Below are 245,632 nucleotides of genomic sequence, written 5' to 3'. Positions count from 1 at the left end.
TGGTGTTTTTTCTCACCTGAATGATCTGAATCTAGGGTTACAGGGACTCTCCGTAACTATAGTCAATGTGCGGGACAAAATTGAGGCTATGATTAAGACACTGATGCCCTTTGCAACCACGATTCTCGGCCCTCCCTAGCATGAAAACTAAATACAGGCACAGACTGAGACTCTCTCCAATACAACCCAACATTGCAGAGTTATGTGCATCCTTTCAAGCACACCCTTCTCATTAACCTGTGGTGAGTTATTCACAATTTTTGATGAACAAATAAGGTTTTATACGTAAGAAGACTAAACAAAGACAAAATGATTGATTATTATTATAATATTATTTGTGCCCTGGTCCTATAAAGTTCTTTGTCACTTCCCACGAGCTGGGTTGTGACAAAAACTCACACTCATTCTTATGTTTAATAAATGTATCGTATAGTGTGTGTGTGTGTGGCAGGCTTACGATGATGGCAAAAAACAACATTTGAGAGTGGTGCTGCTAGAGTGGTTCACTCATGCTGACCCTGGTGCTAGAGGGGTTACGCAGCTGGATGTTGAATGTTTGAAGGGGTACGGGACTATAAAAAGTCCTGGGAAATGTGAAGGGAAATGGTACATTTGCATAATACTTGTCAATCATAATGAAAGGTGCACTCCATGAATCGAACCACAAGGGAGCCACTCTTGAAGGCTACAGGGCAAAGGGCTATTTATGTTAATGTTACTTCAAACACTGCAATCCATTTCCCAATACGTTAAATATGTCAAAAACATGACCACTTTTACCACAAAGTAATGTGTAATTCAAGTGACCCAAACTAAATTTTATTGCTTGGGCAGTTAAGGAAACACAATACAAAATGCAAACCCTGTAGTCCTCAGAGAGAAAACACACAAGTCTTGGAGAGTTTGGGTGGTGTTTAGTCTCAGGGAGGACAGGCCTAATTACAACGTAGTGAATCTCTCAAAATAACTACACCAGAGGACCACAACAACCCCAGTGCTCCTCTCTCTGGAGTGCCTAACAAGTAGCACACATCTGGAAACAGTTAGCTTCCCATCACATGACAGGTATAGGCCTAAAGATAGATTTATAGTTCGCAGACATATGTACATTTGTCCATCCAATGACTGGTTGAATACTGCAGGCCTGTAGAGAGATTCATAGCTTGCAGATCAAATCAAACTTTATTTGCCACATGTGCTGAATACAACAAGTGTAGACTTTACCGTGACATGCTTACTTACAAGCCCTTAACCAACAGTGCAGTTCAAGAAGAAGAAAATATTTACCAGGTAGGCTAAAATAAAAAGTAATTATAAAAATTAATACAATAAGAATAACAATAACGAGGCTATATACAGGGGGCACCGGTGCCGAGTCAGTGTGCAGGGGTACCAGCTGGTTGAGGTAATCTGTACATATAGGTGAGTGCGAATTGACTATGCATAAGTAACAAACAAACAGCAAGTAGCAGCAGTGTACAAGAGGGGGGGTCAATGTTAATTGTCCGGTGGTGATTTTTATGAATTGTTCAACCATCTAATGGCTTGGGGGTAGAAGCTGTTGAGGAGCCTTTTGGTCCGAGACTTGGCGCTCCGGTACAAGTTGCCGTACGGTAGCAGAGAAAACAGTCTATAACTTGGGTGACTGGAGTCTCTGACAATGTTATGGACTTTCCTCTGACAACGGCTATTGTATAGGCCCTGGATGGCAGGGCCTGTGGAAGGCCTCCCAGGTGGTGCAGTGGTCTAGGGCATTGCATTGCAGTGCTAGCTGTGCCACCAGAGACTCTGGGTTCGCGCCCAGGCTCTGTCGCAGCCGGCTCCGACAGGGAGGTCTGTGGGGCGACACACAATTGGCCTAGCGTCGTTTGGCCGGTAGGGATATATAGCCTTGGTTTCTCAAATGATTGCCACGCCTGGTTCACCAACTACGTCTCTGATAGAGTTCAGTGTGTCAAATCAGAGGGCGTGTTGTCCGGACCTCTGGCAGTCACTATGGGGGTGCCACAGGGTTCAATTCTTGGACCGACTCTCTTCTCTGTATACATCAATGATGTCGCTCTTGCTGCTGGTGAGTCTCTGATCCACATTTACGCAGACGACATCATTCTGTATACTTCTCACCCTTCTTTGGACACTGTGTTAACAACCTCCAGATGAGCTTCAATGCCATACAACTCTCCTTCCGTGGCCTCCAATTGTTCTTAAATACAAGTAAAACTAAATGCATGCTCTTCAAACGATCGCTGCCTGCACCTGCCTGCCCGTCCAACATCACTACTCTGGACAGTTCTGACTTAGAATATGTGGACAACTACAAATACCTAGGTGTCTGGTTAGACTGTAAACTCTCCTTCCAGACTCACATCAAACATCTCCAATCCAAAGTTAAATCTAGAATTGGCTTCCTATTTCGCAACAAAGCATCCTTCACTCATGCTGCCAAACATACCCTTGTAAAATTGACTTTGGCGTTGTCATTCACAAAATAGCCTCCAATACCCTACTCAATCAATTGGATGCAGTCTATCACAGTGCCCTCCGTTTTGTCACCAAAGCCCCATATACTACCCACCACTGCGACCTGTACACTCTCGTTGGCTGGCCCTCGCTTCATACTCCAAACCCACTGGCTCCAGGTCATCTACAAGACCCTGCTAGGTAAAGTCCCCCCTTATCTCAGCTCGCTGGTCACCATAGCAGCACCCACCTGTAGCACATGCTCCAGCAGGTATATCTCTCTGGTCACCCCCAAAACCAATTCTTCCTTTGGCCGCCTCTCCAAAAATCTCTGAAACTGGAAACACTTATCTCCCTCACTAGCTTTAAGCACCAGCTGTCAGAGCAGCTCACAGATTACTGCACCTGTACATAGCCCATCTATAATTTAGCCCAAACAACTACCTCTCCCCCTACTGTATTTATTTATTTATTTGCTCCTTTGCACCCCATTATTTCTATCTCTACTTTGCACATTTTTCCACTGCAAATCTACCATTCCAGTGTTTTACTTGCTATATTGTATTTACTTCGCCACCATGGCCTTTTTTGCCTTTACCTCCCTTATCTCACCTCATTTGCTCACATTGTATATAGACTTATTTTTCTACTGTATTATTGCCTGTGTTTGTTTTACTCCATGTGTAACTCTGTGTCGTTGTATGTGTCGAACTGCTTTGCTTTATCTTGGCCAGGTCGCAATTGTAAATGAGAACTTGTTCTCAACTTGCCTACCTGGTTAAATAAAGGTGAAATAAAAAATAAATAAAAAATTCTCACTGGCACCAAAAGTTTAAAAAAGTGTTGATAGGGAACAGATGGTTGGACCATCAAATAATTGGCATAAACATTACTCTTACAGAATTTCCACATGGGCGAGGATATTGGAAATGTAATCAAAGCCTACTGGATGACAATTTGTTTTTAACCAGGACAGAATAATTTATGTGATTTTGTTATACTCTAGGTACAGCAGATCCCCTTATTTTATGGAATAGCAACTAATCTTTAAAACAATAGCAGTTTAGGTCAAAATAATTACCGTTAACAAAGGAAATAGAGGGACTAACAGTACAGATATATAGCAATACTGCATCGCAGTGCTTGAGGCATCACTACAGACCCAGGTTCGATCCCAGGCTGTGTTAAAACCAGCCATGACCGGGAGTCCCATAGGGCGGCACACAATTGGCCCAGGTTAGAAAAGGGTTTGGCCGCAGGAGCTTTACTTGGCTCATCGCACTCTAGCGACTCCTTGTGGTGGGCCAGGTGCCTGCAGGCTGACCTAGTCGTCAGTTGAACGGTGTTTCGACACATTGGTATGGCTGGCTTCCAGGTTAAAGCATTAGACCTCTCACTAAAGGCTTCAATCATACAAAAGTTATACTTAAATCCAAACTGGTTCTCTAGCAGATTAGTAGGAATGACTCACCCCATGTTCAATAATAGCCTTTTCCCCCCTTTATTCAAATATAGCTATTTTAAAAACAAGTCATAGAAAGTTTGTTGCAATTTCAGTTTTATCCCCCAGAAAAGACACAACAAATATTACAACAAATGTTAGCGTAAATATACTAATTAATTAAAATAAATCTATATCTTTGGAAAAAATGTTTTAAAAAATGATATAATCTTTGTCAATGATATCATAACTAGAACTGGTAGAGTCACACATGCATCTAACAAAAATTATATGGAAGTGGAAATGCTCTACTCAAAATTACAACCAGCTATTTGCAACATTACCGCGAAAATGGAAGAGGCAAGTGGAAGGAGTAAGGAACTTGTCTGTCTGCCCTGCATTAAAGACCAAAATAGGTTAATGAAAATTGTGATAAATACAAAAATATACCAGTTTCATTTAAGGACCAAACAATTGACCATATAGATTGCAAAATAGTTGGGAAGAGATTTTCAATTTACCGATTCCATGACACATGGTTTATGAACTGATACACAAAACAATGCTGGATTTAAATTATTATACAAAATATTATTGCAACCAACAGAATGTTATATACAGTACCAGTCAAAAGTTTGGACACACCTACTCATTCAAGGGTTTTTCTTTATTTTTAGTATTTTCTACATTGTAGAATAATAGTGAAGACGTCAACACTAGGAAATAACACATATGGAATCATGTAGTAACCAAAAAAAGTGTTAAAGAAATCAAAATATATTTTATATCAGATATTCTTCAAAGTATCCACCTTTTGCCTTGATAACAGCATTGCACACTCTTGGCATTCTCTCAACCATCTTCACCTGGAATGCTTTTCCAACAGTTTTAAAGGAGTTCCCACATATGCTGAGCACTTGTTGGCTGCTTTTTCTTCACTCTGCAGTCCAACTCATCCCAAACCATCTATTGGGTTGAGGTCAGGTGATTGTGGATGCCAGGTCAATTGATGCAGCACTCCATCACTCTCCTTGGTCAAATAGCCCTTACACAGCTTGAAGGTGTGAAAAACAAATGATAGTCCCACTAAGCGCAAACCAGATAGGATGGCGCCTTGAATTAAGTGTCCCTTAAATTCTAAATTAATCACTGACAGTGTCACCAGCAAAACACTCGCCCACCATCATACCTCCTCTTCCATGTTTCATGGTGGGAACCACACACGCGGAGATCATCCATTCACCTATTCACCTAAAAGTCTCAAATTTGGACTCAATAGACAAAAGGACAGATTTCCTCCGGTCTAATGACCATTGTTCATGTTTCTCGGCCCAAGCAAGTCTCTTCTTATTATTAGTGTCCTTTAGTTGCGGTTTCTTTGCAGCAAATTCGACCATGAAGGCCTAATTCATGCAGTCTCCTCTGAACAGCTGATGTTGAGATGTGTATGCTATTTGAACTCTGAAGCATTTATTTCTGAGGCTGGTAACTCTAATGAACTTATTCTCTGCCACAGAGGTAACTCTGGGTCTTTCTTTCCTGTGAAAGTCCTCATGAGAGCCAGTTTCATCACAGCGCTTGATAGTTTTTGCGACTGCACTTGAAGAAACGTTAAAAGTTCTTGACATTTTCCGTATTGACTGACCTTCATGTCTTAAAGTAATGATGGACTGTCGTTTTTCTTTGCTTATTTGAGCTGTTCTTGCCTTTTAATGGACTTATAATGGTATTTACCAAATAGGGCTATCTTCTGTATACCCCCCACTACCTTGTCACAACTCAGCTGATTGGCGGAAAGAAATTCCACAAATTAATATTTAATAAAGCACATCTTTTAATTGAAATGCATTCTAGGTGACAACCTCAAGAAGCTGGTTGAGAGTATGCAAAGACTGTGAACGCTGTCATCGAGGCAAAGGGTGGCTACTTTGAAGAATCTCAGATATAAAATATATTTAGATTTATTTAACACTTTTTTTGGTTAGTACATGATTCAATATGTGTTATTTCATAGTTTTGATGTCTTCACTATTATTTTACAATGCAAAACAATTGTACAAAAAAAGAAAAACTCTTGAATGAGTAGGCATGTCCAAACATTTGAATGGTACTGTATATGGGGTATAAACCATCCCAGTGATCTGAAAAGTCATAGTCAATCTATCTATAATATAATAATGCTCTTAGCCAAAGTGTTCAGTTGGTACCGCAATCGAACCAACTGGGTTGTGGGTTTGATTCCCATGGGAGACCAGTATGAAGAAATTATTCAAATGTATGCCCTCGTTACTTACTGTAAGTCGCTCTGGGTAATAGCGACTTCCAAATGACTTAAATGTAGGAGAGTTAACATGTTAACTCAGCAAAAAAAGAAACGTCCTCTTACTGTCAATTGCGTTTATTTTCAGAAAATTTCACGTGTAAATATATGTATGAACATAACAAGATTCAACAACTGAGACATAAACTGAACAAGTTCCACAGACATGTGACTAACAGAAATGTATATATGTGTCCCTGAACGAAGGGGGTGTCAAAAGTAACAGTCAGTATCTGGTGTGGCCACTGGCTTCATTAAGTACTGCAGTGCATCTCCTCCTCATGGACTGCACCAGATTTGCCAGTTCTTGCTGTGAAATGTTACCCCACTCTTCCACCAAGGCACCTGCAAGTTCCCGGACATTTCTGAGAAGAATGGCCCTAGCCCTCACCCTTCGATCCAACAGGTCTCAGACATGCTCAATGGGATTGAGATCCGGGCTTGTTGCTGGCCATGGCAGAACACTGACATTCCTGTCTTGCAGGAAATCACTCACAGAACGAGCAGTATGGCTGGTGGCATTGTCATGCTGGAGAGTCATGTCAGGATGAGCCTGCAGGAAGGGTACCACATGATGGAGGAGGATGTCTTCCCTATAACGCACAGCGTTGAGCTTGACTGCAATGACAACAAACTCAGTCCGATGATGCTGTGACACACAGTATCCCGCTCCAGAGTACAGGCCTCGGTGTAAAGCTCATTCCTTTGACGATAAACGCGAATCCGACCATCACCCCTGGTGAGACAAAACCGCGACTCGTCAGTGAAGAGCACTTTTTGCCAGTCCTGTCTGGTCCAGCGACGGTGGGTTTTTGCCCATAGGCAATATTGATGCCGGTGATGTCTGGTGAGGACCTGCCATACAACAGGCCTACAAGCCCTCAGTCCAGCCTCTCTTAGCCTGTTGCAGACAGTCTGAGCACTGATGGAGGGATTGTGCGTTCCTGGTGTAACTCGGGCAGTTGTTGTTGCCATCCTGTACCTGTCCCACAGGTGTGATGTTCGGATGTACCGATCCTGTGCAGGTGTTGTTACACGTGGTCTGCCACTGTGAGGATGGTCAGCTGTCCGTCTCCCTGTAGCGCTGTCTTAGGTGTCTCACAGTATGGACATTGCAATTTATTGGACTGGCCACATCTGCAGTCCTCATGCCTCCCTGCAGCATGCCTAAGGCACGTTCAAGCAGAGGAGCAGGGATCCTGGGCATCTTTCTTTTGGTGTTTTTCAGAGTCTGTTGAAAGGCCTCCTTAGTGTTCATAACTGTGAGTTTTCCTAACTGTGACCTTAATTGCCAACCTGTTAAGCTGTTAGTGTCTTAACGACCGTTCCACAGGTGCATGTTCATTATTTGTTTATGGTTCATTAAACAAGCATGGAAAACAGTGTTTAAACCCTTTACAATGAAGATCTGTGAAGTTATTTGGATTTTTACATATTAACTTTGAAAGACGGGGTCCTGGAAAAGGGACGTTTCTTTTTTTTTCTGAGTTTACATGGTTCATTATTGGTTTTCAATGTCCGTCAGAAAAGTTGCAAAGGCTATCCATCAGCCAATTACAAACGTTAAATAGGGTTTAACCCCACCAAACAGCTGCATTGGACATGCATTCCATGCATTTTGGTTTGAAAGTAGCCTTACTCAGTCAGTGGTTCAAGTTGTATCTTTCTGTCGGTAACTTTGCTCTCAGTCCCTCTGACCCCATAAGCCCCTCATCCCTGATTTCCCATTGGCCCAGGGTCTCAAAACCCTCTAATCAGTCTCTCTGACAGGGAGTTACTTCAGGAATAGACAGGTGTATGGTGCATAGGCCTTCTCCACTCTCCATATGAATGGAGTATTAGCTATATATATATATTTTATATTTATGTATTTATTTATATATATTTTATATATTGTATATTTATATATATATGTATATATATTTATATATATATTATATATATTAAACAAAAAATATCCATGACTTACTGACATGGATTACTTCATGTTCCTGCTGGTAGCAGGCCTCAACCTGGATGCAGGGAAATGTCCTGCCTTGGAGTAGGGTTGCATCCATCTCCAACAGGCCCTTAGAAATCATATGACAAACCTGTATAGATTAACAAAATAAATTGTTAACTGTATTTAGTCAATTGAAGTCATGACAGCCATAGGTTATTTATACAGGAGTGTAAAGGTTTTTGTTCCAGCACTTCACTAACACCTCATTCAACTAATTGTGGTCTCAACTGAACAAAAACGTTCACACAGTTCAGTCCCCTGGGACAGAAATCACCCACGTCTGTATTATTGAATGAGCTTCCCACGTTACAAGCTAAGCTACAATTCTGCATGATAGGTTCCCAAGTTTTGTCGATCTGTCTGGGTGTTAAGGATGTGCTTCAACCTGAGAAAAAAGAGCAGAGGGGAAAGAAATTAACTTCACTGCTCAAATTTCAGTGCAGGTTCAAGTTGCTAAGAACCACAACTACCTTTAATGTGCCATCATTTTGTAAACAGTTTTACATATTCATAAGCTTGATCAAGTTTACTTTTTGCTAGCTAATCTATTTCCAGTGAAATTGAGTGGCATTTTTATTGCTAACTTTTTCAGTCACCAATTTATCAACAAACAGGCAGTGAAATGAAGTAGTTTGACAAGTGTTCAAAAGTCCGTAAGAGGTCTTCAACATATACAGTAGCTAGAAAATGTATGTTTTAATTTCTAGAAACCTGGATAACATTCGCTATACTGCAGTGATGATGGTGGGACTCTTGAGTTAGCTAGCTAGCTTTCCCCCAGTAGTTTCATTTTAGCTAGCTATCTAGCATTTCCCAGGCAGTATCGATTCTGTGTTTCATGTCAAGATGCTACTCCTATGTTGTATCATTCCATGTTCTGTGTTGTATTAAACTTACTACCTGCACTTGCTTCTCGACTCCCAGCATCTACGTTACAGAATACTGCCTCTACCAATGGAAGGAAATCAGAACATCTCCCAGACGGTCGACGAACAGGGATACCTACTTCGTCAACAGCACGACCAGCTGGCGCAACTGGGGACGGCTATGGAAGAGGTCTTCGCAGTGTTCAACGTGTCAAACATACCCAAGAGGCGTTGCCTTCAACTAGCCGAGGATACTCTACCACCAGTTGAACCAGTGAGCATGCACACCAGCACACCAGCCCATTCAGCAACCCGCCCAGGTCTATGCGTCCTTCTACAGTGCTCCCTCTAACTTGGCGCAGGATGTTATTCAATACGTCAACTCCTGTTCCATATGTGCACAAACTAAATCCCCCCGGCAGGCTCCAGCAGGGAAACTCCTTCCCCTGCCTCAGCGTCCCTGGTCTCATCTATCCATTGACTTTCTCACTGATCTCCCCTCCTCTGACGGTTTCACCACGATTTTGATTCTCCAAATCCTGTCATTTCATCCCTATATCTGGTCTTCCTGCTGTTCTCCCAGTCACTGAGGCACTGTTTCAGCAGGTCTTCTGGCATTATGGCCTTCCGGAGGACATAATCTCAGACCGTGCCCCCAATTCATGTCACGGGTATGGAGAGCCTTTATGGAGAAGCTCGGGGTCACTGTCAGCCTCACTTCCAGGTATAGGCCTCAGTCAAACGGGCAGGTGGAGAGGATGAACCAGAAGCTGGGGAGGTTCCTGAGGAGTCACTGCCAGGACCGGGAGTGGGCCCAATCCTGGCTGGTGGTTCCTGGTACCCTGGCTGATGTGTCCCCCACGACACCCCTCCGTCCCCCCTGGATGTCGAGGGAGGTCCCTGAAAATACATTGTACTTGCAAATCTTATTGAATATATTCAAATGTCAAGCTTGTGAAAGTAAATGACACATTAGTGAATAGTACTTGCAACCACGAATCTCAATGTGCAACCACAAAATTCAAAATACGAACTCACGTAGTTCTGTCATTAACATCACATAGATATCCCTCTGGTTGTCTGACAAGCATTGCTAACACTGTGGGATATACAGATGTGGGATCTTAATTTGATCACCCTATTGCAGAAGAACTGTACTGCAATGCATGAAACGTAAAACTTGTAGTGTGTTGGAGGTTTTAAAAAGACTTCTGAAGTTTGTAATTTCCACTTTGAAATTTCTGACTTGATTTTCCCTTATGAAGAATGTATCAACTGCTACAAAAATGTCCAATAATTATAATCCACATTTCCTGTTGCTCCAGGATTATCTTCCTGCTTTAGCAAACAGGCTCAAAAGATCCTACATTTTTAGGGAATACCATTCAGAACAATGCTGACATGCCAGTACACAATGTGAAGCTGACATTCAAGGCAAACATGACCGTTTCCACACATGCTGTCAAACCATACTTTGCATCATAGCACAGTCAAAATCATATTTTTCATAAAATGTTATATTTCAATGAAACCACATCAAAGTATGATGACCAAACTATGAAAGATTACTGTTGCTTCTACAGTTGAAGTCGGACATTTACATACATCTTAGCCAAATACATTTAAACTCAGTTTTTCACAATTCATGACACTTAATCCTAGTAAAAAATCCCTGTTTTAGGTCAGTTAGGATCACCACTTTATTTTAAGAATGTGAAATGTCAGAATAATAGTAGAGAGAAGGATTTATTTCAGCTTTTATTTCTCTCATCACATTCCCAGTGGGCCAGAAGTTTACATACACTCAATTAGTATTTGGTAGCATTGCCTTTAAATTGTTTAACTTGGGTCAAATGTTTTGGGTAGCCTTGCAAAAGCTTCCCACAATAATTTGGGTGAATTTTGGCCCATTCCTCCTGACAGAACTGAGTCAGGTTTGTAGGCCTCCTTGCTCGCACACGCTTTATTAGTTCTGCCCACAAATGTTCTATCGGATTGAGGTCAAGACTCCAATACCTTGACTTTGTTGTCCTTAAGCCATTTTGCCACAACTTTGGAAGTATGCTTGGGGTCATTGTCTACTTGAAAGAACCATTTGCGACCGAACTTCCTGACTGATGTCTTGAGATGTTGCTTCAATATATCCACATAATTTTCCATCTTCATGATGCCATCTATTTTGTGACGTACACCAGTCCCTCCTGCAGCAAAGCACCCCCACAATATGATGCTGCCACCCCTGTGCTTCACGGTTGGGATGGTGTTCTTCGGCTTGCAAGCCTCCCCCTTTTCCCTCCAAACATAATGATGGTCATTATGGTCAAACGGTGTTACTTTTGTTTCATCAGACTAGAGGGCATTTCTCCAAAAAGTACGATCTTTGTCCCCATGTGCAGTTGCAAACCGTAGTCTGGCTTTTTTATTGCGGTTTGGAGCAGTGGCTTCTTCCTTACTGAGCAGCCTTTCAGGTTATATCGATTATAGAACTAGTTTTACTGTGTATATAGATACTTTGGTACCTGTTTCCTCCAGCATCTTCACACGGTCCTTTGCTGTTCTGGAATTGATTTGCACTTTTCGCACCAAAGGACATTAATCTCTAGGAGACAGAACGCGTCTCCTTCCTGAGTGGTATGACGGCAAGGTCCCATCGTGTTTATACTTGTGTACTATTGTTTATACAGATGAACGTGGTACCTTCAGGCATTTTGGAAATTGCTCCCAAGAATGAACCAGACTTGTGGCGGTCTACAATTTGTTTTCTGAGGTCTTGGCTGATTTCTTTTGATTTTCCCATGATGTTAAGCAAAGAGGCACTGACTTTGAAGGTAGGCCTTGAAATACATCCACAGATACACCTCCAATTGACTCAAATTATGTCAATTAGCCTATCAGAAGCTTCTAAAGCCATGACATAATTTTCTGGATTTTTCCAAGCTGTTTAAAGGCACAGTCAACTTAGTGTCTGTAAACTTCTGACCCACTGGAATTGTGATACAGTGAAATAATCTGTCTGTAAACAGATGTTGGAAAAATTACTTGTGTCATGCACAAAGTAGATGTCCTCAAAACTATAGTTTGTTAACAAGAAATTTGTGGAGTGGTTGAAAAATGAGTTTTAATGACTCCAACTGTCACGTTCTGACCTTTATGTTCTTTTGTTATGTCTTTGTTTTAGTATGGTCAGGGCGTGAGTTGGGTGGGTTGTCTATGTTCCTTTTTCTATGTGGTGTTTTTGTGTTTGGCCTGGTATGGTTCTCAATCAGAGGCAGGTGTCGTTCGTTGTCTCTGATTGAGAATCATACTTAGGTAGCCTTTTCCCACCTGTGTGGTGTGGGTGATTGTTTTCTGTCTTTGTGTATGTCCCCAGACAGGACTGTTTTGTTTCGTGTCATTCTCTTTGTTATATTTGTTTTAGTGTTCTGTGTTTAATAAATTCATCATGAACACGTACCACGCCGCGCATTGGTCCTCCGTTCCTTGACGAGCGTTACAGAATCACCCACCAACCAAGGACCAAGCAGCGTGGTAACGGGCAGTGACAGAAATCTCAAGACTCCTGGACATGGGAGGAGATTTTGAACTGAGAAGGACCCTGGGCACAGGCTGGGGAATATCGCCGCCCCAAGGCAGAGCTGGAGGCAGCGAAAGCTGAGCGGCGGTGGTATGAGGAGGCAGCATGGCAGCGCGGCTGGGACGAGAGGCAGCCCCAAAAATGTATTGGGGGGAGGCACACGGGGAGTGTGGCGAAGTCAGGTAGAAGACCTGCGCCAACTCCCCGTGCTTACTGTGGAGAGAGGTGGACCGGGCAGGCACCGTGTTATGCCGTGAGGCGCACGGTGTCCCCAGTGCGCAGGCATAGCCCGGTACGTTACATCGCAGCGCCTCGTATCGGCCGGGCTAGAGTGGGCATCAAGCCAGGTGCCATGAAGCCGGCTTAGCGCATCTGGTCTCCAGTGCGTCTCCTCGGGGCGGGGTACATGGCACCAGCCCTACACATGGTGTCCCCGGTTCGCCAGCACAGCCCAGTGCGGTCTATTCCACCTTGCACTGGCCTGGCTACGGGGAGTATCCAGCCAGGTAGGGTTGTGCAGGCTCGGTGCTTGAGACCTCCAGTGCGCCTCCACGGTCCGGGCTATCCGGTGCCTCCTCCATGCACCAGGCCTCGGGTGGCAGCTCCCTGCACCAGGCTGTCTCTCTGTCTCCTTCCTCCAGGTGCTCCCGCCTGTCCAGTGCTGCCAGAGTCTCCCTCCTGTCCAGCATTGCCAGAGTCTCCCTCCTGTCCAGTGCTGCCAGAGTCTCCGTCTGTCCTGAGCTGCCAGAGTCTCCCTTCTGTCCTGAGCTGCCAGAGTCTCCCGTCTGTCCTGAGCTGCCAGAGTCTCCTGTCTGTCCTGAGCTGCCAGAGTCTCCCGTCTGTCCTAAGCTGCCAGAGTCTCCCGTCTGTCCTGAGCTGCCAGAGTCTCCCGTCTGACCTGAGCTGCCAGAGTCTCCCGTCTGTCCTGAGCTGCCAGAGTCTCTCGTCTGTCCTGAGCTGCCAGAGTCTCCCGTCTGTCCTGAGCTGCCAGAGTCTCCCGTCTGTCCTGAGCTGCCAGAGTCGCCCGTCTGTCCTGAGCTGCCAGAGTCGCCCGTCTGTCTTGAGCTGCCAGAGTCGCCCGTCTGTCAGGAGCTGTCAGAGTCGCCCGCCAGTCAGGAGCTGCCAGAGCCGCCCGCCAGTCAGGAGGAGGAAGACGAGCGTTACACCAACCTAAAGTATATGTACACTTCTGACTTCAACTGTATATTAATCCAGTTTGATCATAAAGTTACTGGTAAACTCCCCCGTGGCAAACAAAATATAAATGCAACATGCAACAATTTTAAAGATTTGACTTGTTCATATAAGGAAATCAGTCAATTGAAGTAAATAAATTAGGCCCTAATCTATGGATTTCACATGACTGGGCAGGGGTTCAGCCATGGGGTGGGCCTGGGAGAGCATACCCACTGGAGAGCCAGGCTCAGTCAATCAGAATTAGTTTTTCCCCACAAAAGGGCTACTAGAGACAAATACTCCCCCCCTTTTATTGTCTCCAGCTCAAGGTGCACCTGCTTCTTGATATGCCACACCTGTCAAGTAGATGGATTATCTTGGCAAAGGAGGAATGCTCAACAACAGGGATGTAAAAAAAAATGTGTTCACAAAATGTTAGAGAAATATAATACTTTTGTGCGTGTGGAAAATGTCAGGGACTTTTTTTTTTTTACAGCTCATGAAACATGGGCCAAAAAATATAATTAAACGTTTACCCTATCCATCTATGGCAAAGATACTTATATGTTTGCCCTCTCATCTGTGTCTGGTGTTAGCTAGTTACTGGCTAGCTAGGTCTTCATCTGTGTCTGGTGTTAGCTAGTTACTGGCTAGCTAGGTCTTCATCTGTGTCTGGTGTTAGCTAGTTACTGGCTAGCTAGGTCTTCATCTGTGTCTGGTGTTAGCTAGTTACTGGCTATCTAGGTCGTCATCTGTGTCTGGTGTAAGCTAGTTACTGGCTAGCTAGGTCTTCATCTGTGTCTGGTGTTAGCTAGTTACTGGCTAGCTAGGTCATCATCTGTGTCTGGTGTTAGCTAGTTACTGGCTAGCTAGGTCCTCAGTCACTACAGATGTAACAGTATAGACTTTACGTCCGTCCCCTCGCCCCGACCTGGGCACAAACCAGGGACGCTCTGCACACGTCAACAGTCACCCTCGAAGCATCGTTACCCATCGCTCCACAAAAGCCGTTGGTCAATTTCTTCAACAGATGATCAGGTCTATATAATTACCAAACATATATTAGTAATGGAAAGGAAACACAGACTCTTTGTTTAAGTTTTTAAATGATCCTTTAGTAATACAATGGCAGACAGAAGTTGGTTCAGAGTACAGTACATGATAGCTCTCCCCAGGTTCTGCAAAGTGTCTAAGACATCCTGTAACTTATATAGCCTCCCCAGTTTCCCTTGCGTGACTTTCCCTGGCAACAACATTTTAATAAATCTAACCTCCCCGTGACAGCAGCAACCATCTTGTCAGAAATTAAAAGCTCAGAAGTGGGTTTGACCGAAACTTGACCTTTCATCACAAGTATAGGGTCATAACAAGGTGAACGAGTCTAAGCATCTTCTGACAGGTGGCTGTTTTCATCAGGCCTGCGGCAGCCTTGTGTTCTCAGAAAACCAGTCGTATTCTCAGAACCTCAGATAGCCACGGTGGGGCCCAGACAGAAGGAGTATGAGCATAGGTGGTTTTTGCCTTCTGATAATGTCTGAAGGGCAAAACACTCAAAACAGGTTTTAACACACACACACAGAGGTCTCCTGAGAGGAGAACTTACGGTTTATCATAATACAATTTATTAACCCTTTAAAAGGTATGAGGCCTTGGTTTAACCCCTTCCCTGTAAACTGCATTATAAGAGACATGCCAAACGGGGGTTGTATATTTTTGACAGCATTGGTGCAATTTCAATGTTATTTTGAGTTCCTTTGTGTATCACCAAATTAGCTTGAGATGTTTTTACTGCAACACTGCATCCACATTGTTTGACATAGGCATTTCAAAGAGCTGTCAGTCAAGGCGAGCTCATGAATATAAGCTCCCCGCCCACTCAGCGTCTTTTCAAACTTCCTGGTAGTTAGCCATGAGAAGAAAAACAAATGCTGAAATGTTTAGCATTTTTATCCAAAACAAATCTTATGGGTGATATTTTAATAACGCAAAATACTGTTTTACATGGGAATCAGAATGACTGTTAGGGTCCTTTAAATCATAACTAGCGTGCTTATAGAACATGGGATCTAACGTTGGATCTATCTAGTGATCGAGTGGAAAGTAAATCTGTGACTAGTTGATCCCGTGGGCTGCAGACATCTCATCTATATGTATGGCCTAGTTATGAAGATTCTCAGGGCTCTGGGGGTAAGCCCACCTGCTGTCATTCAGCACAACACACTCCAGTGGCAACACTTCCTGCTAATACAGTAGCACCCTGCTGTGTTTGCCTTGGGTCCATTTTACCATATTTATCTCTGCAGGCAGATAACACTATTTTAGAATCCCAGCGGACTCTAACAGCTACAGGAGGCTTGGGGGTGTGTGTGTGTGCGTCTCCCTTTTCGCCCTCATGGTATCTTTGGCATAAAATGTATGTCAACAGCGCAGATACAACAGTGCCACATCAAAGTGCAGTTTTGTTTCATGTTGCTGCCATCTGGCCTTGAACTCAAACTGACAATTTTGTTGCTTCATTTGTATCACAAATAATGTTCCATGTTTCAATCACAGTTATTATAACCCTGCCATCCATACCTGCCATCCATAACCCTGCCATCCATAACAATTGCATGTCTATGACTTAGTTCAAGTACTACTGTACATATTGTCCTGGGTTCTGCCCAGTGACCTATTGTGAAAAGGACTTGGCTAAATCTGTCTACTTTTATTACTCTAGGCCAGTCAGAATCCCCATGCTGGACATCCTGTTTAACTAGGGAAAATTGCAAACATTTGCAGAACCACAACAATACGTTTGCAATCAAATGTAGGAAATTGAGTATGAACATGAATGCATGCACGCACACAAGCAGCACACACATATGCATGCATGTATGCTCAACACACACACACAAAAATATATTTCATGCTCTCATACAATTTCCACAGTCTCCAGACCATTATGATGAAAAACGTTCTATTATGAAAGTGTGTGTGTGTGTGTGTGTGGGGAGGGGGGGGTAAAAAAAACCCAGAAAGGATAACAGAAGAGATACACAGTCAGGAGAGGAAATGAAATCACTATGGTTAGGGTATAATGTTCCGTCAATAACAGACAGACTATGTGAATTGATATAGGCCACATCGAATAACAGCTACTGCAGCTCTTCCTGCCCCCTTTCATGGAAAATGATGGTTTTCCTCTGAGTGCTGCAGACAAAATACACAGGAAGTTATCTTGAATTTACTTCAACGACAGACTGTTCTGTTCTGACATCTTGATGAATACCTAACGGGGATGAGAATTCATGTCATCTTTGACAAGTTAGTCATATAATACTACAGGTTATTCTCACAGAGGGACCACACTGGCATTTAGTAGCGTGCTGTTCAACAGGAACGATTCACCAATGTAATGCTTAATGACTGTCATATTATAACTTCATACTGTGTCAGAACAGCCCTGATATATCGTAATATATAAGCGTAACACATTTGATAAATCCCATTGCACAATATCCATTCCCTAGGCTTTTATACAGTCATGTTATAATGACCGGCTATTATCATGTCATCTTAGGTATAGATGGCAGGAAGCACTGAAGGACGGTGGCTTAGACAAGCGCGTGTAGGGAGGCTACGGACAACAGGCAGAGGAGAAAATATTTCCATCTCATAAATGCAGGCACATAGAGAGAACCACAACAATTGGTTAGAGGATAATTGGAATCTTGGTGGCCTTCCCTTTAAAACTCTTAAACATTCTCTCTCTCTCTCTCTCTCTCTCTCTCTCTCTCTCTCTCTCTCATTGCAGTTACCATGACAACCAAGGCCTTCCCTTGATTCTAACCTAAGGAGATTCTCCCCCCCCCTTTCTCTCTATGGTGACCGACACAATATGCAGATCTGGGAGATAGCGTAGGTACACACACGCACACACACATGCCCAAGAGTGGGATGATCTTATCATATGAAAAGATCTCTGTGACGCATGTTCAGACCTTGAGGGGCAAGTTGGGGACTAGGATGAGAGGGACAAAAAGACTGGCATTTCTACATCGTTCACAGGTGGGTTCACTAAAATACCTTCCTTTGGAATGTTACAGTTTTGTTCTCCTACTCTCACTGTGTCTACTATATACTGTCATTGAGCAGATTCTGAATGAACAATCAGCATTTGTAGCATTAAGTGGGAATTTTGGATAACTGCACATAGGTGTGGATCATTTCCAAATATCAATGTATTCAGATGTGATACATGAATCAATATTAATTTCACTGAGACCTGAAAAATAACAATCGTGAACAGCTGCCGTGCAATCCATGATCAGGAAAACCTAGAGACCAGAAGTGGTGTTTAGTTGAATACTGACAATAGAGAAACATAGTCGATTACAAAAAAAGACCTAGTCCTTGTAATTTAAGTTGACAGCATGCTGGAAGTACTCTGGTTGAGCAAGCAGAGAAGCCTGTTGGAAATGTAGGTTTGGATTGGTTTGTTTGGGAGCAGTGCCTTCTACTGACAGACTAAAATCACTGCAAGCACACACTTTTTTCCCCTGTAGATTTTAGATAGATAGTAGACACTCTGTTCTGTTTTCTGGTGGTTTCCAGATACAATTATCATATTAGTTGCCACTAAAGCAACTATAATCTATTTATACTTAAAATATGTTTATTATTTTTATGGAAAAGTCAACCAGTCCAAGTGTGTCTATCTGAGGGCCATGGGGGCCAGAGGCAGTGCTCAGTGGCAGATGGGTGACTAGATAGACTCCCTGAAGAATGCAAGTGCAAGACCACGCTGGCCCAGCACAGTGATAATCATCACAGATCTAGAGGGATGGAATGTAATTATAGGTGGGAGGAGCTATAAGAGGACAGTCTCATTGTAATGGCTGGAATGGAATGAATGTAATGGTATCAAACACATCAAGCATATGGAAACCACATACTGTATTTAACTCTGTTACATTAATTCCATTCCACCCATTATAATGAGCCTGTCCTCCTATAGCTCCTCCCACCAGCCTCCTCTGAATGCAATACACATATTTGTTTATGGCTGAGTCTCAATCTACTCATTGGGCTCTTAAATCATGCCCCCCTGGTCAGTTCCTGGTCAGACCTGGTCAGTTCCTCCTGGTCTGTAGGGAAGGAAAGGAGACAAGGAAATGAATCTACCTCAGGTCCCTCAGCTTGACAGAATAGGCTGGGTGGATATAGGCCTACGGTGGATCACGAGTTCAGAAAGTCTAGGTGGGTTCTACTCCACTTATTCTGTGGTCCCAAAAAGAGACGGAGGGTTTCGACTGATTCTGGACCTCCACAACCTCAATGGGTACTTAAAGGTACTGAGGTTCCACATACTGTCCCCAGCCCGCGTGTTGCAGGCCGTGTACAGGGACCAGTGGTTTGTGACGCTGGACCTGAGGGATGTGTATTTCCATGTTCCTGTTCACCCAGTTCATTGGCAGTACTTCTGATTTGCTTTTTGCCAAGCGTCATGTCTGGAGGAAACCTGGCACCATCCTTACAGTGAAGCATGGTGATGGCAGCATCATGCTGTGGGAATGTTTTTCAACGACAGGGACTGAGAGACCAGTCAGGATCGAGGGAAAGATTAATGGAAATAAGTACAGAGAGATCCCTGATGAAAACCTGCTTCAGAGCGCTCAGGACCTCAGACTGGGGTGAAGGCTCACCTTCCAACAGGACAACAACCCTAAGCACCCAGTCAAGACAATGCTGGAGTGGCTTCGGGACAAGTCTCTGAATGTCCTTGAGTTGCCCAGCCAGAGCCCGGAACCCAGTCGAACATACAGTATCTGGAGACCTGAAAATAGCTGTGCAGTAACACTCCCCATCCAACCTGACAGCGCTTGAGAGGATCTGCAGAGAAGAATGGGAGAAGCTCCCCAAATAGAGGTGTGCCAGGCTTGTAGCGTCATACCCAACAAGACTCGAGGCTTACTTATGTAAATGTGATTTTTTAGTTCTCTATTTTTAATAAATTTGCAAAAATGTATAACCTGTTGTTGCTTTGTTATTATGGGGTATTGTGTGTAGATTGAGGAGGGGGAAACAATTAAATCACTTTTAGAATAAGGCTGTAACGTAACAAAATGTGGCAAAAGTCAAGGGGTCTGAATACTTCCCGAATGCACTGTATACTGAACAAAAATGTAAACGCAACATGCAACAATTTCAAAGATTTTACAGTTCATAGAAGGAAATTAGTCAACTGAAATACATTGATTAGGCCCTAATCTATGAATTTCACATGACTGGGAATACAGATAATGTATATGTTGGTCACAGACACTGTACCTTAAAAAAAGGTAGGGGCGTGGATCAGAACCAGTCAGTATCTGGTGCGACCACCATTTGCCTCATGCAGCGCGACACATCTCCTTTGCATATATTTGATCAGGCTGTTGATTGTGGCCTGTGGAATGTTGTCCCACACCTCTTCAATGGTTGTGTGAAGTTGCTGGATATTGGCTGGAACTGGAACACGCTGTTGTACAAGCCGATCCAGAGCATCCCAAACATGCCTGGTGAGTATCCAGGCCATGGAAGAACTGGGACATTTTCAGCTTCCAGGAATTGTGTATGACATGAGGCCTTGCATTATCATGTTGAAACATAAGGTGATGGAGGAGGATGAATGGCACGACCTCAGGATCCTGGGCCTCAGGATCTCATCATGGTATCTCTGTGCATTCAAATTTTTGAGTGCAAAAGGCTGAAAAATCTGTCTCCCTGCTTTCTTTTTGTTGTTGCTGTGGTACAGTTGAAGTCGGAAGTTTTCATACACATTAACCAAATACATTTAAACTCAGTTTTTCACAATTCCTGACATTTAATCCTAGTAAAATTTCCCTGTCTTAGGTCAGTTAGGATCACCCCTTTATTTTAAGAATGTGAAATTTCAGAATAATAGAATGATTTATTTCAGTTTTATTTATTTCATTACATTCTCAGTGGGTCAGATGTTTACATACCCTCAATTAGTATTTGGTAGCATTGCCTTTAAATTGTTTAACTTAGGTCAAATGTTCTGGGTAGGCTTCCACAAGCTTCCCACAATAAGTTGGGTGAATTTTGGTCAATTCCTCATGACAGAGCTGGTGTAACTGAGTCAGGTTTGTAGGCCTCCTTGCTTGCACACGCTTTTTTAGTTCTGCCCACAAATTATCTATAGGATTGAGATCAGAGCTTTGTGATGGCCAATCAAATACCTTGACTTTGTTGTCCTTAAGCCATTTTGCCACAACTTTGGAAGTATGCTTGGGGTCATAGTCCATTTGGAAGACCCATTTGCGACCAAGCTTTAACTTCCTTAATGATGAGTACGATCTTTGTCCCCATGTGCAGTTGGAAACCGTAGTCTGTTTTTTTTATGGCAGTTTTGGAGCAGTGGCTTCTTCCTTGCTGAGCGGCCTTTCAGGTTATGTCGATATAGGACTTGTTTTACTTTGGATATAGATACTTTTGTACCTGTTTCCTCCAGCATCTTCACAAGGTCATTTGCTGTTGTTCTGGGATTGATTGTAACTTTTTGCACCAAAGTACATTTATCTCTAGGAGACAGAACGCGTCTCAGACTTGCCAAAACTATAGTTTGTTAACAAGAAATGTGTGGAGTGGTTGAAAAACTAGTTTTAATGACTCCAACCTAAGTGTATGTAAACTTCCGACTTCAACTTTATCATTTTGCTATCAAGTATTGTTTTTTCAAATTCTGCCCTCAAGGGTTTTCACAAAATAAAACACATGGCACTTTGCACTTTATTTTAAGACTCTCTTCGTTGCTGTTACATTAAATGTATACAAATCAATGTAAGAACACAAGGGCATGCTAATTTAAAAGATGTCTAGTTAGTTTAATAATAATATGCCTCAATGTTGGAGTTTGCCCCTGGCTGTCCGTAAGTTAAAAAAAACAAGAAAATTGTGCGTCTGCTTTGGTTAATATAAGGAATTTTATATACAGCATTTGCTTTTACTCAGGTATGAGGGTTGAGTGCTTTTTCAACCACTGTACTTATTAAGTACATTTAAAACCAGATACTTGTAGACTTCTACTCAAGTAGTGTTTTTTTTCTTCAAGAATACCATATACACCTTCAAATATCCCTTGCAGAGGCCAGTCAAATAACTCTGTGGCCTTACGTCATCACCTTTAATGATGATTTACTTATGAGTGACATGCACAGGCAGTCCCTTTGTCTCCACCCTGGCACTCTAAAACTCAGAATTGGACAGTGAGGATGCAGTTATAATTTCTACACATTCCACAACTATGAGGGTGAAACCATGGTATGGGTTCTTTCAGCACCTAATATTCATATATGCCACCTCACACTAGTCACCTGCAACCGAGGAGCTAGAGGTCATGTTCATTATATGGAGTGCACTAAAACGAGTGCTTTGACTAAAAAGGAATCTCCTTACAGAGACTGAGGCCAGTGTAATGTTACTCAGCTGATATGTACAGGTATGTTTTTAATCCTGTTTTTAATCCTCGTCTAAACTAAGCTGTGGATCAAGAGCTTTAGATCCGTCACAGAACACTCGCCTGAGGGACATTAACTTTATCACTCACTTACTCACCTCTGAACCATCCAGATCATAGGAAAGTAAGGAATCCAGAAAACGATTTGTTCTGGAATGGGCCCGGGCTGTTGCCACAAACCCCTACGCCAGGGATGCCGTACTACCTTTTTAAAATGTATTTAACCAACTTTGAAGACCAGGTGGGTTTTAATTTAGGCAAACCACTGAACTTGTTAGAACCATAGGATCCTATGGTTCTGAAATGAATATAGCCTCAAGATGCTTTTGTGAAACCGGGCCCTGATGAATTAAGTAGCTAAGTGTGGTGTAGTGCCGCAGGCACAACATTTTTTTATTTACTACATTTTTAAAAATGTATCCCGGAGTGCCGGAGGCCGGAGAGTTTCCTACCCCTGCCCTACTCCTAGACACAAACCTCACGCCAACTCAAGTAAACATCTAATCTGAGTCGAAGGAATTTTGGGATTATCAGTAAATCAGTTCTGTGCTTTTTAGGGAAGTCAGAGGACTCACAGTAACAGCCTTAAATGGAGAAGACTTGTCTGTGATCAGACACCCGCACTGAAATCTATGAAACTGCTTCAAATGGGACTTCAGTAACAGAAAGAGGGTTGGTGGTAGTTAATAAAGTTTTATGCTTTAAATAGAAAGTGACAGACAGTCAGAGACAACGGAAAGTGGCAATAATTCCAATGTTGTCATAAATTGGTTGGTGGGCACTCACCTTGTAAATCCTCTGTGTTCTATGAGTTTCACATCCTGAAGATCACGTGTCAGGGTATTTCTTATGACAAAGACAATAGGGACACGATGCTATGCATTCTACACTACCTGAGATGGAGAATGGGATATTACACGGTTGTATAACAGGGGTTTATAATCATCGCTACCCAGCACTCTACGCTGCTTTGTCAACACGAAAAATAAAAGACTTACCACCGTAAGTGTAATAAAATATGTCACTTTTAATAAAAGCTGAACAAATAAACAAAACAATGTTACAATGACTTGCATTAATAACACAAACACACATTATGCATCGCACACTTCATACATTATAAGCAGCCAGACAACAGCAATTATTTACATGACGCTGTTCCACCAGAGGCACACCGGGGGTCAGTTTTCATGCCACACTTATGTCAATAACACACAGGGAGGGGGCACACAATGCCTTCCAGCAGATGCTCACCATAAGAGGACATGTGACGGTAAGTTTTGTTGGATAGGAAATAAGAGAGGAGGACGGCTATTCAACGGTGGTGTCGATGACCTCTGAGCATCTGTTGAATGGCATTGGGCCCACTTTAATAAACACATGGCTATTGCCGTTCAATATAATGGCTATTGCCGTTCAATTCTTCATTGCAGTGACATGTAAATCGTGATATGAAAACCCATGTCATATTCATTTAGTTATTGACTGTAGATAGTAGACTCATCTATGGGTGTATATTGCCTTTTACGAACAGAGAATAACTACTTGAGAGACAGCACAGTACATCAACTTTACTGTATGAATGTTAGGATTCAAATTGTAGGATTACATGCAGACACACAGATTAGGTCAAATGAAAAGCCATTCCCTTTTTTTGTCTTAATTTCACCCACTCCAGAGTATTAGTGGTAACTACTAGTAGCATCACAGCTTGCTGGAATTGAGGTAGTTACTAGGTGACCTCATCACCACTCAATTCTGAATTTCTTCAGTAGTTAATTAACATTATTTGCTTACTGAAATGGTCAATTAACAAATGAGTAAATCAATCACAATGGATGTGTGGCACCCAAATATGGAGGTGTGGCATTCACAAGTTTACAGCATTATACCATGTACACTATAAGTCATCACTAGTAGAAGCAAAATGATTGAATTCTTAGAAGCATAACTAACACTCACAGTGATAACGAGTAAACATTTTGATTTATCAACATCAAGATTTTCAGTGAATCATAGTTTTGTTATGGCTTTTCATAGTATTCAGTACTTTGAATTGTAGAAGCATTTCACATTTAACAGAGACAAAATAATTCAAACACAGGTTTTAAAATACAAACACATAATTTGGTCCATTTTGATAATAATACCTTACTATGATTGGCATATATGTTCAGGACAATAAATACAGTTTGAAAGTGAAAAGACAATCTTAATAATTGTTAAATGTATTTAAATCAAGTTGGAGAGCAAGATTAATTTCACCCATATTGCTGATAGTGCGACTTGAAGTGCAATTACTAAAAATAAAGTATGGGGACAATATTCACTCCATGAAATAGAATTGTCATTTTTCATACCAGTCAAAAATTATACCTTAAACAGAAAATCAATTTGGGCGCAGAGACTTAAAATGTTTGCACTTAAAGTCAAAAGAATAAACTAGCCAGTCATGTGATTAGTCTGTCCTTCTCTATTATAATGTGATGGGGGGGGTGAATCAAATGCCCAAAATTTTAAAAATAGTTCATAGCGCTATTTACATTGGATAGTTCATAAAGCTTAGAACTTAGGGAAGAATTGTCTGTGATGGAAGACTTAAGATAATATTTCCGCCTCGTAAAATTGCAAATTGACAGGTACAGTATATAGCCTAAACTATTTTGACCTAATACAAGGAATTTTAATCAAAAATCACTTTGGTAATCAAATGCCAAAGCAAAATCACAAATAATTATATAGTAACTAAATCAGCCAATCAATATGGCAATAGTATTTCTGTGAAATGAGACTGGCAAGATGCTAAGCATTGCTGGTGAACCGAGCTCATACACTATTATGGGTCATTTCTAAATACTGCAATATATCCTTTATCTTCCAAAGTATATCAACATCCTTGAAGTTGATAAACACATTATGACCAAAACAAAAGAATGAATCAGATGAACATTTGATGAAATGACAAACAGAATGCAAACTGACATCTGAACTACACCAACCAAGCAGTACAAGATGAACTATAACCCAATTTAGTATTTTTGTTATTTGACGGATGATTCTGAGAGGTGGATGCTCTCTACCTGCCATTTATGGATAAGAACAGAAAGTAGGAAGTGGTGGACAGGAAGCTTCTGCTCTGTGGGTTGACTGAGCGCACTCTGTAACAGATTGGTAGCTTGGAGCTCTTCTGGAGGCCGATGGCTAATGGCTGATAGTAGGCGGATGGATATGAGGAGTCTGTTGAAGTTAGTCAGAGAAGAGGCTGGCGAAGGACTGGCGCAGGCTGCGGATGGTCTCTGCCTTGGCCTCGTCGTCCGTGGCGTTCCCTTTCAGGGTCTCAGTGAAGGTGTTGGTGAGCGACTGGGATTTGCTGCAAGGCGCGAAAGTGAGAATGAGGCTGAGGCTTGAGGGGCATGCAACATGGAGATGGTGGATGTATGTGCGTGTATGTTTGTGTGTGAAGAGGGGCGAGGGGGATCATATTCGGCCAACTTTGCTACTGCAGTTTGATCAACAGAGGCTGGCCAACAGCACACACAACAGGGAATAAACTAGTGCACTTTGCTCTCTAAGGCCAACTAGATTTGGACAAAGGAGCTTAATCTTAGAAGAGACGTGTTCATGTGTATTATAGCAAAGCCAACGACTTTCAGCTTGGACAGAAATACAGTCAAACTTTAGTTGTGTATCCGAGCCAGGAGGTAAACTGGGCAATGGTTGTGGAGAAATCTAGTTGTAAATTGCCCTACAGACAACCCCTTTGCCATGTACAGCCAATCCACGTTGAACTAGGGAGTTACGAGGGAATCAAAACTCACTTTTATCACATATTATCTGAAGGGGTGGCTGGAGCTGAGCATCCTGTAAATGGAGGCCGTTTATTAACAGCCGTTAAACAGGAACAAATGTGGGCATGTCAGAGACTATAATAGAGTATTTCTGTAAACAGGAAGTGTCGAGCTACAATCTCTATACAAAGTCTCCATCTAGCAGCCATTTGTGGCATCTGCACAGATCTGCTCCAAGTAGATATATTCCTAGTTTTACCCAGAAAGTAAATATTTTAATGAAAAGACGACAGTTTAAGGTTTTCACAGAACTTTTACTAGAGATCTTGTACTTAGCACAGTAGAGTTCTTTACTATTCTAATTAAGCAATAAGCCCCGAGGAGGTGTGGTATATGGCCAACATATGAAATTCTAAACTGGGTGGTTTGAGCCCTGGATGCTGATTGGCTGAAAGCCGTGGTACATGACATCGCATACCACGGGTATGACCAATTTTTTAAATTTTACTGTTCTAATTACGTTGGTAACCAGTTTATAAAAGCAATAAGGCACCTTGGGGATTTGTGGTATATGGCCAACATACCATGATGGCAAAGGGCTGTATCCAGGCACTCAGAGTTGAGTCGTGTTTAAGAATAGCCCGGAGCCGTGTTATATTGGCCATATACCACACACCCCATCGCATTGCTTAATTATATTCTTCTGTTAGGTTAATATTCGTATAACACACCCATGTTAACATCAGCTATGACCATGGAGATGAGATTTAAGGCATTTGATGCGTTGACTTACTTCAGTTGAGGAGGTTGTTTCTGGGAGCAGGGGCCGGTGGCAACGGGAGGTGGGATGGGTCCGGGCTGGAAGGCCTGGCTGGGAGAGGTGTTAGCTGAGCGGGCTCGCTGAGGAGAACCCTGGGCTGACTGGGAGGGAGAACTAGAGCCAGAGCGATGCCCACCTGCAGAGCAAACACGCACTCATGTTTCGTCTTAGAGACTCAAGGCACTACTATGTGTATTTCTCAACACTATCATAACGTTCATATTCACCACAACAACAATCAAATGTTGTAGCAATCAAACTGGTGATAAGATGTCGATGGAGGTCTCTTTACCTTGGGCCCTTCTTGGCTGGGTCGTCTGTGGCTGTGAAATGAAAAGCATTGAAAATGGACAGTAATAGTGCATGATGCATGGTTGGTTTGATATACTCTCTACACAAGGGCTTATTTGAAGCAATTCTTCATTACTTCTGAGATCAAATCTAGATGATAAATTCAAATGCAAATCCATAATAGTGTTACACTCTGGAGAGGAGATGAAAGAGATTCACCTTCACAGCGATGGGCTGTGGTGTGTTGATCCCGAGCAGCACGCTGCACATCTTATTGATCACTAGATCAGTGATCAGCTGCCTGTCCTCCTCCACGTGCTCACCAATCAGAGGCATGGAACTGTCCATCACCTAGATGACACAGGAGAGGTACACCAATCAGAGTGAAGAACAACTACACGGACAGTATTGGCAGGGATTCTCGACTGAGTCAATGCAAGTAAATGGGAAATTCACTGTAAATCCATTCAACGTGATTGACTTCATTCTTGCCACTAGAGAGCAGTATTGGAACATCTTATTTGAGCAGCTATGCCTGATGAAGATGATGGTGAGGGGGTGAAATTCACTGCAGTTTTGATGTTAGAGCACAGTGACTACTGATATGTGTATATGTGTATACTATAGTGTATACTACACTATACTAAACTATAGTACTATAGGCATAAACATGAGAGATGTGACTTATTGATGTGACATATTATTACATCAAATACGTCAAAATATTCAACATACTCAACATAAACTTTCCCCACCGTAGCATTTCAACTCACAACACATGTGCTTTGTTTGAAACCATCTCCGCAAAGCATGTGGCTCTCCACCAATCCACCAGCCATGCTTTCCTCTGCATGAGAGGGTCGTGCCAATGCCACGCCAAATGAGAACCAAAACAAACAGAGGAAAGCCTGTTTCACAGGCTGAGGGAGAAAACAGAGGGAACACTGCCAGCAGAATGCATGTGTCATGTCCCCAGAGTGGTATCAGGCCACTGCACGCATTGTGGCCAGAGCAAACTGTAAACAGACAGAACTCCTTTTATCCATGTGCCCCATGTACACAGTGTACACAGGCGAGTGTCTGTATGTGTGCGTGCGTGTGCGTGCGTGCGTGTGTGTGTGTGTGTGTGTGTGTGTGTGTGTGTGTGTGTGTGTGTGTGTGTGTGTGTGTGTGTGTGTGGGAGTGTGTGTGTAACTGGGAGAGCTGGGAGATGGGTAGAAGGAAGAGAACTGGGCAGGTGATATGCCTGGCAGTGTGGCCCCTTAGTCATAACTAGTGGTGTAAAGTACTTAAGTAAAAAATACTTGAAAGTACTACTTAAGTCGTTTTTTGGGGTATCTGTACTTTATAATTTTTTAAATTTGTACTTTTACTTCACTACATTCCTAAAGAAAATTATGTACATTTTACTCCACACATTTTCCCTGACACCCAAAAGCACTTATATCTAAGTGTTGGAGCGTACCCCTGGCTATCTGTAAACAAAAAAACAAGAAAATGATGAGGTATGGTTTGTTTAATATAAGGAATTTGAAATTATTTATACTTGTCCTTTTACTTTTGATACTTAAGTATATTTAGCAATAATATTTACTTTTGATAATTGAGTATATTTAAAACCAAATACTTCTGGACTTTTACTCAAGTAGTATTTCACTGGATGACTTTCCGTTTTACATGAGTCATTTTCGACTAAGGTATCTTTTACTTTTAATCAAGTATGACAATTGGGTACTTTTTCCACCACTGGCCATAACCATAAGGGGCTGGGACTGACTGAGCCCTGGAGGACTGGCAGCTGCAGCCGGGACCCACTGCAAGCCAGGAGCCACTTCAAACGTGGTGCAGTGGCAGCCAGAGTACCGGTTACACCCTGGTGATTTATTGGGATATAGACTCATCTAGCAGATGACAAGGCTGCAGTTAGTTGCCCTTTAGTATTAGAACATAGAGGAGAGGTGTTGTTTTCCCCCTCTTTCATTGGGCTGCACAGTGTTCTCTGCTGCTGGTCTGTACACTGTATTCTGGGATGGAAAGATTAAGGGTTGGAAATGGTGCAGTCTGTACTCGGGATGGGCAGTACAGAAACTCCAAAAGAGGCTACTGTTGTTTGTTTACTTTAGCTAAATGATTTCTATGATGGTGTGTAATGTTTGTTTTTTTATGTGGAATGGCAAGTGCCCAGTGCATGCCTAAGTATGTGTGCCAAAAATTCTCACACAGATGTTGTTGAACTATTCATGCAAACGATTTCAGTTAAATACAGCTTGATGATAATAATACATATATATACTTATATAGCGCTTTTTTCAAGGACCCAAAGTCGCTTTACAATCATAGAAATGGAAAAAGAAAAACAACAGGAGACAAATCAAAACATCAGACGAAACAAGACATGAATAAAGAGAGGGGTGGGCTCAAAGAAGGGAAAGAGTGTAATGAATCAGTGTATGGGATGGTTGGGATTTGGATATGAACCCAGTGTAGGGTAAGGGGTAGGGTTAGGTGCTGCTCAGTATGGTGACGAGAGGAGTGTCTTGGTAGTATATTTCGTTGCTTGTACGGGTGTGTGGAGGGGCAAGCCTTTAAGGGTAGGCCTTGTCAAAGAGGTGGGGCTTTAGGAGAGACTGAAAGATAGTAATGGACTCTGAGTCATGGATGGCTGGAGAGAGGGAGTTCCAGAGCCTAAGAGCAACCCTGGAGAAGGCCCTGTCACTGATGTGCTGCCAGGACTTGGTGTGGGTGAGGAGAGTTTTGAACCTTCTGGGGGGAGCTTGAGTTGATGCTGGAGGGTTGTGAGATGCAGTCGTCAAGACGGGAGGAGATGAATGCACGTATGAGAGTTTCAGCGGCAGGACGGGAGAAGGAAGATCTGACTTTGGCAATGTTGCGGAGGTGAAAGAATGATGTTTTGACAGTCTGTCTTATGTGGTGGTCAAATGAGAGGTTGGAGTCCAGGATGGCACCAAGGTTTTGTGCATGGAGGGAGGGAGAGACAGTGGTGTCGTCAATGGTGAGGGTGAGGTTGCCAACTTTGGTGAGGGTGGAGGAGGAGTTCTGTTTTATCACTGTTGAGCTTAAGGCAGTGTTATTGCAGAGAGACAGGATTCAATGTGGGTCAGAGGTGGTTTGAGGAGGGATTTGGTGCTGAGGTAGATCTGGGTGTCATCGGCATAGCAGTGGAAGTCAAGGTTGAAGTGACAGAGGATCTGACCAAGGGGGAGGATGTAGATGAGGAAGAGTAAGGGAGCCAGCACAGAGCCCTGGGGGACACCCTCTATAACTGCAGCTGAGTCTGAAGTGTGGCCATTGAGGGAGATGTAGTGGTTCCAGTTTGTGAGGTATGATTGTAGAGAGCAGAGCCCTCAACAAATAATAGCAACATCATATTTAGTGCTGTCAAATTTTAGTATAATGACGCCTGTTTCTTTGTGATTTTTTTCAATGAAAGCCTGCTTGCAGATGAAGAAAGAGGTCCCAATGAATTTCCCAAGAGATTAAGGTTATATCCTATATGCCGTGAGTTATATGTGTAGACCTACCTACAGTGCCTTAGGAAGTATTCAGACCCCTTGACTTTTTCCACATTTTGTTAAGTTACAGCCTTATTCTAAAATAGATTAAATACATTTTCCTCATAATCTACACACATTAACCAATAATGACTAAGTGAAAACAGGTTTTTAGATTTTTTTTGCAAATGTATTAAAAATAAAACACAGATACCTTATTTACATAAGTATTAAGACACTTTGCTATGAGACTTGCAATTAAGCTCAGGTGCATCCTGTTTCCATTGATCATCCTTGAGATTCTAGATTCTTGAGTTTCTACAACTTGATTGGAGTCACCCTGTGGTATGTTCAATTGATTGGATATGGTTTGGAAAGGCACACACCTGTCTATATAAGGTCCCACAGTTGACAGTGCATGTCAGAGCAAAAACCAAGCCATGAGGTCGAAGGAATTGTTCGTAGAGCCACGAGACAGGATTGTGTCGAGGCACAGATCTGGGGAAGGGTACCAAAACATTTCTGCAGCATTGAAGGTTCCCAAGAACACAGTGTCCTCCATCATTCTTAAATGGAAGAAGTTTGGAACCACCAAGACTCTTCCTAGAGCTGGCCACCCGGCCAAACTGAGCAATCGGGGGAGAAGGGCCTTGGTCAGGGAGGTGATGAAGAACCCAAACTGATGATCACTCTGGCAGAGTTCCAGAGTTCCTCTGTGGAGATGGGAGAACATTCCAGAAGGACAACCATCTTTGCAACACTCCACCAATCAGGCCTTTATGGTATAGTGGCCAGGCGGAGGCTTGGAGTTTGCCAAAAGGCACCTAAAGGACTTTCAGACCATGAGAAACAAGATTCTCTGGTCTGATGAAACCAAGATTGAACAAAGTACTGAGTATAGGGTCTGAATATTTATGTGATATTTCCATTTTTATTATTAATACAGTTGCAAAAAACAAACAATTTTGTATAATTTTTGCTTTGTCATTATGGGGTATTGTGTGTAGATTGATGAGGGAAAAAAACAATTTAATACATTTTAGAATAAGGCTGTAACAAAAAGGCACTGTATGTTAAAAAAAATGACACAAAAAATACAGTTAAATATAACACAGTGTATAAACCTGTTACAATCGGATCAGGCCAACCCTGCTCTAGTTCTACTGGGTGTTTCAGTCAAATAGTCTGGGTAGCCATTTGAATATGTGTTCGGGAGTCTTATGGCTTGGGGGTAGAAGCTGTTTAGAAGCCTCTTGGACCTAGACTTTGTGCCGCTTGCCGTGTGGTAGCAGAGAGAACAGTCTATGACTAGGGTGGCTGGAGTCTTTGACAATTTGTATGGCCTTCCTCTGACACTGCCTAGTATAGAGGTCCTGGATGGCAGGAAGCTTGGCCCCAGTGATGTACTAGGCCGTTTTCACTACCCTCTGTAGTGCCTTGCGGTCGGAGGCTGAGCAGTTGCCATACCAGGCAGTGATGCAGCCAGTCAGGGTGTTCTCGATGGTGCAGCTGTAGAACCTTTTGAGGATCTGAGGACCCATGCTAAATCTTTTCAGTCTTTTGGGGGGGAATAGGTTTTGTCGTTCTCTCTTCACGACTGTCTTGGTGTCCTTGGACCATGTTAGTTTGTTGGCGATGTGGACACCAAGGAACTTGAAGCTGTCAACCTGCTGCACTGCAGCCCCGCCGATGACAATGGGGGTGTGTTCAGCCATCTTTTTCCTGTAGTCCACAATCATCTTTGTCTTGATCACGTTGAGGGAGAGGTTGTTGTCCTGGCACCACACGGCCAGGTCACTGACCTCCTCCCTATAGGCTGTCTCATTGTTGTCGGTGATCAGGCCTACCACTGTTGTCATCAGCAAACATAATGATGGTTTTGGAGTCGTGCCTGGCCGTGCAGTCATGAGTGAACATGGAGTACAGGATGTGACTAAGCACGCACCCCTGAGGGGCCCCTGTGTTGAGGATCAGCGAGGCGGATGTGTTGTTACCTAACCTTACCACCTGGGGGTGGAAGTCCAGGACCTCCTAACCTTACCACCCGTCTGAAATTCCAGGATCCAGTTGCAGAGGGAGGTGTATAGTCCCAGTGTCCTTAGCTTAATGATGAGCTTTGAGGGCACTATGGTGTTGAACGCTGAGCTGTAGTCAATTAATAGCATTCTCACATAGGTGTTCCTTTTGTCCAGGTGGGAAAAGGGCAGTGTTGAGTGCAATAGAGATTACATCATCTGTGGATCTTTTGGAACGGTATGCATATTGGAGTGTGTCTAGGGTTTCTGGGATAATGGTGTTGATGTGAGCCATGACCAGCCTTTCAGAGCACTTCATGGCTACAGACGTGAGTGCTACGGGTCGGTAGTCATTTACAGTGCCTTGCGAAAGTATTTGGCCCCCTTGAACTTTGCGAACTTTTGCCACATTTCAGGCTTCAAACATAAAGATATAAAACTGTATTTTTTTTGTGAAGAATCAACAACAAGTGGGACACAATCATGAAGTGGAACGACATTTATTGGATATTTCAAACTTTTTTAACAAATCAAAAACTGAAAAATTGGGCGTGCAAAATTATTCAGCCCCTTTACTTTCAGTGCAGCAAACTCTCTCCAGAAGTTCAGTGAGGATCTCTGAATGATCCAATGTTGACCTAAATGACTAATGATGATAAATACAATCCACCTGTGTGTAATCAAGTCTCCGTATAAATGCACCTGCACTGTGATAGTCTCAGAGGTCCGTTAAAAGCGCAGAGAGCATCATGAAGAACAAGGAACACACCAGGCAGGTCCGAGATACTGTTGTGAAGAAGTTTAAAGCCGGATTTGGATACAAAAAGATTTCCCAAGCTTTAAACATCCCAAGGAGCACTGTGCAAGCGATAATATTGAAATGGAAGGAGTATCAGACCACTGCAAATCTACCAAGACCTGGCCGTCCCTCTAAACTTTCAGCTCATACAAGGAGAAGACTGATCAGAGATGCAGCCAAGAGGCCCATGATCACTCTGGATGAACAGCAGAGATCTACAGCTGAGGTGGGAGACTCTGTCCATAGGACAACAATCAGTCATATATTGCACAAATCTGGCCTTTATGGAAGAGTGGCAAGAAGAAAGCCATTTCTTAAAGATATCCATAAAAAGTGTCATTTAAAGTTTGCCACAAGCCACCTGGGAGACACACCAAACATGTGGAAGAAGGTGCTCTGGTCAGATGAAACCAAAATTGAACTTTTTGGCAACAATGCAAAACGTTATGTTTGGCGTAAAAGCAACACAGCGCATCACCCTGAACACACCATCCCCACTGTCAAACATGGTGGTGGCAGCATCATGGTTTGGGCCTGCTTTTCTTCAGCAGGGACAGGGAAGATGGTTAAAATTGATGGGAAGATGGATGGAGCCAAATACAGGACCATTCTGGAAGAACCTGATGGAGTCTGCAAAAGACCTGAGACTGGGACGGAGATTTGTCTTCCAACAAGACAATGATCCAAAACATAAAGCAAAATCTACAATGGAATGGTTCAAAAATAAACATATCCAGGTGTTAGAATGGCCAAGTCAAAGTCCAGACCTGAATCCAATCGAGAATCTGTGGAAAGAACTGAAAACTGCTGTTCACAAATGCTCTCCATCCAACCTCACTGAGCTCGAGCTGTTTTGCAAGGAGGAATGGGAAAAAATGTCAGTCTCTCGATGTGCAAAGCTGATAGAGACATACCCCAAGCGACTTACAGCTGTAATCGCAGCAAAAGGTGGCGCTACAAAGTATTAACTTAAGGGGGCTGAATAATTTTGCACGCCCAATTTTTCAGTTTTTGATTTGTTAAAAAAGTTTGAAATATCCAATAAATGTCGTTCCACTTCATGATTGTGTCCCACTTGTTGTTGATTCTTCACAAAAAAATACAGTTTTATATCTTTATGTTTGAAGCCTGAAATGTGGCAAAAGGTCGCAAAGTTCAAGGGGGCCGAATACTTTCACAAGGCACTGTAGGCAGGTTACCTTAGTATTCTTGGGCACAAGCAGTATGGTGGTCTGCTTAAAACATGTTGTTATTACAGACTCAGACAGGGAGAGGTTGAAAATGTCAGTGAAGACACTTGCCAGTTGGTCAGCGCATGCTCGCAGTGACACGTACTGGCAATCCGTCTGGCCCTGCGGCCTTGCGAATTTTGACCTATTTAAAGGTCTTACTCACATTGGCTTCGGAGAGTGTGATCACACAGTCTTCCAGAACAGCTGGTGCTCTCATGCATATTTCAATGTTATTTGTCTGGAAGTGAGTAGTTTAGCTCGTCCTGTAGGCTCGTGTCATTGGGCAGCTCTCGGCTGTGCTTCCCTTTGTAGTCTGTAATGGTGTGCAAGCCCTGCCACATCCGATGAGCGTCAGAGCCGGTGTAGTACGATTCGGTCTTGGTCTTGTATGGACGCTTTGCCTGTTTGATGGTTCGTCGGAGGACATTGCGGAATTTCTTATAAGCTTCCGGGTTAGAGTCCTGCTCCTTGAAAGCGGCAGCTCTAGCCTTTAGCTCAGTGCAGATGTTGCTTGTAATCCATGGCTTCTGGTTGGGGTATGTACATACGGTAACTGTGGGGACGACGTCATCGATGCACTTATTGATGAAGCCAGTGACTGATGTGGTGTCAATGCCATCGGAGGAATCCCGAGAACATATTCCAGTCTGTGCTAGAAAAACAGTTCTGTAGCTTAGCATCTGCTTCATCATAGTCACTGGTACTTCCTGCTTTCATTTTTGCTTGTAAGCAGGGATCAGGAGGATAGAATTATGGTCAGATTTGCCAAATGCAGGGCGAGCGAGAGCTTTGTACGCGTAAAGGTGGTGCAGAGTTTTTTTTTCCTCTGGTTGCACATTTAACATGCTGAAAGAAATTTGGTAAAACGGATTTAAATTTCCCTGCATTAAAGTCCCCGGTCACTAGGAGCTACGCCTCTGGGAGAGCGTTTCCTTGTTTTCTTATGGCGCAATACAACTCTTTCAATGCTGTCTTAGTGCCAGCCTCTGACTGTGGTGGTATGTTAACAGCTACAAAAAATACATATGAAAACTCACTAGGTAGATAGGGTGGTCAACAGCTTATCATGAGATACTCTACCTCATGCGAGCAATAGCTCAAGACTTACTTAGAAATCGTGCACCAGCTCTTTTTCACAAAAATACATAGTCCACCGTCCCTTGTCTAACCAGACCCCGCTGTTCTATCCTGCCGGTGCAGCGTATTACCAGCCAGCTTTATGTTGATAGTGTCGTCGTTCAGCAATGACTCCGTGGAGCATAAGATATTACAGTTTTGAATGTCTTGTTGGTAGTTTAATCTTCCACGTAGGTCATCTATTTTATTGTCCAAAGATTGCACGTTTGCTATCAGAATGGAAGGAAGTGGGGGTTTATTAGATCGCCTACGAATTCTTAGAAGGCAGCCCGCCCTCCGGACCCTTTTTCTCCACCTCCTCTTCATGCAAATCATTGGGATCTGGGTCTGTTCCCGAGAAAGCAGTATATCGTTTAGGTCGGCCTTGTCAGACTCGTTAATTCTGCCAGTCAGTGGTGAGTAATCGCAGTCCTGATGTCCAGAAGTTATTTTAGGTCACAAGAGACGGTAGCGGCAACATTATGTACAAAATAAGTAAAAAAGTAAGTTATAAACAACGCAAATAAAAAAACAAAAAACACAATCGGTTGGAGGGAAGTAAAACGCCTGCCTTCTTTTCCGGCGCCATCTTACTCTTTACATACAAGTTAGCTCATTTGTACATTTTGAATTGTGTTGATTCTTTACATTTTAGTCATTTAGCAGACGCTCTTATACAGAGTGAATTACAAGAGCAATTAGGGTTAAGTGCCTTGCTCAATTGCACCGACAGATTTTTTTACCTAGTTGGCTCAGGAATTCGAACAAGCAACCTTTTGGTTACTGCCACAACGATCTTAACCGCTAGCCTACCTGCCACGGTGTGGTATTTTAATTGTTTTAATTGTTCAAATATAATTTGAAATGAAGTTAATGTTGATTAATCACATATCCCAACGCGGCAATAAAGAGAGGAAGGAGTTCAGTCTCTAATGTATCTGTGTTTCTGTGTTGTGTTCTCAAATGAACATTTCCTTTGTGTCTAGTTGTAGGATCTGTTATATTTGAGTGTCACTCTCTCTCTCTCTCTCAGTATATCAGCCATGTGAATCCGTTTCGCAGCTTATCATATGTCATGCATCTCCAATGCAGCCATATGCCTACAGTCTGATGACATTACTGGCCTTATGGGCATCTGTCATTTGAAGCAGAGAATAGCTAAACTCACACATTGTTTACATGTTGAGATATGTTCTTAATTTAAAATGATACCAGTACATAATGTATATGTACCAGATGCCTTTTAAGTACTGACGTGTACAATTGTTAAGTGTAAATCCAACCCTTGTAATTTAGTAGGTGCAGTATGAAAATAAGAAGATGGCAATTAGGTTACAGGAGATGAGCATTACAGGTCCAATTTTATGAGGTTCATTTTATTTTATTCATTTTCGCAATGTTGCTTGCAAAATTATTGCAGTTGTTCCTATAGCTTTATTGACCCTGGATAAGCTAGCGACTGGGCCAACACTGCTAACCTTTTAGGTCAATAATATTCTGTTTTTAGTAACATTTTGTTGGCTTTATAATCGTGAGAGAAAGAGACCTAGCTAGTAGCTAGCGAGTTAGTTATACCTAGGAAGCTTACAAGGTTAGTTGACTTTTCTCAAAACAAACTGTCACGCCCTGATCTGTTTCACCTGTCCTTGTGCTTGTCTCCACCCCCCTCCACGTGTCACCCATCTTCCCCACTTATCCCCTGGGTATTTATACCTGTGTTTTCTGTCTGTCTGTGCCAGTTCGTCTTGTTTGTTCAAACCTACTAGCGTTTTGTGTCTCAGCTCCTGCCTTTTCCAGTTTCTCTTTTCTCGCCCTCCTGGTTTTGACTCCTGCCTGTCCTGACTCTGAGCCCGTCTGCCTGACCACTCTGCCTGCCCCTGACCACTCTGCCTGCCCCTGACCCTGTTCTGCCTGCCATCCTGTACCTTGGCCCCACTTCTCTGGATTATCGACTCCTGCCTGCCTTGACCTGTCGTTTGCCTTCCCCTGTTGTTACAATAAACATTGTTACTTCTACACAGTCTGCACTTGGGTCTTGAAACCTGATACAAACCTCATTGTGGCTAGCTACGTCTTGTCCCTCATGCTAGCCTTTACAGCCAAATAACACTTCAGAAAACACATCTAAATATTGATATGGCCAGCACTGTAGACCATTTCTCCCCCATTGCTGCAGCTTTAGCTCATATTAAAAGAACAGCGAAATGCTGTGAAAACCAGTGTGCCACAAACGTTCTAAAATGGTTTGTCACCAGTGCTTGTTTTGTTGATTTTTTTTGTCCTCATAACTGTTGCTCCAACGAAACTAATCTGGAGCTCCGCCCAAGCAAGGTATTTGATTGGTTTGATGTGTGGCGAGGCATCACTGATTGACACCGGGTTCCGACCCCTCTTTAGCTCTATTTCTGCCATGGAACTTCACCAGGCTTCCTGGAATACACATAGATACAGACTGGAAATGTTTTAACAATATACTTTTATTTGCGAAGCTTGCATTAAATGGCCACTCCCTGTTGCACACAACAAGCTTCCATTCACCCTGTCACAAGGGGATTTATGGCTGATTTAAGATGAAATCGTCAACCATGTGACTTTATTTGGCACTGAATAGGCACTTACTATATATAGTAATTTATGTATTTAACCTTGAGATCTGAAAACATGTTTTTAATGAAATTGTTCTTGCTCTGTGACAAAATGTAAAAAAAAAAAAATTACACTCAAAAGGCACCGAATTAGTGGAATGACCCACATGTTGAGATCGGTACCAGTGGATTCTATGTGAAGCGAATGTAAACACCCATTACTTTTCATTAATGGGAAGTGTCACCATTTTTAAAAATGTCACCTTTATTTAACCAGGTAGGCCAGTTGAGAACAAGTTCTCATTTACAACTGTGACCTGGCACCATGTGTAATGTCTGTCTGGAACACAAACAGGTTCCCACTGCCAGGAGCGTGCAATATTGCTATGTTACCATTCACACTAATTAAATGCCACCAAGTCGAGGGGTGTGTATAATTTGGTGGTTTCTTATAAAAACATGTGCTTTTTACATATCCCAACTCCCCCTGGGACACCCTCGGAGAGTGGGGTCACGGCCAAGGTCAGCCATTAACAACAGCAACCCTGGAGAAATGAAGGTTCAGTGCCTTGCTCAAGGGCACAGACAGATTTTTCACCTCGTCGCCTCTGGAATTCAAACTAATGATCTTTCCAGTTACTGGCAAAACGCTCTAACCGCTAGGTTACCTGCCGCCACAGTGTGTGTGTGTGTGTGTGTCTGTGTGTGTGTAGAACTCTCCTTGTCACAGAACATTGTTACGTGACTGTGTCACTGCTGCGATCACAGTCTGTCTCAGACCTCTAAGACCGGTGTGTCACACACACATTGGTTATAAGCCCCTTCCTACAATGGGAAGAGAGAAAGAGGATGACAGATGGGTAGGTGGGAGGCTGGCCTCCACCCTAGAGAGAAAGAGGATGACAGATGGGTAGGTGGGAGGCTGGCCTCCACCCTAGAAACATCAGGCTAAGAGAGAATGTTGACGCATGTTAAAGAGCAAGCTAAATATGGACATCTCAGAGCACCGGGCCGAGAGGTCATTTTACATCTAACTGCCCATGAGGGGACTGCACATAAACACACCACATTGGAGAGATGCGTGTGTGTGATCTGAGATGACGATGCAGATCGGAAATACCCTTCTTAAGCATTTTGAAAACTGTTTATGTGAATGAGTAAAAGCTCAAACATTTTGGGGTCTCATCAGTAATCTCTCAAGGTTAAAGGTCATTCAAAGCAAAACTGGTTTTGGTTCCTGTACGAGAACATTCCTGTTGTTTTACCGGTTTTAATATAAACCCATTACGAAGTGTTTATCTCATTTGAACTAACATTCATGAGTGTTCCTAACTTCCACTGCTGTACATGGACATGGTAATGTGTTTAGAGGAAAAGCACAGAGGAGTCCATTGTATGCTAGTTCATTTCCTCCTTTCAGTGGTACAGTGAGTTTAATGGCTTATATTTAATAAGGACCGTTGAAGAATGCCAGAAAATGTGTTTTGGACAAAGTTATACTGCGGTAGATACATAACACAATAGCCTATAGTACACCATATCACAGACAGGTTAGCACCGAAATGATGTCTAATCACCCTCTGCAACTGGAAAAGTCTAATGATTTATGGAATGCAACCAAGAAAAGTAGGTTAAATTGGCATAGTAAATCAATTCTGTTGTGTTTTCCATGAGATCAAAAGTATAGGTAACACCTGCTTTATGAAATAAATTAACACTGGGAACAGAACTATTCATCAAAAACAGTGGCTTACAAATGGGTTCCGCTCGGCCTGCTGCACCAGGGACAGTTACTCACAACAGCTGGCAGTCAGTTGCACTGTAAATCAACTGTGCAGGTGTGCAGCAAACACACACACACACACACAGGTGCAAGCTAGCACACATAAGCATGCATATGCACACACGCACACAGACACGTGCGCGCGAGCACACACACATGCGCAAGCACACACGCACCCCTCTGAATTGTCTCGATTGTCCAATCCACACACACTCTCACACAACCAGCTCTTTCCTCTTCCTCCTACCCCACCCCTTCTTCTTGCCACCGGTCGGTCCATAAACTGCCCTGTGAGAGGAGATAAACCAGGCTTGTCTGGAGGAAACGAGACGCTGGGCCGGTTGTGTGTGATTGAGCTACCTAAGCACTGAGACGGCTGCACTACGTCATGTTTTTACCAGTCCCAATACAGTACGTCAGGTCACGACCATGCACGTATCTCAGTCTGCCGAAGCTTCTTTTTACCCTGTGTGTATATGTGTGTGTGTGTGTGTGTGTGTGTGTGTGTGTGTGTGTGTGCATGCGTGCGTGCCTGCGTTTCTTCGCTTGTCCAATAACGTCAGGTTAGGGCAATGCAGTTATCTCTGTGTATTGTGCGTGGTTGTAGCTATAGGCCTTGTCTGCAGTCAATGTGAGCTAAGTGGAACAACAGGAAGTGCCTGGTCGGTGTAACGGTGTATCTGCTCCTTTTAAACAGATGTGTTCTACAGCAACAAGTGCTCACCATGCCGTGCTGCCCAGCAGCCCAAAGTAAACCCAGCCAGAGGTTGTTATGGTGTGTGATAATGTCTGTCATACAAAGGCACTTATTGTACCACTCTCATTGGGTGGTTCTCAAGAACTGAAAAAGTGTTGCTCTCCACTTTCTGGAGGACCGAGTTTTGAAATCAGTGGAATGCAAGGTGGAAGTAGTGTATGATAGCTAAGGCGATGGAGAAAATGATGGCGTTTGATTGCAAATATGCAGAGGGAGTCGAAAAGAGAACACCCAGAAGGATGTTGTATAGAATACCTGTCTCCGGATTACATCTTCAATCTAAGGGCAACCATGGCAGAGAGGGAGACATGTTCATCCATGTATACGGGTAAGAGAGTCTAGCTAGCTACATTTTCAGATATTACACATTTGTAATTTGTCAGAAAGTTGTTTTCATTGCAAGTTATAGCGTACTGTTAGCTAGCTAGCTAACGTTAGCTGGCTGGCTCACTAGCTAACACTACATGTATGATCTGTGCAGTAATATTATTAGTATCTCAGAGCCATTTGCATTACTAGTTATAGTTAGCTAACATTGAACTAGTTGGTTAGCTACCAGCAGATTCATGCTCGTTATTAACATTATGAGTTTGGATTATGGTTCATTGTTTAGCTAGATAGCAACATGTCTAAACAAAAAGACTCCACTATGCAACTTTGATTTTATTTGATATAGTGTGTGTTTACCAGAGACAGTGATGTGAAGAACAACATGACCTGCACCAAAGTCAATTTGGGATATAACGTTAGGGCAACGAGACAGTGTCCAAGTTAAAAAATTCTCTGGTAGAATGCCTTGCTTTTATTTTGTCACACTCACAACCGTAAGCTATTATCTGTAATTAGCTTGCCATTAACTTGTAAATAATGATCTTGTTGTGAGTTTATTTTCCTGTAATAATGAATACAAATGAGCTAAAGTTAAGACGTTGTCATCTATATGATATGGACATTATTTTAACAGGCTAGCCAGCTAACTTAACATTAGCTAGCTAACTAACAAGCTAGAAATGAACCAAAACATTATTTAGAAAGTTGCTTTTGGTTGCCTGGTTTACTAGATTGACATATACTAAATACATTTTTAAATGGATGAGTTTATTGGTGTTAAAATACACCAGTTATGCTATTTTGGACCACCAGGCTGCTGATGTCATGCAGCCTGTTATTTTTGTGTTTATACTTTTTCATAACGACCACGACAAGTTTGATGTCGGACGACAGTAGAATGTTCATGATGTCACTGCGACAACAGTCTACAAACATGTCGATAGACGTAGTAAAAACCAGCCTTTAGTCTTGACATCTTTGGTTGTTTAGTACACTACCGTGCTCACTCTGTTTAGCACATGACCTCACATGTGAATCCTTCAAAAGATGGGTGGGGCTAAGGCTTAAGATGGTGTGTAAGATGCTGAATGGCTGTAGACAAAGAAGAGGCCTCCAGTAGAAGTACCAAAACATTCAAGGGCTATTTTCTCAAAAGTGGGGTTTGCAAGTTTATCAACTTTCAAAGCAGAATTACTTTCCCACTGTTCCTCAACTGTAGTGTATGATAAACCTTTAAACTTTTTCACATTTTGTTGTGTTACAAAGTGGAATTGAAATAAATTTAAATGTAAATGTTGTAAAAAATTAAATAACTAAAATAGTAATTGCACAAGTATTCACCCCCTTTGTCTAGGCAAGCCTAAATTAGTGCAAAAGTTAAATTTGGCTTAACAAATCACATAGTAAGTTACATGGACTCAAACTGTGTGAAATATTTTTTAATGACTACCCCTTCCTCTGTCCTCCATACTGTACATACAACATCCGTAAGTTCCCTCAGTCAAGTATTGAATTTCAAGCACAGATTCAACTACAAAGACCAGGGAGCTTATTGGAAGCCTCATAATGAATGGCAGTGATTGGTAGATTGGTACCAATAACAAATAAGACATACACAGACATCATAGATGCAGTCCTCCTTCTGAACTGAGCTGCAGGAAGGAAACTGCTTAGGGATGTCACCATGAGGCCATTGACTGAGTATGGATCAACAACATTGTAATGACCCCACAATAAAGTGAAAAGAAAAATACAAATATACTGAATAAAAATGTTGGAAAAATATTCCAAAACATGCATATGTATAGGGGCGGCAGGTAGCTTAGTGGTTAGAGTGTCGGACTAGTAACCAAAAGGTTGCAAGATTGGATCCCTCGAGCTGACAAGGTAAAAATCTGTTGTTCTGCCCCTGAACGAGGCAGTTAACCCACTGTTCCTAGGCCGTCATTGAAAATAAGAATTTGTTCTTAACTGACTTGCCTAGTTAAATACAGGTTAAATAAAAGTATGCAACAAGGCACTAAAGTAATACTACAGAAAAATACGGTAAAGGAATGCACTTTTTGGCCTACAGGAAATGCAAAGCCTTATGTTTGAGGCAAATCCAACACAACACATCACTGGGTAACTGCCTCCTTATTTTCAAGCATGGTGGTTGCTGCATCATGATATGGGTGTACTTGACATCGGCAAAGACTGGGGAGTTTTTCAGGATGAAAAGAAACGGGATGGAGCTAAGCACAGGTATATTCCTAGAGGAAAACCTGCTTCAGTCTGCTTTACACCAGATACTGGGAAAGGAATTCACCTTTCAGCAGGACAATAACCTACAACACAAAGCCAAATCTACACGGGAGTTGCTTACCAAGAAGACAGTGAATGTTCCTGAGTGGTCAAGTTACAGTTTTGACTTCAATCTGCTTGAAAATCTATGGCAAGACTTGAAAATTGCTGAATAGCCATGACCCCAAAACACTTTGACAGAGCTTGAAGAATTTTGAAAAGAATGATGGGCAAAGATTGCACAATGCAGGTGTGCAAAGCTCTTAATAAAAGAAAATGTCTCAGGGGGTGAATACTTATCTAATCAAGGTATATTGGTGTTTTATTTTTAATTCATCTTTTTTTACCTTGACATAATATTTTGTGTAGATTGTTGACGAAAAATAACAATTAAATCCATTTTAATTGCAAATTGTAACACAAAATGTGAAGAAACCCAAGGGGGGTATACCACAACTGATTCCAATGATAAGATCTCTGTTTCTCAGTATGTCTGTATCTATCTGACCCTTGAGTTTCACAGGTTTGAATACACACGGTCCTCCCCACAGAACAAAACACTATTTTTGATCTCTATGGTCCTCCCTAAATCTTCTCCTCAGTTCTGCAATTTGAACCAACTGAGGAAAACAAAACGTTTCCTCAGGTATCTATGACTTCAGACAGACAGACAGACAGACAGACAGACAGACAGACAGACAGACAGACAGACAGACAGACAGACAGACAGACAGACAGTCGGCGAGCCGTGCCTTTGTATGAATTCCGACCGCCGTGTTTGGTCTAACGGCGTAATCATTCTTTCATTGCTCTGACTCGGACTAATCATGCCTGATCTATCCCGACTGCGCCCTCGTCCTCCACCATCGCCCGCCAAACTCTTGTCTGTCAATGCAATCTATTACTTCATGATGACTTTGAAAATGATATCGCCCACCAGAGAAATGTGATTTAATAAACATGTTTCTGGACTTGACATGATCTTTCATCACCATCCATTGTTACTCACGCCCTGTTTATTATGACTCATGCAATTCAAACGTGGTTAGCATACATGGTGAACACCACGTGTTGCCGGAACATTCTTCAGAATATTTGATAACTACAATTTACCTCGAGCTGTACGTAGTCTGGCAAATATTATATTAGGAACACATACAGTGATCATGATATGAGATATGTCTTGTTTTTTTTGTTTTTGTTTTTTTACCCTGAAAGAGAAGGCCTAGAGATACTGTGTCATTTTCTTATACAGAACTTGCTACGACATGCTAAGAATCAACTGACCTCGATAATGTAGTCGTTGCCATCTTTCCCGTGGACGGCTTTCACAGCACAGATGTCAAGGCCCCCGAACATCTCGGCACAGGAGTCCACCCACGCACGATATCTGGAACACAGTGACATCCACAACTGTCATTGTCAACTACAAAACAGACCTGGGCAGTGAAAAACAACTTTTGCTAACCTGAGGGGCTTGTATGACATATTTGAAACCCTCAGGTTTGTTCATTTTTACCACTCCTGCACATGCACTTTTCACTTGCCTTCTAAACTCCCATCACATTGTCTTGTAATTACTTGTGTGCACATTAATAAACACAGTAATACATCTTTAAGCTTTCAGAATTTCTCATAATAAGGCTTATCTGTTATGTCTAACAAAGTGTCTATAGGCCGACTTACCTGTCTGTCATAGCGATCTGTTCCAGCATGGCTGAGCCTGTGTTAGCCTTCCAGTTGCCTGAGATGGACGTCCTCCTAGAAAAGGTGAGATCAAATCAAAGAGAAAATCAAGGAAATGAATCAGGCATTCAGCTATTCTCTGGACCGGAAAGCAATGGTCAGCTAGCTTAGTCATTGTGTTTTTGTTTTTGTAGTTCAATGGAAGACCCTGGGGGGTGTTATCGTTGAATTCTACGCTGATGACGATTGCAATGTACGCCTATATTATGTTTGTGTAACGGTCGGTTGGAGACGTGCTTTCATGACTGGTGCCGAGGAAATAAGTGGAGATAAGGAGGTAAATTCCACTCGTTTTAGTCAGGCAATAATTGTTCGGATTGAGAAACATGAAAGTAGAAAGGGCGTAGATTCACACTTTCATTGTTACTGTGCATGGTGTTTTACATTTATTGCAAAGGTCTGTTGTATACAAGAGGGTGCTGTTGACCATTTGAAATTGAAGTGGCTGGCTACTCAGAGAAGATTATATTAGTTCAAACTGAGATTGAGACTATGAGGCTGAAGTTGCCCAGTGGTCACAGTCACGTCGGCTGATCCTGTCACTTCCCTCTGGGGAGACAGAATGGAATGCCAGTTCAGGGTGCAACCCTGGTCGTTGTCCCTGGGTAGAGAAGGTGCTGTTGTGTAGGTGAGCCCTGCATGGCTCCACTGACTGGGAAGGGCGTACCATGGGCCTATTCCCACGCTCATATTGGTATGCAGGATGGACTATTCTGGGCCTGTCTCTGTCTCTCTAGCCATCTCTCTATTTCTCTGTCTCTTTTTATGTTTCTCTTCATCCGTCTCTGTTTCCATGTCAACCCCCCCCCTCCTCTGGTAAAGTCATTCACATGCAAGCCATATAGTTTCCTTCTAGTCACATTCATTGCTGACATGTCCAAGTCACAGACAAAACCCAGTGTACACAGCATAGAGACTACATCATACTTACATGTAGGCCTTGTAGTTGTTGCCGATTTTCTGGATCCTGATGTCGTACTTGGACAGGATGTAGGGCTCAGAGGTGGCATAGGTTCTGGCCAGCGCCACCACACTGGTAATATCCTGGAAGTCAAGTTCGTTCTCCACTTTGATCTGAAACAGGAAGACACCACTAATTAGTTCATCGGCAGGAAGATATGCCTAATTGGTGCTTTGTGATGGTTAATTACCAAACATGCTGTAAAAGCAATGAGACAGGAGCTGAAGTAGACTGTTAGAATCCCACAGGAATGTAAATCCAACACAGACAGGACAATGAAAAGCTTCCTCTCTGGAAAATGTTAGGATTTTAGGAGCTGCATGTTTCTCACATCCATGAGAGTTCATCAGGTACACAATGACGTCATATACAGACAGTGCAGTAATAATTGATTGCATTTATATAGCGGGTTTCCACCTGTAGTAGGTGGTCAAAAGCCCTTTACATAGTAAGGGAGTAAACTCACCTCTTCCACCACTAATATGCTAGACAACATTTTGATGGAAATGACAAACAGTAGCTAAATTCAATCGACCCACAACTTATCCAAGGAGAACAAACATTCAAATTCTGTAGATTCCTTTTTTTCATACAGTACATGCTAATCTACAGTATCTTTTGTCTTTTTAAATGGAAACAGGTTGGATTAAATATATTAACTGACAGGCACACGATGCCTAAGAAATTCAAGTACCAACCAGATATGTCTGTATTGATAGCTACCAAAAGAGGGATTCCAACACTCCAGAAACTCCCTCAGACCACAGGAAAAGGGGCAGAGGAGTAGTAGACAGCCATAAATCAACAGCCTGTAATGTACAGCTGTCTGAATGTACATCATCCATATGATGTATGATGATAGCAGCCAGAGTCCTGGACATTCCCTTTATATTCCCTCCATTGACTCTCATTATCATCCCTCTGGCTGTTATCTTTGGTATTATGATTCATCCGTCATGCAGTGGGAGTCGGTGGCAACAGCGAGGCGCTGTCGTGGACAGGGACAGATTGGACTGATGCTCTCCCTTTCCCACCCACACTCCTCTCTCCTTGCAGCTCGTCTCTTCTTCTCTCCTGTGGCCTAATTGTCAAGTGAGATGAAGAGGTCTCCTATGGTAAAGATATAAGGGAGGGCGGGCTTGAGTTGGCCCACTTTGTGGATCAGGCATTTCATTCTCTGTTTTGTCATAACTACTTTTGAAGATTCTTACTTAGCGTCTTGAGTATGTTTGACATACATAGAGGTGGAGGTAGCTAGACAAGGGGGAAATGGTTTTCCTCTGTTCATATGAGGAAAGTATTTGTGCACTTGGCTACCCACTGTGGTTCCAAAGGTATAACCCAATACCTCTGGAGAGCCAGAGAAAAAGAAGCCAAACCATGGTGTAAAAGTAAACTATAATACTGGAAGCAGAAACCATAAGGTAATTTAGAGGGTATGTACTGGCAGTTGGATTAAGAGGTGGTTGAGGTGGAAAGCAACGTGATTCTGGACACTGCCCAGTTTCGATGGTTATGAAATATTCCCTAGTGTCTGTTAAGTCTGTCTACCCTTTAGTGAGCCATTCGAAACCCCCCAAACCAGGATTAACAACTCCATGCGATGGACAGGCTGTAAAGGTCTCTTTCTGAGATCTGATATCATTAAAAATGGATTGACGTTAGACTAGGATGGGAAGATAGAAGTAGCCAATCATGATCTTTTTTTTATCGGGTATTCACCTTGTCATCCTACAAGATATTGCCGTAACATTTGACTTAGGCTACGGATCATAAAGAACTGTTGAAGTGAAAACCCCCTGCAGTTTATTACATTAGGTTACGCAAACGTAGTGTTAAAAACAACTGAAAAAACAACTGAAAATCGTAACACTGGCCATAGTCCTAGTCCCAATTCCACAACTCCAGATACTTGAATTTTAACCAATGTCTTTTGTCAAGAGACTCTCAGCTCAACTTAAAAGCCATGTGAAGCACTTGAATGGCCTACATCCAGACCCTCTTCTCTCCCCCAGTTCTAAGTCCTCTGTGAGGTCAGAGGAGTTAAGTGAGCTCCTGGTCTACAATGGGCCTATGCTAAGTGAGCCAGAGGGCATGTGGGAACTCTATAGCACTCCAGGTTCCTGTAAAATAGGAAACCCCACCCAGCCCTTCAGATGGTAAGGGGTGATAACGTATAGGAAGTGCTTCCCCCTGTGTACTGTGTGAATGCACAGACTCGGCCCGGGAGGTTCTGTTTTATATGTGAGGAAGGTGGGCTCCATTTGGGGCTAGTAATCACTCACTTTGGTTGACTGTTCACTGAACTGCATGCTGTTGAAAGTGTGTGTGTGTGTGTGTGTGTGTGTGTGTGTGTGTGTGTGTGTGTGTGTGTGTGTGTGTGTGTGTGTGTGTGTGTGTGTGTGTGTGTGTGTGTGTATGTTGCTTGCTTCCCTGTGTGTTTGCGCGCACCCTGTGGTGGTGCCACTTGCTAATGACCCACTTAGCTGGGTTGTTATGCTGCCTGCCCGGTGCCTGGGTGCCCCGAGGCGAACAGTCACATGCTTGTTTTAATCCTTGTTGTTATTTACAATGGCCTAATGAGAAAAATAGTCTTGGGGTTACGAGACATGAGACGGCTTCTCTCCAGAGTTTAGAATGTTGTATTCAATGGAGGATGAAGTGTAGAACAACATGGGCTGTAGAACAAAATGGTGAAACAAAGAGGAGGAATAAGATATAAGGAGAAATTAGGATATGTCCATGTTCAAGCGTTGTCTATTTTTTGCACCGCTGCAGACTCACACTTGCAGTAGCATATCCAGGCCTTAATGAGTTAACTAGAAGAGGTCTTCAGATCCCGACACTGATCAGCATGCCGGTGCCCACGTCATGCCCATCGCTCCTCCCTAACTCCTTAATAACATGTAAAAAAAAAACTGAAAAAGCCCCCAAAGTCCCTTCCTATCAGACAGGCTGTGAGATCATGGGTTTCGACAAGGAACAGATCCAGCTCAGCTTCACACCCGTCTCCACCTCCTCTCTGAGACTGATAGTCTGCTTATGGAAGGGATGTCATGCCATCATCCCTTTGGCTCAGAGATACACAGAGAAGAGATAAAGAGGTCTGTTATGTACAGCTCAACTCCTTACTGCACAGTATGTAATAGGTTAGCATTACAAACACAAACAAATCAAGACTAGACATGTAATGGTGGGGTGGAGAGATGAGCGGCTAGGGAGTGCCCAGACCTTAGTGGTGGTGGTGTGTGTGTGATTGGGGGTTACCTTGCCAATGCCGGCGTGGGCATGGCCCATCTTGACCACCACGGGGAACGTTGGTGTCGTCACCTGGGAAAGAAGACAAAGTAGAACGTTACCACAGTCTGGAAAACCACTGGCAGAGGAGAGGACATGCAGTATGCATTAGTCCTACTACCAACTAAATGGATAGAAGATTTCTCTGAATAGCAACCTTGATATCGTAATGGTTAGCGTGACAGGGCTGTGGAGCAGGGAAAGCATTTTAGAGCTACACCGAGGTCCCTATAATGACAACCAGTGTCTATCTATACCTACTATGATTGACAAGGGCTCCACGACTACGAATTGGCTTTGATTGAACTGTAAGGTGCATGTGAGTGACTGACTACTAAAAGCAGAACACAAGTTCCTCCTTAAACGTAATTGCGAGGCATAGCTCAGATCTGGCGTATGGTATCGAATCAAAACCTAATTTAGAGAGAATGACTTCTCATAGACCATTATGGAACTACCACGTTGAACTTAAAGCCTCCCAATTTAGGGAAGCATGAGGTATTTTCTGAAGAATGTTGGTTTATTACAGAAAAGAGAAGTTCTGGGAAATGAGAAAGCGAGAGACCACAGCCACAGCTTCTTGGGATGGGTTTAGACAACCCAGCCCCACCGCAGGCGTCATGGGCTCTCTCATAGAGTGGCGTGCAATGTGAGAGGAGGAGGAAACGTCAACAGACAACTTCAAACGTCCTCTTTAAACACATTCTTGCCACTGATCGATCCCCTGACACCATTGTTAGATGGGAATGTCATCTAAAGAGAGGGCTTATCCAGTTTGAAACCACTTTCTAAATCTCTTATTTTCCCCCCACTTGTTTGAAATGGCACACAGAAATGAGATATAGACTCACGGGAGAGTTTGCGTCATCGTTCGCTATATAACAGACCCCTTTAGTTAGATTAGACAGTATCAAAGCCATCACATCAGTGACATGCATTCTGACAGAAATGTATATATTACACGAGAGAAACTTGGCCAGTTAGTGTTATGGTGGTGTAAATAATATAATATGTCAAGTCGTGATATGGCATGATAAAAACGGTTAATTTGTCGATAAAGTATTCTTCTGAGGAGCAAATTACCTGAACAACATGAATGGGGTGTGTCTGTAACATCACTTTACTGCACAAAACATCAGAGTTATAAGGTGGGCCTGGGTACAAAAACACAGACTCTTCCTGACACACACTGAGAGAAAACATTTAGATAAGCAGAGGAGAGATGTTCAGTCAGAGCAGAGGGCACACAGCCAGAGTACGCACACAGCCGTGAGCTCAGGCCTGACAGATCTGCTAGGGCAAAGGCAGCTGCTGCTATCGTTTTATCCACACTTCGTCTGGCTGTCAGTGGACAGGACTGAACAGAACAGAGAAGACCCCCGGTCTGGATGTTGCCTTGTTGGTGTTGATCATCACAGCGCTCTAATCTTCTTCGAAAGACGCGAGGATGCTAGGACACAAAATAATATCCCACAAACACAGGTGGGAAAAATGCTACCTAAATATGATCCCCAATTAGAGACAACGATTACCAGCTGCCTCTAATTGGGAACCATACAAATCACCAACATAAAAAAATTAACTAGAACACCACATAGAAATAATAAACTAGACATCAGTGCCAACTGTGTTGAGAGATCTTGAAACTACAGCCCCAAGCTGTACTGGCAAAAAAAAAAAAAATCTAACTTGCATCCATCATAGGCTGAAATCAACTTTATGTGTGTGAGTTGGAAGTGTAATTGTGAATTTCTAATCCACTTTCAAACTCTGTGAGTGATATAATCATGATTACACAATCCATTTACACTTGTGAGTCAACCACTTGAAATCCCTAAAAATAGTACAAAGTGCTTCAGAACCCAGGTAATAGGTATACAGTTGAAGTCGGAAGTTTACATACACCTTAGCCAAATACATTTAAACTCAGTTGTTCACAATTGCTGACATTTAATCCTAGTAAAATTCCCTGTCTTAGGTCAGTTAGGATCACCACTTTATTTTAAGAATGTGAAATGTCAAAATAATAGTAGAGAGATGTCATGTACGTGAGGAGAGACGGACCAAGGCGCAGCGGATGTTGAGTTCCACATATTTATTATAAAGTGAAACTTAGCAAGAACAAAACGATAAATCAATAAACTAACAATGAAATGTGACTACGTGGTGCACATTCACAAAACACAAAATAATAATAATAATAAAATAATAATCCCACAAAACACAGGTGGTAAAAATGCTCCCAAATATGATCCCCAATTAGAGACAACGATTACCAGCTGCCTCTAATTGGGAATCATACAAATCACCAACAAAGAAAAATAAACTCGAACACGCCCAGTCACACCCTAGGCTCTCTATGGTCAGGGCGTGACAAGCGAATTATTTATTTCAGTTTTTATTTCTTTCATTACATTCCCAGTGGGTCAGAAGTTTACATACACTCAATTAGTATTTGGTAGCATTGCCTTCAAATTGTTTAACTGGGTTTTGGGTAGACTTCCACAAGCTTCCCACAAAAAGTTGGGTGAATTTTGTCCCATTCCTCCTGACAGAGCTGGTGTAACTGAGTCAGGTTTGTAGGCCTCCTTGCTCGCACACGCTTTTTCAGTTCTGCCCACAAATTTTCTATAGGATTGAGGTCAGGGTTTTGTGATGGCCACTCCAATACCTTGACTTTGTTGTCCTTAAGCCATTTTGCCACAACTTTGGAAGTATGCTTGGGGTCATAGTCCATTTGGAAGACCCCATTTGCGAACAAGCTTTAACTTCCTGACTGATGTCTTGAGATTTTGCTTCAATATATCCACATAATTTTCCATTCTCATGATGCCATCTATTTTGTGAAGCACTTCCAGTCCCTCCTGCAGCAAATCACCCCCACAACATGATGCTGCCACCCCCATGCTTCATTGTTGGGATGGTGTTCTTCGGCTTGCAAGCCTCCCCCCTTTTCCTCCAAAGATAACAATCATTATGGCCAAACAGTTCTATTTTTGTTTCAACAGACCAGAGGACATTTCTCCAAAAAGTATGATCTTGGTCTCCATGCTCAGTTGCAAACCGTAGTCTGGCTTTTTACAGCGGTTTTGGAGCAGTGGCTTCTTCCTTGCTGAGCGGGCTTTCAGGTTATGTCGATATAGGACTTGTTTTACTGTGGATATAGATGATTTTGTACCTGTTTCCTCCAGCATCTTCACAAGGTCCTTTGCTGTTGTTCTGGGATTGATTTGCACTTTTCACACCAAAGTAGTTCATCTCTAGGAGACCGAACGCTAGAAGATTTTTTTTTCTGAGGACTTGGCTGATTTCGTTTGATTTTACCATGATGTCAGGCAAAGAGGCACTGAGTTTGAAGGTAGGGCTTGAAATACATCAACAAATACACCTCCAATTGACTCAAATTATGTAATTTTGCCTATCAGAAGCTTCTAAAGCCATGACATCATTTTCTGGAATTTTCCAAGCTGTTTAAAGTCAACTTAGTGTATGTAAACTTCTGACCCACTGGAATTGTGATACAGTGAATTATAAGTGAAATAATCTGTAACCAATTGTTGGAAAAATGGCTTGTGTCATGCACAAAGTAGATGTCCTAACGGACTTGCCATATAGTTTGTTACCAATAAATTTGGGGAGTGGTTTTAATGAGTTTTAATGACTCCAACCTAAGTGTATGTAAACTTCCGACTTCAACTGTACTCTGTTTCGGTGACACACATTGGTTCATAGAAAGATAAATGGACTAGGGTTGCAAAATTTGGGTAACTTTCCCAAAATTCCCTAGTTTTCCAGAAATCCTGGTTGGAAGGTTCCTGAAATCAGGAGGGAATAAGCAGGAAATCTGGAATTTTCCAACCCAAATTTATGGAAAACCAGGGAATTTTGGGAAGGTTACCGGAATTTTACAACCCTAAAATGGACTCCTCAATGTATCTCTCAATTCATAATTTATATTCTGAAGAATAAGCTACATACCGATCAACAGTCACTGACCAATTATGGTGGGTCTCTCCCTTTGTGGTAGGTAGTTCCATTTTTTAAATGGAAATCTCCATGTGCCAGAGAAAATAACATTCACTAAACCTCAGACACAAGCTGAGTCATTTTGTATTTAGTACATGTGAGCTATGCAGCAGGGAGACACCTGATATAACATGTGTATGAGAATGACGGAGGACAGTGGTTTCCCTGTGGGGGCCTGTCCTAAAATGACAGAGGAGGTTATGGGCGGGCAGATTTGTGGCCGCCAACTCTGTCTGGATGTATAATCTGCGCACCTCCCAGTCATTCCCATCAATGTGTCAATGACGGGAGACACTGTGTAGGGAAGAGACCACATCCTATCTCGTGAGGTTACACTGGCAGCACGGAACATCAGAAGGAGGAACAAATAAGTCAAGACACTAAACCTGGCATAACACCATCTCAGGTTGAGACATGAGCTCACTGTTTTGTATTGATTCACTGATAACTTATGTACACTGTCAACCGCTCTTCTTCAGTAGTTACGGTAATACGCGGGGGGGGGGGCATTTGTTTAAACTAGCCAGAAACAATTATTACAAATGATTATATTATTACAGACTGTATGTCACTGATATAAAATGGGGAGTTGTTTTTTCACACACTATGGAAACTATGTTATTATTCCAGACTGTATTGCAGTAGTGATTGGTATATCCTTTATAGGTTTTTCATCAAAACATCCACCCAGAGATTCCTATCCTTAAAATATCCTTGGTGGGCCTTTAGTACATTTTGATTTGTCTCAGCTTTTGTTTTCTCACAGCTGCATGAATTACTGTACTTGGCTTTCTTGTTCCCACCCGAAAACCGTTAACAATGTGTTCAGTATGGTAAAGTAATTGAGAAAACACACACACAAAAGCTAATTATATGGCCAGTGATTTCACCAGTCTAGGTTACTGTAAATGACGGCAACATGAGGTTGCCGTCATTTACAGTAACCCACCAGACGACCAGGTCTGGCACCTAATGGACATACTTCAGGGTAGCCCATCCTTCGGGCCAAAACACTCAGTCTATATATATTCTGCGTGTGAAAGTCAGACAAGTGGATCATTTAGGGCCGAAGGCTGTTGTGAATCACACTTCCCTAACCTCCAAACACCTCTGTGTCACATTCTTAAATCCCCCCCACTCCCCTCGCCTCACTCAATTATAAAGTTAAGTTCAGTTGAATGTTGGGTTGTTGGCATGCAGACAAATTAGGTAAAACATTGAAGAATTGTTTTTGAACCAGTCTATTGGACCCATGGAATTTTCCACAAACTAAAGGGCAGCACTTCGAACTGAGAGGGGACATGAGAGGGGACATGAGTCATCCAATGCAGGTGTCATCATGTTGGACCGAGGCTGGTTGTCACGTAACATCTGTGCTCAAATAGCCATCCTTAGTGAATCACCACAGTTATAATGGGAGGGACCTAAAAAGTTATTTGACCATTATAATTGCCAAAGGATCCTTGTGAAGTAGGGGGCGTGGCACTAATATAATGTACAATGTTACAGTGATACCTGTAAAACATTTATCGTAAAACTTCATATATTGGTTGGCAATTAATGAAACAATGAGCGGCTAGACAAAAAAGGCGATCTGAGAGTTGAGGGTGAAAGGTCAAACAAAAAACATTCCCCACGACATTAGCCAGGAGAGAGGCCAGACGGATAAGTACTTAGATGTACATTGTAAATATGTACTTATATCAAGCTCTGATATGAGTGGGTAGAGTCATTCTAAGGGGGCACATCAATTATCCAACGCAACACATGGTGCATCCATCCCTGCATATGTATGATCTCTTCATTTTTATGATGGCCGCTCAAAGCTGCCACATCAAGGAAGCGGACAGCAGCGGAAAGACTTACGCAGACGAGGAGAGGAGGAGAGCTGGGGGACCCTGACCCAGGCCGCCGTTCAAAAGGATCTCCTGGCATCGAAACCAAAGACAGCCTGTTCACATAAAACCCTGCTCAAAGATTCATTTGGCCTTGAGAGACAAACGAAGCACAGGCAAATTACTAACTGTAATCACACACCTGGCCTGAGTGGATTTGATATGCCTCTTTCAAATCAGCATTGCAGAACCTCAGAACTATTCCTGTACTATATATGTATGTGCTGTAGTAACTAGGAAGTGTTCTGTGGATCGATGAAGCCTTTACACAATCAAGATCAAACCTGAAAGTTGAGGATGAATATTTTACATTGACATTTTAAACAGGTGAGTGAATGGATAACTACAGTACATATACCAAACCAGACTCTCAGAACATCCTCTTGTTCATCAGGTTATTCAGTGGTTTCTCTGAGGTCTTTAAATTGTGCTGGTGTGGTAAGTGTACAAGTGTTTGGAGCTTGAAGAAAACACTTAACCTAGAGCCAACCATCTATCATCGCCATCTTCAAACCCACACTCAAATGTACACTAGATCCGAAGGATTTGTCATCTTCTTTGTAAGCAAACCACTGCACTTCGTCATAGCCGAGTCACTACACAAGATAAACGTGCCACGGCCTTTGTAGTTGTACAAATTGAATTAAGCCGTAGACATAACACACCTCTCCCAACATGACACCGGCATGACACACTGTTCCCAGAAGACAGAGAGACCAGACGACACACTGTTTAAGTTGTATTTACCGACCAGCCACCGCAAACTGTGCATCCGATGCTCAGTGTATCACATCGTAAGCAGTAACAGACTGCTAATGGGGCATGATAATTATGGTCATGGAATTCAGGGTCATCTGGCTTCCATTAGGATCCATCCTGATCCGAGTGTGTTTCCATGAGGGAAACATCTGTCTGGAAAACAGACAGGCAGCCTATTTTCAGGGATGGAAGTTTCCAGAGTGGAAGTTTCCTCAGAATACCGAACACCAGGTTTGTGATAGAGATGTATTGATGGTGAAGAGTCTGAACACTTTGGGCAAGGCACCTGCAAAAGGTTCATGGGTTTTTGAAGAGAGAGGCAAGGAAGATGTTAGAAGTAAGCAATGTCCGTGGCACTTCTAATTGAAGTAATGGCTGGCCATTCAGAAATATTTCAAATATTTCATCTTCGGAGATCTGCACAGTGTTCTGAGGAATACACTCTGACAAATGCTGAGAGAATACTGGGCATTTGGACACGATTCATGCTAAGTCTTACTGTATGACCACCTTTAGTTCTAACTGGTGCTCTAATCGAGGAATCAGAATGAATGAAAGGGAACTCTTCACGCTTCCTACTCCAGTTTCCCTTCAAGCCATGATCGAGCAGGTGTCAACCAATATGATTTAATAACAGAACATGGCCACTACTTCACTCAGGGTCATCTATTTTACGTAAACACAGATATGAGTGTAGGTTATGTCATACCCCCCCAATGCATAGCCTAAGTAGAATAGACACTACCACTACCAAAACAATTGCTACAGTATTTCAATACAACATCATGCAGCAGGGCTATTAGTGCTAATCAATTCACGAACCTAGCTACATTTCAGCTGGCGTCTACATTTGAAAAAAGTGAGAGCCAACATCAATGGGACAGACAGGGCCTTTGGCAGAGCCGGTCCTGCAGAAACGATTAGTGCAGCAGGGCATTCCTCTCCGTCTAAAAGGGAAAGAGATGTCACATTCCCATTTTCCAGGGTTAGGCTACAGTATACTGGGTCTTTGGAAAAACGACTGCGGAAGTAAGGAGGCAGTGTATGCAATTACACCCAGCAAAGTCACTTGATCCTGGGTTGGGGAAAGCTGTGAACCTCTGGTCATTGACCTCTTAGAGGAGGCATACATTGAGAAAAGATTGGTTGATCACAGAAAATTGCACTTTTATTGAGTTCTAGTTCAAAACATTATGTTTCTGACCCGCAAGGGCTTCAATGGATAGTCAGGAGGCATAAAACCAGTTTTGCCATCAGTTTCAGGATACATCCCATCAGTTTCATGTTCACAACATGATGCAACACGATGAAAGTTATTATGTAATTACTCATACCTCTTCTCATAATGCAGTTGCTGATTTCTCATGTCTTGATTTATGATGTTCAGAAATTGCAGTAAAAGTTTTTGGAAAGTCAAATGTTTTTTTTTTATGAACTTTGTCCAGAAGTTGAACAATTTGAACAACTTTCCCCAATTCGTACAAGCCCATATACACATTCCATGACAGATTGCTGGGCGTTTGTCTTTGCACAGCTCTGATGGGTTTTTTATTTTTTTTATTTTATGCTAATGAAGCAACGGACAAATAAAACATTCCAAAAGTCAATTTGGCATCAGGAGTTTGGAGCAGATGGTCGAGGTCCTGGTGTTGATAGAACAGACGACTGGCATCAGAAAACTTTGTTTACTCAATTTAAAGTGGGGTTCAACAGGCAATTTGCATTGAGAGAGGTAGGCTTTTAAACAGCTGGTAACAGTAAATTATCCAGTTTTGCAAGCAGGGTTAAGATGTGATAGGACAGCCAAAATGTAATACTCAAGTATCCCTCCTAAAACACTGATCAATGAGGGGACTCTACAGGCGTACAAAAACAAAACAATTTAGTTCTAGTGGCACGTGAGGGAACTGGGAAATGTTTCACAGTGAAGGCCTAAATGAGGAGCAAAGGAAAAGGAAATGGTTTTGAACCCCCCCCATATCCAGAGCCAAAGCCCTAAAGTGGCCCAATGGATTAACAAATAAGGAGAGAAGAAAGAAAGTGGGCTAAGCAAATAAAACAAGGCCGGGACATAGAACAGGTGCTAATACTGTAGAGTTCTATAGGCCTCTGGAAAGTGACGGTTTCCTTCTCTATTATCATCTGTCCGGATGAGAAAGTACAGGACCATAGAGTCAAGAATCTCCCAGAGTTGTTCTGACACGGCCAGGAGTCCCGGGACACACAGTGGCTGTAGTAAAGGGTGTTGGCCCGGGGGATTTATCGAACAGGAAGAGAAGGGCTGTTGGGAAATCCACCACTGAGTGGCCACTCGGACGTCGCAGTCCGACACTCAGAGTTAAATGGGAAAGCCGAGGGCTGAAGAAAGACAGTTTACAGGTTGGGACTCTGCCTGTAGGTCCTCCTTACTAGAATTCAAGACGGATTGTACTTGCGTGCATACAACTACAGTATAAATGGTGTTGAGCTGAATTAAATGAGTCTAGATCATGTAAGACTGAATCTAAAAATAAACATTGAACCAATCGGGTGATTCATGGCATCGATCAACTGCCATAGATTCACTGAGCTGAAAGTCGTACTGTACATGTGTTATTGACTATCACTTCATGTTTAACCTACATGACTGTGTGAAAAACATACACAGCATTATATAGCCTGATAACATGCAAGGCCCATTACAAGGTTATTAGCACCTCAGGTGGTGTGAGATAAGCCTAAGGGAAGGGTGAGAGCACTCTGTTTAATTGATGACGTTGTTGTTACCATTCGTGCTAATGCTCACTTTAGGACGCGTGGGGCAAGATGTAGAGCTTAAACAAGCGTGAAAATCTGATTGGACATACAGTGCATTTTGTTACATTACCGCCTTGTTCTAAAATGTATTAAATCGTGTTTCCCCCTGATCCATCAACACACAATACCCCATAATGACAAAGCAAAAACTTTTTATTTTTTTTTGTGATTTTTTTTAACAAAAAAATTAAAAATGTCATTTCCATATGTATTCAGACCCTTTACTCAGTACTTTGTTGAAGCACCTTTGGCAGCAATTACAGCATCGATTCTTCTTGGGAATGACACTAGAAGCTTGGCACACCTGTATTTGGGGAGTTTCTCCCATTCTTCTCTGCATCTTAAGCTCTTTCAGGTTGGATGGGGAGCGTTGCTGCACAGCTATTTTCAGGTCTCTCCAGAGATATTTGATTGGCTTCAAGTTCAGGTTCTGGCTGGGCCACTCAACAACATTCAGAGACTTGTCCTGAAGCTACTCCTGCGTTGTCTTGGCTGTGTGCTAAGGATCGTTGTCCTGTTGGAAGACAAACCTTCACCCTAGTCTGAGATCCTGAGCGCTCTGGAGCAGGGTTTCATCAAGGATCTCTCTGTACTTTTCTCCGTTCATCTTTGCCTCGATCCTGACTAGTCTCCCCGTCCCTGCCGCTGAAAAACATCCCACTGCATGAAGCTCCCACCACCATGCTTCACCATAGGGATGGAGTCAGGTTTCCTCCAGGAATTCAGGCCAAAGAGTTCAATCTTGGTTTCATCACACCAGAGAATCTTGTTTCTCATGGTCTGAGAGTCTTTAGGTGCATTTTGGCAAACACCAAGTGGGCTGTCATGTGCCTTTTATTGAGCAGTGGCTTCTGTCTGGCCACTCTACCATAAAGGCCTGATTGGAGGAGTGCTGCGGAGATGGTTGTCCTTCTGGACAATGTTCTTGGTCACCTCCCTGACCAAGGCCCTTCTCCTGACGATTGCTCAGTTTGGCCGGGCGGCCAGCTCTAGGAAGAATATTGGTGGTTCCAAACATCTAACATTTAAGAATGATGGAGGTCACTGTGTTCTTGGAGACCTTCAATGCTGAAGAACATTTTTGACATCCTTCCCCAGATCTGTGCCTCGACACAATCCTGTCCCAGAGCTCTACAGGCATTTCCTTGGTTTTTGCTCTGACTTGAACTGTCAACTGTGGGACCTTATATAGACAAGTGTGTTTCTTTCCAAATCATGTCTAATCAATTGAATTTACCAGATGTAGACTCCAATCAAGTTGTAGAAACATCTCAAGAATGATCAATTGAAACAGGATGCACCTGAGCTCAATTTCGAGTCTCATAACAAAGGGGCTGAATACTTATGGAAGGTATTTCTGTTTTTTTATTTCTAAAAACCTGTTTTCACTTTGTCATTATGGAGTAATGTGTGTCCATTTTAGAATAAGGCTGTAATGTAACAAAGTGGAAAAAGTCAAGGGGTCTGAATACTTTCCGAAGACATTGTACATCAGCCATCAAAGGTCATGGTCATTTCGTGCAATATTAGCTCTACTGACCTATACTGTATTTCACAAGATTTATTTCTAAGCACATGTGATCATACACATACACATGCATGTCGATGTTGGCTCTTACACTACCGCACACCTGAGGAAAACAATAGAAGGAACAGGCAGCTCCTTTTGGCAAAAGATGGAGGGGAACCTTCTGCAGACTATACAAAGCCAGAGCCCAAATGTCAGCACAGCCACTGCTTTCAATGAGGCCCCGGTACAGAGGAAGAGAGAGAGAGAGAGAGGGAAGGAAACATCAAGGGGGAAAATATTTTGGAACAGCTGGATGCGGCACACCCCGGCTCTATTTATACCGTCAGAAGGGAGCGAGAGAGCCAACCTCTGCCGTAGAACCAGTCCCGGGCAGCTGGCCGCCTCGCTTTTGATGTCTCACTCAGACCAAACCCTGGCAGGGAAGCTCCATCCTCATAGCCCGGGGCAGATCCACTTCCTCACCTGGAAAAGGTGCTCCGTTTAGCATGGTGAAGGAAATGGTTTGACTAGAGAACAACGTCGTAGTAGTATAGTGGTAGGGTCACCTGGCCTGACCTCTTTTTACCCAGGAAGAGCTGGATAGGGCATACTGTACAAGAAGGACTGACAGGGAGTCACTCTGGGAGCTACAAGAAATTGCAAGTGTGGTGTGAGGGTTTTGAGTGTGGTTTGAGTATATTGCTTCATGTCCAGTAAAGCAATAAATTGAGGGAGTCTTCCCAGTGTGGCTCTACGCCCTCTCTCTAAAGACAACATTAATCATTATTGGGTGACGCAAAGGCACTCTCAAGCTGCTTTCTCACAATCTGTACTTTGTATACTGTCCTTTATACACAACCAAGTCTAATATGTTGCTTTAAAACTGAATTTACAGCCACCAAGCCCCCCATTGTATACAACACTTACAGCCACTTTATGGGCAGTTGAAGGAATAAGACAAAAACACTGTTCCATTATAATGGTGAGACTAAACATTTATCGAAACTCTCTAAAGGACTATGACATCATAAATGCATTCTTCCTCTAAAAAGGCCTAGCCATCCTCAGTTGCCCAAACACCACTATCAATTTGAGGACAGTTAGAAACGTTATTGTGAAACAGCACAATGCTCCAATGATGCTGTGGATAAATGTTTGTGCAGGTTCTCCTGCGGTGCTGAGGGGAGATTCCAGGCATCAGTAAATCTGGACATGGGATGAGCTGCGGTACCTCACACAGCAGTTTGTCCGGTAACACCGCGGTCAACCACGGTCAATCGTGGTCCACCTAGTCCACACACCCCATGGGCCATGGTCTGGCCTGGTTCACCATTACCAGAGGGGGAGCAGAGGGCGAGCCAAGCACAATGACAGCATGCTGATGGATAAAGGACAATACTCCATAACTCACAGGCCACAGTAAGCCCCACACCCTCTTAGATCACCACTGACCATGGTTCAATCGCTACCACAAAAATGAAGTCCGTGTGTTAGGGTTGCTGCATGTAAGCCATGGGTCCTTATCAATGCAATACATAGAGCTACAATATCCACTATCTACGCAACATAATGTAGTGAACACATTCAGTGTAATTATAGTAGTGGGCAGATATTAATAGCATTAAGTCATATGATATCATAGTGACCACATCCTATGGTATGCGTTTAGGGAAAACAACAACAACTAATAGGGGTATTCCTGTGAAATCAGGTCTATATTTAAGTTCCCACAATTCCCTCAGAGACATATGATTGTCTCCACGCAGTGTGACGTCTACATCCGGTGAACCCACGGCCCTCCAACCTCCCTACCCATGAATCACTGGTCTGCAGTCCATCCATCATCCTTGACTCAATAGCTAAGCCCCCTCCTCCCACTCACCTTCCCTTCCTCAATTGTTTCTGTTTCTGGGAAGGGCTGCAAGAGGAAACACAGGCACTGGCCCATTTTAAACTGCCAGTGGAATCCTACTAGAACTAGATGCCAATGAATGCATAGGAGCACAGTGCAATAACACACTGGTTGAAGCTAGCAGGTAGCCTAGCGATTAAGAGCATTGATTAAGAGCATGGGGTTTGAATCCCCATGCCCGGCAAGGTGGAAAAATCTGCTGTTCTGCCCAGTTAACCCCCAACAACAACTAATCCCCTGGCGCCATCGGTTAAGCCAGTCCCCCGCACCTCTCTGTTTTAGAGGGGTTGGGTTAAATGCGGAAAGACACATTTCGGTTGAATGTACTCATTTGTACAACTAACTAGTGTCCCTGACATGTCGCAAGGATGAGAAGGCCACAATATAAAAACACCCGTTGACAGCGATTCCAGTTACCCATAAAACAGTGTACAATTACCGGGTTTATCTTCTAGTTTGACAGCACATAGATCATTGGAATGGCAAACCTAAATCATTTCGAACAGCCCTTTCAGTGGTCAGTCAATGAGACAGCCTTATATGACCAAAGTAAATAGGAAAGTCGTTTTCACTGTGCTCAGCATAGGACGGCCTGTTTCCGCGACGACCCTGCATTCCCTTAGCCTCCTGGAATTCTAAGGAGCTATTTCCATGCTGTCATGCTTCCTGCGTATCCCAACTGCTGTGCGGTGTCTCATTGTCTCATGGCATAATGCAACATAGTAATTTTGGGGGTTTCTCTGACTCTGACGGTTTGACAGTTCACCAAATATGTAGTGTACAGTATGCAAGGGAGGGAAGAGGGATTCTGGGCACAGAGCAGTGAAGCGGTGTGGTTGTTACTTGGCCCTAGCGTGTCGGAGGTCACTGACCGCTCATCATACTTTAACTACTGGGAGCGGGAGTCCCATTGTGAGTGAGATGGAGAGCACAGGTCAGGGTCTGGGACGTGTTTCCCTTTCCTAGTAGTCAAAGGTCTCCATTGAACATGAACTGATAAAGCCATAATCTCACCGTTAGTTAATGGGAACAGTGAACTGACGGTGGTTTCACCAGAGAGATAGAATGGGCATCACCATCAAAAGCTAAGGAGTTGTCCGTGACGTCTTGCTTTGAAAATGAAATGTTTTAAAATGCGGTGTAGATGAATGAGCTGCTGATAAATACGGAGATGAAAACATTTCAGGGTCACGATGATGCTTCCAGGTTTCCTAGTTGACCTCCTAGCGGATAGGAAGTAGATCCTAGAGTAGCTTCACAATCAACAATGGGCATCACACTGTGCTGACACATCAGAGATAGAATGATTTGACTTTATCGCACAAGAAGTGGCTTCCTTCCGATTAAAGATTGATGCCCAACACCTAATATCTTCACTCACAAATGAAGTCCGACACCAGTTGACTGAATGGGGGGTTTGTTTGACCTGCAGGACCAGACGTCCAGGAAGTTTCAATTAAATAATCTCTCACTTACCCTCTATTAGTCTCACAGGCCTGTTTGGCACGCAGGGATAATGTCTACCAATGCCTAAAGCCACTGTATGTGTGGGTGAGTTAGCCTAAGTGAATTCACTCAGGCCATTGTGTTTGGTTAGGGGGATGGAATGTAGTGTAAACTTGAGCCTCGTCAACCTTGATTGGTTTTACTACCATACACTATGTACATTGCCCATCTCATACACTGTAGTATTTCACATGTTTTCTTCAAAATAAACAGCAGTAAAGCAAAAAGGGGGCCATGTCCCACTTAAGCACTATGGCATGTAGGAGAGGGAGTAGCGTAGGAGAACCAACAGGCAGGAACCTCCGCCCCCCCACCCTCTTTCGGGCGCTGCTATCTTTTCAACTTTCGCCTCTTCCTGTGTCTATTTAACGGCTTGTCAGTCACATGAAAGGTATTTCCTCTGAGTCACCGCCTGGTCCCTTTTGTCATTACAGAACCACAGAGCCACACATACTGTAGAGCCTTCAAACATTTCTTAGCGCACAATGCCTTCCCAGGCTCCCCGAAGGCTGGCTGGGCAGCTCGCACAAAATAACGGGCATTTTATTCTACACATAGATTTTTTAGAGATGAGATTATGCGCCTGCATTTTGCTTACTTGTTGGCCTACTTAGGACAACAACATTTCCATAAGGTCCTATGACGTTTTTTTGTGTAAAGGACAGATGGGGGTCATATGGAAACGCCACGAGAGATATCACAAAGACATCACGCAAGGCTGCAACTCCCTCATCATGCCATTCTCTGAGTCACAATCTTTTTATATAAAGTGACTTCAGAAATGTTAGACACCAACTATAAAAAGTACACTGACCGAGGCTTAAACTGAGGCCATGGGGACATAAAGGAAGAAACAAAGATGTTATGTGGTTTATTGGAGTATTTGTTTGAAGAATCCTCAGGGACATTAGATGGAAATGGTGGACCCCCCCTGGACTTTAGCTGTGGTCATCTGATTCTATTCTGTTCCAAAGTTAGTCATACGTGGCTTGTTTATTTTTTGTCTAGAGGGAGGATTCCAAGGATTTCCAGGATATACGTACTGTACATGTACCCCTGAACAAATACCGGCTGATGATATAGGAAATAGTGCTCAGGAAACAACGGTATAATTCTGAAATAATAGATTAATAGAATATTTATTTGCAGTGTGCCCGTTATTGTACAGTCATAACATGATCTGTGTATGACAGACACCCTTTGCCAACAAATACGTGCTTCTCTGTTGTTAAATGAAATAGGCAGACAAAGGCCAATGTGACTTCAGAAATGCGATGCACTGCTGCACACACCACTTGTATGTCTTTATGGGCCATATAAGCTAAATGAAGGTGAAACTGCAAAAAAATAAATAATATTTGACCATTTCTGGGTTGTTAGCTGATTGTAATAACGTCATTTCCACCACACTTGCCTGCTGGGCCTGTTCCTATTGAGGTTAACAAAGAACATTCTAAAAGGTGTTGAGGGGCTATAGGGTCATAGTTCATTAGCCTGGGATTACTCTGGCTTTGTTAGATAATTCTCAACCCTAACCCCTAATGTGGCTCCACAGATCAGCCTTCACACACAGCGATATCTCCACTCAGGTTTCTGAACCCTTACATAAAAACACAAAGGGGAGGAAAAACAGATTAAACTTAATTTGTCTAATTCTAGAGATTGTAGCCAGCGTGAAGGATTGTACCATCGCTCACGCTGGGTCACATGAAAAACACAGATCTCTCTCTCTCTCAACTTCAGCATGAGAAGCTTTTGAAAATGAGACTGGTTGTGAGACTAATGCCAATACTCAGAGGTAATTTGGAATGTCTTTTCAAAGGTGTACAAGGGCTCTGTGGTTCTCACATTAGAGGTGAATTCATAAGCATACACTGTTTTATACAACAGGTGCAAAACGGTCTAGAGGCCATGTTGTTTTTGACTATATGAAAAGGTACGGTGTAAACAAATGGAGTTCATTACTGCCTGGAATTGAGCCTTGATCACTGACCAGAAAATGCTACAGAAGTTCACAGAACATAAATGGAAATTTAGTGGTGAGCCTGGAAAAACCACCAAACCATGTCTTTCTGATACACCCACGGAAACCTAATTTGTACATGTTGCTGTTTCACTGTTAAAATAAACAAAACATGGTAATAACAACATAAAAACAAATAAGTGCCAAGTTTCCCATTAATTACAACAAATAAATGCTCCTTGAATGTATGAAACATTACATCAGGCTCATGTGGTTTTCCATTCAATAAGCAATTTCCAGCGGTTTTTACTCAGACTGGAATGTTTTATGGCTGACAAAAGTGAAAGGGGGAAAAATAATATTTTTTATTTTTTTAAAAAAGAGACAAGCACTGTAAAGTCAATTCCAATATGTCATGCATCTGTTATTCTTGATGACATCATCGACGGCTCGAGTCGTGATTGGCTGTCGTGTCGCGAAATCTGGCGAGGTGGGTGGCGTTCCAGCGTCTCGCGCACTATATGTAATTTGTGACTCGGGCTCTGAGACTCAGTGACAGGCAGTACCCTGACCGGAGAGTAGAGTTGGACATACCCACTGAAGCAGACAACAGCTCAACGCGGGACAGACTTTGAATAACTACTCGGCGACATAACTTTTCTGTTTGTAAAGTAAACAGACAACAAGGGAGATTTTACGCACGAAAAATGCAGCCCCTCTGTCACCAACTGCTCAGCTTGCTGTTCGTTTTCAGCAGCCTTCAGATTCATCAACTCACAGAGGCTTGCTCGTGTGCTCTGTCTCACCCGCAAGATGCGTACTGCAACTCTGACATTGGTAAGTCGCATGGTTTGAGTCCACATAGACTATATGTTATGCCAACAAAAACATGTTCTCTATTTAAATACATTTTTTCAGTGGCTTTGTGATATTCTGCATACATGGAATATAATAGAATAATAAACTGTTGTTAGTATAAAGCGATGCAACTTTCAGTCTGGGACCTACAGTATGCGTAATTGGTAAATATATGCCAAACAAAGTTGTGCGTAAAATGTAACCATCACCTAAAAGCCCATTTAAAACAGACTGTCAGAATATACCAGTTTGCAAGTATCAGATGGCTCATAGGCTAACGGTTTCACTACAACAGCACGCTTTCTGATTAGTCTAAATAAATGCGTCATCTCTCAAATTAGTGAGTCAAAGAGAGAGGAAGCTTTACTTTATTTCCCCTTACTCTGATGAGAGGGAAGAGTTAACGGGAACGGTATCCATGGAAACAGGTCCCACTGATCATAATGTCTTTCAGAGCTAAATGACCACTTGCTGAGCAATAAACCAGAACAGAACAGGCAGACAGTAGCCAGCCAAGGGTTTTTACTGCTGACTGAATATTGCACCCATGTGTGGAGGTTACCAATGGCAGATTTGGAGTGGAGACTAGCTACTGTTCTTGGATCTTGGATGCTTTTCTGTTCTGTCTGGCTTCCCATAAGATGTAAGAACCAAGACTTGCCTAGGAATGTTAAGCAAGTGCTCTTGCAATCAATTTGTGAATTCTACAGTCCTAGTGGTATAGCATTTCCCTTCAAGTGTTTGTGCTCTTCTATGAAATCACATGTTTACTTTCCAATAGGGGCCTGATTCATTCCATTCACGCATTTGATATAGAGATATGGAGTCAGCATTGGTATAATGAAGCCTTGGTTATTGACTTAGATCCACTGTGTTGATTCCCGGGTGATATTTTATTTTGGGGCTGATCCTCGGACCCTCTTGTAGCTGAGATTTCCTTGGCCTCCTGTTCTGAGAAAGGTGGCTTTGTAAAGCTTGTTGTACCACAGGGTCATGCTCTCACAGGCTATGCCAGAATAACATGACCTCAGCTGTTCTTATCGAGGAATGCCTGTCCAACCTGAGCAGTGTTATTGGATAACACTTGTTAATAAGACCAGGTGGGTCCTGGCTCACCACTGTTGCTGCAGGAGACTCATTCCTAGTAAGGGATTATTTGATAAGCCTGAGCAATAATAAGTGTTGTGGGGGGTCTAAGCAGGAAGAAACAGGTTGAGTGAAAGAGAGAGGAGTCCACTGGGATATACAGTATTAGGAGAGCTGTGTGCAGCTCTTTTGTATTGTGGAACGGAACTGCTGAGTGTGTGTGTGTGTGTGTGTTTGACCAGTCACAGATAGCTTTGTCAGACACAGCCATCAAACGTCCATTAGGGTAGCATAGAGTGGTCCAATGCCCCGGAGCGGAGGAGAGGAGGAAAAGTGGACATCAGAGCTTTTTCCGGAGTCTTGCTGAGGACACAACTATGATGTCGTGTTTTTTTTCTGCAGTGATCCCTAGTCCAGCCAGTGAACTACGACTGAAGCCTGACGAGGTCAGAGGAGAGAAAGCTATGTTAACTTTTCAACCTATGGCAACTGTTTAAAAATAGCACCCTCTCACAAAAGTGGCAGGTTGAACATTCATGTCAAACATCAACGTATTTATGCAAACATTTCCTCAGCATTGATGAGCATTGCCTGTTATTTAATTGTAATTATTGGGGCTTATGCTAGTTGGTGACTTGGTTCCATTGTGTTGAAGATGTACAAATGTTACAAGCAGTCAGGTGGCACCTTGCCTTTCATGTCCCCTAAATTGGTCCCCTAAACCCCTAAGTGGTCCAGAATCTAGGGCTGGCTTTAACTGCTGCAAGTGAGCACTTGTGAGCTCCACAAAATTCAATTTCCAAGGTCTTGGCTCAGCCAGAAGTGCGCCACGAAAGCCTGTAGCGTGCACAGAACTAGGGATGCCTCTTTCCTCCCACTGCAACGGACAGTGTCGCAGTAGTCCCAATAAAACAGAACACTGTAAACATGCCATAATGCCAAAGCCAGGATCACATTTCATCATGTCGATGACTCAACTGTAGAGTTATTTTTCCCAGTGGAACAATTGGCCATGGAGAAAGCTTGAGAAAATTCTATGGGAGTAACATGCGCACAATAAATTTGACCATATATCCATCTTCTGCTCATTGAGCCATAACGAAGGCTATCGCTTTCGGTTAAGAGACAGTCGAGGAAGGTTGGACTTCTGTTAGGATATAGGGCTCTAGTGCAGTTATCGTGAACATGTAAGCTTATGATGACTATTGCATAATTATTATGCAACTGATGACATTTTTTGGGCAAGATTTCACGTCAAATTCCGATAGCTCTTGTGTTGTAAGCCAACTGTAAATGGGGTTTGGCATGAACATGATGTTTTTGGACTGTGAAGGGATAACAGTTATCTCCTGGCAACACCTAGAGTTATGATGGATATTCTGATTTGTGTCCCCGTGGGCATGTCCAAACAAACATGTGCTGCAGTCTTTTTCAAACAAGCGTAAGTCCATTTTCTGGGACGAAACGTAGTTCCAAAAGCTTTACATGGCCTTGAATTGCATCACGTCACTGGGGTTTGATGAATGTCACCTTTGATAAACCTTACAGTGTCAAAATATACCCCTAAAACATACTGTATACAGGTCTATACCTACAAAATATTCCCTATGAAAGATATGAGTTATAAAATGTGCCTTTATCCTCATCCCCCCCCCATTTCATTTGAACAGTTCTTTCAATGAAGGCTGTTTATTTCGTCAACGACCTATTTTTCCTGACTAAAACTATGACGATAATGGGACGAGATGACCTGGGGGGGGGATAAAAACAAGAACTATTACAAATTACTTTTCATTTTAGTTGACAAAAATATGATGAGACGAGAATTCCCCGTGAGACGAATGGACATTTCATTTGACATGAAGCAGATTTTAATCTGTTTTGTCCAATTCTTAGCATGCATGCAGAATATTTCATGCTATCCTCTCATCGGCAGAATTCACATCTTTCAGTTGTGCAGTCGGATTGAGCTCTCCCACACAGCTCCAGGCAATCACTTCAGTCACTCGCCAATCTTCTGAACTGACGCGAAGCCAGGACACTTGACTTGGAACCAACTTCAACTAGAAACACTGAGCACGGTTACATGCACACAATAATGTGATAATTGTGGATAGTCAGGTTAATATAATAGTTAGTTTAAAATGTTTACATGCTTGAAAGTCATTCAGGTGCCGTTTTTGGTGAACTCCAAGTGGGCTGTTGTGCCTATTCCTGAGGAGTGGCTTCTGTTTGGCCACTACCATAAAGGCCTGACTGGTGGAGTGCTGCAGAGATGGTTGTCCTTCTGGAAGGTTCTCCCATCTCCACAGAGGAACTCTGGAGCTCTGTCGGAGTGACCATCGGGTTCATGGTCACCTGCCTGACCAAGGCCCTTCTCCCCCAATTGCTCAGTTTGGAAGAGTCTTGGTGGTTCCAAACGTCTTCAATTGAAGAATGATGGAGGCCACAAATTGTTTGGGAACCTTCAATGCTGCAGAATTGTTTTGGTACCCTTCCCCAGATCTGTGCCTTGACACAATCCTGTCTCGGAGCTCTATGTACAATTCCTTCGACCTCATGGCTTGGTTTTTGCTCTGACATGCACTGTCAACTATGGGACCTTATATAGACAAGTGTGTGCCTTTCCAAATCATGTCCAATCAATAGAATTTACCACAGGGGGACTCCAATGAAGTTGTAGAAACATCTCAAGGATAATAAATGGAAACAGGATGCACCTGAGTCTCATAGCAAAGGGTCTTAATACTTATGGAAATAACGTATTTATAAAAAAACTGTTTTCACTTTGTCATTATGGGGTATTGTGTGTAGATTAATGAGGATTTGTATTTATTTAATACATTTTAGAATAAGGCTGTAACGTAACAAAATGTGGAAAAGGTCAAGGGGTCTGAATACTTTCCGAATACACTAAAGTTTGTATGTGAAAACTATTTATGAGATGCATACTTTCAGTTTTGCGAACTCACTTTACTCGCGCATAAGAGGGAAGCTTGCGTTACCTGGTGCTAGCACATGCTCAGATCAAATACACCACTGGAACGCCGATTAAGCTGTTTACATGTCCTAATCATTTGAAAGATTCCTTAGAAAACCAGGTGTTTTGATTGGTGTATGCCTACTTCGATTATGATCTTATTACGATAAGCAGAGTAAGGTGTTTACATGATTAATGCCATACTCAGCCTTCTGCTATAATCAGTTTAATATCACATGATTAGTGTGCACGTTAATGTACTCAATGTTTACTCTCACTCTCTCTCCCTTACTTTCGTGTAGGCTATTTTTGCTTTGATCACATCAGAAACTATATTTTCCCGCTGTTGTTCATTCATCTGTGTTGCCGCTCTCGCGCAGTGGTCTGCAAATGCGAGTTGCGGTTGCTTTTGTTGTAAGGGCAAAGACGAATGCTATTTGTTGAATATTAGAGAGTAATACTTCTGCCATTTTTCTCCTTATCAAGGAAACCACTGTTTTTTACCCCCTTGACAGTTGTGATTGGCTGAAAATCAGAGCTGTAAAATTGATTAACCTGTAGCCAAGGCTTTATAGCCTATATGGTTAATTATGTCTGGCATTGGATACAATCTGCCACAATATCAATGTTGCCATCTAAGGTAAACGAGGGGAAAGTAGGCTTAGTTGGACAAGGCTATCTGAATGTGCACATGATGGAAGTTAGAGGTAGCTTAAATATTCATTATTTAATAGAACAAAATGCAAAACAATGTGACAAAAGGCCTGTGACTAAAACTAGACAAAAAATGTCCTGGGTTTTAGTTGACTGATAATAACTAAAACTAACAAAGGATGAAATGACAAAAATGTGACTCAGACTAAAAGGTACTTTAAGCACTAAAACTAAATCTATAATTGCTGCCAAAAACCCTAGGGCTGACTATTTTGAGGACTATCGTCAAACGGCTATGGTTTGCACACAATGTGAATACCTATATGTGGATTAAAATGCAAATGGTGACCTTAGGTGTAACGCTGAGTGAGGAGAGAGGCTAATTTCCACTGTCAACTTCAAAGGCGACACGGTAGAACATGAATCATCGCAATTTAAGAGCCAGAGGCGAGTTCAAAGCCTGCTCCTGTTGTTTCATAGGCCCTGCTCCATAATCACCAGCAGCACCCGCTCTAATAGATGAATCAGACAGACTTTTTGAATTGAGGAAATGAGGGTACATATAAAAAAAAAGATACAACAAAGACAAAAACAACATGTTAAAGAACCAACTCCAAATAACCTGAGGGTAACTTCGCAATCAGCAAACAGTGCAGTGGCTGGCTGTGATATAGCATTCGGCTGGCAGCGTAAGGAGTTCAACTATGTCAGCTGATACATGTTCTCTCAATGAACCCTTCCTTGCATTTCTAGACAACAGTCGAATATCCATTTCCTGACCCCTTTTTCTTGCCGCATACGTAGGCTACTTGAGACAGAGAGACGGAGAGCTAGAGACAGAGAGGTTGCTTTTGGTGCACAGCAGACCTACTGGGATGTCATTTAATTGGTGACTGAAAAAGCCAATTCACATTGGAAGGCTGTTTTTCTAAAGCTTTTCATGCAGCAGATTAGCGTTTCGGTCGGCCCTAGCTACACTTTGGCCTTGGAGTTTAATATCCCTTCACGGCCAAGGTCCACGTTCCCAAGGAGCTGAGGTGTCAGGAGCAGACCTTTACATTCTCGTGTCATGCACCAATTCAGTATAGAAGATTACAGCTGTGGGTAAGTGTGGCTTGGCCTGAGATAAGAACCTTGGAGAAACATGTCGTTTAGACTGGTATAAGCTAGTTCTCAGAGTGGTGAGGGAGGAGGTCCTCAAGTTACCCTGTCCTTTCTCTTAGGAGGCCTGGAGAGGGAAGCAATGAGCTATTGCTAACTAAGTTACTATAGGTTGCAATAATGCAAAACCCAATCCTATTCTCTTCTGCTACCTAATCGTCTTCCCAACTGCCAGAGGGCATAGATGGTCCCATATTATGAGGAACATTATGTCATCTGGGATCAGCTCGGCGCATTCAAATCAGCTTTATTCCATAAGGCCAGCGTTCCTTCCTGTTAAAATAGGTCAAGAAGTCAAAAGGTGCAAGATTCCCTGCATGTTTGACAAGACACCCTGTGAGACAGGCATATCGAGTGTCTAAGCCAACTTCAATCACCAGTGTAATCCATGACTGCTTCTGAAACAGTAGTACCCTGTTCCCTATACAGTGAATTACATTTGATCAGACCTACACATCCCATGTTGGTTCAATTGCGTCTATCTCTTCGGTGAACTGGTGAGGACATTTCTTTTCTATTAAGTGTAATCCAACACCGGGTGTGGTCGGCTCTGACGCCTTGAAAAGAGGAAGAGTGCTTATAGAGAGTAGTTTACCCATTGAGTGTGTCATACTCAGTAGCATCGTTTTCCCCGTTCACTCACCTCAGATCATGTTCAGAATCAGTCTCAGCCACCAAACACACAGATCGTTTATAACGCTGGTTATACACCACCACATGACTTTTCCCTATTCTTCCCCTCTCCATATGACCGTCTATTTCAACCTTGTCATGGTGACTTTTCCCTCATCATGCAATCTGTTTGCTGCGGTCACAATTTAGCCTCTCACAAGATTCACAGGCAAAAATGTAAAGCAGGAGGAGGCTTAAACTGCTTGATTGAATTACATTCCCACTTGCGTTGCGATTAGCATTTGAATGCAGAGTTTAGCAATCCAATGCTTCGGGGAAGAGATACCGTGCTAAATTAATTCAATTACTTTCTCTGTCGTACCCCAGTTACTTCTCCTTATCAACAAAAAAATCCACCCACTTTCCACGGAGAATGTATGTCAAATCCACTGCAAAACATGAATATGCATGCGACAGAAACAGGAGAATAGCACTCGCCTGTAGTTGCTATTTGTGTGTTGCAGCACAGAGAGAGAGTGAGAGAGGGAGAGAGAGAGACAGAACAGGGGGCACTTACTCTATATAGGGCTGAAAGAGACTTCTAGCTGCAGTGCAGTTTACAGCTAAACTAACCGGTACCAGTCAGGTGGCAATCTTATGCAGTGCTTGGGCTTAGAATTGGGTCACATAAACACTCACAATTTGGTCATTTCTGACACTGGGGCCAGGACCTAGCCCGAAGAGGCATCTTGAAAGAGAACTCAGTGGTCAGGAGTAAATATAGCTAGCGTTCTGAGTTTGCCTCAGGCCCCTTCCCTTGGAGGTCAAAGGGTCGCTGTAGGGAATAACACAAATCCTCTGTCTCATCAGCAGCTGCGGCCTTTCACACATTTCGCCAGGCAATGACTTCGGCACCACCCAATTAGTGGCTGCCGGCCCAGTGGCGAGCGTGTCCCGCCTCAAAGAGCATTTGGTGTTACTGTTGGACTCTTGTTCAGCGATATGACCTATGACTCCTACGCCTAATAACATTTGAAGGCTCAACGCAATGCACTTTGGAATTGGAGTCTTGTCATTTTGGGTGGGGAAAGCTGTCTTTGCAATGGAGTTTAGGTTTTAAGGGGAAGGCATGTTTTGGGCTACTGGCTTCTGAAAATAGTTTGAGGGATCAGTGCATCATATCTGTGCATCATATCAGTGTATTACATTACATAAGGAGGGATCCGAGTAGCAAACGTTTCATATCTTCACATTCCACAGTAATAGTGCCTATGGTCCATACAATTATATCAGTGAAAGTAGCATTCATTTGACTCTGCATAGCAGAGACTGGTTAGGTAACAATGCTGTGAGGCTCATAATATGCGAGTTGGCTGATTAATAGAGCAGATGTCCTTGGGTACATTGGCTCAAAAAAGGTCACCAAGAACCTGAATAGGTTGAAAAGAATCTTTGCCTTATACATGGATGTGAGATTCTCTAACAGCTATCAATTGGATGGCATGGCTCTATTAGAGAGTCGTGTCTTTCTAAGCTAGCAGGTGAAAATGTGAGCATGTGAGCTCCATTGAAGGTGTTCATGTCACCTCACCGGAATCTTCTAGGAGACTTTTCTATTCATAAACCCTTTGCTGCCCATTTCTGTGTGTCCGGGACTTAAATACAGACTATGACGCTATAAGAGGAGATGTTACAGTACATCCCTTCACTCTATCTAGAGCAGTGAGACGCGCTTCCCCTTTTTCCCTCCCGGCTCGAGAATGTGAGCCTCAAAGGAATGTGGGAAGGAAATTCCGGAGAGGAAAGATAAACATCCCCATCGTTAGTTATGTCTCTGGCTGTCAGGCTGCGGGGAGCAGGTGAACTTGACTCGAGTCAACTGCGCCAGCATGTGGACTACCCCTCCACTACCCCTTCTCCCCTGGGGGGGCCTCAGAGCTCTGATACAAGTACTCTGGGGAGGACCCTATTCACCGGCCTAAATGAGGCTTCGTTCATAAGCCAATCCCCCACACAATGGACCCACTTACTTTAAAAGGAGTGAAAGCAAACAAGGTGATTCCACAGCCAAACTGTTTCACCTAGCCGCTGTTTACATGAGGGTGAGCAGCACTGATATGATCTTTCCCCACCCTGTGCTGAATGTAAAGAAAGGAGGTTGTTTGTGGAGACACATGGTTTTACGATACAGGGACGAGGCTGGAGGGAGGGAGTAATAAAGCCGTGGCCTCATTTTCACTGTCCTGAAGACGAACTGCTTTGGCCTCTGAGTCAAATTCAAATGCTTAGCCTCCTAGTCTTCCCTTGGACTTGTTTGGCAAGCAGAAGCAATCCATAAAAACAAATTAATATATTTTAAACTGAGCTAAACCATTACAAAATCTTCCCTGGGTCTCTCCTCTAGAGGCTGGGTTTTTAATGAGCTTTGGAAAAGCAATGAGCAGCACAATGCATTCTAGGGTCCTAATCGGGAGTTGATATCACCCTGCTTCTAGCTAAAGCATTTGTTAGGGTGATGTGTTGGGATGTTGAACCCATATTGGGCATACTACTTGGGCTTCTCTTGATGCTCACACAAGCACATCAGCCTGGCTCCAGACGTCAGGGACAAAGACGAGACTTGCTCTGATGTGACCTAAATTCAGAATCATCCAATATGCTGGATTTGGCAGCCAGGGGCTTTCCAATCGCCGCCCATTGCATAATCGACTAATTCTGTGCTTGTGTCTTCTGTCTACAGTGATCCGTGCCAAAGTGGTGGGCAAGAAGTTACTGAAGGACGGGCCTTTTGGCACCATGCGTTACACGGTCAAACAGATGAAGGTAAGCCGTCACCGCATCATTCAGCCCGAGTTTTACGCAATCTGGCCCATACCTTGAAGGGCATAACCGGACTCTGGGAAAACAGCACAAGGCCATAATCACTAACCAGCTCATAGGCTTTGAAACTGGAGACCAGTGTACCACTGTAGGCCTACTAAAATGATACGGTGTATGACTAGGCTACTGTAGCAGTATCACCTAAGTTAAAGGGCAATCCCTAATTCTTATAACCAAAACACGAGTTCACCGATGCCGTGAAATGGCCAAGCTTTTCCATTAAGTGCCACGAGAGTATGTTACAGAGGACTAGACGTTGTTTTCATCATTACATCTAACACTCGGCCCTGTGGCAAGAAGGTTTGGCTAATCCAATTTAAGTGTGTTTGAATATTTGTTTGGCCTATGGAATCCAATGTAGTCGTAATGGTCTAAAGACAATCGCCTCCCAGTAAATAAATCACGAAGAGTGGGGCTTTGTTGCCCCTAGAAACATTTTCCCAGAAATCCCCCAGTTTTAGGTCCCTACGGCTCGCCTCTTTCACGGTTTGTCCTGTTATTTCAAAGAATAGCTGCGTCTAAACAGGGATTTCCTGTTGTTCCCAGACAAATAAATCACGATGGACCAAACACAACAAATTCCAGGGCAAACATTTACTTTGTCTGGCAGCGTTTGTGTTCCGTGCACCTGAACTCAATGGGTGGACCCACGGTTCAACCCCTAAGTCACGTCTTCATTATGTCCTGTGATTATGTTCGTTTTCATGTGGTTAATGATAGCGTCAGTGGCCTCTTCCTCTACCAACCTGAATTCTTGGAAGCGATGTCATCTCATGATACTGTGTTTATTGTTGTGGATTCCTGACAACTTCGAGAACAACTCAATAATTCCAGTTGGGTCAGAAGCAAGAACAAGTGCCAGAGGTGTTTGATCTTCATTCCAGATTATATTAACACACTGTTTGTCGTGGTCTGTTTGGCAGATGTACAAAGGATTCAACAAAATGCAGCACGTTCAGCACATCTACACAGATGCCTCCGAGAGTTTGTGTGGAGTCAAGTTCGACATCAACAAGTACCAGTATCTGATCACAGGTGAGTCACTATTCAACCATACATTGCAACTGATCTGAAAAGCAGACATCTAATGTACAGTACTTGGCGGGCTGCATAGTTGTCACGGTGGTGCCAGAAACAATGTCTTTCCATTCAGAGCTAGTAATAAGCAATAGAAACTGCCTCAGGAGCTGCCTCAGAAGCACATGACCAAAAACAAATTAGCGAGGCAAGCAAGCACATCAAGTGGAGTTGACTCCAGCTTGTTCTCCCAGGACTGTTTCCCTAACTACCTCTCTGCAGCACAATGGCAGCGTTGCTAACGCCAGCCCCATTTATTTATTTTTTTTTTGGGGGGTTGTTAACTACAACTACCCCCCTTCCCTCCTCCCTGAAGACTTCTTGACTGATCTGTGACACAAACTTTCCCACTATTTATAACCTCCCGTCTGTGAGAGACGAGAGAGAGGCAGGGCGGCACTTCTTTTTTTGGAGCGTTTCCTTCTCCTTTAGGGCATAAACACCCTCCTTTTCTCTTATAATTAACAGTTCTAGCAAGACGTTCTGGCGTTTCCAGTGCGGGCAGGCATTTATCAAGTTCAAGTTTTATTTATTAGTCGTATGTACAGGATACAGATGGTATACACCATCCAACGAAATGCTTAGCTGCATGCTACACATACATACTTGTGATGTGTGTGTGTAGTATGAATGTATACGTGTGTGTGTGTGTGTGGATGAGTGTATGTCAGTGTGGGTGTGTGCGCAAGTGGTCAGTCCAATTCAAGTGTTCGGCAGTCTGATGGCTTGTAGATAGAAACGATATCTGAGCCTATGAGTTGCTATGGAGACTCGGAGAGCAGTTTAGTGAGACCTAGTGTGGCTGTCACACTGTTTTAGCTGTGTATTGTATGTTCCCATCACTACGTCCCAAACCTGTAAACATGCCCTATGAAGCCAATGAAACATAAGGAAGGAAATCACCCCTGGCAACACAAGTGTGTGTTTATTGTGGCTGGGTGATGATGACATCACAGTCATCCAGGCCAGGCAGCAGCTCTAGCTCTGGTTTGGGGAGTGAGTCTATAATTGGGTCTTGTGTCCCTGGGCCATACTGTATCAGGACTCAATTACAGGCATGTTAAATACGCCAAGGCCTGATAGATTAACTCCACGGGTTAGGCTTTGATCAACCCAGAGTGAGTGCACGGCCGCCTGATTAGCTGATTAGCCACTAGCCTGGTCCCAGATCTGCTTGTGCTGTCTTACCATCTACTATACCAACTACAATTTGGGAACAGGCTAATGCCCCTCTCTCACCATTGTCTAATAACTTTGCCAGAGACACCAATAATCCATATGGAAATCGGTCTAAGAGTTGTGTGTTTGCCAGCTTTCAGCTCAGTGTGTGATGACGACAGGACAGTGTAGCACTAGCAAGGGACACACTGTTACAAACAACCATGTTGTTTGAGTGCTAGCTGGCGGTCTACAGTGTAGGGTGAACCTGTTTTGCAGCAGAGGTTGTCATCCTGACATCGGTGGTAAGCTGTGAATGGTCTAACCTAAGAATAGAAGTTAGACAACCTTTTGGAAATTCTGAAATAGGGGTGTTGGTTTCATATGGGATTTACTGTACAAGATTGTCTTACCATAGTTAAAAAGCTTTGGACCGCTTGTATGACTGGTGTATTTATGCTGATCGAGGTATGGCAATTATACAATTAGCCAAAAATATACTATGGATGACATCTGACTCTTAGGACATCTGACACTTTCCCATGTCATTGGGAATATGACATGGAATTGGGAATATGACATGGAATTGGGAATATGACATGGCATTGTTTTTCAGTCTTCAGTTTTTGGGGGAAACAAACAAACCATTGTAATGAATGTTTTGTAAGTCATGAAATAATTCACCAATGACGCAATGCATAACAAAAGCTGATCTGTAACCAAACCTCTCTCTCCCCTCAGGCCGCGTGTTTGACGGCAAGGTCTACACCGGGCTGTGTAATTTCAACCAGCCATGGGAGCGCCTCTCGCTGGCCCAGAAGAAGGGCATCAACCACCGCTACCAGCTGGGCTGCAACTGCAGGGTGAGTGGCAACAACTGCGCTCTCGGGGAGAATATGGATGAAGTGGCTCCGGGGGAGAATATGGATAAAATGGCTATGGAGAAGGAAGCTAAAGCAACCCAACAGCAGCAGAGCCAAGATGGAGGAGTAGGAGCCAGAAAGAGGGGCAGGGGCCGGGGCAGAGGCAGAGGCCGGGGCAGAGGCAGGCAGAACCAGAACACCCTGCTTACTGCAAAGCATACCATCCTGCTCTGAGCAACTCTCTATCTAGAAGACTTCTTACCACAGTTGGGGTTGCCCCTCTTCAAAGACACAAGGCACTTCATAATCTCCATATGTTATTCGATATCGGATATTGGCTGTAGAATAGGAGGGGAAATAATGTGTTCATTTTATGATCATAATGACTTTAGTGGCCTTGCATATATTGGGTCAAATAGATTATGCTGATGAACTGCGACCAATTATGAAATCCTTGCCAAACCATTTAAAACATTTCCCTCTTCTTAAGTGTAGCACAATACAAGCATGACTATCAAAATATATACCAAATCATTTTGATTATGTAATTGTAACTTTTCTGATTGTAGGGACATACTAATTCCAGATAGTGGCTGAATGATATAATGTAAAGGTTTAAGCTGTCAGGAATATATAAGTGTCCCCTTTCCGTTTTGGCATCATAACGGATAATACACATCCATGAATGTAACTGAAGAGACAGATGGGAAGACGAGGAGAGAGAGAAAAGAGAGATTTATAATGATCTTTGGGAGTTATTAAATCATTTATCTACACTGGAATTACTTTCCCTGTTATTCCAAACCCTGAATTGAGCGCTCGGTCGGACCTCCTTTATGCGGGACCTGCTCCTGTGCAGCTCCAGTCCAGGCTCATAAATATCCTGCTGTACTGCATGGCTCCAGACACACCATCTGGTCTGCCCATCACTGCCCCATAAACAACAATAAGTGCATTGCCAGACAGGAGAATCTACGGAGTCCAAATGCTGTCCAACACCTTTCAAACTGCTCACACCCAAACTGCTTAAAGGGCTGTAATGTTAAGACACGTTAGGCGTACAGTGAGTCTTAGAGGCCAACATAGAACAATGGAGGTGAACGTATTCCTGTGACCAAACATGGCAAGTCAGCATCAGGAATGAAAAACAAACTTGGACAGAACTCGCCATGGTAGAAGCGTATTTTTTGTTTATTGTCCATTTCAGTTCAACTGTAATCTTTAATCTGAAGGGGGAAAAAAATCACACACAAATGTGTTCTAGCAATAGGCTGCTGCTACACAATACCTCATTGTGTGAACCCCTATGAAGCAGCATGTTAACTGTCTGAGAAGACAAGTCAACAGATAGACAGAGGCAGTGCAGACACAGCCCTCTCTGTGGTTTTTATATCAAGTGCAAGAACCTCCTAGAGATCCCTTAGAGTGCGAACGTCACACTTCACTGATGCTAAAACCACGGTTTGTCATCTTTTGCATTCTTCAACATTTGATGATTTACAGCTAAGGAATGCAGGAAGCATGTGAAAATAATCCACTGCAGTGTATTAAAAACCATTGGCCTCAGTAAATGATTAAAAAACTAACTGTCCATAACATAGCCCCATGAACACCAGAACTAGTTAAACTTCATTGAAAATGCTTGCACCATATGGACCATAACGAATGCGTTCAGCTTCACCCATATTGCTCAAGTTCTCTGCTGTCGATTCCTCTGGCTCTGTCATTACTGTACACACAGCTTTTACTGAAACACCTCTTTGGATTTCTCTAAAACTCACAGTGTATTTGTCAGTTAGTTTCTCAGTTTCTAATTTCTCACCTTTAAAGACATTTGGCAGGCTATACAGTGCATTCGGAAAGTATTCAGACACATTTTGTTACCTTAGAGGCTTATTCTAAAATGGATTACATTGTTTTCCCCCCCTCGTGACGCTACAAGTTTGGCACACCTGTATTTGGGGATTTTCTCCCATTCTTCTCTGCAGATCCTCTCAAGCTCTGTCAGGTTGGATGGGGAGCATTGGTGCACAGCTATTTTCAGGTATCCCCAGAGATATATGATCGGATTCAAGTCCGGGCTCTGGCTGGGGCACTCAAGGACATTAAGAAACGTGTCCCAAAGCTACTCCTGCGTTGTCTTGGCTGTGTGTTTAGGGTCGTTGTCCTGTTGGAAGGTGAACCTTCGCCCGAGTCTGTGGTCCTGAGCGCTCTGGAGCAGGTTTTCATCAAAGATCTCTCTGTACTTTTCTCCATTCATCTTTCCCTCAATCCTGACTATTCTCCCAGTCCCTGCCGCTGAAAAACATCCCCACAGCATGATGCTGGCACCACCATGCTTCACCGTAGAGATGAAAGTTCCAGGTTTCCTCCAGACGTGATGCTTGGTATTCAGGCAAGAGTTACATTTTGGTTTCATCACACCAGAGAATCTTGTTTATCATGGTGCCTTTTGGCAAACTCCAAGCGGGCTTTCATGTGCCTTTTACTGAAGAGTGGCTTCTGTCTGGCCACTCAACCATAAAGGCCTGATTGGTGGAGTGCTGCAGAGATGGTTGTCCTTCTGAAAGGTTCTCCCATCTCCACAGAAGAACTCTGGAGCTCTGTCAGTGACCATTGGGTTCTTGGTCACCTCCCTGACCAAAGCTCTTCTCTCCGATTGCTCAGTTTGGCTGGGCGGGCCAGCTCTAGGAAGAGTAGGTGGTTCCAAACTTCTTCCATTTAAGAATGATGGAGGCCACTGTGTTCTTGGGAACCTTCAATGCTGCAGAACATTTTTGGTACCCTTCCCCAGATCTGTGCCTTGACACAATCCTGTCTCGGAGCTCTACGGACAATTCCTTCGACATCATGGCTTGGTTTTTGCTCTGACATGCACTGTCAACTATGGGACCTTATATAGACAAGTGTGTGCCTTTCCAAATCATGTCCAATCAATAGAATTTACCACAGGTGGACTCCAATGAAGTTGTAGAAACATCTCAAGGATGATCAATGGAAACAGGATGCACCGGAGCTCAATTTCATGTCTCATAGCAAAGGGTCTGAATACTTGTAAATAAGGTTTTTCTGTATTGATTTTTGTAAACATTTGCAAATATTTCTACAAATCTGTTTTCGCATTGTCATTATGGATTATTGTGTGTACATTGGGGATTTTTTAAAATTTAATCAATTTCAGAGTAAGGCTGTAACTTAACAAAATGTAGAAAAGGTCAAGAGGTCTGAATACTTTCCGAAGGCACTGTATGTGAGAAGGAAATTAGAAATTTAAAGGATGTTGATGGAATTGCAGTTTGACTTTGGTTTTCTTCTCCATTCCCTAATGGAAAACTACAAACTAAGTAGTGGACTTTCATTTCAGGGGCTGGCAATTAGATTCATATTCAAACTCCACTGGCTTATCTACAGGAAACTACATTTGAATTGAAACCATCCATTCATTCATTCATCCTGTAGAGCAATGAGTATAAAATGCATTGATGAGTTTTTTAATTGTAATGTAATGAATTACATAAACTACAAAAAGATCTTGACTCACCTCACTCTTTGCTGATTCAACCCAATTATCTGGAGTGATTTAGACTTAAATCACTTCCTTTTTCTCCTATTCAAAATCGTATTCTCCACATATTAAGTCTTGTGTACAAGATGATGCGTTGCTTCAGCCTGTCCTGAAATGCTAATTCTGTCTTGGCCTTGTTCATTTACTGCTGGATGTAGACTCACTGTGCTTTGAATTGGTCAATATGTAACAGAAAATGAAATTCGTATATCTGTCACATATCCTAAATCAGAATTGTTGTCAATCAAAAATGATTCAATTGAACTTTATTCAAGTCAAACTGTAAACACACAGTGATTCTTCACCAGTATGCTGTGGCATTATTCCATTTTATTTTCCTGCTTTACGACTACATCTTTAGTTTCGCTTCTTCTCTCTGTAGATTAAGCCCTGCCACTACCTGCCCTGCTTTGTGACCTCAAAGAACGAGTGCCTGTGGACGGACATGCTGTCCCACTTCGGCTACCCCGGCTACCAGTCCCGGCACTACGCCTGTATCCAGCAGAAAGAGGGCTACTGCAGCTGGTACCGGGGGATGGCCGGCCGTGACAAAACCACCATCAACTCCACCGACCCCTGAGCGTAAACCACAACCAACCCCCAAAACCATCACAACTTTCTTGAGTTTCTTCTCCTCTTCCTCTCACTCTTCTACACCTTTCCCAAACTCCCCCACGGCCCTCGTCAACCACAGAGTATTACAGAACTCTTAAAACGTACAGTACTAGCCCCAAGTGACCACTCCTACGTCCTCTGATGAAATATACGAGACCTAAAATAATCAGTGCCTGGCTGTCTCATAGAAATAGCACTTCATGCTGTACATTTCAGTTTCTCCCACCTAACTTTTCCTACATTTTCCCTAGCTATCAATGAGCAGAAATTCGACCTGATCCCAGTCAACTTTTTTCAGACTGCAATAACAATGGCCCTCTAAAAAGCGAGACCTTTTTCAAACTATCGTAATGCTTATTATGGGATGGCATTTCAGAACGGCAGTTTCCAGCAATACATAATGGTGAAAATTATTTGAATATTAAGTGTGTGGTGCAGACCGTATCAACAAAGCTCCCGCAACATAAGGTTATCCTCAACACAGGTTATGCTCAGTAACCAGACACATTGTCACCAGTACGGGGGCAATGCCAATACGAGGTATGACCTCTGAAAAGCAATACCTCTTGCTCCAGTCACACAAAGGTATTTTATTGGTATTTAACAATGATTTTGAATCACATGAAATTGTATATGTATGTGTTGACAGTTTATACTGTCAACATGTCTATTTATATGAATGATGCAATCTTTGCCTCCCTGACTGCTTGCACTGTAAAGTTCATTCTAGGTTGTATTAAATTGCATTTACATTTGAGTAATTTAGCAGATCACACTATATGAATGCATTGCTAATATCGGACAAAGAATTGATTGAGTATAGCTATATTTTCTTCTCCGTAACCAGCACTAAGAATGAACCTTACAGCTCAAGCACAGGGAATTCTTAATCTTTCGCAGAGAAATGGATGCAAGTTATTTAATTTTTTTTGCTGTATATGATATAAGCTACAAAGCAATGAACAGTTGACTCGACTGAAACCTCTGTAGTAGATTTATTTATCCTTGTTTGTCGAATCAGACAATATCCATGCAAATACTACAAACAAAATCAACTATCCTACTAAAATAGCCAAATATATATATATATATATATATCTCTTTGTATCTGGCCAAAACTGTACCATCACTACCCTGTTTGGCTGTCATGAAGGACCAGAATCCCAAATTGTGTTTGTAAAGCATTGATTTAATGTTAGTTCTGTGTTAGATCCGCCTTCAGCAGATTTTGAATGATGGTACTTTTGCCCAATCACAGTTCCCCTTCTGGTTCTCATGAGGGAAGGAACATTTTAAAGCAGAGGTTTCAGACAAAACAAAGTGTTTTCATAAATGTATATTCCATTTGTGTAGGTATTTTAACTATTTCAGATGAAACTGATGAAAATAACACTATTGTCACTAAACTCTTCTACTTTTGTTGAGTTTTCCAGTTCAGTATCTTCAGTCCATTCCGTTAGAAACAGAGATGCCTCAGCAGGAGTTAGAAGTCTTTGCCCAGTCTCTCAGCTCTGCCCACTTTTCCATTATGTTCAGAAAAGGCCATGCCAAGTTGGTGTTGAACAGAATAGAGTACGGCCCTGACGTGACAGTTTTAGAAGGAAATCCACAAAAATATAGTTTAGTCAATTTATCATTCACGTAATCTATTATAACGTGAGGAACTCAAATTAAATCTAAATCTTGCCTCCTCCGGAAGGCACTTCTTAACATGAAACACAATTACTTCAGGCACCATATTTATAGGAAAAAAAATAAACATTATCTCATTCAACAATGTAGAACAGAAAATTGTAAAACAATGTAAAATTCGACATTTCCGACCATTACAAAAGGAGAGGAGGTAGAGGTGGTTCATCAGTCTCATCACGTTTCACCACTGCTGAGCTTCTGACACCTCCAGGCCTTGGCTGAGCTCCTCAGTAGTCTGAGAGGACTACTATGCCACAGAGATATCACTAAAGCCTGAACGTTCCACATCAGCAACACTGTTCTTGTTCTCCTCAGGCAGTTAGAAGTAGAGCTGGTTTAGCATTGAGAGAATAGTGGGCTCGGTGAGCGTAGCCCGATAGTTCCGGAAGCCAGATAGTATGTAGTCTTCATGTAGATCCATCCTTTAGTTAGAATACTGGGAAGGTTCCTCTGTATGTTTAGCCTTCATTGACACACTTCTCTGGTTGTCAGTCTTGAGTTGTTTCCATCTCCCTCACCTGGTTTTTGGAAGTTTCTCTCTCTTCGGCCTTGGCATCTCTGTACCTGTATTTTTTTTGTGGTTCATGTTTGTGTAAATTTACTGTCTGCTTAACACAGAAACACTTGGTCAAGTCGATCCAGACTGCATTTTAAAAGGAAGCTGGCAAAAGGTTGTGTACCGTGTGTGTATACACTGATTCCTAAAAAGGGGGAGGGCGAGCGACCGTTTCCTTGTAGGGGTTGCAGAAATGTTTGACTTAATTTCTGTGTTTTATATTTTTATAATAAAGATTTAATGAAAAAATGGACCATATGAGTTTGCATTGATTCTTGTGCTGTTGTTTTCTTGAAGTCAAAGTAGCACACCTGGTCATGATCCAAGCTCAGTATTTTATCACAGTCACAAGGCAAATTTGGATCTGACCTTTTATAGCAATATCTTTGTGATATCATAGAACAATCTGCAAAGTCAGGAGCTACATTACATAATGGAATTACACACAATTGTTCCAACTTGCACATTCAACTTTGCACCAGTTAGATTACACCAGTAAAAAGGTAAGCGCATTAAAAAATTGCTTTATAAATACCATAGAAATGGTTTATGAAATGGTAGCAAGCTCCAACCAGGCTGTCACTAAGAGGCTAATCAATCCCACCTGTTTGTCATTGGCCTAGAAAATATGTTCATAGAAACATGTCCAGCTGCTACACTTGATAGTTTGGAGCAACCTTAAACCTACTTACCTGGCACTGTCTCTTTAAGATCCATGGGCTTCAGTGTTGTGATGCCCATAGTGTTGCACTGAGACATAACAATTATTTTGTTATGACTAATTTGAGGACAACATTCTTCAAGTGGTCTGTGTTTTCGCTGCCTGAAGTACCATAAACTCAACTGATAGGGGATTGGAAACTACAACCAGAGAAAATGAAGTTGGGCAACAATAGGAGCTGCACTCTGGCCGAGACATTTTACTAATCAGCTTGAAGGTTTGCACATGACGCCACAGGAAATATTGTGACCCAACCCCTTACTTTCTCACTGTTTCCCGCTTTTGCCCTTGTGACACTTGTCTACCCCAAGTTAAGACAAAGTGTCACAAGGGCAAAAATCAAGATGATCTGAAAACATACAGAGTTCATTCATTCCGAGTGCTATGTCTATATGAAGATGATAACGCAGTAAAGCAGAACACGCATTATAAACAAACAGTGTCAGGAAGGCGCTCACCATCTGGGTGTGGTTGGGGTAGAAGGTCTGTTCGTTCAGTGGGAACTTCTCTGGGCCCAGGGAGTGGTAGAGCTCAATCATGTGGGAAAACTGCAAGCAGAAACAAAACACGAGACACCATTCTACCGTAGTTACTGTATATAGAAGGCGGGATAGAAAGTGTCTTATACTACATCTGTAGTTATCTGGAGACAAAAAACTGACACCTTGAAAGCTGAATGCAGCCCTATCCATTAAAAATGTTTTTAGTGAGAAACTTTGACCTTTAAAACAGGTAAGTTCCCGGAATGTTTTGTCTACTACCGCCAACATGTTTTGTCTGGGTTCTAAAGACTGTAGCCATGGTACAAATGTAACTTGGCCCGGCTCCAGCTCCAGCGCACCTTGCCTGGCCGCCTCTCTGCTGTTAAAACAGGGTGAATAATAACGGATCTTACTGGAGGCCCCTGGTCTGGCTATTTCAGAAACAGGTGTTATGGCTACTTTTAATAGCCCAAATAAATCAGTCTGAGGCGGCCGCTAAGGGCCTCTTTATATGGGGTAAGATGGGGGGTGGAAAGGCGGTGAGGAGGCAGGTTATGGATCACGCACCACCCAGGGTTTGCTGCAAAAGTTGTAGATGGAGAGCAGGGAGTTGATGCTGGCGACTCCCCCGTATTGAAGGCCAATCACCAGGCTCCTGAAGTCTTCGCCCGGAGTCATGCTGTAGGCATGCTGGCGAATCAGGACAAAGTCTGGCTTGAAGGATCTGGAGAAAGACAAAACAAAGTGGGACATGAGATAACGGAAACCAACAACATGCTGATGTCAAGGTAAAGTAAAAGTAAGGGCACATTCTACCACCCTGACTTTCACATGATCTGCTTCGCCAAAACATTGATACAAACGGGAAGAAAACATCTGTACCACTGGGCACACGCTTGTTGAATTAACGTCATTTCAATAAAAAAAACGTTGAACCTACGTGGAATAGATGTTAAATTGACGTCTGTGTCCAGTGGCGTGTGCCTCATGGACTGCTGATGACACTACACTACACTGTGAAGACAGACGAACTGTTGCCAGTAGGGCATTTTAGAGACCTGGATATTTGTTACAAATGTATCTTTAGCATATATATAAAATCACAAAGATTGGTGCATGCATACTGTATTTCATTACTGACTTTGTCACTCAAGTTCCAGACCTCAAGCAGTCGAACTGCAACGACAGTAGCCATCGTAGAGCCTTTCCAAAGTCCAACACAGCAGCTGTAACTGCTCAGAGCCCAGACCGATAGTATCTGTCACCGCATTAACACGTTAAGATTACAGGCAGCTCACTATTTACAAGGAGGAAAAAAGCTCCATTATTCAAAGGCCATAGGAGGAGGGCGAACAAAGGAACGCTGGTCAGAGTCAGAGAAGCTAATCTTTTTGGACCATCTATCCAATTAACGCAGCCTAATCCCTCTCATTACAAACTGTTCTGGGAACAGGGCCAAGTAACCCATCAGGAACCGGGAGGATTGTATCACATCTTGCTATGATTAAGATAAAGAGGGAGAAAATTCCACTCTTTAACTGAAGGCAGGTATGCAGGGATATGTCCCCCCCCCCAAAGATTAATTCAGCTTAGAATCAGGCAGGTTGGCTATCTTGGATGGATCTGTGCTGGCTGGGCTGGGGGATGTAAATTAAGTTCTCTTTCAAATGGCTGGTAACTGTTCTGAATGCTCTGATTGTAATTTACAGTTTGGCGAATGGTAACATTTTGATGCTTTCGTCTGAATTCATTGCTTCAGCCTGACAAGTCCATGAGCTGTTGAAAGTTATTTCCAATGGACTTTAGCTGTTCTCAATGAATCAACGTCTAGAAACCTCTGGCAAAGGTACTAGGTGTTGATTGAGTTGAGATTGGTATATTTACATTTTTGTCATTTATGAGTGAGTACATTTTTATACTTTTTCCCCATGGATATCAAACCCGCAACCCTGGCATTGCAAGCACCATGCTCTACCAACTGAGCCATACGCGCTGTAACCATATTGTCTCCAATACTATCATTCACCCTCTTTCACACGCACACACACGCGCACACACACACACACACACACCCCTGGGCTGGAGAGCAGCCATCTGGTGCAGCTTGTGGACTGAGACAGTAGCCAGACTCACACTCTCTCGCGCAAACACACACACACGCACGCGCACACACACACACACACACACACACACACACACTTGGAGCCATGGAAGTGTTGCATTATGTAAGACAGCCGACCTGAGGCACAACTCAGGACTCAGTGAGAGCTGTCGTGGTCACGGCGACACGAAGGCTACAGCTGCTCTCTTTAAAAGTGTTGTTGTGCTCACTGCTCAGCCAAGGTGGCACTGGACCAAGGGTTCACTGCATACTGCTCAGCCACAGTAGTGGCACTGGACCAAGGGCCGATCTATTTCTACATCGGTTTATTGAGGGACAGACTGACACAAACCTCGCTCATACCACGTCGAAGTGCCCACATCACATGCACTGGTACCTGACTCACCAGGTTTGTTGTTTTGGTATAACTTTACTTTGAAGGGCACAAGAGTGTACAAGAACTATAAAGCGTCAATAATGGCTTACGTGAGCAGCCACAGGCGTATGCTGCATGCACCTATCTGTACAACCTATTTACTGCTCATCATGAACATAGAAGTGCAAGTTGTGATGATGTGACTGTTTTTAGCCAGGCAACGGCTCATAGCAGCATTGCCCTATAGAGCTGCAGCATTAACACGCTTATTCCAGCCATTAACTTTGTTATCGGTTTCCCAAATCGGAGTCCTTCTGCCCGAGTAATGCTCCCTGTGGGTTGTGGATCACGCCAAAGCTGTGTATTAAATGTATTTTGTGCTTTACGATCCCAAATCGCTCAGGCCCAATGGTGATCGCTTCACTGCCAATATGCTAATGCACCCTTTAAATGGTTCATCAGTGTTGCAATAAAAAGGATGCTTAATGGGAACGGAGATGATGATGCCGAGATGTGAGGTAGGGATGTCCTGTATTTATGTGGAATTGAAGGTTCTGCTTTGTAATAGCCAAATGGAATTGGGTTCCTTAGGGAGAGAGGGTGAGCAGAGTGGGAGATATAAACACAACAGATAGCGCGCGCGCACACACACACACACACACACACACGTATTTATTAGGGATCCCCATTAGCACTCTTCCTGGGGTCCAAACATATTAAAGCACTTACATTACATATAAAGCTAAATATAAAACAGTATATCATTTAACATTATTACACCACTACTGTACATATCTACAATACAAAATGTTTAATACCAACAACAAAATCACAATGTATGCGTATGCATGTGTCTGTACCTTTGTGTGTGTCTCTTCACACATACCTTCCATAAGGTATATTTTTACCTGTTTTTTAAAATCTGATTCTACTGTTTTCATCAGTTATCTGATGTGGAATAGAATTCCATGTTGTCATGGCTCTACTGTATGTAGTACTGTGCACCTCCCATAGTCTGTTCTGGACTTGGGTACTGTGAAGAGACCTCTGGTAGCATGTCTTGTGGGGTATGCATGGGTGTCTGAGCTGTGTGCAAGTATTTTAAACAGACACCTCGGTACATTCAGCTTGTCAACACCTCATACAAAAACAAGTAGTGATGAAGTAAATCCACTTTGAGCCATGAGAGATTGACATGCATGTCATTAATGTTAGTTCTCCGTGTACTTTTAAGAGCCAGCCGTGATGCCCTGTTCTGAGCCAACTGCAAAGTCCCTCTTTGTTGCACCTGACCACACTACTGAACAGTAGTCTAGGGCCTGTAGGACTTGCCTTGTTGATAGTGTTGTTAAGAAGGCAGAGCAGCGCACACGAGTCCATGCCATAGTCACTACTACTGGGCGTCTTGCTGGTGTATGTTCAGAGTTTGTTAGAGTTCAGTTGGCTTTGATGGTAACCACGGCAACTGCCTTAAATTGCAGCAAACTGTGGGACAGGATTTATTGGAACGTTTGCATTAATGAACTTGGCTTTACCCCTTACTTCCGTAATTGGGTTTTCAGTGTAGATGCCGTTTCTGTGTTGGTGCTGTGTTGAATCATGGAGCAGATTTCCCCCATGTGTGAAGTCAGTACTACTGGGGCAGGGAGGTAGGATATTACCATCGTGATAAACATTCTCATTTGTGGCTATGGCTGTTTTCAGACCTTGAAGCATGTCAGGGGGGGGAGACAACCAGTCAAACACGACAATCGCCTGCCATTCTATTCTCTAAGTAAATTTATCTTCCACATCTTTGACCTTTTCATTGACTCCTCTGGGAGATCTGTTCTGAATTGCAATGCATGTACATTCATCCTTGTAATGCCCTCTTGCCAGCCTCAAAGGTCTGCTGGTAGAGTAATCTCCATCCAATCTGTCTGACTCAGGTTGATAAGGGTAATACGGTTCAAGCTCACAAAGTGTTCCACAAAGGTTACACGTGTTGACTGCAGCGCATTGCTCAGAACAAGAGGACATTGTGTCATTGTGCACCCGTTTGGTCTACAGAGAACGTGCCTAAGGGACAGCTATCACCAGACACCAAGCCCAGACCAGCATTGATGAATGATGGGAAAGGGAGAGTGAGTGAAAGAAAAACCAAGAGAGAGAGAGGGGGTATGAGAGAATGAGAGAGAGAGAGAGAGAGAGAGAGAAAGAGAGCGTACCTACAGAAAGTGAACACCCCAAGCCTAGCTTTGAAGAATGGATGGAGAATGATGGGAAAGGGAGAGTGGGGTGAAGTGAGAGAGAGTCTTGCAATTGCCTCCACAAAGTAAGACAGACATTCCTCATTATTCAAAGGAAAGTAAAACGTTCAGGTTTCAAACAATTATACTGCCTCAAACTCACATTGTAAAGTGGTTGGTGTTGCGCTCATAGCCTGCCTACCGTTGACTTTAGCCTATGCACTCGAATGGCGGATGGGAGTTGAGATTGAGAAATAAAAATAGCTGTTTTTAATCGTAGCCAATCAAAAAAACATGTTAACACGCGATTGCATTTAGAATTGTAATTTGTGGATGGACGGAGAAGGATGGGAAAGGGGAGAGAGAGAGCGAGAGAGAGAAGGAGTAATAAAAACAAAAGAAAAAACAGAGAGAGATGAATAAACATTTCATTATGTTCAAATTAAAGAGATGCTCCATTACTTTTGTATACTTTTTAGACAGTAGTTCTGATAGTAGCACTCACAAACCAAAAGTGGTACCCGAAAATGGTGTACTGTGTCACATACGTATTTACCGATACGTGCACCACATCATTTCTCTCTCTCTCTCTGCTGTGTCCACTGAGCCATTGCGCCCACCCTACAACTACATTGGATAACGCTGGGCAGGTCTCTTGCTAGCTGTCACTCAAATGTGAGGAGCTGAAGCTCATTGGCTAGAACTCGTGGGGGGAAAATGTAGAGAAAATAGTGCAGCACAGCTTCAAGAAAACAGTCGCTTTCAAACTTGGGATTTTGTGGCTAATTTAGGTAAGGCATTCATTCTGCTCATAGATTGCATGTATGAACTACACATTGACACATCCAAAGCAGGAGGTTTAAAAAAGACTTTCTTAGTCGCCAAAGTACCGGAGCACGTCTTTAATAACTACAAAGAAAAATAACGAAGTGAAAGAGAGAGAATGAGAAAGAGAGAGAATGAGTCCAGTAAAATATGCATTTGGGAGAGGAACATGTTATGGACCACTTGGACTATTCTGAGCAGCTAGGGGAGCAGTCTTACTGTGGCTAGCAGTCACAGTCACGATCCCAGACCCAGCGCCACCAGGCAGGCCTGGCTGCAGCTCAGGACCATGATGGGCGGTGGCGCAGTCATGCAGTCAAGCCTGCCAGTAAAGACCACTGCTCTGGCCACGGTCCAGCGAGGAATGCATGCAGAGCTCCTAAGGAGCACCAAGGGTCAGAGAAATGGTGAATACACCCCCTACCATGGCTAGACAACATAAGACATGCACTGAGTGTACGAAACATTAGAAACACCTGCTCTTTCAAATCAGTATACAGTCCATTCGGAGAGTATTCAGACCCCTTGACATTTAGTTAGGTTACAGACTTGTTCTAAAATGTATTTTTTCCCCCTCATCCTCATCATTCCTCATAATGTTTGATAATTTATAGAAAATACAAAACGGAAATATCACATTTACATAAGTATTCAGACCCTTTACTCAGTACATTGTTGAAGCACCTTTGACATCGAGTCTTCTTGGGTATGAAGCTACAAGCTTGGCACACCTGTATTTGGGGAGTTTCTCCCACCCTTCTCTGCAGACCCTCTCAAGCTCTGTCAGGTTGGATGGGGAGCGTTGCTGCACAGCTATTTTCTGGTTTCTCCAGAGATGTTCGATTGGGTTCAAGTCTGGGCTCTGGCTGGGCCACTCAATGACATTCAGAGACTTGTTCCGAAGGCACCCCTGCATTGTCTTGGCTGTGTGCTTAGGGTCGTTGTCCTGTTGGAAGGTGAACCTTTGCCCCAGTCTGTGGTCCTGAGCGCTCTGGAGCAGGTTCTCATCAAGGATCTCTGTACTTTGCTCCGTTCATCTTTGCCTTGATCCTGAATAGTCTCCCAGTCCCCGCTGCTGAAAAACATCCCCACAGCATGATGCTGCCACCACCATGATTCACCGTAGGGATAGTGGCAGGATTCCTCCAAACGTGACGCTTGGCATTCAAGCCAAAGTGTTCCATCTTTGTTTCATCAGAACAGAGAATTGCGTTTCTCATGGTCAGTGTCTTTAGGTGCCTTTTGGCAAACTCCAAGCGGGATGTAATGTGCCTTTTAGTGAGGAGTGGCTTCCGTCTGGCCACTCTACCATAAAAACCTGATTGGTGGAGTGACGCAGAGATGGTTGTCCTTCTGGAAAGTTCTCCCATCTCCACAGAGGAACTCTGGAGCTCTGTCAGAGTGACCATCGGGTTCTTGGTCACCTCCTTGTCCAAGGCCCTTTTCCACGATTGCTCAGTTTGTCCGGCCGGCCAGCTCTAGGAAGAGTCTTGGTGGTTCCAAACTTCTTCCATTTAAGAATGACGGAGACCACTGTGTTCTTGGGGACCTTCAATGCTGCAAAAATGTTTTGGTACCCTTCCCCAGATCTGTGCCTTGACCCAATCCTGTCTCGGAGCTCTACGGAATAATTCCTTCGACCTCATGGCTTGGTTTTTAGCTCTGACATGCACTGTCAACTGTGGGACCTTTATATAGACAGGTGTGTGCCTTTCCAAATCATGTCCAATCAATAGAATTTGCCACAGGTGGACTCCAGTCAAGTTGTAGAAATCACAAGGATGATCAATGGAAACAGGATGCACCTGAGCTCAATTTCGAGTCTCATAGCAAAGGGTCTGAATACGTTTTTTTCTCTATACAGTTGCAAAAAAATGTAAAAACCTGTTTTTGTTATTTTTCATTATGGGGTATTGTGTGCAGATTTATTCAATCCATTTCAGAATAAGGCTGCAATGTAACAAAATGTGGAAAAAGTCAAGGGGTCTGAATACTTTCTGAAGGCACCGTAGATGAAGGGGGGGTTAAACAAGGATTTGTAAGCCTTCAGACAAGTTAGACAGAGATGCTATGCACCATTCAGAAGGTGAATGGGAAAGACAAGATTTAAATGCCTTTGAACAGGGTATGCAAAGCAGGTGCCAGGTGCAACGGTTTGACCGTGCCAAGAACTCAAAGCTACTAGGTGTTCAACAACAGTTTCCCGTGTGACCAGGAATGGTCCACCACCTAAAAGACATCCAGCCAACTTGAAACAACTGTGGGAAGCATTGGAGTCAAAATGGGCCAGCATCCTTGTGGAACGCTTCCGACAACTTGTAGAGTCCATGCCCCAACGAATTGAGACTGTTCTGAGGGCAAAAGGGGGGTGCAACTCAATATTAGGAAAGTGTTCCTAATGTTTTGTTCACTCAAATGTAGTGAGTAAGATGCATAGTTAATTCAAGTGGAAAATGTGATATTCGATCTACATGACAGACGAATTACGATGTGTCTTGCAGCTAAATGGTGATTGCGCGGCGGTGGCGGATTCTGATACGAAGACGAGTCCCTCAAGTGCACTTACACTGTTAATATGAAAAGCATCAGATGTGAATTGCGGGCCAGGAGCGCGGCAGTAATATAAGCACTAGTAAATTACTTATGGCATAAATGGAAATTAGTGTTATGAGTTAGAGTGGTTTAGAGGGACCATTTGTATTCATGAAAACATTATAGAAATTGGCATCAGGCCTCATTCTGAGCTGTATAGTATTTGTATTAAAGCCTGGTGATGCTTTCGGGGGAAAACCGTCCTCAGGTTTGTTAAGCTCATGCCTGACTTCAGCGTATCTGTCTGTGAGACGGATTTATTTGCTCTGTTATAAGGTAAACCTGTCTGAGGTATTAGGTCTGATTGAAGTACAGTAGCAAGGGTCTTTAGCGGGAAAAAGGTGATTCAATTGTGTGTATGCGTGCGTGCGTGCGTGTGCATGACATGTCTGTGTCTCAATTCTGGGGGTCGATTTAGTGTAGATTTATGAGGGACACGCTCCTTTACATGTGTGTGAACCTGTGTGTGTACAGTGTGTATAGAGTGAGTGTGTTGTTAGGCCGACATGAAACCTCTGCGTGGTTGGGCTTAGTTCAGTAATCTCCACCTGATGTAGTTTAAGGAGAGACAGGCCTCGTCACACTACAGTATGTGTGCCTTCGGGACTCAGACGCACAACCCTGTCTGGCTGTGTAGGGCTGGTTATGGTCGCTTATGGGATAGATTATTAGAAAAGAATAACAGACAAGTATCTGCTAATGCAATCTCCCTGCGCCATCTGTGAGACTGGCTGCAGATCTGGGGGGGTGGGGACAGGGAGGAATGCAGAGGGAGGATGGGGCCCTGCAGTCAGCCACGACAGGGTTTAGGGACTCCCTTCCACTACCTGTCTACTACAAAATGGTATGGCTCTGGATAAGCAAGGTGCTTTGGTATGCAGTTCAGGTCTTTGGTCGTTACACCTACAATGCTTACCTGTTTTTACATTTGTATGTACACTTTGTAAATCAACACCAAATCTACAGAGACAATTTGTTCTGGTCTCTGGAAGTGTTCAAGGACAGTGAAATCAACATGTCTTCAGGTATGGAGGAACTTATCTGTACAATTGAAGAGATTCATTCCCGAAAACGCTATATATCCATTTTCAGAAATGTTGGTAAATTTGTTTTTATTGTTTATAGAGAATGGTGTGTTTTTCACTATCTAAAAAAGGCATAGGGTTGTTCAATGACAGACATGCATTTGTTTAAAATCACTTGATGGTTTCATTTCAGAGTTTTTTTGCAAAATGGAATCAATCCGCCTTACTCTCAGAAATAATAATAGTACTGCTAGGTTTTACACAGTCAAAGGTAACAAATAACAAAAAATAATAATAATGTACAAATGATACATTTATATATAATGATATTATAATTTAATACAGTAATATGAGATATGTATGTAAAACATTTACATTTGACATAATTAGTATGTATTAGTATAATTAGTACATAATAGTAATTTAGCAGATGCTCCAGTAAGTGCATTCATTGTGAGATAACAACATATCACAGTCAAATATACAGCATACAAGCATTTCATTAAAACTAAACAATGGATATATAGCGTTTTACAAAAAAATGTAATAAAATGTCAAATCAGACACATCTAAAATCAGTAATATTTTACACACACATGAAAAGTAAAAAACAAATGTGAAACACTTGTGGATATTGGAAATAGAAAAACATTCAGACCCGTTTTATGGGCATTACTTCTGTCTGAACAGGTAACAATTAATGTCCTACTACTTGTCATTGTTTCAAAATATGTAATTGATTATTATGATAGGTTATCTTTTAACATTAATGGGTATCAAGATAACTAAGGGTGAATGACCGATGCCACAACAGTCCACCTGATCTGGTCCCGTGGTAGCTCCCTAACAAAACCAGACTCTTATACACTAGTAATCACTTTGCAAAAACATGCCAAATTTTGTCCTTTGCATGCCTGAATAAAAACACTTTGCCCTCTAATCACAGTGGGGTACTTACGCAACCCTGAGGGACCCCAAGCCAGATAAGACAGGCATAGTGAGGTCTCTGGGAGCCGTCAAACAGTACGAGCTATCCTGCCCTCTATAACTGTCCTTTACTTGGCCTAATCCAGCACTTAGTGTGAGTGGGGGTGTTTTTCATTGTACGTTGTATGCACATAACAGGTAAACAAGTGGCCATATTGAATCGCCCAACCCAGTCCAGGCAGACAGGCAGTTACTTATTCACATCTCAGTATTGCTACTAGCATCACTGGCCAGGATGCTGTGTTTGCCATTACTGTAATCACCTCCCCGATTGGATTTCAGTTTATTCATCACAGGAGGAGCCGGACTGTGGAGAAGAAACCTTTGGCTGTGCTGATCTGAGTCTTTTTGCTGTGGCTAATCATGCTCCATTGCTATAATCGTGAAACACTTTGCCAGACCAGTGTTTCTGCTTTAAGTTAAGTTCAGCAGTTGGGCTGGAGGGGTTTGGCAGAAATAGCTAAATGAAACCAAAACGGGTGACGGCACATTTTGGATGCGACTCTTGCACGAACGAGAACGCGCCATATATGCTCAACAACCTGCCTGCCTCTACTCCAAGGCAGAAAATAACAAGGGCAGAACCACTTGAATTTTTTCTAATACCCAGTAACAGCAGGTCCTACTAACGTCATCATAGGAGGACCAAGTCATGTACAAAAGCTTGAATCTTCATGTTCTACATTGTTTTGTTGTCATTTGTGCTCCCATACAAGTGCATGTGCAGTCACGCAACGCAATTACATATGCATCGGCCGCATCAAAACCCACAGGGTAACAGTACACTTGTTACAGTTTAGTTGATATATGACAAACAAGTGAAACCGTGCACTTCTAAGAAGTTCCACTTGAATAAACAAGTCTGAAACCACAGAACTGTGAGAAAGTGTGCTGCCTTGATAGGCCAGTAGAGGGGAGGGGAAGTGGGGAAGTGTTTAGGGAGCGCACCCGCAGCCAGATGCCAAGGGTTCGAATGCTGAACGGAACATGGCCCTTATTTACGCAGCCCCGCACGGACGGAACAGCAGGAGCCCTATAAACTGACCAGGACACACACAAATACACACAGGCGCACACACAAATACACACACAGAGCAGTTTGAAGCTGTGAGAACCAACTACTTACATGTACAGTACACACTTTATGTACACACACACACACACACACACACACACACACAATTTATGTTATAAAACATAATGCCTTTAATCTGAGGTCCTCAGGAAACATGCTGTTTAGCCGATATGATTATCTTTAGGAATGTGTCTCAAAGCATATAGGATTTGTACGATTTGTTTTCATTTAGGCCAAGAATAAAATGTAACATTTTCCTAAGTAGTCATTATTAGCCTAGCTTAGGCACTAATACAGAATTGTTTATAGACTACAGTAAATCCTGAGTATCTTCTGAGTATAGGCAGTGATAGGCTATACTATTGTATGGCATAGGGGAATGTGTGTCAAGCAAAGAGGACAACAACATCCGTTTCTTAGAGAAGTTATCTACATTTTCCCACCATTGACTCACCACCCACATGAAAAAATACTATACTATCTTATAAATAATGAAGTATTCACTGTAGTGTTTTGCGGACTAAACTGTAGTCTTCGCTGTAGTATACTGGTGTATACTGTAGTATTTACAGTTAACTATAGTATACAGTGCATTTGGAAAGTATTCAGACCCCTTCTCTTGATCCACATTTTGTTACGTTACAGCTTTATTCTAAAATTGATTAAATTAGTTTGTTTTTCGTCATCAATCGACACACAATACCCCATAATGACAAAGCAGACAGGTTTTTAGAAATGTTTGCAAATGTATCAAAATGTACTCTTAAATTTTACATAAGTATTCAGACCCTTTATTCAGTACTTTGATGATGCACCTTTGGCAGCGATTACAGCCTCGAGTCTTCTTGGGTACAAGCTTGGCACTGCTGTATTTGGGGAGTTCCTCCCATTCTTCTCTGCAGACCCTCTCAAGCTCTGTCAGGTTGGATGGGGAGCGTCACAGCTATTTTCAGGTCTCTCCAGAGATGTTGGATCAGGTTCAAGTCCGAGTTCTGGCTCGGCCACTCAAGGACATTCAGAGACTTGTCCTGAAGCCACATCTGCTTTGTCTTGGCTGTGTGCTTAAGGTCGTTGTCCTGTTGGAAGGTGAACTTTTGCCCTGATGTCCTGAGCGCTCGGAGCAGGTTTTCATCAAGGATCTCTCTGTACTTTGCTCCATTCCTGTCCCTTGATCCTGACTAGTCTCCCAGTCCCTGCCGCTGAAAAACATCCCCACAGCATAATGGTGCCACCACCATGCTTCACTGTAGGGATAGTGCCAGGTTTCCTTCAGACGTGATGCTTGGCATTCAGGCCAAAGAGTTCAACCTTGGTTTCACCAGAACAGAGAATCTTGTTTCTCATGGTCTGAGAGTCCTTTAGGTGCCTTTTGGCAAACTCCAAGCAGGCTGTCTTGTGCCTTTTACTGAGTGGCTTCCGTCTGGGCTACCATAAATGTCTGATTGGTGGAGTGCTGCAGAGATGGTTGTCCTTCTGGAAGGTTCTCCCATCTCCACAGAGGAACTCTGGAGCTCTGTCAGAGTAACCATTGGGTTCTTGGTCACCTCCCTGACCAAGGCCCTTCTCCCCCTATTGCTCAGTTTGGCCAGGCGGCCAGCTCTAGGTAGAGTCTTGAAAGATGCCCAGGGTCCCTGCTCATCTGCGTGAACGTGCCTTAGGCATGCTGCAAGGAGGCATGAGGACTGCAGATGTGCACAGGGCAATAAATTGCCATGTCCGTACTGTGAAACGCCCAAGACAGCGCTATAGGAAGACAGGACGGACAGCTGATCGCCCTCATAGTGGCAGGCCACGTGCAACAACACCTGCACAGAGTCGGTACATCTGAACATCACACCTGCGGGACAGGTACAGGATGGAACCAACAACTGCCCAAGTTACACCAGGAACGCACAATCCCTCCATTAATGCTCAGGCTGTCCGCAATAGGCTGAGAGTGGCTGGACTGAGGGCTTGTAGGCCTGTTGTAAGGCAGGTCCTCACCAGACATCACCGGCAACAATGTCGCCTATGGGCACAAACCCACCATCGCTGGACCAGATAGGACTGGCAAAAAGTGCTCTTCACTGAAGAGTCGCGGTTTTGTCTCACCAGGGTTGATGGTCGGATTCACGTTTATCGTCAATGGAATGAGAGTTACACCGAGGCCTGTACTCTAGAGCAGGATCGATTTGGAGGGTCCGTCATGGTCTGGGGCGGTGTATCACAGCATCATTGGACTGAGCTTGTTGTCATTGCAGGCAGTCTTAACGCTGTGCTCCCTCACAATCCCTCATGTGGTACCCTTCCTGCAGGCTCATCCTGACATGACCCTCCAGCATGACAATGCCATCAGCCATACTGCTAGTTCTGTGCATGATTTCCTGCAAGACAGGAATATCAGTGTTCTGCCATGGCCAGCGAAGAGCCCAGATCTCAATCCCATTGAGCATGTCTGGGACCTGTTGGATCGGAGGGTGAGGACTAGGGCCATTCCTCCCAGAAATGTCCGGGAACTTGCAAGTCCCTTGGTGGAGTGACATCTCACAGCAAGATCTGGCAAATCTGGTGCTGTCCATGAGGAGGAGATGCTCTGCAGTACTTAATGCAGCTTGTGGCCACACCAGATACTGCCTGGTACTTTTGATTTTGACACCCCTTGATTCAGGGACACATTATTCCACTTCTGTTAGTCACATGTCTGTGGAACTTGTTTATGTCTCAGTTGTTGAATCTTGCTATGCTCATACAAATATTTACACATGTTAAGTTTGCTGAAAATAAACGCAGTTGACAGTGAGAGGACGTTTCTTTTTTTGCTGAGTTTATATGATCTATACTTGGCATGTAGGTTTCTCTCTTACGGGTGGCACAAATTGGGATGAGGGGGAAGGGGATGGGCAGGGTATATGCAAATTAAACACTGTAGTATTTACTATAGTTAAAACAAATGTAGTGTTTTTGCAGACATTACTGTAGTAATTACTTTAGTATTCTACGACATTAGATATAGTACTACACATGATTGAGGGATAGTACAGCGTGTAGTAGCGCTGTCCCCCGACAACAAAAATCTTTGTCGACCAAAAGTCATCTGTTCTTCGACCAATCGATTGGTAGTATTTCCAAACATCAAATATACACAGACATTCCCTATGAGTATATACATGTAGACATTCCCTATGAGTTTTTATAAAAACAACTATATGAATTGAGCTTGTCTGATGCTTTAAATCAAATCAAATAGTTTTTGTCATATGCACCAGGTGTAGACCATACAGTGAAATTCTTACTTACAAGCCCTTAACCAACAACAGAGTTTTAAGAAAATACCCCCCAAAAATGAAGAAATAAAAGTAACAAATAATTAAAGAGCAGCAGTAAAATAAACATTAGCGAGACTATATACATGGGGTACCATTACAGAGTCAATGTGTGGGGGCACCGGTTAGTCGATGGTTGGGGTGTGTACGTACTATTTAAGCTCACAGTTTGATGAAATAATCCCAGAGATCTAGATAACCCCCCCAAAAAAGAGCATCCTCCTCTCGCTCTTGCTGGCTTTCTCAGATTCTGCCATTCCTCTCTTGAAGGTGCCAGTAATAACTTTTCTCATGTGGAATGTCAATTTATCTTACCATTTCTACCGATCTGCGTGCCAGTTATGATTCTCATATGCACATTTTCGTGAAAGTTTCATTTAATTTATAATAACATAGCTCAAAATCATTGTCATGTGGTTAATCAAAATTCTATCCAAATCTAAATGAAAATGATACAAACCTAAAAAGTAACTTCTAATGCCATTGCCAACTATGTAAAAATAGCCTCTATAAAGCCAACAAATAAAACCATTGCAGCTTGCAGGTAGAAAATATCCTGATTAAAAACAAATATCCTATAAAATCACATTGGCTACACATGGCCTGTAAAAAAATATTCTGGGCCCTCAGAGTTTCCTGTGCCAGTGAGCTTGGGATAGACACAACTGTAGGCAATTTGCGCAAGGGACAAGAAGCAGTACTTGACTTGGCTACTGCACCTAAATAAACAGTACCAGTACGAAAAAAAAAGAGTAAACGAAACCTATTTCTGTCCAAGTCAAGCGCTGATAAGAAGTAAATCAGGCATTTTTTTTAATGATGTTTCCACTGGATCAGAGCATGACATTTGACCCTTTCACGAGTGGTTATCGAAAGGGACAGTGTTGGAAATATTATTCAAATCAATTAAAATACACACAGACTTTGTTTGCTTGCTGTTTGATGAGAAGTAAACATTACTTTGAGAAGCTCCACAGCTCATTAGTGGTGGTGCGTTAAGCCAATCAGAAATACTATCAGATCCTCAAATTGGCACATTTATATGCCTAAGTCTGAGCGCAGGCAAGGTAGCCTATAGGTCAACTTCATGCATGCGAGTCCTTACTCAATATTGACAGGAGCTCTCCAAACAAAATACAATGACTAAATTGACAAAAATCGTAAATGGAATGAAACAAACCAAAACTACAATGTAGAAAATACATGATTATGTATGTAGAGTAATAGCGAAGACATCAAAACCAGGAAATAACACCTAGGGAATCATGTAGTAACCAAAAAAAGATAACAGCCTTGCACACTCTTGGTAAACTCTCAACCAGCTTCATGAGGTAGTCACCTGTAATGCATTTCAATTAACAGGGGTGCCTTGTTCAAAGTGAATTTGTGGAATTTCTTTCCATCTTAATGCGTTTGAGCCCAATCAGTTGTATTGTGACAAGGTAGGGGGTATACAGAAGATAGCCTTATTTGGTAAAAGACCAAGTCCATATTATGGCAAGAACAGCTCAAATAAGCAAAGATAAACTACAATCCATCTTTACTTTAAGACATGAAGGTCTGTCAATACGGGAGATTTCAAGAACTTAGAAAGTTTAATCAAGTGCTGTTGCAAAAAACATCAGGCACTATGATAAAACTGGCTCTCATTAGGACCGCCACAGGAACAGAAGAGCCAGCGTTACCTCTGCTGCAGAGTTCTTTAGAGTTAAGTGCGCCTCAGATTGCCGCCCAAATAAATGCTTCACAAAGTTCAAGTAACAGACACATCTCAACATCAACTGTTCAGAGGAGACTGCGTGAATCAGGCCTTCATGGTCGATTTGCTGCAAAGAAACCACTACTAAAGGACACTAATAAGAAGAAGAGACTTGCTTGGGTCGAGAAACATGAGCAACGGACATTAGACCAGTGGAAATCTGTATTTTGGTATGATGAGTCCAAATTTGAGATTTTTGGTTCCAATCTCCGTGTCTTTGTGAGACAGAGTAGGTGAACGGATGATCTCTGCATGTGTAGTTCTCAACATAAAGCATAGAGCAGGAGGTGTGATGGTGTGGGGATGCTTTGCTGGTGACACTGTCAGTGATTTATTTACAATTCAAGGCACACTTAACCAGCATGGCCAACACAGAATTCTGCAGCGATACGCCATCCCATCTGGTTTGCGCATTTGTTTTTCAACAGGACAATGACTCAACACACCTCCAGGCTGTGTAAGGGCTATTTGACCAAGAAGGAAAGCCTCCACAATCACCCAACCTCAACACAATTGAGATAATTTGGGATGAGTTGGATCACAGAGTAAAGGAAACGCATCCAACAAATGCTCAGCATATGTGGGAACTCCTTCAAGACTGTTGGAAAACCATTCCAGGTGAAGCTGGTTGAGAGAATGCCAAGAGTGTGCGAAGCTGTCATCAAGGCAAAGGGTGGCTACTTTGAAGAATCTAAAACATATTTTGATTGGCTTAACACTTTTTTGGTTACTACATGATTCCATATGTGTCATTTCATAGTTTTGATATCTTCACTATTATTCTACAATGTAGAAAATAGTACAAATAAAGAAAAACCCTTGAATGGGCATGTGTTCAAAAACTTTTGACAGGTAGTGTGTATATACAGTTGAAGTCGGAAGTTTACATAGACTTAGGTTGGAGTCATTAAAACTCGTTTTTCAACCACTCCACACATTTCTTGTTAACAAACTATTGTTTGGCAAGTTAGTTAGGACATCTATTTTGTGCATGACACAAGTCATTTTTCCAACAACTGTTTACAGACAGATTATTTCACTGTATCACAATTCCAGTGGGTCAGAAGTTTACATACACTAAGTTGACTGTGCCTTTAAACAGCTTGGAAAATTCCAGAAAATGATGTCATGGCTTTAGAAGCTTCTGAAAGGCTAATTGACATCATTTGAGTCAATTGGAGGTGTACCTGTGGATGTCTTTCAAGGCCTACCTTCAAACTCAGTGCCTCTTTGCTTGACGTAAAACAATAAATAAAATAAAATAAAATTAAAATAAATCACCCAAGACCTCAGAAAAAAAATGTAGACCTACACAAGTCTGATTCATCCTTGGGAGCAATATCCAAACGCCTGAAGGTACCACGTTCATCTGTACAAAAAACAGTATGAAAGTATAAACACCATGGGACCACGCAGCCTTCATACCGTTCAGTAAGGAGAAGTGTTCTGTCTCCTAGAGATGAATGTACTTTGGTGCGAAATGTGCAAATCATTCCCAGAACAACAGCAAAGGACCTTGTGAAGATGCTGGAGGAAACAGGTACAAAAGTATCAATATCCACAGTAAAACGAGTCCTATATCGACTTAACCTGAAAGGCCGCTCAGCAAGGAAGAAGCCACTGCTCCAAAACTGCCATAAAAAAGCCAGACTACAGTTTGCAACTGCACATGGGGACAAAGATTGTACTTTTTGGAGAAATGTCCTCTGGTCTGATGAAACAAAAATAGAACTGTTTGGGCATAATGACGTTTGGTGGTAAAAGGGGGAGGCTTGCAAGCCGAAGAACAGCATCCCAACCGTGAAGCACTGCAGGAGGGACTGGTGCACTTCACAAAATAGATGGCATCATGAGAGAGGAAAATTATGTGGATATATTGAAGCAACATCTCAAGACATCAGTCAGGAAGTTAAAGCTTGGTCGCAAATGGGTCTTCCAAGTGGACAATGACCCCAAGCATACTTCCAAAGTTGTGGCAAAATGGCTTAAGGACAACAAAGTCAAGGTATTGGAGTGGCCATCACAAAACCCTGACCTCAATCCTATTGAAAATTTGTGGGCACAACTGAAAACGCATGTGCGAGCACAGAGGCCTACAAACCTGACTTAGTTACACCAGCTCTGTCAGGAGGAATGGGTCAAAATTCACCCAACTTATTGTGGGAAGCTTGTGGAAGGCTCCCCAAAACATTTGACCCAAGTTAAACAATTTAAAGGCAATACTACCAAATAATAATTGAGTGTATCTAAACTTCTGACCCACTGGGAATGCGGTGAAAGAAATAAAAGCTGACAGAAATAATTTTCTCTGCTATTATTCTGACATTTCACATTCTTAAAATAAAGTGGTGATCCTAACTGACCTAAGACAGGGGATTTTTACTAGGAATAAATGTCATGAATTGTGAAAAACTGAGTTTAAATGTATTTGGCTAAGGTGTATGTAAACTTCCGACTTTAACTGTATATATATTTGTTACTGCTCTACCAAAACAATCTCGGCCAACAGCCTAACGACAAAACAATCGACCAGTTGACTAATTGTGGTCAGCCCTAGTGTGTAGAATAGTATTCTACAGAATTCTATAGTAAGTACTGTAGTATTCTATAGTAGGCTGTAGTATTTTTCATGTGGGCATTGACTCTCTATTGCAGTCAAACCATGGGAATTGATTACATAATACAGGCAAGCAATACAATAACCTCAGTGATGGACAGCCAGGCAGGCATCCACCTCCCAGACAACAAGCTACAACAGAATGGCATGATACATAACACTACAATCTGTCTATTCTGTATCCCAGACTTAACTTCAAACTGTTTCAAACTACACACGGCCTCGTGTCCTGAACATTTCCTGTACGACTGCCAGATCCAACCCTGAAGGTTGTTTTTTCAGATTATGTGTATACAAAAAAAATACAATGTTCCTTACAGCGATAAACTATCGTTGCAATTGCCAGCATAGAGCTGAGTAGTACATTTATTAGCCTGGTCCCAGATCTGTTTGTTCCAACTCCTATGGTCATTGTTATGCTGATGGCAAGACAGCACAAACAGATCTGGGACCAGGCTAGTGCATTCCCCAGAAGGCTGTGAAACAAGCAGTGGTCTGACGCTCCACAGCAGCATGCACCTCATTAGCTAATCTAATGTGCAAATCAGGGCCTGAAACCCTGCTAAAGAAGAGAGAGGCAGGGGGTGACGTCAACTCCCAAACTACCAGAAAAACTGCTCTACTGCAGCCCACAGCGGAAGAAGTTGGTATGTAAAGAAGTTGTGTGAAGACGGTTCCATTTTGGAATCTTGCTGATGTATGGAACACAAAACAAAATTGAGGAGGGAATTCTGGAACTCTGAGAAGTAGTGTTTGGGCTGGGAGGAAGGATACAGAGGTAATAAGGTTGGGTGCTTTTGATGCTGTACTTCTTTTCAGAGGTATTCACAGAAATGTTTTGCGTGACAGTAATAGCCAGTCCTTTTCATATAATTTCCCACTGGCTCCATCGTCTTTTGTGATGTCCTTTTTTTGTGACTGAAAGCAAATGTATATATACACACACACACACATATTACTTGACTACAATGTAGCTGGTGGCTGTTGAAAGGGAATAACTGGAGCCATTGTCTGGACCCACTGAGGGAGACTGAAGATGCGTGGGCAAATGCGTCAGAGCAGAGCTACTGACGGACATACAGGGGCCGCTCTCTCTTTCTCCATCTCCTTCCATCGCTCTCTCTCTCTTTGTTACCTTACCTGACCACTTTGGTTCCTCCTCTTATGGCCTGCATATCAATCATACACCCAGTGTTCATGTACGAAGCCAGGTTGATCTCTGAGAACTCTGCCTGTGAAACAAGGAGAAAAACACCACGCTGATTATACACATTATTCACTGGGGGATAGAAGTAGCAAATTACTGTAAAACACCATTTCCATTTGGTGTATATAGGCCTGAATCAACAACATAAAACAGTCCTCTAAATTTTCAACACTAACATAAAAGCCACCTGTCCTTTCCAATGGCTTTCTGTAAAATAATTGAACTGTATGAGAGTAAAACATTCCACACGCACACACACACACACACACACACACTAATGTTGCCACACTTGGATGTGAGTGGGACACATCAACGTTCAAAATAGTTTGCAGCAGAAAACACCCATCACTCAGAATCTATGATGTCATGTGTAAGTGAATGGTGTGGAAGGCTCTACCACTTAAGCTCCAGTCACCCCTTCTCTTAGGGGCATGAGGGGCCATAGAAATAGTTACTATAACGAGAAACACCAAGTCAAGGAGGCCACAATGAGAGGTAATACTATTTCTATGTGAGGGGTGGGAGAGAGAGAGAGAGAGAGAGAGAGAGAGAGAGAGAGAGAGAGAGAGAGAGAGAGAGAGAGAGAGAGAGACAGAGACACAGAGACACAGAGATACAGAGATACAGAGAGATACAGAGCCAGAGAGGAGAGACAGATAGACTAATCAAGTTATCCAGAGTCTGTCTGTGGCCTCCCGGAGAGGACAGGACAGCAGAGGCCTTGTGACAGGGAGGGAGGCTTTAGCCCAGGCAGCTACTTAATGACTTGATCAAACTCCCAGGCAGAGCAGAGATCCTCTCTGGAGGGGAAGGGACACTGCAGCTTGGCCTGTCTGGGAGAGAGCTCTGGGAACAGAGGGACTACAATGGGGCATTAGGGGCCAAGTGCCTCCATTGTCTCTTATGTAATTACAAGTTAGAAAAAGATTTGCTCCAGAGATTTAACTCCCATGAATCTGTTTTTTTAGTCTCTCACTGGCTGACTGTGTTCTCAGGACAGTACCTTGCAAGGAGACACGTGCATATTGTGCCTAAATGTAATAAATTCATAACAGATTCCAAATCTACCTACATCTGCTTCAGCCCAGACACAGATCACATACATGATTAGCTATTAGTACATTTTGCTGCAAGGTAAATACTGTACAATCAGGCACTTGCACAATGGCTGTGGCCCAGTGGGGGAACTTGTTATTGAGACACACATCCTCTATGTATGGCATGCCTGCTAAAGTGTGGGCTGATAAAACACACCATATTTATGCTAGAGAACCACAGAGACAGACAGGCCAATGAATGATGCTGTCCTAAGCCAGGAATCAGGAAGGAATTAAACACTACATTTAAAATATATTTTACATATTTTTTCAAATCATAATAAAATAACAGAATCACTGCAGTCATTTCAGTTTGGGGTTTGATCATATGCTGGGTTCACATCGTTGTTTTTGGCCTTGATGACCTTGTTTGGGTGTTGGTACCCTAAAAGATTTAGCTTCACTGAGGGCCAAAAAGCTAATGAACCCTAAAGAAAATACAACATTCCTGCCTTACTTTACTATGAACATGCTTCCAACATGTTAGCTCTGTGGAGATGGGGAGGCCAGTCTACTCGGGATGGAAGGAGAGGTGAGGGTTAGGGGTCAAATGTCAAGAAGGATCCGTTTCAGTACGTATACTGCAGTGTGGGATGTTACAGAGTTAGAGTAGAGCTCGTCTCAGGCCCTCCAAGTCCTAGCTAGGTGCTCCCATTAGAGGTTATGAACCAAAAGCCCCAGAGAGAGATCCGTAAGAGCTTGACCTCGGGAACAGCAAGATGTTGACCTCCGACTTCTAGTGGTAACATTTGTCAGACTTAACATCACTTTAACGAATGTAGCGTGACACTAAGGCAGGCATTTTAATGGGTCGTCCTGCAACTTTTCTACTATGAAAAATTCAATTTGGCGGACCTGGTTGACTCCCAAACACAATTTTACAGAGAGCGTGTTGGTGATGTAATTTGTCATATGAGGAACCTACATGGGCTTGTGGTGGGCCAAATTCAATAATTCACTCTTCCTACAGGCTACATAGTTAAACAATGAGTTACTCATCTAAATAAACGAGCACAAAACATTATGAACTCTCCGTGGTGTAGACTGACGAGGTGAATCAAGACGAAAGCTATGATCACTTATTGATCTCACGTGTTAAATCCACTTCAAATCAGTGTAGATGAAGGAAGACAGGTGAAAGAAGGATTTTAAAGCCTTGAGACAATTGAGACATGGATTTTGCAAGACAAAAATATTTATGCGCCTTTTAATGGGGTATGGTAGTAGGTGTCACGTGCACCAGTTTGTGTCAAGAACTGCAATGCTGTTGGATTTTTCACACTCAACAGTTTCCTGTGTGTATCAAGAATGGTCCACCACCCAAAGGATATGCAGCCAACTTTGGAGTCAACGCTTTCGACACCTTGGGGGAGTCAATATTAGAAAGGTATTGACGTTTTGTACACTACGTCTATATACAGATTGAGGTGGAGTCACACACACAGGATGGGATTGTTTAGCATGTGCTGTGCAAATAGACAAACAAAAGCCACCTGTGTAGGCATTGTACTTGGCCGATGAACGTGGATGACAAGAACTCCCAAGAACATGGATGACTTAAAGTTCAGGCAATGTGAGTTCGGCCTCTGAGGTATTGATGGAGAAACATGAGCTTGTCCTCTAACCTGAGAAGCACTCTGAGACCTCACTGATATGTGTCAATCTCGAAAAGGCCATAACTTGAAGAGACCATTACTTTCCTTAACTTCCAGTGTTTGTTGTTTTGTGAGGCGCCAGCGTTGCTCTTCTCTTTCTGGGTCTCTGCAGAGTGGATACTTTGTAGGAAAGGATGCAGGCCAAAGCCTCCATTTACTTGAATAGAAAACAGTGTCTTCTGTACAGTTTATTGCAACCAATATACTCCAGAATCCTATTCAAAATGCTCAAATGTGGCCAGCACAAACAAAAACTATGGGGGAGTAGGTCTTCCTCATTTGTTTGTTTCCAGAACAATGTGCCAACTTAACAAAACAGTATTTTTTTATGTTAAAAAAGACCCCCTCTTTTTATTTATTGTGTTGCGCTTACAGAGGAGAAGAAGAAAGCAGGGGGCGAGTAAATTCCCTAATCTCATTTACGGGACTACAAGGCGCCACTCCCTCTCAATGCGCCTCAAAGACACAACACACTGGAACTTGGCTCCCTTCTTCTCCTCAGCTCCTCTCCACTGATACCCGCCTCGCAACGAAACATCTGTGTGCTCGGCACAATGCTTTACCATCACCAAGAAAGACTCTTAAAAGACGTAACAGACACACACAGAGGTGCTAACTTTCTCTCACACACACACACACACACACACACACACACACACACACACACACACACACACACACACACACACACACACACACACACAAATGCACAGAGAATCGCGCACAGAGAATCGCACACATCTACACACACGCCACACAACCCAGTATACAGATCTGCAACTCATCCCCCTGGCAAATTGCAATCCCTCAGCAGGGGCCTACATTGACATTTGCCGTGACCAGATAAAACCAGAAGAGTGGGCTAGTTTCTGGCAACAACCAAAAACGCTCCACAACTCCTGCTATTGGCTGGCTGGCTCGGTGGGGCCCTCTGTCATTGGACAGTTATGGATGAGCCGTTTTTGTGACTGGGGCGAGTGCCCGGGACACAGGGCCCGTTTGACAGTGCCATGGTTACCATCAGGGTAATAGATTCAGATTTGTGTTAGAGCAGCTCTCACCCTGGGAAAGGAAAACAGGACAGGATACATGGGAACTGCCTTCTCTCCCCTTAAACTGCCCCCCAGTACACGATTCTTCTTTCCTCTCTAACCGCCACTGGTGTCATTTAACGCTGGATCTCTGTGTTAGAGTTGCGGTATTTCTAAATGTGCCAGGAGGCTGCAGTACAGGTCTTTGATGCTGGTGTCCGACATACCAAGCAGTCGGGCCAGAGAGCCATCTTTCTAGGACAATTCAATGAGTGCCTAAATGATACTCACACCAAATCTCCCACAAGCTGTTAATGTTCGAGGAACAGGATCTGAAGTGCTAACTGTCCTATATGTGTTTGTTTTTAAAACCATTCCCTGGCCTCAAGAAGAGTGTTCCATGACTTAACTGATTAAAGTCTCTCTAGTGGCTCTGTAGTGTTCCATCCTTGAAGCTGCCTTGGTCAAATCTGGACTTGAGATAGAGTGCACGTGCATAACTCAAACTTGTGCACGAATTTGTGTCAAATCCAATTTGATTTGTCACATGCGCCAAATACAACAGGAGTAGACCTTACAGTGAAATGCTTACTTAAAAGCCCTTAACCGTAGCAGAGAGAACAGTCTATGACAAGGGTGGCTGGAATCTTTTACAATTTTTAGGGCCTTCCTCTGACACCGCCTGGTATAGAGGTCCTGGATGGCAGGAATGTACTGGGCCGTACATTCCTGCCAGTGATGTACTGGGCCGTTCTCACTACCCTCTGTAGTGTCTTGCGGTCGGAGGCCGGGCAGTTGCCATACCAGGCAGTGATGCAACCAGTCAGGATGCTTTCGATGGTGCAGCTGTAGAACTTTTTGAGGATCTGAGGACCCATGCCAAATCTTTTCAGTCTCCTGAGGAGGAATAATTTTTGTTGTGCCCTCTTCACAACTGTCTTGGTGTGTTTGGACCATGTTAGTTTGTTGGTGATGTGGACGCCAAGGAATTTGAAGCTCTCAACCTGCTCCAGTACAGCCCGTCGATGAGAATGCGCGCGTGCTCAGTCGTCCTTTTCCTGTAGTCCACAATCATCTCCTTTGTCTTGAGGTCATGTCTCTGACCTCCTCACTATAGAGTGTCTCGTCGTTGTCGGTGATCAGGCCTACCACTGTTGTGTCATCGGCTTACTTAATGATGGTGTTGGAGTCGTGCTTGGCCGTGCAGTCATGAGTGAACAGCTCCCGAGTGGCGCAGCGGTCTAAGGCACTGCATCTCAGTGCAAGATGCATCACTAGTTGGGGCGGCAGGTAGCCTAGTGGTTAAAGCATTGGGCCAGTAACCGAAAGGTTTCTAGATCAAAAGCCCAAGCTGACAAGGTAAAAAAATCTGTCGTTCTGCCCCTGAACAAGGCAGTTAACCCACTGTTCCTAGACTGTCATTGTAAATAAGAATTTGTTCTTAACCGACTTGCCTAGTTAAATAAAGGTTACATTAAATAAACTACAGGCCATAGTTTGAATCCAGGCTGCATCACATCTGGCAGTAATTGAGAGTCCCACAGGGCGGCGCACAATTGCCCCAGGGTCGTTCAGGTTTGACTGGGGTAGGCCGTCATTGTAAATAAGAATTTGTTCTTGGCCTACTTGCCTAGTTAAAAAAGGTTCAAATATATATATTTAGTACAGGAGGGCACTGAGCACGCACCCCTGAGGGGCCCCCGTGATGAGGATCAGTATGGTGGTTGTGTTGTTACCTACCCTTACCACCTGGGTGCGGGACATCCAGGATCCAGTTGCAGAGGAAGGTGTTTAGTCCCAGGGTCCTTAGCTTAGTGATGAGCTTTGAGGGCACGATGGTGTTGAACACTGAGCTGTAGTCAATTAATAGCATTCTCACATAGGTGTTCCTTTTGTCCAGATGTGAAAGGGCAGTGTGGAGTGCAATAGAGATTGCATCATCTCTGAATTTGTTGGGGTGGTATGAAAATTGGAGTGGGTCTGGGGTTTCTGGGATAATGGTGTTGATGTGAGCCATGACCAGCCTTGCAAAGCACTTCATGGCTACAGATGTGAGTGCTACGGGTCGGTAGTCATTTAGGCAGGTTACCTTAGTGTTCTTGGGCACAGGCACTATGGTGGTCTGCTTTAAACATGTTGGTACTACAGACTCAGACAGGGAGAGGTTGAAAATGTCAGTGAAGACACTTGCCAGTTGGTCAGCGCATGCTCTGAGTACACGTCCTGGTAATCTGTCTGGCCCTGCGGCCTTGTGAATGTTGGTTGACCTGTTGAAAGGTCTTACTCACATCGGCTGTGGCGAGTGTGATCACACAGTCATCCAGAACAGCTGATGGTATCATGCATGTTTCAGCGTTACTTGCCTCGAAGTGAGCATAGAAGTAATTTAGCTCGTCTGGTAGGCTTGTGTCACGGGGCGGCTCTTGGCTGTGCTTCCCAGCTCTACCCTTTAGCTCAGTGCGGATGCTCCCTGTAATCCATGGCTTCTGGTTGGGGTATGTAGGTACAGTCACTGTGGGGACAAAGTCATCAATGCATTTATTGATGAAGCCAGTGACTGATGTGGTGTACTCCTCAATGCCATTGGAAGAATCCCAGAACATTTTCCAGTCTGTGCTAACCAGCAGAAGTCAGAAGGATAGAATTATGGTCAGATTTACCAAATGGAGGGCGAGGGAGAGCTTTGTACGTGTATCTGTGTGTGGAGTAAAGGTGGTCTAGAGTTTCTTCCCCTCTGGTTGCATATTTCAAATCAAATCAAATCTTATTGTTCACTTACACATGGTTAGCAGATGTTAATGTGAGTGTAGCGAAATGCTTGTGCTTCTAGTTCCGACTGTAACGGTTGTCGTCTTCCTCTTCTGAGGAGGAGTAGCAAATATCGGACCAATATGCAGCGTGGTAAGTGAGTGTTTGTCATATTTATTACATTGAACACAGGAAACAAACGAACAAGCGAATAAAGAAAAAACCGAAACAGTCCTGAATGGTGAAAAACACTGGAACGGAAAATAACCACCCACAAACAAGAGTGGGAAAACAGGCTACCTAAGTATGGTTCTCAATCAGAGACAACGATTGACAGCTGCCTCTGATTGGGAACCATACCAGGCCAAACACATAGAAATATAAACACAAGAACAAAACATAGAATGCCCACCCCAACTCACGCCCTGACCAACCTAAAATAGAAACATACAAAAGGAACTAAGGTCAGGACATGACACCGACAGTGCAGGAATATCTAACAAGTAATCTAACAAATTCACAATGACTACCTTATACACACAAACGTAAAAGGGGTGAATAAGAATATGTACATATAAATATATGGATGAGCGATGGCCGAGCAGCATAGGCAAGATGCAGCAGATGGTATAGAATACAGCATATACAGTGCCTTGCGAAAGTATTCGGCCCCCTTGAACTTTGCGACCTTTTGCCACATTTCAGGTTTCAAACATAAAGATATAAAACTGTATTTGTTTGTGAAGAATCAACAACAAGTGGGACACAATCATGAAGTGGAACGACATTTATTGGATATTTCAAACTTTTTTAACAAATCAAAAACTGAAAAATTGGGCGTGCAAAATTATTCAGCCCCCTTAAGTTAATACTTTGTAGCGCCACCTTTTGCTGCGATTACAGCTGTAAGTCGCTTGGGGTATGTCTCTATCAGTTTTGCACATCGAGAGACTGAAATTTTTTCCCATTCCTCCTTGCAAAACAGCTCGAGCTCAGTGAGGTTGGATGGAGAGCATTTGTGAACAGCAGTTTTCAGTTCTTTTCACAGATTCCCGATTGGATTCAGGTCTGGACTTTGACTTGGCCATTCTAACACCTGGATATGTTTATTTTTGAACCATTCCATTGTAGATTTTGCTTTATGTTTTGGATCATTGTCTTGTTGGAAGACAAATCTCCGTCCCAGTCTCAGGTCTTTTGCAGACTCCATCAGGTTTTCTTCCAGAATGGTCCTGTATTTGGCTCCATCCATCTTCCCATCAATTTTAACCATCTTCCCTGTCCCTGCTGAAGAAAAGCAGGCCCAACCCATGATGCTGCCACCACCATGTTTGACAGTGGGGATGGTGTGTTCAGGGTGATGAGCTGTGTTGCTTTTACGCCAAACATAACGTTTTGCATTGTTGCCAAAAAGTTCAATTTTGGTTTCATCTGACCAGAGCACCTTCTTCCACATGTTTGGTGTGTCTCCCAGGTGGCTTGTGGCAAACTTTAAACGACACTTTTTATGGATATCTTTAAGAAATGGCTTTCTTCTTGCCACTCTTCCATAAAGGCCAGATTTGTTGTCCTATGGACAGAGTCTCCCACCTCAGCTGTAGATCTCTGCAGTTCATCCAGAGTGATCATGGGCCTCTTGGTTGCATCTTCTCCTTGTATGAGCTGAAAGTTTAGAGGGACGGCCAGGTCTTGGTAGATTTGCAGTGGTCTGATACTCCTTCCATTTCAATATTATCGCTTGCACAGTGCTCATTGGGATGTTTAAAGCTTGGGAAATCTTTTTGTATCCAAATCCGGCTTTAAACTTCTTCACAACAGTATCTCGGACCTGCCTGGTATGTTCTTTGTTCTTCATGATGCTCTCTGCGCTTTTAACGGACCTCTGAGACTATCACAGTGCAGGTGCATTTATACGGAGACTTGATTACACACAGGTGGATTGTATTTATCATCATTAGTAATTTAGGTCAACATTTGATTAAAAGTGACTAGTGATACCTTTATTAAATCCATTTATTGAATGTATTAAAGTGTTCAGAGATTTGTATGTTGGCAGCAGCCACTCTATGTTAGTGATGGCTGTTTAACAGTCTGATGGCCTTGAGATAGAAGCTGTTTTTCAGTCTCTCGGTCCCAGCTTTGATGCACCTGTACTGACCTCGCCTTCTGGATGATAGCGGGGTGAACAGGCAGTGGCTCGAGTGGTTGTTGTCCTTGATGATCTTTTTGGCCTTCCTGTGATATCTGGTGGTGTAGGTGTCCTGAATGGCAGGTAGTTTGCACCCAGTGATGTGTTGTGCAGACCGCACTACCCTCTGGAGAGCCTTGCGGTTGTGGGTGGAGCAGTTGCCGTACCAGGCGGCGATACAGCCCGACAGGATGCTCTCGATTGTGCATCTGCAAAAGTTTGTGAGTGTTTTAGGTGACAAGCCACATTTCTTCAGCCTCCTCGAGGTTGAAGAGGCACTGTTGTGCCTTTTTCACCACGTTGTCTTTGTGGGTGGACCATTTCAGTTTGTCCGTGATGTGTACGCCAAGGAACTTACAACTTTCCACCTTCTCCACTACTGTCCCATCGATGTGGATGGGGGGATGCTCATTCTGCTGTTTCCTGGAGTCCACGATCATCTCCTTTGTTTTGTTGACATTGAGTGAGAGGTTATTTTCCTGACACCACACTCTGAGGGCCCTCACCTCCTCCCTGTAGGCCGTCCTTCCACTGTAGTGTCACCTGCAACTTGATGATTGGGTTGGAGGCGTGCATGGCCAAGCAGTCATGGGTGAACAGGGAGTACAGGAGAGGGCTGAGAACGCACCCTTGTGGGGCCCCAGTGTTGAGGATCAGCGGGGTGGAGATGTTGTTTCCTACCTTCACCACCTGGGGACGGCCCGTCAGGAAGTCCAGGACCCAGTTGCACAGGGCGGGGTCGAGACCTAGTGTCTTGAGCTTAATGACGTGTTTGGAGGGTACTATGGAGTTAAATGCTGAACTATAGTCAATGAACAGCATTCTTACATAGGTATTCCTCTTGTCCCGATGGGATAGGGCAGAGTGCAGTGTGATGGCGATTGCGTCGTATGTGGACCTATTGGGGCAGTAAGCAAATTGGAGTGGGTCTAGGGTATCAGTTAGGGTGGAGGTGATATGATCCTTGACTAGTCTCTCAAAGCACTTCATGATGACAGGGCAATAATCATTTAGTTCAGTTACTTCTGCTTTCTTGGGGACAGGAACAATGGTGGCCATCTTGAAGCATGTGGGCACAGCAGACTGGGATAGGGATTGATTGAATATGTCCGTAAACACATCAGCCAGCTGGTCTGCTCATGCTCCGAGGACATGGCTAGGGATGCCGTCTGGTCCCGGCAGCCTTGCGAGGGTTAACACGTTTAAAAGTTTTACTCACGTTGGCCACGGAGAAGGAGAGCCCACAGGCTTTGGTATCGGGCCGTGTCAGTGGCACTGTATTGTCCTCAAAGCGAGCAAAGAAATTGTTTAATTTGTCTGGCGCGTAAGACGTTGATGTCCTCGACGGAGCTGGTTTCTTTTTGTAATCCGTGATTGACTGTAGACACTGCCACAAACGTCTCGTGTTTGAGCCGTTGAATTGCGACTCCGCTTTGTCTCTATACTGAAGCTTTGCTTGTTTGATTGCCTCATTGAGTGTAGTGTTAGTGCCAGCATCGGTCTGTGGTGGTATGTAGACAGCTATGAAAAATACAGATGTAAACTCTCTAGGTAGATAGTGTGGTCTACAGATTATCATAAGATACTCTACCTCAGGCGAGCAAAACCTAGAGACTTCCTTAGATATTGTGCACCAGCTGTTGTTTACAAATACACATAGACCCCCACTCCTTTTCTTACCAGAGGCTGCAGTTCTATCCTGCCGATACAATGTATAACCTGGCAGCTGTATGTTATTCATGTCGTTGTTCAGCTACGACTCCGTGAAACATAAGATACAGTTTTAATGTCCCGTTGGTCGGATATACATGCTTTTAGTGCGTCCAATTTATTATCCAGCGATTGTACTTTGGCCAATAGGACCAGTGGCAGAGGCAGATTAGCTACTCGTCGGCGGATCCTGACAAGGCACCTCTATCTCCTCCCACGAATCCTCAGTCTCTTCTCCTGCAAATGACGGGGATGAGGGCCTGTTCTGGTGTCTGGAGTAAATCCCTCTCGTCTGACTCATTAAAGACAAAGCAATTTTCGGTCATATGAGACGGTAGCAGCAACATTATGTACAAAATAAGTTACAAACAATGGGAAAAAAGAAAACAAAATAGCACGGTTGGTTAAGAGACAATAAAAGGTCAGCCGTCCTCTCTGGCGCCATCTTGGAACTGAGTGTTTGTGAGTATTTTAAAGTCTGCATTAGGCCCTCTGAACAGGCAGCGGAGGGTATAAATCAGCATTCTGAGAGCACTCTGCCCAACTGTACCACGCGCACACACACACACACACACACACACACACACACACACACACACACACACACACACACACACACACACACACACACACACACACACACACACACACACACACACACACACACAGGGCCCCAGGACAAGTGGACAGCACAGTAAAAACAGCAATAGACTCCAAATATGGTCCCCCCTCCCCTTCCCTCTCCTCCCCCTCTCTCCTTGCTAGCATCACACAACACAAAGCTCATCTGAAATCTTTGGGAGTATTTTTACAATTCTGCTAATGGGTGTCATTGAGGTTCATGTGCACAAAGTGCCTTTCGCTATGGTCAGGTGACAAACGTGTAAACGAGAACTTTGGTGGCCCGGAGTAAAACCACATGCAAATCTAAAGCATTATCCCAACATTCAGAATGTGATAATAAGTGATTTTACTACAACTATGCCGGCCTCTGCCGGCAAAAAGCCTGTGATCGATATTGACATCTGCAACTGTGATACAACAATTCATGAGGTGTCACGCTCTTAGGACACAGGGTACGGATAAACAATGACAATAGCTCAACTCCTAGAACTGTGGCAAGCTCTATCACAGAAAGGATTCTCTGCTTCATGTGCGAGACCCTTTTAGACTAAACCTCCTGCTCCTCCCCCCTACCACCCCCAATCATTACATGGCCCATTATATCTCCTGTAAAAGAAACAGTCCCCCTGACCAGATCCCTCTCGATATATACAAAAGCAACAGCCGGAGTGGGAAACCTAAAATAGCTCCTGGTGATGAACGTAGATGTGGGGGTAGGCAAATGAAGGCTCCTATCTTGTGGTTTCCTTTGGGTCCAAACATAGCTGTTTTTCAACAGCAGAAATGACTATTTACTTGGACTCGATACACTTCACCTCATTTATCTGAACAAACAAATGTGTGCTGCATTGTAAGGCAGTGGAGTCTGAGGAGAGCAGCAACCTTTCCATAATAGAAACCTTATTATCATCTATATAGGGCACAGCTGCACTTGTTCAAGTTGGTCAAGAAAGGGCAACAGGAGTCATTGTACAGTTTGCCAGTGCTGATCCCTCGTAAAAGATTTCCAACTGAACATCAATCTTGTAACAACGTCAACACAGATGCCCTGAACCTCTGGGGGTGGAGACGTGAGGCGATTACTAAGGGTACGGTTTACACAGACCCAATTGGCTGTGAATCTCCATTACTGCAGGAGAGAGGAGCGTGGAAGAACAAGGTGGAGGGGAGCAGAGCGGAGCAGAGCGGAGCAGAGCAGGCATTCTGTTCTCACTGAGGTCATAGGCCTGGTGAGCAGATGTTGTCCCTTCTGACCCGACTAGAACTCATTCTAATCACATAATTTGTCCAATTGCGCAAAATTGAGTACTTATTTTCCTCTACTCATGAACAAGGGTTGTCGAGTACCAATATGTACCCAGTGGATGGCTATTATTGCATTTGAATCATGCCTGTGATGTTAATATCACATTGACGGAGATTAAACGAGCAAGCAGCCTTGGAAAAAACATTACTCACAGGGGAAAGAAACTGGATGTCATGACCGAGATCCTCCGCTTGGCACTGCTTAGCCCACGAGGACAGAAAGGGAGCACACATCCAAGAGACTTCAAAAGAGACACAAAAGGCATTGTGGGAAATAGTGGATAAAACCCAGAAGCCCCATGTATGTACCTTTAGAGCACATCAACAATCTGAACACACACAGGATCTCCTGGCACAAGTGTGTAGAGATAAGAGTGGGCACAGTCAATGGCGCAGGGTATCTTGGAGCACTTATTGAGAGATTGATAAGACTCCCAGAGGGTAAGTCAATGAGGATCTGGGCAGCAGCTCAAGGCCAAGCCAAGGTTGATCGGTGCCAAAGAAAAACCCTGGGAACGAGTTCAGTTGGACGTGCCTGGCATGAGGCAGGATACCTGTGGTACCTAGGGCAACATCTGGCCCTCAAGAAGGTCTAGCAAATCAGACACAGCATCTTCTTTTACTTGTTAAACTTGAACTTGCAGCTTGGAAAACTATGACAGTTATGAGATTTGTTCACACTCTCTTCATGTATCGTATACGCCTACTTGCAGATGTGCACCACACAGCAGAACGTTCAAACTTTGCTGAAGCTGTCACTGGACAAGCATGACGAACGCTAGCTCCACGCTAGACGATAACGCTCATTATTATGGAACTCGTGAAAATGTATGGAGCACAAAGAATCAACTGATTAATGTTAGGTGGGACCTAACGTTCAATTGATGCACTGCTCTCCGTTCTATTCATGCAACCCAGTGAAACATGAGTGTGAAGAGTATATGAAACGACGCATGACGTTCCCTCTGAAACTATGCTATTCAGAGACAAGGTGACACCGATATAGAGCCTTAGCTATGAGCTGAATATTTAAAAAAGTGTTGCTTGTAATCTGTTTGTCATCTGCACGGTGCAATGGAGAGTGTTCTGAAGACGTTTTGCACTCTGTGTTTCAGTGTTTTATACATGTCGAAGCGCTGGGAAAGTTAACCTTCAAAGCAGGGCCTCGTCGGTGTGGAGGAGAGTGTTTTGTGACAACATGCTCACACCTGAAATATTTTAATGGGGTTGGGCAGAGGGGCATATCAAGAGATACACTATATATAGAAATGTATGTGCACACCGTTTCAAATGGCTATTTCAGCCACATCCATTGCTGACAGGTATCAAATCGAGCTCACAGCCATGTACTCTCCATAAACAAATATTGGCAGTAGAATGGCCTTACTGAACATCTCACTGACTTTCAACGTGGCACCATCGTAGGACACCACCTTTCCAACAAATCAGTTTGTCAAATTTCAGCCCTGCTAGAGCTGTTCCCGGACAACTGTAAGTTCTGTTACTGTGAAGTGGAAACATCTAGGAGCAACAACGGCTCAGCTGCGATGTGGTAGGCCACACAAGCTCACAGAACGGGACCACGAGTGCTGAAGTGCATAAAAGTCTTTGGTTGCAAAACTCACTACCGAGTTCCAAACGGCCTCTGGAAGCAACCTCCACATAATAACTGTTCGTCGGGAGCTTCATGAAATGGGTTTCCATTGCTGAGCAGCCGCACACAAGCCTAAGATCACCATGCGTAATGCCAAGGGTCTGCTGGAGTGGTGTAAAGCTCGCCGCCATTGGAGTCTTGAGTAGTGGAAACGTGTTCTCTGGAGTGATGAATTACGCTACACCACCTAGCAGTCTGACGGACAAATCTAGGTTTTGCGGATGCCAAGAGAACGCTACCTGCCCCAATGCATAGGGCCAACTGTAAAGTTTGGTGGAGGAGTAATAATGGTCTGGGGCTGTTTTTCATGGTTCGGGTTGGCCCCTTAGTCCCAGTGAAAGGAAATCTTAACGCTACAGCACACAATGACATTCTAGACGATTCTGCGCTTCGAACTTTGTGGCAACAAAGGTCGGTTCCTGTTACAGCATGACAATGCCCCAGTGCACAAAGAGAGGTCCATACAGAAATGGTTAGTCAAGATCAGTGTGGAAGAACTTGACTGGCCTGCACAAAGCCCTGACCTCAACTCCATTGAACACCTTTGGTATCAATTAGAATGCAGAATGCGAGTTAGGCCTAATCTCCCAACATCAGTGCCCGACCTCACAAATGCTCTTGTGGCTGAATGGAAGCAAGTCCCCTCAGCAATGTTCCAACATCTGGTGGAAAGCCTTCCCAGAAGAGTGGAGGCTGTTATTGCAGCAAAGGGTGCACCAACTCCATATTAATGCCCATGAGTTTAGAATGAGATGTTTGATGAGCAGGTGTTCACTTACTTTTGCTCATGTAGTGTACCAGACCTCAATAGGCCTCTCTTTCTCTCTCACATTCTCTCTGTCTTTCTGGCTGTCTATCTGCCTTTCTCTCTCTCTCAGCTATCAGAAGCTGCTATGGGTGGCCTGTACACTGCCTGTGCCTCAGACTGGCACCTTATATGGCAGCAGCTGTTCGAAGAGCAGGAGAGCTAGCTAGGTTGGCTTTGGGCACGTGGGCACCAGTTGAGTTCAGAGCAGGGTGAGGGAAGACAACAACACTGCAGAGCTGAGGAGGTAGGAAAGAGAGAAAAAGAGAGAGAGCAAGGGGGCTGTGATGTTATTGTAGTTTTCAACAAAAAAAAGGGGCCATCATCCCATTGATCCAACTTTTCACACAGGGATCGGGTTTCCTTCATCCTTGAGCTTTATGATAGATGTACTAACACCCGGCGAGGGGTCCCGGCTGGGCTGTGTAGGGTGGGAAGGCTGGCGGCCTTCCCACCCTACACAGGGCAATTAGCATCTGACTCGTTACCCTGCGAGGAGCGGAGGAGGACTTCTGAGAAACAGTGGAGGGTCTGGCAGAAATAAAACTGGGGTTAGATGGGGTTTAGGGGGATTGAGGGTGCGACCCCCATAGCGGTCCCTTCGCTCTTGATTTAAGGGTCCTAATTAAGAGACGCCACGTTTTTATTTGGGCTTGCTCTCAGCAACGCCGAGAACTGCTACAAAAACGCAGAGCCCCCATATTTCACAATTCTTAAAAAATGCATGATTTTAATTTACAACTCCAAGCCCCACTAGCCCAGCTACGGTCTCAATATTACTGAGAATCAGATCTAACCACAACAGTAGAGTGTTGAGCAAACAGACAGCCTATAAAGTCCCTGGTCTGGTCTTTTGTGGTTTGCTTTTTCCTTCTCCAAATAAATCCCACCACTTAATTTCAAAGACAACGACTCCAGTCTGCCCAATCGCTTGCAGATGTATGGCCAAGCTTTTAGGAGGGAAATGAGATGTTATCTACCCACCAAAAATACTGTATGTCTAGACGGTTGCGTATTTTTGCATATACATTGGCACTGACGGCATCTTTTCATATAAAAAAAGATAAATGCCCATTAAAACTGCCGTGTTTGTGCTACAAGGTTAAGAACAGGTTACTTCAGGGGGAAGTTGGTGTGACAAAACATTTGTAAAAGAGCTACCTGATGGGAGAGTCAGAAATAATTAATCGAACTACTGCCATTGCTAGCTTCTGATTCAAATAAAAAAGCATCAACTCAGAACTGTAAAGGACTGCTTCTGACACGAGTCCAGAAAACATTTCAATTCTCCCTGCATATAATCGAATGCTGAGAAGACGAGTACATAAAAATAAGTACTTTCCATCAGGCAGCCAAGCACATACTGTACACAAACACAGAGCATGCTAGCATGATAACAGGCTAACTGAGGCATGGGAGTAAAAAAGCCATGTACTTAGTGTCTAATAGGTACATCATACCTGCTGCTACCCAGCTGCTAAAGCTCTAACATGCGATCCTAATGGTGCTTGAATATAGCAGCTTAGATTCCTAGTGGATGATGGGGTTACGAAATTGTGAAAGATGTGGGTCAAGTCAGTCACCCAAGAGTGGCATCAGCTGAGCTAACAAAACCCAATCCTTCGTCTGAGCCATCCCCAGCCACATTCCCCTGCAGCTCCAACAGTCCTAACGCCACCAACCTGCTCCACCCGGATGTCGCACTCCCCGTTCAACTTCTTCCCTCGGAAATACTTGGCCCTGTGAGGAAAGAAATGGGAAAGAGGCTAATGAGACGAGATGAAATGCGATCACAACTTTCAGAGCTCATAAACATTTTTTTTCACACAGTAGCCTAGGGGAGCTTCTAGACAGGGAAAGATTGTCTACAGTCGTTAAATGACCTGTGTCGGAGACGACTAGAAAATAGCTTCTCCAGTATCACCTGAGTCCTGGATAATTACAAAGGTATCTATTGTAGTGGCCGCCTGTGTATACTCTTCCAAAACACTTCTGTTTCTTCGCCAACAGAGACAAGTATGTAGTCATAACAACAGTATGCAGTCAAAACAACCTCGGAATAATCTGTTTATTTGATTAAGGAAGGCTGAAACATCAAGTTTTTCAAAATAGCTTGAGACCATTGACAAATATTATTTGTTTCCATGATTACAACATTGTGGTCCTTGTGTAGTACCATACAAACTTTCCCAGACTAAAAACCAGCTGAGCATCATAATCAGTCATAACATCATATCCCCCACCTATTAGGCAGTTAGGCACCTCATGAAGAAACAGCAAGAGAAGAGAAAGAGTAAAGAGAGAGAGGTGAATCTCAAATCAACAGGATATTAAAAGAGATATGACTCAATGTCCCTGAATGGAACAATGTCCCAGTACACAAACAGTAACAGTGATGTCCTTTTTTTGTCGTCTGAGTCTGTCTGTCTGAAAACTCATTTCCTGTTCCTAACCGTGACATCCTTACAGGCCAGGCATCAGGCTTCACTGGCATCATCAAACACCATAGGCAGGAAACCTGATTACATTTTTAGACAGCCCTGATAACCAACCAACCAAACACAAACAACCACAAAAACACAAGGAACAAACGCAAACACGAGGCAGAAACCGACGGTGACGGTGTCGCTTTAAAAAGCGAGGGATTGGGTATGTGTGTGTTTGGAGAAGAGGAAGGGGGTGGACATTCACATAAATCTGGACATTTCAGATATACTACCACTCGTGCACACTTTTGGGCGTTAAGAGCTCTACGTTTATAGCCTGTGAGCCTGTGTCTTTGCCAACACTCTGTGGGTCCAGCCGGTGAACTCTCACCCCTAGCAGGCGTGGGCCGGTTATCAATCTGTCAAGGGCTACATGCTAGCTGTTGGTGTGTGTTTGCTGTGTGTGTTTGCTGTGTGTGTGTGTGTGTGTGTGTGTGTGTGTGTGTGTGTGTGTGTGCTCTACATGCTGGAGGCTCCTGATCAGTAGGACACAGGCTGTTAGGGATTTAGAGTAACTGCCTCTCAACTCAACTCACTCTCTCTTCTCTTTGGGATTGCACTTTTTCTGGTAATCACCCAAAAGATTATTGGTGTCTTTTCTGTGACAGAATGGGGCCCTTCCAATGAATTAGTTTTTTTTCCACGGGACTACTTGTGTGTGCACACTGCAATTTTTTTATAATTAAAAAAGAACCCCTCAATAGACCCCCCTTCAAGCCAATGAGCAGTCATTATGACTGCAACATTCTAACAGTGTAATTAATACATTTTATATATGCTCTCGCTTGTTTTAGGTAACATAAGAATACAATTTGTTTTATTAGTTTATGTTACTGTAAGACAGGGGTCTACAACCTTTTCTAACATGAGAGTTACTTTTAAATGATGAAACATGTTCAGAGGTACTCCATTTTTTTTTTGTAGCTTTCAAATATGCACTTTGTATTTTCCCGATATTCCATTTTCTCAGCTTTATTTTTCCTGGTTTGTAATTTTTTTTTCAGTTTTCACTCTAAACAGTTCAAATGATTTCATAGAGAAACAATGAAATTAGACGTTCTGAGTCCATGTCAATGCTTAAATCACACCAGAAGACATTTTTTTAGGGCGGGGGAAAAAACATTTCGATATTTTTGGAGTAATGTCTCTTTAATTGTGCAGTTCTGTATATGTCATGACAGAGTTTGCAAAACAAAAGCCCATCGGATTTGATACAAATAATCATTATATAATTCTGCCAGGTAAGCTTACTTTGCATCATTACCGCTGGAAAAATGAATGATAGACAAACACACACACACACACCATCCACACCACACAGAAATACACAAGCAATTTTGCTGGAAATTAATTGACAGATATTGTGTTACGTTTAGTTTTTTTTAAGCCAATTTGAACTAACTAGGGATAATGTCAAAATGGATTTGATTGGATAGTAGCCGGGAGCTTATGGTGTCTGATTACTTGACAGCTTGTGATAGAGTTCTCATTCCCAGCCCAAACCCGACAGGGCCTGACTGCCCGGCCTTATAAATGATAATAATACAATTATTGATTGTATTGAAAGGCATGAATTAATCAGCGTTATGGCGCTGTCCCAACCAAAACGGTGCTGAAATTATCATAAATGGCTTTTTTTCAGAATGATTTGGCGAGCTACTCATAGCTGGGCTGCGAGCTACTGGTAGTTTGAGATCGACCTGTTGGAGACCCCTGCTATTTAAACAATAAAAACACCTCGATTAAAGTGTTCAATACTAATAATTTGATCTGTGGAGTGCATTTGTTACAACTATGAAACAGAAAGCATGTGTTGGAATGTGGTAACAGCTTCATTTTAGAACAAAATACAAAAAAATACCCCAACCACTTAGACGCACAAGATGCTTAGTCAAATAATGAAAACATCATTAGCCTGATGATGAGACGCAGGCATAATGCCACAAGGGGGCGTTGTTTAGCTCGCTCTGCTGATTTATCAGGGATTGAAGAGTCTTTCTGTCGGCGTGCGTCTCGGTCCAATAAATTATTAGTAATTTAACATTTTATTTGGACAGGCAAGGAGGTATGGTAGGGCGGGCCAGGCCCCGTAAGGACCATCTGTAACGCCTGCCCTGATTCCCTGCCTTGGTGTTTGTCTTCTCTGGCAATATAAGGTCACAGTAGCTCTCTCCTTACGTCTCTTCTTGCCGTACCCCTTTATCTCCCCCTATCCCTGCTTTCCATATGCTGCTTTACAGTACATGAGATGCAAATTAATCACTGATCTTCTTCTCAAGGTTTTCCAGCTGTTGAGCTGTTGACTATAAGATCCATGGTTATCCTTCCCTGTCATTTAGTTAGCAGTGAACCATTGAAAGCGTCTGACCTAGATACAGTAAAGACCAATGCTCTGTCATCCAGGGCCACTCTTACCTTCGCCATAACCATAATAGAGCATGAGCCATGAAGCGAGACCAGGAGGCTCGCGTACGGGTTAAAAATTACTGGTATGTTTTCAAGCCAAGGCATTCATTGTACAAACTGTCATCACTTCAAATTATCCCTTCAATTTATGGTCAGTTGGACTTTAAAAGTGGAGGTGAGCAGCCCTTCGCATGGTTCCAAGAGTAAACACCCAGACAGGATTTGGCCCATGTTCTTCCCAAACACTCACTCTAACACACAGTCACACACCCATTGTAAAAACATAATGCAGAGGAATCCAGAATCTTTACCATGAAACTGTTCCCTCCATTGCGTTAGTCTCCCATAAAACCAAAGTGAGTCATGTATTTTGACAGATGATGAAATCTGGAATTTGCTATTCTTTCTTACACGTGAAAACATGGGTTAGGCTATATGACAATGAGAACTCACAGCCAGATTTTTACCACAGCCATCCTTTACTATCACTTCGACAGCAGATATGACAATAATGACATCAGTGATTGTATTGCATTCACCAAAGAACGGTTGGATAGAGTTATCTAATATAGGATCATCCAAGAGCCGGTACATTGTTCAGATTCGAACAACAACCTGACAGCTTCTTGGCTTGCAGAATGTCATGTGGCAGGATAGGGAGCCAATGGCAAGTCAGATGAGGAGGGCGAGATGGTGAGAGAGAGGGACCAGGCAGCCAAGCAGGAGAAAGGAGGAGAGAGGGAATCCTGGGAATGAGAGATCCCGAAAGACGGTGCGAGAAAAACAGAGAGGTGAGAATAGGAATGAGAGACCGAGAGCTAGCGAAAGATGGAATGAGAACTGGAGAGAGAAAAAAAGAGCGTGAGGGAAAAGGAAAGAGATGAGTGAGAGAAACAGAAAGAGAAAAAGTGATGAGGATGGTGGATGGTGATGTTGTGGGTGGTGAAAGCTGCTGTGTGTGTGTGTGTACCGCCATTGTGCCCCAGTCAGAGCTGGAGGCCAGGCCTGTCAGGGGAGCCCAGCGTTTCCCTGGAGACCAGCAGCCTCTCCTCTGGAATGCCCTGGAGGAAATGTGACCCCGAGGCAGAGGGCAACGATGGATGGACATGGGACACCCTCACCAACACTAACCCTCACCCACAATTAAAGATCCTAATAGCTTGGATATACAGTACAGTACTAATGAGCTACTATTTCTAATACAGCTGTCTGTGCAAACACCTCCCAAGGGGAGGCATAAATATTACAGTCATGTTCACTCAGCTATGAGATTCTATTAAATATTAACAATGAGAAAGGTCAATTCGGGGAACATGAAGAAAGACTGTGGCAAAGCCACCACACATGTTGTAACACTGATTGGTATTTAGTGTAATATTGTAAATCACTATTAAACCAATTTCAGATAAGAGATCCTGTCAGCCATCAATAAGCCATTGATGAATTCTGAGTTCTAACTCAAACTTGAAATAGGGTTAATTATCAGGTATTCTATTGAAATATTGAGTGCTATGGTTTAGAGGGTCTACACCAGAAGTTAATGGTTATCTGAAGGAAGAAGGTATATGGTTGGTGCAATTAAGCTTGGTATGTACTGAGTGTAGGGAAAACAATCATATGTGGCAGGCACTGATGAGGGGAGAGAGTCATGGATTAGTAATGAAAGGGGTCGAGGTCAGGTCAGGTCACGTTAAGAGAGAAGGAAAAGTGTATTGCCAGTATCACTTCGTTTCCTGCCAAGCAATAAAGATACTATGTTTAAGTTAGAAGGAGGAGACTCCACCTAAAGTGGGGTACATATACCACCACTATTTTTAACCATGTCTTTGTCTGTTTAGCTGTTCTATCCTTTGGGAAGAATAAACTTGGTTTCATAGTGTCCGGCGAGCTCTTACTCTGATAATTAGAACCTAACAATTGGGGCTGATTCTGGATCAGTGAAACAGGAGCCGGCACCAGAAACAAGGTAGGCACAGTTCCTACACCTGTTATCACTAATTCTGACATGTTGGGGAGATGAGAGTCGTAGGCTGAACCAATTATAGGATACGGACCTAGAAAGCCTGAGCTTATTCAGTAGTCCCATTGTATTACTACCAGTCGTAGCTTTGGTAAGTCCAGGAAGGCGAGCCCGAAAAGGGTGGTACCTGTAGAGGGTAAGTCCTAGGGGGTAAATCCCGAGTGGGTTAGTTCCTGTGACTACTATAAACTATAGGGTAAGTCCCGGAAGGTAAGCCTGAGCAGGCTGGTACCGGCAGAGGGTAAGTCCTAGGGGGTAAATCCCGAGTGGGTTGGTTCCTGTGAGTACTGTAAGAAAAGAGTGAGAGGCAGTATAGTACCAGGGGATGGATAAGTGTCTGGAGGAGAGCCTCATCCATGGTTAGAAAAGGAGAAAGATAAAATGATTCAGAGAATATGAGCAGTAGCAACAAGGAGAGAGGTTGGTTTATGCCCTATTGGGGCGGGGGAACTGTGACAGATTATGTGGAAATAGGAAGACAAGTGGGAATAATGTTGGTAATGTGTGTTATCAACAACAGTGATATTCGAGGCGCAACCCTGGAATAAGACATTAGGTCATCCGTATTCTCCAGTAATACATTTGCAGACTCTATAGTAGTGGTTCTAATACAAGGTATTAGGTGCCGTGACCAATTAAAGGCACAAATACCATAACTATTCTTCGGGGAAATGGGTAGTGCTACCTTGGAAAACAGTTCATAGAAGGGAGTGAAGAAATCTAAAACACCCTGGACATCGTCGGGAGAGGTTTGGGAATAAGAACTATTGATATGGCAACAGACAGCCCCGATTCACGAGCATTCTACCAATTCGGCTCAAATTGTTTTGTGGGGCCGTTGGGCATTGGAAGAATGAGTGTAGAGTGGGAATGGAGCCTGCTGCATTCGGAGGAAATGCTGCCATGCAAGCGTTTGCCTCTTTTTCAAAAAGAGCAGCAACAAATCTTCCTGAAAGTAGCAGGACAGGAAACTTTCACATAACGGTGTATGGCCTCGGTACGATCAATAGTGGTTCATAGAGATTACAGTTTCTATGTGAAGGAAGACTTACGAGATCACGTTTAACACAACTTTTTAATAGATGCCAGGGATCAAATATAACAGATTCCTTACAATGAGAAATTGGCTAAATTTGCCACAGGAAAAAGTATTTTGGGTTAAAGAATCTAGGCGAAATGCCAGGGGAATGGATTCATAAAGAGGTAAAAACTAAAAATTATCTGGCCAAACACTCCTGGTAACTCAGAAAACCTTAGGGGGGTTTTAATCTCATGAGACATTTTATGTTGTTTTTATGAAAGAAATTAACATTTTATGTATGTCATCTTATTCTGAAATAGGTTTCTAGAATGGACGAAAGGGTGGAGGGGTCACGAGGAATTAGCATAGGGGTTACCAAACCTAAAATGCACTTTAAAAATTTTTTTTTCATGAACATGGTGGTGCGGTGGTTATGGAGAATCATGGGGAAAGAGACCAGCGAATGGTTGGACTCGGTGGCGAGATAAAGTCGCCGTGTCTAAGGGTAGTACGTGCTAAATAAAAGGACACAAACGTTGGGGTGGATTAAAACAAACGCTTAATGATTGGAGTAAGGACAGTGGATTTACCATTAGCATTTTGGAATATAATTAATACTTTTGGATTGCTAACGAAATGTACACTTTCTTTTCCAGAAGAGGGGGTTTCATTATCTCTCGTTGGAATGCCGAATATCACTAACTGCTCTCCCCATGCCGAATATCACTAACTGCTCTCCCCAAGACCACAGTCTCGGGGAGAGCAGTTAGTGATATTCGGCAGTTTTAAGTACAAAAGTATCTGGATTAGGCCAAAAACGGAGTTCCCAGATAAGTAAGGCCTGTTGTTCATGTGTGTGTTTTTGACCTACGGTTTACCACACACACCAGCACAACTTACCGGTTATGAATATGCGTCAGTGGTGTTGATACTGTGGGATGTATTTTTTGGGGTCTTTTCAATTTGGTTTTAAATTGGGTATGCAGAATGATGGAAAATGTTTGAAAGGTTTTTAAATGGTTTCTGAAGCACAGGGAAAGAAAAGGGACAGGAAATATTCAATGGTGTCAAATTCCCTCTATCCTGACTTTCTGGTTAGTCCTGATCCATCTCACTAGAAATGATGGAAACAGGTGGGATTTAATTATAAAATGAATGAGAAAACACCAGTCTCTATTCTATTTTACCATTTCTATTGGGGTACCAGTATTTCCTTGTGGAGTTTTCAAGAGTTGTAATTCTAAAATGATTGGTTATTCAAATGTGTTTCTTTTTTATTTAACATGCAGTGTTGTTTGTTTTTGAATCACGATACGAAGGAAGGTCTACACACTGCGAACAATTTAGACTAAGAATGCTTTGTGATACCGATCTTTCATTACCAGGCCACTCGCGACAGGAAAACAGGGACAGATGGGAATTGTAATGAAAAGAGTCGGCAATAAAAGGTCCCGTTTATAAATGTACATTCTAACCGTGATGATGTGTGCCAGGTTGAGAAGCTTGAATTCAAGTGATAGACTCAAAGTAAAGTTACTGTCATTCTAAATTTGGGTTGGATCATTTATCAAATGTTTTAGTTATGATTCGGGTACAGCGAGAGAGAGTTGCTCTCAAACTGTTAGGGGTAGGTGCACTGCTCAAATGTATTGGGCCTAGGGAGGCTCTAGAAATCTTGTCTTTAAGTGTCCTCCGAGAGGGAGGTTATTAGAGAACTCACTGGATGATAGCTTGGTTCAAAACAAGGTTTTTTGTTTTACCATGTCATCAAACATTTTGTTAAATCGCATCAATACATACATATAGATTACTAGATTAAAAAAAGGTACAATTGATTGCATACAAGGCTCAAAGTCTGTCTTGCATTAACACCCAAAGATGAAAATGAAGGAGATGGGCGTGGAGACCAGCATCACATGGGCATAGAACGGAAAGGATGGACGGTTCTGTCCCCAGTCTTAGTCGCATCAAGGGTGATGTGAAATTATTACACATGTATTTTCTATTTTCCCTGTTTAAGTCAATATGTGTTTAGGTTTCGTGGAACATAAGAGTGATTGATCATTGTTCCAGAGGAGGGATTGATGTATATTGATTTGAGAATTTTTTGTATATTTATAACTTTAGAAGTGCATTAAGAGTAGTGACCATATGAGTTAGATGGAATGATATATGTGTAAATATATCTGTAGCAGGAGGCGAGGTACACATGAGGTCTGTGTTTGAGACAGAATGTTTACACAAGGCTGTTACGTGGGATGGAACGTGACTGGGTGGAGATCTGTGGGGGCTCATAAATTGAGGTCGGGGTGGTAGTCTCTGGGGATGATACCACTCTATGTATATTGTTACAGGTGATAGCTCGTAGGAGAGGGAGGACAGCTAACTGTGCACAATATAGGGACTATTACACATACCCAGAGCATGGTGAAAGTAGCAGAGATAGGCATTTCAGACACTATTGTCAACTTTCAGGAGACCTGTGACTCTGAGTTTTGTTAGGTTGGATATTCTTCCAACGTCATTGATCTCTTTCCCATTTATAACAGCCAAACAGCCAGCGAACACTAGACAAATTCCATGCAGTAGTTATTCTCACGGCAGTCGCTGTAGGGACAGTTATTGAAGGAGGCGATAGTAACATCATGGAATTGGACTACGGTCCAAATTGTGGATTTTAGGTATTTGAGGTATGCGTCATGGGCAGTGTTAGTAGTAGCAGGGGTTACTTTAATAGCATTGTTGGGAGAGTCTATGTTGTCAGGAAATGACCCATGCGTTGCTGTGTGTCCACACATAGTACTCCTTACAGCACCTGCAGCGGTAAAGATCGTCACGTCTCTCCTCGGTGGGTTCACACTCCTCACATGAAGTGAGATCCAGCTGCATAATGGGTGAGCTTGAAGACGCCATGACAGAGGAAGCAGAGCTAAAGAGAGAGAGAAAGACTAGATTCCATTGTAGACATGCAGATGGGTTGGATCTGGGAGCTATTTTAGCCGCCATAGTTGGGTTAGTTTGCTTTATGGTTTAATGCATCATATGAAAGGGTAGATGTTGGGGCAATTGTACACTGGACACAATTCTGGAGGCATTGATGTGAAAGCATATGCAGTGCTAAGTTACCTCAAGAGGAGTGGCGTTGATTAGGCCTACGCATTTGCCTATCAGGTGACGTGCCTATCAGGTGGCAATGGAGGAAATGGGGAACAAAGTGAAAATGACATGGCTTGGGAAAACCTCTCAGAGCCTGTGGCCGGAAAGGGGAAGACTGGGTGAAAGCCTGAAGAGGCTTTTTAGGGCTTTCATTTTTGCCAAACTCAGGAGAAAAGTATCCTGGAGGCGTTGATTCAGGCAAAGAAAGAGTGGAAATTGTCACGTTATCAAACTTTGAGTTTTCATGCATATATAATTATGCATAGATTGCCACATTGTTAATACTGTTATGTTTTGTGTTTCTCGTTGCCTTTCAAGTCTAATGCGCTATCATTCTCCTTGGAACCAGAAGGAGATAGTTGAGATGGAAGGAGTCAACAGCTCCAACGGACATGTTATTCTCAGTGTTCTATGAGAAATGGAAATAAGAGTGTGCTTGGTGTGGTCATAGAACAGAGGCCATATGTCTCTGGGTTTGTATATGTCACTGTGAAAGTTAGGCATGTTTATTTTTAATTTTTAAATGGTTCATGATTTATTATTATTGTTTGTCCATTTATAAGTCATTTCCAAGTTTATGTCATGTTGGACAGTATGGAGTTAAATGTTCAAAACAGGGGACTGATGGATTCCGGGTTCTAACTCCTAAACTCTCAAACTTGAAATAGGGTTAATTATCAGGTATTCTATTGAAATATTGAGTGCTATGGTTTAGAGCGTCTACACCAGAAGTTAATGGGTATCTGTAGGAGGAAGGTGTATGGTGGGTGCAATTAAGCTTGGAATGTACTGAGTGTAGGGGAAACAATCGTATGTGGCAGGCACTGATGAGGGGAGAGAGTCATGGATTAGTGACGAAGGAGGTCGAGGTCAGGTCACGTTTAGGGAAAAGGAAAAGTTTATTGCCCGTAATCATTTTATTTCCTGCCTAGCAATAAAGATGCTACGTTTAGCGAGAAGGAGGAGACTCCACCCAAAGTGGGGTACATATTCCACTCCTATTGTAACCATGTCTTTGTCTGTTCAGCTGTTCTATCCTTTGGGAAGAATAAACTTGGTTTAAGATTTCATAGTGTCCGGCGAGCTCTTACTCTGATAATTAGAACCTAACACCGTCTATCAATGCATCATAAAAAATGTTTAATTCTCATACTTGGTTAAGATATTTGGGTAATCATGGATCACTAAAGCTTTCAAGTTTCAATGTCTGTATTACACCACATGATCCCAAGGCTTGAATATAGGTCAAATGGTGTTATTAATAACTCATCTTGATACGGAATTAACCTGGAATTAAAGCACATCCAAACCAGATTATTGCAGAGGTACCGACAGAGACAAAGCAGGAAAACATTGACCAATTTCAATAGTTCCATTGTGTCTACAAATGAAACCTGGGAGTTTGAAACGAAACGGCGCACCCGTTTGTGGCCTCCCATCAGACAAACATTGATCCTGAATTACAAATGCAGCTCTTTTTTTGGTTCCCTGGTGGGAATGGATGACTGTCATCATAAGGTTTTATTGTGGTTATTTATCTTATGGCCGTTCGCCTGAGGTCCGGGGCAACCTTCTCCAAGCTATCGGTTTGTGTTGTCTATAATAGTTTTTGCTCCAGATAATATACTTGTGTTGGCAACCGTAGCAACAATAAAAGTGCCGGGAGATTGGATCAATGTTGATTTATGGAGATGCAGTAAAAAAACAAAGCATGTGAGGACTATTGGAAAGCTTAGGCAGCCAGAGAGTGAACTTTTCATGAACTACTGTACCTTGCAGACATTCAGATGGGAGTCACGGATTTAAAGCCCTAGATTTCACCTAAAGCCATGATCTACTACCTTATCTTAAGGGGTTTTATCACGTTTTCCATAGCATCCCTAGCAAGTGTCCTCCTCTAAAATAAAGAGATATGTCTTATTCAACACGAGAAAACGTTTACATCGTTTTCATTTCAACCCTGTTTGCAATTCCACCTGAACACCTACTGATGCATATATTGTGGTAGCTGACAGAAGGGTGTTGACCCAATTCCACTGGACCCTGTTAAAGTGTCTGCAAAATGACTATCAGAAACTAATGTGGTAATGGAGGCCCATTCAAACACTTCTGGAGCTTTAAGTTTCCCCTACAACGCCAGCCAAGTGCATGGAATAGAATGGAGACATGCAGACAGACAGACGGTAGCAGGAGGGTTCACAGAGAACTGACATCTGTAGTAGCACTACACGGCCATCAATTCATCCACACATTAAACTGAAGAGAGAGAACTAGCATGCCTAAATGCACATTCGTACACATTGTCTTTAACAAATAGTGAGGAGGGGGAAGAAATCGGCACCATGATACAGACCCGTTGCCAAAGCAGCAGCCAAATATTTGGCATTTAAAGGCTTTTACGAGTTGTACTTCTCTCACAGGGGTATTGCTCAATAGTTAAAAGGTTGAGCTGCTGCTATTCTCCACTCCTACTCCACCTTTGATTTGGTAGCCTGGTCTCAGAGGTGTTTGTGCTCTCTTGCCAACTCATATGGTTATTGTCAATCTGGCAATGCGCGTCTATTGTACTGAATTACAGTGATATAAAGAGATGATGATAAAAAAGAGAAGAGCCTCAAGGGACAAATTACACCAAGTGTGTAGGTCTACATGAAAAGGGCCATGCTGCTACTACAAAGCTCAATCTTTGATGGTGCACTGCTCACTCTATACTGAGTAAACAAAGTTAATCCCCATGTGTTTGAAATGGAACGATTACAACAGAACAAGGCCATGTATGTGCCACTTGAACAGATCTGTATTGTGGTGGCAGACCATATAGGTGTTCACGGGTAGTATTGAATGGTCAGAGGTAACCCAGGGAGCAATGCTCAGCACAGGTACAGATTCAATCAGAGTTTTCCAATAGGTTATCAGCTAGCGCCACCTGCTGTTCATAACTCAGTGTTACTCTACACAGAGATGCAGTGAACTTGGAGAAACACATCAGCACTCAAGTAGGTTGTGATCTTGTGGCAAGTGGACTACAGTGCCTCAGTGTGGCCAAAAATGAAACATCTCAGTTTTCATATGGTAATATCCCAATGCTGTTTATATCAAACACTATGCATAGAAACATTTTTTAAGACTTATATTTATTACAGCCTTTTACCAACCATTGCCACACATCACCAACAATAAAGGGAAGACTGCATGGTTGATACAATACACACAAACCTAATGGTATGTTTGGTAAAGGATTCACTCAAGTTCTCACTGACAGCTTGTACTTGAAAACATGCACTTAGTATGTTCACTTATAGACCTAAGCTTAAAATGGATATGGTGTCTGGGCAAACGGATATGAACACAAAGCTCCACTACACTGTACATACAAGGGACGTCTGCTGTACCGTGTATAACTAGGTCAAGACCAACTTTCATTGGAGATGCTTAACCACATATCTTTTGATATTGTATCCAGTATGTTTGTCTTTGTTTTTATGTTTGGCCCATATCTGCACAGAAGACCTATGAAACATTCATACTATTATGAAAAAGATGCTGTCAAACTGAATCTGAACATGCCTCATTAACAAATGCACAAGTTTTTTTATTCAGTCTGGTTGCAACTCAGAAGCTAACCAGCTAATTAGCTACTAGCTATTTAGTCATTGTCAGCCACTGCTAGCGGCCTTTACCTTCCGCACAGGCACCAGATGTTTTTTTTAGCCTGGATAATACTTGCCAGCCTGCCAGTATCGGACTGTTTTCTCCACTACAACGCCGGATTCCTGCCGTAAAGCCCTGGACCATTACTTCTGATCATCACGGCTAGTTAGCTGCCACCGAGTGACCCAGCCCCGAAGCTAGCTTTGAGCCAGGCCCACCTCCCGGCCTACTCAGTGATCACTCGGCTACACAGCTGATGCCTCCCGGACTCTACCCCAACACGGCTAGAATCCACTACTCTATAGTGGCTATAGTGGCTAACGGCCCTGCCCCGAAGCTAACACCATTTAGCCATGAGCCAGGCGCATCTCCCGGCTAGCAAAGGAAATTACTACAACTACAATACCTCTTTCATCATCTGGCCTAGACCCTTTGTCGACATGACACCCTGCCGTACCACCAAGACTGGTCTGCCGACGGAAGTCTATCCACTGTGCCCTCAACCGGCCTTTGCCAGACGTCGGAGCAGACGCTTCTACTAACCCCGGCCTGCTAACTTTAAACTCTGTTTCTCCCGTATGCTAGCGTAGTAATGACTACCCCGCAGCTTCCCTGTTCCATCTATTGCTGTTCACTGGACCCTATAATCACTTGGCTACATAGCTGATGCCTGCTGGACTGTTCATTAATCACTGTACTCCGTTTTGTTTATTTTTTGTTTATCTGTCGGCCCCAGTCTCGAACTCAGGCCCTGTGTGTTGTTAACCGACCCTCTCTGCCCATTCATCGCCATTTTACCTGTTATTGTTGTTTTAGCTGATTAGCTGTTGTTGTCTTACCCGTTATTGTCTTAATTAGCTCTCTCAATCAACACCTGTGATTGCTTTATGCCTCGCTTTATGTCTGTCTCAAATGTCAATATGCCTTGTATACTGTTGCCATGGATAGTTATCATTGTTTTAGTTTAATGCGGAGCCCCTAGTCCCACTGAACATGCCTCAGATACCTTCTTTGTCCCACCTACCAAACACGAGGTGACCTCTCCCAGGATAACTAGCGCATCCAGAGATGCAACCTCTCTTATCATCACTCAGTGCTTGGGTTCACCTCCACTGTACCCGCACCCCACCATACCCCTGTCTGTACATTATGCCCTGAATCTATTCTACCACACCCAGAAATCTACTCCTTTTATTCTCTGTCCCCAACACACTAGACGACCAGTTTTGATAGCCTTTATCCGTAACCACATCCTACTCCTCCTCTGGTCCTCGGGTGATGCGGAGGTTAACCCAGGCCCTGCGTGTCCCCAGGCACTCTCATTTATTGACTTCTGTACCCGAAAAAGCCTTGGTTTCATGCATGTTAACATCAGAAACCTCCTCCCTAAGTTTGTTTTACTCACTGCTTTAGCAACACTCCGCCAACCCTGATGTCCTTGTCGTGTATGAATCCTGGCTTAGGAAGGCCACCAAAAGTTCTGAGATTTCCATACCCAACTACAACATTTTCCGTCACGATAGAACTGCCGAGGGGGCGCTAGAGAGCATGCTATGGAGTAGACGTGCTTTGCTAGAGCTCCGCTCTATTTTGAAACAAATTAGTATTTATCTTAACCTCTCACGACCTATATCTTCAAACAAATATGACAAAGGGAAAAGGCACCAGAAAAGGGAGTGCTAAACAAGATAACTTGAATGAGATAGACAGCGAACCAATTTCAACATCGCCAACCAACGAGGAGTTAGCTGAAGAGGCTAGCTTCCAAGAGTCCCCCACAGAGCCTACGCAAAGTGACATACTGGCTGCCATAAACCCACTAAGCAAGAAGGTGGACACAAGGTTGGCTGATATCTCAAAGAATATTGGGACTTTGGCCGAAACTGTGAAGGCAACTCAGAGAAGGGTGCATGAGGTTGAGCAGACGACAGTCGATCACGAGGCCAGGCTACAGGACATAGAGAAACGGTGCGCAATGTTCAAAAATGACAACAAAACCCTGAAAGCCCGACTGGAAATGCTCGAGTCGCATTCAAGACGACAGAACATCCGAATATGTGGCATCCAGGAGGACACTGAGAAAGGGAAACCCACTGAATTTGTCTCGGAGCTGATACCGGCCCAGCTGGGGAGTGAACACTTCAAAACGGCCATCCTGATCGACAGCGCACACAGATCTCAGGCAACGAAGCCGGCCAAGGGCGGGCCACCAAGGCCATTCATTGTACGGCTGCACTATCCCCAGACCAGGGATCTCATCCTCAAGCTGGCTAGTCAAAAGTTCCCCCTTAACTTCAAGGAGCCAGGGTGTCTTTCTACCCAGATCTTACCTTAGAGGTGAGGAACCAATGGAAAGAGTATGATGAGGTACGCAACAAATGCAGGGCGGCCAACATCCGATATGGATTCCTCTTCCCAGCCCGGTTTAAGGTGACAGTCGAAGGATCAACACGTACGTTTGACAACCCAAAAGAGGCCAATCTGTTCTTGACAAGCAGCGCCCTGGCTGAGGATACAGAACGGCTGAGCCGGCTAAATGACCAAATACAGGCCAGGAATGTGTTTGGATTTACGGACTAAGGCTTTTCGATTAGAAGATCAGAATTTGGCACTTATGATTGGTGAGATGTTGTGGCTAATATAGCATTGTTTGGCACATCATGTTTTAGCGCCACTCACCCCTAACGTGAGAGTTAAGTGGTAAGTGTTATTTAATATTAGCGTAATCTCTATAGACGACGAGTTAGTTCAAGCTGTATGTCTAGACACCCTAAGGTTTGTGTGTTAGCCAAGGAGTGCTTCGTTTGGGGAAGTCACTCAGTAAAGGGATGGGAGGGGGGATGGGATCTGTGTTTTATGTTCACGTTTATTATTAGTACAGGTGGCATGACAAGCTCCCACACGGCGGGACGTTTTTCTTCTGAGTTTTGTATGACAGCAACAATTTGCTCTAAAATAAGAAATGCCACATAGTGACAGAGCAGAATAGACCAGGTGGAATAAAGATAGTCAGCTGGAACTGTAATGGCTTAGGGCATGTGGTGAAACGAGCTATGGTTTTTTCTCATCTTAAATCACTGGGTGCTGACATAGTGTTTCTTCAAGAAACTCATATTAAACGCTCCGCTCAAGCCAAGCTATGGAGTCGGCTGGATCGGTCAGATATACCAGTCTAACTTTGATGCAAAAGCGAGAGGGGTAGCAATCCTGATAAGGAAAAACAGTAACCTTGGTCAATTTATATGGACCCAACTTCGATGATCCATTATTTTTTCAAAGGGTATTTAAGGACATACCAAATATCTCGGATACAAGTGTTATTGTTGGAGGGGACTTTAACTGTACGTTAGATCCTCTTTTAGATAAACAGCTATCAAGGTCACTTCAACAATCAAATGCCAGTGTCTGTCTAAATACATTGATGACAAACCTTAACATTGTCGATATTTGGAGACTGACGCACCCAACAGACAGGGATTACTCTTTCTTTTCATCAGTTCATAAATCATATTCCAGAATTGACTATTTTTTGTTGGACTCCAAACTAATTTCAGCAGCTGAGTCGGTTACCTATCACCCTATTCTAATTACGGACCACTCTCCTGTGTCCATGGTGCTGAAACTCGACAATATGTCGACAGGTCGGCGACCGTGGCGCTTAGACGCATACCTGCTGAAAGATGAGGCTTTTTGTCAGTATTTGAAGGAGCAGGTTGCCTTTTTCCTCGGAACTAACGACACGGGGGATGTTGACGACTCCACCCTTTGGGAATCTCCAAAGGCTGTGATTAGAGGTTACATTATTTATTATACATCAGAGAGGAAGAAACGCGCCAATACTAGGCTAAGAGAAATTGAAAGAGAGTTAGGGGAACAGGAGAACGTTTTTAGGACGAATTCCTCGTATACAGTCCTTGAGAAGATCACAAAGTTAAAATATGAATACAATACCATCCTTTCGAAACAGGGAGGCTCTTTACTTGCTAGAACGCAACAAAGTTATTTTGAACTGGGTGACAAACCACATAAATTACTAGCAAGACAGCTAAGGCATGTACAGGCATCTAGAGCTATTCACAAAATAAAAGACAAGAAGGGTAAAATAGTAACAGATCCGCAGGATATTAATAAATGCTTTGCGCAGTTTTACTCAGAGCTATACCAATCAAAATGCGATGCTACTGATCCACAAACTATGGAACGCTTTCTCGCTGAATGTGAACTTCCTAAACTAGACAGGGGGGCAGCTTCTGCACTCGATGCAGGGATAACTTTGGAGGAAATTAACACAGCGATAGCACAATTTCCAAACAGCAAGGCCCCTGGGCCCGATGGATATGTAATATAATTCCATAAGAAGTACTGCGCCAGTCTAGCTCCACTTATGTTGCGAATGTTTAAACAATCCAAAGAAAATGCCAAACTCCCGCAAACACTGTATGAGGCTACAATAGCACTGATCTTGAAAAAAGATAGAGATTCCAAGGAGATGTCGTCTTATCAACCCGTGTCGTTACTCCCCATAGAAAGCAAGGTGTTGACAAAGATATTGGCAAACCGATTGAAAACATATATTTCTGACATCATACACCCTGACCAGACAGGTTTTATCCCAGGCCGACATATACACTACAATTTGAGACGTCTTTTCAACGTAATGTATCACAATCATAAGGTTGAGGCAGTGGTAATAGCTCTTGATGCAGAGAAGGCGTTTGACCGGATTGAGTGGTAATATATGATGTCGGTTCTGGAGCACTTCGGGTTCGGAAAGGAATTTATTAATTGGATAAGAATTATTTATGCACACCCAATGGCGTCCGTGGTAACCAATCAAGAAATGTCGCAGTCATTCCGCTTGTTCAAGGGGTGCCAACAGGGGTGCCCTATTTCGCCTGCTCTCTTCGCTATAGCCATGGAGCCCCTTGCTACTCGCATTCGGGCATGTGCCAATATAGCTTCTGTTAAAATAAAGGACACACAGCACAAAATTTCCCTATATGCAGACGATGTTCTTTTGTTTTTGTCCAAACCTAAAACTTCTATTCCACCCTTACTTAACTTGATAAACACATTTGGCTCCTTCTCTGGCTACAAGATAAACTGGCAAAAAAGTGAGTTGATGCCAATATCACGGCCTGTGGATATGCAATTTCTGCAATCTACCCCGTTTAGAACAGTGATGGACAAGTTCACAAGCCTTGGCATTGTAGTGACAAGAGACCTTGATCAGCTATTGAAAGCGAATTGGGACATGAAAATATATCAGCTTAAACAAAATATAGATTTTTGGAAAACTCTGCCTATCTCCTTGGTTGGTCGTATAAACGCTATTAAAATGGTTGTCCTACCCAGGTTTCTTTACCTCTTCCAATGTCTACCCAATTTCATACCACAAAGCTATTTTAAGAAACTGGATTCAATAGTAACTACATTTTTATGGGATAACAAGGCAGCCAGAATTTCAAAGAAGCATTTATGCAAGTACAAAATAGAGGGGGCTTTGGCCTTCCTCACTTTAAACTGTATTATTGGGCTGCTAATCTGAACATTGTGTCTTTCTGGAGGGAAAGCTTACCTACGATGAGACAGAAGGATATGCCTGCATGGCTTTTGATTGAGCAGGCCTCCTGTCAACGTTCCTCACTCCCTGCACTTGTTAATAGCCCATCATATGTGAAAAAATCCACTTATGACTCTAACCCAGTCATTTGCCATACGCTTAGGATCTGGAAACAGATTAGGTATTTTCTTAACATACCCACTGTATACATTGACAGCCCGATTTGCCTGAATCATGCTTTCTACCCCGCGTTGGATGATGTGGTGTTTTCACAGTGGAGGGAGAAGGGGCTCACAACAATTGTTAATCTATACATAGATGGTCAGTTAGCTTCATTTCAACAATTACAGGGAAAGTTCAACATGCCAACAACACATTTTTTCAGATACCTCCAAATCAGGAATTTCGTAAGGACACATATCCCACAGTATGGCATGAAGCCAAATAGTCCTACATTAGATAGCTTGATCCTGGTCAAACCCCATTCAAAAGGGTCGGTCTCTAGACTGTATGATGTGCTACAGGCCCACATAGAGGTATCCACAGACACCATTAAAAGGGCTTGGGAACAAGAACTTGGGTCAGAAATCTCAGATGAGGACTGGGTAGAAGCTCTCAGGAATATAAACCACAGTTCAGTGAATGCCAGACACAACCTTGTACAGTTTAAGGTGATACACAGGTTACATTACTAAAAAGTAAAACTGCATAAAATATTCCCGGACACCTCACCACTGTGTGAGAGGTGCAAGCAGGATGAGGGGACGTTGACCCACTTATTCTGGACATGTCCTAAGTTACATGTTTACTGGGCTCTCATTTTTGATTATTTATCTAGAGCCTTTGATAGAGTTCTAGCCCCAGACCCATTGACCGCTCTGTTTGGTACAGTTGATGGGAATAACCACGAAGGGAAAGCTGTCTCTCTTTGTACTCTATTAGCCAAAAGGCTCATGTTGCAATTTTGGAAACTGGAGACTGTACCTACCTTTGAATATGTGGTTACGGGATTTAGGGAATGTAATACATATGGAAAAGATTCGATACAATACCTCCAATAGAAGTCCAATGTTTTACAAAATAGGGCAGCCGATACTGGATAAATGGTCTAGTCCCGCTTCATAACTGGGTTGACGATCTGCTGCTACTCTGTGCTGTACTCCACTCAACATTTATTTTTGGCTTAACTACACTGCTTGTAATGACTATATGTGCTGTCTTCATATACATGTACCACCTAATAGGATTTAGTTTTATTTTGTGTATGTGTGAGTTAAGTTTTGTTTTGTCCTCTAAATTGGCCATCCCATTCAACAGTACAATGAATGTCATTGTTAGTATTGCTGTCTTTTTTATTAGATTTTTTATTGTAAAATAATAAACATATTATAAAAAATTAAAAAAAGATAGAACTGCCAAAGGGGGAGGAGTTGCAATCTACTCCAGAGAAAGACCTGGAAAGTATGACAGAACTTTGCAGGCTATGCCCAAACAGTTCAAGCTTCTAATTTTAAAAATGAATCTCTCCAGAAATAAGTCTCTCACTGTTGCCGCCTATTATAGACCCCCCCTCAGCTCCCAGCTGAGGGGGGGGTCTATGGACACCATATGTGAATTGATTGCCCCCCCCCCCCCATTTATCTTCAGAGTTTGTTCTGTTAGGTGACCTAAACTGGGATATGCTTAACAACCCGGCAGTCCTACAATCTAAGCTAGAGGCCCAAAATCTCACACAAATCATCAAGGAACCCACCAGGTACAACCCTAAATCCATAAACATGGGCACCCTCATAGATATTATCCTGACCAACTTTCCCTCCAAATACACCTCTGCTGTTTTCACTCAGGATCTCAGCGATGACTGCCTCATTGCCTGCATCCGCTATGGGTCCGCGGTCAAACAAACACCTCTCATCACTGTCAAACGCTCCCTAAAACACTTCTGCGAGCAGGCCTTTCTAATGGACCTGGCCCGTATGCTAGCGTGGAAGGATATTGACCTCGTCAGGTCGACCTCATGGTCGTTCTTTAAAAGTAATTTCCTCACCATCTTAAATAAGCATGCCCCTTTCAAAAAATGTAGACCTAAGAACAGATACAGCCCTTGGTTCACTTCAGACCTGACTGCCCTCGACCAGCACAAAAACATCCTGTGGCGGACTGCCCTAGCATTGAATAGTCCCCGCAATATGCAACTTTTCAGGGAAGTCAGGAATCAATACACGCAGTCAGTCAGGAAAGCGAAGACTTGCTTTTTCAAAAAGAAATTTGCATCCTGTAGCTCTAACTCCAAAATGTTGTGGGACACTGTAAATTCCATGGAGAATAATAGCACCTCCTCCCAGCTGCCCACTGCACTGAGGCTAGGTAACACTGTCACCACCGATAAATCCACGATAATCGAGAATTTAAATAAGCATTTCTCTACGGCTGGCTATGCTTGCCTCCTGGCTACCCCAGCCCCGGCCAACAGCTCCAAACCCCCTGCAGCTACCCGCCTAAGCCTCCCCAGCTTCTCCTTCACCCAAATCCAGATAGCAGATGTTCTGCAAGAGCTGCAAAACCTGGACCTGTACAAATCAGCTGGGCTAGACAATCTGGACCCTCTCTTTCTAAAAATATCCGCCGCTATTTTAGCAACCCCTATTACCAGTCTGTTCAACCTCTCTTTCGTATCGTCCAAGATCCCCAAAGATTGGAAAGCTGCCGTGGTCATCCCCCTCTTCAAAGGGGGTGACACTCTAGACCCAAACTGTTATAGAGCCATATCCATCCTGCCCTGCCTTTCTAAAGTCTATGAAAGCCAAGTTGATAAACAAATCACCAACCATTTCGAATCCCACCGTACCTTCACTGCTGTGCAATCCGGATTCCGAGATGGTCACGGGTGCACATCAGCCACGCTCAAGGTACTAAACGATATCGTAACCGCCATCGATAAAAGACAATACTGTGCAGCCGTCTTCATCGACCTGGCCAAGGCTTTCGAATCTGTCAATCACCGTATTCTTATCGGCAGACTCAACAGCCTTTGTTTCTCAAATTAATGCTTCGCCTGGTTCACCAACTACTTCTCAGACGGAGTTCAGTGTGTCAAATCTGAGGGCCTGTTGTCCTGACCTCTGGTAGTCTCTATGGGGGTACCACAGGGTTCAATTCTCGGGCCGACTCTCTTCTCTGTATATATCAATGATGTCGCTCTTGCTGCGGGTGATTCCCTGATCCACCTCTACGCAGACGATACCATTCTGTATACATCTGGCTCTTCTTTGGACACTGTGTTAACTAACCTCCAAACGAGCCTCAATGCCATACAAACTCCTTCCATGGCCTCCAACTGCTCTTAAATGCAAGTAAAACTAAGTGCATGCTCTTCAACCGATTGCTGCCCGCACCTGCCTGCCCATCCAGCATCACTACTCTGGACGGTTCCGACCTAGAATATGTGGACAACTACAAATACCTAGGTGTCTGGTTAGACTGTAAGCTCTCCTTCCAGACTCATTAAACATTAAACATCTCCAATCCAAAATTAAATCTAGAATCGGCTTCCTATTTCGCAACAAAGCATCCTTCACTCATGCTGCCAAACATACCCTCGTAAAACTGACTATCCTATCGATCCTCGACTTTGGCGATGTCATTTACAAAATAGCTTCCAATACTCTACTCAGCAAACTGGATGCAGTCTATCACAGTGCTATCTGTTTGGCCACCAAAGCCCCTTATACCACCCAACACTGCGACCTGTATGCACTAGTCGGCTGGCCCTCGCTACATATTCGTAGCCAGACCCACTGGCTCCAGGTCATCTATAAGTCTATGCTATGTAAAGCTCTGCCTTATCTCAGCTCACTGGTCATGATAACAACACACACGCTTAGCACGCGCTCCAGCAGGTATATTTCGCTAGTCATCCCTAAAGCCAACACCTTCTTTGGCCGCCTTTCCTTCCAGTTCTCTGCTGCCAAATAACTGGAACGATTTGCAAAAATCGCTGAAGCTGGAGACTTATATTTCCCTCACTAACTTCAGCTAACTGAGCAGCTAACCGATCGCTGCAGCTGTACATAGACCATCTGTAAATAGCCCACCCAATCTACCTACCAAATACTGTTTTTATTTACTTTTCTGCTCTTTTGCACACCAGTATTTCTACATGCACATCATCTGCTCATCTATCACCCCAGTGTTAATTTGCTAAATTGTAATTACTCTGCTACTATGGCCTATTTATTGCCTTACCTCCTCATGCCATTTGCACAAACCGTATATAGACTTTCTTTTTTTCTATTGTGTTATTGACTGTACGTTTGTTTATTCCATGTGTAACTCTGTGTTGTTGTGTGTGTCACACTTCTTTGCTTTATCTTGGCCAGGTCACAGTTGTAAATGAGAACATGTTCTCAACTAGCCTACCTGGTTCAATAAAGGTGAATTTTTAATTTTTTAAAAATGTTTAACTCAAACTACATGTCAAAAAAGCTCTATAATACATACTCAGTAACATGTGTCGAGGTCATCTGGCCATCTCCTACAAATAATTATACAGTGAGCAAAATATCAAAAAGCACTGCCGAGTTGCCATAGGCAGAGTGTACTGTATAAAGCTGCAGGGAGCTCCTTAGACAGCTGAGAGTGATTGACTCAGCCTAGAGGATCTACAGTAGATACTGAAGGGCTTCTGCTGCATGGCTTAATTACAGCTACACAATAAGATGAAAGGGAATGAGACATTTTGGGGTCCCAGATGGCCTTTAAAAGGAAAGAAGAAGAAAAAATGTCCTGCACACAGACTTTTAACAGCATAGTCTGCTGGGACATGACTTAGTAATAATTCCAAGACCAGTCAGGCCTCCCTGTAGAATCTTAATGGAGAGCTAAGGGCAGCAGCCAAGTTCGGAGGGAGAGATATTCTAGTCAAACTTAACCCATAAGAGTCTAAGCCCGTGGAGGATGGTTCTACTAAGCTATACGGAATTGTTTTAAGAAGGTCATACCAAGGATCACTTCGCTATTTGGTTTAAAATTTTAAGACTCCTTGAAGTATCCCAAAAAAATACCCCAAAATAATTTGATGAAAAATATTTTTGGGCTTACTGCTATTAGCCAATACAAACGCATTAAATAACAGATTCACTACTTGGAACAACAGATTGCCCCCCCCCAAAAAAAATCAAAAGGAAGTTTGTTCTGAAGTGTCTATCCTATATCTGCGAGATATAAGAAAGATCAGGAAACATACTTGTATTTAACCTCTTCTTTTTTTTATTGTCTGAGTAGACCTTACTGTCCGAGTAGACCTACAATTGACCAGAAATACAGTATAGACATTGTTAATGTTGTAAATGACTATTGTAGCTGGAAACGGCTGATTTTTAATGGAATATCTACATAGGCCCATTATCAGCAACCAACACTCCTGTGTTCCAATAGCACGTTAGCTAATCCATGTTGATCATTTTAAAAGGCTAATTGATCATTAGAAAACTCTTTTGCAATTATGTTAGCACAGCTGAAAACTGTTGTCCTGATTAAAGAAGCAATAAAACTGACCTTCTTACAGGCTCAAAAAGGCCAGAAACAAAGACCTTTCTTCTAAAACTCGTCCGTCTATTCTTGTTCTGAGAAATGATGGCTATTCCATGCGAGAAATTGCCAAGAACTTAAGATCTCGTACAACGCTGTGTATCACTCCCTTCACAGAACAGCACAAACTGGCCCTAACCAGAATAGAAAGAGGAGTGGGAGGCCCCGGTGCACAACTGAGCAAGAGGACAAGTACATTAGAGTGTCTAGTTTGAGAAATAGACGCCTCACAAGTCCTCAACTGGCAGCTTTATTAAATAGTACCCGCAAAACACCAGTCTCAACGTCAACAGTGAAGAGGTGACTACACTGTATTTCTGATCAATTCAATGTTATTTTAATGGACAAAGAATGTGCTTTTCTTTCAAAAACAAGGATATTTCTAAGTGACTCAAACGTTTGAACGGTAGTGTACATGTTTGTGAGAGTCCCACCTTTCCACCTTTTTCATATTAGTGTGTAGCCAAAACTGTTTGGAAGCTACAGATAGAAGGCAGATGGGCTGTACTGACTTCAGACAAGTGCCAAGACACTTGTGGGGGTCGTAGAGCAAAATAACAATGGTTTTGTAGTCCAAACCATTCGGACGCTACAGACAATGTTATGAAAAAAAAAAGAAAACGATTTTCGGGATGGTCTGACAAACACTGCTCTAGCGCTGTCACATTTCACCGCAGATGCGCAAGTGCGACATCGACGATGGATTTAGACGCAACAAAACAGATATCGCTTTAACTTTATGGGGATGTTTTATTTTGCTACTTCGATTACCACGGAGGCGCAGACATCAACTCCAGGGGTTTAAATAGACCTCCAATGCAATGCATGATTGTTACTTGCATCTAATTGGTGCCATCTCAGCAGTTCCCTTTCTGAATTGGTTTCACTTTATTAGTATGACTAATGCTGCATACAAGAATAGACGTTAGCTATTTTCTGGTAAATTCCATGTGCTGTCCAAGTGGACAGAGGGTATGTGAAACACTGCTTGAGCACCGTGCATTTCATCCGAATTCAAATAGGTTGTTTTTACTTTACTGTGATATCAAGTAATACTGGCGACATAGCCTAGGCTTGTGTAATATACTGATGTATTGGTCACTTTCATGGGAGAGAAACATACCAGTCTGTGTGCAGATCGTCGATGACCAGTAGAATCTTGGGCTTCCGTATGACAGGTTTGGCGGGCGCTGCTGGTGCAGCTTCTGCCACCGCCGCTGAAGCCTTGGCTGCTGCTGCGGCGTTCTGTGCCAACTGGGCGGTCTTCACCACGCTGGAGAAGGAGCTGAGGAAACCCCCGGTGGTCGGGGCCGGGGCCGAGCTTGAAGCCGGGGCCTGTGGTGGCAGACTGGGGGGCGTTCGCCTCTCCGTGGCTGGGGAGGCGGGATTGGAGGTGGAGGAGGGCGGGGTAGGGCGAGGCCCACTCTGCAGGTCCATCATGTAGCCGTTGGGGAGGTTGGCCACAAAGCTGCTGTCGGACAGACGCCTGCGTAGGTAGTTCATGCTGACTGGTGGGTCGGTCGGTCAGGCCAGCTGGACGAGGGGTAGACAGTGAGATCCGAGAGGGACAAAGGAAGGGAGAGAGAGATAATAATAATAATGATACATTTGTAACAATAATAATAATAACAATAATTTATGTTCCCTCGGGCACAATACAACACTCAAATGTTATATGCTACGGTAAATGTGAAAACCAACGCTTTTCATATAAAAATGCATTTGGAACAGAAGGAGTATGGAGCAGTAGGCAGCATCATTGGTGCAGCATTGATGTCAGCTTAGCTCTCATAGGAACACACTGGGATATAAAACGCAGCCAGCCAGCCACCAATCATTCATGAAGAAGGAAAGTAGGATTGCGCAACCCTGTTGGAACCACAGTGGCAGCCTCAGAAGCATGCATATAGATGAGCAATTGCCTTAGGCACAGGAGGCGGCAGGCTGGGGGAGGCCGGGGGGATTCACATTCACAAACCTAGTCAAACACACCTAATGCATTTTGAATCTGAATCTAAACAATGGCTTTACATTTTGAACTAATAGGCTCATGTTAAAGGGGGTATTCTAGGTGGGATGGACTTGAGGGCCTTGATACAAGCCTACTAGGAGTCACTCAATCACCTCATGGTTTTTAAATCTAACCATCGACTCTATCTGCATATTAAACAGTTGGTACAGTACTAGTGCATGGAGCAGCCTCATGTCAGGAAGGATGTAGGGAGAGGGATTCGCAATTCAAACCTGGTTTAAGGAGACTGTAGCTGCCTTAATGCATTTTGAGTCTAACCATCAAAGTGCTAACTATCTGCTTTGCATCCAGAGCGGAGGTAGTGTGATACTGGGCTTGATATAGAATAACGTCACTCAGATCAGCTGCACTGACTAAGAGGACAATGTAGAGGCGTGCTGATTAGAGTGAAAGCTTGAGTTATGACACTTTGAATAAGCCTCAGAAGGGGGCTGGGTGGGAGAGATAAGGCATTTTGTGGGATGGGTTTGCTGACTATCAGACGCTGATTGATACAGAATTGGATTGTGTGGGTAAATAATAAGAGAGAGGATTGTGGAAAAAGGATATGACAAGGCACTGTGGGAAATCAAAACATACATTTTATAAAAAGACACTAGCTCACACCACAGACAGTCTTCCAGACTGCACGGCACTCTCGGGTGCATAAAATACATTACAAAGAATTTAACATGAAATGTTCAATGGAAACTTGCCTGCACACAACATGTAGAATATGTTACTATAGCTGCAGTAGCAGAATACTATAGAGAACATGACCCTCAAAGGACATATGTTTGTTCATTTTTCAAACTGTGTCAAAGAACATGTTTAGCTCGGCATTAATGCCATTGACTTTGCAGGGACTTAAAGGAAAATACTGAATACAATTAATACTGAAGCAAATATGGGCATTGAAAATTAACATGATGCAATTTCTTGTAAAGTGTTAACAACACAGAGATTTCTTTACTCAGGGAGCTGTCCACTCTTTGTGGTGCTGAAACAGTTAGAGCCCATCCTTAGAGATCCATCAATCGCCACTAAAGGCAGGGGGAAAACCCTATCTTTATGCCACTACTTGTGCATTGCCCCACTTTCTCACCATCTTTAAAACAGCCTTAAACCAGCTTGCCTCTCATCCCTCTGCACATTTAGTATCGGGTGCTATTAAAGCCTTAGGGGCAAACCCTTTCTCTCTTGAATAAAGACAACAGAGACAGTTTCAACAAGCCCCTGCAGGAAGTGAGGCTTATAAAATCTGCCCCCCCGTCACTCCCAACCTGATGAGTCGACATTAGCAATAAGGGGTTATCAGTAAGAGTGGAGAGGGGAAAGGAGAGACGGCACACATTTAGAGGTCCCTAGTCTTGCCCTACCAAAAATCTAACAATCAGCCCCCAGGGCCCCAACTGATCCCCTCTCTCTTAGCCTCTTAAACGACAAATAGAGCCTTGACTGGTACTGCACCAAGGCAGACAGCAATGGCTTGCATTGCGCTATGGAAGGCAGTAACGGTAGTCTCTCCTCTGTAATTAATGGATACAGCAGGGTAATGCTAGACTAAGGCGATGTTAAAGACCATGGTGGGACTGTGTTGATGTATGGTGACGATAATAGGGTTGCTGGCACCAGGGTCAGGCGAAGGGCAGACCAAGAGGACCTCGGACCATGGGTAAAGGGGGTGCCAGGGGTGGATGAGAAACTCTGTGACCTTTTTTGAGAGAATATCATAGAAGAATGATGTCCATAGTCTTGCTTTCAAGTGTGTTGGTAGAGAATATTTTCCATATTAAAGAACATGCAGTGAGCAGAGGGAGCCTGAGTGTCTCCCTTCCGCCGTGCATTTAGGATGTTAGCAGCATTACAGAGTATGTATTATTCATGGCGGTCGATGTGTCTGAGGTCATGGAATTTTTGTCATTAAATATTTTTATTTTTATTTATTATTATTATTATTTAACTAGGTCAGTTAAGAACAAATTCTTATTTACAATGGCGGCCTACCCTGACCAAACCCGGACGACGCTTGGGCCAATTGTACGCCGCCCTATGGGACTCCCAATCACGGCCCGGATGTGATACAGCCTGGATATGGAGCGTTTACATAGGGTCTTTACTTAAATGAAGGGAAATCACGATGGTGAGTTGGAATTACAGCTGACTGGGGCTTGAAAGAGCCCAAGCACTGAGAATAACAGTTGTATGGGAATTGCATTGCCTGTAACAACATATGTGAAGAATACCATTAATAACAAATGAACAGTAGCACATCTAAAAGCAATCAAAAAAGCAAGAACATAACGACACAATGGGGTTTGGGTCCTCCATCTACAATTCAGCTTTATATTAATAGCTCATCCTACTTTATTTTTAATTTTTTTAAATACACGTGCACATCTCATACCCGACCCATACGTAGCACACGATTCTGGTCCCCTAGTACTTAGTGATATAACTGACACGGCAGTCGCTTAGCAACCAGTTCCTTTTTTACTACTAGTCTAAAAGAAACTTGGCACAGTATCACATGAGTGTGATGACATACAGTATGTGTGAGTCATCGCGATACATCAACCACATGGCATGCTATACGGTTACCAACGAAGAGTCGGCTGTGTTTTATTCTCACTAGTGCCACAAATGTTAGAATCAAATCTCTATATCTACACAGTCTGCTGTCACATACCACATGAACGTCTTCTCAACAAATAATCTTACCTCCTCATCATTAGTAACCATGAAAATAAGGAAACAGATGAGGATACAGTGCATTCGGGAAAGCATTCAGACCCTTTTGTTACGTTACAGCCTTATTCTAAAATGTATTAAATAAAACATTTCCTCATAAATCTACACACAATACCCCATAATGACAAAGCGAACAAAAAAAATGTTTTAATTCTTGCAAATGTATTTAAAAATATATATATTTACATAAGTATTCAGACCCTTTGCAATGAGACTCAAAATTGAGCTCAGGTGCATCCTGTTTCCATTGATCATCCTTGAGATGTTTCTGCAACTTGATTGGAGTCCACCTGTGGTAAATTCAAATGATTGGACATGATCTGGAAAGGCACACACGTGTCTATATAAGGTCCCACAGTTGACAGTGCACGTCAGAGCAAAATACATGCCGTGAGGCCGAAGGAATTTTCCATAGATCTCTGAGACAGGATTGTGTCGAAGCACAGATCTGGGAAAGGGTACCAAAACATTTCTGCAGCATTGAAGGTCACCAAGAACACAGTGGCCTAATTTCTCTGAAAAGGGGAAAATGAATCTTTTAAATGTAAATAGCCAATTGTGGTACTATCAATTAGCTTAATTTGTCAGAGTTCAAATAATCTTTCAACGATATACTGTTTCAGGAATGCTTATCTTATTGTTTTCAGGCAGCCTAGTGGTTAGAGCGTTGGGCCAGTAACCGAAAGATTGGTGGATTGAATCCCAGAGCTGACAGGGTGAAAATCTGTTGTTCAGGCCCTGAACAAGGCAGTTAACCCACTATTCCTAGGCCATCATTGTCAATAAGAATTTGTTCTTAACTGACTTGCCTAGTTAAATAGCTACAGAAACTATTTCAGAACCATCTGTTGTTGAAATCCTCTTGTGCTTTTTGAGGTGGAACAACATTACTCATTACTCCAAGTGATTACTCCAACCTATATCACTTAGCCGTCAGCCAAAACGGGCCCCTGGCTTGTTTTCGCCCGGGAGGCAGCCTGCTTCCAAACCAAATGCAATCAACGCTAGCCTGATTCACCCAGGGCAGGCCTGGGGCATTATTCAAATCACCTCCCAGCCACAGAGGGTGGCAACCTTAGATGGCCTATCAGCATTCCACTACAGTGCCAGGGCTACACAACCAAGGGCACAAACCGCTTAGCCAATCCCTCACCACTTCATCATAAGCAACCAGTCCTGCAGAGTTAGGAGGCAGAAGAGGATCATTATATTTTTAAACCTAAATCCACATCAACAGTTATCTCCTTGACTAAAGGCTTTTCCATTTGTTTTTCATGGACTGGGATTTCTGCGTGTGTATAAAATACAGCTGAGGCACAGAAATGGATGACATCATCAACAGCTTAATGTTCCTTGCTCTGTGGTCTTCTGTCTTGTCCATGACGTGTTTGCACGGCATGTTTTGGAATGGGCTGGATTGGGCCTTTCCATGCATGCAGCCTTGGCCTGGCAGCAGTGAATAAGGCAGTGGCTCAGCAGGACAAGAGGGTCAATCAGAGGCATGTCATTTTCATCACCTCTCAGCCACAAAGACATGACAGGTGTGAAACTCAGATTGCCTCTCACTGCAGATGGCCAATCAGTCTGCCACTATGGTGCCAGGGGCGGGTACCCAACAGGTTTGGCTTTGCAACAAGGACTATGCATCCACATTTCTATGTTTACTGCAAGAACTGCTACATTGAGCAAATATCCAGATCAGCTAATGAAACATGGACAGCTTTTGATTAGACTGAACAAACAGAGAACATTCCCAGCTATCTCAAGGCCAGATCATGTCTTCCGGTTGAGATCATCAAGAATCCCTGATCATCAGAGCCTAAAGCAAGATTCAGTAGTACTGTATATGTGTTACATAGTCAATTATTTCAATTGAACATTTTGGATTCTTAGACTGACTAAAGTATCAAGGGTGAACACTGGCAGAGAGGATACTGGCCAAAGATCACTAGCTATCTACTCAGTCACAGACTGACAGCACTTGCACAACGTTGAGTTAAACCAGCAATGACAGCATCTTTAGACATCTCTAAAATGAACATGGATAGGATTCTATCGATAAAAGATATATGAATGGTCATGCAGCCTTCAGTAGCCTAATAGACATACTGTATGATGGCATGATGATAAACAAACTCGTTTCCTATCAATTTGAAGGGGGGACAGGAACAGTGGCATTTTCAACAAGTGCGTTCACTCGCTCTGCAATAAAATAGCATCATTTGGGTATACGTAATTGATGTATATAAAAAGCCAAATTCCATGTATGTTGATGCAGAGGGTTAGGATTCACTAAATATAAAACAAAACTGACTAATGGATTCCTAGTTGCATGCGGGAATTCCCTTTTCACCCCAAACCAATCAATAAATCAGAAGATATTCATGAACAGATCATTGCCGCACATCGTCACCGACCACCCCATATAGCATGCAAACAGCCCTGACCACAACGCGCTAATTCGCCTGCGCAAATGAATATAATCAGCGGCTGTAATACGCTAATGTGCCCGAAATAACCGTTTCGTTTGTATGTTGAATAATCGGCTGAGAGCGGTGGACCGAGAATGACTTGGCGATAACAAAAATAAATAATACATGCACACAGACAACACATTGAATTGCGGGCGGCATCAATATGTCAGTCAACATTTTCATTCATTTTTCTGTCATGTTTTACCTGGGAATCTGGTATCACAAAGTGTTTGGATGATGCTCCCCTTGCGCTCGTGTCTCAATCCTCAGCAGCTCGCGCTTCAGCTTCAGCATCCACCAGTCTCCTCCGTGTCCCACAATGCTGCATGCTGGGAGCAGCAAAATGCATCCATTCCTGAGATCCTCTTCTTACCTCATTGGTCGAGTCGCTTGTGGTATTTAATAGCATTCCTCATATTTTGTTTGAGTTGTGGAATATAAATATTTCATATTTCAAGGATGTGGCAGCATTGCATTTTCAGTTCAGACAAATGCAATGCTGAGAGACAGGAAACACTCCAGACAGGTGTTTTATGGCTACTGATTTCCAGGGAAGCCCTCTTTCCTTGAAAACACACACACACACACACCACAGAAAATATTTAGATTCATTTGGAATCAAATATCTTTTGTAGACTTAATCATTATTTGGATTTCAGACAGAAGTTTTAATTTCTGTTATGTATACTCTTGGGACACCAATGTGTTTTGGCCGATCCAGAGTCCGACCACATTCTCTTTATGGCAAGTATTCATTCAATTACCTTTGCAAAATGATACCCTCCACAAGTATACGAATCTTGTTAACTGTCTCAATGCTCCCTATCCCATACAATCTTAGAAAAAAAGTTCCAAAAGGGTTCTGCAGCTGTTCCCGTAGGATAACCTTTCTTGGTTCCAGGTAGAACTCTTTTGGGTTCCATGTAGATCTCTCTGTGGAAAAGGTTATACATGGAACGCTAAAGGGTTCTACCTGGAACCAAAAGAGGTTCGACAAAAGGATTATCCTACAGGGACAGCCGAAGAACCCTTTTTGGTTCTAGATAGCACCTTTTTTAGGGACAGACAAACGTGTAGGGACAGAAAGACTGTCACATAAGAGTACAATTCACCACTAGTCCCATTATGGGAACGTTGCCTGACCATTCCAGGATTGAATGAGTCAAAGCTCTAACTCTCAAACTTAATGCCCTTGCTCAGTGCTGTGTAACAAATAATATAGGATGCGAATTCATGATTTTTAAACATTTAACCTTTTTATTTGTATTGGGAAACACCTCTTCTGGTAGGCTATATGAAACGAGGTTGCCTCATATTGGAAAATGTCCAGGGTGACTGGATTGGAAACTTGTAATTAATTCAAACAAAGCTGACTGAATGAATTAAAGCCTTTTAATCTTTCATTGTTTATAGTCTAATTAGAATTTAGTGAGAAGTTCCGGTCTTGCTCATCCTTCCAGGGAAAAACACAGTACTTTCACAGATGCTGACTCCCATGGATTCCCTTAGTAAAGACATCGTCACCATAAGCAGACTAATTTACTTCAGACTTAATACACATATCAATTGCTTGCTGGGTTGATAGCAGAGGGATTAGAATGTAACTAGTAAACATTGAGATTCGATGTCAATTGTTGTGTTTGAAATTCATAGCAAGTCAGTGGTTTGGAGTGTTTCGAGATCGTGGTATTAGTATGCATGCAAGTTTCATAGTGTGACTTACTCCCTTTATCAAGGTCATGCAGTATTTATTTATTTTTAACGGCTCGAGGTTGGGGGCGTCATTTCATTGTGAGTGAGCTTTCAGATGTTCAATGACAATAAAACACCACATTGATTCTGAATATTTCAAATGCAAACAACTATTTGATTTTATACCCAGCCTGCAACGTTGGAACATCTGCCAAGATCAGCTTTCGATTTCAAAGAGCTTTTGACTCCCAGCCCACTGAAATGTAACACAATCAATCAATAATAGACCTCTGGCAGGGGAGCCTCTTGAATGAGCATATTCGTTTAAATGATTCACTGCAGAGGGAAACCACAGACATTCCTTACTATACGCTTTTTGCTCTTCTCTTTGCATATCATATTTATATCTCTCTACCATATATTCAATAGTTGAATGTTTCAGCACCTTTGGACATTCCAGTATTGAGTCAAATTGCGTATGACGGCAGGCCCCGACGCAAAAATAATGTGTGTTGCACAGTGTCCAATGATTATAATCAACAATGCCATTCCACGTTTAACTCAACAGACACCTACCAACATCATGAGACATGACAGCGGATCCTCATAGGAAAGTGTCATCCATGCCATAGACCTTAATCATAAAGGAAACCTGACTGACTTCCAAGCCCTCTCCAACTTTCCTCGGCAACATCTTGCCTTGTCTTGTCTTGGTGCAGACTGGGTTACTGTGAAGCACTTTGTGACAATGATTTTTTTCAAAAGTGCTAATTAAATCAACATTTTGTTTGATTGAAGGATTCTCTCTCCCCGCTCTCCCTCCCTTTCGCTGTCCCTCAATCCCTCTCTCGGTCCTCTCTTCTATGGTCTGACGGCTGCTCTAAAATGGTTCCTCATCAACTTCCCGCTGTAAGTGTATCAGAGAGATCAGAGCAGCATCATGGGCCAAGGACAGAGAGGAAGGAGGAGTCATATTTCATGAATATCTCATATCAACTCAGAAAAACCACACTCTACCACACTTGCAGACACATGCTGATATTGAGAAGTGCCCCGTGGCCAGCTCCATGTGAACCACAGCGTTCTCCTATCCACCCGGCAGCTGTGGCCATCTCAGGGCCCAGTGGCTGCCAATTTAAATGGTCCAGACAGGAAGTGGATGTTAGGGCTGGTTAAGGTCAATGGCTGTTTACTGTCGTATGCTGGATGGACTGATCTTAGCCTGCAGGGCACAGCTGTGTTTTTTCTACAGGACAGCTCTATTTAGCTGTTCTGCAAGTGGATGATGAGGTTGGGTATGGTATAAGGTTTGCGGAGTGTCATCCATGCATGCAAGCTGATAATTTTTTTTTAGTCTAGAACGAGGCATTGCACTGCAGAATGACTTTTGTGATGTATTAAATTATATAATTGTATAGGGTCTGCTGGAGACCTCAGGTGGCTGGGTTAGATAAACATAAAATACTAGTTTGTCACTGGGGACCTACACAGAATTCAATGATGTCACGTAAGGTCACGGATGACCTCACAGCACAAGCATTCACATCACACAGTCCACTGTACCATACATACTGTACGCAGGAGAAGGGACCGTCTGGACCCCTTTCTAAAGCAATTTATCTCACAGATATGCCTGGGTGGGGTCAATATATGGGGAAGCACAGTGACGCCTGACTGATTTGCAGCACTAAAGGGAAAGCGCTCATTTCGGAGGGAGGAGGAAACGGAGGAAACGGAGGAAACCCTCCGAGGGGAAAGGAGGGTTTCATGGAAGGATGAGAGAGATGCTCATTGTGTTCAACCGGATCAGCCTGAGGAAAGAGCTGTTCATAATCACTGATCTCCAAATCACCTTGCATCAATATTGAGAGAGCGAGAGGTGCAAGACAAGGCAGTAGAAAGAAAAGCAGCCCGTTTTAGAATATATTTTAAAATGTAGGAAAATTATAGTCTAGTTAAGCCTACAATGAAGGTTTCAGTTGGCAGAGTGAACAGCATTTTGCTACAGTTAAAAGTGATAGAAGTATATTAACCTGCAACTGAGTTGGGTTCTATAAGGCAAAACTAAGCTGAAATTGTGTCTGTGCTGCTACTCCCTAGTGGTGATGATAATGCAGTAAAGAGAGGGTACAGTTTTTTCCAAAATGCCACTAGGGGATAGCAAACACCAACTGTACATACTGTACATACTGTACATTTCAAAAGCTTCTCATTTTAGGTAGAGATTAACTAGGCAATGTTGAGGCATTTGTTTTGCAAAATTGGAACAACAAAATAAATAGGAAGTGGAAACTATTTAAGATGCAGTTGTTACTTTATATTAGAAGTTCAATTACAGCAGTATGTTGATGGGTACAAATCGTATCATACAATTGAATAGTCTCTCTTTTGCATTGATCCAGACACACTTTAGTATCGTTACAGACAATATTATACAAATATTTCCATAGAATCTGAAATCATGAAATCTATGTGCAGTCTAATGATTAAAACATGTATTACTTGTGATAGCTTATATGGCTTAGAAACCATTTCATACAGAAACAGTTTTTTTTTTAAATGAAATACTTGGTTCTTAGTGGTAAAATACTTTTGGTCTTTGGAGTCTCCTGAGTGGTTGTCATATCTCTTTGGCACTTAAGAAGGCATCGTCATAATCTCTGGTATGACATCAGGGTAGGCATTGCCAGGGATGCTGTTGGCATGGTTACCCTAAGAACAGGTGCTGTAGATCATGACTTTCTGGCTGATGTCATCGAGCAGCTGGCGTGCCGTTTTCTCCAGCCCGGACAGCTGACCTGCCTTGGCCTCTAGAGTACGCTGGTTGGCTGCATATGACCTCTCCAACTCTGCAAACACACAGTGATGTCATTAGAGAGAGAGTGTGTGTGTGTGTGTGTGTGTGCATGCATGCGTGAACGTGCGTGCATGCTTGTGTCGTGTGTGTGTAAGCACATTGGTTTATGTGTGTGTGCATATATGTGCATGTGCGTTACCTCTGAGTCTCTGTAGTTTTCCGCTGGTCTGGGTGAGCAGCTCCTTGGCCTCCTGCTGGAGTAGCTCCGCCCTCTTCTTGGCATCAGACACGCCCACTGCCTTCGTCACCACCAAGCCCTCCACAACACTGTACTGACCCTTCACCTCCGAGTCAAACTCCTACACACAACAAACACAAACACACACACACAAAGCAGAACACACACTGAGAATGGGTAACAATATAGTTGGCAGGTCAAATGCTGGGCTGTGTGTGCGCGCGTGCGTCTATCTATGTGTGTGTACCTGCAGGGCCCGCTCTGCGTCCTGCTTGGCGGTCTCAGACAGTCTCTCAGTGTTCTGTGTGCGGTGGCTGGTGTCCAGGCTGCTCTCTCTCAGCAGAGTCACGTCTCTCTCCAGCTGCAGCAGACGCAGTGTGGCATTACTCAGACGCAGCTCTGACTCCGCAGTCTCCGACTCCACCTATAAACACACAAACCCATATTAGCATGTATTCATGCACAGACGCAAACACAAACACGCGTATTGTTCTTCAAAATTCGATTTTCCCTAAACCTAACCATAAGCCTAACCCTGATCTTAACCCTAACCTTAACCCGTAACCTTAAACCTAACCCCTCTTAAGCTTAAAATAGCCTTTGTCCTCATGGGGACGTGGGAATTTCCTTGTGAAGGACTTTTGTGGAATTTTAGGTCCCATCAAGGATAGAAGAACCAACACACACACACAATACACACCTTTAGAGACCTTGCATGGAATGTGTATTCAATACAAATCTCCCAAATTTTAGACACAATTGAAGCCCTGGTCACAGGTGACTTACAGACGTGATGAGGTCAAGTGTACCCCTGGTGTTGTTGTAGGCCTGCTTGACGGCGTCGATGGCAGCATTCTGAGCATGCTTAGTTGTATCCAGAGCCTCCTTCACCAGGTCAGCTGTCTCCTTCACCTCAGACGCCTCCTGACTGAGAGACAGAGAGGAGATTGTATGTGAGTGTGTGTCTTATCAATGTGGTTCAAGTGTGTGTGAGTGAGTGAGTGAGTGAGTGAGAGAGAGAGAGAGAGAGTGTTAGCCTGTGTTTGTGTGTGTATGCATGAATTCATGCACGCGTGCATCTTTACCTGGCAGTGCGAGCCTGCTCCAGCAGCCTCTCTGTAGTGTGTATGTCGTTGGCACTCTGACTGAGGATGTCCTCCACGCTGGTGAGGGTTCCCACCCGGTCTCTGATCTCCTTGGTCAGGGCCTCCAGCTGCCCGGGCGACGTGGGCATCTTCAGGGCCAACACCTCGTTCGACACCGCTTCGATAACCTCCACGTTGGCACGGTCGTCTGTCACCATGGAAACAGAGCCAATTAAGACTCAGAGAGCCATACACAGGTCACAATCAATTCGAATCACAATCATAACCAATCACTCACATGGGGAAAGAAGAACTGGAGCCCTGATTGTCTATGAATCAGGGATCATTTAGTTAGTCTGTACAGTACGTTGAAAGATTGAGGCCTGGTCTTTGGAAAAATGTGTGTATACTCACTAGTGAGTAGGTCTCGTATCTCCTTGATGAGGCTGCGGAGCTGCTTGTTGGTGTGCTCCACTCCATCTCGGCTCTGGTTGGACTTCAGCAGCACCTCCCGAGCACTCAGCTTGGCCTCGTCCGCATGCACCTTCACCTCCCACACCTAGAGGTCGCCACAGGACACGTTAACTCAAACACGGTAAGGTAAACATTCCTCAACGCTTGTGCCGGAGCAAGCAGATATTCTATTTTCTTTAGTTACTATGATGATAATGTAAGATGACCTGATTATATTCATGTAGGGCTGAATCATAACTAAACAACAGCTGTACTACACAAAGTTATATTCATGAATCAGGCGTTGGATTAGTAACCGGAAGGTTGCAAGTTCAAACCCCCGAGCCGACAAGGTACAAATCTGTCGTTCTGCCCCTGAACAGGCAGTTAACCCACTGTTCCTAGGCCGTTATTTAAAATAAGAATTTGTTCTTAACTGACTTGCCTGGTTAAATAAAGGTTAAATAAATAAATAAAAATAAAATCTCAAGTTAGGACTCAGCCCAGAGTGTAAAAAAACTACAGTTCCCACCATTCTAGAGAGCTTATCCACTTCCTGCATGGTGGACAGGATTTCCTGGTCGAAGTCCTTGGCTGTTTTCAGAGTGCTTTGTGTCTGTGTGACCAGACCGTCACACCCATCTCCACCACAGCGATGGGTGCCGTCCTCCGACACACACCCCACCCCTCCACAGGGTGACGCAGCGCACCCCTCCTCCCCACCAGCCGCTCCACATGTCTGCACAGAGAGAAAACACACCAATCGGTTTAGAGCACTAGAAAACAAGGGACCCATTCAAAAAGCATTGTGGTGAAGAAGTGCGATAATAATTGACTACTGATTTTTTAAATTTAACCTTTATTTAGGTCAGACTTACCTGCTTGCTGAGCTCTGATAGGTCAAGAGTTTCGAGCTCCATGGTAAGCCTCTCCAGTCTCTCTGTGTGTTTCTGTTGTCTCAGGTCAAACTCCGCCTGGTTCTGGCTCAGTCTGGCCTCCGCTTCGCGCCGTAGTGTAGCCGACTGTTCCAAAGTGTTGTCGGGGTAACTGGTGGTCTGATTGACACGGATCTCCGCCCTCTTAGACTCCAAGTGGGCATCGGTGATGGTGTCCATCGCTCCTGCCATACACAAATAAAAACACACATAAACAGGGGTGTGTCAGAACTAGTAATGATGTCATGCATACTATACCCCCTCTCTCACCCTCTGCCCCCTTTCTCTCTCTCTCCTCTCTCACCCTCTATGTTAGAGTTCTTCACAGTCTTTATGCGGTCTCCAATGTCTTTGACTGTTCTCTCTAGCTCTTGGGCCTGCTCTCTCAGTGTGTCCAGACTGGCCTCAGTGTAGTTGGCATTTACAACGAGACGGGACAGGGAATCCTCTGAGACGTTCAGCCTCTCGTTCAGGTCTGCCACCATCTCACTGTTGCAGACGCGCACACACACACAAAATAATATTTTCAATAGAGTTGACATAGACTGATCATAACATCAAGGATACAAACAGAACCATTGGTGCTGTGGGTTTCAATGTGTAAATGTGTGTATGCAAGCGCACGTGTTTGTGTGTACATACGTGACCTGCTGCATCATCTGTTGTACATCTTCCATCTTCTGTATAGCAGGGTTGTTCTCTACTATCCCACTGATAGCATTAGCACTAATCTCCAGACTGCTGACGGTGTCTGTGTACGGCGCCGTCACCCCATTGGTCTGGAGCTCTGTCACATGATCCTTCAAACGCTGCGCCTGGTTGGTCAGTTCCCCTACCACGCTGTCCCACTCGCCGAAGCACTGGTGGCATCGTTGGCAGGCGGGGAACTCCCCATGGTACCCTCTGGCACACTGGTTACACCGGGGTCCAGAAACACCCTCCACACACACACACTGGCCGGACGAACGGTGGCACTGCTCGCTGGCGATGCCACGCAGGTCACAGTCACAAGCTGGAGGGTGAGGGAGAGAGAGAGAAAGAGGAACAGGAGAAGAGAGAAAAGGGTTAAACACATACACATACCTATACTTGACTTGAGGTGAAAACAGTGGTGATGATGGAAAGGAAATGGGGGTACAAGGAAATGAACTCATACTAATATGAGAACAGGTCTGTGCCCTTTAAAAGCCACCCTAGGAAAACAGAGGTACTGAAAAACTATATTATTAACGGCTCAACAGTCCTGCGCTGAGTGTAAATGAACGCACAGGTAGCCTTGACCTCTAAACTCTATCCCCCTTTTGACCCCCCCAGTCTGAAGCACAGCAGAGACAAGCCCTCTAACCTCTAAAGTGTGAGGAGAAGGAGAGAAATAGTGATGGAGTAAGTCAGTGAAAAAATGTGAGGAATTGATAACAGGAAAGGGTGCATATAAGCGGTTAACACCCATTACTGTTGCCTGAGCTTTTGAAGAGGTGATTGATGCACAAAAAAAAAGAATGATTCAACATACAATTATAAAGCAACCAGCTGCAATAGGATTGTGAGTTTGCTCAACATTTGGTGTACAAACTACTAAGAACACCTGCTCTTTCCATGATATAGACTGACTACGATCACTTATTGATGTCACTTGTTCAATCCACTTCAAATCAGTGTAGATGAAGGGGAGGAGACAGGTTAAAGAATTATTTTTAAACCTTGGATTGTGTGTGTGTGCCATTCAGAGGGTTAATGGGCAAGACTAAATATTTATGTGCCTTTGAACAGGGTGTGGTAGTATGTGCCGTACGCACCGGTTTGTACCAAGAACTGCAACGCTGCTGGGTTTCTCACACTCAAAAGTATCCCGTGTGTATCAAGAACGGTCCACCAACCAAAGAACATCAAGCCAACTTGACACTGTGGGAAGCATTGGAGTCAATATGGGCCAGCATCTCTGTGAAACACTTTCAACACCTTGTATGTCTATTGAGGCTGTTCCGAACAGGTAACACGATAATCACAGCCACGTGCGTGGTAGGGTTGCGACTGTTGCAATGACCGTGGCATCTTAATTCACACACACAGGCGCCGTCGTCAAGCCTGTCACTTTACCTCTGACCTCTTAAATCAGACCATGACATGATCCTCTTAACCCAGACATGGTGTCAATCAAACATTTCTCTTTATCGCTCTCTTTCAAACACACACACTCATACACATTCACACACATGCGTGCAGTATACACACAGTGCGCTGAGAGGGCGAGGACAGCGACAGGTCAGACTAACTTTACAGGCAGTTTGGGAATACTGCAGGAATTCCTAAACCACAGGAATAAGATCACGATTAAGACAGGATTCCTCTGATTTCTGAAACATCTGGCTCTGATTCTCACACGAACCAAGGAGTTATTCCCAGAAATTCACTCTCAAAATCTCCCTCCATCCCTCCTCTCTCTCTCTCTCTCTCTCACTGTCTCTCTGAGGGTGTGCCAACTTCTGAGATATACATTTCTCCAGATGCAGTGATTGATGGAAACTGGTCTGTTTGTCAGTCAGTTGTTCAGCAGACAATAAACCATGTAGAGGTGTCGACAGGGAGGAGTAATTTAGAGCCAACTAACACCACACTGGTGACACACATGCACACACTGACACAAGGACAGACATACGCACGAATGCACACATACACCGACAAGCATTTCGCTACACTCGCATTAACATCTGCTAACCATGTGTATGTGACAAATAAAATTTGATTTGATACACACAAACAAACAAAACAGAGACGGACACAATGTCTTGGAAATTCAATACTGAGAGAGATTTGGTAATTTATTCCAACAATCCTCTTTATTTAATATTGATTAATTGTTTCAATAATGGGGCTGGTCGAACCCCCACCCTTGAGTGTTGGACCGAGTAACCTAAACTTTACATAAATGCAGAGTACTATATACAGCTGAAGTCGGAAGTTTACATACCCCTTAACCAAATGTATTTAAACTCAGTTTTTCACAATTCCTGACATTTAATCCTAGTAAAAATCCCCGGTCTTAGGTCAGTTAGAATCACCACTTTATTCTAAGAATGTGAAATGTCAGAATAATAGGAGAGAGAATGATTTATTTCAGCTTTTATTTCTTTCATCACATTCCCAGTGGGTCAGATGTTTACATACACTCAATTAGTATTTGGTAGCATTGCCTTTAAATTGTTTAACTTGGTTCAAATGTTTCTGGTAGCCTTCCACAAGCTTCCCACAACAAGTTGGGTGAATTTTGGCCCATTCCTCCTGACAGAGCTGGTGTAACTGAGTCAGGTTTGTAGACCTCCTTGCTCACACACGCTTTTTCGGATCTGCCCACAAATGTTTTATAGGATTGAGGTCAGGGCTTTGTGATGGACACTCCAACACCTTGACTTTATTATGCTTAAGCCATTTTGCCACAACTTTGAAAGTATGCTTGGGGTCATTGTCCATTTGGAAGACCCATTTGTGACCAAGCTTTAACTTCCTGACTGATGTCTTGAGATGTTGCTTCAATATATCCCATAATTTTATGTCATCATGATGCCATCTGTTTCATGAAGTGTACCAGTCCCTCCTGCAGCAAAGCACTCCCACAACATGATGCTGCCACCCCCGTGCTTCGTGGTTGGGATGGGGATCTTCAGCTTGCAAGCCTCCCCCTTTTTCCTCAAAACATGACGATGGTCATTATGGCCAAACAGTTCTGTTTTTGTTTCATCAGACCATAGGACATTTCTCCAAAAAGTACGATCTTTGTCCCCATGTGCAGTTGCAAACCGTAATCTGCCTTTTTTATGGCAGTTTTGGAGCAGTGCCTTCTTCCTTGCTGAGCAGCCATTCAGGTTATGTTGATATAGAACTCGTTTTACTGTGGATATAGATACTTTTGTACCCGTTTCCTCCAGCATCTTCACAAGGTCCTTTGCTGTTGTTCTGGGATTTATTTGCACTTTTCGCACCAAAGTACATTAATCTCTAGGAGACAGAACGCGTCTCCTTCCTGAGCGGTATGACAGCTGCATGGTCCCATGGTGTTTATGCTTGCGTACTATTGTTTGTACAGATGAACATGGTGCCTTCAAGGCGTTTGGAATGAAGGATGAATCAGACTTGTGGAGGTATACACATTTTTTGGGAGGTCTTGGCTAATTTCTTTTGATTTTCCCATGATGTCAAGCAAAGAGGCACTGAGTTTGAAGAGAGGCCTTGAAATACATCCACAGGTACACCTCCAATTGACTCAAATGATGTCAATTAGCAGAAGCATCTATAGCTATGACATAATTTTCTGGAATTTTCCAAGCTGTTTAAAGGCATGGTCACCTTAGTGTATGTAAACTTCTGACCCACTGGAATTGTGATACAGTGAAGTATAAGTGAAATAATATGTCTGTAAACAGTTGTTGGAAAAATGACTTGTGTCATGCAAAGTAGATGTCCTAACCGACTTGCCAAAACTATAGTTTGTTAAACACATTTTTTTTTAGAGTGGTTGAAAAACAGGTTTTAATGACCCCAATCTAAGTGTATGTAAGCTTCAGACTTCAACTGTATGGCTGACTCTAACAATGCTCAGTCATGGTTGGTTCAACCCCCCTCATGCAGATTGGAGCCTCATAAGCCACTCTGGCTTCATCCTGTCGTTATCTGCACATGGGTTGTTGTCTTAACCCCACCCTGACTTAGTTTCCCAGATGCAAGAATGATTTTGAGACAATGAGTGATAGTTTAGGAGTAGAACAATCTCTAGTAAAACACATTATTGTCTATGGAATGCGGTCTTTAACCCATTTGTCAGCTCAAGCCATCTCCAGTGACCATACCACATTAGCTGCAGGGAACTAGAGTGCAACCCATGAAAACACAGACACTAACAGGACAGAAATATCCTCCTATCTATTAAGCATGCTAACTGTTAATATCAAACTAATCAGGTAAATATGTAATTTTTCAATCACAACATGCGTACACACAATGTTAAAACAACACGGATGCATGAAAGCCAATTCAGTATCTCCAGAGACATCCACTCTGCTGGAGTCTGATAACACACACACACACACACACACACACACACACACAGAAAACTGCAATGCTACAAAAAAATACATAAAACCCGGCTTCCAGCCCAGTCACTCAGGGGAACCACCGGTCATGAGAACGAGACCATGAGAGACTGTTTACTCAAACTCTAAGAGACAGATTCAAAAACACACAGAACCCCTCTCTAAGAGTGTTTCTCCAGACCCCAGTAAATTCAGAAGGAGACCCACTTGGAGAGGAAGCAATGACACACTTAGATACCCTGTTGCACGTGTTTCAGCTTCATGATGCACACAAGTTTAAGGCAGTCATGGGAACATATCCACACACATACTTTGTACTTTCCACTGACACTCATAATCCCAGCCAGAGAAACTTACCTTGACATTTGACCTCAGGATCTCCCCAGAACTTATCTCGGCATTCGTTGCATTTTCTTCCCCCAAAACCTGGCCTGCATGAGCACTGCCCCGACAGCTAGAAAACACACAACACATCAGCATTATGAACATGCAATATACACTGAACAAAACATTAAGAACACCTAATATTGAGTTGCGCCCCCCCCCCCCCCAGCTTCAATTCGTCGGGCATGGACTCTACAAGGTGTTGAAAGCGTTCCACAGAGATGCTGGCCCATGCTTCCCTGGACTCCACTGCTTCCCACAGTTGTGTCATGTTGGCTGAATTTCCTTTGGTTGGTGGACCATTCTTGATACACACAGGAAACTGTTGAGTGTGAAAAAGCCAGCAGCGTTGCAGTTCTTTGAACAAACAGGTGCGCCTGGCACATACTACCACACCCTGTTCAAAGGCACTGAAATCTTTTGTCTTCGCCATTCACCCTCTGAATGGCACACATACACAATCCATGTTTCAATTGTCTCAAGGCTTAAAAATCCTTATTTAACCCGTCTCCTCCCTTTCATCTACACTGACTGAAGTGACTTTAACAAGTGACATCAATAAGGCATCCCAGCTTTCACCTGTATTCACCTGGTCAGCATGTCATGGAAAGAGCATAATATTTTGTAAACTCAGTGTACCATCTCTAGGTTAGAGGAGGGTTTCCTTGCTACACACTGTACAATGGACAGTGGCCTGTATTGTATACAGAGTCCAAGAGTAGGAGTGCTGACCTAGGATCAGATCCTTCTGTCCATATAATCTTTTTCAGTATAATCTAAAAGGGAAATCCGATCCTACATCAGCACTCCTATTCTGAAACTATTTGTGAATACAGTCCAGGGTGTTTTCAGCACAAAAAAAAACATGTCTGTATTACAAAATAATAATGAATTACTATTGGGTCTAGCTCTCTCCTGTTCTTAGCCCATAAATGGTTGATGGAGTTTCTCTGTCTCTGAGTGGAATGTTTGTTTAGCAACCCGAAAGTGTATTCTAAGCCTTCCTTCCTCTATGGAACTCAGCCAGTAAACACACTACTCCTGCTGACAGTGTTTCCCAACCAGGAAAATGGTGTGCTTTCTAATCAGAAAAGACTGAGCCCAAGCCCTAGTTACATGTGCGATCAAACCGCTGCAACTTATACAGAACGCGGCAGTCTGTCTGTTTGAAAACCTTCCCCAAGTTCTCCCATATCACCCTGCTCTGCCGTAAACTCCACTGGCTTCCAGTTGAATCTCGCATCCACTACAAGACCATGGTACGTGCCTACGAAGCAGCAAGAGGACCCCTCCCTACCTCCAGGCTATGCTCGAACCCTACACCCTACACCCATCCACTACAAGACCATGGTACGTGCCTACGAAGCAGCAAGAGGAACTACCCCTCCCTACCTTCAGGCTATGCTCGACCCCTACACCCAAACCCGAGTACTCAGTTCTGCCACCTCTAGTCTCTTGGCCCTCCCACTGCTAAGGGAGGGCAGCTCCCACTCAGCTCAGTCAAAGCTCTTCTCTGTCCTGGCACCCCAATGGTGGAACCAGCTTCCTCCTGAAACTAGGACAGTAGGGCCTGGCCATCTTCTGAAAACATCTGAAACCCTACATCAAATAGTATCTTAAATAATCCCACACACCCCCACCAGCAAATCGTCTCCAAGGTTTTTTAAATGTATTTTTATGCATAATAAGGAGATATTCGTGACCATATACAAAAGTACACAAGGTTTGAAATGATTATGTTTTAGTAAAATATTATATCTGTTTGGGCTTCTTGCTATCAATTTGCAGTCTACAAATGATTTGTAATTATGTTCCGGCTCCCTGACCATTCTCTCAAGACAAAATCATCCCTCAGCTAAATGTAGTTGATGATCCCTGAGCTAAAGCATCTAAACTTGAACAACCTTTTCAGTAATGGGTGCAGTATATCCAAGTAACAGATTGGATAAGGTTAGAAAAATGTATGCTATTTAGATTTGTGTAGCATAATATGAATGAATCAATTCACATGCAAACACATACAGTGCATTCGGAAAGTATTCAGACCCCTTGACTTTTTCCACAATTTGTTACGTTACAGCCTTTTTCTAAAATGTATTAAATAAAATCCTCAATCTACACACAATACCCCATAATGACAAAGTGAAAACAGTTTTTTAATTTTTTTAAAAATGTTGGCAAATTCAAATGTTATTTATATGGTGGATACAACCTTTCCAGCTCTGCAGATTCTGGTGTTAAGTGATAGATGGGAGGAGCTGAATGGAGCTGAAGGTTGGGACTGATGAAAACAAACAACAACAAGATAACTAATGTAAAACATACTGTGCCCGTAAAACGTATATAGGTTAAGAACTTTTGTGAAAGAGCACAGTTTGAAAGATATGGCAAATAGAAATCAAACCGGATGGACATCAGAAATAGATGGGAGAGATTGAGGGTAGAGGATGGACAGGAGTAAAAACAAACAAAATAGAACTATTGTAAAATAGACTGTGTCCATAAAATGTATATAGTATGTATGAGCTGTAAATAAAGGCCTACGCGTTGTTGTTCACTAGTTTGAAGGGTTGGAGGGTAAAGGAAATATATACATTTTTAAGATATACAGTTGAAGTCGGAAGTTTACATACACCTTAGCCAAATACATTTAAACTCAGTTTTTCACAATCCATGACATTTAATCCCAGTAAAAATGCCCCGTCTTAGGCCAGTTAGGATCACCACTTTATTTTAAGAATGTGAAATGTCAGAATAATAGTAGAGAAACGGATTTATTTCAGCTTTTATTTCTTTCATCATGTTCCCAGTGGGTCAGAAGTTTACATACACTCAATTAGTATTTGGTAGCATTGCCTTTAAATTATTTAACTTGGGTCAAACGTTTTGGCTAGCCTTCCACAAGCTTCCCACAATAAGTTGGGTGAATTTTGGCCCATTCCTCCTGACAGAGCTGGTGTAACTGAGTCAGGTTTGTAGGCCTCCTTGCTCACACACGCTTTTTCCGTTCTGCCCACACATTTTTGATAGGATTGAGGTCAGGGTTTTGTGATGGCCACTCCAATACCTTGACTTTGTTGTGCTTAAGCCATTTTGCCACAACTTTGGAAGTATGCTTGGGGTCATTGTCCACTTGGAAGACCCATTTGCGAACAAACTTCCTGACTGATGTCTTGAGATGTTGCTTCAATATATCCACATAATTTTCCATCCTCATGATGCCATCTGTTTTGTGAAGTGCACCAGTCCCTCCTGCAGCAAAGCACCCCCACAACATGATGCTGCCACCCCCGAAAGAATGAGTCTTCTTCTGGCTGTGTGGTCCCATGGTGTTTACACTTGCGTACTATTGTTTGTACAGATGAACGTGGTACTTTCAGGCGTTTTGAAATTGCTCCCAAGGATGAATCAGACTTTTTCTGAGGTCTTTGCTGATTTCTTTTGATTTTCCCATGATGTCAAAGCAAAGAGGCACCGAGTTTGAAGGTAGGTCTTGAAATACACCCAAGTACGCTTCCAATTGACTCAAACGATGTCAATTAGCCAATCAGAAGCTTCTAAAGCCATGACATCATTTTCTGGAATTTTACAAGCTGTTTAAAGGCACAGTCAACTTAGTGTATGTAAATGTATGACCCACTGGAATCGTGATACAGTGAATTATAAGTGAAATAATCTGTCTGTAAACAATTGTTGGAAAAATGACTTGTGTCATGCACAAAGTAGATGTCCTAACCGACTTGCCAAAACTACAGTTTGTTAACAAGAAATTTGTGGAGTGGTTGAAAAACGAGTTTTAATGACTCCAACCTAAGTGTATGTAAACTTCCGACTTCACCTGTATATATATGCACACACTACCGGTATACACACTACCGTTCAAAAGTTTGGGGTCACTTAGGAATGTCTTGCTCTTCGACCTTCGCCTCTCCTGAGTCCGTATGGGAGTTGCAGCAATGAGACAAGACTATAACTACCAATTGGATACCATACCACGAAATTGGGGAGAAAAAAGGGGTAAAAGTACAACAACAAAAAATTCAAGGCATACTTAACCAGCATTCTGCAGCGATACGCCATCCCATCTAGTTTGGGCTTTGTGGGACTATCATTTGTTTTTCAACAGGACAATAACCCAACACACCTCCAGGCTGTGTAATAGCTATTTTACCAAGAAGGACAGTGATGAAGTGCTGCATCAGATGACCTGGCCTCCACAATCCCCCAACCTCAACCAAATTGAGATGGTTTGGGATAAGTTGGACCGCAGAGTGAAGGAAAAGCAGCCAACAAGTGCTTAGCCTATGTGCAAACTCCTTCAAGGCTGTTTGAAAAAAATATTCCAGGTGAAGCTGGTTAAGAGAATGCCAAGAGTGTGAAAAGTTGTCATGAAGGCAAAGGGTGGCTATTTGAAGTCTCACAAATATAAAATATATTTTGATTTGTTAAACACTTTTTTGGTCACTACATGGATTCCATATTTTTAATTTAATAGTTTTGATGTCTTCACTATTATTCTACAATGTAGAAAATTGTAAAAATAAAGAAAAACCCTTGAATGAGAAGGTGTTTTTGACCGGTAGTGTAAAACAATATGAGGGATTGGAAGTGATGCAGACAATTACATTGAAGCTACAATCTATCTGCATATTAAAGCTGATCTACCAACTTTTTTTTATTTCTAAGGTACACACCTGTTTATTTAAGGTCCCACAGTTGACAGTGCATGTCAGAGCAAAAACCATGCCATGACGTTGAAGGAATTCTCCGTAGAGCTCCGAGACAGGATTGTGTCGAAGCACAGATCTGGGGATGGGTCCCAAAAAAAAACTCTACAGTGTTGAACGTCCCCAAGAACACAGCGGCCTCCATAATTCTTAAATGGAAGAAGTTTGGAACCGCCAAAATTCCTAGAGCTGGCCGCCTGGCCAAAATGAGCAATCGGGGGAGAAGGGCCTTGGTCAGGGAGGTGACCAAGAACCTGATGGTCACTCTGACAGAGCTCCAGAGTTCCTCTGTGGAGATGAGAGTCCTTCCAGATGGGAGTCCTTCCTGTAGCACTTCACCAATCAGGGTTTTATGGTAGAGTGGCCAGACGGAAGCCACTCCTTAGTAAAAGGCACATGACAGCCTGCTTGGAGTTTGCCAAAAGGCACCTAAAGGACACTCAGACCATGAGAAACAAGATTCTCTGGTCTGATATAACCAAGATTGAACTCTTTGGCCTGTATGCCAAAGAGTTCTGGAGGAAACCTGGAGGAAACCTGGAGGAAACCTGGCACCATCCCTATGTTGAAACATGGTGGTGGCAGCATCATGCTGTGGGGATGTTTTTCAGCTGCAGTGACTGGGAGACTAGTCAGGATCGAGGAAAAGATGAACGGAGCAAGGTACAGAGAGATCCTTGATTAGAACCTGCTACAGAGCGCTCAGGACCTCAGACTTGGGCAAAGGTTCATCTTCCAACAGAACAACGACCCTAAACACACAGCCAAGACAATGCAGGAGTGGCTTCGGGACAAGTCTCTGAATGTCCTTAAGTGGCCGAACCAGAGCCCGGACTTGGACCCGATCGAACATCTCTGAAGAGATCTGAAAGTAGCTGTGCAGCAGTGCTCCCCATCCAACCTGACAGAGCTTGAGAGTATCTGCAGAGAAGAATGGGAAAAACTCCCCAAATACAGGTGTGCCAAGCTTGTAGAGTTTAACCCAAGAAGACTTAAGGCTGTAATCACTGCCAAAGGTACTTCAACAAAGTACTATTTAAAATGTGATATTTCCACTTTTTTTTCTAAAAACCTGTTTTTGTTTTGTCATTATGGGGTATGGTGTGCAGATTGATGAGGGGGGAAAAAAATGTCATCCATTTTAGAATAAGGCCGTAACGTAACAAAATGTTGAAATAGTCAAAAGACCTGAATAGTTTCCGAATGTACTGTAGATATTGAAACAACCAATTCCAAAAGAATCTACCTGCAATAGAGCATACTGGGCAATATGATAATGACGGCCGTAGTTTTAGTTCAACTCTGGATATTAACGCCAACGCTGGGGTTCTTTTACACACTGAGTTTTAATTGAACCCTTACAGAGTTCATTTAACACCTGAATCAACACTAGAAATGTTACACTGAAAATCAACACTAGGTAACACTGGCCAATTTGCTGTGTATAGATGGGTTGGGTGACTACACGGGGTGTGGGTGTTGTTTTGGAAGGATGGGGTAAAGGAGTGGTAAGGTGTGGCCCTCACCTCGTTGCACAACGTCCCAAAGGAGTGGGTTGGGTCACAGTCACATGTCTGGCAGCCCTGTCCGCTTCCTATGTTGAACGTATTAGGGGCACAGCGGTCACAGTTCTGGCCAATCACGTTAGGCCGGCAGGGACACTGGCCAGTCTGCAGGTCACAGTGACACTCCCCCGGGGATGGACACGCCTCCGACGTCGTGCCCACTGAATAACACATACACCCTACAGAGAGAGAAAGACAGTTACACGCACACACAAACACTACATACATACATACATACATACACACTGTCTAATTGTACTCACTCCTGCAACTCTGGGTGGCGGCAAGGCCGTAGTAACCCAGCTTGCAGCGCTGGCAGCCATAGCCCTCGGTATGGTGCAGGCATTTGAGGCAGACGCCTGTGCGAGCGTCGCAGGACCCCGGGTCCAGCTGGTCAATGTTGCCGCTACACTGGCAGGGCAGACAGCGCCCGCTGGGCACCTGGGGGTTACCATGGTGTCCTGGGGCACACTCGTCACACCTGGCTCCTATGGAAGGGAAGGAAAGATCAATTCCCAACTGTTTTTACACACACACACACACACACACACAGATCTGTAAGGAAGCAGAACTGTCCATTGGCTGCAGTATTTAGTATAGCACAGTCATGGCACAATTGTAAACACTCATAAAACAGTCGTAAACAGTCGTAAACAGTCGTAAACAGACGTAAACAGTCGTAAACAGTCGTAAACAGTCGTAAACAGTTACAGGCAGTGGACTGGTTTCCTGTTCCAGTGAGAGAAGTATCTGTGGGGTTTGTCACACACTCACTGTCCCTGTAGTTACTACCTGCCCATTATGACCAAGACCAGGGGGGATTCAGCTAGCTCTGTAATTTCAGAGAAAATGTGAACTTGGACCTGGAGAACAATGTGTGACGTGGCGTGTGTGATGTGGTGTGTGTATGATGTGGTGTGTGTATGATGTGGTGTGTGTATGATGTGGTGTGTGTGTGTGTGTGTGTGTGTGTGTGTGTGTGTGTGTGTATCTATCTAACCTCTGTATCCAGGGCTGCAGACACAGACTAGCTGGTAGTTGTTGGCGGTCTGGTAGCAGCCATCTGCATACTGGCGTCCGCTCCCCGGCCCATCTGGACACATGCAGGGGCGGCAGTGACCCCCCAAACCCAACACGGGGTCGCCATGGTAACCATCCAGACACCTGTAGGTACGGGGTAAGACATGATAAGAGGCACGGAAAACACTCACATACACACAAACACGGTTGGTACTGATAAGAGAAAGCATGACAGTGAAATATGCAGTTGTGCCCTACACTGTGGTTTGGTGTGCGGTATATTAGCTAGCTATTATTTTTATATGGTATAATTTCACACAGTACCTTTCACACATGTGCCCGGTGGTGGAGGCACGGCAGCCCTGGCACTCCCCAGTCTGAGGGTGGCAGAAGTCGCTGTTGCCGTTGCACTGGCAGGGCCGGCATTGAGGGAAGCCCCAGTAGCCTGGCAGGCAGTGGGCACACTGACGCCCTGATGCCCCTGGCACACACTCACACTGACCTGTGGCCTCGTGGCAGAAAGCGTTCACAGAGCCCACAGGGTTACACTCACAGGCTGGGGAGAGAGGAGTGAGAGGGAGGGAGGGAATAACAGGGAGAGGGGAAGGAGGGGTGGAGGAAAGAGGAAGAAGAGGGGGGAAAGGGATATAAAATACCACACAAGTTGGAATCTCAACGCCAGTCTCCCCCTGACCTTTAACCTCTGACCCCATGCTTGTCTGTCACTCACGTCGGCATCCTGAGGGGCTGAACTGGAAGGTGGCGGGGGCACAGCGGTCACAGTTCCTGCCCGCCATGTTGGGTCGACACCGGCACTGCCCGCCTCTGGGGTCGCACACCGCACTGAGCGAGCCCTGGGAGTCACACTGGCACGCTAGAGAGTAAGGGAGAGTAAGAGAGAGTATGAGTGAGTGAGTGAGTGAGTGAGTGAGTGAGTGAGTGAGTGAGTGAGTGAGTGAGTGAGTGAGTGAGTGAGTGAGTGAGTGAGTGAGTGAGTGAGTGAGTGAGTGAGTGGAACGCAGCAATGCAAGTTGTTGTTGCTGTATGAATATTAGGAATGCTTCAGGAAGAAAATTATTGTTCACTCATGATAAACAGACTCACTGAAAACATGCACTCTCATACACAAACATACAGACTTACCACCCCCTGCTTCCATCGAACCCTACACACACACACACAAAGCCCCGTTTCCTACCCATAGCCCCCTGGTGTAGCAGAGCAGACACACTGAAGATGTAGTCGTTACAGATGTCCGTCATGGGGCTCTTGATGACGCTCTGGCTGCTCTCCAGACAGCGGTACCTCTGGAACGTATCCCACGCCTCCTCGCCCTGAGAACCCTCAAACAACTCCAGCTCACGTACCCGCGGAATCAACACCAACTAGAGGGAGAGAGAGGAGGTGGGAGGGAGGGAGAAGGGAAGGGTAGGAGGAGAGTAAGTAAGAGATGGATAAAGACAGAGGGCTTGTCGTAGAGATACAACAAGTCTGTTGTTTCACACTACATCGACTATAACATGACTACACACAGGGATGTTTTCCACACTGACTCGTGTGTTAGCGGAATCTACAGTTTATGAGACTGTATGGAGCGTGGTTTGCGACTGCTACTTACGGAGTCGATGAGTGTGTAGGGGCTTTGGACGTCACTGAGAGAGGAGTAGAGAGGCAGACTGAGACGCAGGGTGTAGTTCCGTCCCTTGTCCAGACACACAGGCCTCAGGAGCACCACATGTCTGAAACACACACACACACACACAGAGGAGAGTAAGGTGTACGGTTGGAATGACAATAGAGGTGGTGTGTGTGTGTGTGTGTGTAAAGGTGGAAGTAAGGGTCTATTGTAGGGACTAGGGAGGAGATGGGTGCCACTTGGGTGCCTACCTGGATCCTGGAGGAAGAGACACCGACTGCTGATCTCCTCCTGGTAGCGTGTTTTCACAAGGACTGACTGGCTGCCCCACTCTCATTGAGTATGGACGTATCACTCTGATCTCCACCTGCTCCCACTGCTCAGGCAACTACAGCAACACACACGCAATATCACACATTGCAGACGGTAGAGAAACTGCGTGTAAGCATGTGTGTGTTCGCGTGTTCTTGTGTGTGTGCATGTTCATATATGTGTATGTGTGCATGTGTACTTGTGGTTCATAGCGGATCAGCATGTCATAGTCCATGGAGTCAGGTAGGTTGTTGATGTGGAACTCCAGGTGGGCTCCCTCAGGTACGTTGACAAACCCTGCCCCTGTCCAGGTAGGACTACGGTTCAGAGGATAGGGCCTGGGAACCACCGTCACACCCTGAGAGAGAGAGAGATACGACCGATTTAAAAAAGACCGAGACAGAGAGATCGAAAGAGAGAGTTCAACACACACACAGACACTCACAGGGCCGTGCTTGGCGTCCTCGGCCTCGTAGGTGTAGTGGTCCAGGGCGATGAAGTAGTATCCCGACTCCAGCTGGACACAACGCCTCCCATACATGTGTTCTCGACACTGACACTGGCCTGATATCGGAGAACAACTAGAGATGGAGGGAGAGAGAGGGAGAGGAAGAGAGAGAGGGGACAATAGGGAGAGAGATAAATAGGGAGAGCAACAGAATGAGAAACCGATTGTTAGTAAATATCCAATACCTACAGATACATTTCTGCAACAATGCACTTCGGGCGGGGTGGAATTAGGAAGAGTAGTTGTGCTGTGATTGGATCATACGAGTAGAGACATGACGCGATTGGTTAAAACGTACTCATTGTTGACGGCTCCGCCCTGGTCGCAGTCACATGGTCTGCAGCCGTCCATGTCATTGCTCAGCCCCCAGTGACGTGGCTGCAGGAACAAATGAATAGAGATATAAACACACACACACACACACTGCAGACAAATAGTGATGGGGTCGGCAAGTCCCTCACCAGACACTGGTCACAGTTCCTGCCGGTGACAAGGCGTTTGCAGAAGCAGTTTCCTGTGTCCATGTCACATGGGCTTCCTCCAGGTAGCGTGCCCAGAGGGTTACATGTACACTCTGCCAAAGACACACGTCAAATAAACAATGAGAGACAAAAAGATAGGTGTGTGTGTGTGTGTGTGTGTGTTAGACTCACGCAGGCAGCCGTTTGGGCCCTGTCCCAGGCCGTAGTGTCCCTGTCTACAGTGGTCGCAGCGCTCTCCCTCCACACTGGTCTTACAGCGACACTGTCCTGCTATCAGACCAGCAGACACGTCTGTCCGGCCGTCACACGCACCACCCTGCAGGGAGCCCGCCGGGTCACAGCTACACGCTACAGACAGAGGGAGGTGAGTGAGAGGAAAAAGACAGGAAGGAATGCGAGGGGACAGGGAGGGTGGGAGGGAGAGTGATGAGGGAGTTGAAGGAGGCCAAAAGAGTTTGGGGAGGGTATTGGGATATGGAGAGACGAAGGAGGGCGAGAAAAGAGGACAGAGCCTCCGACAATACATTCAGACTTTTAAGTTCAGAGACAGAGATCAAAGGGAGAGTTGAGAGTTGACAGGTCAGTGGTCAAAGGTGAGGCCAGCAAACTCCTGGCCCTTGTCATGGGTCACAGACAGACGGTGACGTACGTTCACAGATGTTGGGGTCTCTCAGGTGTCTTTCGGGGTGCTGGTAGTAGAAGGGTCTGCATTGCTCACACTGACGCCCCGTGGTCTTGTGTTGACACTCATCACACACTCCTCCACTCACGTTCCCCGTAGACAGATACACAGCCATGTCAAAGTGACATGACCTGGAGTGGTGGTTACACTCGCACACTGGGAGAAGGAGAGAGAGACAGAAAGGGAGAGCGAGAGCGAGAGAGCGAGAGAGAGAGAGAAAATGTTGTTTAAACATATTTTGCACTTCAAAAGACACTATCAACAGGACGGAATGAGGGAGATTCCTGTTGAATAGTTTGATATATCTGGAACGGAATGATCCAGACTCTATATATCTGGCACAGTGTGATCAGTGTGTGTGTGTGTGTCTGTAAGTGTCTCACTCTTGCAGGCATTGGTGTTGTGTCCCTCTGCAGGCCTCCAGGGCAGGTCGTTGTAGAAGTCCTTACAGTGCTCACAGTTCAGACCCTCTGTGTTGTGGTTACACATGCAGTGACCATGGACCTGGATACACACACGCACACAGAGAGAGAGAGAAACACTCGTGTTAGAGGCGCAGGCACCGAAGACTAGAGAAAAGTAACTTGAGTCATCTCCCTCTTAATGGTCACGCAACCTATTAGGAGAACGTGTGTGTGTTGTATCGTGTGTGTGTGTGTGTGCCTGTTTCACTCACCATGCCCTCTGTGCCTACATGTATCCCATCGACAGGGGCACACTTGGAGGCATGTCCGTAGCAGAAGCAGTTGCCGCGGACGACCATGTCGAAGAGGGCATAATAGTATTTCTCTGTGACCTCGTCTCTGGAGTCCAGCAGGTTGTCACCCAGTGTGTGGAGCTTACTAAACTGGACACGCAGGTTAGTGATCTTCAGCATGTCTACACACACACAATCAGAATAAAGGCAGACTTATTACCAGTCCTGATGTAACAGCCCATCTAAAACAGCAGTTATAGGAATGTATCTATAGGTTACTGTGTCTTTATATATTAGGTTCTGGATCTTCTCCAAGCTCATCTCTATGACCTCTGACCCTAAAGATGTGGGATCCTCCTTCTGAAGGCTCCCTACACACACATTCACCACATACTTAACATGAGGGGCTCTCTGTGTAAGTGTGCGTGTGTGTGAGTTTGGGTATGAATGAGGCGCTAAAGTGTGTGTGTGTGTAGCTTCTACATGTGAAATTCCATAAGAGGTGCCAGGATAACCTGACCTCTAACCCCTGCCCTGCTGTGTTGCCTTGACTACCGCCACTACTCAGACTTTGGTTTTTACACTTAGAAAATGATTTGTTGCAGTACTAACTGGATCGTATGTAGCAATTGAGATATGCCACCTCTGGCCTGGTGTTGTACTGTAGTTACTTACTCTGTATCCTGGGACTGTAAGGGTCTTCAATCTCAAACGCTGGGTCCAGCACCCTGAATATCACCTGATAGAGAGGGGTAGAGAGGGACAGAGATTGTAAAAATGTTGTAATTCAATGAGAGACTAACTCTGAAGCATTATGGAGCCACATCTTCTACCCCCTCTCTTGCAAAAGCTCAAAGGCCAGACAGAGATGCACACCTCTCCCTCTGCGGATGGCTCTATGTCAGAGTAGCGGGAGTCACAGATGATGCCGTCCACTTTGACCATGGGTCCCACGGATATCCCAGGGAAGGCGGACTCACAGTTGTAGCTATAGTAACGGTACACCTGCCACTTCTTCCCAAAATCCATGGAACGCTCGATCACCATGGTAGCCGGACGGAACGTCTACCAATCAAAGAGATCATTCTAATTCGTAAACACAGAAATACAACAAATATAAAAGGAATAGATTCTTGACCACGTGACCCGAACAGGGAAAACTCTGTGTCCTAATATTAGAACACAGAAAGAAAAAGAGCGAATGAGAACAAGAATGAAAGAGAGTGTCCAGACCAGATCAGAGACACATGGAGGTTCTAAAGGAAGCTGAATAGGCTTCTGATGCCTGCAGTACAGAGTATAGTGTTTTACAGCAGCCCTCTCTACCATCCATCTCAAGAGACTAGGGACATTTTCCACATACCTCGAACACAGTGAGTGTGTGTGAGTGTGTGTTTGTGTGTGGCCACCTTAAAGGTCATGATGAGATGTGTGAAGTGGAACTCAGCTTCCAGGTTCAGTTGAATGGTCACATTCTCCACGCCTGCAGCACAGGGAAACAAACACACAACACACACACACACACACACACTGAGAAAGACATCCCATGACAGACATATCCTGCTTTATGTCAAGAGTTACAGACCCATAAACACATTAGTGAGTCTGCCAAAATCTCTGCTAACACACACAAACACACACAGGACATTTGACCATGTCAATTGGTCTTTCAACCACACCCATGTGACGAATTGATCCGTTGCCGTGGTAACATGTGCATAGTGGGATCTCATTAGGGACTAATGCAGCGGGATAAGGAAATCCCAACCCCTGCTTTTCCGTGTTTCGTCCTTCCTGGTATTCCCGGACCATCTGGGCATCCGGCTGCGGCTCCTTCCATGACTCAACAATGGACACTTTATCCTCCACATATGTGTCAGAAGACTCAGCAATGAATAAACAAACCCACTGTGTGTGTTCGTGCATGCATGGGATATGTGAGTGTGTGCTAGTGTTACGACTGTGTGTGTGTGTGTGTGTGTGTGTGTGTGTGTGTGTGTGTGTGTGTGTGTGTGTGTGTGTGTGTGTGTGTGTGTGTGTGTGCGTGCGTACGTGCGTGGGAGGGAAAGCCAGTCCAGTTCCCATGCTCTCAGACAAGAATACCTCAGTCTCTCATTATGTTGCCCAATTGCAAGTGTGTGTGCGAGGGAGTGTGTGTGCATGTGTGTATTACAGGGAACAATGCGGCCATGTCGTGTCAGCAGTGTTGATATACAGCAGTTTCTAAAACCTGTTCACTTGAGCATACCTGCCCTGAAGCCTGCTCTGATTGGCTGAGCTGTGTTGCTCTGTGATCTGCTCTATTCACCGTACCGCCCCCTGTTCCCATGAGAACACATTTAGCACACACTGACCATTCTCTCACAGCTGGACTTCAACTTGACACACACACAAATTTGTTTTACTATCCTTGTGGTGACCAAGCAATTGATTCCCATTCAAAATCCTATTATTTTCCCTAAACATATTTATTTGGATTCCCATTTGCTTCTGCAAAAGCAGCAGCTACTCTTCCTGGGTTCTACAAAAAACACAAAACATTACAAATAACAAAACACTGATACACAAGGACACTAACACAAATTTTAAATACAACGATATACAAACAATACAACTAAAAAAAGGGATGTGTGGGTTAGTGTCTATGTGTGTATGTTTGTCCCCTCGGTTCCATGAGTTGTTGTTAAATCCACTTTTTAAAGATCATTTTGCTGTTTGCTTTAGTAATTGGAGACAGAAGAGAGTTCCATGTGATCATGGCTCAGAATAAAACTGTGTGTTGCCGTCAATTTGTTTTGGACTTGGGACCTGTGAAGAGCCCCCTGGTGGCATGTATTGTGGGGTATGCACCTGTACATAGCCCATCTGTAAATAGCCCATCCAACTACCTCATCCCCATACTGTTGTATGTATCTTTATTTTGCTCCTTTGCACCCCAGTATCTCTACTTGCACATTCATCTTCTGCACATCTATCACTCCAGTGTTTAATTGCTATATTGTAATTATTTCGCCACTATGGCCTATTTATTGCCTTATACCTACCTTAGCCTACCTCATTTGCACACACTGTATATATACTTTTTCTATTGTATTATTGACTGTATGTTTGTTTATTCCATGTGTAACTCTGTTGTTTGTGTCGCACTGCTTTGCATCATCTTGGCCAGGTCGCAGTTGTAAATGAGAACTTGTTCTCAACTAACCTACCCGGTTAAATAAAGGTTAAATAAAAAGACAATCTGGAATTTGTGTCACAGTAATATTTCTTGTAAAAACTAGGAGAGAAGCAGAGAATCTCTCATTAACACTGAACCAGGAAAGACTGCCATGCATGTTGTTGACGCTAGTTCTGTACGTGCAGTTAATGGCAAGGCTTGCTGCATTGTTTTGAGCCAGCCACAGCTTTGTTAGGTCTTTCTTTGCTGCACTTGACCATATTACCGGACAGTAATCAAGATGGGACAAGACCAGAGCCTGAACAACTACTACAGTTGATTTATGTCAAAAAACACAGAACATCTTTTAATAACAAACATACCTCTCCCCATCTTCACAACAAATTTGTCAATTTGACTTGACCATGATAAATGACCATCCGATGTTATACCTAGGAGATTAGCTTTCTCAACTTGCTCAATAGTCACACCCTTTATGTACAACTCCAGTTAAGGTGTAAGTCTTAGAGAATGTTTTGAACCAAATACGATGCTTTTAGTTGTCGACATGCCCTGATCTGTTTCACCTGTCCTTGTGCTCGTCTCCACCCCCTCCTGGTGTCGCCCATCTTCCTAATTATCCCGTGTTCTCTGTCTGTTTGTTGCCAGTTCAAGTTTTCCAGCATTTTTCCTGTCAGCTACTATCGCATCCCATCCTCTCTTTGCTAGTCCTCCCTGTTTTTACCTTTGCCTGTCCTGACCCTGTACCTGCCCGCCTGACCTCTCTGCCTGATCCTGAGCCTGCCTGCTGTCCTGTACCTTTGCTCCACCTCTGGATTACTGCACCCTGCCCCCGAGTCCGCTTGCTGTCCTTTTCCTTACCCTGGATGTTTGACCCCTGCCTGTCTTGACCTGTCTTTGCCTGCCCCTGTTGCTACAATACAATAAACAGTGTGACTTCGACAGTCTGCATCTGGGTTTTATCTTGATCTCTGATAGTTTTAGATGTATTTAAGACCCGTTTATTATTAAAATCACCCATTCTGAGACTGACTAACTCCTTATTTAGAATTTCAGTGAGCTCACTGGCTTTGGGTGCTGTCATGTAAAATGTGGAATCATCCGTATACTTAGTCATTCTAGCTTCTAGAGAAGAGTAATGGCCCAAGGCAACTTCCCTGAGGGACACTGCACTGTACATATCTGATCTTAGAGAAGATTATATCGAAGAACACGCTCTGGGTTCTATTGGATAAATAACTCTCCAACCATGTGAAAGTAGGTGATGTAAAGCCATAGCAAGTTACTTTATGATCAGTAACATCAAAGGCTGCACTGAAATCTAACAATACAGTTCCAACTATCATCTTCTTATCAATTTATTTTAACCAATCATCTGTCATCAGACCAGTACAAGTTGAGTGCCCTTCTCTATATGCATGCTGAAAGTCAATAGTTAACAGCATTGTATTTGGGGTCAAACACAATCCTTTCCATCAGTTTACTAAGAACAGGCAGCAAACTGATTGGGTGGCTGTTAGAGCCAGCAAAGGTGCTTTACTATATTTTTAGGCAGTGGAATTACTTTAGCTTCCTTCCATGCCTGTGGGGACACTCTCCCCCTTTAGTCTTTGGTTAAAGATATAGCAAATAGGGGTGGCAATATAGGGTGTGTTAGTAAATTCAATCTGGAGTGCCAAAGCCCGCTCAGAGTGCGCTCTGGGCATTCGTAAATTCAGAGTGTTGTCAGAATGTCCGTTCATAAATTCAGAGCGTTTCGCTCTCGGAGCGTTCAGAGCGCACACTGGACGAGGAGTAGGGTTGATCTGAGCGTTCTGACCTCACAACGGCCGTCAAGCACCTAAGCTAACGTTGGCTAGCTACTTCGACACAAATGAGAGAACACCTCACTCTGACCATTTTACTCGCTCTAGCAGAGCTGGTTAGGCTGTTTTCATGTTATCCAGAGCTGACTAACTGTGCTACTGGCAACAATTTAAATCAGATTTTTTGCAGACATTTACTGAAACCGGCCATATTCAACGGGTGTTGAGCGTTCGTAAATGTATCAGTTATTCTGCGCTCTGCTCCGAAATCGGAGTAGAGAGCCCGAGTGAATTTACAAAATGCACCCATAGACTGCTACCACTCCCAATAGTTTCCCATCAAGGTTGTCTATACCTGGTGGCTTATCATTGATGGATAACAATAATTCTCCCACACTAATTTGACCGAATTCACAAAGCAATCCTTCTCTTTCATTATGAGATTTTTTATTTTAAAAATGATGGATCACTGTTCAATGTTGTCATTTCACTTCTGAGTTTTTCCACTTTACTAGTGAAATAGTTACTGAAATGATTGCTAATATCAAAAGGTTCAGTTATAAATGACCCATCAACGATGTATTGGGTTTTCTGCCCATGATTTCATTTACGGTACTACAGTCTTTTTCCATTGTGTTTTATGTAATTTATCTTAAGTTTAGTCACAACATTTCTTAATTTACAGTATGTCAACCATTTATGATATTTTATCAATTACTTTAGGCCCAACCTTTGGCACTTTGGTTTTCCTTGTTATTGCCACAACAGCCAATGGAAACTGTTAATGCTTTGCATGTCACAGATCCAACACTATTGGTATGCACTCTATTTGGTTGATGTAACGTGTACGCTGGGAGTCGGGAAGCAAGTACAGGGAGTGCAAATGTACTAATAAATAGAACAGTACAAAACAAGAAACACGGAAATTGTACGGACATGAAACAGAGTCAATTACACCTGGACAAAGAACTAAAAGGTGTGGAGTGACAGATATGGAAGGTAATCAGGAAGGTGATGGAGTCCAGGTGAGTGTCAGGTGCACGTAACAATGGTGGCAGGTGTGCGTAATGAAACAACTGGCGACAACGAGCACCAGAGAGGAGGAGCAGGAGTAGATGTGACAGTACCCCCTCCCTGACGCGCGGCTCCAGCCGCAGGTCGCCGACCAGAGGGCCGGTCGCTTCTGCTGAGGTGCGGGAACCTGTATAGCCAGCTGAGGCGCGGGAACCTGTAGAGCCAGCTGAGGCGCGGGAACCTGTAGAGCCAGCTGAGGCGCGGGAACCAGCCAGCTGAGGCGCGGGAACCTGTAGAGCCAGCTGAGGCGCGGGAACCTGTAGAGCCAGCTGAGGCGCGGGAACCTGTAGAGCCAGCTGAGGCGCGGGAACCTGTAGAGCCAGCTGAGGCGCGGGAACCTGTAGAGCCAGCTGAGGCGCGGGAACCTGTAGAGCCAGCTGAGGCGCGGGAACCTGTAGAGCCAGCTGAGGCACGGGAACCTGTAGAGCCAGCTGAGGCGCGGGAACCTGTAGAGCCAGCTGAGGCGCGGGAACCTGTAGAGCCAGCTGAGGCGCGGGAACCTGTAGAGCCAGCTGAGGCACGAGAACCTGTAGAGCCAGCTGAGGCATGGGAACCTGTAGAGCCAGCTGAGGCACGGGAACCTGTAGAGCCAGCTGAGGCACGGGAACCTGTAGCGCCAGCTGAGGCACAGGAACCTGTAGCGCCAGCTGGGAACCTGTAGAGCCGGCTGAGGCATGGGAGCCCGAAGAGCAGGCTGCTGACGTCAACTCCTGTTCCGTATGAGCTCAAACTAAATCCACCTGGAATGCTCCAGCAGGGAAACTCCTTCCCCTTCCTGTGCCTCAACGTCCCTGGTCCCATCTATCAATTTACTTTGTTACGGATATCCCCTCTGACGGTTTCACCACCATTTTGGTGGTTGTGGATAGATTTTCTAAATCCTATAATTTAATCCCTCTTTCTGGTCTCCCTACTGCTCTCCAGGTCACTGAAGCACTATTCCAGCTGGTCTTCCGGCATTATGGCCTTCTGGAGGACATTGTCTCCAACCGTGGCCCCCAATTCACATCACGGGTATGGAGAAGCTTGGGGTCACAGTCAGCCTCACTTCCGGGTATAGAGGTCAGTCCAACGGGGCAGGTGGAGATGAACCAGGAGCTGGGGAGGTTCCCGAGGAGTCACTGTCAGGACCGGCAGGGAGAGTGGGCTCGATTCCTTCCATAGGTGGAGTACGCCCAGAACTCGCTACATCACTCCTCCACTGGGTGGACCCCTTCCAGTGTGTTCTGTGTTTTCAGCCGGCCCTGGCTCCGTGGACCCCGGGCCAGACAGAAGCTCATGCGGTTGATGAGTGGTTCAGGCACGCAGAAGAAGTGTGGAGCGATGCTCACGCCGAGACCCTGGTTCGTGGGGCCGTTCAAGGTTCTCCGGAGGGTCAACGAGGTGATGAATAGGTTACAGCTTCCCAGTCACTACCGTATTTCACCTTTTCATGTCTCCATTCTCAGGCCGGTGGTTCCTGGTCCCCTAGCTGATGCTATCCCCCACGACAACCCTCCACTCCTCCGGACATCGAGATCGGGTCCGGTTTATTCCGGCAGCTCTCTACTGGACTCCCAACGTCGTGGGGGTCGGCTCCAGTATCTGGTGGACTGGGAGGGGGTATGGCCCAGAGGAGCGGTGTTGGGGTTCCTGTGGAGGACATTCTGGATCCTAACATCATCAGTGATTTCCACTAATCTAGTATAAATGGTACATTTGTGTACCCAATATGTTGAATACAAAAAGGTACACCTATTATCCAAATACTGACTGTATTTGCCTATAGCAGCACCGCAAAATAATAGACTTTAGATGAAGCAGGTGAACATGCAACCACAACACTTCAAAAACATTTGCCATGAGATCTTCTCTAAGCTTTAATGGAATAGGTCTCTGAATGTGAAGTACACAGCAACACCTCCCCCATAGGCATTCACGTATTTTCCGTAGTTACAGTATATGCCTATATTGCTACAGCTGTATCATCTAAGGAATTAGCTAAGTGAGTTTCAGAGATGGCCAGTATATGAATGTTATCCGATGTTAGCAAGTTACTGAGTGTACAAAACATTAGGAACGCCTTCTCCTTACAAGACAGACTGACTGAGTGAATCCAGGTGAAGGCTATGATCCCTTATTGATGTCAATTGTTAAATCCACTTCAAATCAGTGTAGATGAAGGGGAGGAGACAGATTAAAGAATGATTTTAAAGCCTTGAGACAATTGAGACATGGATTGTGTATGTGTGCCATTCAGAGGGTGAATTGGCAAGACAAAATATTTAAGTGCCTTTGAATGGGTTGTGGTAGTAGGTACAAGCGCATCGGTTTGAATGTGTCAAGAACTGAAATGCTGCTGGGTTTTTCACACTCAACAGTTTCCCGTGTGTGTTAAGAATGGTCCCCCCACCCAAAGGACATCCAGCCAACTTGACACAACTGTGGGAAGCATTGGAGTCAACACGGGCCAGCATCCCTGTGGAACGCTTTCAACACAGTGTAGCGTCGTGAATTAAAGCTGTTCTGAGGGCAAAACGTTGTGCAACTCAATATTAGGAAGGTGTTACTAATGTTTTGTAAACTCAGCGTATATTAATATGGGCTATTCTAAGGCATCTCCTTGGTAGCTTATCAGAGTAAAACTATATATATTTACATGCGTGTGTGTGTGTGATGTTGGGCTGAATCTACTGGCCCTGAGACTTGGCTCTCTCATTCCTCCCAGTCTTTTGGGAGGGAGGTTGGACAATGAGCCTGTTGTAGGAGATGTAAGCAATGTTCCCATGCTCTCTGGCAGCTTTCATAACTGGGATAATTTATTTTTCCGACTCTGGCGCACAGCTTCAGAGAAGTCCTCTTTGAGGAAGATTCCTCAAAGTTCTTGGCTCTGTCATTTCTCCCAAGCTTTTGCAAGGGAGGGTGGACAATGAACCTGTTGTAGCGGATGTAAGCAATGTTCCCATGCTCTCTGGCAGCTTTCATAGCTGGGATAAGTTATTTTCCCCACCTCTGGCGCACAGCTTCAGAGAAGTCCTCTTTGAGGAAGATTCCTCAATGTTCTTGGCTCTCTCCAGAACAGCCATCTTGTCCTTAAACCTCAGGAACTCGACCACTATCGGTCTGGGTCTGTCACCTGGGCCGGATTACATGCTTTCCAGACCTGTGGGCTCGCTCCACCTCAATCTCCGTATGATCCATCTGCAGCTTTTCAGTGATAATTTTTCATACTTTTCAGACTCGGGCCAGTTCTCATGTGAAGACTCTGGTATAACGTCCACAACAATGGTATTCCTCCTGGATTGTCCCCCTAAATAGTCAGTTTTCCCAGTCATTGTTAATAAGGATTCATGCGAATGTCATCTCGAGAGGACTTTGTTTGTCGTCATCTTGCTGCTTGTCTCTTTCAGGACATACACCTCTCCCTTGGAGAACTGCAAACTGTTCTTACATTTCTGGACCTCTCCATTAGTATCTGGACTAAGCTCTTAAAAGCTATTTTCCTGTTGTTCTAACAACTGCTTGTAAAAATCATTTTTGTTCATTTAAAAGATCAATCACCTGTGATAGAGAAACACCGTCCTCTCCATACCTTCCACCTTTGGATGCCATGGTAGCAATGTAGGACAACGCTGGTACTCCACGCAGTTCCAGACAGGGCCGATCACAGGGCAGATTTAAACAGAAACAACCACCAGGGATTTAGACGGCCACAATCCGCAGTCCCAGCCACAAGGGCTAACCGCATCGCGGACTGTGTTCAAGCTGTCAAGGAAACCTTGCTATGCCAAGCAGCTCCTCAAACTTTAGGTTGGCAGGATCTCTGGAAAGATATAGTGGTCCCAGAAACTGAGGCTAACCTCGTCACGGGATCCAAATTCAAAAAAGGTAGCTAGTAACCAAACTTTTTCAATAGAACACTTTTTTAGAGACTTTCAAAGCAACAAACCGAGCTCTCCCTCGTTCCATGTTCAATATGTGATGTCCATACCCTAACCATAATTGTAACCCTAAACCTAACCCTTGTGGGGACCGGCGAAATGTCCCCACTTGTCTGAATGTTCCTTAATTTACTAGTAAAACCAAAAACATGCGCACACACACACAGACACCCACCCACACACACATTCTCACCATTCTCAGACTGCCACCAGGTCTTGAGGCGGTTGGGGGCAAAGGTGGTGACCAAGTTTTCGATGCTGTGGCTGGTGGTGTGGTTCAGCCTCTCATCATACATCTCCCTGGAGTCACACACAAAACACTTCTTCTCCTCCTACAGAGAGAGGGAGGAGAGAGAGAGAATGTCTCAGTACTGTGAAGAACATGATCATTCATCTCTGATTATAGAGCAAAGTGTACATATGTTACCACTCAGTCTGTCATCACCATTGTCTGTGCATATATCCTGTAGTGTAGATAGTTTATTCTACTCTCTAGGTTCACTGCCCCTCTTAGCAGCAGGTTTGTCTGCTCTCCAGATGGTTTGGCCTACACACACGGATTCTGAATTCTGTCTTACACACACACACACACATACACCCTACTCTCTGCACTGTATCTTCCCAACGTGTGTGAGTGAAGATTTCACAACCTCACAGTGTGACTTTCACAACATTCTAATTTTATTCAAGCGGTTGCTGTCTAATCTTTCTGCACACTCAAGTTTTTACTGTATTGAAATGTGACCAACTGCTGGTCCAGCTCCCAATCCCCTGTAGGCAAAGACTGCTCCCAGATTTTTTGGCACTAGACCCTCAGGGGGGCTCTTCTCCTCATTCCCCGTTCTCCTCCTCGTTACGATGACTCATCCTAGAATGTTCCAATGTTTCGTTAATCGTTCCACAGCCCATAACCACCCCCTTCACATTCTGAAATAACAGAATACTCCCGATCACGCTCTCTCCCCATTATAAGCACACAGGGCGGTGACTGTGTGGCACACAATGCTTATTGTGGAGGGAAATGCCAAGACTCCTACGCAGCACAATTCCATAGAGTCTCTCTCGTACACTCAAATTGCCCAAACATTACACTGTACTACACCATTACACTATTTTTTGCAACACAATTAAGTGTTTATCATGTACAGTACCAGTCAGAAGTTTGGACACACCTACACATTCAAGGATTTCTTTATTTTTACTATTTTCTACATTGTACAATAAGAGTGAAGACAAACTATGAAATAACACATATGGAATCATACAGAAACTAAAAAAAAAGGATTAAACAAATCAAAATATATTTTATATTTGAGATTCTTCAAAGTAGCTACCCTTTGCCATGATTTCTAGGTTAAATGACCTGAAATGAAATAGACCGAGAATAGAGCTACAATGTTACTTTAGTACCTGCCGGCGGGGCAGGAGTAACACAGCCTTGGAACAGAAGTAACAGTGGGCGAGAAGTGCACAATATCGGTCTCATCTCCATGCTACTGGTTTGTAATGCTCGTTACTTTCAACAAATGTACCATCAGCCATAATTTCATGTTTGTGTCAATTTGAATAATTAATGCTATAGGTTCAAAATGTATGAAAATGAACCATGCATCAACATCGCAATGCAACAACATTATTTTGCCTTACAATAATAGACTAAAATGGATCACAAAATAGCTATAGTGCATTCTAAAAGTATTCAGACCCCTTGACTATTTCCACATTGTTACACATTGTCTACACACAATATCCCATAAAGTCAAATAAAAAAATAGGTTTTTAGAAATATTTGCAAATGTATTACAAATAAAAACAGAAATATCACATTTACATAAGTATTCAGACCCTTGAGTCTTGTTGGGGTATGACGCTACAAGCTTGACACACCTGTATTTTGGGAGTTTCTCCCATTCTTCTCTGCAGATCCTCTTAAGCTCTGTCAGGTTGGATGGCGAGTGTCGCTGCGCAGCTATTTTCAGGTCTCTCAAGAGATGTTCGATCAGGTTCAAGTCAGGGCTCTGACTGGGCCACTCACGGACATTAAGAGACTTGTCCCGAAGCCACTCCTGCATTGTCTTGGCTGTGTGTTTAGGGTCGTTGTTCTGTTGGAAGGTGAACCTTCGCCCAAGTCTGAGGTCCTGAGCACTCTGGAGCAGGTTCTCATCAAGGATCTCTCTGTTCTTTGCTCCATTCATCTTTCCCTAGATCCTGACTAGTCTCCCAGTCACTGCCACTGAAAAACATCCCCACATCATGATGCTGCCACCACCATGCTTCAACATAAGGATGGTGCCAGGTTTCTTCCAGACATGACGCTTGGCATTCAGGCCAAAGAGTTCAATCTTGGTTTCATCAGACCAGAGAATCTCGTTTCACATGGTCTAAGAGTCCTTTAGATTCCTTTTGGCAAACTCCAATCTGGAGTGACTGCCTTCTGGTCACACTACTATAAAGGCCTGATTGGTGGAGTGCTGCAGAGAGATGGTTGTCCTTCTGGAAGGTTCTCCCATCTCTACAGAGGAACTCTGGAGCTCTGTCAGAGTGACCATCGAGTTCTTGGTCACCTCCCTGACCAAGGCCCTTCTCCCCCAATTGCTCAGTTTGGCAGGGGTGGCCGGCTCGAGGAAAAGTCTTGGTGGTTCCAAACTTCTTCCATTTAAGAATGATGAGGCCTCTCTTGGGGACCTTCAATGCTGTAGAAATGTTTTGGTAAACTTACCCAGATCTGTGCCTCCTCAAAATGAAATTCCTTCAACCTTATGGCTTGGTTTTTGTTCTGACATGCATTGTCAACTGTGGGACCTTATATAGACAGGTGTGTGCCTTTCCAAATCATGTCCAATCAATTCTATTTACCACAGGTGGACTGCAATGAAATTGTAGAAACATCTCAAGGATGATCAATGGAAACAGGATGCACCTGAGCTCAATTTCAAGTCTCATAACACAGTTTCTGTTTCTGTTTTGTATTTGCAAAATTTCTAAAAACCTGTTTTCGCATTGTCATAATGGGGTATTGTGTGTAGACTGATGAGGGAAAACATTTTTTTTTTTAAATCCATTTTAGAATAAGGCTGTAACGTAACAAAATGTGGAAACGGTCAAGGGGTCTGAATACTTTCTGAATGCATTGTACGTTAACTTTCTCATCTCACTTTAATGGGGATGTAGTAGGAGATGTTTTTCACCATTTTCAATGACTATTCATGCGTAGCCCTACCAATCAGGTGTGCTTGCTCCAGCTGTCCTTGTCATGCGCACTCATGTCTTGATAGAATAAATGTTTTTATTCTCTTCACAAACTGCAAAGTCATCATGCTAATCACATTTCCATGGCTTGACACAAGGTAATTGACCCCCAGAATCATAAAGACATATATTTTTATCCACTAACCTGTCGATAAAAGCATACCTGAGAAGCTGATCCTACAATTCAATTGATTAAGGCTAATGCTAATGATGTCATATATCATTTTCAAACCTTCAGTCACATGTTGATATTTTGCAAACATTATAAAAGCAATATGAACTAGAGGAGACAATGGCCTGTGCTTAAACGTTTTATTTTATTCCAGGTCATCAGCTAACATTGTGTTACTTTCGTCACACCCGTCTCTGCTATAACTGCACCCAGGCTAACACCCAAGGCTATCTAGCATGATACTTGAAACCTACAGTCTGCTGGGATTTAGTCACTAGATGGGTTAAGAAAATGACATGTGGAACCTTAAACAACCATACAACCCCCCCCAATAAACTTCCTAGCCTGTGTTTTTACTTACATTGCGCTAAAAACACTCTTTTTTTTGATAACAAAGGGAAACATGGTTGGACTGGCCAGTTGTTTTTGCAGGGAGCTCGTCCTCCTCATACTTCATTCTAGCTTCTGTTTTATCTGAGAAGATGGGTGTGTTACTTTCATCCCAGCTCTCCCCTACTACAAGCTGTGTGTTGCTCTGTCTGTATGCTACGTCTTGCTTGTCCTATGTTGCTCTGTCTGTATGCTACGTCTTGCTTGTCCTATGTTGCTCTGTCTGTATGCTACGTCTTGCTTGTCCTATGTTGCTCTGCATGTGCTCACTGCTCAATGATTGTCTATATTGTAATTGTTTTTAATAACCTGCCCAGGGACTGCTTTTGAAAATTAGCCAGCTGGCAAAAAACTGCACTTTTATTGAAATGTTGATTAATGTCCCTGTAAAAAATAAAATAAACTCAAATTAAACTCAAGTTAAATTAGCTGGCTAGACTAATTTAACAATCTAAAAAATGTTTTTCTGAAAGGGGCTAATTGAGTGACTGTCAGTTAAAACGGCTGAGTCACAACCAAATTTCAAAATTGCACCTTGGTGTATTCTACTATTCAAACTCTCAACAGTTGAGAACCAGACTGAGATCATAAATAAGCAACCGCTTATGGCGCCTGGGGAGCCTAAGCAACTGCTTATGCCCACCCTGTCTAGGTGTGTAGTACACCTATCTGTGACCCAGGTGTGAGGTGTCTTACCTCCAGGTGACCAACAATGCAAAAGCGTTCAGGCTTCTCAATGCCGCAGGTGGAGGAGGCTGTGAGCTGGTGCGCACGGCCGATCAGAAGGTCCCCGGTGGCGGGGTAGCAGCTCCCCTCAGTGCACACATCCCCAAACTCCGGCAGCTGCGCAAAGGACCGCCACCAGAGGGCTGCCGGACAGAAACAGCATTGAGTGTAGCTGATGATGCTGCACGGGCGAGCAAAACATGTCTGGAGTATAACTCTCCATGCAACTATTATGCCATATAACTAAACCATTCCACAGTTAAAAATCTGTACAAATATTTTTATTTTCGATTTAAGAGGCGTCTCTCCATTGCTACCACAGGCTCCCTTTAGTCTAATGCATCACTGGGTATAAAAACATAACGGTCACATGATAGGCTTCCAGTTAATTTAATTGAAATCACATGGACTATCTTTCCAATCGATCCCTGTGGCGGGACTGTTTATGAAAACAGGCTGTTATGTTCGGGAACAACAACGACTGTGGGAAACAGTTATTGACTGCACTAAACAGCCTCTGTAAACGATAGCTAGTTGAAAATAATGTGCCCAAAACATATTTAAACAAGCATAGTGGACTGAGACATCTGACATGTATAAACTGTTGAACACATTTAGGATGTTTAAATAATGGCTTACAGTTCCTCATTAAAGGGTATCCATGGTCCTGAATAAGTGACAGTGAAAAGTAACATGGCAATTCAACTTTGACGGCAACAGAAAATAAAATCCTCTATTGGATCTCTTCACATTTTACTTTTCCTCTTAAGACAATACTTGGCTTTTGGCTACGCCTCAAATGCATTGAGAATACTTTAGCTAGCTACCTGCGCAGTAGGAAAAGACGAAACACTTCCATGTAAAAACGATACTTACTCAAAAGTGATGCGATGAGCAATATCAACATTTTCGAGTGTTAAACATTGATATTTATCCGTCGGGTGGTTTTTGGCAAGTGCTGAAGCAGTTGCATGCGTGAGCGTGTCTGTGTAACTCTGTTCTAGGGAGGTCCTGGCGAGCCCCCAACTACACACCCCACGCGTTCCCGAGTCCCAACCCTCCAGCCTGGGTATGCAGCGCGGCGTGCTAACGAAGATAAGCGCACCACATTCAGCCAGGACTGTCTTTGATTAAATAATACAAGTAAATGACTTTACTTTTAATCTCGAGGTAAGTCAACAGACTGCTCTAGGTGTGTTGTCAAATCAAAAGTTGTGGTCAGTATGCTTGTTTGGGCTACTGAGAACATAAGAGCATATCAGTCGGTCTGTAGGTCAGACATAGGTGTAGCTCTGGAATGCACTGCTGCACATACATTACCTGCCATGTTTTACACGATCAACTTCACGGTTCTTCTGACTGACCCCAGAAGGAGAGTTGGGTACCATGTCAAAACGCAGAACTCCACATCCGTCTCTGTCGGGCAGAGGGACACACACAGGGGCCATTTTCTGTGTTTTGTAGTGGGGAGGCTTATTTAGCAGTTGGGCACAGATGGGTGATAGCTGAAAAATCCTATTCTGTCATATTCAATCCCCTATTGGGCTAAACCCTGGACATGCTTGTGGTTGAGTTGGACACAGTTATGGCAAATGGCAACGAGACAGGTGCCCATAGTTACCCCTCAGGAAAATAGACACAGCATCTCCCCGAACACTGACAGTTAAAGATGATTCCCTCCTCAGTGCTGAAGTCATTTGCCTGGATTTTGTCTGAATTTTGAATGGTAAAATCAAGATGTGTTTATTAGTTTTATAAGACACCCTATTCATCAAGTTCAATGGGGTTTATTTTAAAATTTAGACCAGGATTTCCCAAACTCAGTCCGAGGTCCCACCTGGGTGCACATTTTGGTTTTTAACCTAGCACTACAAAGCTGATTCAAATAAGCTAAGCTTGGTGAGTTGGTTATTTGAATCAGCTGTGTAGTTGTAGTTCAAACACCAAAACATGCACCCAGGGCACGAGTTTTGGAAACCCTGGTTTAGACTGCAACCTATGTATGAAACATCTCAGAGCAGGAGTGCTGATCTAGGATCAGTTCTGGCTTTCAGATCATAATAAGATTAAATGGACAGGGGGATCCTTATACAAGATCAACACTCCTACTCTTGAGACATTTGGAATACAGCCCCAAGACTCATCAATTGACCACAACTATACGTGCTATGTGCATACATCACCCTCGTGTGGAATATTGAAGAACTGCAAGAGACATGCCAAATAGCTCTCAATAACAACATATTGTTCATTCTCCTCTGATTTATTATAATCATCATAGACAATACATTTCCTCATGAATCAAAAAATAGAATCAATCATCTGTGTGCTATGGCAGTTAGGTTTCAGGCACAGGTGTTAATACTATTGGCAGGTTGAAACTCATGCAGTTCAGTGAATGAGAGACTGACCCACTACTGTGGACACTCATCAGCCCTCAATTTATGTTGCACAGCTGTGTCCACTGGTCTGATGACTCTCCCTGATGACTCTCACTCATTTCATAAATATTAATCCTTAAGAGTATATTGATGTACCCAAAATACTGTCAGTTTAAGACAAATATCTGTTTTTTTTCTTGGGCTGTGTCTCAATCCACCACATCCGCCTATGTCGACATTCCACATCTGAGGTGGAAGGTGACTGAGCTACAGTGGTGTTTGTCAGACCGAGACATCTCAAAAATGGGTCTTCTCACAAAAAAAATCTTATTCCTTATGATACATTTTTGGACTGTCTTTTTTTGCCATTTATGAATGTGTCATATTCAATGCGTTTCTATGGGCTATAGTAGTAAAGACCAAATTCAATATTTTAAGTAATAAAAAAAAATAGCTAAAACCAAGTGTACATCACACAAATGTCCAAATCCTATCGCTGAGCCTGTCACATTAAACGACTGTCTTTCCTGACGTTTTTAAGTCTTGACAACGCAGTGGTGCGCTCACTAAATGACATGGCAAGACGGGTCACACACTATAAGATCCTTCACTTGGTCGTTAGAGTGGTATTGAGAATCCTGTCTCTCAAAAATAATTATGTTATGTATAATTATTAGCTTAGAAGAACCCTCCCACCCACCAAAATAATTAGACTTAAAATATTAAGTGTTAATGTATTATTTTGTTTTTAAGTTATAGCTTAGTCAATCATACTAGGTCCTTGATGCTCTTTGGTTGTGACATCACAGCTTGGCCTTAGACACAGAGTCAGGGCTGGTGTAGAGGTGTTGCTGTAGGAAGCTAAGGATCTTCTCCCAACAGTCTTCCTGAGCATCGGCATGCGGCTTGGTGTACCCTCCCCATAACATGATCACTGCAACACACACACAATCATTAGTTACATTGGGAGTGAACAATTGCTTTTTTTTTTTTTATATATATATATATATATATATCTTAGTTCAGGTGTGTATACTATATGTGTGAGCATTGTGTACAGTACCTTTCTGTCGTGTTTGCTGCATTATGAAGTTGCTGGCTCTGAAGTGGGGTGTGTAGGGCGGCTCAATGAGGTGTCCAGCATCAGGGTATTGTAGAATGGTCAGTAGGTGCTCGTTACCCGCTGCACGCATCATCTGGGTCATCTGCAGGTGTCGTGGAAAATGGTCTCAGAAATATAACACTCTTACAAGAACTTGTGAATTCAATATAGACTTTAATACAAACGTAACAGGGCCGAGCCCCTCCATGGAAGGACCCCATCACTAACATAACAGGGCCGAGCCCCTCCATGGAAAGACCCTATCACAAACGTAACAGAGCCGAGCCCCTCCATGGAAGGACCCCATCACTAACATAACAGGGCCGAGCCCCTCCATGGAAAGACCCTATCACAAACGTAACAGGGCCGAGCCCCTCCATGGAAGGACCCTATCACAAACGTAACAGAGCCGAGCCCCTCCATGGAAGGACCCTATCACAAACGTAACAGAGCCGAGCCCCTCCATGGAAGGACCCTATCATAAACGTAACAGAGCCGAGCCCCTCCATGGAAGGACCCTATCACAAACGTAACAGAGCCGAGCCCCTCCATGGAAGGACCCTATCATAAACGTAACAGAGCCGAGCCCCTCCATGGAAGGACCCTATCATAAACGTAACAGAGCCGAGCCCCTCCATGGAAGGACCCCATCACTAACATAACAGGGCCGAGCCCCTCCATGGAAAGACCCTATCACAAACGTAACAGAGCCGAGCCCCTCCATGGAAGGACCCTATCACAAACGTAACAGAGCCGAGCCCCTCCATGGAAGGACCCTATCACAAACGTAACAGAGCCGAGCCCCTCCATGGAAGGACCCTATCATAAACGTAACAGAGCCGAGCCCCTCCATGGAAGGACCCTATCACAAACGTAACAGAGCCGAGCCCCTCCATGGAAGGACCCTATCATAAACGTAACAGAGCCGAGCCCCTCCATGGAAGGACCCTATCATAAACGTAACAGAGCCGAGCCCCTCCATGGAAGGACCCCATCACTAACATAACAGGGCCGAGCCCCTCCATGGAAAGACCCTATCACAAACGTAACAGAGCCGAGCCCCTCCATGGAAGGACCCTATCACAAACGTAACAGAGCCGAGCCCCTCCATGGAAGGACCCTATCACAAACGTAACAGAGCCGAGCCCCTCCATGGAAGGACCCTATCATAAACGTAACAGAGCCGAGCCCCTCCATGGAAGGACCCTATCACAAACGTAACAGAGCCGAGCCCCTCCATGGAAGGACCCTATCACAAACGTAACAGAGCCGAGCCCCTCCATGGAAGGACCCTATCACAAACGTAACAGAGCCGAGCCCCTCCATGGAAAGAGACTAACTTCTGATATTACAGAGTCCTGCCTTTATAGGATTCTGTCTTTGCATAACGTATAGAGTCCCCTCCCTCTATATGAAAATAGCTTCCCTTGACCTTTCTCCATTATTTTATTTTCATCTCAGAACTTGCTTGTTAATGCCCACATCTGACAGCTGTATAGGTTATATTGGTAGCGGGGCCCTGGTCCTATATGTTCCATTCCTTATATAGCCATTCTGTCTCAGCTCTTCAAAGTGGAAAGCCTAGATGCTGCTAATATTGGAAATGTAATCATAGTCATGAGTTTTGCTCCCACACAGGTCAGAGGTCACATTCAGCATCAATCACAATTATTGATTTCATAGGAAGCTTGTAATCATGTTTGTGTGTGTACTCACGTCCTTGGCAGACTCCACTGTGGCCCAGTTCTGATCATCCTCCCCGACGACCAACATCAATGGACACTTTATCCTCCCCATCTGTCAGAAGACATGGCAATGAGTAGACAAACCCACAGTGTGGGTGTTTGTGTGTGTTGACTTACATCCACTTTCTCTCCAAGGTCGGTTGGGATGGGCAGAATGATGTCTCTCCAGACCACACGGCCCTCTTCATCAAATCGGGTCTTATACCCATCCCTGGCAATAAATAAGTGTTTTTAATCTCTATATCTTCATTTGGGCTGTATGTCACAAGCTTCATAATCACGGTACTTTACACCTTCACTTTGAACAGTTTTGGGTTTATTTATCACTCACACCACTCACTTGTTCATCTTTCTAAACACCTCGCCGATACCCTTGTTGACAGGGTTGACGTGACTCCCACTGATACACACACAGCATCTGGGCTGGAATACACACAGTATTTATAGTTTACACACGAAACAAACTCATAAGCATATGCACATGGTCAGGGTTGGGACATTAAAGAGGACTGAATCTGAATTCACTCTATAAATACAAAGCTCCAATCTGGAGGAAAAAGAGGAGAGTAGGAGGGAGAGGCTCACGCTGGTGTCTTTGGAGTAGGCTGCCAAGTTGAGGGCAACTGACGCGCCTAAGGAGAGACCAAACAGAGCAACTCTGTCCTTCATCACCAGAGGGTGCTCCTGCACAATCCTGAACGCTTTCTACATAACAGAGAGATGGAGCTCAAGTTCAAGTGATAAGGATACAATGTAGGATCCAATGTAGCGGATGTGATGTAATATAACGTGAGGTGATGTAATATAACAGTGAGTCTGGATAATGAGTCACAGGAGTGGACTCTGCCCTCTCAGGGCTGTTTCTGAACATTAAGACAAGCACAAGCATGTAGGCACACACAGAGTATGAGAATCACCTCAAAGTAGGTTTTTGATTCGATGTCTGAGGTTCTGTTCTTGTCATAGGGAAGGTACTCTAGCGCCATGGAAACAAAACCGTGTGACGCCAGGAGGCCAGAGCGGTACTCCACCAGCCCCCCACCCCCTCCCCACATATCCAACACCCCAGGGAAGGGTCCAGGACCTGGGGGTAAAAAGAGAGTCCCTCGGACTCCATGTTCCCTGATGTCAATTCTGCACACACCCGGTGCCATGTACCATCGTTCTGTGACAACGGTCGCTAGAGGAGACTGCTTGCTGAAGCCCTCAGTCATGTGCCCACTGTACACAGAGATGTGTACCACCATAGGAGTGAGGACATCCATCTTTCTCAACCTGAGAGACAGAGAGAGTTTATTTGACTTGTCCAGCCGAGCCTGGTCACCCTAAATGATGTGTTTTATCCTATGTAAAATTGACCGCAAATATTGAGTTACATTGGTGTATTACCTGAGGCCTGTCCGACTGCCTGCAACAGGCTGCATGCTCCACAGTAGACCCATGGGCTCTGCTCCTTCATATGTTCCTCCAAGACTGGCATCCTTAGCAACTACATAAACAACAGAAAAGAGAAAGAGGCTGGACTTCCTGACTTGGACTTTGGAGTTGGATGACCATTCAAAACTATTTTTTTCTACTCTGAGCTCATTTTTTCAGAGATGTCAGTTGTAGAGGTTGACTGATTATGATTTTTCAGCACCGATACCGATTATTGGAGGACCAAAAAAAGTTGATAACGATTAATCTGCCGATTTTATATGTTTGTAATTAATGACAATTATAACAATACTGAATGAACACTTATTTTAACTTAACTTAATACATAAATCAATCAATTTAGTCTCAAATAAATACAATATGTTCAATTTGGTTTAAATAATGCAGAAACAGTGTTAAGTAACAGTGCAATATGTGTCATGTAAAAAAGCTAACGTTTAAGTTTATTGCTCAGAACATGAGAACATATGAAAGCTGGTGGTTCCTTTTAACATGAGTCTTCAATATTCTAGGAATTATAACTCATCGACTATTTCTCTCTATACCATTTCTATTTCATATACCTTTGCATGTTCTTATAGGCACTATAGTATTGCCAGCCTAATCTCAGGAGTTGATAGGCTTGAAGTCAAACAGTGCTGTGCTTCAAGCATTGCTAAGAGCTGCTGGCAAACAGAGTAAAGTGCTGTTTGAATGAATGCTTACCACCGCTCAGTCAGACTGCTCTTTCAAATCATAGACTTAATTATAATATAAGAAACAGACAGAAATACAAGCATTAGGTCATTAATACGTCAAATCCGGAAACTATAATTTCTAAAACAAAACGTTTATTCTTTCAGTGAAATACGGAACCGTTCCATATTTTATCGAACGGGCGGCAACCCTAAGTCTAAATATTCCTGTTAAATTGCACAATCTATGTTGTGTCATAATTATGTAAAATTCTGGAAAATTAATTACGGTCTTTGTTAGGAAGAAATGGTCTTCACACGGTTCGCAACGAGCCAGGCAGCCCAAACAGCTGCATATACCCTGACTCTGCTTGCACTGAACGCAAGAGAAGTGACACAATTTCCCTAGTTAATATTGCCTGCTAACATGAACTTCTTTAAAAAATATATGCATGTTTAAAAATATATACTTCTGTGTATTGATTTTAAGAAAGGCATTGATGTTTATGGTTAGGTACATTTGTGCAACGATTGTTATATCATCACCTGTTTGGCGAAGTTGAAGTAGGCTGTGATTAGATGATAAATTAACAGGCACCGCATTGATTATATGCAACGCAGGGCAAGCTAGTTAACCTAGTAATATCATCAATCATGTAGTTAACTAGTGATTGTGAAGATCGTTTTTTTTATATAAGATGCTAGCTAGCAACTTACCTTGGCTCCTTGCAGCCACAAGGTCCCTTTGATGCTGCACTCACGTAACAGGTGGTCAGTCTAACACGCAGTCTCCTCGTGGATTGGTGGTCAGTCTATTGGTGGTCAGTCTAACACGCAGTCTCCTCGTGGATTGCAATGTAATCGGCGTCCAAAAAGGCTGATTACCGATTGTTATGAAAACTTGAAAATCGGCCATGCCGATTAAAATCAGTCGACCGCTAGTCAGTTGTCTGTGGACTGGGGCTCCCGAATGGCGCAGCTGTCTAAGGCACTGCATCTCAGTGCTAGAGGCATCACTACAGACACCCTGGTTCGATTCCTGGCTGCATCACAACCGGCTGTGATTGGGATCCTATAGGGCGTCATCCCCATCCCATCGTCCGGGTTTTGTAGGCAGTCATTGTAAATAAGAAATGATTTTACTAGGCAAGTCAGTAAAGAACAATGGTTAATTTCTTTTAAAAGTCTCAAGCACACTGAATGGGGCTTTCAAAACAACTGGGAACTCCGAGGTCAAATAATGAGTCAGTGATCTTCAGGTAGGAAAGTGAGAGCTCTAGAAAGAGGCCGAGTTCCCGACTTGGAATTCCAGTTGTATTGAACTTGGCATTAATGTGCTTGGGCGTGTTCATTGGTCACGCCTTTCAAAGTGTGTTGCATTTTAACACTGATCCTACTTGGGACTACAGGTCCACTGCATGACCTTCACAACAACCATATTAGTTTTAATAACATCTATTTTGGTATCCTTTACTCAAGGTTTGCTGTGATGTTGTACTAACTTGATAGCAAGAGGGCAAACTAGCAGGCAAAAATATTGGCCAGCATCTCATGTTACAGCGCATGCTGATCTTATTGGCAACCACCAGGACAACATGTAATTGAATTAAACAAGAGTATGGGATTTCATACAGAAGTTAGGCCACGGTTACATCCAAGAACACGGTCTGTAAGCCCGGTCAGCGGTCACAAACCTACCTGTCACCGTGCCTTGGCCGTCGCTGGTGTAATGGCCGAATGCCTCCCAAAGGTCCTTATCATCAGAGCAATGAAGGGAATGTAGTGTCACTGAGAGCGCTGGAGGTAAATTCCTCACAACTACCTGGATCTTCTCATCCACGAGCCCCCGCATTGGCTGCACTGACAGAAGCGGGAAAGTCCCAACCATGGTGGACAAACACCTGTAGAAAAAAAGACAGAAACCAAACAAAAATTGGTAAAGATGGTGGGATTGACATCCCATTTGTCTTGGCTTTAACCTGTGAAAATCAAATCAAATGTATTTATATAGCCCTTCTTACACCAGCTGATATCTCAAAGTGCTGTACAGAAACCCAGCCTAAAACCCCAAACAGCAAGCAATGCAGGTGTAGAAGCACGGTGGCTAGGAAAAACTCCCTAGAAAGACCAAAACCTAGGAAGAAACCTAGAGAGGAAGTGAGGGGTGGCCAGTCCTCTTCTGGCTGTGCCGGGTGGAGATTATAACAGAACATGGCCAAGATGTTCATAAATGACCAGCATGGTCAAATAATAATTATCACAGTAGTTGTCGAGGGTGCAACAGGTCGGTGCAACAGGTCAGCACCTCAGGAGTAAATGTCAGTTGGCTATTCATGACCGATCATTAAGAAAACAAAATTGGCTACGAGTCACATTCGCTTCAAACTTCGTTTCCACATGTACCTAGACTAAGCTAAATTATTCGACAATGACAAGTCAAAGACATGCTGACATAGAAAACCGCTCTGTGTAGTTACATAATTCTGGTGCGAGTAGACAAGTTTACTCGTGCAGGAAAGTACAAAGTCCGTGCGGCACTGCTCACAAAGTTACAGCAACTAGAAACCCATAGCGATGAACTGTAGGCCTATGCATGATTCATCTTCACAAAGGCGGCAAGATTTTTCTCAGAGGACTGTTACTTACTTCACCGGTTAATAACAACGTAGGCTACGTTGGGTTTACGCACTGTTTGGTAAGAGGGTCTGCTTAATAAGCGTCAGTCAGCAACACTAAAACGATACTTCTGAGTCTCTGAATTTCTGACATTTTCAAAATAAAAGTTCCTCGCGTAATATAAAAGTATAATTAACCTCAAAAGTCTACCCTCATGATACACTAACACACGAGGCAGCGCGGTGAAACACCGCTTCCCATTCATTTCAATGGAAGGAAAGCAGAGAGGGCAGGGGACCTTGGTGGGGGTGGGGGTGGGGGAGGCGGTGAAAAATATCAACTTTTCCTAACTTTATGCAAATCACCAGCGGCGATTGCAAAAGATGTAGAATATGTTACGAATTTGCAGGACATATGATATGTTACAAATTTTAGATAGATGGCTAACATTAAATAGCTGGCTAACGTTAGCTAGGCTAGGGGTTAGGATTACGTTTAGGAGTTGGATTAGAGGAAAGATTAGCTAAAAGGGTTAAGGTTAGGGGAAGGGTTAGCTAACATGCTAAAAGTAAGCTAAAAACTAGTGGAAAAGTTGCTAAGTAGGTAAAATGCTAAAGTTTTCTGTGATGAGATTCGAATTTCTGAACGTTTTCGGTTGTTAGACGTTGGTGTTATAGGCCACCCATCCACCCCGACAAGTAACTATATCTGTTTTATGTAACCATAACAACTGTAACACATTAATTTCAGTCTCCCAGATTTCGTTTAATTATGTTACATCTAGTATATAAGACCAGGCTGCAACACGTGGCTCTATCTTTTGAATAGTTTAACCTACAAAATATTATGCCCCCTCACTGAAATTTAAGACCCTCAGGAACACATATATTATGTACATACTGTTTCCCTCTACTATAAACACAAGCCGTTAGAAACGAGTGTACAAGACCAGGCACAAAATTAGACTGGGGAAGACAGAACATCAATGATGATGTTCTTTTCTACTCAGAAGACCATAGGACATTATTGCCTGATGATCATCTTAACTTCCCAATACATTTCTGATGCATTTCAGTCACTTCAAACCATACTGTCTTCAGAATGAAATGCTGTCAAAAAATGCTGTAACTGATTGGTAATTGACTGTCATAACCCAAATTACAAAAGTTAACATTTGCCGTTGATTACACAACTTTTTTTGCATGTCAATATGGTGTGGCAAGCACAGGAACAATCCGAGTCAGATGTATGAAGCTGAAGGTAGGATCAGTGTTGCCAACTATTTTTCAGGGTAAGTTGCTAGAGGCAGGTTGATTTGTTGCTAAAAGTTGCTAAATGACGTTGTGATGTCATTGCGTGATAACGTAAAACTGCGTCATTACGTACAATACACAATAACGTCACTCAAATTGACTGGCCATCTCTGCAAAAAATATGATTTGACATTTGTTCAGTTACAGACTCCCACTCTTTTCTGTACTTCTGGCTGTACAATTTTGATTGAAACTTGTTGATTGATGTTGTAAGTTCTGTTCAAGATCAAACATTCGTTACCAACTATATTCATTGGGTTTGGCTTGTTGAACTCGTACTACTGCGGCTGCAGTCAGCCAACCATGATTTGCAATTTGCTGGAATTGCTGCCGCCTGTGCACGAGCTGAGCGCCTGCTGCTGACGTCACTCACAATGTCCTTTTGCAGCCAGGCACGTGTGTTGTGATTGAGTGTGTGACAGAAACAAAATCGTTTTTGTCATTTAGAGGGAAAATGCATGCATTTTAGGGTTTTGTTATATAAATAATAATATAGAGCATTACTAGCAGACCAAAGCTCTGGTTAAACCGGATGCCCTCAGATAACTCTGGGCCCAGTGTCCTCAGTCAAGTTTAGAGCCTACGTGCAATAACATGATTATCCGAAGGACACACAGCTGCCATCACGCAAATATACTCCCCTGTAAACTACAAAGATCATCCTGCAACACTAACGAGCTTAGAGTGCCAAGCTATCTCACTGACATTGAACCTTGCATGCACTCCTGCAAAGACAGGAAACACCTGAGCCTAAAGCAGACATTACCAATATCCACGCTTCCTTGACACACATACATTTCATGAGCACTGTACACTCACACTCTACCCCCCTACTGGTCAGGTGCCAAGAGCAAAGGACTTTGCTGTGCACCAATGGGGCTCCTGCTCTGGCTAAGAGCAGGCCCGCCTCCAACTCTTCAGGACCAGTCAGAAGATCAACACGACAAGACTCCACCTACATTATTCTGTGTATACATTCTGCTGTAAACTCTGGCTGGGCAGCCTAATTATTCTGACTCCTCACAGAGTCATATTGCTTAGGTCCGTGCACGATAAACGGCAGGACAAGATATCTTTGACTCAATAAATTGCCTTTTTGATACATCTGATTCCACTCTGTCCAGCGTCATTGTTTTGCATTCCCTCTCCAGTATGTAAACACTAACAGTTTGAGTCACTTTTCAAAAGTTGCTAAAAGTTCCAAATACCTTTTTTAAAGTAGCTAAATGTGTTGCTAGGTGCTGTTTGAAAAAAAAGTTGCCAGGGTAGTCTGAAAAGTTGCTAAATCTAGCAACAAAATTGCTAAATTAGCATCACTGGGTATGATGTCCAGTAAGTAGTCAGGTTTATATGCTGAGGGATGAGAACACTTTGGTTTGACAGTTCAGTTTGAGGCTGAAGTATGGAGCCGGATAGCTGACAAAAGGTTGAACGTACGCATCGCTAGGATCGTACGAAAAGCCATTCATGAAACATAAACGTGAAATTTAATCTGTGAACATACAAACACCATGTTACGATTACGGACTAACATTGTAGACTTGAACAAATCTTTTGTTGCAATTCTGACGTACAATAATACCTTTCAGAGTTGTGGCAGTTTCATCTCACCAACAAAAATAATTTACACCAAATGGCCTGTGAGGAGTGCTACACGAACAAACACGGAATTAGAGAAAATGGAAAGAGGTATCCTGCACGTTCTCAAGTTAAAAGTCTCCATTCTCTATTACTCCTCAGTTGAGTTGACTTCACATTTAGGTAGCTAATGTCATGGATTTGTTTGCCAGCGCAAGTCTAGATATCACAAACTGTATCATGCCTACAACAGTTAAGTTTCAGTCCACATAGAATAATAATAGATGTTTGGTGAATATATGAATTATGTATGACCACTGGAGTCTTTGCCACTCAAAATATTGTTTTATAGAATATTTTGAAATGTATTTAATCACTCAAAATCTTGCCAAAACATATTCTGTAGGAGGGGTTAATATGAATTTAAAATTGGACATGACTTATATATGTTTTATTTAACTAGGAAATCAGTTAAGAACAAATTCTTATTTACAATGACTGCCTACCAGGGAACAGTGGGTTAACTGTCTTGTTCAGGGGCAGAAAGACAGATTTGTACCTTGTCAGCTCAGGGATCTGGTCCAACAACCTTTAGGTTACTTGCCCAACTCTCTAACCCCTAGGCTACCTGCCTCCCCTACTTGGCTACCTGCCGCCACTACTAGGCTACTGCTGCCCCTTCTAGGCCACCTGCCGCCCCTACTAGGCTACCTGCCACCCCTACTAGGCTTCCTGCCGCCCTGCCGTCCTGCAGCACCATGCTCCTTCGGAAAAGCACCCCACAGCCTCAGAAGATGCCCTTCTGGAGGCATACAGCCACAGAGCCATTATACCCTGATGTAGACCTATTTGCCTACTAGTCAAATAAAGTGCAGAGCATGCATGATAGGTGCAACTCATCATTCCAACCTATTTGAACATTGACGTCATCCTTCATTCAGTTCAGTCAGTCAATATGTCATCCATTCTGTCATTTTTCTGAGTTGCAATAAAATGGAACAGTCTTGTCATTTTTTAAATTGAAATTCATGTGTGTATTCAAAATTATCCAGTTATTTAGCTTATCACTTTAATAATTAAATGTTTCATTTAGGCCTATCCAGATAAAATAGGACTTCAGCTTATAGGCATTGCAATTTAGGCTTTAATTTGGGGTACTGGTGTCTTGCCGAATAATTGTAGAACTCTATTTGTCTTTTATAACAGTTTTTATTATAGACTTCCCCTTAAAAAGAGACCCTAGCTACCAGGCCACTAAATATAGACTATAAATAAATGGTAACTAAAATAGTTGAAGACGCACATGCAGTGACTGATAGGGAAAACAGATCCGGCAATAAGAATAGGCTTTTGATAGTCTTGACCATTTGGGACCCCTTGGCTATTTCACTCAGGACAGGCCATCCTGCTCCCCTCCTCGCTACCTAAACTTCCCTCACAGTACCTTGAATTTCCCTTGAGTCCTGTTAGTTTGACTGTTAAGCCTACCTTAGTTATCCATCACCCATCATAGCCCTGCCATTCCCAACCAATCAAAACACTTGGAAAGGCTCATCTGGACACTGCACCCACCCACTCAGGTCAGAGTGTATGGTTGTCTGAAGAAAGAAGAAGACACACAATTCATTCGGATTAACACAAGTACTATTCCACCAAGATTCACTCTCAATCAAGAATCATGTTATCTGACCAAAAGTATCAGCATTGTTGTTACCGGACATCCTGTGGAGGGTCAGAACCCAAATCACAGTCAGCATCATTGTACTAGTGGGTGAGGGCATTCACAGCCTAACGCTCAGACGAGTGAGGTCATACCAGCCAACTGTTTTTATACAAGCCTTAATCAATATTTGGTTTTGTCTCGTTTAATGCTATGGATATAGCCTCTGTGTGAATGGGGTTGTGCAACTCAAATGGCTACAACAAGCCTACATACAGAATGGAAATCGCAAGTACAACAGTCAAAATGCCTAATATAAGCTCAGGCGGTTATTTTAGACAAGGCTGTTGTTCTGTGTATTTATAGTATCATTCTCACACAAGTCAAGGCCCAAGCCTATATTACACCATCTACTGGTATAACGTCCTTATAGAATGCCGTTCTAAAACAAGCTCTAGACTTTTATTTTGGAAATGAAATCAGAAGCTGCAAAGCAACTCTTAACGTCTTGGGCTAAAGTTGCTTGATTGATTAGCTAACTTTGAATAGATACGTTCGGTTCATGTCCTTTACAGATGCCACATTCCTGACAAAAGTTTGTACGTATAAAAATATCTGTAACCGAGTAAAGGGAGACGTAAAGTAAGAATTGAACGTGTAAATGTTATTTCATAGTCGTAACATAGTGTGTGTACTTTTACAGATTTAATATAACAGTTACGTTTCATATTTCATGCATTACTAACATCACGTTAGTCAGAGACAATTTATTTGCATACAAAAGAGCTGAGCGGGTTTGTCAAATGCTGTTGGTAACTTTCTATATAAATGAATCTCCCATTATCTTGTATTTTGTTTTCTATATGTAACTTATTTTGTGTCTAAAATGTGTTTGAATGCATTGTGGGGGAGGTAGGACAAAAAGGGGAAAATGAATAATGCCTGAATCCATTCTGTCCGTTAAAATCCAATTATAATATATAACTTATATATATTTTTGAACGGAATCTCCAATTCAACTTTTGTGTCCATTCTGAATCACCACCAGGGGGTGCTGTGAAACCTGTGCTGCTGTTAGGACCATGGGGTTACAGCAGGACATCAGCACACCACTGCTCTCGATATGTTTTATAAATATGTTGCACATCCCTTTCAATAACACTCGTCATTGTTTAGAGAAAGTGTCTGTATACCTATAATTTATTTCTGAAATTAAAAGTGTGCGATAAAGTGTAATTGTGACAAAAATGTAAAGGTGACCTTGTTGGATTTCACATAACTGTATAAATGTGCATTATCATTCCCCATGATTGTTACTCCATCACAGTGACCCCCAATGGATTTTTGACATGTTTTGTACAGATTGCAGGACTAAGAACAATCACCCCCACACAGAACACACACAATACAGTAGTCATGAGCCCCAGCATCGAAGGGCTTACCCTCGATTAATAGTACACTATGATAAAACACCTCTCCTTGTGTTTCTGCAGATGATTTATGCAGCTGCTGTTGATGTAGGATCTGTTTTTTAATGACTGCACAGAAGTCTACCAACACGGGGATTCACTTCCTATAACTTCTCCTCATAGTTTTCAGTTCAGACACTTTCTTTTCTTTTATGTAAGTACAATGAAGTCTTATATTGCTGTTGAAACACTTCTCGTCCTTGAAGAATGTGGGAACAGCTCATTCAGACACATCAAAAACCTTCTGGAGGTAGTTTAAATATATTTCAAATGGGAAGGATGCAGTACAACAGGGATCATTATCTAAATATAAATTACATTGAGGGCTACCAGTTGGGGGACCCTGCAGTACAGTATGTGTTGGTAAATAACATTTCTGTAGGTGTTCTCACTTCATATGGAGCCGATGCAATGATGCTAGTATCTGACTGAAAGTTATCCCACTGACTTCACCTGCCCTGGGAGATGACAACTGTCTCTCCCATGGTGAAAGGTTCCCTTCTTACTCTATAAATGTTGCCTTGTTCACTAAGTATGTTCTGTTATGCGCATCCTATCGAATCCTGTACCCTGTTAGTACATGTTACATAGCGGCAGTTGACCTTGGTCCGGTCGGTCTGCAGAGACACAACTCATACCTATGTGACCCCTTTGGGTTGTTGGTGGCAGGTTGCTTGAGCTCATTCTTAGGACATGGGTTTGGAGATGGCCTGTATCCTTCCAGGACCCTCTGAGTTGAAGTTAATGAGTGAACAGGTGAGAGGCAGGTAACCTCATTGGCAGCCTCATCTGATAGTGACACACACACAGGAAGCAATCAGTCTGATCCTTCACTAGTCTGGTCAGATTACGTGGGCATCTCTCCCTTGTAACAGGTTGCACAGGGGTTGTTGATAATACGTTTTATAGCAGCTGATGTGATATGCATGTCCTTGGTAGAGGATGAATAGGTTGTTGTTGAAGATGATGTGTTTGATCTCAACTCTATAATCCCATTGTTCTATGAGGTATCTGTCAGAATAGGTTTCTTGAGTTATTGTTAAAGATGAGAATGTGTTTGATCTCAGCTCTATATAATCAGATGTACTGTACGTGATATGATGGGTACTGTTTGTTCTCAGGAGAGGATGAAGTGATTCTGTGGGACTGGGCAGCCAAAGGCAGCACTGGATCTGATTAACCCTCCTCTTCTTTGCCATTCCTCCTCAAGTACTAGTCTTTTTCCAGAGACGCACCACACGCACCATTACACTCTACAATATGTCTACCATGTGTGAGACTCTTACCCAGTACTGTGCTATACTGTGCGCTCTCCTGCCAAAAGCTCCATCTTCTTCTAAGGCAGAAAATACTTGACTAAACATGTCATATAAGTCCTCTCTGCTATCTAAGATTTAACTAAATATTCCTTCATATACCCTGTAAGACTACCTTTAAACCCATATCACTAACATGTAATCTATAACCCTGTAATAACCAGAACAACCCAGTAATAACATCTCAGTAATATTACTCATCTAGAGCCCTCTAAGCTACATGTGCGCGTGTGTTTTGCACGTCTGTGCAACAGATCCACTGTGTGTCTCTCCCGTTATTATAGGAGTCTGCTGTGATATTAACAGGGTTAGTAAGTGCCCCACCCCCACCCTCCCCCAGCTCCCGAGCTAAAACGACCGGCAGTATTGGCCTTGTGATGGTAGATTTGCTATGTTTCTTTTAAAGGTATTTGTTTTGGCCATATCTTGTTCCTCATCAATGAAATGCTAGGTGCTGACATGTTTACAGTTCTCCTTATCCAAAACAACCATGAGTGAGGGAAGGAGAAACTGAGGATTTCTTTTTAAAAACAAACAGATTGGAATGGTTACAAACTGTAGAGAGAAGGAGAGTAAAAGAGAGAGTGAGCGAAAGAGTGTAGGGAAGTCAGAGAGACAAATAGAGTGGTATGGGGAGAGCGAGAGAGATTGACAGACCTATAAAAGACAGACTGAGTACGATGTATAGTTTAGATATATTCCATTTTGGTCTTAGGCAGGATGTGACCTCACCCTAACATCTTTACAATTAATGTTTTGGGGTCATTCCATCTCCACTGCCATCTGTACTTCCTGCCTCCAAAACAATGTATGTCCTTTTCCTGTCCTGTCCTTTTTGGCTTCCTATTGGGACGTAGCGTCCATTCCCAGGAGACCACCTGGCCGCTGTACACCCTCAACCCCAGAGACTGGGCCAGCTCTCTCTCTCTCCTCTCTGTGTGTGATGTGTTTGTTGAGTAACTTTTACAACAGAAATTAACCAAGTGGGACACAGGAGTAACATTTCAATGAACTTAGTGAAAGTCAAGCTCGTGAGATACAAAAGAATAATGATGTCATCTGAGTGGTCATTCAAGGTATAACACAGAGTTTTTATTCTATGCCTATGCTTTCACTGTGCCGAACACTAAACTGTCTCTCTCTTCCTATCTCTATCAAGCTCTCCCTTCTCTCTCACTTCATCTCCTCTCTACATGTGGTCTCATAACTGGCTCAACCTTTCTCTCTGAGAGAGTCCAGTAATTTTTAAGTACCAGTGTGCTGACCTTTGACCCCCAGCGTTTCCCTTTCTGACTGGGCATCTCTGGCTCTGCTCAGCGTTGCATTACCCAGAGCTCTGTTGGTGTCAACCGGTGCTTGTCTCATAGATCTAGAGTTTGTATCACTGCATGTTGTCTATATATTGTGAAGGGGGTCATGTTGAAGTTCAGAGTCAGCAGGGGAAGGATATGGAATAGCCTATATGTAGATGCTGGACTGAATTTGATATGTAAGTGATGATGATGATCATCAATGGAGTGTTGTGACATTGTGGTATAGTAAGTCAGTATACCCTTCTTCTTTACCCCACTCAGCTTGTGTACATCAGTCCCTGAGAGACACCCGAGTCTCCCTGCAGTTCCCCAAGTCCAAAGAACAGACCCCTCCTCCTCCTTTTGGACCCTCCACACATCCTGATAATTTTTTTAAATTTGAGTCATTTAGCAGACGCTCTTATCTAGAGCGACTTATATGAGCAATTAGGGTTAAGTGCCTTGCTCAAGGGCACAAAAACAGATTTTTCACAGAGTCGGCTCTGTGATTTGAACCAGTGATCTTTCGGTCACTGGCCCAACACTCTTAACCTCTAGGCTACTGATAATGATAATAATAATTAGGTGGGTATCACGCCCTGACCTTAGTTATCTTTGTTTTCTTTATTATTTTGGTTAGGTCAGGGTGTGATGAGGGTGGTTTGTTTAGTTTTTGTATTGTCTAGGGGTTTTTGTATTGCCTAGGGGTTTTGTGTTTATATGTCTATGGTTGCCTAGATTGGTTCTCAATCAGAGGCAGCTGTTTATCGCTGTCTCTGATTGGGGACCATGTTTAGGTAGCCATTTTGCCTAGGTATTTGTGGCTTCTTGTCTATGTGTAGTTGCCTGTTAGCACTTATGTGTATAAGCATCCACTGTCACGGTTCGTTCGGTTGTTTGTTTCAGCGTTTCATTCTTTAATAAATTAAGAATGTACGCTTACCACGCTGCGCCTTGGTCTCCTCCTTACGACGACCGTGACAGTGGGTGCTTATATTTGTCCTATTTCACACATGCACACGTGTGTATTATATGCATGTGTGAATTGGAAATGTTTTTTGGGATATCCCAACCCCCGAGACACCCTCAGAGTGGGGTCACGGCGAGTGTCTGCCATTATCAACAGTAACCCTGGAGAAATTAGGGTTACGTGCCTTGCTCAAGGGCACCTGGACAGATTTTTCACCTTGTTGGCAGATTTTGGGAATGTGAACTTGACCCTAGAAAGGGAGTAGGCAGACATGCACAGTCTCACACATACACACACACCTGAGGGAACAGGGCAACAAAAGGACAGGGAGAACTCAGTGAACCTTAGTGAATCACTAGCCAAACTAATCCGTTACCCCAGGGGAAATGTCATTCCGGCTTTCAAATTACTCTTGGAAGATGTGACAGTAAAATGCACAAGGTGCAATTGCGAGATTTGCTAGTGTATCATCAGTTTTCCTCTTGTCATGTCAGTCATTATTTATAACTTATATTCAGAAATGTGCAGATCATCTAACTGCTGCTAGCTAATGTTTTTTTTTGCTAGGTTTTTTAGCCCATAGATTTTGTTGTAATGTTTGAATCACTCAAATATCAAATGAATACACATTGGACATGGAAAAGTGTATAGAATTGCAAGAAAATAAGCTTTAAAACTGCAAAATGTACCCCACCTCTGCACCCCATTACAAAATGTGTTGAATTGCAGGAAATAAGCTTTAAACATACAAAACCTTAAAACCAACAATAGGGGTGTGAACTCTTTGTGTCATGAACAGTGTTTTCTTAGCCAGGGGTATCCAAGAACCAGAGGAACATGGGGGAAGGCAAAATGAAAAAATAAATAACCTCTGAATGATTCCCCGACAACAACATCTTAACCGGTCCTCATAGTGATCCGTGCCAGAATACTGCCGTTCAGAGTGGTTGCTTCAATGGCTTCCGGTAATTGCTCCTTGGAAAGCCCCAGCTGTTCCACTAAGTCGGCATCAATGAAGCTGTCATCGGCACCTGAATCGATGAAAGCGTTAATCGCTAAACTCTGATTCTTATTTATGAGGGTAGCAGGAAAACGAGGTCTGACAGTGCTCTTGAGAGGTTGAAACTGGCTCGCTAACAAACCTCCCAAACTTAACGAGCCGAGCAGTTTAACGGGCGCTGAGGACAAACGGAGATGTAATGTCCCGAGCTACCACAGTAGAGGCAGCTGTTGGTCTCACGTCTACGTTGGCGCTCGTCCTTAGTTAACCCGTGCCGCCCCACTTGCATAGGTACAGGATCTGGCGGCAGGACTCCTCCACTAATCCCATGTGAAGGAAAATGATCAACCCGTTCTGGTCCACTTCCTCATATACTCACCAAACATCTATTATTATTCTTTGTAGACTGAAACGTCACTGTTGTAGGCATGATACAGCTTGTGATATCTAGACTTGCACTGGCAAAACAATACGTTACATTAGCTACCTGAATGTGACCTGAACTCCACTGAGGAGTAATAGAGAATGGAGACTTTTAACTTGAAAACGTGCAGGATACCTCTTTAATTTGTCCCTAATTCCGTGTTTGTTCGTGTAGCACTCCTCACAGGCCATTTGGTGTAAATCATTTTTGTTGGTGAGATGAAACTGCCACAACTCTGAAAGGTATTATTGTACATCAGAATTGCAACAAAAGATTTGTTCAAGCCTAAAATGTTAGTCCGTAATCGTAACATGGTGTTAGTATGTTCACACATTAAATTTCACGTTTCTGTTTCATGCATGGATTTTCTTACGATCCCAAAAATGTACGTATGGATTTTATTGCGATCCTAACGATATGTACGTTCAACCTTTTGTCAGCTATCTGGCTCCATACTTCAGCCTCAAACAGAACTGTCAAACCAAAGTGTTCTCATCCCTCGGCATCTAAACCTGACTGCTTACTGGACATCGTACCTTCAGCTTCATACATCAGACTCGGATTGTTCCTGTGCATGCCACACCATATTGACATGCAAAAAGGTTATGTAATCAACGGCAAATGTTACTGGATTTTGGCAAGAACTGGAACACACTGTTGTACACGTCAATTCAGAGCATCCCAAACATGTTCAATGGGTGACATGTCTAGTGAGTATGTAAGCCATGGAAGAACGGTGACATTTTCAGCTTGCAGGAATTGGGTACAGATCCTTGCGATATGGGGCCGTGCATTATCATGCTGAAACATGAGGTGATGGCGGCAGATGAATGGCACGACAAAGGCTTCAGGATCTTGTCACGATATGCAATTGTGCATGTTGTCCGTAGTTTATGCCTTCCCATACCATAGCATACTCAAAATCCAAGATGGTGTAGCAGTCAGACTTCTTTGTCCTGTCGTGTCCCTTGTATATATCGTTTTACATATTTTTCGTCGCATTTCCTTTAAAATATTTTGCTAAACCTCAACATCTAAATACTCTCCTGCAACCCGCATCACCCAATGTGGCGTGGATCTGCTTTTTTTTTTCCCTAAAGTATTTATATTTACTTCGGATCTGGAATCCTCAACTGAAGCTAGCCAGATAACTATCAGCTATCAGTCAGCAAACCATTGCCAGCGGTCATCAGCAAACCTTCAGATCGGAAAGCTCTCGCCAGTTCGAACAACGTGACTCTAACCAGAGCATAACGGACCTGTTATTTTTATCCCCGGATTCCTACCACAAACTGAACATTTTCATCTAGATCTTCACAACTAGCTAACCGCAATCCCGGTTGACCACTCCTGGCTAGCGTTTCCATCCCAGAGCAAGCACCAATTAGCTTGAAGCTAGCCCGGCCAGGGCTCCTGTGCGACCACCGAAGTATACTCCTGGGCTACAATATCCGGGCCCCTTCTACAGCTGGTACGGGGCATGGAACCCCGCAGATCCCCTACGACAGGAATACCGACATAATCTGCCCGAGGACTCCAACAGGCACATCAGGCGCGATGCCCGCTGAAGACCCATTATGCTAACCAGCTAGGCCTGCTAGCTACCTAGAGCTACTTGGAACCCTACTAATCCCACGACTGGTCCATCGACGTCACCGTACGAAGAGACAAAAACAGACTTACCCCCATCGCGACGTCCCCAAAGGTTAACTTTCTAGCCCCTGCTATCTGCTTGCTTGCTAACCCGGTCTGCTAACTGCTAGCTTGCCGGGCCCAGTCTGCTAACTGCTAGCTTGCTAACCCGGTCTGCTAACTGCTAGCACCTGCTAACTGCTTGCTAACCCGGCCTGTTAACTGCTAGCTTACCCCAGTCTACTAACTGCTAGCTGCCGGCCCTGGCCTGCTAACTGCTAGCTTATCTGCCCGGTCTGTAACTGCTAGCCCATGCTAACTTCTTGCTTGCTAACCCGGCCTGCTAACTGCTAGCTTGCCCCGGTCTACTAGCTGCTAGCTTGTTTAGCCCCGGCCTACTAACTGTTAGCTTGTTAGCGTTGGCCTACTAGCTGTCTGAATCGCCGTGTCCCCAGCCAGCCCAACCACTCACTGGACCCATATGTTCACTTGGCTACGCATGCCTCTCTCTAATATCAATATGCCTCATCCATTACTGTCCTGGTTAGTGATTACTGTCTAATTTCACTGTAGAGCCTCTAGCCCTGCTCAATATGCCTTAACCAACCATGTTGTTCCACCTCCTACATATGCGATGACATCACCTGGTTTATATATCTCTAGAGACAATATCTCTCTTTCATTACTCAATGCCTAGGTTTACCTCCAATGTACTCACGTCCTACCTTACCTTTGTCTGTACACTATGCCTTGAATCTATGCTATCGTGCCCAGAAACCTGCTCCTTTTACTCTCTATTCTGAATGTGCTAGACGGCCAGTTCGTATAGTCTTTAGCCATACCCTTATCCTACTTCTCCTCTGTTCCTCTGGTGATGTGGAGGTTAATCCAGGTCCTGCAGTGCCTAGCTCCACTCCCACCACCCAGGTGCTCTCATTTGTTGACTTCTGTAAACATAAAAGCCTTGGTTTCATGCATGTTAACATTAGAAGCATACTCCCTAAGTTTGTTTTACTCACTGCTTTAGCACACTCTGCCAACCCAGATGTCTTAGAAATGTCTGAATCACAGCTTAGAAAAACCACCAAAAACCCTGAAATCTCCATTGCGAAGCGAACTATGTTTTCCGCCAAGATAGAACTGCCAAAGGGGGCGGTGTTGCTATCTACTGCAAATATTAGTCTGCAGAGTTCTGTATTACTAAGTCTGTACCCAAACATTTTGAGCATCTACTTCTAAAAATGCACCTTTCCAGAAACAAGTTTCTCACTGTTGCTGCTTGCTATAGACCTCCCTCTGCCCCCAGCTGTGCCCTCGATACTATATGTGAATTGATTGCCCCCATCTATCTTCTGAGCACGTGCTACTTGGTGACCTAAACTGGGACATGCTTAACACCCCGGCCATCCTACAAACTAAGCTTGATGCCCTCAATCTCACACAAATGATTAATGAACCTACGAGGTACAACCCCAAATCAGTAGACACGGGCACCCTCATAGATGTCATCCTCACTAATTCGCCCTCCAAATACACCTTGCTGTTTTCAATCAAGATCTCAGCGATCACTGCCTCATTGCCTGCATCCATAATGGGTCTGTGACCAAACGACCACCCTCATCACTGTCAAACGCTCCCTGAAACACTTCTGCGAGCAGGCCTTTCAAATAGACCTGGCCGGGGTATCCTGGAATGACGTTGACCTCATCCCATCAGTAGATGATGCCCGGCTATTCTTTAAAAGTGCCTTCCTCACCATCTTAAATAAGCATGCCCCTCTCAAAAAATGTAGAACTAGGAATAGATATAGTCCTTGGTTCCCTCCAGACCTGTCTGCACTTGACCAGCACAAAAACATCCTGTGGCGTTCTGCATTAGCATTGAATAGCCCCCGTGATATGCAACTTTTCAGGGAAGTTAGGAACAAATATACACAGGCAGTTAGAAAAGCTAAGGCAAGCTTTTTCAAACAGAAATTTGCATCCTGTAGTACTTACTCCAAAAGTTCTGGGACACTGTAAAGTCCATGGAGAATAAGAGCACCTCCTCCCAGCTGCCCACTGCTCTGAGGCTAGGAAACACTGTCACCACCGATAAATCCACTATAATTGAGAATTTCAAAAAGCATTTTTCTATGGCTGGCCATGCTTTCCACATGGCTACCCCTACCCCGGTCAACTGCCCGGCACCCTCCACAGCAACCCGCCAAAGCCCAAACCATTTCTCATTCACCCAAATCCAGACAGCTGATGTTCTGAAAGAGCTGCAAAATCTGGAGCCCTACAAATCAGCCGGGCTAGACAATCTGGACCCTTTCTTTCTAAAATGATCTGCCGAAATTGTTGCAACCCCTATTACTAGCCTGTTCAACCTCTCTTTCGTATCGTCTGAGATTCCCAAAGATTGGAAATCTGCCACGGTCATCCCCCTCTTCAAAGGGGTGACACTCTAGACCCAAACTGCTACAAACCTATATCTATCCTACCCTGTCTTTCTAAGGTCTTCGAAAGCCAAGTTAACAAACAGATTACTGACCATTTCGAATGCCACCATACCTTCTCCGCTATGCAATCTGGTTTCAGAGCTGGTCATGGGTGCACCTCAGCCACGCTCAAGGTTCTAAACGACATCATAACCGCCATCGATAAGAGACATTACTGTGCAGCCGTATTCATCGACCTGGCCAAGGCTTTCGACTCTCTCAATCACAACATTCTTATTGGCAGACTCGACAGCCTTGGATTCTCAAATGATTGCCTCGGCTGGTTTACCAACTACTTCTCTGATAGAGTTCAGTGTGTCAAATCGGAGGGCCTGTTGTCCGGACCTCTGACAGTCTCTATGGGTGTGCCACAGGGTTCAATTCTCGGGCCGACTCTCTTTTCTGTATACATAAATGATGTTGCTCTTGCTGCTGGTTATTCTCTGATCCACCTCTACGCAGACGACACCATTCTGTATACTTCTGGCCCCTCCTTGGACACTGTGTTAACTAACCTCCAGACAAGCTTCAATGCTCTTAAAAGCAAGTAAAACTAAATGCATGCTATTCAATCGATCACTGCCCGCACCTGCTCGCCCGTCCAGCATCACTACTCTGGATGTCTCTGACTTAGAATACGTGGACAACTACAAATACCTGGGTGTCTGGTTAGACTGTAAACTCTCCTTCCAGACTCACAATAAGCATCTCCAATCCAAAATTAAATCTAGAATCGGTTTCCTATATCGCAACAAAGCATCCTTCACTCATGCTGCCAAACATACCCTCGTAAAACTGACCATCCTACCGGTCCTCGATTTCGGTGATGTCATCTATAAAATAGCCTCCAACACTCTACTCAACAAACTGGATGCAGTCTATCACAGTGCCATCCGTTTTGTCACCAAAGCCCCATACACTACCCACCATTGCGACCTGTACGCTCTCGTTGGTTGGCCCTCGCTTCATACTCGTCGCCAAACCCACTGGCTACATCTACAAGTCTCTGCTAGGTAAAGCACCGCCTTATCTCAGCTCACTGGTCACCATAGCAGCACCCACTCGTAGCATGCGCTCCAGCAGGTATATCTCACTGGTCACTCCCAAAGCCAATTCCTCCTTTGGTCGTCTTTCCTTCCAGGTCTGTGCTGCCCATGACTGGAACGAATTGCAAAAATCTCTGAAGCTGGAGACTCACATCTCCCTCACTAGCTTTAAGCACCAGCTGTCAGAGCAGCTTACAGATCACTGCCCCTGTACATAGCCCATCTGTAAACAGCCCATCTGTCTACCTACCTCATCCCCATACTGGTATTTATTTATTTATTTTGCTCTTTTGCACCCCAGTATCTCTAACTGCACACTCATCTTTTGCCGATCTACCATTCCAGTGTTTGTTTGCTATATTGTAATTACTTCGCCACCATGGCCTAATTATTTCCTTAACTTACCTTATTTGCACTCACTGTATATAGATGTTTTGTTTTCTTTTGTTCTACTGTATTATTGACAGTATGTTTTGTTTATTCCATGTGTACTCTTTTCACAACGTTGACATCATGACGCCATACATGCCATCTGCCTGTTAGAGGAATTTAATTCCTTTATGTTCATTAACCAATTAAATTGTAACAAAGCAAAACACTTTGTCCGTTTCTAAGAATTTGTAAGGTTATTATTTGCATAAAATAGACAAAGATCAGTCTCAAAATTAATCAGTAGCGTTTATTTCCTGAGAGCTCTGGTCATAATACCATGTACATTGGTTTATATACCTCACATTTCGTCATAAATGTCTCTCCTCCTCTCAGATACAATGGCAATATAGTTCACAAGCCTTCTCACATTGTATGCCACCTGTTAAACAATATACTACAAGCCCAAGGTCTCTCCCCTCCCTGGGTAGGGACAGAATGTCCTGTAAGGAACACAGTATTGCAGCCGGTCTGACGATAGCTCCATACGTTTATACCAAAGAACAGAAAGTCATTGTTCTAATTCTTGACTAAAACTACACAACTTATATTCAGTATTATGATTATAATAAGATTCATACATTCCTACAGTAACAGAGTAGTATTCTGTTTAGTTAAATCAAAATCAAATCAAATCAGCCCTTCGTACATCAGCTGATATCTCAAAGTGCTGTACAGAAACCCAGCCTAAAACCCCAAACAGCAAGCAATGCAGGTGTAGAAGCACGGTGGCTAGGAAAAACTCCCTAGAAAGGCCAAAACCTAGAAAGAAACCTAGAGAGGAACCAGGCTATGTGGGGTGGCCAGTTCTCTTCTGGCTGTGCCGAGTGAAGATTATAACAGAACATGGCCAAGATGTTCAAATGTTCATAAATGACCAGCATGGTCAAATAATAATAAGGCAGAACAGTTGAAACTGGAACAGCAGCAAGGCCGGGTGGACTGGGGACAGCGAGGAGTCATCATGGCAGGTAGTCCTGAAGCATGGTCCAAGGGCTCAGGTCCTCCGAGAGAAAGAAAGAAAGAGAGAAAGAGAGAATTAGAGAGAGCACACTTAAATTCACACAGGACACCGAATAGGACAGGAGAAGTACTCCAGATATAACAAACTGACCCTAGCCCCCGACACAAACTACTGCAGCATAAATACTGGAGGCTGAGACAGGAGGGGTCAGGAGACACTGTGGCCCCATCCGAGGACACCCCGGACAGTTATAATTCTAAGCTGAATGTATACATCATTTAGTCATTATTCATAAAAATCTCATAACACTGCCCGATACAGTTGAAACCGGGATTAATCCGTGAAGAGCACACTTCTCCAGCGTGGCCATCGAAGGTGAGCATTTGCCCACTGAAGTTGGGACGATGCCAAACTGCAGTTAGGTCAAGACCCTGGAGAGGACGACAAGCTCACAGATGAGCTTCCCTGAGACGGTTTCTGACAGTTTATTCGGTTGAGCAAATCCACAATTTCATTAGCTGTCCGGGTGGCTGGTCTCAGATGATCCCGCAGGTGAAAAAGCTGGATGTGAATGTGAATTCTGTAAAATGATGTTGGAGCCGGCTTATTGTAGAGAAATGAACATGACATTTTCTTGCAACAGATCTGGTGGACATTTCTGCAGTCATCATGCCAATTGCACGCTCCATTAAAACTTGAGACATCTGTGGCATTTTTTTGTGGCCTTTTACAGTCCCCAGAACAAGGTACACCTGAGTAATGATCATGCTGTTTAATTAGTGTCAAGTCCGTCGTAAGGAAGAGACCAAGGCACAGCGTGGTAAGCGTACATTCTTAATTTATTAAAGAATGAAACACTGAAACAAACGAACAAAATAACCGAAAGAAAGGTGCCGCTATACACATGCATGCTAACAGGCAACTACACATAGACAAGAACCCACAAATACCCTAGGAAAATGGCCACCTAAATATGGTCCCCAATCAGAGACAACAATAAACAGCTACCTCTGATTAGGAACCATATCAGGCCACCATAGACCTACATATACCTAGACTTACAAAAAAAATCTAGATATACAAAAACCCCTAGACAATACAGAAACTAACATGCCGACCCTAGTCACACCCTGACCTAACCAAAATAACAAAGATAACTAAGGTCAGGGCGTGACAGTACCCACCCCCAATGGTGCGGACTCCCGACTGCAAACCTGAACTTATATGGGAGGGTCCGGGTGGACATTTACCCTTGGTGGTGGCTCTGGATCTGGACGCCGCCCCCTTCTATACACTGATCCCTCCGCCTTAGTAGAAACGGCCCGTGGATCATCGCCAGAGGCTCTGGACTGCAGATCATCGCTGGAGACCCCGGGCTGGGGACCCCGGGCTGGGGACCATCGCTGGAAACCCAGGACTGAGGACCATCACTGCGTGGATCATCGCCGGAGGCCCCGGACTGGGGACCGTCGCTGGAGACCCCGGGCTGGGGACCGTCTCTGGAGACTCCGGGCTGGGGACCATCACTGCGTGGATCATCGCCGGAGGCCCCGGACTGGGGATCATCGCTGGAGACCCCTGGCTGGGAACCCCTGGCTGGGGACCATCGCTGGAGACCCCGTGCTGGAGACCGTTGCTGGAGGCTCCGGACCAGGGATCGTCACTGGATCGTCCTTTATATGATCCTGTTATTGTCACATGCACATATGTGTGCCCATGCATTTATCAATCCAATGTTATAATGATTTGTTATCAGGGATATTAGACTTTAGTAATCCACAATGACCTGGTGATGTAAAAGTCTAATAATTACATTGTCGTCCATATTCCTACAGATACCTTCTAACTGGAGATTTCTTAAACATGATTGCCTACAGATAACGTGTAGGGCACTGCAAGGTTGGGTGACCAGGGCCATCTGGGACTGCCTCCTGGAGGAACTCAGGTGTGTCAGTGCTACCTGTGTCCTGCATAACTTCATGAGGATGGACACGAGGACCAGGAGGGGATCTGCAGCTCGCCGCCGCGTGCCAGAGGAGAAGTCTGCTGCTCTGCAGGATGTTTCAAGGATGGGGTCCAACAACGCAGCAAGAGAGGCAATCCGTGTGCGGGAGATCTTCACCTCCTACTTATTCGAAGAGGGTGCTGTTCCCTGGCAACACCATAGACTACACTATGCACAACAAAGGCTCTTTTAAGAGCCATTCACACTGCAAAAAATATTATTCTTCCATTTACTTAGCTATGTCAACTGCAGTTATTCCAATCCCAGTTTCTCTCCCTTTGATTTCTACTTCTCAGGTGAGAATGCTGTTTAGGTAAGGGTGTGATGTATGTACAAAAACAAAACAGGCTATTTTAAATCACCCAACAATTAGACACCTTATAACCCACACACTCATGTATCAATCTGATTGACGGATTGTGTTGTGCTGTAAGCAGGCTTAGGTGTATAACTGTGGCGCCTTCCACCTTCAAAGAATAGGCAAGAGGGCCAACCATGGAGAATAGTAAGATACTTCAATATTTCTATAACTACTCTATATTATTTGTCCTCGTGTGTCCATTCATGTTTTTCAGCATAAAGTACTCTGCAGCCCCTTAGTGTGGTGTGGACACCAGGAAAGGCCACACAGAGATTTCTGTTGAACACTGTCACGTTAACTACCTTATTTTTCAAGAACAGTCTCGTTCAATTCATCCATCTCTCCTCTTCCGGGGTGTCAGGGTAGCCTAGTGGTTGGAGAGTTAGACTAGTAACCGAAAGGTTGCGAGTACAAATCCCCAAGCTGACAATGTACAAATCTGTGGTTCTGCCCCTGAACAGGCAGTTAACCCACTGTTCCTAGGGTGTCATTGAAAATAAGAATTTGTTATTAACTGACTTGCCTAGTTAAATAAAGGTAAAATAAAAAAATTAAAAATCCTCTAAGTTATATCAGCTGTGTCAGTGAACCCTTCCCACATCTGAACTGGCTACATAGAGGGCACAGGATGATCTGAGGTTAGAGGTCACTTGGCCATGTCAACAGGAAGTTTATTAAAGAGATGCTTTACATTGAAATACAGACAGAGATGCAGTAGTCCCAGAGTTTATGATCCAAGGTCAGTTTTGCATTTCACCTCCTGATTATTATGATGACTAAAAATGTTAGAATAAAAACACAAGCACATGCTCTCTCTCACTGTCCATCTGTCTCTCATCTGCAGATATGTTTCGATGTGAGAGGATGCCCACCCCCAGTCCCATCATCACTTCCTCATCGCTACCTTTTAAGATAACCTTCGGGCGACTAGAGACACTTATGTAATTGTGATGAACTGAGAGAATATTTGGGTAGCACTGTGATTCATTAATCATATGCTGCCTTCCCTGCTCCTATGTTCTTACCTCTTTCCATTTCTGTCTTTTACACCTCTCTCGCCATCTCCTCTTTCTCCCTCTGTTTTTATAATGCACAAAAAATGTGCATTGAAGTACAGATTAAACTTCTATTTATAATATTACAATTCTAATATGTATAATGCATATTTTTATAACACTTGGATAATGAACTTCTTTCAATAAAGCGTTTCACATTCTCTACTGGTTAAAATTAAGTCTCTGATTTGATGAAATACTACACCTATCCTGTGTTTATCAGATCAATGCATTATATAGACATTATATAGACGTCGTTAATGACAACTTACATCAGCCTCGTAAACTGTGGATATTGGCTTAAACTCCCCATAACGTAAAATCCTGTAGTATTGGCCTAGATAGTGATGATGTTTTATGTTATGACCAGGCAAAGGTTGCAAATTATTTTAACAATTTTTTTACCACTATAACCTCATCTCTGGTTACTAAATTACCTATCTGCTCTGGACACTATGGCTAGTCTTTCATTAACAACTTTTACCATAGCAAAGGTATCACAAATGATTTGTTTGAGCTGTGCTTGTCTCAACCTTGATTCAGTGTCATTTAGATTATGCCTAATCTGCTTTGTATAGTGGGCTATCAAAAAAGCTGAAAAAGAGAACGCAGGTCATGCAAAATAATCAGGTGTATGCTGAATGTCCCCCTAGGACACACATGGGGTACAGGAGTTCTGGCAGGTGGGCTTGTTGCCTTTGGAGTCCAGAGTGGTGCAACTTAATCATATGTTTGACATCTTAAATGACCGTGCCCCACATGAAAAAACACATTGATATGGTCTATAACCAACACAGCACGTACTTCCTTGCCAGGCATGTGTCTATGGAATAGCCTTCCCTTGGAGATCAAGCAAATAAAAAGTAAAAATAGCTTTAAAAAGCAGGCAAACTTTTTCATTTGGCAAGGTAGTCTAAGTAAGGGAAACCACTCCATTGCCCCTTGTGCCCCTTCTGCCTGTCCGGTGTATTTATTTGAAGGATCGGTATGATGTGCAATTAATAGATTGTTTTAATGTGAAATGAATATGGTTGATTTAGGGTTAGCGAGAAGTGTATTGAATAGTGCCACTTTTTAGGATGTCAATATAAATGAATGTATTTATGGTTGTTTGTCATTTTGTCTTGTCTTTTAATCATGTGTTATCGTTTTTACCATCAAGGTGTCACGTTCATCACGTTCTGACCTTAGTTCTTTTGTTATGTCTTTGTTTTTGGTTGGTCAGGGTGTGAGTTTGGGTGGGTAGTCTATGTTCTTTTTTCTATGTTGTGGTTTTGTGTTTGGCCTGGTATGGTTCTCAATCAGAGGCAGGTGTCGTTCGTTGTCTCTGATTGAGAATCATACCTGGGTAGCCTTTTCCCACCCATGTTTTGTGGGTGATTCATTTCTGTTTAGTGTTTTTCGAACAGAACTGTTTCAGTTTCGTTTCATTCTCTTTTTTATTTTTTGTTTGGTGTTCTGAGTTGAAATAAAATCAACATGAACACATATCACGCTGCGCATTGGTCCGATATTTCCTACTCGTCATCAGACGAAGAAGACAACCGTTACACGAGGACCACTTTGGAAATAAGCCTTTTAATTCATACTTTCAAGTGATAACCTCTGGGTCCACATTGTACATGTTGTTGTATATGTATGTTGCCCAAAATAAATTAAATTTAATTCCATTCAAGGACATTAGATATTGAGATGAACTGGTTTTAGAGTATTTACATGGTGCATAGGAAGTGTAGTGTACTGTTTTTTAAATTCTATTTCTCTATATATGAATTACAAATCAGCCTTTAACTAGTTAAATCCTGTTTCTAATCTATTAGTTATAATGTGTAACCATTGATGTCCCAGGACCAAGATTGGTAAACACTGTTGAAGTGTATAATTGTAATACATACAGTTGAAGTCGGAAGTTTACATACACCTTATACAAATACATTTAAACTCAGTTTTTCACAATTCCTGACTTTTAATCCAAGTACAAATTCCCTGTCTTAGGTCAGTTAGGATCACCACTTTATTATAAGAATGTGAAGTTTACATTCACTCAATTAGTATTTGGTAGCATTGCTTTTAAATGGTTTGACTTGGGTCAAACATTTCAGGTAGCCTTCCAAATGCTTCCCACAATAAATTGGGTGAATTTTGGCCCATTCCTCCTGACAGAGCAGGAGGCTTGTAGGTTTGGCAGGTTTGTTGGCCTCCTTGCTCGCACAAGCTTTTTCAGTTCTGCCCACACATTTTCTATGGGATTGAAGCCAGGTTCTTTGTGATGGCTACTTCAATACCTTGACTGTCTTGTCCTTAAGCCATTTGCCACAACTTTGGAAGTATGCTTGGGGTCATTGTCCATTTGGAAGACCAATTTGCTTTAACTTCCTGACTAATGTCTTGAGATGTTTCTTCAATATATCCACATCATTTTCCATCCTCATGATGCCATCTAGTTTGTGAAGTGCACCAGTCCCTCCTGCAGCAAAGCACCCCCACAACATGATGCTGCCACCCCGTGCTTCACATGATGGTCATTATGGCCAAACAGTTCTATCAGACCAGAGGATATTTCTCCAAAAAGTCCAATCTTTGTCCTCATGTGCAGTTGCAAACCGTAATCTGGCTTTTTTATGGCAGTTTTGGGGCAATGGCTTCTTTCTATCTGAGCAGCCTTTCAGGTTCTGTCGTTATAAGACTCGTTTTACTGTGGATATAGATACGTTTGTACCTGTTTTCTCCAGCATCTTCACAAGGTCCTTTGCTGTTGTTCTGGGATTGATTTGCACTTTTCGCACCAAAGTACGTTCATATCTAGGAGACAGAAGGCGTACTTGCGTACTATTTTTGTACAGATGAACATGGTACCTTCAGGGTTTGGAAATTGCTCCCAAGGATGAACCAGACTTATGGAGGTCTACAATTGTTTTTCTGAGGTCTTGGCTGATTTATTTTGATTTTCCCATGATGTCAAGCAAAGAGGCACTGAGTTTGAAGGTTGGCCTTGAAATACATCTACAGGTACACCTCCTATTGACTCAAATGATGTCAATTAGCCTATCAGAAGCTTCTAAAGCCATGACATAATGTCATGGAATGTTCCAAGCTGTTTAAAGGCACAGTCAACTTAGCGTATGTAAACTTCTGACCCACTGGAATTGTGATACAGTGAATTATAAGTGAAAAAATCTGTCTGTAAACAATTATTGGAAAAATGACGTGTGTCATGCACAAAGTAGATGTCCTAGCTGACTTGACAAAACTATAGTTTGTTAACAAAAATGTGTGGAGTGGTTGAAAAACAAGTTTTAATGACTCCATAAGTGTATGTAAACTTCCGACTTCAATTGTACATGCTGACACAGCATCATTCAAAGACTGGAATTTGATAACCCTGGTATTGGATATGACTGAAAAATAATCTCAAAGACATTCATACCTGAACAGCACCTTTATTTGCCAAGGTAGAGTACATGATCAGTGAATATATTAAATATACAGACTACAATGTAGGGATCTCATGCATGGTAATAACTACATGTATAAACAACATGCATCCTTGACACAAAGTTATATTATATTCTACTCAATCCATAGGCTTCATTAATGTCATTCAGACTGTTTTGAAGTTGATACAACTGGCTACGAGAGCTGAGGTTCATAGCTAGGTTCTGAACTAATATGTATACCAAACGTTTGGGTTCATACACAGATCGGCAAGATAGCTAGCTACACATCCATAGGCATACAGGTATTTGTTCCATCACTGCACACTAAGCAAGAACATAGCTAGCTAGCTACACATCCATAGGCATACAGGTATTTTTATCCTCCACTGTACAATAAGCAAGAACATAGCTAGCTACGTTGGACACTCAATTTGCAGTAAATGCTTTAGCTAGCTAGATTCTTTACATCCACTGTTTCACAAGACGATAGCCTGGTTTGCTGGTTGTTTCAGGTGTCCCTAAAACATGAAACAACCAGAATTACAGTTTCATACTCATGTCACAACACCCATAAAGCTAACCAGCTAACTGGCTAATGTTAGCTAGTCAGCTAGCTTGATAAATCATAATTTTTGTAAATTAACTTTACGATAAAAAAAGATATGTATAATCATTTGTCGCTACATTAACTAACATATTCCTGTCAACTGTAAATGTTTTGCATGATTCGTTATGACATTATAATCACTTCCATTTGCTTCGATTCTAGTATTTTTGTCACCCTCAACTCTTTGAGCAGTGCCGCACAGACTTTGATCTTTCCTGCACAAGCAAAGTTGTCTACTCGTACCTAGCTATATAAAGCAGTTACCTATGTCAGCATGTCTCTGACTGTTGTCATTATTGAATAACTCAGTGTAAGTAAATGTGGACACAAAGTTTGAAGCGAATGTGACTCGTTAGCCAATTCGTTCTGTCGCCAAACAGTTTTCACAGGTTAAAGCCAGAACAAATGGAATGTCAATCCCACCATCTTTACCAATATGCGGTTGTTTCTGTCTTGTCTTTTTCTACAGGTGTTTGTCCACCATGGTTGGGACTTTCCCGCTTCTATCAGTGCAGCCAATGCGGGGGCTCGTGGATGAGAAGATCCAGGTAGTTGTGAGGAATTTACCTCCAGCGCTCTCGGTGACACTGCATTCCCTTCATCACTCTGAGGATAATGACTTTTGGGAGGCATTCGGCCATTACACCAGCAACGACCAAGGCATGGTGACAGGTAAGGTTTGTGACCGCCGCCCGGGCTGACAGACAGGCTTCTTGGACGTAGTCTTGGTCTAACTTCTGTATGAAATCCCATATATACTCTTGTTTAATTCAATTACACGTTGTCCTGGTGGTCGCCAATAAGATCAGCACGCGCTGAAACATGAGATGCTGGCGGCTGGCCAATATTTTTGCCTGCTAGTTTGCCTTCTATTGTCATCAAGTTAGTACAATATCACTGTACAACACAGCAAACCTTGAGTAAAAGATAGCAAAATAGATGTTATTAAAACCAATATTGTTGTTTGTAGCTCCCTCCAGTAACCACGAGCAAAACAGTTCCTTGATTTTAACTGGTGGTTTTATTCTGTAGTTTTAGTCATAATTATCACCTTCGTGAGAACTATAAAGTAAATGAAAATACAGTTAAGCACACTCTTAAAATGTTCTTGTTTTATGAGTGACTTATTAGCAACACACGTTGAAAGGCGTGACCAAAGTTGGTCAACATCTTGGCAAAAGTGCTCCACTAGAACACGCCCAAGCAAATTAACACCAAGTTCAAAACAACTGTGAACTTTGATATCGGAAATATTCAACTTCAGTGTGTTCAAGGCAACTGGGATGAGCTCCGACTAGGAAAAAAACATTTTAAACTGTCAACTTGGAATTCCAAATCGGGAACTCGGCCTCTTTCTTAAACTCTGACTTTCATACCTGAAGATCACTGACATCATTATTCGTTTTTTTCTCAGTTGTTTTGAAAGCACCATTCAGTGTGTTTGAGAATTTAAAAAAAAAAGTTATCTTTGTTCTTTACTGGCTTGCCTAGTTAAATATATTATTGTTTACAATGACGACCTACACCGGTAAAACCCTGATGGCTCCGGGCCAATTGTGCACTGCTCTATGGGATCCCAATTACAGCTGCTTGTAATGCGGCCTGGAATTGAACCAGGGTGTCTGTAGTGATGCCTCTAGCACTGAGATGCAGTGCCTTAGACTGCTGTGCCACTCGGGAGCCCCATTTGACAGACTGACAACTCTTAAAAACGAGCTCTGACTACAAAAAAAATGTTGAATGGTCATCCAACTCCAAAGTCCAAGTCAGGAAGTCCAGCCTCTTTCTCTTTTCTGTTGTTTATGTAGTTGCTAAGGATGCCAGTCTTGGAGGAACATATGAAGGAGCAGAGCCCATGGGTCTACTGTGGAGCATGCAGCCTGTTGCAGGCAGTCGGACAGGCCTCAGGTAATACACCAATGTAACTCAATATTTGCGGTCAATTTTACATAGGATAAAACACATCATTTAGGGTGACCAGGCTCGGCTGGACAAGTCAAATAAATTCTCTCTGTCTCTCAGGTTGAGAAAGATGGATGTCCTCACTCCTATGGTGGTACACATCTCTGTGTACAGTGGGCACATGACTGAGGGCTTCAGCAAGCAGTCTCCTCTAGCGACCGTTGTCACAGAACGATGGTACATGGCACCGGGTGTGTGCAGAATTGACATCAGGGAACATGGAGTCCGAGGGACTCTCTTTTTACCCCCAGGTCCTGGACCCTTCCCTGGGGTGTTGGATATGTGGGGAGGGGGTGGGGGCTGGTGGAGTACCGCTCCTGCCTCCTGGCGTCACACGGTTTTGTTTCCATGGCGCTAGAGTACCTTTCCCATGACAAGAACAGAACCTCAGACATCGAATCAAAAACCTACTTTGAGGTGATTCTCATACTCTGTGTGTGCCTACATGCTTGTGCTTGTCTTAATGTTCAGAAACAGCCCTGAGAGGGCAGAGTCCACTCCTGTGACTCATTATCCAGACTCACTGTTATATTACATCACCTCACGTTATATTACATCACATCCGCTACATTGGATCCTACATTGTATCCTTATCACTTGAACTTGAGCTCCATCTCTCTGTTATGTAGAAAGCGTTCAGGGATTGTGCAGGAGCACCCTCTGGTGATGAAGGACAGAGTTGCTCTGTTTGGTCTCTCCTTAGGCGCGTCAGTTGCCCTCAACTTGGCAGCCTACTTCAAAGACATCAGCGTGAGCCTCTCCCTCCTACTCTCCTCTTTTTCCTCCAGATTGGAGCTTTGTATTTATAGAGTGAATTCAGATTCAGTCCTCTTTAATGTCCCAACCCTGACCATGTGCATATGCTTATGAGTTTGTTTCGTGTGTAAACAATAAATACTGTGTGTATTCCAGCCAAGATGCTGTGTGTGTATCAGTGGGAGTCACGTCCACCGGGTCAACCAGGCTTTCAGCAAAGTGTTGAACAAGTGAGTGGTGTGTGGCTGAAAAATAAACCCAAATCTGTTCAAAGTGAAGGTGGAGGTACCGTGAAGTGAAGGTACCGTGATTATCGTGAAGTGAAGGTACCGTGATTATGAAGCTTCTGACATACAGCCCAAATGAAGAAAAAGTGACTAAAAAAATAATTATTTATTGCCAGGGATGGGTATAAGACCCGATTTGATGAAGAGGGCCGTGTGGTCTGGAGAGACATCTGTCTGCCTATCCCAACCGACCTTGGAGAGAAAGTGGATGTAAGTCAACACACACAAACACGCACAGTGGGTTTGTTTACTCATTGCTGTGTCTTCTGACAGATGGGGAGGATAAAGTGTCCATTGATGTTGGTCGTCGGGGAGGATGATCAGAACTTGGCGACAGTGGAGTCTGCCAAGGATGTGAGTACACACACAACCATGATTACAAGCTACCTATGAAATCCATCATTTTCATTGACGCTGAATGTTACCTCTAACTTCTGACCTGCAGATGACCCAGATGATGCGTGCAGCGGGTAACGAGCACCTACTGACCATTCTGCAATACCCTGATGCTGGACACCTCATTGAGCCGCCCTACACACCCCACTTCAGAGCCAGCAACTTCATACAGCCTCAAACACGACAGAAAGGTACTGTACACACAACTCACACCTATAGTATACACACCTGAACTAAGATATATATATATATATATATATATATATATATATAATAAACCAATTCTTTACTTCCAATGTAACTAAAACTAATGATTGTGTGTGTGTTGCAGTGATGGTGTTGTGGGGAGGGTACACCAAGCCGCATGCCGATGCTCAGGAAGACTTTTGGGAAAAGAGCCTTAGCTTCCTACAGCAACACCTCTACCCCAGCCCTGACTCTGTCCCTAAGGCCAAGCTGTGATGTCACACCCGAGGAGCATCAGGGCCTAGTATGATTGACTAAGCTATAACTGTTAAAATAAATTAACATTTAAAATATGATAAAGTCTAAGCCTTTGGGGGATGGGAGGGTTCTACTAAGCTATCATGGAATTGTTTTAGTCATACCATAGATAATTTCGCTATTTGATTTAGAATTGTAGGACTCCCAAGCCAGGTGTATGCTACACGATTTTGGCCCCGATTTAGCTCTCCCAGACAAGTTTTTGAAATTGAAGACCAAATCCCCATGTCGTTGCCTACCTGAGGCGTTTGGCCGTCACAACGCTCATTTAATGTGAGCGGGTCAGATACACAATCTGAGGGCTACTAATCTCATCTTTGAGCAGTCCCAGACGTCCCAATATTTTCAAAATGTTTTGAGAACGGGTGATCAGCAATAGCCAATGAGAGCTCGCCAGAGAAGAAACCAGTGAGATGATGATATTTCTCATCACCCAGAATGTGAGCTACTACTACTACTACTACTACTACTACTATTACTACTACTACTACTACTCAAAGTATGCGTTTTTACTTGCCTTTAACCAAAGCGTCAAATCGTTGCAGTTCACAAACAAAGTTATTCAATTCAAAATGCTAGATATTTCAAGTCAGTATGGCAAGCGTGAATGTCTGACTGAAAACGTTTGAGGCTGCTTTGAGCCACCGCTCGTTGTAGCTATGTTAACAATCTAATCACATAATTATTTTCGCGAGACAGCGTGGTATCGAGAATCCTATGACCAAGTGAAGAATCTTGTAGTGTGTGACCCTGTCTTTCCCATGTCGTTTAGTGTGCGCACCACTACATTGTCAAGAGAAAAACGTCAGGAAAGACGGTTGTTTAATGTGAGAGGCTCAGCGAAGTTAGGATTTGGAAAGTTGTGTAGTGTACATCTGGTTTTAGGTATTATTTAAAAAATGTATTGCATAAAATATTGAATTTGGTCTTTACTACTATAGCCCATAGAAACGCATTGAATAACACATTCATAAGTGGCAAAAAGACAGTCCAAAAATGTATCATAAGGAATTTGATTTTTTTGTGAGAAGACCAATTTTCGAGATTTCTCGGTCTGACAAACACCTCAGATGTGCAATGTCAACATAGGCGGATGCGGTGGATTGAGACACACCCCACGAAAAAAAAAAACATATTTATCTTTAACAGATGGGATTTTGATGGGGATTATTATTATGTTACTTAGATTTACGCACGGGTGCATCAATATACTCTTAAGGATTAATATGTGTGAAAAGACTGAGAGTCATCAGACCAGTGGACACAGCTGTACAACATAAATTGAGGGCTGATGAGGAGTGTCCACAGTAGTGGGTCAGAGTCTCTCATTCACTGAACTGTATGAGTTTCAACCTGTCAATAGTGGTAACACCTGTGCCTTCTATTTTTTGAATCATAAGGAAATAATAGAAAATGTGTTGTTTATAATAAATCAGAGAAGAATAGAGCGCTATTTGGTCATTATTTTGCAGTTCTTCAATATATCACACTAGGATGATGAATGCACGTAGCACATGTGTAGTGGTGGGCAACAGATGAGTCCTGGGCCTGTATTCCAACATCTGAGTGGGACTGCTGATCTTGGACAAGGACTTCCCTGTCCATGTAATCTTATTCATTATGATCAGAAAGCAAGAACTGATTCATTTTCACAATATGGAGGGAGAAGGAGGAATGGAAGGAGAGAAGGATAGTGTGGAGGGAGAAGGAGGGATGGAAGGAGAGAGGGATAGTGTGGAGAGAGAAGGAGGGATGGAAGGAGAGAAGGATAGTGTGGAGGGAGAAGGAGGGATGGAAGGAGAGAGGGATAGTGTGGAGAGAGAAGGAGGGATGGAAGGAGAGAGGATAGTGTGAGGGAGAAGGAGGGATGGAAGGAGAGAGGGATAGTGTGAGGGAGAAGAGGGATGGAAGGAGAGGGATAGTGTGGAGGGAGAAGGAGGGATGGAAGTAGAGAGGGATAGTGTGGAGGGAGAAGGAGGGATGGAAGTAGAGGGATAGTGTGGAGGGAGAAGGAGGGATGGAAGTAGAGAGGGATAGTGTGGAGGGAGACTGAGGGATGGAAGGAGAGAGGGATAATGTGGAGGGAGACTGAGGGATGGAAGTAGAGAGGGATAGTGTGGAGGGAGACTGAGGGATGGAAGGAGAGAGGGATAGTCTGAGGGAGAAGGAGGGATGGAAGTAGAGAGGGATAGTGTGGAGGGAGAAGGAGGGATGGAAGTAGAGAGGATAGTGTGGAGGGAGAAGGAGGGATGGAAGGAGAGAGGGATAGTGTGGAGGGAGAAGGAGGGATGGAAGGAGAGAGGGATAGTGTGGAGGAGAAGGAGAGATGGAAGTAGAGAGGGATAGTGTGGAGGAGAAGGAGGGATGGAAGTAGAGACCTGATAGTGTGGAGGGAGAAGGAGGGATGGAAGTAGAGAGGATAGTGTGGAGGGAGAAGGAGGGATGGAAGTAGAGAGGATAGTGGGAGAGAGACCTGAGGGATGGAAGTAGAGAGGGATAGTGTGGAGGGAGAAGGAGGGATGGAAGTAGAGAGGGATAGTGTGGAGGCAGAAGGAGGGATGGAAGTAGAGAGGGATAGTGTGGAGGGATAAGGAGGGATGGAAGTAGAGAGGATAGTGTGGAGGGAGAAGGAGGGATGGAAGGAGAGAGGGATAGTGTGGAGGGAGACTGAGGGATGGAAGTAGAGAGGGATAGTGTGGAGGGAGAAGGAGGGATGGAAGTAGAGAGGGATAGTGTGGAGGAGAAGGAGGGATGGAAGTAGAGAGGGATAGTGTGAGGGAGACTGAGGGATGGAAGGAGAGAGGGATAGTGTGGAGGGAGACTGAGGGATGGAAGTAGAGAGGGATAGTGTGGAGGGAGAAGGAGGGATGGAAGTAGAGAGGGATAGTGTGGAGGGAGACTGAGGGATGGAAGTAGAGAGGGATAGTGTGGAGGGAGACTGAGGGATGGAAGTAGAGAGGGATAGTGTGGAGGGAGACTGAGGGATGGAAGTAGAGAGGGATAGTGTGGAGGGAGACTGAGGGATGGAAGTAGAGAGGGATAGTGTGGAGGGAGACTGAGGGATGGAAGTAGAGAGGGATAGTGTGGAGGGAGACTGAGGGATGGAAGTAGAGAGGGATAGTGTGGAGGGAGACTGAGGGATGGAAGTAGAGAGGGATAGTGTGGAGGGAGACTGAGGGATGGAAGTAGAGAGGGATAGTGTGGAGGGAGAAGGAGGGATGGAAGTAGAGAGGGATAGTGTGGAGGGAGAAGGAGGGATGGAAGTAGAGAGGGATAGTGTGGAGGGAGAAGGAGGGATGGAAGTAGAGAGGGATAGTGTGGAGGGAGAAGGGGATGGAAGGAGAGAGGGATAGTGTGGAGGGAGAAGGATGGGACTGAAGGAGAGAGGGATAGTGTGGAGGAGAATGATGGGATGGAAGTAGAGAGGATAGTGTGAGGGAGAAGGGGATGGAAGTAGAGAGGATAGTGTGAGGAGAAGGATGGATGGAAGTAGAGAGGATAGTGTGAGGGAGAAGATGGGATGGAAGTAGAGAGGGATAGTGGAGGGAGAAGGAGGGATGGAAGGAGAGGATAGTGGAGGAGAATGATGAGGGAAATGAAGGGAGAGGATAGTGTGGAGGGAGAAGGAGGGATGGAAGTAGAGAGGGATAGTGTGAGGGAGAAGGAGGGATGGAAGTAGAGAGGATAGTGTGGAGGGAGAAGGAGGGATGGAAGTAGAGAGGGATAGTGTGGAGGGAGAAGGAGGGATGGAAGTAGAGAGGATAGTGTGGAGGGAGACTGAGGGATGGAAGTAGAGAGGATAGTGTGGAGGGATAAGGAGGGATGGAAGTAGAGAGGGATAGTGTGGAGGGAGAAGGAGGGATGGAAGTAGAGAGGGATAGTGTGGAGGGAGACGGAGGGATGGAAGTAGAGAGGATACTGTGGAGGGAGAAGGAGGGATGGAAGTAGAGAGGATAGTGTGGAGGGAGACTGAGGGATGGAAGTAGAGAGGGATAGTGTGGAGGGATAAGGAGGGATGGAAGTAGAGAGGGATAGTGTGGAGGGAGAAGGAGGGATGGAAGTAGAGAGGGATAGTGTGGAGGGAGAAGGAGGGATGGAAGTAGAGAGGGATAGTGTGGAGGGAGACTGAGGGATGGAAGGAGAGAGGGATAGTGTGGAGGGAGACTGGGGGATGGAAGTAGAGAGGGATAGTGTGGAGGGAGAAGGAGGGATGGAAGTAGAGAGGGATAGTGTGGAGGGAGAAGGAGGGATGGAAGTAGAGAGGGATAGTGTGGAGGGAGAAGGAGGGATGGAAGTAGAGAGGGATAGTGTGGAGGGAGACTGAGGGATGGAAGGAGAGAGGGATAGTGTGGAGGGAGAAGGAGGGATGGAAGTAGAGAGGGATAGTGTGGAGGGAGAAGGAGGGATGGAAGTAGAGAGGGATAGTGTGGAGGGAGACTGAGGGATGGAAGGAGAGAGGATAGTGTGGAGGGAGACTGAGGAATGGAAGTAGAGAGGGATAGTGTGGAGGGAGACTGAGGGATGGAAGTAGAGAGGGATAGTGTGGAGGGAGACTGAGGGATGGAAGTAGAGAGGGATAGTGTGGAGGGAGACTGAGGGATGGAAGTAGAGAGGGATAGTGTGGAGGGAGAAGGAGGGATGGAAGTAGAGAGGATAGTGTGGAGGGAGAAGGAGGGATGGAAGTAGAGAGGGATAGTGTGGAGGGAGAAGGAGGGATGGAAGTAGAGAGGGATAGTGTGGAGGGAGACTGAGGGATGGAAGGAGAGAGGGATAATGTGGAGGGAGACTGAGGGATGGAAGTAGAGAGGGATAGTGTGGAGGGAGACTGAGGGATGGAAGTAGAGAGGATAGTGTGGAGGGAGAAGGAGGGATGGAAGTAGAGAGGGATAGTGTGGAGGGAGAAGGAGGGATGGAAGTAGAGGATAGTGTGGAGGGAGAAGGAGGGATGGAAGCAGAGAGGGATAGTGTGGAGGGAGAAGGAGGGATGGAAGTAGAGAGGGATAGTGTGGAGGGAGAAGGAGGGATGGAAGTAGAGAGGATAGTGTGGAGGGAGACTGAGGGATGGAAGGAGAGAGGGATAATGTGGAGGAGACTGAGGGATGGAAGTAGAAAGGATAGTGTGGAGGGAGAAGGAGGGATGGAAGTAGAGCGGGATAGTGTGGAGGGAGAAGGAGGGATGGAAGTAGAGAGGGATAGTGTGGAGGGAGACTGAGGGATGGAAGTAGAGAGGGATAGTGTGGAGGGAGACTGAGGGATGGAAGTAGAGAGGGATAGTGTGGAGGGAGACTGAGGGATGGAAGTAGAGAGAGATAGTGTGGAGGGAGACTGAGGGATGGAAGTAGAGAGGGATAGTGTGGAGGGAGAAGGAGGGATGGAAGTAGAGAGGGATAGTGTGGAGGAGAAGGAGGGATGGAAGTAGAGGGATAGTGGAGGGAGAAGGAGGGATGGAAGGAGAGGGATAGTGTGGAGGAGAAGGAGGGATGGAAGTAGAGAGGATAGTGTGGAGGAGAAGGAGGGATGGAAGTAGAGAGGATAGTGTGGAGGGAGAAGGAGGGATGGAAGTAGAGAGGGATAGTGTGGAGGGAGACTGAGGGATGGAAGGAGAGAGGGATAATGTGGAGGGAGACTGAGGGATGGAAGTAGAGAGGGATAGTGTGGAGGGAGACTGAGGGATGGAAGTAGAGAGGGATAGTGTGGAGGGAGACTGAGGGATGGAAGTAGAGAGGGATAGTGTGGAGGGAGAAGGAGGGATGGAAGTAGAGAGGGATAGTGTGGAGGGAGAAGGAGGGATGGAAGTAGAGGGATAGTGTGGAGGAGAAGGAGGGATGGAAGTAGAGAGGATAGTGTGGAGGAGAAGAGGGATGGAAGTAGAGAGGATAGTGTGGAGGAGAAGGAGGGATGGAAGTAGAGAGGGATAGTGTGGAGGGAGAAGGAGGGATGGAAGCAGAGAGGATAGTGTGGAGGGAGACTGAGGGATGGAAGGAGAGAGGGATAATGTGGAGGGAGACTGAGGGATGGAAGTAGAAAGGATAGTGTGGAGGAGAAGGAGGGATGGAAGTAGAGCGGGATAGTGTGGAGGAGAAGGAGGGATGGAAGTAGAGAGGGATAGTGTGAGGGAGACTGAGGGATGGAAGTAGAGAGGGATAGTGTGGAGGGAGAAGGAGGGATGGAAGTAGAGAGGGATAGTGTGGAGGGAGAAGGAGGGATGGAAGTAGAGAGGATAGTGTGGAGGGAGACTGAGGGATGGAAGTAGAGAGGGATAGTGTGGAGGGAGAAGGAGGGATGGAAGGAGAGAGGGATAGTGTGGAGGGAGACTGAGGGATGGAAGTAGAGAGGATAGTGTGGAGGGAGAAGGAGGGATGGAAGCAGAGAGGGATAGTGTGAGGGAGAAGGAGGGATGGAAGTAGAGAGGGATAGTGTGGAGGGAGAAGGAGGGATGGAAGTAGAGAGGGATAGTGTGGAGGGAGACTGAGGGATGGAAGGAGAGAGGGATAGTGTGGAGGAGAAGGAGGGATGGAAGTAGAGAGGGATAGTGTGGAGGGAGACTGAGGGATGGAAGGAGAGAGGGATAGTGTGGAGGGAGAAGGAGGGATGGAAGTAGAGAGGGATAGTGTGGAGGGAGAAGGAGGGATGGAATTAGAGAGGGATAGTGTGGAGGGAGACTGAGGGATGGAAGGAGAGAGGGATAGTGTGGAGGGAGACTGAGGGATGGAAGTAGAGAGGGATAGTGTGGAGGGAGACTGAGGGATGGAAGTAGAGAGGGATAGTGTGGAGGGAGACTGAGGGATGGAAGTAGAGAGGGATAGTGTGGAGGGAGACTGAGGGATGGAAGTAGAGAGGGATAGTGTGGAGGGAGACTGAGGGATGGAAGTAGAGAGGGATAGTGTGGAGGGAGACTGAGGGATGGAAGTAGAGAGGGATAGTGTGGAGGGAGACTGAGGGATGGAAGTAGAGAGGGATAGTGTGGAGGGAGACTGAGGGATGGAAGTAGAGAGAGATAGTGTGGAGGGAGACTGAGGGATGGAAGTAGAGAGGATAGTGTGGAGGGAGAAGGAGGGATGGAAGTAGAGAGGGATAGTCTGGAGGAGAAGGAGGGATGGAAGTAGAGAGGGATAGTCTGGAGGGAGAAGGAGGGATGGAAGGAGAGAGGGATAGTGTGGAGGGAGAAGGAGGGATGGAAGTAGAGAGGGATAGTGTGGAGGGAGAAGGAGGGATGGAAGTTTTTATTTTATTTTTATTTCACCTTTATTTAACCAGGTAGGCCAGTTGAGAACAAGTTCTCATTTGCAACTGCGACCTGGCCAAGATAAAGCATAGCAGTGTGAGCAGACAACACAGAGTTACACATGGAATAAACAATTAACAAGTCAATAACACAGTAGAAAACAAAGGGGAGTCTATATACAATGTGTGCAAAAGGCATGAGGAGGTAGGCGAATAATTACAATTTTGCAGATTAACACTGGAATGATAAATGATCAGATGGTCATGTACAGGTAGAGATATTGGTGTGCAAAAGAGCAAGTAAATAAATAAAAACAGTATGGGGATGAGGTAGGTGAAAATGGGTGGGCTATTTACCAATAGACTATGTACAGCAGCAGCGATCGGTTAGCTGCTCAGATAGCTGATGTTTGAAGTTGGTGAGGAGATAAAAGTCTCCAACTTCAGCGATTTTTGCAATTGCTCCAGTCACAGGCAGCAGAGTACTGGAACGAAAGGCGGCCAAATGAGGTGTTGGCTTTAGGGATGATCAGTGAGATACACCTGCTGGAGCGCGTGCTACGGGTGGGTGTTGCCATCGTGACCAGTGAACTGAGATAAGGCGGAGCTTTACCTAGCATGGACTTGTAGATGACCTGAGCCAGTGGGTCTGGCGACGAATATGTAACGAGGGCCAGCCGACCAGAGCATACAGGTCGCAGTGGTGGGTGGTATAAGGTGCTTTAGTGACAAAACGGATGGCACTGTGATAGACTGCATCCAGTTTGCTGAGTAGAGTGTTGGAAGCCATTTTGTAGATGACATCGCCGAAGTCGAGGATCGGAAGGATAGTCAGTTTTACTAGGTAAGCTTGGCGGCGTGAGTGAAGGAGGCTTTGTTGCGGAATAGAAAGCCGACTCTTGATTTGATTTTCGATTGGAGATGTTTGATATGAGTCTGGAAGGAGAGTTTGCAGTCTAGCCAGACACCTAGGTACTTATAGATGTCCACATATTCAAGGTCGGAACCATCCAGGGTGGTGATGCTAGTCGGGCATGCGGGTGCAGGCAGCGATCGCTTGAAAAGCATGCATTTGGTTTTACTAGCGTTTAAGAGCAGTTGGAGGCCACGGAAGGAGTGTTGTATGGCATTGAAGCTTGTTTGGAGGTTAGATAGCACAGTGTCCAATGACGGGCCGAAAGTATATAGAATGGTGTCGTCTGCGTAGAGGTGGATCAGGGAATCGCCCGCAGCAAGAGCAACGTCATTGATATATACAGAGAAAAGAGTCGGCCCGAGAATTGAACCCTGTGGCACCCCCATAGAGACTGCCAGAGGACCGGACAGCATGCCCTCCGATTTGACACACTGAACTCTGTCTGCAAAGTAATTGGTGAACCAGGCAAGGCAGTCATCCGAAAACCGAGGCTACTGAGTCTGCCGATAAGAATATGGTGATTGACAGAGTCGAAAGCCTTGGCAAGGTCAATGAAGACGGCTGCACAGTACTGTCTTTTATCGATGGCGGTTATGATATCGTTTAGTACCTTGAGTGTTGCTGAGGTGCACCCGTGACCGGCTCGGAAACCAGATTGCACAGCGGAGAAGGTACGGTGGGATTCGAGATGGTCAGTGACCTGTTTGTTGACTTGGCTTTCAAGACCTTAGATAGGCAGGGCAGGATGGATATAGGTCTGTAACAGTTTGGGTCCAGGGTGTCTCCCTTTGAAGAGGGGGATGACTGCGGCAGCTTTCCAATCCTTGGGGATCTCAGACGATATGAAAGAGAGGTTGAACAGGCTGGTAATAGGGGTTGCGACAATGGCGGCGGAAAGTTTCAGAAATAGGGGGTCCAGATTGTCAAGCCCAGCTGATTTGTACGGGTCCAGGTTTTGCAGCTCTTTCAGAACATCTGCTATCTGGATTTGGGTAAAGGAGAACCTGGAGAGGCTTGGGCGAGGAGCTGCCGGGGGCAGAGCTGTTGGCCGAGGTTGGAGTAGCCAGGCGGAAGGCATGGCCAGCCGTTGAGAAATGCTTATTGAAGTTTTCGATAATCATGGATTTATCGGTGGTGACCGTGTTACCTAGCCTCAGTGCAGTGGGCAGCTGGGAGGAGGTGCTCTTGTTCTCCATGGACTTCACAGTGTCCCAGAACTTTTTGAGTTGGAGCTACAGGATGCAAACTTCTGCCTGAAGAAGCTGGCCTTAGCTTTCCTGACTGACTGCGTGTATTGGTTCCGACTTCCCTGAACAGTTGCATATCCCGGGACTATTCGATGCTATTGCAGTCCGCCACAGGATGTTTTTGTGCTAATCGAGGGCAGTCAGGTCTGGGGTGAACCAAGGACTGTATCTGTTCTTAGTTCTGCATTTTTGAACGGAGCATGCTTATCTAAAATGGTAAGGAAGTTACTTTTAAAGAATGACCAGGCATCCTCAACTGACGGGATGAGGTCAATGTCCTTCCAGGATACCCGGGCCAGGTCGGGCCAGGCCAAGTAGAGAGGGATAGTGTGGAGGGAGACTGAGGGATGGAAGGAGAGAGGGATAGTCTGGAGGGAGAAGGAGGGATGGAAGTAGAGAGGGATAGTGTGGAGGGAGAAGGAGGGATGAAGTAGAGAGGGATAGTCTGGAGGAGAAGGAGGGATGGAAGTAGAGAGGGATAGTGTGGAGGGAGACTGAGGGATGGAAGTAGAGAGGGATAGTGTGGAGGGAGAAGGAGGGATGGATGTAGAGAGGGATAGTGTGGAGGGAGACTGAGGGATGGAAGTAGAGAGGGGTAGTGTGGAGGGAGAAGGATGGAAGTAGAGAGGGATAGTGTGGAGGGAGACTGAGGGATGGAAGTAGAGAGGCATAGTGTGGAGGGAGAAGGAGGGATGGAAGTAGAGAGGATAGTGTGGAGGGAGAAGGAGGGATGGAAGTAGAGAGGGATAGTGTGGAGGGAGACTGAGGGATGGAAGTAGAGAGGGATAGTGTGGAGGGAGAAGGAGGGATGGAAGTAGAGAGGGATAGTGTGGAGGGAGAAAGAGGGATGGAAGTAGAGAGGGATAGTGTGGAGGGAGACTGAGGGATGGAAGTAGAGAGGGATAGTGTGGAGGGAGAAGGAGGGATGGAAGTAGAGAGGGATAGTGTGGAGGGAGACTGAGGGATGGAAGTAGAGAGGGATAGTGTGGAGGGAGACTGAGGGATGGAAGTAGAGAGGGACAGTGTGGAGGGAGACTGAGGGATGGAAGTAGAGAGGGATAGTGTGGAGGGAGAAGGAGGGATGGAAGTAGAGAGGGATAGTGTGGAGGGAGACTGAGGGATGGAAGGAGAGAGGATAGTCTGGAGGAGAAGGAGGGATGGAAGTAGAGAGGGATAGTGTGGAGGGAGAAGGAGGGATGAAGTAGAGAGGGATAGTCTGGAGGAGAAGGAGGGATGGAAGCAGAGAGGATAGTGGGAGGAGACTGAGGGATGGAAGTAGAGAGGGATAGTGTGGAGGAGAAGGAGGGATGGAAGTAGAGAGGATAGTGTGGAGGGAGACTGAGGGATGGAAGTAGAGAGGATAGTGTGGAGGGAGAAGGAGGGATGGAAGTAGAGAGGATAGTGTGGAGGAGACTGAGGGATGGAAGTAGAGAGGGATAGTGTGGAGGGAGAAGGAGGGATGGAAGTAGAGAGGGATAGTCTGGAGGAGAAGGAGGGATGGAAGTAGAGAGGGATAGTCTGAGGGAGAAGGAGGGATGGAAGTAGAGAGGATAGTCTGGAGGAGACGGAGGGATGGAAGTAGAGAGGATAGTCTGAGGGAGAAGGAGGGATGGAAGTAGTGAGGGATAGTATGGAGGAGAAGGAGGGATGGAAGGAGAGAGGATAGTGTGGAGGAGAAGGAGGGATGGAAGTAGAGAGGATAGTGAGGAGAAGGAGGGATGGAAGTAGAGAGGGATAGTGTGGAGGAGAAGGAGGGATGGAAGTAGAGAGGATAGTGTGGAGGAGACTGAGGGATGGAAGGAGAGAGGGATAGTCTGGAGGAGAAGGAGGGATGGAAGTAGAGAGGGATAGTGTGGAGGAGAAGGAGGGATGAAGTAGAGAGGGATAGTCTGGAGGGAGAAGGAGGGATGGAAGTAGAGAGGGATAGTGTGGAGGGAGACTGAGGGATGGAAGTAGAGAGGATAGTGTGGAGGGAGACTGAGGGATGGAAGTAGAGAGGATAGTGTGGAGGGAGAAGGAGGGATGGAAGTAGAGAGGGATAGTGTGGAGGGAGAAGGAGGGATGGAAGTAGAGAGGGATAGTGTGGAGGGAGACTGAGGGATGGAAGCAGAGAGGGATAGTGTGGAGACTGAGGGATGGAAGTAGAGAGGATAGTGTCGAGGGAGAAGGAGGGATGGAAGTAGAGAGGATAGTCTGGAGGGAGAAGGAGGGATGGAAGTAGAGAGGGATAGTGTGGAGGAGACTGAGGGATGGAAGTAGAGAGGGATAGTGTGGAAGGAGACTGAGGGATTTAAGTAGAGAGGGATAGTGTGGAGGAGAAGGAGGGATGGAAGTAGAGAGGGATAGTCTGGAGGGAGAAGGAGGGATGGAAGGAGAGAGGATAGTGTGGAGGAGAAGGAGGGATGGAAGTAGAGAGGATAGTGTGAGGAGAAGGAGGGATGGAAGTAGAGAGGATAGTGTGGAGGAGAAGGAGGGATGGAAGTAGAGAGGGATAGTGTGGAGGGAGACTGAGGGATGGAAGGAGAGAGGGATAGTCTGGAGGAGAAGGAGGGATGGAAGCAGAGAGGATAGTGGAGGAGACTGAGGGATGGAAGTAGAGAGGATAGTGTGGAGGAGAAGGAGGGATGGAAGTAGAGAGGATAGTGTGGAGGGAGACTGAGGGATGGAAGTAGAGAGGGATAGTGTGGAGGGAGAAGGAGGGATGGAAGTAGAGAGGATAGTCTGGAGGGAGAAGGAGGGATGGAAGTAGAGAGGGATAGTGTGGAGGGAGACTGAGGGATGGAAGTAGAGAGGGATAGTGTGGAGGGAGAAGGAGGGATGGAAGTAGAGAGGGATAGTCTGGAGGAGAAGGAGGGATGGAAGTACAGAGGATAGTCTGGAGGAGAAGGAGGGATGGAAGCAGAGAGGATAGTCTGGAGGAGAAGGAGGGATGGAAGGAGAGAGGGATAGTGTGGAGGGAGAAGGAGGGATGGAAGGAGAGAGGATAGTGTGGAGGGAGAAGGAGGGATGGAAGTAGAGAGGATAGTGTGGAGGGAGACTGAGGGATGGAAGGAGAGAGGGATAGTCTGGAGGGAGAAGGAGGATGGAAGTAGAGAGGATAGTGTGGAGGAGAAGGAGGGATGGAAGTAGAGAGGAGAGTCTGAGGGAGAAGGAGGGATGGAAGTAGAGAGGGATAGTGTGGAGGGAGAAGGAGGGATGGAAGTAGAGAGGGATAGTCTGGAGGAGAAGGAGGGATGGAAGTAGAGAGGGATAGTCTGGAGGAGAAGGAGGGATGGAAGTAGAGAGGGATAGTCTGAGGGAGAAGGAGGGATGGAAGTAGAGAGGGATAGTGTGGAGGGAGAAGGAGGGATGGAAGTAGAGAGGGATAGTGGGAGGGAGACTGAGGGATGGAAGTAGAGAGGGATAGTGTGGAGGGAGAAGGAGGGATGGAAGTAGAGAGGGATAGTGTGGAGGGAGACTGAGGGATGGAAGCAGAGAGGATAGTGGAGGGAGAAGGAGGGATGGAAGTAGA

General features: G+C 43.8%; 4 protein-coding genes and 1 pseudogene across 7 annotated transcripts; 2 read left to right on the top strand and 3 right to left on the bottom strand.

The window, feature by feature from the left end:
* Positions 1 to 23,349: 23,349 nt before the first annotated feature.
* On the bottom strand, positions 23,350 to 155,510 carry LOC112216824 (synapsin-3). The gene is made up of 14 exons (XM_024376921.2): positions 155,229 to 155,510; positions 148,911 to 149,320; positions 123,578 to 123,635; positions 107,012 to 107,103; positions 87,552 to 87,708; positions 86,961 to 87,050; positions 49,628 to 49,690; positions 46,331 to 46,473; positions 45,340 to 45,414; positions 44,941 to 45,043; positions 27,461 to 27,592; positions 27,243 to 27,273; positions 26,924 to 27,086; positions 23,350 to 25,712 (listed from the first exon to the last, which is right to left on the bottom strand). The coding sequence occupies exons 2-14, from the start codon at positions 149,288 to 149,290 to the stop codon at positions 25,589 to 25,591; spliced, it is 1,611 nt and encodes a 536-aa protein (XP_024232689.2). The 5' UTR covers positions 149,291 to 149,320; positions 155,229 to 155,510; the 3' UTR covers positions 23,350 to 25,588.
* LOC112216825 (metalloproteinase inhibitor 3) lies at positions 66,561 to 86,034 on the top strand. 2 transcript variants are annotated; one of them, XM_024376924.2, is made up of 5 exons: positions 66,566 to 66,861; positions 76,116 to 76,198; positions 77,179 to 77,290; positions 79,232 to 79,353; positions 83,301 to 86,034. In XM_024376924.2, exons 1-5 carry the CDS (start codon positions 66,732 to 66,734, stop codon positions 83,496 to 83,498), a joined length of 645 nt encoding a protein of 214 aa, XP_024232692.1. In that variant the 5' UTR covers positions 66,566 to 66,731; the 3' UTR covers positions 83,499 to 86,034. The 2 variants fall into 2 exon arrangements, with proteins under 2 accessions (XP_024232691.1, XP_024232692.1); XM_024376923.2 differs by lacking the exon at positions 83,301 to 86,034 and having other exon boundaries at positions 66,561 to 66,861; positions 79,232 to 81,147.
* Positions 155,511 to 159,010: 3,500 nt separating the features above from the next.
* Positions 159,011 to 194,869, bottom strand: LOC112216823 (laminin subunit beta-1). Its single transcript, XM_024376920.2, has 33 exons — positions 194,711 to 194,869; positions 193,805 to 193,977; positions 189,491 to 189,629; positions 180,730 to 180,803; positions 180,197 to 180,385; positions 179,996 to 180,059; positions 179,300 to 179,502; positions 179,007 to 179,127; positions 178,591 to 178,779; positions 178,113 to 178,289; positions 177,921 to 178,033; positions 177,758 to 177,837; positions 177,397 to 177,532; positions 177,151 to 177,309; positions 176,891 to 177,027; positions 176,622 to 176,742; positions 176,202 to 176,388; positions 175,734 to 175,877; positions 175,328 to 175,559; positions 174,984 to 175,147; positions 174,247 to 174,471; positions 173,945 to 174,162; positions 167,665 to 167,761; positions 162,866 to 163,235; positions 162,528 to 162,712; positions 162,167 to 162,408; positions 161,821 to 162,027; positions 161,250 to 161,394; positions 160,836 to 161,043; positions 160,537 to 160,678; positions 159,998 to 160,174; positions 159,712 to 159,871; positions 159,011 to 159,564 (listed from the first exon to the last, which is right to left on the bottom strand). Exons 1-33 carry the CDS (start codon positions 194,739 to 194,741, stop codon positions 159,428 to 159,430), a joined length of 5,346 nt encoding a protein of 1,781 aa, XP_024232688.2. The 5' UTR covers positions 194,742 to 194,869; the 3' UTR covers positions 159,011 to 159,427.
* A 1,212-nt stretch (positions 194,870 to 196,081) lies between these two features.
* Positions 196,082 to 204,079, bottom strand: acot18 (acyl-CoA thioesterase 18). Of its 3 annotated transcripts, none has more exons than XM_042300106.1 (10): positions 203,820 to 204,079; positions 202,872 to 203,074; positions 200,452 to 200,551; positions 199,980 to 200,337; positions 199,648 to 199,767; positions 199,403 to 199,485; positions 199,180 to 199,273; positions 199,034 to 199,114; positions 197,279 to 197,420; positions 196,082 to 197,149 (listed from the first exon to the last, which is right to left on the bottom strand). In XM_042300106.1, exons 2-10 carry the CDS (start codon positions 203,059 to 203,061, stop codon positions 197,019 to 197,021), a joined length of 1,299 nt encoding a protein of 432 aa, XP_042156040.1. In that variant the 5' UTR covers positions 203,062 to 203,074; positions 203,820 to 204,079; the 3' UTR covers positions 196,082 to 197,018. The 3 variants fall into 3 exon arrangements, with proteins under 3 accessions (XP_042156040.1, XP_042156039.1, XP_042156041.1); XM_042300105.1 differs by lacking the exon at positions 203,820 to 204,079 and adding an exon at positions 203,651 to 203,813; XM_042300107.1 differs by lacking the exon at positions 203,820 to 204,079 and adding an exon at positions 203,195 to 203,213.
* A 25,225-nt stretch (positions 204,080 to 229,304) lies between these two features.
* On the top strand, positions 229,305 to 232,692 carry LOC121839759 (annotated as a pseudogene).
* The last annotated feature ends 12,940 nt before the right edge of the window (positions 232,693 to 245,632 follow it).

This window comes from Oncorhynchus tshawytscha, linkage group LG17 (genome assembly GCF_018296145.1).
Source record: "Oncorhynchus tshawytscha isolate Ot180627B linkage group LG17, Otsh_v2.0, whole genome shotgun sequence".
In the NCBI taxonomy this organism is placed as follows: Eukaryota; Metazoa; Chordata; class Actinopteri; order Salmoniformes; family Salmonidae; genus Oncorhynchus; species Oncorhynchus tshawytscha.
Note: the sequence above shows the minus strand (reverse complement) of the source record. Positions and strands in the feature narration are given on the sequence as shown.

Bases quoted from the DNA above. Each gene is read 5' to 3' on its own strand.
- acot18 (XM_042300105.1), bottom strand. The intron at 200,552-202,871 runs GTAGGTTTGTGA...TTGTTTATGTAG, and splicing joins CGGCCAAGGCACGGTGACAG to TTGCTAAGGATGCCAGTCTT. The intron at 197,150-197,278 runs GTACTGTACACA...TGTGTGTTGCAG, and splicing joins GCAGCAAACACGACAGAAAG to TGATCATGTTATGGGGAGGG.
- LOC112216824 (XM_024376921.2), bottom strand. From the start codon at position 149,290: ATGAACTACCTACGCAGGCGTCTGTCCGACAGCAGCTTTGTGGCCAAC. The intron at 107,104-123,577 runs GTTGGTGGCGTT...CTTGTTTCACAG, and splicing joins GCGACATCCGGGTGGAGCAG to GCAGAGTTCTCAGAGATCAA. The intron at 27,274-27,460 runs GTGAATCTCTTT...TTCATTTCACAG, and splicing joins CACAGCCCATCGCTGTGAAG to CCACAGACGACCCAGCCAAG.
- LOC112216825 (XM_024376923.2), top strand. From the start codon at position 66,732: ATGCAGCCCCTCTGTCACCAACTGCTCAGCTTGCTGTTCGTTTTCAGC. The intron at 76,199-77,178 runs GTAAGCCGTCAC...TCTGTTTGGCAG, and splicing joins ACACGGTCAAACAGATGAAG to ATGTACAAAGGATTCAACAA. The intron at 77,291-79,231 runs GTGAGTCACTAT...CTCTCCCCTCAG, and splicing joins GTACCAGTATCTGATCACAG to GCCGCGTGTTTGACGGCAAG.
- LOC112216823 (XM_024376920.2), bottom strand. From the start codon at position 194,741: ATGTTGATATTGCTCATCGCATCACTTTTGA. The intron at 180,060-180,196 runs GTGTGCATCTCT...CCTCTCTATCAG, and splicing joins AGCCATCCGCAGAGGGAGAG to GTGATATTCAGGGTGCTGGA. The intron at 160,175-160,536 runs GTAAGTCACCTG...GTGTGTTTATAG, and splicing joins CACTTGACCTCATCACGTCT to GTGGAGTCGGAGACTGCGGA.